Here is a 288,358-nt window from a genome sequence, read left to right as displayed (position 1 = left end):
TGTGCAGAAGCTTTTCAGTTTGACATATTCCCATTTATTTATTTTTGTTTTTGTAGACTTTTGGTGTGATATTCAAAAATTATTGCCAAAGGCAATGTCAAGGACCTGTTCTCCTATGTTTTCTCCTTGAAGTTTTATGGTTTCAGATTTTACATTTAGGTCTTGTATCCATTTTGAGTTGATTTTTGTGTATGGTACAAGGGCCTGGTTTTATTCTTTTGCACATGCAAAGCCAGTTTCCCCAGCATCATTTATTGAAGAGATTATCCTTTTCCCATTTTGTCTTCTTGGTGCCCTTGTCAAAAATTAGTTTACTGTATATATATATATATATATATATATATATATTTATTTATTTTGGGGCTCTGTCTTTTGTTCCACTGGTCTGTGGTATGATTTTATGCCAGTATCATAGTGTTTTGATTGTTATAGTTTTGCAATCTTATTTGACTCAGGAAGTGTGATAACTCCAATGTCATTTTCCTTTCTCAAAATTACTTTTATTATTTAGTTTTTTTATGGTTCCATACAAATTTCAGGGTTTTTTTAATTTCTGTGAAGAATGCCATCGAGATTTTGATAAGGATGCCATTGAATCTGCATATTCCTTTGGGTAATATGGACATTTTAACAACATCAAGTTTTCAGATCCATGAATATGGGTTATCTTCCCATGTATTTGTGTCTTCTTCTATTTATTTTATCAATGGTTTATAATTTTCAGTGTACATGTCTTTTACTTCCATGGTTAAACTTATTCCTAACTATATTTTTGATGCTTTCATAAATACAATTGTTTCCTTGATTTCTTTTTCACCTAGGTTGTTATTTGTGCACATAAATGCAACTGATTTTGTATCCTTTAACTTTATCAAGTTGTTTTTTAGTTCTAACATTTTTTTTTTTTTGGTGGAGTCTTTGGGGTTTACTAAATGTGGGATCATGCCATCTATAGAGATAATTTGAGTATTTCCTTTCTGATTTAAATGCCTTTTATTTCTTTTTCTTGTCTAATTCCTCTTGCTAGTATTTCCAGTACCATGCTGAATAGAAGCAGCAAGAGTGGGCATCCTTGCCTAGTACCAGATCTTAGTGGAAAAGCTTTAATTTTTTTCCCATTGACTATGATGTTAACTGTGGCTTTTTCACAAACAGCCTTTTTTATGATGATGAACTTTCCATTTATACCTAAACTGTTGCGAGTTTAAATCAAGAAACAATGTTGAACTTTGTTGAATGCTTTTTCTGCATCAATTGAGATGATCATGTGATTTTTATCTTTCAATCTGTTAATGTATCACATTGATTAATTAGTATATGTTAAATAAGGGTCCATGTCAGTGATAAATTTCACTTGATCATGATGTATACTATTGTGATGTGTTGTTGAATTTTGTTTGCTAATATTTTATTGTGTGTTTTTCATCAATATTTTCAGCAATATTGGCCTGCAGTTTTCTTTTCTTACAGTATCTGTCTAGCTTAGGTATCAGGGTGATCCTGGACTCATAAAATGTGTTAGGAAGTATTCCCTCTAGGTCTATTTTTTGGAAGAATTTAGGAAATGTTGGTATTAATTTGTCATTGAATGTTTGATGGAATTTAGTTGCAAAACCATTTGATTCTGGGCTTTTTGTTGTTGTTGTTGTACTTGTTATGAAATTTTTAATCATTACTCTGATCTTTTTATTTGTTATTGGTCTGTGTAGGCTTTTTATTTCTTCCTGATTCAATTTTGGTAGGTTAAATTTTTCGTGGAATTTGTCTGTTTCCCTTAGGTTATCCAATTTGTTGGCATAAAATTGTTCACAATAGTCCTTTATGATCCTTTTTATTTCTGAGGCATCTGTTGTAATGTCCTTACTTTTATTTCTGGTTTTATTTATTTGAGGCTTTTCTCTCTTTTTTTTTTAGTTTACCTCAGGGTCTGTCGATTTTGTTTGTTTGTTTTTAAACTAACTCTTAGTTTTATTGATTTCTTCTATGGTTTTTAATTCTATTTTGATTATTTCTGTTCTGATCTTTGTTATTCCCTTCCTTCTTGTAACTTTGAGCTTGCTTTGTTCATTTTTTAGCTCCTTGAGGTGTAATGTTAGGCTATTTATTTGGGCCATCTTCTCTTTTAATGTAGGTATTTATTGATCAGTATTCTTAAGAATCTTAACTTTGGTGGTGCATACATGAACTTAACATGGGTGGTAAATTTATCTAGAACTAAATGCGCCTAAATACATACACAGACACACAGATAAGTATAAGTAACACTGGAGAAATCTGAACAAAATCAGTGAATTGTATCCATGTCAATATTCTGGTGTGATATACTAAAATGGTTATTGTTGGGGGAAGTTGAGTTAAATGTACCTAGAATTTCCCTGTATTATTGTTTGCAACTGCATGCAAATCAACAGTTATCTCAATAATAAGTTCAATTAAAAAACCAAAATTTTATGCATATATCAATATGACATGCTTAAGAGAAGACTTGTAAATTTGCCTTTGCAGAAGGAGGGAAAGGTGGTGAGTGATTCCCACTTCTCTTGGAAAGGCCCATAGTTAGCCCATATTCTCTGAGCCCACATGCAGTGTGCATATTCATATCCCAATAATGCCGATTGATAAACGACACACAGTTTTTATACTTTTTACTCGGGACTTTTACAAGGATAAGCTTAGCTGAATTGTACAATAACATTGTAAATTAAGCTATTTGAACTTTATTTTACAAGAAACCAAAAGTGTTGCAAAATGTCTTGCTAAATGCCCACAGATGGCGAATGATAGGGAGTTAAACATAGCTGTTTGCTCCAAGTCCAGAGCTCCAAGCTGCTTGTATTGTCTCAGCCCCATTCTTTATTTTTTTGTTATTATTATTATTTTTTTTTTGAGACAGAGTCTTGCTCTGTCGCCCAGGCTGTAGTACAGTGGTGCAGTCTTGGCTCACTGCATCCTCCAACTCCCGGGTTTGAGCAACTCTCCTGCCTCAGCCTCCTGAGTAGCTGGGATTACAGGCATGTCCACCATGCCTGGCTAATTTTTGTATTTTTAGTAGAGAGAGGGTTTCACCATGTTGGGCAGGCTGGTCTCAAACTCCTGACCTCATGATCTGCCCTCCTTGGCCTCGCAAAGTGCTGGGCCACACCCAGCCCAGCCCCATTCTTAACAAGAGATCCTATTGCCCAGATTCAAAGGCTCTGTGGGAAACAAGGATACCATTTACAGTACTGGTGAAAATACAGAACGTTTCTCTTTCTTAAGCCTTGTATATAGTCACCATCCCCGCATTCATGCCTGCCATCAGCCTTGGTTGTTGATAATGCCATGAACACTGGGCTCAGGCCATAGAGCTGTGCGGGCTCTAAGCAATGCCCACTCCTGAGATGGGGCTTATCAGCTGCAGAGACCTCCTTGTCCAGGTTTGGAAAATTCCAAGGGTCAGAGTGCAACTGAACTTTTTCTTTTGCAATTTGCACCTGTGGGTCCTAGTGCTATCTCTGGAGTTAGCACTTCTTTCCTATGCCAGTTCTCCCAGGGTCTGCTGGCAGCGTGCTGGAAGTGGCTGGTGCTGCGGGGCAGCTGTGGGCAGAGGACCAGGGGAGCCACTCCTCCTGGTACACTGGGAGATGGAGGTGACAGCCTGAGCTATATGGGTTCCCTTAGCAGCTGACACATTCTCATCTCAACCCAACAAGGATGAAAGATCTACCTTTGGGGAAAGGTGATGGAATCATAGAAATGATGTTCCAGGAATCCAGTTTCTTCATATTTGAGAAAATGACTTACATGTGCAAAAATGTCTATGCTGGAAATAATACAGCTTTATACAATATAGCACTCTGATTTGAAGAACCTTGCCCTGCATTCTCTTGTGTGAACCTGCCCACAGCCATGTGACACGAGCCAGGCAGCACTCTTGCATTTAGAACTTGGCAGAGATAAAAATGAGGCTCCACACCTAATGCTTTCCTTCACTACTGGATTCAGCCGCTTCACTTAATTTTTTCTGCCAAAACACCACTGTATTTTCAGCCTCCCAGGTACGGGGACGAATTTAAGGCTGCCTGCCCAGTAGACAGTTTAGTGTGGGGTAAATAGCACCATTCTAGCTTCACGGCTTCCCCGAGCCCATTCTGCTCTGCCCCCGGCTGGCCGCCTGTCGTTCCAGCCTCGCCCTGTTTCCCTCCGTCCCCTCTTTAGCACTTGTTCTCTTGGTCCTCATCTTTCTTCCAGGAGGGCACGTCCTGGGTCCCTGTGCCTAGGATCTGCTTCCCTTTCCTGCACTGCCCTTTCTCCTGGCTCTTCTTTTCCGTCGCCCTCCCCCTCCTACCAGCTTGCTCCTTGCCTTAGACACAGACATTGACAGGTCCAGCGAAGAGCGCCTTTGCTGCAGCCCAGTGTGTCCAGATCTTCCCGCACCTGTGCCGCCTGGCGCTAGATGACATATGTGCCAGATCGTGTAGAGGTGTCCAGGTATGCCCCAGCATGTGGACCGTAACACAGACACGCGGGATGGATGGACGCGTCCCCCGTTGGAAGTGTCCAGAGAGTGCCAAGGGCAGGCTCTCCATCCTCGCTGGGAGCATAGCCAGCGCCACACACAGAGGCCAGGACTCAGCTCAGCCTAGGAGCGCCCGGTTCTTTTTACTTCTCTGTCTGCCTCCCTTTCTGAGTGTAACAGTTCCTCTCCTTCCTTCTTCACCTGTTCCAATCTGTCCCAAACACCAGCTTCCCCAGGGATTCACGTCCCAAATCCTTAATCACCACATGGGACAAGCATCAACCCCGACACTAGTCAAGCAGAATCCCTACCAACCAGGACCCCAGAGGTCCCTCCAGGACCTCAGGGAGTAGGGCTGGGTCGGGGGTGTCTTGAGGAACGCCAGGGTGACCCGAGGCCCTCGGGGAATCTTAGTCTTGTAAAAAAGCGGCTTGGCCACAGCTGTGGTTACCACGCATCTCTCATGAGCGCTCTCATTATGCCTCCCTACTTTCCTCCTTCCGCGAGTCTGCAGGAAGGGTTTTCTAGGCTCCTTTGCCCATTTCCCATCCACTCGGCCTCAGGACAGTCCGTAGCGGCCACCAGAGGGCGCCCCTCTCCTGCAGCTCCGCATCCCCGCACAGCTGAAGTCCAGCCAAGCCCTCGGCTCCGAAGACCCTTCTGCTTTCTAACCTGACAGAGGGGCGTGGAGGTGGGGGGGCCCTCAGAGCTGCAGAATGGACAAAAACTCAAAAAGGGAATGAATTTCGTCATGAGGTCTGGGTTCCTGGGGCTTCCCTGTTGTTCTGTTTATTTTACCTGAACCCTCCTATACCATCTGTTCGAGAAAATATTCTCAAATATTGAATCATGTAGGACTTTTTTTTTCTTTTAAAGGATTTGATATGTTCATGGGTTAATTTGGGCAGAGATACCTCCACCTCCAATCCCCTTGTATCAATAACAGCTCTAGTTACCATGAGAACTTTTGGGCTTTTCTTAAACAGCCCATTCTCCTGTTCAATCTTTTTGGTAATCAAAATAGCCTCCAAAGGGCATTCTTTTAAAATTCCATAAGATCCTTCGTCACTTTGTCACCATAGAACTAGTAAACACATAAACAACCCTCCAAAGGCACAAGATTTATCAAAAATAAGATATCAGAAATATAAAACTTCAGTGGCTCTTGGTCAGCTGCTGTTGGAAGACCCGTGGCTTGCAGAAGCGAGAAGGGACCTCTGAAGTTCTGCACAGTTGTTGAAAAGCCAGATGCAAAATCTGTACCTAAGACTGATGCGTGAGAGACTCACGTTCCTCCATTTCGAATCTGGTTACCTTGCTATGATTGAGAAGCTCGCTCACAAATCCTCACCCTCTCTCATTCCTATCCTTTCTGGATCAAGTGAAAGATTTTCAGGTTGTGAAGGCTGAAGAAAATGGCTGCTGACTTCACAACCTGTTTCAGCCAAATTACAAAGCCCCAAAGGGTCAGGAAAATTCTTGCTGGGCTTCATCAGACATTACATTTCACAGGGGGATGGGAAGAGTGTGCTCTTCTGTCTAATGAAATGTGGGCCTTCAGCCTCACTTCCACTGTGATTCTTGAAAAGCATTTATTTCCTCACTCACAGTTCAGTGTTCAGCAACCTGGGAAGCTTGCCCTGCTACTATTCTACAAGGTCACAGGTATACTTTGCAAGGTTCTGCCTCTCTTTCTCTTGGAGAGCTTATTCTCTCTTGTGGCCTAAACCTCACCTCTGTCTGCACATGACACTCAAATCAATTTTTTTTTCTGCTTTATGCTTGTGTCCCCAGAGCTGTTTCAATGACTGTATTCGGAGTCTCTGCTTGCAGTGTGCTCTGCATGAGAACAGGCACCAAGCCTGGAAGATCAGCCTGAATTTCCATAGTGAACGTCTACACTGCCTCCCAGCCCATTCATTCCCTTCATCATTTCATTCCAGTAGTTTTCTAAATGTGGCCACTGTGGTGTTGATTATGGCAACCCAGCATCCACACAGGACAACAGGGGGCCCAGGGCCAGTCCTGGCTGCTGCTTATATTTTGGCCCCAGGGATCCATCTGATTTTGTCTTTGAAGTGCTGGCACATCTGTCCCCACTGATGTTTGTCAAATGATTTCCTAGCTCAGATTGGGATCTCAAAGGTAATTTTCACAAAATTGGAAACAGCTCCTCTGATATGTCCCTGAAAACAGTTTTTGTTGCCCATATGGAGGATGTGACAGGACATCACTAGGAAGATGGACAGACTCAGCCTGCAACATCCCCTTTCCACTGCCAAAGTTGTTAGCAATCCAGACAGGCTGTCACCTTGAGGTTCAAAGATCATCTTACCCCCAAACACTCTGACGACCTCTCTCCCTGTGTGCCTTGATGCAGGTGCTGAGTCTTGCAGCAGAGCAGTGCCAGGTCCTGTGCTGAGGCCTGCCTGCCAGCAGTATTTGCTCCTTCCAGTAACAGGCACTGATTGAGTCCTCCCTGTATCGCAGGCATCGGGGAGGAGTGGCAGGTCCAGCTGTCTATGAGCCAGACACCGTCTCTCTGTCTTCAGCCCAGCTGGATATGGAGAACATTCAACAAATAATTGCACATGTAATTAATAATTACATTTGTGATAAATACCAGCAAGGAGAAGGATGTGTTGTCATAGAATATGCAACAAGATGGTCTCTGGGACTGGATGGGGGTGGGGAATCAAGAAAGGGTATCTTGATGGATGGGCTCAGAGGCACTTGCAGGAGAGGGACACCAGTGTTCAGGGTCATTTGGCAGCAACGCAGGATTGGCTGGAGCTGCGGTGCTTGTGTTCACCTTGCCAGCTATCATTTCACATCCTGCAGAGGAGGCAGGGGGCAGCCGTGGAGATGGTTTTTCACAAGACAGCAAGGAGATTAAGACGGTGGATAGGAGGACTAGCTTAATGCTCCCACTTGGACAGACAGAGCAGTGTGTGGAGACTCACATTGTGAACTTTTGCTCCAAGAAGTACCACAGGAATCTACCAAGAAAGTCAAGCGAATCTACAGACCCTTTGAAGGAACTGGATCCCTGCTGCAGGCTCCCTGAGATGCCAAAAAACTATGAGTCTGCTTATTTTCTCAGTGGGAGGCTGGTGGACTGGGGCAAGTTCTCAGCCCTGGTCACCAGCTGCCTGGAAGTAGACTCAGTGCTGTTGCCGGGGCACAGTGGAACTAATACTGGCCTTTCGGACTGCCGGCTGCATGGGAGTGGGGTGAGGCCTATGATTGCCGGCTTTCCCCCACTTCCCTGGTAACCTGTGTGATGCAGCAGAGACAGCCATAATCTCCCTGGAAATATAACTCCATTGGCCTGGGAGCCACACCCCCACAGCAGCCACAGCAAGCCCTGCCCCAGGAAAGTCTGAACTCAGACATGCCTATCCCTGTCCCCACCTGGTAGTCTTTCTCTTCCCGCCCTGGTAGCCGAAGAAAAAGGCCATAGTCTCTTGGGAGCTCTATGGCCCTGCCCAACATCTGAGAAACCTGAATGCTTAACCAGGTGTCCCTAGGGCAAGTTTGCATCCTCCCTATAGCACCGCACCTCATGCACTCTTGAAAGCACCACCTCCTGGCTGGAGGCCAACCAACACAAAATCAGCACAAAGCCAGCACACTAAACAAAAATACAACTAAGGACCCTCACAGAGTCCACTTCACTCCCCTGTTGCCTCCATCAGAGCAGGTGTTGGTATCCACAGCTGAAGACCTGAAGACAGATCACATCATAGGACTCTTTGCAGACACTCTCCAGTACCAGCCTGAGCCTGGTAGCTCTGCTGAGTGGCAAAAAATAATCACAGCAGTTTGGCTCTCAGGAAGCCCCATCCCTACGGGAAGGAGGAGAAAACCACATAAAGGGAGCACCCTGTGGGAAAAAAGAATCTGAACAGCAGCCCTTGAGTCCCAGATCTTCCCTCTGACATAGTCTACCCAAATGAGAAGGAACCAGAAAAACAATTCTGGCAATATGACAAAACAAGCTTCGCTAACACTCCCAAAAAATCACACCAGTTTAACAGCAATGGATATAAACCAAGATGAAATCACTGAATTGGCAGACAAAGAATCAGGAAGTTGATTATTAAACTATCAAGGAGACACCAGAGAAAGGTGAAGTCCAACTTAAAGAAATCAAAAACATGATATATGACATGAAAGGAAAAATCTTCAGTGAAATAGATAGCATAAATAAAAAACAATCACAACTTCTGGAAATCAAGGATACACTTATAGAAATGCAAAATCCACTGGAAAGTCTCAGCAATAGAACTGAACAAGCAGAAGAAAGAACTTCAGAGCTTGAAGACGAGGTTTTCGAATTAACCCCATCCATCAAAGACAAAGAACAAAGAATTTTAAAAAATGAACAAAGCTGCCAAGAAGTTTGGGACTATGTTAAGTGTCCAAACCTAAGAATAATTGGTGTACCCAAGGAAGAAGAGAAATCTAAAAGTCTGTAAAATATATTTGAGGCAATAATTCAGAAAAACTTTCATGGCCTTGCTAGAGATCTAGACATCCAAATATAAGAAGCTCAAAGAACACCTGGGCAATTCATCACAAAAATATCATCACCTAGGCGCATAGTCATCAGGTTATCAAAAGTCAAGATGAAGGAAAGAATCTCAAGAGCTGTGAGGCGAAAGCATTAGGTAACCTATAAAGGAAAACCTATCAAATTAACAGCAGATTTCTCAGCAAACACCCTACAAGCTAGAAGGGATAGGAGTCCTATTTTTAGGCTCCTTGAACAAAACAATTATCAGCCAAGAATTTTGTATCCGGCGAAACTAAGCTTCAGAAATGAAGAAAAGATAAAGTCTTTTTCAGATGAACAAATGCTGAGAGAATCTACCACTACCAAGTTGGCACTACAAGAACTGCTAAAAGGAGCTCTAAATCTTGAAACACATCCTCAAAATACACCAAAATAGAACCCCCTTAAAGCATATATTGACCTATATATCAATAGCACAATGAAAAAAACAACAAGGTATTCAGGTAACAAATAGCATGATGAATAGAATACTACCTTACTTCTCAATACTAATGTTGAAGGTAAATGGCCTAAATGCTCCACTTAAAAGATACAGAATGGGGCCTGGCGCAGTGGCTCATGCCTGTAATCCCAGCACTTTAGGAGGCCGAGGCGGGCGGATCATGAGGTCAGGAGATCGAGACCATCCTGGCTAACACAGTGAAACCCCGTCTCTACTAAAAATACAAAAAAAATAGAAAAAAATTAGCCAGGTGTGTTGGTGGGCACCCTCAGCCTGTGGGAGGCTGAGGCAGGAGAATGGTGTGAACCCAGGAGGCGGAGGTTGCACTGAGCTGAGATCATGCCACTGCACTCCAGCCTGGGTGACAGAGCGAGACTCTGTCTCAAAAAAAAAAAAAAAAAAAAAAAAAAAAGATACAGAATGGGCCCAGTGCAGTGGTTCATGCCTGTAATCCCAGCACTTTGGGAGGCCAAGACAGATGGATCACCTGAGGTCAGGAGTTCGAGAAGAGCCTGGCCAACATGGTGAAAACCCATCTCTACTAAAAATACAAAAAAATTAGCCGAGCATGTGGGTGCATGCCTGTAATCTCAGCTACTCAGGAGACTGAGGCGGGAGAATTACTGGAACCCAGGATGGAGATTACAGTGAGCCGAGATCACGCCACTGCACCCCAGCCTGGGTGACAGAGTGAGACACCATCTCAAAACAAACAAACAAACAAACAAACAAAAAAGAATGGCAGAATGGATACAAATTTACCAACCAAGTTTCTGCTGTCTTCAGGAGACTCAGCTAACACATAAGCACTCACATAAACTTAAGGTAAAGGGGTGGAAAAAGATATTCCATGCAAATAGAGACCAAAAGTGAGTAGGAATAACTATTTTTATATCAGACAAAACAAACATTAAAGCAACAGCAGTTAAAAAAGACAGAAGGCAGTTTGTGGGGAAGAGGGGGCTTCGGGAGCATACAGCACTGGGCAGACCTGGTGCAGGCAGGAGGGCTGGAGAGTGAGGCTTGGAAGTTTCCTAATTCCATGGGCCAGGGCCCTGCCAGTGTTTATCTCTACCTTTCAAAATCTGTACTATCATTGGAGTAAAAGGTACATTTACACACAAAAACTAAACAAAGAAATGAAAACAAAAGTCTGCCCTATGTCAAACCAACATCTGGGATGCTTGCTCAAAGCCAGATCTTGTTTCTGTTTCTTCTTCTATTCCTCTGGAGGATCTTCTATCCCTCATTTCTTGATTTAGATACTTTCTATTATTCCTTGCCTCTTCTCTCTTTCCTCTCCCTCTCAATTTTTCTTAGTTATGGTCTGATTTTTACTTCTTTTGCCTTTAAAACTTTTTATGAGTTGTGTGAGCATATTTTTCTGGTTGCACCAATTTGACAGTCTCTCTTGTCTCCCTTTTATCTGAGATGAGGAAATATTTTTCCCTGTGCTTTCCTTCTGCTAGTTTCCAGAGATGTACCTGACTTTCACATTTATGATGTTTTAACTCTTACACTCCTATTCCTTAATCCCAAGTCTCCTGGGCTTGCTCTAGATGTTGACTGAAAACTAAGAAGCAGCCTTCACAATATTAGGAGGATTGTCACTGCAAACAGGAGTGTAGTACACTTGGCTGCAGATGGAAGGACCTGGGATTCCCAGATTGATACATCTAAGAAGCATACACTAAAATTCAAATTCAAGTCAAATGAAGTCTCAAACACTTTTGTAGCCTATCCAAAGGTATAAAGCAAGGATTCGCAAATATTTTCTGTAAAGGATCAAATAGCAGATATTTAGGCTTTGGGGCCATAGGGTGTCTGTCACAGCCACTACCCTCTGCTGCTGCAGAGTGGAAGCAGCCATAGAAACTGCAGGATAAAATAAGTATCATGAGTTCCAACAAAACTGATTTACAAAAAGAAGCCACTGCCAAACCCTGGTCTAAAGCAGAGGATCAAAACCCCTGGAGGGCTTGTTGAAGGCAGATTGCTGGGTGCCATCCACAGTTCCTGATTCAGCAAGTCTGGGGTGGCCTGAGGATGTGTATTTCTAACAAGTTTCCAGGAGGTGTCCATGCTGCTAGCCCATGGCAAGTGCTTGTTGCTTTGCACTAAAGCATGACTCTCTTGTACATATTTGTGAGTTTCCTAGAATTCCCAACATTTTCCCTTTGTTTTAAACTTGTCCTCTGACTTATCACCAAGATTTTCCACCATCGTGATGCTTTTGCTTTCACAAGTCTGCTTTCTTCTTAAACATTTCTCCCTAGCAACATTTGCACTTGCACTCCCCTGAGCTTGCACCGTGGTAGACCAGTTGCTCTTTAAGTCTGCTGCGCAGTTGTCATCTCAGATAGTCCTTTATTGTCTTGAGGATGGGGCTATGTCTCCTTTTGTCTAGGATTTTTATTGGTTTTACTGCAGAATATCATCAAGGATTTATCTTTTTCACTGAAGATGCATAAAGGGTAAACATTCTGAGGCCTAGGATGACTGAAAATGTGTTTATTTTGGCATCAACACTCAATATAATTGTTTTTTTACCAGGTGTAGAATTCTAAGTTGAAAATAATTTCCTCTGTGGACTTTGAAGTTACTGCCTCATTGTATTCCAGTGTTACTAATGAGAAATCTGATGCGAGTTTGACTGTGATTTCTTTACAGATGCCCTGTTTTGTTCCTTCTCTTCTAAAACATCACAATGATGCATTTAGGGGTGGTTGATTTTTTTATATCTCCTGATCAACCGTCGGTGACTTTTTCAGTCGAGATGCATGCAGCACCTCCTCATAGCTCTGGAAAATGTTCTCCTAATAGGCTATTCTTTGATCATTTCCTTTTTATCAGTTTCTGTATTTTCTCTTTATGTAACTCTTTGGACTTCCTGGATTTAAATGCTCTTATTAAACTTTTTTTCTCATATCTTTCTTCATGTTTTCTCTTTTTATGTACATGCTGAGAGTTGTCCTTCAAGTTTTCTTTCAGACATCGTATCTTTATTGTAATGATTATATTTCTAATATTTAAGAATATTTTATTTTCCAATTTCCTCTTTTTCATTGCCATATGCCCTTGTTTAATGGGTACAATATTGTCCAGCTTCTCTTTAAGATACAAGTTAGAATATTTTAAAAGTGTACTACATTTGATGAATTTTTGAATTTTTGCCATCTTTCTCCTGAGTCAATTATTCTGTTTATGCATCTTGGCCTATTATGAATAGAATGTTTGTGTCTCTCCCAAATCCACAGGTTTAAGCCATAATGCCTAGTGTGGCTATATTTGGAGGTGGGGGAGGGGGGTCTATAAAGAACTAAAGTTAATAAGGTCTTAAGGGTGGGGCTCTGATCCGAAGGGATTCGTGTTCTTGTAGGAAGATACACCCCAGTGCTCTCTCGCAGCATCTCTCTGTCTCTTTTCATGCAAGCCCCAAGGAAAGACCATGTGAGGACACATGGAGAAGGTGGCTGTCTGCAAGCCAGGAAAAAAGCCCTCACCAAGAACATGTTGAGAGAAGCAGTCACATACATGTAGTCTTTTGACCTCTGTACAGTTGCATAGGAGTGTGCCTTGGGTTTTCTTACAAAGAGATAAAGAGCTTCCACAGCCTGTGCTGGCCATTACCCTTTATGGGGAACCTCCTTCTCTGTTCTGGACTGGAGGCATACTTCTTCGTTCTACTAAAGCATGTGTGTCATACGGCACCTGAACGACCCCACTGCTGGGAACAGGGGCCTTTGTCTATAGCATGAGTGTGTGGAACATCTCCCTGTGCTGGCTGTGGGGTGAGACCCACTGGCCATGAGAGATCAACAGTTGGCACTGAAGCTGCTCTTGCTCTGTGTCTTCTCTATGTGCATAAAGCATTTTTCCACCCAGTGCCTGCATGAGTCGTGCCTGAAAATCATGCGGTGGGTTGACGTCCTGGGATTACTGCTCCTGGAGGCAGGCATTGTTATGCTTTCTGTTCTCCACTGTTTAGTGGGACTCCGCTGCTGGAGGTGGTCACAGGTGTCTCTTGCTTGACTTGGACTAACAGCCTCCAGAAACTTAATCTTGAACTTGCATCCTCCATCACTGTGAGAAAAAATTTCTGTTGTTTGAAGCACTCAATCTATGACATTTTGTGATGTCAACCTGAGCAGACTAAGACATGACCCCTCTTTGGTATGTAATTAGGTTTATTTAATATTGAATGGACTTTGTTGATCCTCAGGTTTATTCCCCTACCCCTGGATGACAGACTGCAGACTGCTGCCCCTATACAAACATGAGGGTAGCTTTATTTGTAAGAGCTGACATCCACATAGGGAGCCCTAACGCTCCGTCTGCAGTCCAGTCAGTGACAATTATGTTGACAGTCAGTGAATGTCCAAGTTAGTATGTGTTCAAGGGGCAGCCAGCTGACATTTGCCTGCAATGTGGATGTGGCAGCACATCCTGCCAGTGTGGCAGAGGGGGGACCCTGGCCTCAGCGTGGGAATGTTCCCTGGAAGGCTCAGTCCTTTCATCATTCAGGTTATCATGGCGTCATCATTCGTGTAATGTACCGTGAGGCCATGTGGCCCTCACTCATATATACCTGACATGTGACACAAGTTCACTCTTTGTTTTATTATAGAATTTTTTTCACTTAATACAAAGTGGAAAACTTATAGAAAACACAAGCATATTTCTGTGTGTTCTCAGTGTCTTTGGGCCATAGTTTCTGCAGAATATATTGGAATTGGTTCACTTGGAGCATGATGCCAGAGCAGCATTTTCCTAACAGATATCTCAGGATTGGTGAGGCACCTCCCCTTGTCAAAGAAAGAGCACTGGACACTGTTAGAGGCAGCAAGACAGATTTCACTCAGACTACTGCAGTAGGGCAGAGAGGCTCCCGTATGAATCAGTTTAATTCCAAATAAGACAAAGGTGACTGGGGTTTTCAAGGGGAGACCTGATAGGGCACATAACGAGATTATGGGAAGTAAAAAAAGGGGGACCAGAAAAGAGACTGGGGGCTATAAGTAGGAAGCTACAGAGTGGAGTTGCAGAGGATTACTGAAAATGGTTTGGCCTTGTGGGTTGGGACAATTTACATCTGGCAGTTCAGCAGCATTGCATTTTCTTGAGCAGAGACTCACACAAGGGCTGTGTCACTTTTAGGCACACGGCTAGTGCAGGTAGAAGCCAGGCTGAAGTGTGGCCAAGGCTCTCAGCACTGCATTTGGGCAAGTCCTTTGGGTCATTTGGGAGTTCACAGTTCACACCCCAACCCAAACAAAACATTTGGAAACAAAAACATTTGGAAATCACGCAAGGTCTATCTTCCCACTTTCCCACCTGTGGACATATAGGAAGTTCTGCATGAAAGAAACTTTGTTTTCTGTCATGCAACATTTCTCAAACATTCTTGGTATCCTACACGAAATCTATTTACATCCAACATAACTAATGTTCTGAGGAACCCACTTTATGAAACAGGATTTTGTACTGCTATTAGTGGTGGGTCACAACAAGAAGGGAAAGATACCCAAGCTTGCATTGTGAGAGGTCGTACAGAGATGGGTCCAAATGGAATCAAGAATTGAAAGGCATAGAGATGTCCCTAGAAACTGGAGGAGACCACCCAGTTGTTCTAAAGCCAGGAGAAGAATGTAACATTGGCTAGAAGCTAAAGCCTACCTGTGGGTACAAATTGGACAGAGGATACTTTGCTGGACAGTCAGAAATTCAGCTGTGGAGCACCAGGCTGGCAGTGAGCTCTGCCCTCAAGCACGCCGCATAGGCAGCACCAGGACTGAGGACATCTGAGGCTGAGAACGGATGTCAGAACCATCTTGGGTGTTGTGAGATGAATTGCATCCCCCCCAAATTCCGATGTTGAAGTTCTAATCACCCCTTTGGTGCCTCAAAATTCAGAACGTGAGTGGATTTGGAGCTAGAGTGTTTAAAAAGGAAATTAAGGTTAAACGAGGTCATATGCCTGGGTCCTAATTCAATATGACTTCCGTCCTTAGAAGAAGAGGAGATTAGGATGCAGTCCTGCACAAAGGGAAGAGCAGGCAGAGACAAAGGAAGATAGCAGCCATCTACACATCAAAGAGACAGGCCTCAGGAGAAAGCAACTCTGCTGACACCTCGATCTTAGACTTCTAGCCTCTAGAATTGTGAGAAAATAAACTTCTGTCACTTAAACCACTCTGTCTGTGGTATTTTGTTCTGGCAGCCCTGACAAACTAATACACTAGGGGCACAGAGCAGGTGGGGAAGCCAGATGGAATCGATTAAAAGAAAAAAAAACTATTTAGTAGTCAAAGAAGACAGATGCAAATAAGCAAGCCATGGTTAGAGTCTACAACAGTCAGCTTAACTCTGAGCGTTACCCTAGCTGGCCAAGAGACACAGACCATCATGACAAGGGACTGGGGGACTGGACTTTCCAGGAGGACTGGAACACAGGACAAAGCAGTGGGCAGGACCCAGCTCCCCTATCAGGCAGGGAAGAATCAGAGACCTGTAGCCACAGAGAGCTCTTCAAAATTCATGCTGGAGCTGGAACCAATCTCAAGATATGAATTGAGTTGAGAGATGTGAGATATTTAAGACGCTGATCATAAAGTTATCATGTCTGAGCCTGGAGCATACAGTACTGGTGACATGAAGCAATCCCAATTGTTTTAGATGATTTAAATCTATGACAACTAGCCTTATCTCTATGTTCATCACAACATTTGGACATGACCATAGTGAAGAAATTACTGCCAGTTGTACTTAATGGGCTCAAATTCAAGCTGAAGTTTTAAAACATGAAAATAAGAAGATTTTATTAATATATAAATTGTAATGTTTTCAAGGGAGAGCTAGCATCACAGTCCCTTTGCAAAATGTTGTCTAGGGAAGCTCAATTTAAATGTTTCTCATTGGGCCAATGGAGACTTAACAGAAAACATATCTTGACAATAGATTTGGTTTGTTGACATGATGACGTTTGTTGGCCAAGGACTGAGGACTCATGCTGTGCATCACCAAGTCCTATGCTCTTCTTCAACTCTACTACTGCCTGCTTTTCATTGTCATCATTGGTTCTTCTTCCAGAGTACAAAGAAGAAAAGAACATAGGGCAAAAAGTGATCTTTGTGACTTTTTAGCACACATAAAGTAATTATAAGTAGGTATGAAAGCAAGGCATCCCAGAGTTTGGGAAGTTTAGTAAACACACTTTAGTTAAAGTGTAGGTAAGTGGGTGAGTATGCAAAGTTAGACTTAAAAAAAAAAAGACTGTGGAAAAACAAGACAAAATTGCATTTTAATTGATGATATTGATCTACATGAAGAAGTAATGTGTCACTTAGAAGAAAAGAGTCCAGCGTGGATTACAAGAAGATATAATCAAAGACGCAAGTTGAAGGTCATTTAAGAAAACATGTCAGTGAAGTTCCTTCCAGGCCTGTGCTTGGGGGCCATACATATTCACTGAGTGAACTTACATATAAGACCTCTAACTAATTCCCATTGCTGTGAATCTATATGCACCACAAAACTTTCGGATTCTCATTTGACTTCCCTTAAGTCAGAATAAACTTTCAGTTTTGTGGTAGATAATTTTATTATAAAATAAAGAATTATTTTGCTTCATATATTGGTTTCCTGTCTGCTTGTTATTGTGGATTTTCTTCAGTGATGGCCCTGAGCCTCTACTGAGGCACAAACAAAACCAAGTTTTGCTATGGCAAAGGAGGTGGCAACTGTGAAATGCTCTAGTGCAACTCAAGACTGCTGGGGATGCACCAGTTTGGAGCAGGCATGCAGGCGTCCCTCTGCTGGCACCCTCTCACCTGACCTGGGCCTGCAATCCAGAACAACGCTTTTGGGAAGAAAAACTGATGTCTGGAACTGATAGGGAACCTGAAGAGTTTATGTGGTTTATTATTGTGTCTGTGCCTTGAACTCTTTTTAGCAAATAAAATCTAATTGAGTTTAATTGAATTGAACATGAATACATTACATAGATAACATTTTCTAAGGCTATAGCTGCCATAGATAGTGATCGCTTTGATGTATCCAGGCAAAGTAAATAAAAAGCCTTTTGGAAAGGACTCACCATTCTAGACGCCACAAAGAACATGTGTAATTCATGGGAGGAGGTCAAAACATCAACATTAACAGGAGATTGGAAGAAGTTTATTCCAACCCTAAGGATGATTTTGAGGGGTTCAAGACTTCAGTGGGAGAAGTAACTGCAGTTGTGATGAAAATAGCAAGAGAACTAGAATTAGAAGTGGAGAATGGCTGCAATCTCTTGATAAACTTGAATGGATGAGGAGTTTCTTCTTATGAGTTACCAAAGAAAGTGATTAGTTAAGATGGAATCTACTCGTGGTGAAGATACCATGAACACCGTTGAAATGACTACAAAGGATTTAAAATATTACATAAATTTAGTTAGTAAAGAAGTGGCAGAGTTTGAGAGGATTGACTTCAATTCTGATTGAAGTTCTACAGTGGATAAAATGCTATTAAAGGAAACTTGCTTAAGGAAAGAGCCCAGGGAGGGATAACTTAAGCCAGCATTTGAGTTGAGGAGACAGAATTGGGACAGAGTTGGCTCAGGGGAACCAATGTAGCTAGAGTTCATGGGACAGAGTACGAGGGAAGAGACAATGAGAGAGAGACAGGAAGAAGAAGAAGAGGCAGCGCAAAAGGAAGAGGAAGAGAAGAGAGGAAGAGAGGAAAGAAGAGAGAGACATTGAACTCCAGATATCTGCAAAGATGTCACTTGAGTCTCCAGGTTAGTATTGGTAAGTGCATGTGTATGAAAATATCCAAGACCAAAGTACTGTCTGATGAAGTAGGCATAATAATTTCCAGGGATCACATGGAACTAGGGATATTTTGTTTCTATCAGCCACAAAGGCAATCTGTTAAAATGCATGACACATTGGATACAGTAATTGGAAATATATTGACTCAGTAACAGAAAAAAAATAGCCCTTGATTAAAGGTTTGATCTATCCCACCTAAGAAAGATTAAAAGCAAAGCTAGAAAAGATCAGATTTGTTTCTAAATAACTTATCTGCATCCTAGAACAAAACTAAAAATTATTTTTAAATACAATAATGTATTAAAACATACTGAAACTCAATCATACAGAGAAACAAAGATAAGAATAAGAAGTCCAAGTGCAGCGGCCCATACCTGTAATCCAAGCACTTGGGGAGGCCAAGGTAGGGGCTCACTTGAGGCCACGAATTTGAGACCAGCGTGGGCAACACAGCAGAACCCTGTCTTTACAAAAAAAAAAAAATAATTTTTTTCTTTTTGGTAGAGACAGGGTTTTACTGTGTTTTTTTGGGGGGAAGAAAAACTAATGTCTGGAACTGACAGGGAGCCTGAAGAATTTATGTGGTTTACCGTTGTGTCTGTGCCTTGGACTCTTTTTAGCAAGTAAAATCTAATTGAGTTTAATTGAATGTGTTCCCAAATAAAAGGCAGAGATTTTCAGATTGGGCAGAGAAAGTAAAACCAACATTAAAAAATTAACCTTCAGTCCCAGCTACTTGGGAGGCTAAGGTGGGAGGATCACTTGAGCCCAGGAGTTCAAGGTTACAGTGAGCTATAATTGCACCACTGCACTGTAGCTTGGGTGACAGAGCAAGACCCCATCTCTAAAAAAAGAAAAAAGAAAAAGAAATCAGCTGGGCATGGTGGCTCATGCCTGTAATCCCAGCCCTTTGGGAGGCCGAGGCATGCGGATCAACTAAGGTCGGAAGTTCAAGACCAGCCTGACCAACATGGAGAAACCCCGTCTGTACTAAAAATACAAAATTAGGCGGGCGTGGTGGCGCGTGCCTTTAATCCCAGCTACTTGGGAGGCTGAGGCAGGAGAGTCACTTGAACCTGGGAGGCAGGCAGAGGTTGCGGTGAGCCGAGATTGCGCCATTGCACTCCAGCCTGGGCAACAAGAACGAAACTCCATCTCAAAAAAAAAAAAAAAGAAAAGAAAAAGAAGGAAAAAGGAAAACAACAGTGGAATACTGGAAACAATAAGCCAGAAGATAATGGAAAAACGTCTTTCAAGTACTGAAGGAAAATTTGGCAACCTAGAATTCTGCACCCAACAAAAATAGAAAAACCAGAAATTGACTTTCTCCATAAAAGCAGATAGGAATGTGCATCTACCTAAATGAATGAAGAACACTGGAAATGGAAATGTGTGCGTTAATATTTGGGTGAATACAATGACATTTTTATATTTTGAAATCACTCTGAAAAGAGATGATTATTTAAAGCAAAGTAACGATGTATTTTAATTTTAAAACAAATTCAGAAGTAAAATGTGGCAACCATCATGCAATAATGAGAGAGGAAAATGTAAGTACACAGTTATAAAGCTCTTATACGAGATTTGAAGTGGTAATATTATTTGAAATCAGACTTTCATAAATCAAGATGCACATTATAAACTAAGAGCAAATAGCCATCAGTGAAAAAATAACTAAGAAGATAAATTAAAAGTATGAAAGGTGCTCAGTTGACCCAAGTAAAGGCAGAAAAACATAAGAAAGGAGAACAAAGAACAGATGGGAAACTATATTAATATCAAGGTATATATTTCAGGACAAGGGATGGTGCCAAGAAAAAAGAGGGTCTTTCATAATGATTACAGGAGCAATTCATCAGAACAATATAATAACTCTAAATGTTATGCTCCTAATAACATAACTTCAAAATACATGAAGGAAAAAAATCTGAGAATTACAAGAAGAAACAAATTCACATTTATAGTTGGAGATCTCAACATCCCACTGACAATAATCAGTGAGAAGTAGATAGAAAATCAGTAAAAATATAGCCAACTCAAGCAACATTACCATAATCCTGACCTAATAGATGTTTATAGAGTACTCCATCCTACATATTCTTTTCAAGTGAACATACACTATTTACCAAAATAGACTATATCATAAACCATAGAAAAATTCTCAATAAAAAAGGACTGAAATCATCCACAATTTTTCTGACAACAATTATGTTAAATCAGAAATGAGTAACACGAAAATCTGAAAAATCTTCAAATATTTGCAAATAATAAACATGACAGCAGAAATTAATGAAATAGTATAACAATACAGAAATAAAACTAAAATCCACTTTTTAAAAAGCAGTAATAAAATTAGTTCATTATTATCAGGAATTAAAAGGGGACATCACTACAAATACTACAAATATTAAAAAGATGATTTTTAAAGTATTATGAACACCTCATTACGGTAAGTGAGGTAACTTAGATAAAGTGGACGTATTTCTTGGAATATCCAAATTATCGAAGCTCTGAATAGCTCTATATCTATTTTTAAAATTGCATTCATAGTTAAAATATTCACACAATAAAAATTTCAGATGTACCTGGCTCCACTGATTATTTCTACATTCAAGGAAGAAACGATAACAATTCTCAAAGTTTACATAAAGAAAAAGGGATCAAATCATTAGTCTGGGTTCCTACCTCAAGAAACTGAAGAAAGGAGAGCAAAATACATTCAAAGTAAGCAAAAGAAAGGAAATAATAAAGATAAAAGCAGGAATTTATAACACTAAAAATATAAAAACAATAGAAGAAAACCAATAAATCAAAAGCAGTTCTTTTGAAAAGAAAATAAAAAATGATAAACATTAGCAAGTTGACAAAGATATAAAAGAGAGAGACATGTCACCAATATGAGGAAGGAAACAGGAGTTATTACTGCAGGTCATGTAGCCATTAAAAGAATAAGGGAATATTATGAACAACTTCACATTCATAAATTCAACAACTGAGAAGAAATAGATCAATTTCTCAAAAGTCACAAGCTATGAAACTCAATCAAGAAGAAATAGAAAATCTGATTAGTCCTACAATCATTAAATTAATTGAATACATAATAAAAATCTCCCGCAACGAGATGTTCAGGCCCCGATGGTTTTACTGGAGAATTCCACCAAACATTTAGGAGAGAATTGACACAAATTTTATGCAATCACTTCCAGAAAATAGAAGAGAAGGAAACACTAACTCATTTATGAAGTTAGTATTACCCTAATAACAAAATTAAACAAAGAATACAAAAAACCCCCAAACTATGGACCAATATCTCTCATAAACTTGGATGCAAAAATCCTCAAAAGTATTAGCAAATCAAATCCAAATGCATAGAAAGAATTACACACTTGACCAAGTGTGTAATAGATAGATATCTGGTTCAATATCTGAAAATCAATTAATATAATAATTATATCAATAGGCTAAAGAAAAATCATACAATCATATAGATAGCCTCAGAAAAATATGACACAATCCAACACTCATTCAAAAGACACGGCTATCACTCAGGAAATTGCAGTTCTGTGCCAGGAACCAGCAACAAAAACCAAATATATTTCGCCTTGTGTATCCATAGGTTCTGCATCTGTGGATCCAACCTATCATGAACCAAAAATATTTAAAAAAATAGAGTTTGTACTGAACATATACAGACTTTTATCATTATTGCAAATAATACTGTATAAGTATAATAATTATTTACATAGTGTTTACACGGTACTGGGCAATATAACTAATAATAGAGATGATTTAAAGTATATGGGAGGAGGCGCATAAGTTATATGCTAATACTATGCCATTTTATATCAGGGACTTGAACACCTGGGGATTCTGATATCAGTAGGAGGTTCTGGAACTCTGCCCCATTGACATCGAGAGATAACTGTACATGAAGTTGACGCTTGAACAATGTGAGCATCAGGAGCTCCCCTCCCCACATATATGTGGATTTTCATGCAGTCAAAAATCCACATATGACTTTTGACTCCCCAAAGCTTAACTACTAATACCCTGTTGAGTGGAAGACCTACTGATCACACAAACAGGTGAGTGAAAAATATCTTTGTATGATATATGTATTATGTACTGTATTCTTACAATAAAATAAGCTAGAGAAAAGAAAATATTAGGAAAATCATAAGGAAGATAAAATATATTTACTATTCATTAAGTGGAAGTGAGTCATCATAAAGGCCTTCATTCTCATTGTCTCCTTGTTGAGTGAGCTGAGGAGGAAGAGGAAGGGAAGGGTTTGGTCTTGCTGTCTTGGGGTGGCAGAAGAAAATCCACATATAAATAGATTTGCACAGTTCAAACCCATGTTGTTCAAGGGTCAATTGTATGCATATTTTATTATATACACAATAATGGATATTATGTACCTACAATAATGAAGACAATGTTGTATTAGCAAATAATAGATACATAGATAGATGGAACAGGATAAAGAACCCAAAAATAAACCCACAGGAATAAGCCCAACTGACTAATAAAGGAATTCATTTCAACAGAGATGATAAAGCAATTTAATGGAGGAAGGATCATCTTTTTAACAAATGACGCTGGAACAATTTGGCATTCATAAGCCAAAAAATGAACATTGTCCTAAACATCACAGCCTACACAAAAGACTAACTCAAAGTGGATCACAAACACAAATGCAAAACATAAAATTAGAAAACCTTTTTAAAAATACAAATGAAAATCTTCAGGATATATGACTAGGCAAAAACTTCTTAGACTTGGCACAGAAATCATGATCTAGAAAAAGAAAAAATTGATAATAGGACCTCACCAAAACTTTTGCTCTGTGAAAGCCTATGTGAAAAGAATAAAAACCTGGAGAAAATATTTATAAACCACATATCTAAAAAATGACTTGTATCTATAATGTATGTAGAACACTTAAAACTCAACAGTTAAAAATCAATCCAATGAGAAATTAGCAAAATATATTTCACTAAGTAGGATAGACAGATGATGAACATATGAAAAGATGTCCAATATCATTAGCCATTAGAGAAATGCAAATTAAAATCCCAGTGAAATATCACTATACACCTATCAAAATGGCTAAAACAAACAGGCAAACAAACAGTGATGACACCAAATCCTGGCAAAAATGCCACATAACTGGATAACTCATAGATTTTTGGTGGAAATATAAAATGGGACAACAGTATGTACAGCCTCTCTGGGAAAGGTTCAGCAGAAACACTTCTTACAAAACACTTACAGTATGCTTATTATACAACCCAGGAATTACACTCTTGGGCATTTATCCCAGAGAAATAAAAACTTATGTTCACAAAAAACCAGCATGTGAATATTCACAGCAGTTTTGTTTATAATAATTGAAAACTGGAAACAGCTCAAATGTCCCTCAGTGGGTAAATGGTACAACTGTGGTACATACATATGGAACACTCAGAAATAAAAAGGAACAAACTATTAATATGCTTAACAACTTTGGTGAACTCCAGGAATTTGTGCCCACCAAAAAAGAAAAATAAAGCCAGTCTTAAGAAGTTACATGTGATATGATTCCATTAATATAGCACTCTCAAAATGACAAAATTATAGAGATGGAAGACAGATTAATGATTGCCAAGGGCTCAAGATACAGGGAGAGGCTGTGACTATGAAGGTTAGTAAAGAATTGTTGATGGGTCTGTTTGTATCTTGACTATGGAGGCAGTCACACAAATCTATAAGTAAGGTAAAATTGCATAGAAATAAATATCCACACACAGACAAATGAGTGCATGTAAAGCAGGTGAAATTTGAATATAGGCAATGGATTGCATCAATGCCAGTCTCCCACTTTTGATACTGCACTCTTGTCATGCAATATGTTACCACTGGGTGAAATTGGGGGAAGAGTTTATGGGATGTGATTATTTCTTAGAACTGCATGTGAATCTATAATTATTGTAAAATTAAGAGTAAAAAATGTATAAATGCCTCATATACTGGCGCTTAGTCTACCACTAAAATTTTGGGATGACTCAGAAGTTGTCTCCAGAACCTGAACCGAGCAGCCTAGCTGGGGTCTCAGGTGAAGGAGCCTTGCTCAAGGGGCTGGATCACCCCCATAAACTCAGGCTTAAGGTACAGCAAAGCAAGCCTTGGTGGAGAAGTGTGGGGTTGAAATATTTTGATAATTGATATTTTAATAGAAGCATTTCAGTAGTCATTATGAGTGGGAAAAGAGGAAAATCAGTAAATAAATGTAGAAGGAATGAACAAAATAGAAAAATCACCATAGCGTAAACTAGTAAAATAAGGGATTCAGATAAGGATCATCAAGAGATGCTGAAAAGCATTAAAGGCAAGGTGATGAGGAACACAATATTCCTGCAGTCTCATAACATCACCCCATAGAGTGCTTGTGGACTGGAAAGGGTAAACACACCTTAGATAACGGAGCACCGTTACACATTTAGCTATGCAATACAATTAACATCACTAACAGAAACTTCCTAATATTATGTGCCTCTTGGTGCAACGTGGTATGAAATACACAGAAGCCGTATTCTTGCCAAAAATATTTAGTACAAATCTAAACAAGCTTTTAAATCTAGTTTCTCAGTTGTATGAAATATGGAAAATAGAAGATTCAACCATGAATCCAGAATATGAAATATTCCACAAGCCCAGTTCCCTCAATAAATCAATACCATGACAAAAGAAAAAAGGAGAGGGCTTTCTTTATTGAAGAGATGCAATAACAAAATGTAATATGCGAATGTAGATTGTATTCTTGTTTTAATAAAATTATAAAAGTCATTTTTGAAGCACTTGGAGAAATTTGAATATGGACTGTGTACAAGATGATATTGGGGATTAGTTTAATTTTCTTAGCTTTGATTATGGGGGTGTCATTTTATAGCAGGATATTTCCATTTTAAGAAGATATATAATGGACATTTTTTAGTGGTGAAATGTCATATTGACAGTGTCTTCCTTCTGAAAGAAAAAGTATGGAAGAGGCAAAAATAGATCCGAAAGAGCTCTTCCCCAGTGTCTCAGAGACGTTTTCTACCTGGACTGGATGTTGTGTACTGGATGCGCTCGGAATGCGACTTCAAAGGGAACGTAGTTGGGTGCTTACCAAGTGCCAGTCTTCTTACACAGCAGGCTTTTAGGGATTATCTCGTTTAGTCCGCACAGCAATCCCCTCAGTTGAAATGCAATAGATTGTCTATTAAGATTATCTGAAATAAGAATCTTCTTGGGGAGACGAATTGGTTCTGAGAGTCAGGAGAGTGCATCAGGAAGTGAGATCATGGAAAAGTGGCTTTCTTAAGAAGGGAGTGAAGCTTCAAACATGGATTCACTTTTGGACATGTAGCGAATTGAAGATTTGGATTCCTTAACACAGAATGCTTTTAAGAAATTGAACTTCCTGGCTGGGTGCGGTGGCTCAAGCCTGTAATCCCAGCACTTTGGGAGGCCGAGGTGGGCGGATCACGAGGTCAGGAGATCGAGACCATCCTGGCGAACACGGTGAAACCCCGTCTCTACTAAAAAATACAAAAAATTAGCCGGGCGTGGTGGCGGGCCCCTGTAGTCCCAGCTACTTGGGAGGCTGAGGCAGGAGAATGACGTGAACCCAGGAGGCGGAGCTTGCAGTGAGCCGAGATGATGGCACCACTGCACTCCGGCCTGGGCGAAAGAGTGAGACTCCGTCTCAAAAAAAAAAAAAAAAGAAAAAAAAAAGAAAAGAAATTGAACTTTCTTCCCGAGGACCAAATAGATTCATTTTGCCTTAACGAGATGTTAATACTTTGTGACTCAAGTGAGTTTATAAGTATTATATGTATTTCTACACAAAATGCAAATTTGAATAATAAAAATTTAGGAAATTTTTCCTGTATTCACTTTACATCCCTTAACTTCACATTCAGTTTTGAATGAGTAACAATAATGTGTGCAGAGCCTACCTAAGATGCAGAAAGGGAAAGCTCAGAACAAGCAGAAATAAAAGCTGTAACTTCAGAAAAAGCTGAATTAATAGGCTGGGTGCGGTGGCTCACGTCTCTAATCCCAGCACTTTGGGAGGCTGAGGCGGGCAGATCACAAGGTCAGGAGATAAAGACCATCCTGGCTAACACGGTGAAACCCCGTTTCTACTAAAAGTACAAAAAATTAGCTGGGCGTGGTGGCGGGCGCCTGTAGTCCCAGCTACTCGGGAGGCTAAGGCAGGAGAATGGCATGAACCCAGGAGGTGGAGCTTGCAGTGAACCGAGATCAGGCCCTTGCACTACAGCCTGGGGGACAGAGCGAGACTCTGCCTCAAACAAACAAACAAATAAAAACAACAACAACAAAACTGAATTAATAGCAAGTGTATTTCCTGATGCTGCTGTAGACCCAAAGAATACTAACGAACTACTCCCTAATAGTTAGGCAGAACTTTTAGGCTTATATAGCATCAAGTAGTCTTTTCTAGGTATCTAAACGCTACAACCCCTAAAGACATGAATGGAATGGAGAAGAACCCAGTAGCTCCAGACATTAGACACAGTATACATTCTTCTTTGAATCTGTGTGATATTTTGAACTCTGTGTTGCGCACTTCACATCTTGAATTAAATAAGGAAATTAATTGTGTTGATTGTTGAAATAAAGAAAAAAAATGAAAGATTTCCAAAGGATTATGTGAAATTTTATTTTATTGTTTAAATTATTTTATTTTATTTTATTTTATTTGAGACTGAGTCTCTGTCACCCAGGCTGGAGTGCAGTGGCACAATCTCACCTCACTGCAACCTCTGCCTTCCGGGTTCAAGTGATTCTCCTGCCTCAGCCTCCCAAGTAGCTGGGACTACAGGCACGCACCACCAAGCCCGGCTAATTTTTATATTTTTAGTGGAGACAGGGTTTCACCATGTCGGGCAGGCTGGTCTCGAACTCCTGACCTCAGGTGATTCGTATGCCTCGGCCTCCCAAAGTGCTGGGATTACAGGTGTGAGCCACTGCGCCGGGCCAGATTATGTGAAATTTTAGATAAACACAGAAGAATTTATGAATGACGTTGAACAGGAAATGGAGAAAATTCTAATGTCATGCAGTACTTTGTCAGCCAGAGTCAGTGACAATTATTAGGCTGATATGTTGACTGCCATGCCAGTGATGATCAAATCTCTTACCATCCACTGTCTGGAGGTGCCAACACCTGCTGAACTGGCTTTCCAGATCAATGAATTACAGTCAGACACTGTGTAACAATGTTTCAGTCAGTGACAAACCGCGTATACGACAGTGATCCCATGGAATTATAACAGAGCTGAAAAATTCCTATAGCCTCTTGAAGTTGTAGCCATCGTAACGTAGTGCAGTGTATTCCTCCCGTGTTTGTGGTGATGCTGTGAAAATAAACCTATTGCACTACCAGTCTTATAAAACGGTAGCACGTAGAATTATGTACAGTATTAATGCTTGATAATGACAATAACTATGTTGCTGGTTTATGTATTTACTATACCATAGGTTTTATTGTTAGTTTAGAATGTGTGCTTCTACTTATAAAAAATGTTAAGTATAAAACAGCCTCAGGCAGGTTGTCAGGAGTTATTCCAGAAGAAGGCACTGTTATCTTAGGAAGTGACAGCTCCATGCGTGTTACTGCCCCTGAAGACCTTCCAGTGGGACAAGTTGTGGAGGTGGAAGACAGTGACACTGATGCTTCTGACCCTGGGTAGGCCTCGGCTAATGTGTGGGCTCATGTTTTAATTTTTAACAAAAAAGTTTAAAAAGTAGAAAGAGTAAAAATTAAATTAAAAAAGCTTATAGGATAAGAATATAAAGAAAGTTGTTTTTTTTTTTTATTTTACAGCTGGACAAATCTGTGTTTTAAATTAAGTATTATTACACAGTAGTCAAAAAGTAAAAAACAAAAACAAAAAAATACTAAAAAGCTCATAGGGTAAAAAAGTTACAATAAGCCAAGTTTAATTTATTACTGAGGAAAAATATATTTTCTTATAAATTTAGTGTTGCTTAAGTGCACAGTATTTATAAAGTCTACGGTAGTGTACCACCGTAATGTCCTAGCCTTCACATTCACTCACCACTCACTCACTGACTCACCCAGCGCCACCTCCAGTCCTGCAAGCTCCATTAGTGGTACCTGCCCTAAACAGGTGTACCATGTGTGTCTTTTATACTGTATTTTTTACTGCACTCTTTGTATGTTTAGACATCTTTAGATACAAACATACTTACCGTTGTGTTACAGTTGCCTACAGTATTCAGTACAGTTACATGCTGTGCAGGTTTGTAGCCTAGGAGCAGTAGGCTGTACCACAGAGCCCAAGCGTGTAGTAGGTTATGCCATCTAGGTTTGTGTAAGTGTACTTAGTGATGTTCGCACAATGATGAAATTACCTAACGATGCATTTTTTAGAACATATTCCTATCATTAAGAAACACATGATATTTGGCCATATTGGAATGGATTTAGGGTCTCTAACAGTTGAGGATAGTCTAGTTCATGTAGATTTGAACCTGACAAAAGTGACTTATGAGAAATTGAAAGAATTCTTGGCAGGTTTCTTTTTATGAAGAACTCCTTTTGTGCTCATTTTGTCACCTTTATTTTCTATAACAAAATAAACCATGTTACATGAAATAATTCTTTGAATTTTGATTTTGAGAGAGAACTTTCACCAGTTAACATGTTGCTGATTTTGTTTTCCTCTTTCTAGGTTTTTAGATTAATATCAGATTAGGCAAATTATACCATTAGTGATGAAACTTAATGTGAATGATTTTTTCTGAGGGGAAAAAACTCGAAACAGTGAGATTTTTGCTCTCTCAGTTAAATAATGCAATGCTGATTGATTGAGTTTTAAAAATAGTTTTTATTTTTTAAAGCAGCAGCAGAATTCTCTTAAGTGGAGGATCACATAGATGTCCTGGAGCTTCACCACGGTGAGTGGAGTCACACTTTACAATTTTGTTTATCCAGCTTTATTTGTTGACTTACATTTAATAAGAATGATTTTGTCACAATTCTAAAAGGGGAAATGATTTCTAGAAAAAATAATAAAAATATATTTACTAATATACCCATCCTTTGCCAATCTCTTGTCCTGCACATGTGTTTAGAAGTAACAAAAACAAGGTGTGTCCTATGGCAAGCTTATGGGAGGCCCTCCCCTGGTTGGGCATGTTGGACTTGATCATACTGAACAAAATTCACCTCAGAGAACAAGAAATCACTGCAGACTTTAGCAGCACCCGAACTGTTACTCTGTCTGATTGGATCATCGGAATACTCAAGTTTTTAAAAGTGTCAGTCACGTTGGGCACGGTGGCTCACACCTGTAATCTCAGCACTTTGGGAGGCTGAGGCAGGTGGATCACGAGGTCAGGAGATTGAGACCATCCTGGCTAACACGGTGAAACCCTGTCTCTACTAAAAATACAAAAAAGTAGCTGGGCGTGGTGGCGGGCACCTGTAGTCCCAGCTACTCGGGAGGCTGAGGCAGGAGAATGGCGTGAATGCAGGAGGCGGAGCTTGCAGTGAGCCGAGATCGCACCACTGCACTCCAGCCTGGGCGATAGAGTGAGACTCATCCTCAAAAAAAAAAAAAAAAAAAAAGTGTCACTCACAGAAATAGCTAACAGAAGAAATTGCCGTACAGGAAAAATCACTACTTGAGAAGGAAGTCACTTATCTTTGTAATAGAATGTGTCATCAGACTGAAGAAGCAGCAGCTCTCCAAGTTACTCCTTGCCATTAACCAAAATTTGGAGGTGTACATTTTCAAGGACCACAGTTATTTCTTAGAACATACAGTGCAATTTTAAAACTGTGTTCTTGAAAGGAATCCTTTACAAAAAGTTGTAGCACAGGAGTTTTTCATGAAAATGCAAATGTCACTTCTGCGGAATGGAAGTCTAAAGAGAAAGGCAAAGAAAGAGACTCCAGACATATGAAGTGGGCCCGGTCGTGGTGGCTCATGCCTGTAATCCCAGTACTTTGGGAGGCCAAAGCAGGTGGATCACCTGAGGTCAGGAGCTTGAGATTAGCCTGGCCAACATAGTGAAACCCTGTCTCCACTAAAAATACAAAAATTAGTGGGGTGTGGTGGTGGGCACCTGTAGTCCCAGCTACTTGGGAGGCTGAGACAGGAGAATCGCCTGAACCTAGGGACAGAGGTTGCAGTGAACCAAGACTGCACCACTGCCCTCTAGCCTTGGCAACAGAGCAAGACTCTGTCTTAAAAAAAAAACCAAAAAACAAAAAAAACAGTGGACCATTTCTAGGCATTGGATGGTTGCAGAGGAGATGCCTTCATGCACCTACAGAAGTGGAGGGCATGCCCACCAGGTCAGTCCCCATGAGTAGATGTGCAAAGCTCATCACGCCTCCCTGTTGTCACCAAATGTCTCAGACTTCCATGGGCTGCAATGTGGACAAAGCCAGAGAATATTTTTTGACAATGCTACAGCAAAAACCTGAAGATTTAAGCAAAATGCCTCTCTGTGATTATGGGGGTTGAAAAGCATAGCCAGGGAGCAGCCACTGTCATCAAACCAGCTGCTGCCATTAAATGCCTCACAGCCACGACTTCTGGATCTCTGAAGTTAAACCAGACTTTAGCTCTGAAGTCGGGCTAAAGTAAAAGATATTTCCTTAACTTAGAACTGTGAAGAATTTAATAGAGAAACAAGGCTGAACACATCTGCATCTTGAAGAGCTACGTATGACTTCATGTCATATATGACAAATTTTATTATCATTTTCTTTAAAATTGAGCAATTGATTCTCATCATCCAAAGGGCGAACCTGTTTTTAATAAATGAATTAACCATGAGACTGCTCATTAAAATGTAATATTGCAACTATCTATGGAAGAATAGATTATACAATTTTCAGCCAGCATAAGAAAAACAAAAAGATTTTATTTGAACTATTAAAAAAAGTAATTTTCCTGTCAACTCTGTACTTTTTTATATACATTTTTATAACTTTGCTTTAAAAATTTCTTGTGAAACAATTTGCAAATTACATATAGTATAATACTAAAATAAAATACTTTGGCCAAGAAAAGGACATTTACTAATATGCAATGTAGCCACACTTTAGAAGCTTATACCGACTTTATAATTGTCCTTGAAGGCCAGAAGTTTGTTTTGTCAGTCACTCTGCTTCCTTGGGTTCCGCTGGCTTGGAGGGGCTCTCACCAGCATTTTCCATTGTCTCTGAAAGGGTTGTAAAGGTGTGCATTAGTTTCCTGGGGCGGTCATAACAAAATACTGTATACTGAGTGTGGCTTGACCAACAGAAATGTATGGTCTCACAGTTCTGGAAGCAGGAAGTCCAAAATCAAGGTGGTGGCAGGGTTGGTTCTTCTGAAGGCTGTGAGGGAAAGATCTGTTCCTGGCCTCTCTCCTTGGCTTGTAGATGGCTGAGCTACAGTTTGGTTATTTTTTCCCTCCAAATCCCATGTTGAAATGTGATCCCCAATGTTGGAGGTGGGGCCTGGAGGGAGGTGTTTGGGTCATGGGGGCGGATCCCTCATGGAATGGCTTGGTGCCCTCCCTGTGGTGATGAGTAAGTTCTTTCTCTGTGAGTTCATGTAGGAGCTGGTTGTTTAAAGGAGCCTGGTGCCTCCTCCCTCTCTCTCTTACTCTTTCTCTCACCATGTGACATGCCTGCTACCCCTTCACCTTCCACCATGAGTAAAAGCTTCCTGAGGGCTCACCAGAGGCAGATGCCAGCACTATGTTTCTTGTACAGTGTGCAGAACAATGAGCCAAAATAGACCTCTTTTATTTGTAAATTACCTAGTCTCAGGTATTCCTTTACAGCAACACAAAACAGACTATACAGCTGCCTTCTCCCTCTGTCTCTTCAGATCATCTTCCCTGTACGTATGTGTATCTCTGTGTCCAAATTTCCCCTTTTTATAAGGACACCAGGTCATATTGGATTAAGGCCCACCCTAATGACCTTATTAATTTCCCTTTTTATAAGGACACCAGTCATTGGGTTAGGGTCCATCCTAATGATCTCACTTGAAGTCCTGCCTCCAGATGAGATAATGCTCTGAGGTATTAGGGATTAGGATTTAACATGAAAGCGGGGGGATGCAATTCAGCCCATCACAGGGTGGATTCCCTTTCTGGGGCTGTGTTACCCAAACCATCCTAGGAAGGGTAACAGGGCCAGAGGAGCTGAAGAATTGTGAGCCCTTGTTTACCAGGCTTGTGGGGGTTCTCTCTTGCACTACTACCCTGAAGACCCTACTGGTTGCCAGTTGAATTTATCAGGGAACTCCAGTGCCCAGTGACAGAGGCTGGAAATCTTTTCTCCTAAAGATCTTTAAGGGTGCACCTGCCCTCACAGTCCCTCTGGCTCTGAGCTTGTGGCTCTGTCTGTTTCCTATGCCCACATGAATGAGTTCTGCCTCAATCCCTGCTCCTCACTGTGGGGAACCAAGTACCAGCCTCAACTTGCTGGGCAGATGCTAAGTGACGGTCTGAGTGCTAAGCTCTTTACGGACATGGTCTCATTTTATCTTCCTCATAAGCCAAAGAGGTAAAGAATGACATTACTGTTTTATAGATGAGAAGGCCAAATTGTGAAGAAATTAAGTGATTTGCCCAAGGTTTGTGTTGATCATTTCATTAAATGAAGTATCATATCAATCATACTTTTTCATTTATTAGAAACAAAATACCACTCATGGTAAGAACAAAGATGTGGAGGAGCAGTAGAACAGAGAAGTAGGAGTGGAATTTCATGAGTCCCCAAACCGAAGACCAATACCTATGATTAGAAATACAGGGGACTCCATGTTCATAGTGGCGTTATTCACAATAGCCAAAAAGTGAAGTCAGCCAAGTGTCCTTGAGTGGATGAATGGATAAGAAAATATGGTCCATGTGTATAATGAAACATTACCCAACCTCGAAAAGGAAGGACATCTTGCTATATGCCAGAACATGGATGAAGCTTGAGGACATTATGCTGAGTGAAATAAGCCAGGCACAAAAGAACAGACACTGTGTGATTCCACTTATATGAGGTGTCTGGAGTGCTCAGTTTCAGGGAGACAGAAAATAGAATGGTGGTTGCCAGGGGATAAGGAGTTAGGGATAGCATGTTTGTATTTAATAGGTACAAAATTTCATTTTAAGAAGATGAAAGTTTTATAGATGGTTGGTGGTGATAGTTGCACAAAAAGGTGAATGCATTTAATGCCACTGGACTATATACTTAGAAATGACTAAGATGATGAGTTTTTTTGTGTATTCACAACTTAAAAATAATTTCTAAAAAAGAAAAGAAAGGCACTGACCCCAACCCACACACTCAATAGTTTTTGAATCCAGATTTTCTGGAAATGATATAAAATGTCTTTTGATCCAATCACTCAGGAAGGTCAAGAGAAAACCCTGAATTTTTATTGGGAAGAATAGCCTCGAAGCAGGAGCATCATTTAGAAGCTGTCTGTGTGCATCTTCAGTAAACACTTGAGTAATAAATCATTGTTGCACTTGAAGGAAGGTCTCCAGGTTCTGGTGGTAGGTGTGGGGTTGGCAGGAGTGCAGCTTTAAGGTGTGAGCTCTGGGATTTCTCACTGAGGACAAGTTCATCTTTCTACCAGTTCTGCACAGTTGAGTCTAAACACAGGTGGTGGTGGGGAGGTAAACATGGAGATGACCAAGGAAACACACTCTGACCCATCCCTGATTGCAAAATGAAAGGGTGTTGGATCCAGAATGTGGTTGGTGCTTGATAGGTGCACTGTCCCTGACCAAAACGGGGCAGAGGGGTGACCTACACACTCCTATTTCTCATCTACAGTTTGTTCCTTATCAACTACCACTTTCTCTTCCTGCCTCTCCTAAGTCTTGAAGTTTGTAAAGTCTGGTCTGGCTTACTCCTCATAGGTATCCAGCATTTAGTTTTGAAACATATCAATCCTTGTACAAATGGCAGTTAGGGTGACTGTTACGAAAAGGAAATCTAATACACTATTCCTCCACTTGAAATCCTCCATGTCTCCCCATTCCCTGAGGCACAGGATTGAAGCCCAAAGAATGCATGCCCAACCTGCTCCCTGCCCACTGGTCCAGCTGCCACCCCGACAAAGTCTGGCACCAGATCCATAGTCAGTAGTGCTGGCCCTGCAGCCTCCGCTAACGGTGCTCACCAGCCTGCAGCCTTGGCTCCTCCATACTCACCTGCTCACCACTACCAGCTCAGCCTACAACCTTAGCCAACTCCTTAGCCTCCAGGAAGACCTCCAGGTGGTTCCTCAACTTAGGTGTCTCTTCTTACCTTAATCCTAGAAGTTGACTTGCTGGTTGCATTATGATTCCCAAGCCCCAGCTATGGAGGGAGAGTCCCTGGAAGATGGGACAATGTCTTTGCCCCTGAACTTCCATCCCTGGCATAGTGCCAGCTTTTTCATGGCATTCAGTAAGCACTGCATGTGAAATGCATTGTTTCAAGTTCTTTTGCCTCTTGTTTGACTCTTCCAAATCAGGCTTCTTCTATGCAGACCAGGCTCAAATCCATGCTTCCAGGTGCCCTGTGAGGTGCCACCACAGTGTAGCACACAGACCTGCACGTGCCTACGTGGCATTGATTCCAGGCCTTGGTTTCCTCTTTGGGAAGATAAAGTAACTGTACTAAATGCAGAGAGAAATTAGTTAACTTTATCACTTGCTTTTAGAATGATTCTTGAAATATGAAGAAAAATATAAATTTCTGGCTTATTTTGGCTTTTCTTTTCCTAGAGTAACTGAATTTTTAAAAATCAAGCAATGCAAGGAGGAATAAAAACAAATTCAGGTTTACATATATGAGACTGGCAGCACAATACAACTAAACTCTGCTAGTCGGTGACTAAGAGTTGGAAATCCATCCTGAAAGTTCCTTGGTGACTAACAGTTGGAAATCCATCCTGGAAGTTCCCGAGCACATCGGTGTTGCAGAGGACCTTGAAAGCACAGCAAATGGGTGAGCACACATTATTAAATTTTTATTAGGTTGTCAGCCTTGTGTATCTCTTTCAAAAACATGTAGCTCATAAAAACATTCTTCACTTATCTTCAGCTGATTTGATGCAATTTTCTTCAATGGTGCTTAGTTATATTTAACGCCCGTGCCATACTTATGTCCAAAAAAATGGGAAATAATGCAAAGCAGGCCATATTCTAAAATGAAAAGCATTAAATTGAGGTTCCAGGTTCCCTCAAAAAGAGCAAAGCAGAGTGGACCTCACCTTATATAGCATCTATCTCTAAACTTTGCATTTTATTTCAAAACTTTGCAAAGCAATAAAAAACTCATTAACTTTTATAGCCAGTCAAAAAGGTAATAGCATCTGTAGCAATGGAGATGTAATTAGGCTTTTATTTAAATGTGGCAGGGAGTTTGTTCTTATTATAGGAAATAAATGAACAACCACAAATCACCAGTGGATTCATGCTCCCTATGGTGCAGGTGCAAGTCGCCCAGGAACTTGCCCCGTGCTGCTTCCTTATGTGGCAACAGAGCCTGTGAGCCCCAGAGCCAGGGTTGGATGGAAACCAGCTTTCTGCAGGTTGAATAGTCACAGCAATTATATTAACGATTATAATCATGACAGAAAAGATTCTCCATCCCCATTGTTGTGTTAAAACAGAAAAAGAAAAAAAAAATGTTGCAGATCGTAAATGCAATTCTTTTTTTTTTAAATACTTTAAGTTTTAGGGTACATGTGCACAATGTGCAGTGTGGCGATTCCTCAGGGATCTAGAACTAGAAATACCATTTGACCCAGCCATCCCATTACTGGGTATATACCCAAAGAATTATAAATCATGCTGCTATAAAGACACATGCACACTTATGTTTATAGCGGCACTATTCACAATAGCAAAGACTTGGAACCAACCTAAATGTCCAACAATGATCGACTGGATTAAGAAAATGTGACACATATACACCATGGAATACTATGCAGCCATAAAAAATGATGAGTTCATGTCCTTTGTAGGGACATGGATGAAACTGGAAACCATCATTCTCAGCAAACTATCACAAGGATAAATGCAATTCTTAACTTCGTCACAGAAAAACACCAAATTTGATCATCCTCTTGTCTCTGCTGTAGCTAAGCTCCTTTCCTGGCCTCCAATTCCTGTTTCCTTCCCAATACAGCAACTTCCTTCTATCCGTATTATATCCTTGCCCAATTACATAGCCTCAGAAAAACATGGGGAAGAACCAATTTGAAAAGTCTCAGTGGGTTTCCTCAGGTTCCTAACAGATAATAAATGCTGAGCTAAGGGCCCTATGTTCTTCCAAAAAATGATGATATTAAAGCTCTACATCCTCTTTTTGAAAGTATGTAAAACTACTTTAGTGGTTTTGATTCATTTTAGTCTTATGTCAGCTACATTATTATGTAAGGGAAATTCAAAGATGAGGATAGAAATTTACTCAGAAAAAGCATAAATTGATTTCTGTTTAAAGATGATTTTCCTTAATCTCATCTCTCAAAACCCACAAATATATATGTATTACTGGGTATATATATATATATGCACACATGTGCATATATATTTTTTGTTGTTGATTTGTTTGTGTGTATGTATATGAGTGTATAAATATGTGTGTATATATAATGTATACATATATGTATGTATATATATAATGTATACATATATGTATATGTGTATATAATGTATACATATATGTATATGTGTATATAATGTATACATATATGTATATGTGTATATATATAATGTGTATATATATACACGTGTATATATATGCATATATATACACGTGTATATATATGCATATATATACACACATATTTATACACTCATGTACATACAAATCAACAATAAAAAATAGAGGGCAAAAAATCCAATTTATATATAACAAGAAAATGGCTACACTCTCAAAACATCTTGACTGGAGCTCGAGAGCAAATAAAAAGTTGATCTCTACCACCTGAGACCTTGGGCCAGCATAGATGTGCTCTTAAAAGGGCAGGTTCCGTGTTCACTTGTATGTTCCAGCCCCAGCTGCTTTCCCTAATGGAAGGGGGCCAGAATGACACAGCGGGAAAGTGGAGAAGCTGGAAGGGCTTAAGAGTCTAAGTCTGGGGAAGGTGAAGGGGTGTCCCCAGGGCAAAGAAAGAGCAGGTTTGTTGGAGGGCACTCAAGAACACACCCACGTGAAAGCCGTAGATAGGCCTTCCTTATCTCGCATCCTGCCACACTCCCATCCCACCCCTCGGCAGTACTAGCACAGCCAATGGGGCTACTGACTGTCCCTTCTCCAAGATGAGTCATATTGAGAAGAACAGCCTGGGCCCATGGAGAACAACTGCCATCAAACAATCAATTGGCGGCATCTATCAAATACCTGATGGAGGGAGAAAAGGAAAGACAGAGGCACATCGGGGCAGATATCATGAAAGACAGTTTTCAAGGACACAGAGAGGGATTCTCACCAACAGTGCTTCCTTCTGCCCAAAGATTATATGCAGCAGGCAGCACTTTCTGCACCTGAAATGAGAACTGCCACGGAAGAGTCAGGATATTCAAGTAAGAGGCCGTGTGACAGTGGGAGAGGACGTGAACGGAGCTGTCAGAGTCCATTAGGACATGGAAAGGAGGAAGAACACTGCAGAAATAAAAAATCCATATGAAGCGACAACAAAGGAGAAACAAGACAGATGATATCATCAGGTCTTGACAAATAGACCTGGGAAAATCTCATAAACTACGTATTAAAGAGAACCAGGGAACTTAAAAATGCTTTTAACAAAATGATGGCTAGGAAAGGGCAAGATAGACAAGGACAGCACAGCTCTCAGCAGGCGCTTCTAACCCTCTCACTGTCCCCGCTGCGAGCCCTGGGGGAAGAAAACTGTTGTTTTTTTTAACTACAGATTCTTAATTATTTTAAATTTTGAACCATAGATATATGTTTCCATTTTAGCATTAATCAATAAAATGGCTGTTGGAAACTCAGTGAAGAACAATACAAGAAATGTGATAAACCCCGCAACGTTTGGGTATACGACCATCTTTGATCAATTTTACAACTGCTACTGCTCACCCCTCAATGCCCATCAGTCTGTCACAGGAATGCACCAAGAGAAGAGAATCCCCAGCAGGAGGCCCAGAGGTGGAAAAAGCAGGGATGTGAAGAAGCAGAGGAGGCCGGAAGGAACCGGGCGAGAAGGGACAGCGGCAGCGTAAGTGAGAGCCAGTGAGGCCGCTCATGCAGGGCACCCAGCCAGGTGAAAACCTTTAGAATTTGCTTCAAAAGTCAGTGAAGTGCTCTAAGCAGCACAGTGTCAAAATCAGATTTAAAGTTGTCAAAGGGCATTCTTAATGCAAAAAGCAACAGACTGGGCAAAAGTGTTTTTAATATGTGTAACCAAAAAAGAGAGTTAAAAACTAGTATTTTTTTTCAAAATGTTCCCAGAAATAACATAAATAAAATTAGTTAGAAAACAAAGCAGGCAATTAAAAGAAAAAGAGATACAATTAGTCGATAAATCCATGAAAAGATGGTCACTGTATTGTAAGGCCTGAAATTTCGTTTCCCACCTTAACACCTTCGACCCTCACAAGGCCCCAAGGGTCTAATCCTAAGTCCCTATGCTCACACCAGAGGTGTACCCCCGCCAGTGGGAAAGGCTCCTTGCCTGGCCAGTTCCCTATTAGCTGGACTAGCTTCACTTAACGTGATCCTCACTCTAATGGGCTTCACTTCCCTGCCAGCTCATGAAATTATTCAAAAAAGCTAGTCACATCCTCACATGGGGCCTGGGGGCACCTCAGCATCTTGTTAGTTCAAAGCCTGCCTCCTTTTCAGTAGAATCCCTGCAGGCTCTCTCTGTTCCCATGTTCAAGTCCCTTATGGCCCTGTGTAGAAGGCAATGTCCTCCTCCCCAAGGCCTTGAGCATATGTAAGCAACAAACCTCTATGAGCTTACCTGTCCGGTCCTACAGGGTGGATGCAAGTGGTCAGAACAGTCACCTCATTTCTAATCAGAGAAACATCAACTGAAACAGCAATTATACGGAATATTTTTACCCAATGGATTCATAAAATTATGAACAACTATTAAGTACCTGTGTTGGCAGTGGTTTGCATGGGAATATATATTGGTAGTTTTTCAGGGGATATCTATTAAAATATACAGATCCTGTGACCTCTAATTTACCTTCTAGAAACATTTACTTAGATGCACTGTTGGTAACAGAGAAAAAATTGGATAGAACTTAAATAGCCACTAAAAGTCAATGGTAAAATGAGTTTTGATATGACAACTGATAGGCAATTTTGTGGACTGGCTCATCATCATCATTTCCAGTCTTCTTCCCTTGTGTCTCCCTGGACTGCAGAGACCAGAAAGCCAGAAACTACATTTGCTAAGCTCCCTGGATTACAGGCATGACTTAGCTCTGCCTATGAGATGTACTTATGTGTGATTTGACTTTGGATCTGTTTTAAGTGAGATAGAAATAGCATAAAGCAGTGTTTTAAAAAATACTTTATTGTTTAGAATGGTGTTACATTTACAGAAAAATTGGGAAGCTACAGAGATCTTCCATATGCCAGCATAACATTTTCCCCCTATTAGTAACATCTTACATTCTTAAAGTTAACAGATCAATAGTAATATATGATTGTTATGAAGTAAATCCCACAGTTTATTCAGATTTCCATTTATTTATTTAGAGACAGAGTTTCGCTCTTGTTGCCCAGGCTGTAGTGCAATGGCGCGATCTTGGCTCACTGCAACCTCTGCCTCCTGGGTTCAAGCGATTCTCCTGCCTCAGCCTTCTGAGTAGCTGGGATTACAGGCATGCGCCACCATGCCCGGCTAATTTTGTATTTTTAGTAGAGATGGAGTTTCTCCATGTTGGTCAGGCTGGTCTGGAACTCCCAACCTCAGATGATCCACCCGCCTCGGCCTTCCAAATTGCTGGGATTATAGGCATGAGCCACCGCACCTGGCCCAGATTTCCTTATTTTTTGTAGAACGTCTTTTTCTATTCCAGGTTCCCGTTCATAACTCCACACTGCACTTACCTCTCATGGCTCCTTCGGCTCTCTTGGTGGTGACAGATTCTCAAACTTTTCTTGCTTTTGATGACACTGATAAATTTGAGGAGTAATGGTCATACTTCGTAAGATGTCCCTCAAATGGAATTGATGTGAATTTTTTCTCTGATTAGGCGGGGGCTATGGGTTACGCAGGATGACCACTGAGGTCATGTGCCATTGTCATCACATCACATCAAGAGTACACGTGCTGCCAGCATGGCCCACCACAGCTGATGTGGACCTCGGTCACTTGGCTCAGGGAGTGTTTATCAGGCTTCTTCACATAAAGTTGCTCTTTTTTTCCCACTTTCCACACCGTACTCTTTGGAACAAAGCACCTCGTGCTTAGGGAGTGGGGATTTAAGCCCACTAGGATAGTTTGAGCACTCAAAAAACTTGTGCTTTCAGAAAGACAAGCATCACATGTTTTCACTTATTTGTGGGACCTAAAAATCAAAACTCATGGAGATAGAGAGTAAAAGGATGGTTATCAGAGGCTGGGAAGGGGAGTGGGGTGGGGGGCGGAGGGGAGGTGGTGAAAGTTAATGGGTACAAAAAATAGAATAAATGAATAAAGCCTAGCATCCGATAGCACAACAGGGTGACTATAATCAATAATTCGATTGTACATTTTAAAATAACTAAAATATTATAATTGGATTGTGTGTAACACAAAGGATAAATGCTTGAGGGGATGGATACCCCATTCCCCATGATGTGATTGTTACTTATTGCATGCCTGTATCAAAACATCTCATACACCTCATAAATATATATACCTACTATGTACCAACAAAAATAAAAAATAAAAATCCTGTGCTTTACCTATTTACCCCTCCCATCCCCACTGGCAACAACTGACTATTTTTACTGACTCTATAGTTTTGCATTTCTTTGAAACTCATATAGCTGGAATCATATGGTATGTAGCCTTTTCAAATTGGCTTCTTTCACTTAGTAATATGCATTTAAAATTTAACCATGTCTTTCCATGGCTTGATAGCTCATTTCCTTTTATGGCTGAATAACAGTCCCTTGTGTGGATGCTCTCTAGTTTGTTTACCTAGGTTGCTTTCAGTTTTGGAGTTTATGAATGAAGCTGCTAAAACACACTTTCATGCAGCTTTTTGTGTGAATATAAGTTTTCAAATCAATTCTTACTAGGAACTTGATTGCTAGATCACATAGTAAGACTATGTTTAGCTTTGCAAGAAACTGCTGAACTAACTATCTTCCAATGACTGCACTATTTTTCATTCACACCAGCAGCAAAAGAGAGTTCCTCCATACTGAATCCTCTCCAGCATGTGGTGGTGCAATTTTTGCAGATTTTGTCTACTCTAATGCATGTCTACTGGTGTGTGGTTTCAATTTGCAATTCCCAATTGAGAAATGATTTCAAAAATTATTTTAGGTTGCCGTTTGTATATTTTCTTTGCTGAGTTTTCTGTTCAGATCTTTTAACTTCATTTTAATTGAGTTGTTTGCTTTCTTATTGTTTAACTGTAAAAGTTCTTTGTAAGCTTCAGATGTAAGTTCTTTATCAGACATATGTTTTGCAAATATTTTCTCCAAGTCTGAGGCTTATTTTTTTATTATCTTGCAATGTGTTTGGCAGAGCATAAGCTTTTAATTTTAATAAAGTTTAACTTACCTATTTTTCTTTCATCCATCATGTTTTTGATGTTGTGTTGAAAAACTCATTGCCAAACCCAAGGTTACCTACATTTTCTCTTCTATTTTCCTCTAAAAGTTTCAAAGTGTTGCTATTTACATTTAGATTTATGATTCATTTTGAGTTACTTTTTTTCTTTCTTTCAGCTATATTGAACTATAAATGACAAATAAAAATCATATACATTCAAGATGTACAATGTGATGATTTGATGTACATATACTATACACGTTCATTGTGTAATGGTTACCACCATCAAATTAATCAACCTATCCATCACCACAGAGTTACTCTTTGTGTGTGTGTGTGTTGTGATAACACTTAAGATACTTTTTCTTAGCAAATTTCTAGTAAATAATATAATATTATTAACTATAATTATCATGTTGTACATTAGATACTCAGCAATTATTTATCTTATAACTGAAAGTGTGTATGTACCCTTAAATCAACATCTCCCCATTTTTCCCACCCCTCAGACACTGGCATGCACTGTTCCACTCCTTGCTTCTAAGAGTTGCACTTTTTAGATTCACATATAAGTCAGATCATACAGTATTTGCCTTTCTGTGTCTGGCTTATTCCACATAGCATAATGTCTTCCAGATTCATTTATATTGTCACAAATGGAAGGATTTTCTTCTTTTATTATGGCTGGGTAATATTTCATTGTATATATGTGTGTATATATACATCATATATATGTATATATACACATCGTATATATGTGTGTATATATACATCATATATATGTGTATATAGACAATAGTTTCTTGATCCACTCATCTGTCAATGGACACAGGTTATTCCATGTCTTCCCTATCGTAAAAAATGCTGCAATAAACATGAGGGTGTAGATAGCACTTCGAGATATTTTATTTCCTTTTCATATCCTTTTCCTTTTCTTTGGATATGTACCTAGGTATAGGATTGTTGGATTATACAGTAGTTCTATTTTTAATAGTTTGCAGAACTAACAATGTTTTCTATATAAATTGACTATACAATTTATATACCCACTGACAGTGTACAAGGATTCTCTTTTCTCCACATCCGCACCAACACCTGTTAGTTCTTGTCGTTTGGATAATAGCCATCCTTACAGGTGTGAGGTGATGTCTCAGTCTCACTGTGGTTCTGATTTGCATTTCCCTGATGATTCATGATGTTGAGCAGCTTTTCATACACCTGTTGGACAGTTGTATGTCTTCTTTGAAAAAAATGTCTGTTCAGGTCATTTGCCCATTTTTCAATATGTTACTATCATCATCATCATTATTATTAATTTGCTATTGAGTTGTATGTGTATTCAGTATTTTGAATATTAACCCATTATCAGATGTATAGTTTGTAAATATGTGCTCCCATTCTGTAGCTTGGCTTTTTGTTTTGTTGATTGTTTTCTTTGCTGTGCATAAGAGTTTTAGTGTGATGTATTCCCATTTATTTATTTTTGCTTTCGTGCTATGTGCTTTTGGTGTTACATCCAAAAAATATTGCCAAGGCCAATGTACAGAAACTTTTTCTCTCTTTTTTCTTCTAGGAATTTTATGGTTTCAGATCTTACATATAAGTTTTTTTTATTTTATTTTTTTTTTGAGATGAAGTTTCCCTCTTGTTGCCCAGGCTGGAGTGCCATGGTGTGATCTCAGCTCACCACAACCTCTGCCTCCTAGGTTCAAGTGATTCTCCTGCCTCAGCCTCCCGAGTAGCTGGGATTACAGGCATTACAGGCATGCACCACCACGCCTGGCTAATTTTTTTCTTTTTTTTTTTAATAGAGATGGGGTTTCACCATGTTGGTCAGGCTAGTCTCGCACTCCTGACCTCAGGCGATCCACCCGCCTTGGCCTCCCAAGATGCTGGGATTACAGGCATGAGCCACTGCACCTGGCCTATATAAGTTTTCAATCCTATTTCAAGTTAACTTTTGCATTTGGTATAAAATAATGGCTCAATTTTATTCTTTTGCATGTGGTTATAGAGTTTTCCCATCATTTATTAAAGAGAGTATCCTTTACCCATCGTGTATTCTTAGGACTTTTCTCAAAGGCATTTAATTTGGGGCTCTCCATTCTGTTCTAAGAGCCTGTTTTTATGCTAGTATCATACTGTTTCTATTTACTGTACCTTGGCAATATAGTTTGAAATCAGGAAGTATAATTCTTAACAGCTTTGTTGCTCATTCTCAAAATTGCTTTGCCTATTCAGAGTCTTTTGTGATTCTGTACAAATTTTAGGATTGTTTCTTCTATTTCTGTGAAAAATGTCATTGGATTTTTGATAGGGATTACATCAAATCTGTATATCACTTTGGGTAGTATGGATCTATTTGCGATATTAATTCTTTCAATTAGTGAACATGAGCTATCTTTCCAGTTATGTGTGTCTCCTTTAATTTCTTTCATCAGTGTTTTATACATTTCAGCATACATATCTAGATATTTCACATACATGATTAAATGTATTTCTAACTATTTTATCATTTTTGATACTATTGTAAATGGGACTGTTTTCTTAATTTTTTGGATAGTTGGTTGTTGATGTATAGAAAACCCACTGATTTTTGTATGTTGATTTTGTATCCTGAAATTTTACTGAATTTAGTTATTAGTTCTAACAGTTTTTTCATGGAGTCTTTAGAGTTTTCAATATTTAAGATCATGTCATCTTCAAGCTGAGACAATTTAATGTCTTTCTTTCCAATTTGGGTTCCTTTTACTTACTTTTCTTTCTTAATTGCTGTGGCTAAGACTTCCAGTACTATGTTGAACAGAAGTGGCAAGAGTGGGCATCTTTTTCTTGTACCTGAGTTTAGAAGGAAAGCTTTCAGCTACCATCACTGAGTATGATGTTAGCTGTGGGATGGTCATATAGGGCCTTTCTTGTATTGAGGCACAGTTCTTCTATATGTAATTTGTGAAGTTTATATCATGAAATTATGTTGAATTTTATAAAATGCTTTTATTGAATCTATGGAGAGGTGATCATATGATTGTTATCCTTTATTCTGTTAATGTGGTATATCACAATTATTGTTTTGCACATTATGAAACATCCTTGCATCCCAGGATAAATCCTACTTGATTATAGTATATGATCCTTTAAATGTGTTGTTGAATTTGGTTTGCTAGCATTTTGTTGAGGAGTTTTGCATCTATGTTCATCAGTGATTTTGTCCTGTAATGTTCTTTTCTTGTAGTGTTCTTAGTTAGCTTTGATATAAAGAAAATGCTGGCCTGATAAAATTAGTTTGGAAGTCCTTCCCACTCTTCAATTTTTTGAAAGATTTTGAGGAGAATTGTCATGAATTCTTCTTTAAATATTTGATAGAATTCACCTTGAAGCCATCTAGTCCTGAGATTTTCTTTTCTTTGAGGTTTTAGATTACAGGTTTAATCTCCTTTCTCATTATTGTTCTGTTCATATTTTCTCTTTCTTCATGATTAAGTTTTTGCAGGTTGTATGTTTCTAGGAATTTATTCATTTCTTCTAGGTTATGCAATTTGTTGGTGTATAGTTGTTCATAGTGGTCTCTTATGATCCTTTGTGTTTCTGTGGTATCAGTGGTAATGCCTCCTCTTTCGTTACATTTTCTTTATTGTGAGCCATCTCTTTTGTTCTTGGTTACTCTAACTACAGTTTTCTCAACTTTGCTTATCTTTTCAAAAATGCAACTTTATTTTGTTGATATTTCCTATTGTGTTTCTAGTCTCTATTTTATTTCTTTCTGTTCTAATATATATTTTTTAATTTTCTGACTTTGGACTGAGTTTGTGCTGCTTTTCTGGTTTTTTTTTGAGCTAAGTAGCTTGTATATTTGAGATTATTCTTATTTCTTAATGTAGGCATTTATTGCTATAATGTTTGTTCTTAAACTGTGTTTCCTGCATCCCATACATTTTGGTATGTTGTGTTTCTATTTTCACTTGTCTCAAGATACTTTAAAATTTCTCTTTTGATTTCTTCTTTGAGCCATTGATTTCAGGAGTATGCTGTTTAATTTGTACATATTTGTGAATTTCCCAAAATCTCTTGTGTTATTGATTTCTAATTTCATACAATTGTGGTCAGAAAAGATACTTGATATGATTTCAACACTCTTAAATTTGCTAAGAATTGTCTTATATCCCAGCATATGATCTATCTTAAAGAATGTTCCATGTGCTCTGGAGAAAAGTATGCTACTGCTGTTAGACAGAAGGTCAAGACCTTCTGTTGGGTCCCTAGGCTAATGGGATTTCTTCTGAGATTGCAGTCAAGTGGAGTCAGAGCTGAGTTACAACTGTTTTTGGGCCCACAGTGGGGACCATGTTTAGTGGGCCTCTTCCCAGGTGCTCAAGCTGGCATGGATTATACCTCCGTGACTTTGGTCAGTAGGGCTGATGATGGGACAAGTGTCTGTCTACTCAGGGTCCACAGTTGGTTGTTACCAGGTGTGTATACAGGTGCAGATCCTTCTAGGTCCTTGGGATAGCTCCTCCTGGGTCACCGGGTAAGTCCCTGGGCAGGCATGACTGCACAGGTAAGAGTGACTGGAGAAGAGTTACAGGGCCATTTTGGAGTCTACTGTGGTATCAAGGTAAACAAGCCTCCCTGGGTGTGAAAGATTGAGCATGCCTCCTGGGGGGTCTTTGGGTGGGAAAAACTGCTCTCAGATCACAGATGAGAAGGCCTAGAGCCAAGTTATAAAACTATTACAGGACCTTCTGTGGGTCTGAGATTGGTAGACCTTCTCTGAATGCACAGATAGATGTATCTCCTGGCAAGACTGTGCCTGGGCAAGAATGCTCTCAAAACACAATTGAGAGGGTCTATGGCTGAGTTACAGGACTGCTTCAGAGTCCACTGCCCAGGCTGAGGTCAGCAAGCCCATCACCAGAAGGATCAGTGTCTGTGACTCCACCCCAGTCCTTTGGCAGATGACTGTGGTGGCAGGATCAAGGCCAAACAGGCTTGTAGCCGAGCCCACAAAGAGATGAGGCTGATTCCAGGCCTACTGCCTGCACCAACAGTCAGAAAGCCTGCCACCTAGATGCAGGCCTCCCCTTTCCTCAGCCTCCTAGGTTTTAAGCCAGACCAGGGTTTCACAACCTCCCACCTGGATCCCAAAGGCTCTTTTGTCTAAATAAATCTCTCAATGTATTTAAATCTTCTTTGATTCCTGTCATCAGAATTTAGTAGTTTCCTGCATATAGATTTTGTACATATTGTGTTAGCTTTTTACCTAAGAATGTCATTTTTGGTGCTATTGTAAATGTTTTTGTGAGTATAATTTCGAATTCCAAATGTCCATAGTTGGTGTATGGAAAACAAATGACTGTTGAATATTGACCTTTTATCCTGTGATCTTGCTTTAATCACTTCAATACCAGGACTTCGTTTTGACCATTTCTTAGGATTTTATACGTAAATAATCATGTCATCTGTGTATGCAATAGACTGAATAATAATTACCAAAGCTAACCAAGTCCTAATATTTGGAACCAGTGAACATTATGTTACGTGGCAAAAGGGATATTGCACATGTGGTTAAAAGATGGGGAGATTATCTTAGATTGTCCAGAGTGCCTGAAATAGAATTGCAAGTGTCCTTATAAAAGGGATGCAGAAGTAGCTTTGATTATGGGTAGGAGAAGGCAATGTGATGAGAGAAATGGGGATTGGAGTGATGCGGCCACAATTCAGGGGATGCAAGCAGCCACCAGAAGCAGAAAGAAGCAAGGAACAGACTCCACTCTGCAAGTGACCAACCCCAATAACACCTTGATTTTATCCTATGTCTTAGTCTGTTTTGGGTTGCTATAACGAAATACCACAAACTGAGTAATTTATAAAGAAAAGAAATTATATTTCTCACAGTTCTGGAGGCTTGGAAGTACAATATCAAGGTGACAGAATCTGGTAAGGGTCTTCTGGCTATGTCACCCATGGCAGAAGGCAAAAGGTGAGAGATGGTGAGAGAGCTAAGAGGGAGGCCAAAGTCATCATTTCATCAGGAACCCACTCCCACAATAACTAACCCACTCCCACAATAATGGCACTAATTCATTCATAAGGGAAGAGCCCTCATGACCTAATCACATCCTAAAGTTCCCACCTCTCAGCATTGTTGCATTGGGGAATAAGTTTCCAACACATGAACTTTGGGGTACACATTCAAGTCATGACACCCTATATGACTAATTTTGGACTTTTAGCTTCCAGAAATGTAATAGAATAAGGATGTATCATTTTAAACCATGAACTTTGTGATAATTTGCTACATCAGCAATAAGAAACTAACACAATCAATAGACAGATTTATTTCTTCCCTCTGTACCTACACAATTTTTACTTCCTTTCTTGTCTTATTGTATTAGCTATGACTTATAGTATAATGTTAAATGGGAGTGGAGGTAAAATATCTCCCTGCCTTGTCCCTGAACTTAGGGTGAAAGCTTCCAGTTTCTTACCACTAAGTAGTATGATGTTAGCTGTAGGTTTTTTGAAGATGTTCCTTGTCAAGTTGAAGATGTTATCCTCTATTCCTATTTGCTGAAAGTTTATATCAAGGGTGGGTACTGGACTTTGTCTAGTGCTTTTTCTGCATCAATAGATATTGTATTAGTTCATTCACACACTGCTATAAAGAACTACCTTAGACTGGGTAATTTATGAAGAAAAGAGATTTCGTTGACTCACAGTTCTGCAGGCCTAACAGAAAGCATGGCTGGGAGGTCTCAGGAAACTTAAAAACATGGCAGAAGGAGAAGGGGAAGCAGGCATGTCTTACCATGGCAACCCCATGATCCAATCACCGTCAGGCCCCTCCTCCAATTCGACATGAGATTTGGGCAGGGACACAAATCCAAACCCTATTATTCTGCCCCTGGCCCCTCCCAAATCTCATGTCCTTTTCACATTTCAAAATACAGTTATCCCTTCTCAACAGTCCCCCAGTATTAACTCATTTCAACATTAACTCAAAAGTCCGAAGTCCAAAGTCTCATCTGAGACAAGGTAAGTCCTTTCCACCTATGAGCCTGTAAAAATAAAATAAAATAATTAGTTACTTCCAAGATACAATGAGGGTACAGGCATTGGGTAAATGCTCCCATTCCAAATGGGAGATACTTGCATAAGGGGCTACAGGCCTTATGCAAGTCCAAAACCCAGCAGGGCAGTCATTAAATCTTGAAACTCCAAAATAATCTCCTTGGACTCCATGTCTCACATCCAGGGTACACTGATGCAAGGGGTGGGTTCCCAAAGCCTTGGGCAGTTCCACCCCTGGGGAGGAGCTGTGCAGGGTACAGCCTCTGTGGCTGCTTTCATGGGCTGGGGTTGAGGGCTTTTGGTTTTTATAGGTGCACAGTGCAAGCTGTTGGTAGAGCTATCATTCTGGGATCTGGAGGATGGTGGCCCTATTCTCACAACTCCACTAGGCAATGCCTCAGTGGGGACTTTGTGTAAGGGCTCCAACCCCACATTTCCCCTCTGCACTGCCCCAGTGGAGATTCTCCATGAGGGCTCCACCCCTGCAGCAGACTTCTGCCTGCACACCAGGTGTTTCCATACAACCTCTGAAATCGAGGCAGATGTTCTCAAACCTCAATTTTTGTCTTTGGCACACATGCAGGCTTAACACCACATGGAAGCTGCCAAGGCTTGGGGTTTGCACCTTCTGAAGCCACTGCCTGAGTTGTGCCTTGGCCCCTTTTAGGCATGGCTGGAGCTGGAGTGGCTGGGATGCAGGGTTCCATGTCCCAAGGCTGCACAGAGAAGCTAGGCCCTGGGCCTGGCCCACTAAATCATTTTTCCCTTCTAGGCCTCTAGGCCTGTGATGGGAAGGGGTGCTGTAAAGGTCTCTGAAATGCCTTGGAGACATTTTTCCCATTCTTGGCTATTAACATTTGGCTCCTCTTTACATATGCAAATTTCTGCAGCAGGCTTGAATTTCTCCCCAGAAAATGGGTTTTTCTTTTCTATCACATGGTCAGTCTGCAAATTTTACAAACTTTTGTGCTGTTTCCCTTTTAAATGTAAGTTCCAGTTTCAAATAATCTCTTTGTTCATGCATATGACTATACATGTTTAGAAACAGCCAGCTCACCTGTTGAATGCTTTGCTGCTTAGAAATTTCTTCCACCAGATACCTTAAATCATCTCTGTCAAGTTCAAAGTTCCACAGGTCTCTAGGGAAGGGGCAAAATATCAGCAGTCTCTTTGCTAAAGCATAGCAACAGTGACCTTTACTCCAGTTCCCAATAAGTTCTTCATCTCCATGTGAGACCACCTCTACCTGGACTTCATTGTTGATATCACTATCAGCATTTTGGTCAAAACCATTCAACAAGTCTCCAGGAAGTTCAAACCTTCCCACATCTTCCTTTCTTCTTCTGAGCCCTTCAAACTGTTCCAACCTCTGCTCTTTACCCAGTTCCAAAGCCACTTCCACATTTTCAGGTATCTTTATAGCAATGCCCCACTCCCAGTACCAATTTTCTGTATTAGTCTTTTCTCACACTGCTATAAAGAACTACCTGAGACTGGGTAATTTATGAAGAAAAGAAGTTTAATTGGCTCACAGTTCTGCAGGCTTAACAGGAAACATCGTAGGGAGGCCTCAGGAAACTTATAATCATGGCAGAAGGCAAAGGGGAAGAAAGCATGTCTTACCGTGGTGACGGGAGAGAGAGAGCAAAGGGGAAAGTGCCACACACCCCTAGACCATCAGATCTCATGAGAACTCACTCTTACAACAAAAAAAGCATGGGGGAAATCTGCCCCCATGATCCAATCACCTCCCACCAGGCCCCTCCTCAAATTTGACATGTGATTTGAGTAGGGACACAAATCCAAACCATATCAGATATGGTCATATAAATTTTATTTTTTCACCTGTTGATGTGGTAGATAGCATTGTTTTCCAGTGTTGAACCAGCTTTGCATATCTGAAATAAATTGGTTGTGGAATACAATTCTTTTATACCTTGTTGGATTCAAGTTACAAATATTTTTTGAGGATTTGTGTATTTGTTCCTGAGAGATACTAGTCTATAGTTTTTCTTACTCTTACTAGTAATGACTTATCTGATTTTAGTATCAGAGAAGTGCTGGCCTCATAGAATGCATTAGAAAGTGTTCCTTCTGCTTCTATTTTCCAGAAGAGATTGTAGAAAATTATTATATTTTCTGTCTTAAATGTGTGATACAGTGCACCAGTGAAACTATCTGATCCTTCTGCTGACATTCTTGGAAGGTTATTAACTCCTGATTTATTTTTTATACATATTGACCTGTGATGATTATCTATTTCTTCTTTGATGAGTTTGGTAGTTTGCATTTTGCAAGTAATTGGCCCATTTCATATAAGTTATCAAATTTGGGGTCACGGAGTTATTCATCATATTATTTTACTATCTTTTCACATCCAAGGGATTCCTGCTGATGACATATCTTAAATTTCTGATATTAATAATTTTGGTCTTCTCTGTATTTTTCTTAGTCTGACTAGAAGTTTATCAATTATACTGATCTCTTTAAACAACTAGCTTCTGATTTTATTTTCTCTTATTTTCCAGTTTTTATGTTCATCAACTTCTGCTCTAATTTTGCTTATTTGTTTGCTTTAGGCTTAAATTTTTTTTTCTGTTCATAGTTCCCAAATGTGGAAGCTTAGGTTATTGATTTTAAATCTTCTTCCTTTGTAATATATGCATTTAATGCTATAAATTTTTCTCTAAGTATTATTTTCATTGCATTCTACATATTTTGATAATTTGAATTCTTATTTTCAGTTAGGTCAAAATATTTTCTAAAAATTTTTCTTGAGGCTCCTCCTTGACCCATGTGTTATTTGAGGTTAATTTATAAGCATTTTAGGATTTTTGTGGTATATTTCTGTTGTTAATTTCTATTTTAATTCTATTGTCATCTGAGTTTATATTTTATATTTAATTTCTATTTAAACAAATATGTTAAATGTGTTAAGGTGTGTTTTATGGCCAGACATGTGGTCTTTGTGAGTGTTTCAATGTGAGCTTGTGAAGAATGTATATTCTGCTGTCATTCAATGAATTATTCTATAAATGTTAATTAGATTCAGTTGATTGATGGTTCAGTTCAGTTCAACTTACATCTTGTTGGAGAATTAGCCTAATCAATCTTTATGTAAGTCTCTGCTTTATCCCTGCTAATTTTTTTCTTTTGAAGCCTGCTTTGTCTTAAGTTAATAGCTGCCCTGAGAGCATCCTGAAAGTTGGAATAGGTATGTGGGGCAAGACTCTGATGAAGCTGGGATCATTAAGCCCCTACATTCTGATGAATCTTCTTTGCCAGTAGAAACAACTCTCCAGCCCAGTAGGAATGGCTGCTCTGAACCTATTTGGGGCAATTAACACTGTATAGCCTGAGGTGACTGCATGGGCCCCCTGAGGTAGTTGCCATGCAAAACACAGCTGATTTTTTTCAGGACCCACCCCATAACTACACTCACATCACAACAGGACTCTAAAGGCGAGGTAGAAAGTGTGACCCGTGAAGAGGCGTGACGCACTCCAAGGGAATTAGTTGTGTTTTCTTATTTATACAGACAAAAATCCAGGCTATATGTGCAGAAATGGATAGTAAGTGTGTGGGCTAATGAGAGAAAGTTAGATCAGGGTGAGTTTATTGATACGGGCCCACTACGCAGAGACTCTGCATTTAATATTGTAGCTTGGGGAGTCAGAAAGGACTCTAACAGTTTGGTTGGTGGACCCAAAAAGGGGTCAAAAGGTGGCCCACAGCAAGGGAGTTTAATATAAATGCCAGGTGTGCCTTGGTTTAATGTCGAAGAAGGGATTAAAGGCTTAAAGACATTGGGATGTTAGAGTGGATTTTCCATTTAAGACCTACTTATATGCCCTGGGAGGCTTCAAAAGACATACCTTTCACCAAAATGGTGAGAAATAAATTTTTGAGGAGAGCCTCAGCATCCTTGATGTGTTTGTTCTCTATAGGCAAGATCTTTTAGTGGAAACTAGGTCACTGAATTGGGAAAACTAAATGTAATGGGAGTAACGGGATCCCAGGGTGGCAGGAGCCAAGTACCAGCATTCAGCCACCAAAACCCAGGTGGGCCTAGCTGACAGAGTGGACAGCAATGTCACAGCAGCCACTAGAATAGTCTCACTCGTGTAGACCTATGGCATTGGCTAGTTGATCATAGTTCTCCTAGAAGTGAAATAGATAGGAAGCCAACTAAATTCTTACTTGATCTGTATAAGCAGAAAAAGTTGTAGGTCAAGTGAATAAAAGTCTAACTCTAACACTAAAAAACAGAGAATCATGGTCCCTCAATCAATTATCAGGGGCAAAGTAAGGCCTTTATTCTTCCTGTAAGGGATAAAGGCCAAGTCCCCTTGAGGAAGAAACCCATGACACTGCCAAAAATTTATAATGTTAATCTCTTTCTCAGCCTTCCCCAGAGGAGCTTATGGCCTTTTAACAAGATGACTAAGCATTAGGGAAAAGTAAATAGTCAGATATTTTGGTGACTGCTGGACACTCGCTCGGAATTGACGCTAATTCCTGGTGGCACTGAACACCACTGCGGCTCAACAGTCAGAGTAGGGGTTATGCAGATCAGGTGATCAGAGGAGTTTTAGCTCATCTTACGGTAGATCCAGGTAATCCCTGAACCCATCCTGTGGTTATTTCCCAGTTCCAGAGTGCGTAATTGAAATGGACATATTCAGCAACTATCAGAATCCCCACATGGGTTCTCTGACCTGTGGAGAGAGGGCCATTATCATAGGAACTGCCTGTACCTAAACAATGTAAAGCAAAAGCCATACTGCATTCTTGGAGAGATTGCAGAGATTAGTGCTACTGTCAAGGACTTGAAAGATGCAGGGGTGGCAGTTGCTACCATACCCATATTCAATTGTGCTATTTGGACTGTGCAGAAGACAGATGGACCTTAGAGAATGACAGTGGATTCATGAGCTTAATCAAGTATTAACTTTAATTGTAGCTGCTTTAGCAGATGTGGTTTCATTACTTAAGCAAATTAACACATCCCCTGGTACCTGGTATCTGAGACTGGTCTGGCAAATGCCTTTTTTTTTTTTCTGTATCTGTTTCGAAAGGCCATTAGAAGCAGTTTGCTTTCAACCTGCAAGGCCAACAATACAAATTGAGTGTCCTGTCCCATGGGTATATCAGCTCTCCAGCCCTGTGTCATAAATTCAGTTCATACAGAACTTGAGGCCTTTTCCTTCCACCAGATACCATGCTGGTCCATTACCTTAATGACATTATACTGATTTAACCTAGTGAATGTGAAGTAGCAACCACTCTGAACTTATTGGTAAGACATTTGCATGTCAGAGGGTAGGAAATAAATCCAACTAAAATGCAAGGGCATTCTACCTCAGTGAAGTTTCTAGGGCCCTAGTGCTGTGGGGTGTGTCAAAATATCCCTTGTAAGGTGAAAGAGAGTTGCCACATCCCATCCCTCCTATAACCAAGAAAGAGGCTCAAGGCCTAGAGGCCTCTTAGTATTTTGGAGGCAACGTATTCCTCATTTGGGTGCTCCAACCCATTTACAAAGTGAACTAAAAAGCTGCGAGTTTTGAGTGGAGCCTAGAAAAGAGAAGGTTCTGCAAAAGGCCTACGTTACTGTGCAGCTGCTGTGCCCCTTGAGCCACATGAGCCATCAGATCCAATGGTACTTGAAGTGTCAGTGGCAGGGAGAAGCACTGTGTGGAGCCTTAGTAGGCCCTTTTAAGTAAATCGCAGTGCAGACATAGGACTCTGGAGAAAGGCTCTGCCATCCTCTGTGAATAACTACTGTCTCTCTGAGGAACAGCTTTTGGCCTATTCCTGGGCCCTTTTAGAGTCTGAACACTTAATCGTGGTCCATCGAATTACCATGCAAGCTGAGCTGGCCATTATGAACTGGGTATTTTCTTACCCACCAACTCAAGAGTTAGATGTGCACAATAACAATTTATCATCAGATGGAAGTAGTATATGTAAGACTGAGCTTGAGCAGGCCCTAATGGCACAGTTAAGTTACATGAAGAAATGACACAAGTGTCCATGCCTTCTGTAGAAGCCTGAACCTATGGCCTCATGGAGAGTTCCCTATGATCAATTGTAGAGGAAAAGAATCTCAAGCCTGATTTACAGATAGTACTGCAGAATATGCAGAATCTCAAGCCTGGTTTACAGATAGTTCTGCAGAATATGCAGACACTACCGAAAAGTGGACAGCTGCAGCACTGCAGCCCCTCTCTGGATCATTCCTGAAGAACACTGATAAAGAAAAAATCCTCTCCACGGGCAAAACTTCAAGCAGCACACCTGGTTGTTCACTTTATTTACAAGGAGAAATGGCCAGCAATGAGATTCTATACTGATTTATGAGCTGTGGCAAATGGTTTGGCTTAATGGTCAGGTCCTTGGAAGGAACAATATAAGAGTATTGGTGAAAATGAAGTATGGAGAAGAGGTATGTGAATAGACCTCTTTGAATGGGAGAAAAACATGAAGATATCTGTGTCCCATGTGAATGCTTACCAAGATTTTAGTAATACAATGGATAGAATGACTCATTCTGTGGATACAGTCAGTTTCTTTCCCCATCCACATTTGTCATAGTCCAATGGGCTCTTTGCCAATGTGGCAAAGACGGGGATTATGCATGGGCTTAGCAACACGGACTTCCGCTCACCAAGGTTGACCTGACTGTAACCACTGTTGAATGCTCAATCAGCCAGCAGAAGAAACAGCACTGATTACTTGATACAGGATCATTCTTCAAGATGATCAGTCAGTAACCTGGGATGGGTTGATTACGTTCTGTTGCTTCCATGATGGGAAAAGCAGCATTTTGTTTCTACTAGACAAGGCACTTACCCTGAATATGTATTTTCCTTCCTTGCCTGCAATGCTTCTACTAAGACTACAGTCTATGGACTTACAGAATGCATTAGTCACTGTTATGTTATTCCACACAGCATTGTTGCTGATCAAGGAACTCGCTTCGTAACAAACAAAGTGCAGCAACGGGCTCATGCTCATGGAATTCATTGGCCTTACTATGTTCCCCACCATCCTAAAAAAGCAGGCTTGATAAGATAGTAGAATGGCTCTTTGAAGACTCAGTCACAGTGTCAGCTAGATGGCAATACCTTGCATGGCTGGGACAAAGTTCTCCAGAAGGCTGAACATGCTTTAAATCAGTGTCTAATATATGGTTCTCTTTCTCCCATGGATGGCCAAATTCATAGGTCCAAGAATCAAGGGGTAGATATTGGAGTGACACCACTCTCCATTACCCCTAGTGACCACTAGCGGAATGTTTGCTTCCTGTTCCCATGACTTTATACCCTGCTGGCCTAGGGGTCTTAGTTCCAAAGGGAGGGATACTTCCACCAGGAAACAAAATGATTCCATTGAACTTGAAGTTAAGAGTGCCACCCAGTCATTTGGGGCTCCTCATGCCTCTAAATTAACTGCCAAAGAAAGTTATCATGCTGGCTGGAATGATTGATACGGGTCTGGCTGGATTATCAAGGAGAAATTAGACTGCTACTCCACAATGGAGGTAAGGAAAAGTATATCTAGAATTCAGAAGATCCCTTAGGGAATCTCTTAGTATTACCATGCCCTGTGATTAAAATCAGCAGAAAACAACAACCCAATCTAATGTTTCAGATGACTCTCCAGGAATGAATGTTTGAGTCATCCCCCCAGAAAAAGCTACAACCAGTTGAGGTGCTTGCTGAAGGCAAAGTAATACAGAATGGGTCGTGGAGGAAGGTAGCTATAAACACCAGCTATGACCACATGACCAGTTATAGAAACAAGGACTGTAAGGACTGTAATTGTCATGAGTATTTCTTTTCTTTTTCTTTTTTTTTGAGACAGAGTCCCGCTCTGTAGCTCAGGCTGGAGTGCAGTGGCACAATCTAGGCTCACTGCAACCTCCACCTCCCAATTTCAAGCAGTTCTCCTGCCTCAGCCTCCTGAGTAGCTGGGATTACAGGTGTGTGCTGCCATGCCCGACTAATTTTTGTACTTTTAGTAGAGAGGGAGTTCCACCATGTTGGCCAAGCTGGTCTTGAACTCCTGACGTCAGGTGATCCACCCGCCTGGGTCTTTCAAAGTGCTGGGATTGCAGGCATAAGACCACGCCTGTCTGAGTATTTCTTTCTTAATTTGTTATTTATATGTCTGTGTGTGTCTCTGTGTGTGTGTATATATATCTTTTGTTCTCTCTCTTATTCCCTTATTATGTAACATAACAAGTATTGACTTTTTATTTTTTATTTTTTTGAGACGGAGTCTTGCTCTGTCGCCCAGGCTGGAGTGCAGTGGCGCAATCTCTGTTCACTGCAAGCTCCTCCTCCCAGGTTCACGCCGTTCTCCTGCCTCAGCCTCCCAAGTAGCTGGGACTACAGGCACCCGCCACCATGCCTAGCTAATTTTTTGTATTTTTAGTAGAGACAGGGTTTCACCATGTTAGCCAGAATGGTCTCGATCTCCTGACCTTGTGATCTGCCTGCCTCAGCCTCCCAAGTGCTGGGATTACAGGCATGAACCACCGTGCCCGGCCGACTTTCTTTCATAGTTGTTAAATATTGTCATTTTACAACATGATATTTAAGTTTTGGGATATAAATGAAAAATATAAACATCATCCAATTATTTTGCTTATTTTTCTGGGGAAATATTTAGTGTGTTTTTGGTTGTACACAGGATGTTTGCACCATGTTAGGCAGACGTATGATCTTGTTATTATCTCTTCAAGATGTGCATGGTTGTCAAGTTGACAAGGGATGCTTATGATGATTAATTTTGTATCAACTTAACTAGGCCATAGGGTGCCCAGATATTTGGTTAAACATTATTCTGGGTGTTTCTATGAGGGTGTTTGGAGACGACACTTAACATTTCAATTGGTAAAGTGTATTGCCCTCCATAATGTAGTTGGGCCTCATCGAATCATTTGAATTCCTGAACAGAACAAAAGGCAAACCATCCCTTGAGTAATGGATAATTTTCCAAAAGACTGCTTTTGGGCTTTATCTGTTCTCCTGATCTTATAAGTTCTCCTGGATCTTACTTCAGATTTGAACTTTGAACTTGCCAGTTTCCAAAATTGTGCAAGCCAAATCCTTATTACATATAACATATGTAATATATTGTATATTATACACACACACATATGTGTGTGTATTTTATGTGTATTTCTTTCTCTCTCTCTCTATATATATAATATATGTGTATATATATACGTGTATATATGTGTATATATATACACATATATACATATATACACATATATACATATATAATATATACATATATGTTGTTTGCTATATATGTACATACATACGTATATACATATATACATATATACATATATGTACATACATACGTATATACATATATACATATATGTACATACATACGTATATACATATATACATATATGTACATACATACGTATATACATATATACATATATGTACATACATACGTATATACATATATACATATATGTACATACATACGTATATACATATATACATATATGTACATACATACGTATATACATATATACATATATGTTGTTTTTGCTATATATGTGTGTATATATATGTATAGCAAACAACAACAAACATCAAAAGGCATACAAAGGAGGAAACTATGGCCTATTCACACACAAAAAAGAAAAAACAGAAACCATCAAATATATATATATGGAGACAGAGAGAGAAAGAGAGAGAGAGAGACAGAGAGACAGAGAGAGAGAGACATGTGTGTAATACTCTCAGGAGAACTGTGACTAATGCAAGTGGCCTAATGCTAAGTCCAAAGAAGCAACTCTCTTGGGCTTTTAGTGGCACAGGATGTCTTTGGGTGTCATTTCTAGACATTAAATCCAGCTGTCTCAGTCCTGTCATGGATTAAGCAATTTAATGCCTTGTGCAAAGTCCTTCTCTGCTTAAATTAGTTAGCCAGGAGCCTTTTATCTGTGAATACATTTTCACTGACACACAGAGGGATTATCATGAAGTCATTACAAATATTGTGATTGGTTCATGTCCTTCAACACATAATAAGTGGCAAAAAATGTGCTGCAAAAACATTACATATACAATGATAAGAATAAAGGGAAAAATAAAATTAAAATTACATATTATAAGAATGTGTTTGTGTGTGTGTGTGTGCATATATATCTCTCTATATATATCTATATATATCTCCAATCCTCCCTCTGACCTATGTACTATTTTTATTCACTATAATTTTACATATGCTTTAGACACAAAATCCGTTATTATTTTTCCTTTAAACAGTAAGACCTCAGAGAAATCAAAAATGAGAAAGCCAATAAATTTTATGTTACCTTTGTTCATTTCTACTGCTCTTCATTTTAAACGATTAGGAGTGTGGTTACATGATAGGACTAGTTAAGTAGGGAGTTCCAAGAATTGGTTCCTCCACTGAAGCCACCATTAATCTTAGAAAAACTGGCAGAATCCACTTTTACTAAAACTCTGCAATCTAATTCAACACTTAGAATAATCAGAGAGTATCTATTGAAAAAAGAGAAAGCTGAATTTTAGTAAGAAAAAATTGTGGCTTTTTTCTGACCCACCGATAATTCTTGATTCCCTAGATCAGCAGTGGCCCTGGGAATCACAACATGAATTTATGATGTGGCTTGCTGGTGCCACTGCCTGGGTGGTAGGTGGCAGAATATAGACCTTGTTCTGAAAATAAATTGTAGTTGTAGGTTTTGACTTATGTGGCAGTTCCCTGAGAGAGCAGCACAGAGGCTGACCATTGTTTCATCTCTTTCTGCTGGAGTGGCCTTTCAGGTATTATCTCATGAAAGTGTTCGGAGTGCTACCCATAGCCGCCTCAGACAAGTGATGGAGGATTGAGCAGATACCACATGGGCCTAAAGGTCTGGGAATGAGGTGGCTACTGAGGTAGACTCTTGAGGAAGTAAAGGCACTACACATAATGAGTAATCTGGAGTGTAAAGTCTACACCCAAAGATAAATACGTTCTCATACAAAGAACTCACAGTGCCCTAGACTTGCAACTCTGGTTATCTTTGGGCACAGAGCTTCATGAAAGCTAAGGCTGAGTTATAGGTGGCCTGTCTAAACAATAAAGTATTGTACCAGCTCAGGGGCAATATGAAAAGACCAAAATCTTTTTTTGTTGTTTTTTGTTTTGGCTCCAGGCATTTAAGGAAATCTCTGTCAGGTCACAGGTCAAATGAGGAAATAATGAAACAGATTGCAAGACTATGTACAATAAAGGATGCAGTCTTCATAAAAATAGTTTGCAAAAATCAAAAAACAGAATGCAGTTCTTTACTATCACCATCAACAAACCGTGGGGATGGGGAAGGATCTGATTATCATAGTTACAGTATTATAATATTCACAGTGTCAAGTTTTCAACATCAACAACAAACATCAAAGGCATACAAAGGAGGAAAGTATGGCCTATTCACACACAAAAAAGAAAAAACAGGCAGAAACCATCAATGATAAAGCTCTAATATTGGATTCATTAAACAAAGAAATTAAATTAACCATCTAAAATATGCTCAAAGAGCTAAAGTAAATTGTGAACAAAGGAAACTGTGAACAGGAGAATTACATATGAAAAAATAAAGAATAGTAACAAAGCAATAGATATTATAAAAAAATGAATGAAGTAGACATTCTGAGCCTGAAAAGCATGATAACTGAAATAAATAATTAACATAGAGAGGTTCATTAGTAGATTTGAGCAGGCATGAGAGAATCAGTGAATTTGAAGCTAGGACAATTGAAATTATCCAGTCTGGAGAGCAGAAAGAAAAAATAATAAATAAAAATTAATACAACCTAAGGGATAAGAAATTGTGGAAGGCAAAATGCAGTAGGATGACATATTTAAAGAACTTAAAATAAAATAAAACTGTCAACCAAGAATTCTATGTCCAGCAAGCTATCATTCTCAAAGAAATGAGAAATTAATACTTTCCCACATAAACAAAGCTGAGGAAGTATCACTAGGAGGCCTGACCTATAAGAAATGCTAAATAGAATCCTTCAGGCTGAAATAAAAGGAAACTAGGCAGGAATTTGAACATATATGAAGAAATAAGAGCTCTGGTAAAGGTAACTATACAGGTAAATATATAAGCCAGTATTATTAAATTTTTGATGTATAACTCCTCTTTTTATTTCCTATTTTATTTTAAAAACAAATGCATAAATAGTACTTATAACTTTGTGTTAATAATCATGCAATGTATAAAAATGTTATTTGTGACAACATAAAGGGGGATACTGAACTGTACAAGAACAGAGTTTTTATATGCTCTTGAAGCTAATTTGATATCAATTCACACTAGATTATTTTAAATTTCAGATTTAAACATAATCCCCATGGTAACCACTAAGAAAATATCTAAAAATATACATAAAAGGAAATGAGGTGGGAATTAAAATGACAAACTAGAAAAAAATCAATGTAACACAAAAGAAAGCAGTATTGAAGGTTATCAGTGAGCAAAGAGATACAAGACATGCAAGAACTAAATTAAAAAATGGCAGAAGTAAACTTTTTCTCATCAGTAATCACTTTAAAGGCAAATGGATTGAACTTACTAGTTAAAAGACAGATACTGGCAGAATAGATTTTGTTTAAATGGTCCAACTATATGCTGTCTAAAAGAGACTCATTTTAAAGCCAAAGACACAAATATTATAGGTTGAAAACGAAAGGATATAAGAAGATAGTCCATGCACATAGAGCTAGAGTGGCTACACTAATATTTGATAAAATAGACTTTAATTCAAAAATTGTTGCAAGAGATGAAAAAGGTATTAAATATTGATTTAAAAGATCAATTCACCAAGGAGATATAACAATTGTAAATACATATGTACCAAACAATAGAGCCCCCAAAAATATGAAACAAATATTGACAGAATTAAGGGAAGAAATAGATAGTTCTACAAAAATAGGTGGAGAATTTGTACTAGTTTTCTAGGGCTGCTATAACAAGCTGTCTTGAATTGAATGGCTTAAAACAAAATAAATTTATTATCTCTCAGTTCTAAAGACGAGAAGTCTGAAATCAAATTGTTGGCAGGTCCGTGCTCCCTCTGAAGTTCCTAGAGAAGAATTATTTCTTGCCTCCTCCAATTCCTGATGGTTGAAAGCCATCCTTAACATTTCCTACTTTGTAGCACCATGACTCCAATCTCTGCCTCCGTCTTTACATGGCCTTCTTTCCTGTTTATGTCTTCACATTTCTCTCATCTTATAAGAACAAAAGTTTTTGGATTTAGGGATTTAGGATTTGGATTTTAATACAGTAAAAACTCATCTTAGTTTAATTATATCAAGTTATGGCTTCAACATATTTTTGGCAGGACACAATTCAACCAACAACTGTGGTAATAGACATGTAAAATACGGTGAATGCATGATACTGACAAGGTGTGCACACAGCAACAAGGATATCTTAAAAACACTTATCTGAGGGAAAAAGGAAGAAGCAAAATTGCATTTACGTAATTTAAAATGTATGCATACAAAACAGGTCTACACATTTTATGATGTCATCTACAAGGAAAGAATGCATACCAACTATTACATTAAATTAAATTAAAATGAAACCTGTGCTCAGGGGTAGAATGAAGCAGAAGATGGAGACTGATAAGGTTTGGATCTGTGTCTCTGCCCAAACCTCATGTCGAACTGTAATTCCCAATGTCGAGGTGAGGCCTGCGGGAAGGTGATTGGATCATGGGGGTGGTTGCTCATGAATGGTTTAGCACTCTCCCCTTGGTGCTGTTCCTATGACAGTGAGTGAGTACTTGCAAGATCTGGTTGTTGAAAACTGTATGGCACCTCCCCCTTCACTCTCTCTCTCTTCTTCCTGCTCTGGCCATGTGATGTGCCTGCTCCCCCTTCACCACCTGCCATGATTTTAAGTTGCCTTAGGCTTCCCCAGAAGCTGAGCAGATGCTCAGCTATGTACTCAGCATCACACCTTCTGCACAGCCTGCAGAACGGTGAGCCAATTAAACCACTTTTCTTTATAAATTACCCAGCCTCAGGTATTTCTTCATAGCAATGGGAGAACAGAATAATACAGGAACAAAACATATAAAATGAAAGAGAGGCTGTTCTCAAGTTAATGAGGAGCCTTGATCTGAGTGGTATGCTTGATGTCCTGTGCACCTGAGGTCCAAAAAAGAATTGATAATAAAATAAACACATAGAAATAATAGTCAACACTTATTAGAACTTACCGTGTGTCAGGTACTGTGCTAGCTCTTACAGACATACAAAGTAGGTACTAGAAATACCTCCAGTTTACAAATGAGGAAACTGAGTCTCAAAAGGGGAAGGCAAGTCATCCTAGGCAAGGCCACACAGTTGGTGGAGCCAGGAATTGAATTAAAAAATCTGGCTCCAGAGCCCTGTTCTCAGCCATGCATGAGAAAGTTATCATGCATTCTATATGTCTATATGTTTATATACAGTCCTGCATTATTTAATGATGAGGAGACATTCTGATAAATGCAATGTTAGGCAATTTTGTCATTGTATGAACGTCATAGAGTGTACTTACACAAACCTAGATGATGTATATGCATATTATTATATGTATATTATATATATTTATAATATTATATACTTACCATATATATTTATAACATTATATACTTATTTTGTATATATATTTTTTTCATATGGAAAACCAAATGTCCCAGCATCATTACTAAATATCAGTCATTTCCCCTGCTTGATCTGCAATGCCAATTACAAGTGCCATAAGTTAGGTTTCTATATATGCTCCATTATAATCTTATGGGACCACCATCATATATGTGGTCCATTGTTGGTTGAAATGTTGTTATGTGGTACATGACTATATATTCTATCTATCTATCTATCTATCAATGTCTAACACAGTAAAACTATTCTTAACAACTTTATTTCTTGTTTGAGATCTTAAATGGCATTTTGAAATGTTGTAATATCAATCAATATAAACTTATAGAAATATTAATCATTGAGATTAAACCAAACCAAATCTCTAGGCCAAATCCCTAGCAATCTCTTTAAGAAGAATATCTGATGTGGTTTGTTCTGTATTTGTGATTATCTTAAAATAGTATGTAATGTAATATAGGAGAGAAAAATCATGAGTATTGAGTTTTCCTTTTGTTTGGAAAATGGCTAAATTGTATCTTATTGAAACCTGATACTATAGATTGATTCCCTTTTCAAATTCCCTTGGATATGGATTTTGTTTGATCTTGATTCTACATTCTCAATACTGAAAGTTTTCTTTGATGCCAGACATCTGGGGGTCACTTAACGAATGAAACAGCAGGGACTCATTTAAGTACCCAAATCTACCTTAGGTCCTAGAGATTGCAGCTGCCCCAGATCTGTATAAATCTGAAGGCACAGAATAAGGACTACAAGATTATCAACAAAAGAATTAAAGTAGGTATGGATTTTACTCACTGCCATTTGACTTCCTTAGAGAGAGATGGCTTGTAGACGATGTGGCATTTTGTATCTCTCCCCAGAGACACAGTGGGGAGTCTGCTTAGTCCTCGAAGGGCACTGTTGATAATATGAAAATGTGCTTCTGGGAAGATTTCCTGCGGCTACTGCTTTCTCAGATGACCTGGTGCCATATTAATAAAATGTTAAACCCACAAACTCCTGATGAGTCAATAAATAATGCAGGCTGAAATCACTAAATATTATGCCTCTGGGGGCTGTTCCATTGAAATGTACTGATTCAACACTTTTCCGAGGAAGTTCTGCCTCATTCAGCATTCCTGCTGTGGAGTTTGCCAGTCTGAATACCAAGGCCCTGGAAGGCTGCTGTCACCTTTCTCAGCACACAAATGATGGGGATGTAAGGCTGGTGCTCATGGAATTGCAATTGCCTCTTGTCTTTAAAGGCAGTTCATTTCTACCCAGTTTCCGAGTCTGTGGAAGGAAAGCAGACAAGGTCTCTGCTTGACTAGCAGATTTTGCTCTTCCCCACCCTCACCATAAAGTTCAAAGGCACAAACTGAAAAGATTTTGAAAGCTGACTCAAAGCCTTTTTCTTCTGTCAACAAAAAGTTAAGAGTATTTTGCTCGGGAGGATCAGTTTCATAATTGTATCAGTGCTCCTATTCTAGAATTTCTAGAGCCAATTCTTCAGTAATGGGCATCTCAAGCAAGCACATGCAAGTTGTACGTTTATTAACAATTTTTTTTAAACTAGCAATGCTTCTCATGTTCCCTTACAGAGGGAGGAAGACATATCTGGAGAGACTGTGGAAAGAGCAGGAGAAAACATAAACCGATTGCACCCACAGAGCAATTGCTGATGGAACACGAAGGATGCTTTCGGGAAAGCACCCTGATGTTTCACATTCAAATTGCCTCATCATGTGTTTTTAAGGTGCTGCCTGTCTCCAGGCACAGAGGTGCCTGGAAGTAAAACCTCAGTGTTTGTCCTCTCTGTATTATCCTTGGCTCCAGAGCAAGGAGAGAGTTCCAGGACAGGTGTGTACAGTGTTTGCAGGTGAATCTGCAGGTTGGTGTGTGCACTTGTTTCTCCTTTCCACCCCAGCAGTCAGTGGTGATTTATAAGCATCCTTCTGCATGCCCTTGTGATGTGAGGGAAAGAGCAGAAACAGTTGGTTTAGAAAATAAATGGAGTCTAAGTAAGACCTTGAGCCTTTAGTGGGTTAGTTTCCAGCTTTTGGGAAGATCCCTTTACCTTCTTACCCTTAGCTTTCTCCCCTATGAAACAGGGCCATGATCTTGTAAAAGGATGAAAACGACATGAGTAATTGCAAATAATTATAAACATCAGGGAAAATTCAATCTACATCTACTACGCCTTCCATTCCTTTTCAACTATGTTATACATTTCTTTTAACTTTAGCTATTCATGCTGCAAGGGATCTTCCAGATCTCCAGGAAGTGAATTCAAAGACTGACATTAGAAAACTTTATAGAAAAAAAAAGATTAAAGAGTTGCAGGCATGGGTGCAAAGAGCAACATAGCTGCTAAAGGAAGCTTGAAATCTTTGTCTAGTCCTGGGGACCCAGTTGGAGTTGTCAGGAATCAGCAGAGCAGGTGTTCAGCTGAGATTTGGAAGAATTATTAGCCCATTGAAATTCTTTATGGGCCGGGCATGGTGGCTCACACCTGTAATCCCAGCACTTTGGGAGGCCAAGGTGGGCGGATCACAAGGTCAGGAGATCGAGACCATCCTGGCTAACAGGATGAAACCCTGTCGCTACTAAAAAATACAAAAAAATTAGCTGGGCGTGGTGGCAGGCGCCTGTAGTCCCAGCTACTCAGAAGGCTGAGGCAGGAGAATGGCATGAACCCGGGAGGCAGAGCTTGCAGTGAGCCGAGATGGCGCCACTGCACTCCAGCCTGGGCGACAGAGCGAGACTCCGTCTCAAAAAAACAAAACAAAAAAACTTTATAAAGGCCGGACAGGCGGCTTATGCCTGTAATCCCAGCATTTTGGGAGGCCGAGGTGGGTGGATCACTTGAGATCAGGAGTTCAAGACCAGCCTGGCCAACATGGCAAAACCCTGTCTCTACTAAAAATACAAAAGTTAGCCGGGCGTGGTGGCAGGCACCTGTAATCCCAGCTACTTGGGAAACTGAGGCAGGAGAATCGGGTGAGCCTGGGAGGCGAAGGTGGCAGTGAGCTGAGATCACACCACTGCCCTCCAGCCTGGGCGTTAAAGTGAAACTCTGTCTCAAAAAAAAAAAAAAAAAAAAAAAAAAAACTTCATAAAAATGCTAAAATATTTATCCAGAATGCTCATTTATTTCTAGGATGAGGTTTATGCATTTCATCATGCAAAAAGTTCTGTTCAGGTCAGGACTAGAACAAATATTAATATATATTTACAAATGTTTGCAATGTACAAAAGGCTCTGTTAGTGATCTGCTGTACAGAAAAAGAAAGGCTGCATCAGCCTTTGAAGTTTTGTTTGCCTTTGAAGCTGGAGGAAGTCCTATTGCCTGAGTGCTGCTCTTCACATTAAGAAGGTAGGGCCACTTGAGGGACACCACCCGACAGGCTGCAATCTGGGAGAGACCTACAGGATTCCAAAGGCTCAGTGTGCTAATTTCTGAAACAGGATAGAACCTCCCATCTCCTCAGAGCGATGGGATGGCAGGCAGGCCTTGGCGAGCCTCACTTCGTCTCCACCCTCTTCATGAAGCCCCTGACTTTTAGTTCTCTGCCTAACAGTCCAGAAGGGACCGGCCATTTCCAGCTAAAGGTCAGGCTATCTTAGGCATAGTTGAAGTAACAGAATCATCCTCATTGCTGGTTGCATATTTCACTTTTATGTCTTTATTTCCTTTTCTCTTGGGGCTTTCAGAGGCACATTTTGGTGAGAGAAAATAAGTCTAAACATTTATGAGTTAGAAATATTGGCTTCTGGCATTCTTGTGCCAGTTGTGTGGGAATCTATTTCTTAATAAGATCATAATTAAGAGCAGGGTTGCAGATTGTGACTGTGTTTACAGAAGCCACTGAACTTGGCCTGTAAATAATGAACAAAGTCATAAAAACTATCCAGAGGATAAAAGGTGCATCCTACAATGAAGCTCTAAGAGACCGTAGTCCCCAGGCTGGCTGGAGAGCAGCACAGTAGCCACTCTGCTACAGCGGGAAGGGTTTCAGGAGATGTCACAGAGTCTGAGTGGCAGGGCTAGGGCCAGATCCAGCCCATGAGATCACAGGCTGAGGAGTTTCTGAGTTTCAGAGCCACAGGCACAGCCCAACCCCAGGACTGAAAGATGCCAGTTACTCATCCAGTCCCCGAGGAGTTCCTGCCGTTGACCTTTGAGAGAGAAGACCCCAGGGAACAAGACTTTCACCAGAAGGGGGAAACTGGAGCTTGAGTAGCTGACATTAAATACTCATGTTGTCTTTGGTTATAGATTTAATCTCCCTGACTCTGTTTACTTTTCGTTTTTGTCTTTCATCATGAGTATGTGATCCTAAAGCAGTGAATCTCAAACTATGTTTCTGAAGCATCTGAACCTGCTGGGAAATGAAAAGTTACCCACTATTTAATATAAATATACATGCATATACACATACACGTACAAATGCATATACAAATACATGCACAAGTGCATATACATGAGCATGTATCCATGCATATCATATACATGTACACATACACATACATACATATACACATATGGACATATTCATATACATAGACAAAAGTATAGCTGTTTTGGCTGAAGCTCCGGCCTCACTCACTCCCTCACACTCACCCTCTCCCTTGTCTGACCTTCATAGTGACACCTAAGCACCCTCACAAAAAACCTAGGTTCTGCCCAACTCCACTTTAAAACCAGTGAGCTTTGATTCAGTCAAAAGCTTGTCCCCACCAACCAGCTTGCCAGTGAATCTGAAAATGTGGAACTTTGCGTGAGTCAGTGCTTTCTGACATCAAAATCTCTCGAAGGAAAGAGGATTGTTCCTCTATTTTAAAGATTGAATTTAGCAAAAAATTTTAAAAAAAGAACTTTGTTTAAGGGACAGGACACTTCAGTGAGCTCTCTATGGGAAAATCGCTTAACTTCCATAAGCCTGTTTCCAAAAGCCTCATTTTTCTATAAGTAAAATGAGAATAAGGATAACCCTTCTCTCACGAGGTCTCAGTGAGGATTATATGGTGGAAATGACGCATGACAAGTACTTAGTGCAGGGTCTGGAGCCTAGTAAGGACTTATCGTGTGTCCTTATCTTTTGCAATTACGGGTAGCAGCCCTTGCAGTTGTAGAACTAATGCTAGCAGCAGCAGTAAGAATCACAGTACATAGCAATAAGAATATTTGGGGGAAAAGCAAATATGACTTAGTAACTTATCAACTTTAATGGGAAAAGGAGAAAGAAGTAAGAATTTCAAGCCAGATGGAAAAAATCTTTAGGGCTAAACAAAATCTCATAAAATGAATGGGGAGGAATTAAGCATAAACTATGTGATATTAGTGGGTTAGAGATGTGCAGAAGTTTAGGGAAGATACACGTGAGCAGAGCATTTAGAGATTGTTGGGTTTCTGGATAAGTGGAGGGAAGCAGTGTAGGGGGAAAAAGCCATGGGTAAAATCAAAGTTCCTGATGATCACAGATGTCACAGGACTGGAGGAATTTGTGCTATAAAGGGGAGAGGGATTGTAGTTGAGATAATGAGAAGATGAGAGACTCGTAGGAGCCTCATTATGGAATCTACGGAGGGCTGATAAGGGCAGGGCTGATCCTGTCACTCAGATAGGATGTAGAACGCTATCTCTGAGTGGGACAAGAACTCTGCCAGGCTGGTTCAGGACCGGGCGAGTGAGGGTGAGGTCTTGCTCAGCATTTGCAATGAGTGGGCCAATCAGTGGCTCTATGAAAATGGCAGAGATTCCTTCCTTGTTCCCTGTTGGATAGTCACCTGGTAAAATTGATGCTAATTTCTGACACCTGCTCATGAAATATGCCTGCATTTTCCCATGCCAAACATTTGCAAACCCTCTATTTGAAAAGTTTAAATGGACATTGTTAACTGAAAAAAAAATCCACAATTTTTAAATTTAGAAATGGAAAGGAGACTTTTTTCTTATAAAAGGTTACATCCTGCAAGGTGGCCATCCTGCAGGCTGGGAAGCATGCCTCTGGCTGAAGCCCGGAGACAGGCACTTTGAAGGAGAAGGGGTTGAATTGTAGGAGCTTCATTCTGAATAGGTTGACTAAACACATATATTCAACAAGTTACAGGAGGAGCTATGAATATTCATGAAGGTGGTCCTGACACATGCCTAGTGAACAAACATGCATGTAACATACAGCCCATATTCACCTTGGGGTGGAGAGTTACCATTTAAATTTGTTACAGTTAAGCCCTATATGTCAACAGGTTTTATCAGGAGACAAAAGCACTTAAGTGTGCAACCTCTGTAAACCAGCCAGAACCAGTCCATGATTGGTGGGCTCTTATCAGGAGAAAGTTACTGAAATCAGTCTCTTGTCTGATGGAAGCTGTAACTATGGCTGGTGGAACAGGAGTTTAGTGAGTGAGTGTCTGTCTGTGAGCTGGATGGATTGTGATTGTTTTAATATTGCTTACCTTGAGGCTAGGGCTTGTTTAGCTGCTAGAGAAAAAGAAAAAGCTGTGAGAACATAGTTTATCCTTTCAGTGTAGGGGTGTGTGACTTACCTCTTGCTTGGCATGGTAGGTCCTGTTTATAATTCGGTATCTCATGGCCACAAAGAGTCTGTTCTGTCATTCTTACAGTCTCTATTTTAACATTAATGCTGGCTGTTGTGACTAAACCATAAAAGAGAAGAGGTATAACAAGGCATGTCTGATGTCCCATCCTGTCATGGCCAGGAACTCAGTTTTCAGGTTTCTCTGGGGTCTCCTTGGCCACAAGGGGGTCTGTTCAATAGGTGGGAGAGTCTGGATTTTATATTTATTTATTTAGACAGTCTCGCTCTGTCACCTAGGCTGGAGTGCAGTGGCATGATCTCGGCTCACTGCAATCTTTGCTTCCTCAGTTCAAACAATCGTCGTGCCTCAGCCTCCCAAGTTGCTGGGACTACAGGTGTGAGCCACAACACCTAGCTTTTTTTTTTTTTTTTTTTTTTTTTAGTATTTTTAGTAGAAATGAGGTTTCCCCATGTTGGTTAGGCTGGTCTCAAACTCCTGACCTCAGGTGATCCACCTGCCTAGGCGTCCCAAAGTGTTGGGATTACAGGTATGAGCCACTGTGCCCAGCTTGGATTTTATTTTTAGTTTACAACATGCATGCCCACACATGCACATATATGCACACAAGCGTGCACACACATATTTATAAGGAAGAAAATATGGCTAGCTGCTACAGTCTTCATTTCTGGCCACAGTATCATAGCTAATATTTAACTCAACTAGTTGGGGATCCTTTTTCTGGTCGGGTGACCCAAACCTTAATTCACGAAGGGTCTGAGTGCTTAGCAGTCCTGCCTTTGTGGGGTTGCTATTATTGTCCATTTCTATTTCCAAAGGCTGACAAAATAAATTACCAGAAACTGGGTGGTGGCTCAAAAAACAAATTGATTTTCTCACAGTTCTAGAGGCTGGAAGTCCAAAATCAAGATGTCAGCAGAATGCATTCCTTCTGGAGGTTCTGAAAGAAAAGCCTCCCTAGGCCCCTCTCCTAGCTCTGATGCTGCTGGCATGTCCTGGTCATTTCTTGGCTTGTTGCTTCATCATTCCAGTCTCTGCCTCCATTGTCACATGGCACTCTTTCTGTGTGTGTCTGTGTCTCTTCTCTGTTTCTTTTCTTTTTTTTTAAGACGGAGTCTCGCTGTCTTCCAGGCTGGAGTGCAGTGGTGCAATCTCCGCTCACAGCAAGCTCCGCCTCCTGGGTCCACGCCATTCTTCTGCCTCAACCTCCCGAGTAGCTGGGACTACAGGCACCCGCCACCACGCCCAGCTAATTTTTTGTATTTTTAATAGAGACGGGGTTTCACCGTGTTAGCCAGGATGGTCTCGGTCTCCTGACCTCGTGATCCACCCACCTCGGTCTCCCAAAGTGCTGGGATTACAGGCATGAGCCATCACGCCTGGCCTTCTCTGTTTCTTATAAGGATGATAGTCACATGGACTAGAGCCCACCCTTATCCAGCTCATCTACCCTTGATTACATTTGCAAAGACTATACTCCCAAATAACATCACATTCACAGGTATTGGGGGTTAGGACTTTAGCATAGCTTTTTCGGGGGACACAATCTAGCCCACAAAATTGTCCACTAACATTTTCTATTATATGTGGCAGAGCCAAGAAGCACTCAAGAGCATCCCCTGGGTTTTTAGGGGGACATGGTTCTTCCTACCTCCCTTGTGAGCAGAAACCCAGTTTCTGCTTAGGGATCAGCCAGGACAGTTACGCTATTCTTTATAGTGGAATAAGAAGCCTCAAATGTCAGAATAAAGCCTCAGTATCCCATTCAACGGATACAGCCTTATTTTCTCCAGCAGAAGCACTTCTCCCTTTGGAACTAGAATCTCCAAACCAGCAAAGCACAAGATTCTGGAGGGAGAGGCAAAAATCCTGCAGAAGGAATATGAGAAGAACCATTTCCAATTATGCCTCTTTGATTTCCAGACTCCTGTATTCTGTTGATTGATTGCTGCTTCAAAGCATATACCACTTCCAGAATGCTGTCACTTGTTCGGCGCTGTAACTGAGTATTCTCAGGCCATTGTGCCATTATATCAGGACAAGGCAGAAATTGGTGGAGATCAGTGTTGCAATCTGCTTGCCCTATCATGTGGCTGAGTGGTTCCCCTGGGAAGTTAGTGCTGCTGAACCCTTGAGTGGCTTCTATCACCACTTCCTTAGCCACTTTATACCTGGACCCATTGAGCAAACACCCCGGAGCCTTCCAGCACACCCACTGAATGTGTCATCACATCCCCCTGATTCCTGAAAGTCTCCTGTGTAGCAGATGACCTTCAGGGAACATTCACATGGGACACAGGTATGCCCCACCCTGTGTCCCTTCTGAGAAGTCCATTTACACATCTCTTCTTCAGTCTGTCACTAGTTATCCAATGCCATTCTTTCCCAGTCTCTGGCCATCTACTCAGAGCACCGCACATGAATTTTTGTAGATCTGTACTTCTGGCCATCTGTTATGCAGACAAAATGAAAAACTAAATTTTACTGCTTCAAGTTTTGTCCACTGGGAAGCTATCCTTTTCCCTTTGTTCTTCAGCGCTACCCTTGAGTCAGACAGTAGCATTGGCAGCAATCCACTTATGGCTGGTGCCAGCATATCAGAACCATCTGCAAACCAGCCACCATAGGCAACTCCCAATGAGGTCCTAAGTGTAAATTATGGGAAGAAAAGATGGAGAAGAAGTAAAAGATGCAATCAGAGTCCTTAGCAGTCACCTGCTCATGAAACCTGTTTCTGGACTTGCCGAATCTTATTCTCCTCTCACCTTATGGCCTAATGTGTCGGTGTATAGCCAATTCATGATGAACAGTGGCCATGAAGTTCTCATTTTGTCTTGACAAAGCTCAGTAGCATAGCAAGATAAGAGTTGATTCTTAAAATAATAATTATATGCAGAGTAGAACATGGCTTTTCTCCAAAGTCCTAGATATTTGCATTGTGATTCTCATTTGGGCTTGCCAGAAGTTCCTGAAAACAGATATTCAATTATGCTTTTATTTATTTATTTATTTATTTTGAGACGGAGTCTCGCTCTGTCACCCAAGCTGGAATGCAGTGGTGAGATCTCAGCTCACTGCAACCTCTGCCTCCTGTGTTCAAGTGATTCTCCTGCCTCAGCCTCCTGAGTAGCTGGGTCTACAGGCGCCCGCCATCAGGACTGATTAATTTTTGTATTTTTAGTAGAGACTGGGTTTCACTATATTGGCCAGGCTGGTCTCGAACTCCTGACCTTGTGATCCGCCTGCCTCGGCCTCCCAAAGTGCTGGGATTACAGTTGTGAGCCACCACGCCTGGCCTTCAATTATGCTTTTATGTGTGTCCATATGGCCCCAGACACTTACCTTGGAGCTTTGTTGGTTACTTAATAAATGGGTTGGGACAGCACTCTCAAATGTGGTATTTGTTGCCTCCAAAGACATTTTCTCAACACCATGCCCATTTTTTAGTGGCAGTTAATAGATGAAATAACAACTTCTCTTTCACTTTGGAAGAAATGCTCAAACATGCTTCAGACCACAGGGCCATGAGAAACCTCCCCAAGGCATGGGCCTCGAAATTTCATGGGGTTTGTTCACTCTTTGCCACACATGTGTCTCATTAAGACATTTAGGGTTCTTGCTGTGCTTGCTCACCAGGTTCAACCAAGATGGTGTCCTGGGTATGGTGGAAGAGGATGTTCTCTGGAATGCAGAGATTTCTCTGAACAAGTCTATCACAGAGAGCAGGAGTCTGGCCTCTTCAGATGTGAGCCATCGTTAAGTTCAAATTCACTCCACCATCCATGCAAACTGTGACAGCTGCTCCATGGTGCCCAGATCAGCACATTCAGCTAGAATCTCTGTAAGTGCTCTCACGTGGGTGGGATCAGCCTTATTCGGTGTTGAATTCTGTGCTCTGTGGTGTAATGTTCTTAGGATTCATGCACTACATTTACCCATGTTTCTGGTACTTTGAATTGGTGAGGATTGCCCTTTTTATCATTTTTCTTCCCTCTCTCTTTTTTTTTTCTCTCTCTCCTATAAACCATATCCTTCTGGATTGGACTTTGCCTTTCTCCCTGTGGAACATACTTGACATTTGTGACCCTAATTATGGGTCTCATGCACTAACGGGTGATGGGAATGAGCCCTGACAGTCTTAGATATCACCTTACCAGGGAGCTCAAGCATGTGAAGTTATTAAAAGGTCTTCAAATAAGGGAAGATTCTACATGCAGGGAGAGGAGGCTGCTTCCTCCAGCAAGGATGGCTTAGAGAGACTTAGGGTATAAATTTCCCAGCTTTTCTTGAATCCACACAGATAACCCAATTCCAAGTCTTGGAGAGCCCCCTGCTACAATCAAAGCCTAACTTTTACGCAAATGTGTTGGCGAGTCTGAGGATTGAACTTACGCTGTAATTTTGTACCTACTCAATTAAATTCTGCATCTATTTTATACAGCTCTATCTACCTTGCTGCTTGTAAGTAAAACAAAGATGTTTTGTTTTGGTTTTAGTGTCACTGCAGAAGCTGTCTGATTCTCTGAACATGACGCAAGCCTTGCAGTGACCACCACCATGAAGGTCAGATACAGCACCCAAGGTACTTGCTGCAATAGGCCTTTCTTCTCCTGCAACTGAGATGATAATCGAATCATAATACCACTGCACGCCTTGGGTTATAGGAATCCCACTTCCCACTCAGCATTGCATTCAAGACAAAGGACATACCAAGTCAACCCTAACATCTCACATCAAATGTTCATAAACGGCTCACATTGTCTGTACTTTATGCATATTTTTTTTTACTCATAAAAGAGTCAAGGGGAAACAGCTTTGAAGAAGGAGCCCAAACGATATTAGAGTTCATACTTATTTTTAGACTTCAAAAAGATAGGTATCTAAACACTACTTACTGGATAAATGTAGGGGTGTATTTTAGCCATTGTAGATTTCCTAACAGTGATTATTAACTATACAACCATACAAACTCATTATTAACTACTTAGTGTGCTTTTGACATCAGCCCCATCTCGATGACTTTGAATTGCATGAGCTGTTTTGTAGGACAGTACACATCTGTCCTGGAAGTGTCCCAGAGAGCCAGCAAACCCCTCACCTGCTGGATTGTGGTTGTGTTGGGAACCTGTCTACGTTTAAAACTCCAGTGCTTTTACTGAGTGGTGTTGGCTGGATAAAATCTGTGGTCTTTGTGAGCTCTACAATGGCAAAGCTGGTTAACTTGTTTATTTCAAAGGAGTAATCTTAATATTGTTAATGTGGCTTGTGGCATCAAGGTTATTAGAATTTAAGGACTTAATAGATTTCTCCATCTACTACATAAATGGTAATTGTAGAAATTAGCTAAAATGCACTACTGCTTAAATGCAATGGAAAAATCTTTCTTTCTTCCTTTCAAGACCTTAAGAGGTCTGAAATGTTTCTGTCCAGGCCCTTGCGCCTCTGCCACCACTGTGAGAAGTACGTACCTTGGCCAGCCTGCTGACTCAGGAGGGTGAGAATCAGGTGCAGCAGACCAGAGCACTGCTTCAGTGTCAGGGTAGAGCTGCTCCATGACCCAGAGATTCATAAGAGTAAGTTATTTTTCTCAAGACCAGTGAGTTTGTTACACAACAGAACTGTGGCCATACCCAACCGATACAGCAAGAATCTTTTCCATTATGTTACTATACAATTACGCAATTGATCATTCTATGTGCACTGTTTTGTTAAACTGCATGTCTTAGGGATCCTCCAAGGTTAGTACCTATAAGCCAAACTTATTCTTTTTAATGGCTGCAGAGTATTCTGCAGTATGGCTATAGCAAAACTTATTTATTCATTCTCCTGTTGATGAATATCTAACTTCCCAATCTCTCCTTAAATCAACAATGCTGAAATGAAAATTTTTATGTATATATGCCTTTTCACACTTGGGCATCATATTTAAGATAGATTCCTGGTGTAAAGTTTATGAATCAAAATATGTACATATTTAAATTTTGAGAATTACTGCCGCTTTTTCTGAAAGGCTACACATTTGGATTCCCACCAATGGTGAATGAGAACATTGGTTACCCTGCCTCTTCTAAATTAATCCCAGCCTAATAGATGAGGAAAAAGTCTTATGGTTGTAACATACTATTTCTTGATTTTTGAGTAAGTTTAACACATTTTCATGTGCTTACTGACTATGTTTGAGTCTTCTGAGAGAGTATGTTCATAGTCTAAATTTTTCTATTAAAACGTTTTTCTTTCTTATCAATTTTAGGATCTCTTTATATATTCTTGATATTCATCCATATTGATTAAATGTTACAAATATTATCTACCAATCTACCACTTGTCCATTAACTTTACAGTGTTTTGCTTTTTCACTAAAGAAGATTTTAGTTTTTTATGAAGACAAACGTTTCATTAGATTTATGTAGGACTTTTGATTTTTGCACATTGCTTAGAAATACTTGTACTTCACTTCAATATAATGAAACCACTCCGTATATTTTCTTTTATTAAATTTATAATCTTAACTTTTATCTGGCATTTATACCACTGTAATATTATGAAAACACTCTATAATGTTTTCTCCTAATAAGTTTACAGTTCCATTTTATATCTGAACATTTTTTATAATGTAAGAAAAATTTTTCCTATAGATATCTAATTATCTCCAAATTATTGAATGAGCTATTCATTTACTATTGACTTTAAACACCATTATCTTTGTCATAAGCTACTATCTCATTAACAGAAGAGTATATTAATTTTTAAAAAGTTTTTAAAATTTTATAGCAAAAACACATAAAAATTTACATCTTAATTGTTTTTAACTGTACCATTTAGTAGTATTAAGTACATTCACATTGTTGTGCAATCGTGACCACCATCTATCTCTAGAACTTTTTTAATTTGCAAAACTGAACCATGTACCCATTAAAAAATAACTCATCATTTCACCCTCAAAAGGGTGAAAAGCCTGGAAAGCCTGGAAACTGCCAGTGTACTTTCTGTCTCCATGAGTTTGACTACTCTGGGTATCTCATATAAGTAAAATCATGCAGCATTCTTTTTATGACCAGCTTCTTTCACTTAGCCTAGTGGCTTCAAGATTCATCCATGTTGTAGCATGTGACAGGATTTCCTTCCTTTTTTAAGGATGAGTAATATTAAGGATATATTTCTAAAACCTCGAGCCTGTTTATCTGCTTTATTTTTCTACTTTGGTACAATACTACAATGCTTTAAATACAACAGATCTATAGTGATAAGAAAAAGCTGGTATAGTTGGATATTTGTCCCCTCGAGATCTCACGCTGAATTTGATCTCCAGTGTTGGAGGTGGGGGCTAGTGGAAGGTGCTTTGGTCACGAGGGCAGATCCCTCATAAATGGCTTGGTGATATCTGCTTGGCAGTGAGTGAGACCTTTTTCTAATAGTTCATGAAAGAGTTGGTTGATTAAAAGAGCCTGAGACCCCCTTCCCTCTCTCACCCTCTCTCTCGCTGTCTCTCTCACCACAACATAAACCTGCTCCCCTTCACCTTCCACTGGTGGTGGAAGCAGCCTGAAGCCCTCACCAGAAGCAAATGCTGACACCATGCTTCTTGTACAGCCTGCGGAACCATGAGCCAAAGAAATTGCTTTTCTTTATAAATTACCCAGCCCTAGGTATTCCTTTATGGGAACACAAAATGGAATGAAATACAAGTAAATTTGCCATCTTATTGTTCTCTTTGTAAAAATGAATTAGACATTCTCCACTGCTGTGGTCTGAATGTGTCCCCCAAAATTCATATGTTGGAAATGTAATGCCCAACGCAACAGTGTTGGGACATAGGGCATTTTGAGAGATGTTTAGGTTTCTTCAAGTTGATATCATTATAAAAGGGCTTGAAGGAGAAAGTCTGGCCCCATTTCACCCTTCCTTCCTGATATGGTTTGGCTGTGTCCCCACCTGAATCTCATCTTGAATTCCCATATATTGTGAGAGGGAACCGGTGGGAGGTAATTGAATCATGGAGGCAGGTCTTTTCCGTGCTGTTCTCGTGATAGTGAATAAGTCTCACGAGATCTGATGGTTTTAAAAACGGGAGTCTCCCTGCAAAAGCTCTCTTCGCCTGTCTGCTGCCACGTGGGACGTGCATTTCACCTTCTGCCGTAATTGTGAGGCCTCCCCAGCCATGTGAAACTGTAAGTCGAATAAACCCCTTTCTTTTGTAAATTGCCCAGTCTCGGATATGCCTTTGTCAGCAGCATGGAAACGGACTAATAATACACTTTTCTTCTGCTATGTGAGGACACAGCATTTGTCCGTTCTGGAAGATGCAGCATCCAAGGCACCACCTTGGAAGCAGAGAACAGCCGTTACCCGATAGTTAAGCCAGCCAGCACCTCAGTTGGACTTAGGCTGTAGAATGGTCAGAGATAAATTTCTGTTCTGTATTAATTACCTAGTCTCAGATATTCACTTATAGCAGCACAAAACTGACTAAAACATCTGCCATATGAATTTTAAAAACCTTTTATCAAGTTCATAAAACTTTCAGTTAAATTGAAAATTTTCTTTTTTGGGGGGGGTTTATTATTATTTTTTATTATACTTTAAGTTTTAGGGTACATGTGCACAACGTGCAGGTTAGTTACATATGTATATATGTGCCATGTTGGTGCGCTGCACCCAGTAACTCGTAATTTAACATTAGGTATATCTCCAAATGCTATCCCTCCCCCCTCCCCCTACCCCACGACAGGCCCCGGTGCCTGATGTTCCCCTTCCTGTGTCCATGTGTTCTCATTGTTCAATTCCCACCTATGAGTGAGAACATGCGGTGTTTGGTTTTTTGTCCTTGCGATAGTTTGCTGAGAATGATAGCTTCCAGCTTCATCCATGTCCCTGCAAAGGACATGAACTCATCATTTTTTATGGCTGCATAGTATTCCATGGTGTATATGTGCCACATTTTCTTATTCCAGTCTATCATTGTTGGACATTTGATTTGGTTCCAAGTCTTTGCTATTGTGAATAGTGCCACAATAAACATACATGTGCATGTGTCTTTATAGCAGCATGATTTATAATCCTTTGGGTATATACCCAGTAATGGGATTGCTGGGTCAAATGGTATTTCTAGTTCTAGATCCCTGAGGAATCGCCACACTGACTTTCACAAGGGTTGAACTGGTTTACAGTCCCACCAACAGTGTAAAAGTGTTCCTATTTCTCCACGTCCTCTCCAGCACCTGTTGTTTCCTGACTTTTTAATGATTGCCATTCTAACTGGTGTGAGATGGTACCTCATTGTGGTTTTGATTTGCATTTCTCTGATGGCCAGTGATGATGAGCATTTTTTCATGTGTCTTTGGCTGCATAAATGTCTTCTTTTGAGAAGTGTCTGTTCATATCCTTTGCCCACTTTTTGATGGGGTGGTTTGTATTTTTCTTGTAAATTTGTTTGAGTTCATTGTAGATTCTGGATATTAGCCCTTTGTCAGATGAGGAGATTACAAAAATTTTCTCCCGTTCTGTAGGTTGCCTATTCACTCTGATGGTAGTTTCTTTTGCTGTGCAGAAGCTGTTTAGTTTAATTAGATCCCATTTGTCAATTTTGGCTTTTGTTGCCATTGCTTTTGGTGTTTTAGACATGAAGTCCTTGCCCATGCCTATGTCCTGAATGGTATTGCCTAGGTTTTCTTCTAGGGTTTTTATGGTTTTAGGTCTAACATTTAAGTCTTTAATTCATCTTGAATTAATTTTTGTATAAGGGGTAAGGAAAGGATCCAGTTTTTCATGAGATGTATAGATTAACCTGGAGATAATTTACATTTTCCATGACTGTATCTTTCAGTGTAGGTATAGGGTATGTCTCCTCTTATTTTTTTTTTAACATTCTTCAAAGTTTACAATTTTATTCACATTGGGCTTGTATACTCTTTGTCAGGTTTATGGTAGAATTTGCTGGCAACTCTTCAAAATTTAATCAACCCTTTTCTTTGTGCAAGCAGTTAGATTCCCTTCCCAGCTTCCCTTGCAATTAGTTGGGGTCATATGACTGAGGTCATAGTTAGTGGAATTTGAGCAGAAGTGATGGATGTTACTTCCAAGCCAGGACCTTAAAACCATCCCACACTTTCTCTAAGCTCTCTTTCCTTCCTTCCTTGGATGACAACTCTCAGGGTGATCTTGGGAGAAACCTGTGGAAGGTGACAGAACCCCTGTGTCCCTGAATGACGCAGTGGAGCAGAGTCCCAACCTCCCCCTCTGGACTGCTGCCCTGGGCTTCTGGATGAGTGAAACATGAACTGCTCTTGGATGGAGTTGTTACATATTTGAGTCTGTTACTACAGCTGATTCCACCCTAATCAGTATCAAACCAGTGACCTTAAGAAGGTGTGATGCATAGATGAGCCCTGAAATACATGAATGCCACTTCCAGGCCACCCCATAACAACCTTCCATACACACTCTTCCATGCTTTCCTCCTCTCTGGCTAACCAGGATTGCAACTCCATAATGGCCTTGGAAGCCATGTATAAAAGATGGCAGAGTCACTGCTCACCTGTGCACCCAGAGCCTCCACACCTGCCTGGAACCACCTGGAACGTCACGTTGCTAAGGGAGTTGTTAGATATCGGGATCTCTGTAATGCTAGAAGAGGTTACATTTAGATAATAAAAGTTCTTCCTTGGGGTTTTGTGTGCATTTAAACAATTGGTAATGGCATTTGTTTCTTTCTATCATGTTTTCGAATTGGTTATTGTTAGTAAGTATTTTTAAATGTTTATTTTATATCAGACCACCTTACTAGTTAATATAGTTTATCAGTTAATTCTATGAAATTTTGGGGGTAGATTATTAGATAAAACTTTTTTAAATGGCAGTTTTGTCTTTTTCTTCATGCTATCTGTACAGTGTTTCTGTATTTATTGCTAAGATTTCTTATTCACTGTTGCATAAAAGTGGTGCTAGTAGGTGTCCTTTTCTTGTGTATAATTTTAACATGAATATTTATGGTATTTTGCCATTAGCTATTATGTTTGCTCCAGTTTTCTAGATCTCTCTTATACAAAATTAAGAAAGTTTTCTTTTATTTCTAACTTCACTGTTTTGCTTTGTTTACATTTTTATCAGAAATGTAATCAGGATGTTGGTTTTAGCAAATGCTTTCTTGATATTGATTGAGATGATCTTGTTTTCCTCTTTTAATCTGAAGACATACAGAATTGAATTAATAGATTTTGAAACTATTGAATCATGTTTGCATATCTAAGTCTTGATTTTACAAGACACACACGTTTTTAAAAATCATTATTCTGTGAAATTTGCTAAGATTTTTTTGGGTTTAATTTCTGCAGCTCTCTGTGTTAGTGAGATTGGCTGATCTCATTTAGTTTTGTGTCAGCTTTGTCTAGTTGTGGTGTTAGTTTTATACTAGCCTCACAGAATAAGGTAGCAGGCTTCCCATATTGTTTTATGCTACAGCAAAGTCTGTATCACACAGGGATAATCTAATCTATAAGCTAAAGTTTCATAAAATTTATTAACTCAAGAAAATCCCCGAACTTGGTTTCATTATTATGGATAGTTTTTTTCTTTTTATTATCTTTTAAATTTGGTTTAGATGCTTTTGACTGTTTGAATTTTGTTTCTTATTAAGTTAAAAATGATAATTTATAGTGTTCTCAAAAACTGTCCATTTAATCTAGACATTGAAATATATTAATGTATTTTAAATATCTTCATATTTTAAATATATTTATATATTTATACCAACTTGCTTTTAAAATTATATTTGTATTTATATTATATTACAAAATATTTTTAAATGTCTGCTCTTCTCATTGCAAAGAACTGTCTTTTTATTTTAGTGATGGAATCTGTGAATTTTAGTTAGCTGCTAAATAATTTTGTTTAAATCTTATTATATTGCTTCTACTTTCTTTAGGTTCTTTTTTCTTTGATTTGATTACATTTTTCAATTATGGAAAATTTTCAGCTGTTAGCTCCAAATACTTCCTTCTCTCCGTTCTTTCTCTCCTAGAACTCTTACAGATTGTGCATTCTATCATTAATTCCTCCTAAATGATCATTCACAGTCACCATTTTTTATATATCTGCTGTAATCTGAGTGATTTCTCAGTGCTAATATCTACCTTACTGATTCTCTCTGTTGCTATTTCTATCCAATCTATTGAAAACTGCATCTATTGATAAATTATTTTCTTTTTTGCTATCCTTTCATTCTTTATTTTTAGTTTCTTTGTTTTATGGAAGGAAATACGGCTTGTATCATTTTTGCTTTTAGGAATGTGCATAGCTTTTCTTTGCAGCCAGACACATAATCTATTTTTGTGCCTATCTGGGTAGGGAGGATTTCAAAAACACCTGGAGGCAAGAATAGGGAGCATTAACTGCTTTAAAACCAGGATCAGTCCTGGCTCCCCAGGGGCTCAGCTCATTGGCTCCAGACAAGAGTTCTGGTCTGAACATCTGAGTTAAGAAAAAAGACCTCATGTGTCTTCCTGCGCCATCCTGCTGGAGCAAGAGCCAGGAGACCTACAGGAGCGCTGCTTCCTCCTCCCTTTTATGCACTTGTCTCAAGTCTGTTTTGGAGGCCATTGCGAAGGTGCTGCCTGCAGGAGCCAGCCCTCTGGGCGTGTGGAGGGAAGGGCACACTGACTAAGCTGCCCACAGGAGGGAAGCGGGACCAAGGAAGTAGGAGCAAGCTCACATGGTAACTATGGGGCATAAGGATTTGGAGAAAAGCAAGACTTTGAGGAGGAATTTTTAGGACTGAAGAATAGCATGAGTGTCTGGAAATCCTAGGGTAGAAGAGCAACTCATAAGGAGAAAGAGAAAGGTGGGAGAGCTCAGAGGCAAAAGTCTATTCTTACCTGTGTCCTGGACTGGCCCTTCCCTACGCCATTTCCTAGACAATGAGGTAGAATTTCATGCTGCTCACAGTGTCTGGACTGCAACACACAATTTCTGTGTTTCCTGTAGTTAGGTGGAGTTGATAATTTAAGTAACAGACAAAACTAAGAGACCCCCTGGCCAGTCTCAGCCAGCAAGCACTGTGTGCCCTTTATTATTTTATTTTATTTATTTATATTTTTTGAGACGGAGTCTCGCTGTGTCACCCAGGCTGGAGTGCGGTGGCGGGATCTCGGTTCACTGCAAGCTCTGCCTCCTGGATTCACGCCATTCTCCTGCCTCAGCCTCTTGAGTAGCTGGGATTACAGGTGCCCGCCACCACGGCTGGCTAATTTTTTTTTTTTTTTTTTTTTTTTTTTTTTTTTTTTTAGTAGGGACAGGGTTTCACCGTGTTAGCCAGGATGGTCTCGATCTCCTGACCTCGTGATCCACCCGCCTCGGCCTCCGAAAGTGCTGGGATTACAGGCGTGAGCCACCGCTCCCGGCTGTGTGTGCCCTTTATACTAGTAATAGGCACATGTGAATTTTGTCCACACTTATGCAGAAATGGAGAAAGAAGAGCTGCAGTAAACACATAAGAAACAGCAATCAGAAGGGTTGTGGGCAAAGCTTGATATTCAGATGTGTCCTGGACTCCCCTCCAGGATCATTTGAATTACAAATCATCCATATGGAAACCTGGAGACTGTTTTAACTTTCCTTTTCAGTTTTTAGTTATATCTTACATCTTATATCATTTTCTAAAATTGAATAACCTGGAGATTAATTTATTTGCTTGTCACTTTTCCATTAGAAGCTTGAATTCATTTCTGTTTTCATTACCAGTACACAGTGGCTTGTCCCAAATTATCTTCGCCCAGATCCTACCTGGATGAACTTACAGCATTTTAATAAAAATGGTTATTTGCTCTGGGAGAAAATTGTAATGGGTAAAATAAATCATTAACAAAAGACGCTGCTAAGTGGACAGAAAATTCAGTAATTCCCTTTCATGGAGATCATAGTACAGACACTTAGCCCAGTTTGCTGAACCTGCCATCAAAAATTGCTGTCTGCAGAAACCCTGGCCTGGATTTTTTCACACTGAAAAATGGAGAGCTGGGGATTTTAATGGAAGACGCTGAACACTGGTTAAAATTCTGCCTTCACTTGAGAACTGGTCCACTGAGAAAAAATTGTAACTATTACTTCCTTTCCATTGAGAACACACTCTTCTAGCAAAGGCATTCTGAGCCAGGAATCTGAGGTCTTTCAAGAAATCAGCTTATAGTAAGGCCAAATGAACTGCTAAGTCAGATCCCAGTGTGATGATATGCATATTCTCATTTATGATATGTCATGAATCATGGCTTATGCCTCTCGATTGCACTATGATAAATACGCCACTCAAGCAGGTTCATTGTACATCAGAACCAGGGAAGGCAGCTTGGGAAATGCACAGGGTAACGGGCAACTTGGAAAGTGTGCAAATCCAGACGAGGCAGGTGCCTGCAGGACAAATCAGCCAAAGCCAACCAGATGTCTGGGCAGCTGGTGTGGACATGCTCTCCCCCAGCCCAGATTTACTTTCAATGCATCATGTCTCTGTGTTCCAAGCAGCAATTAACCTCAAGGCTGCACTAACATCTCTGGTGAGTTTACAGCCTCTGGTTCCTATCTACTCTCTGATTTAGGATATTCTTCAGCAGCAGGTTGATCCTGCATTCTGGCAAGTGCAGTTACATGGATCGTAATGTAGAAGTTCCCATGAGCCCTCAGTCTTTCTTTCCAGCTGATGCACAAGTTAGACTCTAGTCGTCTCCAGGTGTTTCATCTCACAATATGAAATTCACCTTTCACTTCTTTCTCTCACACAAATCAGAGCCAGATTGCCAAACTTCTTCACCTGACCTAATCGGTCAAAAAAAAAGAAAGCAGTATTTGCTGTTTTCCAATGATGTGGCCCACCATGATTAACTTCCGTAACACACAAACATATTCTTCAAAAAGAAAGGCCAATGCTACATTCTAGAGAAAATGTATTACCCCTTGATATGGTTTGACTCTGTGTCCCCACCCAAATCTCATCTCAAATTGTAATCCCCACATGTCGAGGGAGGGAGGTGATTGGATCACTTCCAATGCTGTTCTTGTGATAGTGAGTGAGTTCTCATGAGATCTGATTTTTAAAGTGGCGCTTTCCCCTGTGCTCGCTCTCTTCTGCTGCCTTGTGAAGAAGGTGCTTACTTCCCCTTTGCCTTCTGCATAATTGTAAGTTTCCTGAGGCCTCCCCAGCCATGTGGAACTGTGAGTCAATTAAACCCCTTTTGTTTATAAATTACCCAGTCTCAGGTAGTATCTTTACAGCAGTGTGAGAAAGGAGGAATGCACCCCTCTCACCCAATGCACCCCTCTTACCCTTTCTTTCCTGTTAAATTGTTTCAAAACTAGCTTTGGGGCATGTTAAAAATGTAGATGCGCCAGGCAGGTAACTCACACCTGGAATCCCAGCACTTTGGGAGGGTGAATCACGAGGTCAGAAGATCGAGACCATCCTGGCTAACACAGTGAAACCCCGTCTGTATTAAAAATACAAAAAGTTAGCCGGGCGTGGTGGCATGTACCTGTAGTCCCAGCTACTGGGGGGGCTGAGGCGGGAGAATCACTTGAACCTAGAGATGGAGGTTTCAGTGAGCCGAGATTGCCCAGCCTGGGCGATGGAGCAAGATTACGTCTCAAAAAAAAAAAAAAAACAAAAAGAAAAACAAAATGATGCCTGGGCCTCACTGCAGACCCATTAAATTAAAATTTCTGGGAATGGGGCTTACAGACTTTTGTTTTTTTATAAGTAGCCAGATAGTTCTGTGCATTGTAGTTTGAGAAGTTATTTGGGGTAGGTTTTCTCTGAGATGCCTTTCTGCCCTGATATTGTGTGGTTCTAGAAGCATTCAAAGAAAACTGTCAGTGCACACCCCAAAGGCACACCCATGGGTCTCCTGCAGCACCGGCCACCATTCTCAGACCATTGCAGGACTGTGCAGAGGGAGTGATGGACACGGCAAAATGGGACAGGGAAGAGCTGAGGGTTGGAAATCACAGGTCTGCTTTAAACTTCAATGCCTTTACTTCTGGCTTTGCAGTCTTAGATCAATTATATGACCTCACTAATTTCAGGTTTTCTAATTTCCAAGACCTGCAGTCTTAGATCAATTACATGACCTCACTATTTCAGGTTTTCTACTTTCAAAATAGGAGTAAAAACAGATACTTCCCAGATGGCAGGAGGGTCAAATGAAGCAATAATGGGGCTGTATATAGCAGTGTTTAACTAAAATTTGAATTATTTAACTCTGTAAATGTTAGTTTTCTTCCCAATTTCCCATTTGTAAATGATCCCTGGTTCGTGGGTTATTTTGAAGATCACCTTAGATGTATATGAGAGAGACTCTCTATGGATGACGTTGTGAAGAGCAGAGACCCTGAATCCCTTTACCTGTAGGGGAAGAGGGACAGACAAGGCCACCAGTTCAATCTGAGAAAAGGGCAGTGTGGTCCGCTGAATAGTGGCCCCCCAGGACGTCCACCATCTGGTCCCTGGAACCTGTGATATGGTAACTTGGAGGGCAAAAGGGATTCTGCAGATGTGATTAAGTTAAGAACTTTGAGTTGGGGAGATTATCTTGGGCCATCCAGGCGGGCCCTAAATGTAATCATAAATTTTCATATAAGAGAAAGGCACAGGAGACTTGATGACAGTGGGGAAAGGGCAGTGTGATGACACAGTGATGTGATGCAAGGAAGGGGCCAGGAGCCACAGAACACAGGCGGCTCTGGAAACTGAAAAGGCAAGGAAGCGATTCTCCCTTAGAGCCTCAGAAGAACCAGCCCTGCCCTGCAGACACCTCGGTTTTGTTCCCATAAGACTCAGTTTAGACTTCTGACCACCAGAGCTATACATTCCCACTGTTTGAAGCCACTGAGTTCGTGGTAACTTTTACAATAGCCACAGGAAAGGAATGCAGGTGTATGTAAAAGCAACACTATTGCTAAGAAAGTAAGGAGCACGTTTTCATAATTTACAGATGACAAGTATCTGAAACTTCAAGGGTAGTTTGAACTCACATGTTTCCCCCCACCAGCACTTACGGGGCACTCAGTGCCTGGCCTTGTGCAGCTCCGTATCAGTCTGACAACCTAAAGTTTAGGCTGCTCCAGCCACTTTGCCCCACCTGAAGCATCTCAGGGGTGGGGGCTTGGGATGCTAAATTCTTCTGCATGCTGCAGGCCGAGGATGCACTCGAGCTGGCACCGTGTTCCCCAAAGCTGGTCTCAGTATCTTCAGAGTGGGCATCCTGGAATCCTCTCAGCCTGGGAGGTTCTCAGGGTGGCTCAAGAGGCCCTGTCCTCCCAGGGCCTGCCCAGGTCAGGAGACCCATGGAGGGAAGGGTACGGACTTTCCTCCCAATCCTTAGAAGTTACTCCGCCCACTGTCCCAACCTTGCTTCCTTTTGGCCGCATTTGTCCTCTTGTCCTCACTTTGTCTGCCAGAATCATACTTCCAACCTATGGTAAAGGGTGGTTTTGCAGTAAAAATGAAGCTGATGCAACCAGTTCAATGTACAGAGGCCCCTGGGCTAAGAATAGGACGACTGTGTAATTTCTCATCCACACCAGGACACTGCTGGACTTGGCAAGCTCCCACCAAAGACGGCACAGCCACGAACCACAGGACTCAGGCCAGGGCAGGGAAAGTAAGAGGAGGCAGGCCCCTCTGTCAACCTCCATCTTCCCTTATCCACGACAGGTGCTGCAGGCCTGCAGCTGCAGAAGGCTTCCAGGAGAGCCCTTCAGAAGACGCAGTGGCTGAGCAGAGTCCTCTGGGTAGAGAAGCAGGACACAGGCCTTTTATTTCCCTTTTCTTCCAGAACACCACCTGGATTAGAGAGAGCCACCTTTCCCAGGCGGGGCATTTGCCTCCTTTGACTGGCCCAGACTCATGATTATTCAAGGCTCTTGCCTATAACTAGATCTTCCTAAGGAATCAGTGACTCTCTAGAACCCATCAGCAGAGGATCTTCTGCCATGTACACTGTTATCCGTGTCTCTTTTAGCCATCCATGAAGTTTCTATTTTCCAAGAGAGATGCCCAAAGCCTCCAAGCCACTTGCAGTGCAGTCAGGAATCACACACTTTGGATCCTATTACAGAGCAAGTCTTCCTTAATGTAGAACATCCCTTTCCCCTGCCCAGCTTTTCAGGTTCTTTTGTGATGACCTTCCCACTCTACCTCCTCTCAGGTGGGCAGATAACACTGGATACGCAGTGACAATTTTGAATTTCAAATAAACAACTTAAGTTTTTTAGTTTCTTTTTTAAAAATACCTATTGCCCTACCTTTTCCCAAGCCCCTCCATCAAATCTGAAGAACATAGTTTCCAGAACCCTATCACAATTTTATCATATCAAAAATACACACTTAAAGGCTTTTTAAATTTATTGACGTGTGAAGTAGTTAAAGTGGCAATTATATAATTACACAATAATTTGGTGGAGATATTTCAAATTATAGGATGCATAAAGGAAAGGTAATAAAAGGGTCTTAGGCTAAAGGCCTTCAAATTTGTGATATACAAAGAGCGCAGACCACAACCACGAAGTCCAGGAGGGCCGGATCTTGCACTGGTAGAAAGTGTACAATCAGGCTGGGCGTGGTGGCTCACGCCTTTGGGAGACTGAGGTGGGTGGATCACCTGAGGTCAGCAGTTTGAGACCAGCCTGGCCAACATGGTGAAACCCCATCTGTACTAAAAGTACAAAAAATTTGCTGGGCATGGTGGTGGGCACCTGAAACTTGGGAGGCTGAGGCAAGAGAATCATTTGAACCTGGGAGGCGGAGGTTGCAGTGAGCCGAGATCACACCACTATACTCCAACCTGGGTGACAGAGTGAGACTCTGTCTCGAAAGAAAGAAAGTGCATGCTCAGATGATGTCTCCTCCCAGCCTCACACTGTTAGGAAGGAAAAACAGAACAGCTGCGCAGATCCCACGGTCTCTTCCTGAAGCTTCCCTAACTCCAGCACCAGTTCCAGATGGGACAGCCCATAGGCTGCTCAGGCAGTGTGTCAAAGGCTCACCTGATGTGCCAAGGCTTTCTGGCTTGGAAGCCCCTTTCAGTGCCATTTTGTTAAAACTCTGTAACCAGAAATTTAAAGTAAATTTTATCTATTTATTATTTTGTTTTATGCTAATATGCATGTGAAGTTAACAATTTTGGGGCCGTTCTGTGAACATATCAGTGGTAAATACCCATTATAATGTCTCTTTGTTTTCTGAAAAATGTTCTTTCAATGCAGATAAATAGTCATTGAAAATCAGTAGAGTGTGTGTCTTTTGGTCAAACAGCAGGAGAGCTGGGAAGGGAAGTTGAAATCAGGCATGAGTAATTTTCATTTGTCACTAGTGAAATCATCGATTAATGAATGAAGAATGCATGATTTCCACCTTCATGAAGTCACTACTAGTCTTAACCAGACACCACACAAAAAAATGCAAGGATGTTCTGAGCTGGAAAGTTAAAATCCTGAGTGTTTCAGAATCATAGACTTTAAATCCTAGGGTTTAATCCTGATGTTATGCCATCAGGAGCCTGGTGGCCAGGTAAGGTGGAAAATGTAAATTATTTTACCAATTTCAAAAGAGCTCTGGAAATTAGCCTATGAATTCTATAAGTGAAAATGTCCACCAGCCAAAGACCTCAGGATCAGGCCTGTAGTTGAACGAGTTGGATTTACTATTTGTTTAAGGGAGAGGGATTACGCGCAGGGCACACCAGCGGGAACTGTGGGGTGTCTCAGGCAGAGGGGGTTTTCCAGGACTTATTACAGAACTGGGGCATGTTGGGTGATCTGGGGAAAGCGTTCAAGGAAGTGGGGCTTTGCTCCAGATTTGGTGGTGTTTGGAAGAAGGGGATGCTATGCGATGCGTGGGTTAATCTTACCTGGAAGAAGGCAGACCGGAGCCAGGCAGCAGGCTTTTAACTATAAAGCAGCAGCACTCACTAGCATGAGCTGGGAGAGGGGGATATTAAGTCACTTTTATGGTTTGAACCATGTTCTTACCTTGTCTGTGTTCAGACCTAATGACATAGTGGTCTTGTTCTTTTTTTTTTTTTTTTTTTTTTTTGAGACAGAGTCTCGCTCTGTCGCCCAGACTGGAGTGTAGTGGCGAGATCTCGGCTCACTGCAAGCTCCGGCTCCCGGGTTCACGCCATTCTCCTGCCTCAGCCTTCCGAGTGGCCGGGACTACAGGTGCCCGCCACCACGCCCGGCTAATTTTTTTGTAATTTTAGTTAGAGACAGGGTTTCACCATGTTAGCCAGGATGGTCTCGATCTCCTGACCTTGTGATCCACCCGCCTCGGTCTCCCAAAGTGCTGGGATTACAGGCGTGAGCCACCGCGCTCGGCCAGTCTTATTCTTGTCTTAATCCATCACACTCACCAAGTGGCTTCCCTGACCGTTCATGTTCAGTGAACTGTTTATGTTCGTCAGGAGAGACCAAGGCCCAGCTGTGGGCACCGGGCCAGCTCCTGCATATCAGGGGCCATCTTTGTCTTTCTTAAAACTGAGCAATAATAACTGATGAACACCAGGACTAAGTTAGCACTATGTGTTCTTGTTTACTGTGGGATTTTACTGAATAATGTTTCATTACATTTCTTTCTCCAGAAATGCTGGGAAGGAATAATTTGGTGGAGACAATATTTCAAATTATAGGATGCATAAAGGAAAGGTAATAAAAGGGTCTTGGGCTAAAGGCATTCAAGTCTTGGAGTATTCAAGTGTGCAATGATGTGTTGTAGCCACTGAGCCAAATCCTGGGAGACCACAGGAGGCTGATTTTGTCTGTCCCCATTGGTATCCAGGAAACTCACTTCCCCCAAACACACCTACAGCCAGGTAGTTCCCTAAGTTAGGCAGCCTCTATCCACAAGCTGCACCTGTATCTCTCCAGTACCTGAACACTTCCTTCATTTCACAAGCATTTCCAGACAGCCCACCTTTCCCTCACACTGCATCCTTCTCCTCAGGGACACAGAAACCCCCTCTCACTGCTGGTCCCAATTAGATGGGCAGGCCCCTCCCTGCTGCTCAAAGCACAACCAGAAACCAGGCTCAGAGGCAACCAGAACCCCGAAAGGTGTTCAGAGGAAGGTGGGCTGGTTTTGGGACCCCAGGGGGAGAAGGAAGGCACAGCAGCAGGGTGCTTTATGGCCCCAAGACCAACAGAAGGTGACCCCAGCCTAGCACCCATGGTGGCCAGCTAGGCTTGCTCCCGCTCTGATGGAACAGGGCCCTCTGGCAATACCAGGCCAGCCTGACACCACCTGACGGACGAGGGACCTGAAGCCCTGTTCGCATAAGTGGCCCCAGGGTGGCTCCCCTCCTTGTGTACTGATAGCCCCTCCTCCCCACCCAGAAATATCTGGTTGGCGGGCACCTGCAGGGGATCCAAGTCTCTTCTTCAGACAGCCTAAGCCTTGGGCCCCACTGGGAGACACTCAGGGCACAGCCTGGGGAAACTCCATCTGCCCCTCAGATTGCATCAGGAGGGATCCTGAGAGCCACAAGGACCCCAGATAAACCAAGCAGGAGAAAACAACACAGCAGCGACTCTGGAAATTAGATGCCAGTAGAACCACAGCCTGCAAGATGGGCCAGGACCCATGTGCCAAACCTAAACAGGTCACTGCCTTCTAAAGCAAAAGAGTCACAGGGGACCCAGGTCACCTAACATGACAGGCAGAATGTCCACCAAACAACTGAAAACTCACCATCCTTCCAAGAGTGCAGAGATCACCACCAGCATGAGCACCACGATCAGCTGCTGCCAAGACCCAAGTATCAGATGTTGGAATTATCTGACAAGGGCTCTAAAGTATCTGCCATTAAAAATGCTTCAGCAATGATAGGTTCTCTCGAAATAAATCAAACAATGGAAAATCTCAGCCCTTTCCTCACTGCCCCAGGGCTGGCAGCTGCTTGCCAGGATTGCCTGTTACACCTGATAGCCCTCTTTGACTTCTTTTAGGGGCGGGCGGCTTTGCCTGTGTAACCACTGTTCATAGAAAAGTGTCCCCATTCACATGACTCCAGTGGTTTCTGTCTCCCGTCTGCACTGACTGAGTGACTGAGGGGCTCTGCAGGGCTAGCAGACATTCACCTGGGGAGATAGAGAAGATGCTTTAGATCATACTCTCCTGGAAAATGCCTTGAAACCCTCTTTCAACATTTCTTCCTCCTAGTCCTTCTGTCCCAGGCTTTGATCAGGTTATTCCCTCATCAGCCACATCCTGTGGGCTGCCATTTTCCATCTCATATCTGACCTATAAATCACATCCGACATCTCACCTTAAGACTGAGGGTGCCCACCTGGAGGCAGATCCAGTTCCCACTGCCACACCTGGTCAGCCTCCCAGCATATGGGACTCAACAAAGTTTAGGGCAGAAGTGGAAAGAATATGCTGTAGCTCCCAGTTCTTTTTCCAGAATCTAAAGACAACTGAATTATACCACTCTCTGGCCCAGAGCCTTCAGTCGCCCCTGCTGCTCTTAGGGAAAGCACTAGGGAATCCTGAAGACCCCCATCTCCCATCCCAGACAGTGCCTTCTCCCACCCTCACTCCTCCTGCCCACCGTCACCCTGCCCATCCTGGCCCTCTCTGGTGTTCCTCTCATACATACCTCTCAAGGTGCACCAGGCGGCTGCCTCTGGGTACTTGCCCAGCCCTGTCCCCTCTGCTCCCCTCTCGCAGGCCATCCCACCACACTCGTCCCACCCGGCTTGCGTCAATGTTCCATTAACTAGTTCACCGGCTGCCCACGCACCTCCAGCTCCACATCGTGAGTGTTTCTCCCCCTTCTCATCTCATGTCCTAAAAGCATTCAGCAAATACTTATTAGTAAATGGTCTCTGTTGCTTTCCATGTGTAATGACCCCTCCCTAATGACCTCACCAGATGTCTCCTGGACCCACTGCCAAAGCCCCTGTATTTATTTATTTATTTTTATTTATTTATTTATTTTTTTGAGACATGGCCTCGCTCTGTTGCCCAGGCTGGAGTGCAATGGCACCATCTTGGCTCACAGCAACCTCTGCCTCCTGGGTTCAAGTGATTCTCCTGCCTCAGCCTCCCAAGTAGCTGGGATTACAGGGATGCACCACAATGCCTGGCTAATTTTTGTATTTTTAGTAGAGATGGGGTTTTTCTGTGTTGTCCAGGCTGGTCTTGAACTCCTGACCTCAGGTGATCTGCCCGCCTCAGCCTCCCAAAGTGTTGGGATTACAGGCGTGAGCCACTGTGCCCGGCCTAGCCCCTGTGTTTCTGAGGTGTGCTTTTTGGTATTTAGGTCCTGGGAAATACCACTTAGGAAGAGACAACTGACAATGTCTTTCTAAACTTTCCTTTTTCTCACCAGAGAATGTGTTGCTAGACGTCATTGTCATGGTGGCAGGAGGAATTTGTTAAACTTCAAAGGAATGCCTGTTTGTCATAAAGCCTTTAAAACAAGAAGATGGCATCTCCTATGTGGGAGGAGTGAGGCTTGATCCTGCGGAAAAGAAACTTAGCTGACATTTTCGAGTGCTTCTTGTGTTCTGGGCTGTCCTTGAGACAGTGTCTTGGCAGGTAGTACTATAGTCACTCCCTTAACGTGGGGAGACCCGAGTTTGGATAAGGTGAGCAGTGTCCTGGAGGTCAGTCGGCGGGGGGGCAGAGTTGGATTTGAAGGTGAGGTTGTGTTTGTGGGGCCACTGTTTTTAATCACTGTACTAGAGGCACCACAGAGAGTGTAGAGAAAACAGAACCGCAAGGCCCGAATGCCTTAAAGAGAGGTTTTCAGAATCAGGACCCAGCACGCTTATTCTCGCTGCAGTGCCTTAACACAGCGCTAAAACATCCCATGGGAAACCGTGACTGCAAGGCCTGGGCGATGTTCCTTCTCAGCCCGTGCCCTGCCCATGCACCAAGTAAAAGCAGTTTTAGGGACCACTAGTGTCCCAGGAATCATGGTATTAAAGAGTTGTTGGGTGTGGTGGCTCATGCCTGTAATCCCAGCTGCTCTGGAGGCTGAGGCAGGAGAATCGCTGGAACCCAGGAGGCAGAGGCTGCGGTGAGCCGAGATCGCACCATTGCACTCCAGCCTGGACAACAAGAGCCAAACTCCATCTCAAAAAAAAAAAAAAAAAAAAAAAAAGTTAACCTTTCAAAGCAAGATGGTTTTAGCCATAAATTTTCATAGCAACACAGGACAGCACATAGCAGTGACAGAACCGATACTTTGAATCAAGCCAGCCAGAGGGGTCTACACCCCCTTCCACTGCAGACACCAAAACACAGGGCACCATTCTCCATTCCCTGCCATTTACAGAGAAGAATGGACAAAGTAAGTTTGAGGTTAACGAAAGCAGCCTCAGGACGTTGAGTTCCTAGTCTCAGTTCAAACAGCTATTTGTGTGAGGCTGGGCAAGTCGCTGGGGTGGGCCTCAATCCCCTCATCTGATTTTACCTGAGGCGCCACCAACTCTAGGAAGTCTCCCATGATTGTCCAAGGCTGGGATCCCTCCCTGTGTGGCCCTTACTATCTTTTTACCTAATTCCCTTCCTAAGAACAAGCTCCTTCCAGCTAAGAGAAGCTTTCTCATGACTGCACCCTCTGTGTCTGGCAGAGGGGACAGCACCTGACAGATGCCTGTCTTAGTGGCTGGGGCTGCCACAACAAAAAACCACAGCCTGGGGGCTTAAACACAGACGTGCATTTCCTCACAGTTCTGGAGGCTGGAAGTCCAAGATCAAGGTGGGCAAGGCTGGCTTCTCCTCCAGCCTCTCTCTTCGGCTTGTAGATGGCTGTCTTTTCCCTGTGCCTCAGACGATCACCCCTCTGTGTCTGTATCCTAACCTCATCTTCTTATAAGGACACCAGTCAGAATGGATTAAGGTTCACCCTCATGGCCTCATTTTAACTCAATTACCTCTTTAAAGGCCCTCTCCAAATAAGATCACAGTCTGAGGTATGGTGGTTGGGCTTCAACATATAAATTTGAAGAATCTTAATTCAGACCACAACGGGGTCTCACATGTTTCAGGTGAATGGACTGAATCTCAGCCTGCAGTTCAATGGGGTCACATCCTTGTGAATCTGAATTTCAGCTGTGGGTTGGCCTCAGCCAGTTGGCTTTGGCTCTCCTCTGCCCAGTTATTTCCAGGAGTCTGGAAGAATCTCAGGAGAGCTCAGGGAACCCGGAACAAACACCTACTGCTGGCCCCCACTGCTGCCACTCCTGCTCCCTCCTGATGGCAGGGTCCCCGTCTCCCCCAGTCACAGACACGCAGATGAGCCCCCATCTCCCTGGCTGACCCACTGCCTCCTGAGCCCAAGTCTCTTTGGCTGAGGCCCCAGTACATACCAACACCATTTTCAAAATGACTCCTTCACAATTTCTCTTTAAGGCCAGACAACAAAGTCCCCCAGACCTGTCTCTGGAACAAATACTCTTATCTTTTCTACTTGAACTAACCTTAAAAAAAAAAAAAAGTTTGGAACCTGATGCCATAGATGAGCTCTGGGCTTCTGTATATTTGGAAATTCTGAATCTAATTGAATAGCATGAACTTGTCTTTCCCACAAAGGATTCGAGGCACTGTGTTTTTAAGTGACTAAGCCCACGTCCCTCTCCAGACACCACCTGGGGCTTGGCAATGAGGATGCTGGCGGGGGTTTAATATGGTCACACAGGAGCCAGAGAACCAACAAGGTTGACCAGGGCACAGGGGTCATGCTGAAGTATGGCTGGGACTACAGCAAATTCTGATTCCAAGTGGATGGTAATTTCTTGAGCATTATGATGTTTGAAAAATACAACAGAAGTCTATATTGTAACGTAGTGCCTTCTTATCCTCAGGGATATGTTCCAAGACCCACAGTAGATGCTTGAAACCTTGGGTAGTAGTGAACCCTACATATGTTTTTTCTCTGACATATACATACCTATGATAAAATTTAATTTATAAGTTAGGCACAGTAAGAAATTAACAGCAGTTACTAACGATAAAATAGGATAATCATAACCATATACTGTAATGAAAGTTATGTGAACGTGGTCTCTGTCACAAAACATCTTATTGTCTTCGCCTATTTTCTGACTGTGGTTGACCACAGATAACTGAAGCCGTAGAAAGGAACAACACAGGATGGGTGCGGTGGCTCACGCCTGTAATCCCAGCACTTTGGGAGGCTGAGCTGGGCGGATCATCTGAGGTCAGGAGTTCGAGACCAGCCTGGCCAACATGGTGAAACCCCAGCTCTACTAAAAATATAAAAATTAGCCAGGCGTGGTATTGAGCTCCTATAGTCCCAGCTACTTGGGAGGCTGAGGCAGGAGAATGGTGGGAACCCGGGAGGCGGAGCTTGCAGTGAGATGAGATTGCGCCACTGCACTCCAGCCTGGGTGATGGAGCAAGACTCTGTCTAAAAAAAAGAAAAGAAAGTAATGCCACAGATAGGGTTGACTGTATGGTAATTACCAAAATGTGCAGGAGAAAGACATTATACTCACTTTAACCCTGACATATTGATTTCACCAAGACTATCTTTATCTTAAATGACAGCTTAAAATAATGTGTTTGAAAAACAACTACACTATTAATATAATACAAAGATACTAAATGGCGAATTCTTGGCCATTTTCATTTACCACAGAAAGAAAAGGGGGCAAATATAGTTGGAAAAAGATTAAACTCTGCAGCTTCATAAGGTCCTTCAATGTAAAGATGAATGGCTTCAACATGAAGTGAAAAGCATCCGCCACGATCTTCTAAAATTACTGGGAATGTAATTTACCAGCAGCCTTGGTGCTGAGACGTAACACACTCTCCCCATTGTTACCCATTGCCCTGAATATGTGGTCAGTGACCATCAACGCGTTGCGAGTGGAGAAAGGCAGAATCAGAGATGTCGCTGCCCAAAAAAGCAACAATAGCAAACAGCAGCAGCCACACAGAATGATGGAGCCTCCTGCCACACTCTTCAAAGCGCTGCAGCCAGGAGGACACAGAGAAGAGGGTGGTGTGGGCCTGCAAAGGACAGACTCTGAATCAGTGCGACCCACCCCGCGTGTCCCTCCAACCCAAATAGTGGATCCCTCTCCCCACCCTACGCTGCCAGTCTCCAGTGAGGCTCATTGAGAAAGGGAGTTGTAAGTTGGAGGGAAAAAGTTTTAAGAGAGCCCATGAGTGCAGAAGCCCCGCCTCCCACCAAGGATCTCAGCAGATGCAGGAAAGCCACGGGCAGGAGGTCTTCAGGTGTCTTCCCTATGGGCAGGAAGGAAAGGGGATGTGACTATAACCAAAGTCCTGCTCCCACCAGCCCTCCAACTACCAGCCCTAACAGCCAAATCCATGGACACTTTATCTGTCCTGACTGGAGGTTGAAGGGTGTAAGGAGAGAGGTTGGGAAATTTCACCGGGAGTACATGGCTAACTGAGAAAGCTGAATAAGAGCTCTCTCACCCCAAAGACCTAGAACTTCATGAATTAGAGCAATAAATAATGATACAGATCTCCTTCCAGGGTAATGCCTAAGATGTAATGGAGCACCAACAGACCAACATCAACAGCGACAAGGTAAAGACAAAAACGCCCAGGCTGTCCATCCTAGGGGCTGGCCTTCCTCTCAGAACCCCAGGCCAGGAAAGCAGGAAGAAGAGGGAGTGCAGAGTCTGAAAGGGGCTGAGACCTGCTCTTTCAGAGGAATTTAAAGGTCCACACGGAGCTGCCCAAATTAAGCAAAAGTAAGAGTGAAATAAATGGCAAGGCATTCCTGCAAACACACTGCAGGAGAACAGTGAACACAGGGTGGACCATGGTCTGTAAAGAAAGACAAAGATTTCATTCTGCAGCAAAATATATAACAACTGAATCCATGCAAGAAAGTTCTCCAAAATGTTGTGTAAGAAGTTAGTAAGAAATTGATTTCAATAAAAAAGAGCTAAAAGATAGAAAAGCAAAATGAAATGAAAGGTAAATTGCAGAGTTTTGGAAACAAATTGAAGAGCAAAAACTCATTTCAGAACAGGAAAAAAAAAAAAAAAAAAAAAAAAAAAAAAACCACCCAAACTGTAAATAGCAGGGAACAGAAGAGACAATGCCAAAAATAACAAAGCTACCATCATAGAGGAAAAGTTTCAGATCTCCAAAGGGAATAAGAGGAATAAAACACATCATTGCATATTCAAGCCAAAATGAGGAAAAAGAAGGACAATTCATTTTGCATAAATAAATACACCATGTATGTGATCGCAGGAAATTAATTTCAGAAAGTAAATGTTATAACTCGTGAATTTGTAAAAATAACAAAGATAATTGCACTATGAAAATTAGGTAAAAGGGAAGATTACCACAAAATGAATGAATTGCCCATCCTATTAAACATCTTTCAATTTTCCCTCAATAGTAGTCAACAGATACTCTTCTGAATTGATAAATATTAAAGCATATCACAGAGTGTTGTATAAGGAACCTGCAGAAAACCTAAAAACAAAAAGATAACTAATAATATATTGGGGTTTGAAGTGAGAAGTGGAGAATTAATAGAAACTGTCAGATTGATAAATCATGAACTATAGGTTGAATTACGTAAAATTATATAGGTAACCACTTAAACACATAAAAGCAATAAATCTTTCATTTTAACAAAAGGATTGCACATAATCAGAAGGAGGGGGGAAATAAAAAAAATCCAAAAGGGAATGCAAAAGAAATATTAATTACAGATATTGAAAAAAATATTAAACCAAATATATCAGCAATATGTATTTAAAATATAAGTGCAGATCCAAGATAAATAAACCTAAAAGAAAGTGCCTCAATAACGTTAAACATAAAATTGAGTATAAAATAATAAGAAATACATATTGGTCTGTGTCTCCAGTTTCTGACATGGAGCTCCTAATACCCTTGTAATTTCCTGAGTGATGGGGTACTGGGAGCATCTTTGACTGGGTTCCTGGTACAGAGCTTCCAATCCCTTGAAATTTCCTGGGTGATAGGAGCATCTTTTGTTCTAATGAACGACTCTTGGTGGAATCCTAGATGAGGGCTGGTCACCAGAAAGACCAAGCCATGGTTAGAAGCTTAGAACTTTCAGCCCCACACCCTGTCCTCTAAGGAAGAAAGAAGAGTTGGAGATTGACTCAATATTAAATCATGCCTACATGATGAAGCCTCCTTAAAAATTCCTAAGTACAGGTGCAGGAGCTTCAGGGTTGGGGAACACGTGGTTGTGCTCCTGGAGAGGCCATGGCAGCTCCATACCCACCCCCACCATATCTTTTCCTATATTTCTCTCCCATTTGGATGTATTCTTTGTAGTAAGTGGATAAACATAGTAGAGTGTTGCCCTGGGTTCTCTGAGCTGTTCCACCAAATGACTGGACCTAAGAAGGGTGTTGTGGGAACCTCCGATTTATAGCCAAGTTGGAAAGAAGCTGTGGGTGACCTGGAGACCCACCACTTACAACGGGCATCTGGAGCGGGGCAGTCCTGGGAATTGAGCCCCTCCCCTGTGGGGCTGGCGCTAACTCCAGTTAGTGTCAGAGTTGAGCTGAACGGTAGGACAACCAGCTGGTGCTGGAGAATGGGTTGGTATGGGGAAAAAACCCTACACATGTGGAGATGGGAGGTGTTGTGTGAGTGTAAGAATGAACGAGGGAGGCATCTCAGCATAAGAAATCAGTGGGGCTGATTTTAAAAGCAGACAAATGTGAATTCAAGGTTAAGTATTGAAAATAGAATGAAAATCCGGTATTAATCGTTAAACATCCTGTGGTAAATGGAAGGATGATTGAAAGAGGAATGCTGCTGACAGGGAGCGTGGCCCCAGCCAGGCCAGTGAGCAAAGCCAGGGGTGGAACTCCCAGACACCCACCCAGGTCGTTCTCAGAGAGGGACCCATTCACAGGCACTGATCATACAAACCCCTCAGAAATACCTCAGCACATTATAAATAGTAGAAATAGAACAAAAGGCATTTTGCTTAAAGCATAAGGTGATATAACTAGAAATTAATTTTTAAGTTAAAAAATGTGGAAATTGTAAAACAATCAACAAAGCTCATTTCAGGCTGGACTGAGTGCAGTGGGGTGTACAAGGAATTGATTACAACCAGTTACAGGTTTCTTTGCTCCTTTTCCATTTCCACTGCTGCTTCGCTTGACTAGCCTTTATTTAAAAAGTCAGTATGAAGAAGGTACAACAATTCAACTTATAGAATATCCAGAAAATACAAATGAAAACATTGCATATTAAGACGTATGGACTGCTGTTAAAGCTTTGATCAGAATAAAACGCAGAGCCGAAAATACTTATCTGATTAAATAAGAATAATTGGAAACACATGAATTAGGCATCTACTGAATAACTTAGAAAAACAACAACAAAATAAAAGTAGAAGAGAACCAGCTGGGCGCGGTGGCTCACGCTGGTAATCCCAGCACTTTGGGAGGCTTAGGCGGGTAGATCAACTGAGGTCAGGAGTTTGAGACCAGCCTGGCCAACATGGTGAAACCTCTACTAAAAATACAAAAAAAAAAAAAAAAAAAAAAAAATTAGCTGCAAGTGGTAGCGGGTGCCTGTAATCCCAGCTACTCAGGAGGCTAAGGCAGGAGAATTGCTTGAACTCGGGAGGTGGAGGTTGCAGTGAGCCAAGATGATGCCATTGCACTCCAGCCTGGGTGACAGTGAGAGACTTCCTCTCAAAAAAAAAAAAAAAAAAGTAAAAGGATCATGGCTGAATCCTGAGGATATCTTATTTCATGTAAAGTGAAATAAGTCAGTCACAAAAGGACAAATACTATATGAATCCACTTGTATCAGGTACCTAGCCAAATTTATAAAGACCAAAAGGAGGCCAGGTGTGGTGGCTCACGCCTGTAATCCTAGCACTTTGGGAGGTGGAGGCAGGCAGATCACTTGAGGCCAGGAGTTCAAGACCAGACTGGCCAACATGGTGAAACCCTGTGTGTCTCTACTAAAAATATAAAAAATTAGCTGGGATTGGTGGTGAGCTCTGGTAATCCCAGCGACTCTGGAGGCCGAGGCACGAGAATCGCTTGAACCCAGGAGGCAGAGGTTGCAGTGAGCAGAGATTGCACCACCGCACTGTAGCCTGGGCAATAGAATGAGACTCTGTTTCAAAAAAAGAAGAAAAAAAAAAAAAAGGACCAAAACAAGAATGGTTGATGTTTGATAGAGACAGGGTTTCAATTTGGAAAGATGAAAAGAGTTCTGGGAATATGTGGTTGTGAAGATTGTACAACAATGGGAATGTATTTAGTGCCACTGAATGGTACACTTAAAACTGGTTAAAATGATAAATTTTATATTATGTATATTTTACCAAAATTTAAAAGTATACAATAATTTTTAAAAAGTATAATAGAATGAAAATATTAAAAATAAAAGCAGAAAACTAAAAATTACAAAACATACCTGCAGAATTTGTTGATGGGAAGCATTTATCAGAAGGCGAACACACAGAACTCTAACACAGCAGCAGAGGAAATGGTAGGAAGGCCATTGGCAGAAAAAAAAGGAAATTTAGAAAGCAGTGCAAAATGTTACATGTGACAGTGGAGAGAAAGCAAGAAAGAGCATGGAACTGCAGCGCTGCAGAAAGGCGGCATTCCTGAAGCAGGCAGGCTGTGTGCAGACACAGGGGGCGTCTCGTCACAAAGAAAGAGTTTGAGAAAGATAGATAGAATCTGTCGGCTGCATCCCCAGGGGCCATACCTTCGAGACCCCTTCCCCAACTCAGGACAAGCTATGGCATTAGAAGGTCAAACGCATATGAAGTAAACAGTAATTAGAAAAGGAGCCATCCATGGTGAGGTCAGAAACACTTTGATGGATGGAAGGTCTAGGGAGGCTGGGAAGGGTTTGTGCCACATAAAAAATGAAGGAATGAGAAAAAGTAAAATTATGTAAGAGTTCCTTCTTGAGGCGTGCACCTCCGGGGGCTCTGCTTAAAGCTTCTGTCAGTCTTTTCTCCAACTCACTGGGGTCCCCGTGAGTGCAATGACCAGCTACATCTAACTCACCCATGCTGCCTCGACTAGTTTGTCCCATAGGCTCCCAGGGCCCAGGGGAAGGGCTGAACCGTGTCTTGGGCCCAGCACTGGCCGAAGAAGCACCTGCAACAACTGTGGCTTGTGCTGTGCGGGACCACTGCTGTCACCTGGGAGGGCTGGGTCAATGCAGGGACCCCCAAGACCCTGCAGACAGGTCCTCGGACTGCAAAGTCTAAGGGTCCGATGTATAAAAATATAAACCAATAAAACTCATGGCAAGCTAAATCAATAGGCACAGGAGAAAGGAGAAATGCACACAATTACAAATGGAAAAAGGAGAAAAACCCACAAATACAGAGGAAAGAAAACACCTAAAGTGCCTATATTACAAAACTACGCAACTTTGTTGAAAAGTGGATGGAATTAATTTTATTTTTAAAAATGTCATTAAAATGGACTCTAGAAGGGCTCGAGGACGTAACCTGCCTGATGAGCAAAATCCAGAAATATACCACAGCAGGCCCAGACAGCCCCAGCTAGTTCTTCTACACTTAAGCAGAAAATAATTCAAAACCAATAGATGGTTGTAGAATATAGAGGTTTTTGTTTTATAATATTTCTTTAAGTCAGCATAAAGTTAAATCAAATCTGGACAAAAAACACATAAAAGCAAGCTGTAGAATGATGAATCTTAATTATAAATATTGATAACCAAAGTCATGATACTAATAAGTAAAGAACATCTCAGGAATACACTAATGATTTGGTCTTAAGTATTCTATTAATATAATCAAACATACTACTAGAGCAAAGGAAACGACCTTCTGATAATCCCTCTGGACACTGAGAAGGTTTTGACAAAAATCTAACATCTACATTTTCCTCAGAGAGTCTTAATAGTTTGAGAACACACAGATACTTTTTTATTATGGCAAGGAAAATACATGTCTTCATACAAGTTAAACGCTGAGACATTAAAACGTCCCACTGATGTCACGAACAAGATAAGCGTGCCACCTGAATCACTGTGACTCAACACTGATCTCAAATCAACTAGATCCAAGAAAGAAATAAGAGACACATTGGAAAGGAGAAGTCAAAAGTAAATCTTAGAAACAAGTAGGAATCACAATTTGTGGTTGATTATAACATTCATACATAAAAACCAACTACTTTCTTATACAATGGGATAAAATAGAAAATAAAGTGGAATAAATCATTCCATTGAAAATGATAGCCAAATGGTAAAACATCTAGAAATAAACAACTATAAATTCAAAGCACCTTAGTGAACAAAATCATAAAACACTAGTAAGTTACATAAAATTAGACTTAAACACAAGATTTCATGCTTTTGAATAGGAAGACTCAATCTGTAAATTCATTGTGACTCTAATTGAAAAAAGATTCATGAGAGAGAGAGATTCAGAGTTGAAGGGAGTGTTGACTTGAAAATACTGATAGTAGTATGAATAATGCTTTAGAAATTAAAGGCATTCATAGAGAGATAAATAGAACAGAAATAGAACCAAACACTTAAAGAAATTTAGTTTACAAATAAGGCTGCATTTTGAACAACTGGGGAAAACACTATGACAGTATTTTAGAAATGCATTATTACATATTTATTGATACCACTGACCACCATTGCGAGGAAAAAGTATGGATTTTTCACTCATGTCCTGCAACAAATGAATTCCAGGGAGTCCGAAGATGTGCAGGTAAACCAATAAAACCATAAAATTTCAGAAGAAAATGCGAGTAAGTTTATTTATAATCTCAGAATGAGGAAGGCTTTTAAAAGCTGGAAACAAATCCCACGATCGACAAAGAAAAATACTCACAAATTGACAACATAAAAATTTAAACTCTATGCCAATAAATAAGGAAATCAATAAATAACATCAAAAGACAAATGATAAACAAAAATATTTTAAAGATATAAGACAAAAATGTCCCAAAGTGCATGAGCAAATTAATTAAGAAAAAGCCAAATAACACAATTAGGAACTGGGTAAAATATATAAATGTATCAAAATTAAAATTACAAAAAAATTTTAAAAGATGTCCCATTTTATACACAAACCAAAATCAGAATAATACTCGTAAATATCATGTTTCATCAATTATATTGGGAAAAACATTAAGTTTGAAAATACCCAGTGCTATTACAGAAAGCTGAGAAATTGGGCCTTTTATTGTACTCTTGATGGAGTTACATCCTTCCATCAGTTTCTAGAAGATAATCTGGCAGTAGCTATCAAAATTTTAAATACATGTAACCTTAAACCCAGCAATTCCATTTCTAAGTTGGAATTTATACCGTTTTAGTCACAAAGCTATGTCAAGATGTATGTACAAGTATGCCAATTATAGATTTGTATATAAAAATAAAAACTGGAAATATCCATATGTTCACCAATAAAAGGCTATTCAAATGAATGACAGTCCGCTGAGACAATGGAATGCTAAGCAGCTACTAGGAGGAATGAGGTAGATCTTTATATGTTATTATGGGACGACCTCTAAGACAAAACACCATGTGAAGAATGCAAGGTGCAGCGCCCTTCACAGAGCGTTAGTGCTGGAAAGGGAAGGTCTCTCTCCATAACCCCTGTCCCTCCTTCTTTGGCCTCTTCTTTTCTTCCTTTCTAGAAATGCCCTTAGAAGCTCATTAGTGGTCCCCTCTGAGAGAGAAAACAGGTAGTATGGGAGGCTGTTGTTTTTAACCACTCATACTTTTCTAACTATGTGCACATCTGTTCCTTATTATTACTTTATTAAAGGACAGAGTAGTTATTTGAGAGTCCAAAATATGCACAACTTCTGTTTGCATTTTATGTGTTCCTGTATAAAATACAAAACCAAAAAGGTTTCTTTTTAAAGCAAAAGTGTGGGAGGGATCAATTTTGGGATAATGATAAGAAATGAAGCATTCCTTTTATATATCAAAACACGTCTACTTGTTTCTAAAGACACTGTAACAGAAAAAAAAAAAAAAAAAACGAAAATCTTGTGCATGGTTCATCCATAGCATGTGGAAGGAATGCCTGCTGAGGAATGATCCTGCTCCAAGCCGCCTGAGGCTGGAATGTCCTGATCCACCAACTTTCTCATAAGTGAGGTTTCTTCTCTTGTCACACACAAGGTATCTCACACTTACACACACACACACCGAACACACGCAAGCTTCCATCTTCCTCCAGTGCAAACCAAGTCATGTGCATTACCCAGAAATGAGTGAGCCAGATGGCTGGAAAAGCACATACAATTTATTTAACTCTAAAAATCAAATCTTCCCTCATGATGTTCCCATCTCAGGGATTAGAAGCAAATTAAAAATCTCTAGGGGCTCAGAAGCCTTCTACAATTTTGAGCTCTGAGCAGTTGTTGGATGACACAATGGAACAGGAGAGGTCTTTCTTGGTGAATTACCCTCTGATCTCATTAAAGAATAAGAATGAGACCATCCTGGCTAACATGATGAAACCCTATCTCTACTAAAAATACAAAAAATTAGCTGGGCATGGTGGCGGGCGCCTGTAGTCCCAGCTACTCGGCGGGAGGCTGAGGCAGGAGAATGGCATGAACCCAGGAGGTGGAGCTTGCAGTGAGCCGAGATCATGCCACTGCACTCCACCCTGGGCGATTATCTAAGGGAAGAGCTGTATCATCACTTAGGTTTAAAAATTAAAGTTTCTCTTGTTTTAAGTTGCCCATCTCCAGTGACTCCACCCAAGGACTTTGAGCCAGCTTTCGGGGCTGCAGCTGGGGTGGACGGGCTTGGAGCAGGCAGACTCCCAAAGGCCAGAACCCAGAATTGTTGGCTTGTCAGTCACTGAGGGTCGGCCAGCTCCTCCCTGCTGCCTGCCACTGGCCAGGTATCCAGAGAAGGGATGGGCCACACCATCCCCTCCCTGGCGCCTGCCATACTGGGGACCAGAAGAGTTCCCAGCCCCTACTTCTTGGCCCTGACACATGCAGAAAGGGCCTAGGAATATGTTCACTTTATGTTGTGCACACATTTCTAAAACTAATTAACTCCAGTGCATGTGAATCAGCTAACACATTATTTTTTTTAAGCCCGCATAAGTGGCTTCACTTAGCTTTAGCTATTCTTTTGGGCTGTTAATTCTAGTAGAACTCTTATTTGTCCTGTGGGTTCTGCAGAATAGAACAGATTTGCTCAACTCCTCAGTGTCTGAGAGCAGCACCTAGGAGTTATCTGGGATCCACCAAAGACACTCCGTAGGGCCTGGCCCTTGTTCAGAATAAACAGAAACCTGCGTCCCTTTGATCTTGACAGGGTAGGTTTGCAGAAGTCAGGCAGGCTGGTAAAAACATCCTTAGTAAGACCAACAGTCTGTCTTTTTTTTTTTAATGTAGAAACAGCAACAAGCTGTTTCTCTCTACTGTCTTTGATAGAAAATAAAAATAAAAAGTTGAATTGCAGAAAAGCTAACAGGTTTTTAGTTTTAGTTTTTTGTTTTCCTTCCACCAGTCAATTATTGGAATAGATTTATTTTAGCTTCAATCTGGGTTTGTACACAAGCAAAAAGCAAATGTTGAATTTTCAGGTAGACTTTCATGCAGACATGCAAAACCAACTGTCCCGGCGGTGAGGAGCCACTGGGAGCTCTCTGAAGGGCTTTCCAGGCCGTGGGCTAATGGGCAAAATGACTTCTTCTCAGTGGCCCTGCTGACCGACAGTACGGATGTGCCAAGGATATCTATCAGCCCATCTGAGAGTATGAAACAAAGTGCTGAGATTCTGCTACCTAAAGTAACAAAGACACCGTAAGCAACACGACTGACAGCCAGAAGGGAACACTGGAGTTGTGGCGTTTAATGCCGTCCTGGATTAGCACCCCCAAATCTCGCCAAGCCAAAGGCCTTGCCCATCTGTGAGTTTTTCACATGTACAGAACCAGGCGTGGTTACGCAAAGTCTTTGGACACGGCCTCCACGAAGTTGGGAGCCGACATCAGGATGCCGATGGTGCAGATGATGGTGAAGACCGAGAAGGCCATGAGGCACAAGCGGTCCACCACGCAGGCGGCGAACTTCCACTCGCTGCAGACCGCCTCGCTTTCGTCCTGGCAGCGGAAGCGGTTGGCGATGTAGCGGACCTCCTCCAGGATCTTGGCCAGGTCCGGGTCCCCCTCGGGGGGCTGCCCACCGTGCAGGAGGTGCTCGTCATGCGTGGGGGAGCAGGCCATGCGGCCACATACCACCCCGGAGTCGGGGGTTGGGGTGCAGTGCATGCCATCCAGGCCGCGGAAGCCGATGTACAGCAGGTTCCCATTGCTGGCGGGCGGCGGCGCCATGGCGCTCATCTCCACGCTGGCCAGGCTGCAGCGCCGCTGCTTGTGCTGGCAGGCCGGGCGCACCTTGTCCTCCCCGGGCCTCTTCATTCGCAGGAACCACGCGCACCAGTTCAGAAGGATGACTCTGGTCTGGGGAGACAACAGAATGTTAAGAGCAGCCCTGAGGCGGGCATCGGCTGATCCCAACAGCAGTGAGATCCTACAATACAAGCCCTGCTTCATTGGTCCTGGGGGTAGCAGGCTCCACTGCCTCCCGGATGATTTTAGCAGACAAGCAGTCGAGTTCAACGTGAGGCGAGACTAAAACTGATGCACCCTGGGAACAAGCTAAATTGTTCTCTGGGGCAGGCACACTGCAATTTCAGGGAAGACAGCTTCGTGGAAGGGGAAGGCTATCTGAGCTGTGTAAAGAGGGAAAGTCAATTTCCCTCTCTGATCCTTCCTCATCTGTAACCTGGGGACCTTCAGACCTAACTCTGGCTCCCACACTACCTGTTAGGTGCCCTGGAAGGCCACTGCAAATTCGCAAAGAGTGCCTGGGAGGTTGTACATTTTCAAATGCAATCCCAGGACATCCATGAGACACCAGGTGAACTTGAAGCTTGAAGCAGTTCAGGCTTCCAACATCAGATTACCACATCTCTTGTGATGATGTGACCACTTTGCAAAGCTGTTTTTCAAAGTACCCTGATAAAAAGCAAACACCAAGGAACTTCATGTGAAACAGAAACTAGGTTAGTGGTCTCCAGTCTGATCCCAAGATTTGAGAGGCAGTGCTGTGCCCCATAAGTGCTACATTGTTAAGGCATAAATACTTATTAAAGTGTTTTGATCTATTTAAAAAGAGAGCCTTGGGTATTATATCTTTTGGCCAGGGGCTCTGTGAAAAGTTTCCTGAGATACTAACGTGCTGTGAACCAAGGAAGTTTCGGAACCTCTAACCTAACTCAGTAGGCTTCAATGAAGACCGAATAAGATGATGTCTGGGAGAGTACTTTGAAAAGTTTAAGGCAGAAGTTGGCAAACTTTCTGTAAAGGGCCAGGCAACTACTCACTTCTGCTGATGTAGCACGCGTTGAAGGCGTCAAATGGATGGGCATGTTTTCTAAAATAACTTAGTTACAAAAACACTTGGTGGACTGGATTTGGCCACCTAGGCCATAGTTTGCTAACTTCTGGTCTAAAGCGTGTCCCTAGAGTGCATGAAAGAAGCTGGAGAAAAATCACCATGGAGTTTATCCTGGTTTTGCCTCTCATGGAAAGAAGAGACATCTAAAGCCTCAATCCAGGTAAAGAAGCATTCTTGCAAGCCCATCCATGTAAGTGTGTGAAAAGTGGGCCCTTTCCCTGAAATTATCCAGATCCTGATTTCATTTACATTTTGTTTTATGATTTTGGGGAAATTCCATCAGTAACCTAGCAGGTTTATTTCCTATCTTTAGGAAATATACAGATGGTAAATTGTGCAGTTCGTATCTGCAGAGCTTTCATTCTTGGTCATCTTTTTATAACATCTTATCAAAGATAACTGCAACAAGCAGGTCTGCAGACAAGAACAGGGAAGCATAAGACCAGTTTCATTGCAGCTATAAAAATAACCCTTTGTTTCCCATTGTACTTTACAAGCAGGTGGCACTCTGCGTGTCCTGGAAAGGTTGGGTCTGCTGACCTTGGAGGGTTTTTTTATGATCAGTAAGGAGCAGGGACATATGGCCCCAGGTGAAACCTTGGGTGAGTTGGGCCCTCCATACAAGGCTCATGAGACAAGTCATCTCACTTGGGCCTTTCAGGGTCTGGTGAAATGAGTATAATCCCCCACTTTACAGACCAACAAACTGAGGTTCAAAGAGGCTAATAAACTGGCCTAAGGACGTACAATGAGTAAGTGGTTATGTCACTTCACGTGTTTAGCCTTTCCCAGCCTCATCTGTCAAAGGGTCTACAAGATTCTCTTCAAAACTCACACAACCCCACCCCTCTGGGAAGGCACCAGAAAGCCTGAGCCAGCTCTCCTGGGAGGCTGCAGGGCAGTGAGTGTGCCTGCATCCAGTGGCAGCAGTGCACACAGGGAGTGAGCAGCACCAGGCACTTCTCCCTCCATGGCAGGGTCTACACGTCCCCCAGTGCACATCTCAAGCTCATATGATACACACTGCCAAGTCCATTTTGAATTCCATGGCCTGAATCATTAACTTTCAAAGCCAAAGCATTTAAAAGATAAAATTATCCTCTTGGCACTTCTCAAACTGTGCTCTTGACCTCTTCTGTTAGGCTACAGTTTTGTTTCTGGCTGTGCAAATGTCACATAATGCCACTGCACCCGGCAGTATCTTCTTCATAGCAACAGATCATAATAAAAGTCCCTCGGAGGCTGTTTGTGTTTCAAATACACATGGAATGAAAGAGAAATGCAGTGTGCTATATAAAGCAAGAGAAATGCATAAGCTTCATCTTTCATTTGCAGCCAATTGGTTTTAATAAGCTTTTATGCTGAGAGGTGAATAATTAGTATATGTTCTTAATTAAGATTGTTCTAGAGCAGTAGAGTGCTCCAGGTCATTAAAAATGGTTTTGTGTGTCAATGTCTTAATTCTCTTCTCATCAGTCAAAATACTTACAAGAAATGAGAATGTTTAGATTTTTGTATTTGCATAAATAAATACTGGAAGGGAAAATAAGGAATTCATTAAAATGGTTATCAGTATTGACGGGAGATGTAGGGTAAAGGGGAAGGAATGGGAGCAGGATTTCCTCATGTATAATTTTAATTTTCTTTTGACTTTAGAAACAGGTAAATGTATTACCTGCTTCAAACTGATGGATGGATAGACAGAAAGAGCAGCAAACCAACAAGCCTCCAGCTCTCAGGCCTCCCACCTTTGGCCTTGCATTTTCTTAAGTGTGGGTCAGGGTTATAAGGAAATCAGACAAAAATACAGGTGAATGTGTGCAAATGTACCCCAGTGTTTTAAGGGGGGCCCTTCACAAAACAAGCCTCAGGGAACGTAGTGATGTGGTCTGTGTGTGAGACATCACCATGTAGGCTGAGCTCACATTACTGCTTGTGTAATGAGCTACAAGTGAGTTTTTTTTTTTTTTTTTTTTTTTTAAGAGATGGAGTTTTGCTCTGTCACCCAGGCTGGAGGGCAATGACACCATCATAGCTCACTGGAGCCTGGAGCTCCTGGGCTCACATGATCCTCCCACCTTAGCCTCCCAGGGAGCTGGGACTACAGGCATACTCTCCAATATGGTGGGCTCACAAGTAAGTCTTTACTAAATGGTGTGTAAGGGAATGGGCCATGTGGGTGAAACTGAGAAGAAACAGTGATTTTGTAAAACATTTCTTAAGAAGTAGTCTTTGCTAAGTGAGCATTCAGGTAACTAAACTACTGCACAATGAATGTTTCAGGAGGCCCAGCAATCCCCTATTCCTGGAGGGTACCTGACAGCATCTCACCCCCTACAGCTGCATTTAGCTTGTTGGTGATTCCTAGATTCCCTTCTGAACTGGGACACAAGTGCTCTCCAAAGACAGACAGCTTTTGGGATGTGAGGGCCTTTTTAGCTCCCCAAATCCTTAGGCTCTCCAGACAGGAGGACAGGGAAGCTTTACAAAGCCCACATGAATGGGGGAAGAAGGTCAGGCCCTCCCTAGGCCCTCATCAAGGTTTCCTGACTGCCAGGCAAGGGTGCATGCAGAGCTCCGGACACCAGACCCAGCAGGAGAGGATCCCTGGGTGGGTGAGCATCTGCAGATGTGGCCGGGCACGGTGCCAGCAGCTGGGGCAGGAGTGGCATGGCCCAGGCTAAGCTGACAGGCTGTGGGATGCAATCCTTTATGTTTTCATCCATTTCCTTTTATCCCTTCCCCCTTCTGTGCTGGTGACGATTAGCCTTTGTTTCATAGACTTCCGGTTGGATGATATCCCTAGATGTACTGCATGTACATATCCGTACACAACTTATTCTGTTTCTTACTCTTTGCTCGTCATTCTGTTGTGAAGCCTCAGCCACGTTGCTACGCATCTGTCTCATCTGTTGCTTCCAACTGCAGCACAGTGCTTCACGGCATGCACCAAAACCAAACTAGCTTCTCAAAACACCGTGCTGATAGAACACACAGGGCAGCCAGTTTGAGAGCCTTACTCTGCAGAGTCAGATTAGACAGCAGCGCCACGGGGCCTCCGGGAACACGCGCACCATGACTGCACACTACACAAAGACACGTCAATAGGTGATGAAATACAAAAACAAAGGTATTTCTGGCTGGGCACGATGGCTCACACCTGTAATCCCAGCACTTTGGGAGGCTGAGGCGGGCAGATCACGAGGTCAGGAGTTTGAGACCAGCCTGGCCAACATAGTGAAACCCCATCTCTACTAAAAATACAAAAAAAATTGGCCAGGCGTGGTGGCAGGCGCCTGTAGTCCCAGCTACTTGGGAGGCTGAGGCAGGAGAATTGCTTGAATCCAGGAGGTGGAGATTGCAGTGAGCCAAGATTACGCCACTGCACTCCTGCCTGGGTGACAGAGTGAGACTCCGTCTCAAAAAACAAACAAACAAACAAAAAACCCAAAGCTGTTTCTTTAGGAATGCCCGTTTTCTGTGTGATTTTTAAAATAAACCCTAGGAGGAGCCTCCTTTAGGGAGGGGCTCCGACTCCATCGGGGGTGGGAGGAACATACCCACTTAGGCATCTTGCCCCCTTCGGGGTCGTGGTGGTGGTACTGCAGCACGATCACGGTCACCACCACTGAGAGGCCCACGATGATCATGGTGCTGGCGAAGTACTGGGCTGTGGAGAGAACAGATGCAGGGTGAGACCCGGGGATCCTGCAGCACTGCATGTCACAGGACAGGCACACCCTGACCAGGTTCTCTGACCATCAGGGCCTCAGGGTGCAGTGATGCCCATGTGCTGGGCAGATGGCCTCCTGCCACCAGCCAGGCCTGCAGCCCACATTCTGGGTGGGCAAAACCAGCCAGCGTGGTCTGACTTCCCGCCCACGGAGTGGCCTTCCCTCACTTCATTGTACTTCCATGCACTCTGGCCTCCTTGTCAGTCAATAAGAGCTAGCATCGCCTGGCAGGATGGTGATAAGGTTGTTCCTGTGAGTAAATCCTGGATGTGAGGGCACGGGAACCACCCAGTGTTTATGATGCAGGCCTTTACTGTGCTCCAGGGGCACAATGAGGGCAAACCTGCACACCACCTGGCTGCCAGCTGTCCAGCCTGAGGAAGGGGTCAGTGGCAGGGACTTTTCAGGATGAGAACTTCAGTCTCAGCTTTGGTTCTAATGGGTCATGGGTGTCCTTCCACCTGGGCCCAGGTGAGGGGCAGCATGGAGCATCTGAGTGCTTCCACCCCGGTCCACTAGCTACTGGCTGTGTTTGGAGTGGCTGTTCAGCCTCTTTGGGCCTCAGCTCTCCAAGGGGAGTGGTGCAAAGGATGACGTTTGTGTCCCCACAAAGTTCATGTGTTAAAACCCTAGTCCTAACTGGGATGGTATCTGGAGGTGGGGCTTTGGCAGGTATGAGATTGTGATTTATAATAAGAAATATGTATTTGGTCTTCCTCCGGTTTCCTGGCACACAGCTCCTAAAACCTTTGAATCTCTGAAGTCATCAGTGTCTTTTTATATGCTAATGAGATGATTTATGGCTGAGGTTCCTGGATACCCTCAGGATGGGGTTTGGTTGCCAGGGGAACCAGCCAAGTAATTAGAGAGTTGGAACCTTCAAGCCCTGTCCTCTCTCCCAACCCTTGACCCCTGGGGAGGAAAGAGGTACTGAGGGTTGAGTTGATTGCCAGTGGCCAATGATGTAATCAATCATGCCTATGTAGTGAAGCCTCCATAAAAACCCAAAAGGATGGAGTTCTTTGGAGACCTTCCCAGTGCTGAACATGTGGAGGTGTTTGGAGGGTGATGTGCCCGGAGAGGACATGGAAGCTCCATGCCCCTTCTCAAATACCTTGCCCTATGCATTTCTTTCATCTGATTGTTCATCTGTGCTCTATAATTAATGAATAAATATCAGTAAAATGTTTCCCTGAGTTTATACTAGAGTGAGTCACTCTAGTAAATGGCTGAACTCAAAGATGTGCTTTTGGGAACTCCCCGATTTATAGACACTTGGTCAGAAGCATGGGAAGCCGGAACTTCTAACTGGCATCTCAAGTGGAAATGGTCTTGTTAGCCTTAATCTGTGAGTGCTGTGTTAACTCCAGCTGGTATCAGGACTGAAGTGAACTAACTGTAGGACGCCCAGCTGGTTTCCAAGAATTGGTCGATGTGGGAGAAACGCTCCGCTTTGGTGTCAGAAGTGTTGTGTAAGTAGAGAAATGGTGAGTGATTTTCTCAGGGGCCTTGCACAGGTCCTGAGGGTGCAGCCCTCATGAATGGGATTAGAGTCCTTCATAAAAAGAGGCTAAAGAGCTAATTCACTCTCTTTTTGCCACGTGAGACCACAGCGAGAAGAGGGCCAGCTGTAAACCAGGGCGTGGCCCCTCACCAGAGCCCTGCTGCCACCCTTATCTAGGACTTGCAGCCTTGCAGAACTGTGAGAAATAAATGTCTGTTGTTTAGGCCCCCAGTCGACGGCAATTTGTTACGATAGCCTCCGTTAAAACAGGAACCCCTTCCTTGCAGGATTTGTGCAATGATGAGCAATTACACAGGCCAAGATGTCTAGGAGAAAGGAGGGGGCGTTCTTTAGTGGGCAGCTCTAATTATTAAACCTTTGGTGTGGCTGTCCACTCAAGGGGCTGGGCTCTAAGCGGAAAGCATCAGGGTGCAGGAGGCTAAGCATTCAGCTAGCCCGCAATGGCCCTCACGCCAGGAAGGAACTCACTGCTTTCCTACAAAGACCAAGAGGTACCTGGGAGGAGCTCTGCCAGAGCTGGAAGTTCGAGACCTAAAGTTAGCGTCAGGGCCCCTGAGAAAAGGAAGGAGACAGGAGCAAACCGTGACCCTTATGAGCTGAATTATGCTTCCCCCTAGAATTCATATGTTGAAGCCCTAACCCCTAGTACCCTAGAATGTGACTGTACTTGGAGATAGGGTCTTTAAGGAGGTAATTAAGTACAATTAGGTCATCAGGGTAAGCCCTAATCCAATCTGACTGGTGTTCTTTTAATGAAGAAGAGGAAATTTGGACACACAGAGAGACACCAGGGATGCAGGTGCACAGAGGAACTACCAGGGGAGGACAAAGCATTGTGAAAGTGGTTGTCTGCAAGCCAAGGGGAGAGGTCTCAGGTTAAACCATCCCTAATGGCCCCTTGGTCTTGGACTTTCAGCAGTGCAACTGTGAGAAAATAAATTTCTGTTATTTAAGCCCCTAAGTCCATAGTATTTTGTCATGGCAGCCTGAGCAGACCAACCACCTCTGGAGAGATGGGGGTCAAAGGATTGCCCAGACTGAAATTCCATCAACAGAGGGCAGCAAAGCTGATGTCCCTGGGGCCATCAACATCCCATCCTTCTAGATGTGGGCTATGCACAAACCAAGCCTTTCCCGGCGGGTAATCAGTCCAGAGAAGGCCTGACAACTGCCCCAGGAAAGGTGGCTGCAAATCTCTACTGAAAGCAGTGTGCTAGAAGGTAGAAAGAATGGAGTCAGAATCAGGTGGAAAGGTGGTTCTTCCCTGTCTGGATGGTACCAAGAGAAAAATGATACCCACAAAGGCTTTTCATACCAACAGTTTCTCTGGCCAAAATACTGTACATACAGGGAGTTCCGCAAAGAAGGGCCTTTGCTGCTTGGTTCCCAAAGCCTGGGGGTATCCAGGTAGGGCTCTCCCTCTAGCCCACCCCCAGGTAGACACAGCATGGGTCCTCAGACAGCAGGGGCCAGCAGGTGTAATGACAGTCTGTATACCTCCTTCCAACCTTCACTGCCCAGTGGGAGTGGAGACTCTTGTTTTTGTTGTCCCTCTCTGGGTAGAGGGTCATGCCTTATACCTGTGCAAAATATATTTTTCTCATTCATATTTCCCTAAAAACTTTTATTTTGTACAGAGACATTGAGTTATCTCAGGACACAGTAACCGTGTGCTTCTCCCATTTTAACAAAGGCTTTGTGGGAAAACAACATCTTAAGCTAAAATGCTGCATCTGTAATGATGAAATATCTGGCTTCAAAGCAAGCATGAGGAGGAGAATTATGAGGGGAAGGGGGGCATTTCTGCAAGTTAAAAGTCAAACCTCAAAGCTGAATATCCCCTTGCCCTTACTTGGGCCCAGGTGACTCTGAATAGTTACAGCAAATCATCACCTTCCAGAGAAAATGGGGGCAGTGCAGCCCTATTTCTTCTAGTTTCATCTGCTGGGAAATCCTGGGCACACTCTAACCCTAACCCCGTATCTCTAAGAGAGGAGCCCGACTCTTGCCTTACCTATCAGTGGTACCGAATCGGATGTTGCGGGCATGATCTCGGCTACCAGCAGCATGAAGACAGTGAGAGAGAGTAAGACTGTTATCCCTAAAACATAAACACACAGCGGCTCCTCAGACAAAGCAGACAAGAAGGCCTCAATTCTGTCTAAGGAGGGCTCCTAACCTGACACTCGAAAGAACTAGGGAGGCGCTGGGGGGGAATGTCGTGGAATGCACGTTTTCCCTGTGTACGGGCGTGTGCATTTTCCAGGGGACATTCCATGCCACTTACCAGAGTCCCAAAGGAGTCTCTTATGGAGACAAGTTTAGGACCCAGAATTTTAAAAGCATCAACACAAACTGAAAAATTTAACTTGGCACAATTATCTCTCATATTCTTTGTAAAATATTATTGAGAAGTAGTTTCACGTAGCAGGAAAAAGAAAATATGCAGTCAGGAGACCTGGTTTCAGGTCTTACGTTTGCTACTGAGCTAGCTATGTGACCTTAGATATAACATTCAACCTTTCTGAACCTCATACTCAGAAGATACGGGTTTGGGAATGATTTCTACCATATGCTACATCTGATGTTTAGTAACTAAGACATTGGGAAACTCATTCCACCATTCAAAATCTTGGTTTCCTTAGCTTCGTATGGGAGTGATCATAAGAATTACACTGGGTACTGTAACATACAAATGCAAGCTGATACTAGGCTAAATTGTTCCCTCGATGACCAGTCGCCATCGAGGAACAGGTGGGGTGGCAGGAGGGAAGAAAGCACAGGCCCCTCTTGGCAGAATGGAGCTGGCCCCTCCCCATGCATCCCCCATCCTCTGAGGGTCCTCCAGTATTCTCAGGATCACACAGCCGTCCAGCACGGAGCCTGAATCAGGGACCTCTGGTGTCCTGGAGCCACCCTGGGCTAGGAGGTCCATGTGGGATGAGCTAGGGAATCCCTAGGAACCCTGATGGAGTCCTGCGCTGTCCGCTGTGAGCCCTCCAGAGCTGACCTCAGCATAGGGCCTCCAGTCTCAGACTCCCGCCAGACATCGGGGCACTTACCCAGGGAAATCTTCTCCCCGGAATCTGCAGGAAGCAGGAACACCAGCAGGGCGAGGGCGGAGATGAGCACACAGGGGATCAGCAGGTTGAGGCCATAGTAGAGCGTCCTGCGGCGCATGGTCACTGTGAAGGTGACATCGGGGTAGGGCTCTTTGCAGCACTCATAGAACTTTTCACTCCTCTTGCCAGGGATTCCTCCATAGGGAGGAGGAGAGAAGGAGCCTTTGTTAGAATACAATAAATTACCCTGTTTATTTCAATGTGTATACCATACACAAGCACAGCCCTAAAGTTTGCAAAGTGCTAAAAAAAAAAAAAAAGGGGGGGGGTGTAATTAGCTTGAATAAAACCTTGTTGATTTACTATAGAGTTAAGAGTATTTTAGTGATACTTGGCCAAAGTGGTAGATATTCTTTTGGTGGATTGGAAACACATGATTATAATAATTATAAATAATACATTACCAATTTTACAGTTATAAATGTAATCACTGTTTTCCCATTTAAAATAATCAAATATAGGTTCCCATCAACTGAAATTTGCTGTTCAACTCGCTTTTAGAAATGGAGTGGATCTGAATAACGTAGAGATATCTATCCTCACACTGGTTTGTTTAAATGCATCCTCACTACAGTTGCCAGTTCCTCTTGGAAAGCATGGCATATCCTAACTGTTTTCTGTTTCTCCTCCTGTAGCTCTCACTAAATTATGGAGACTACTGCAAAATTCAATAAATGCTCACACTGGAAAGGACAGTGGAAAATCCCAAACTTTTAAAGCTTGCCCAGGAATAGGAGAGCTTTCTTCCAGGCTGTTAGTCTCATGGCTTACCCACTAGGTCCCATTCTCCATTGGGGATATAGCCACTGATATCTGCCTCCTGCATCTGCAGATCCAAGGACCAGCCTCCGTAAGACCAGGACCCAAACTTCAGTTTGCAATGCTGCACATCAAAGGGAAACCAGCGTACATCGATGTAGCAGGAACTCTTGAATATGCCTGTGTGGGTGATGGAAACAGAAGACTGAAACGGAAGCTGACTGAGATGTGCTCAAAATACACAGCAGTTCCTTCAGCCGGTTCCGCCCTCTGCACTGCAGCTAACACAGTCCAGAGCAAACTGAATCTTTTTATTTATTCGCAAAATCTGTAAAACAGAATCTCAGCTAAGCTTCACTGTCTTTTAAAATCCAAACGTAACACTGACATGCTCTGTCAAAGACTGTTTTGTGGGCTTTTTGTGCAAAAAGTTAGCTCTATAATCTTGCATTTACCATGAGCATCTTCAGACTCTAAATAATAAAAGTAAAGAATGCAAAACATCTCAGAGAAGTTGATAATACTCATGATGAAGTTAGAAATAGAATCTAAAAGGGGTGTGTGTGTGTGTGTGTGTGTTTGGTGCGGGGTGAGGTAGGCATTTTCTTTAGGTTAAAAATGGGAAGAACACATGATTATCGAGAAATACAATCTAGAATTCTGGTTAAGGCTAGAATTTTAACTAATTTAAATTCTAGATCAAGAACAGAACAAGCTGGGCACAGTGTCTCATGCCCATAATCCCAGTGACTGAAGACACTGAGGTGGGAGGGTCACTTGAGACTAGGAGTTTGAGACTGGACTGGGCAACATAGTGAGACATCTTTAATAAAAAAATTTAGCTGGGTGAGGTGATGCATGCCTGTAGTCCCAGCTACTCAGAAGGCTAAGGCAGGAACATTGCTTGAGCCCAGGAGTTTGAGGCTAAAGTGAAGTGAGCTATGATCGAGCCCCTGCACTCCAGCCTGGGGAACACACCTAGAATCTGTAAGAAAAAAAGTTAAAAAAAAAAAAAAAAAACAAGAACAGATAAGTTAAGTTTAAGCTGAAGAGATGGTGCTCGAAGGAAGAGTTTCCGCTGAAAAGAGCTATTCCAGGCTAGCATAGGTTGGAAGTGGGTTTCCCAGAGGGCCAAGGGGAGGAAACCAGAAGAGGCCACTCCAGTTATTTACACTCATGTGCTCTTCCCTGCCCAGAGGAAGGCTGCATGGCACAAGAAGACAGGCACAGCCTCAGTGTCCAGGTGTTCCTGGGGCAGGGCTAGCACTCTGCAAACTTCTGCCACTGAGTTACAGAAAGAATGCACGCAGGAAGGGCCTCCATGGCCTTGCAGACAAGGACCCCACCCCACAACCGAGTTGGGAAAAGATACACATTTTGTCCCCTGAAGTTCCTTTAAGTATGCTTTGCGTCCTTACATGAAATGTTTATAGGAATCTGGAATCATCACAGACAATCCCCCTCCATTAATAGTTGGATCCCCCCAAAACCCACATTGTCTGCCAGTTAGTTAGAAAGCTTTGTAACTTCATGAGCCCATTTCTACGAAATGGCCCGAGACAGAGAATTTCTAGAGACAGAAAGCAGATCAGTGGTTGCTGGGAGTAGGAATGGGAATTAACCGCAAACAAGCAAAAGGGATCTTTGTGGGGTGATGGGAATGTTCTAAAACTAGACTGTGGTAATGGTTGCATAATTCTGTAAATATACTAAAAGTTGTTGAATCATGTACTTAAAATGCATGATATGTAAATTCTCTCTCAATAAAGCTGTTAAAAAATAAACACATGAAATGGGGGGGAAAGTCATGTTATGATCAAGTCTCTATTTCAAAGCTTGAACTCAAAACATTCTTTCCTATCCATGCCCCTGTAACTACAGACAGGGCAGCATCCTGGGACTCGTTCTACACTCCCAGGGAGCAGGCAGGGGTTTCCCAATCTAGGCGGCCCTGGGCCTTTCCTGCCAGCATAAGGAAGCCCCTTGTGGTCACAGGACAACGTGTCCTGTCCTGACCAGAATCCATGGCCACTGCGGTGGGGACACAGGCCTGGAGCCCCAAGAGGGGGCTGCTGCATTCAAGCAGCTCGAGGCTTGCAGTGCTGCTCCTGCAGCTGAAAATAGCCTCAGCCTTCCAAACAACCTGCAGCAGCATATTCTACACTGGTGACTACCGGAGGCTGTTTTCTAAAATAGCCCTCATAACAGAAGCTGCAACACACAGGCCTGGTGAGAAAGACCTCGGGAGTGATGGAAGGCTCCCTGCACTACCCCTGTCTGCAAGGGTCCTGCTGGTGGGAGGAAATGCCAGGGCTAGCAGGAAAGCGGATGCTTCGAGAAGCCTGAACAGCTGGACTTCTTCAATCTCTTCTAATATTATTGGGAGGTGTCTACCATTGACAGGTTCACTCGCTCCCTGTTCATTCAGGGATAAATGCTAAGGTGAGCAAAGGCTGACTCTGCCCCCAGATGCTTGTCACCTGCTGACAGGGAAGGCACGCAGACAGCAACCCAGAAGGCACAGCCAGTATGTGTGGTATGTGAGTGGTGTGAGTAGTGTATCTGGTTTGAGTGTGCATGTCTGCATGTGTGTGAGTGGTGTGTGTGAGTGGTGTGTGTGTGAGTGGTATGTGTGGAGTGGTGAGTGGTGTGTGGGTGGTATATTTGTGTGAGTGGTGTGTGAGTGTTGAGTCATGTGGGTGGTGACTGGTTGTGTGAGTGGTGTGTGTGAGTTGTATGAATGGTATGTGTGAGTGGTGTATGTGTGTGGGTGGTGTGTATGGCGTGTGTGAGTGGTGTGAGTGGTGTGTGTCAGTACTGAGTGGTGTGTGTGATTGTGAGTGGTGTGTGTGAGTTGTATGAATGGTATGTGTGAGTGGTGTATGTGTGTGGGTGGTGTGTATGAGTGGCGTGTGTGAGTGGTGTGTGTGTGTGAGTGGTGTGTGTGTGGAAGTGGTGTGTGTGTGGAAGTGGGGTGTGTGTGTGTGTGAGGGGTGAGTGGTGTGTGGTATGTGTGAGTGGTTGTGTGTGAGTGGTTGTGAGTGGTGTTGTGTGTGAGTCGTATGTGTGAGTGGTAGTTAGGTGTGGAGGTAATTGCAGGTTGCCTCTGAGCAGAAAGTTAAACAGCTGCAGTGTGGGAGATCACCCTGGAATAAACACATTAAAAATCTTCTAAAAGATCAAAAACCCCAGCTGTTCCTGTCAATACGCTAGTGCGCACTCTGCATGCACCTCCAGGCCATAAACCCATTTCCCTTGCCCTGTGAATCGACTGAAAAGATGGGCTGGTGGGAAAGAACCAATCTAGGGAGCACTTAGCCTTGGAGGTGAGACACTGTTGGGAAGAAGTCAGCCGCTAGAGAGCTCTCCCTTGAAACCACCAGACCTTGCCTGTAACCTGCATGTGCTCTTTAGCGCACGCACTCAGGATCCCGGAACTGTCACATCTCACCCCCGGCAGCTGGAGCGCTGCACCTGCCAAGACACTGAGTCCCGCGGGAAGGAGGCTGGCAAGCTGGAAGGTGAGGTGGCCACTGCCTGGCAAAGGAGACTTGCTGTACTTATACATTGGCTTTAAGGCACACATGGCAGAAAATAAGGACATAGTGCCAAAGACGGCTTGATTGAGACAAAAGAGGAGGATGGACTTCTGGGGGTAGAAAGCACACAGAAGCACAGAAGAGAAGAGAGAGGAAGAGGTGGGAGTGAGCAAAGGCGAAGCAAAGAGCTGGTCCACCACACGGGGGCACCGGCCAGACTGACTGACACCCAAACTCGCTTCAGTCTTCTAACTGGAAGAGGACAAAGGAGGTGCAGCTTACCTGGAGGCAGGTACTGGCAATGCCCGGAAGAATTCACCAACACGTTAGTGTGGAATGTGGCGTCAAAGCGCTCATCAGCACTAGAAACAGGAAAAGGACTGCATGAGCCAGTGCCACCAGGCTGTGGATTTCCCGAAGCCCTGGGGTCTGTCTTCGATGGAGCAGCAGAGACCTTGAGAGGGGCCCCTGTCTGTCCTCACAACCCCATACCCCGCCTGAGAGCACCACTGGGGCTGGCCTGGGAGGTCTTCCCGGGGCACAGCTTGGAAGGGGCCAGTGTCTACCCCCATTTCAATTTTCACACCGAACTGGTGATTTTTCTCACAATGTATATAAAACCAAGCTCTTAACCAAATGAAACCTGTAAACAACTTTGGAGGACATCGGCAGATGTGACATTTTCATGGTATCTAGAAGAACAGAGGGTGGGTGAGGCACGCTGCCACCCTGTGAGCCTCATGGGGCAGGGTTTTCACTTGCTGTGTCCAAAGCTCTAGTTCCAGCCTCTTGAAGCGGACCCACACTTGGTTTGTGCTTCACATATATATCTTTTTATTTTTGAGACAGAGTCTCGCTGTGTCGCCCAGGCTAGAGCGCAGTGGCACGATCTCGGCTCACTGCAAGCTCTACCTCCTGGGTTCATGTCATCCTCCTGCCTCAGCCTCCCGAGTAGCTGGGACTACAGGTGCACGCCGCCACACCCGGTTAATTTTTTTGTATTTTTAGTAGAGACGGGGTTTCACTATGTTAGCCAGGATGGTCTCGATCTCCTGACCTTGTGATCCACCCGCCTCAGCCTCCCAAAGTGCTGGGATTACAGGCGTGAGCCACTGCGCCTGGCCCACATATATATCTTGAATGACTGAACTGCAGGTGCAGGAGGGAGCTGGACACCACAACCCCAGAGGGCTTCCAGCTCCACAGTTAGCGATGAAAAGAAGGAGAGTGGGGGAAGACAACAGAAGTAAGTGCGAGTTTTAGACGGATGCACCTCTGCCCCTCTCCGTCCCCTGTTCCAGCCTCCTGCAGCCAGGAGTTAACTGGGATAAAGGACACACACCCACACACACATAGCCCCAACAGGAATTACACCAACAGCCTGTACTAGCCTTGTCTTCTTTTATTTTCTGGATTCTGATGTGTTGACATCTGGGGCTTTGCTGACTCTGGAGGCCCCCTGGAGAGATAGTAAACAACTCTGGCCTTTCAAACACAAATCAATCAATCCAGAACCCATACCCCCACCCAAACACATCCTTTATCAGGCTGTCACACTGGGGTTGACACCACTCCTGCTCTCATCACTGCAGGACCAGGTAACAGTCAACCAGGAAGAGTCCCTATGCCCCAGGGCCTACTGCAATTATTCTAAGGAGCTAATCCTAAACCTAAGCCTGCGTGCCCCGCTCCTCCCTTCCTTCCTGCAGAAGCCACAATGAAGGAAGGCCCTTGCTCGGGTTTCCCGCACTCTCTCTGCCTCCCGCGTGGCCCTGGTGCCTCCCTGTGTCCCTGCATGTGCTGCGCTTCCCTTTTTTTTTGAAATGGAGTCTAGCTCTGTTGCCCAGGCTGGAGTGCAGTGGCACGATCTCGGCTCACTGCAACCTCTGCCTCCTGGGTTCAAGCAATTCTCCTGCCTCAGCCTCCTGAGTAGCTGGGATTACAGGTGCGTGCCACCACTCCCGGCTAATTTTTATATTTTTAGTAGAGACGGGGTTTCACCATGTTGATTAGGCTGGTCTTGAACTCCTGGCCTTGTGATCTACCCCCACTTAGCCTCTCAAAGTGCTGGGATTACAGGCTGAGCCACTGCGCCTAGCCTGTCCTGCTTCTAAGGAACTGTGAGTAAAACTGTTTTCCTTCAGGACAGTCACTTCTGTGTCTAAGTGTCTCACCATGCCTGATTAAAACCAACCCTGGGTACCCTTAAAACACAGCCCTACTGGTAAAGAAAAATAAACCCCCTCAAAAAAACACAGGCAGCCAGTCAAAGTACCAGCACCCCAGAGTAAAGCTCCCCTCGTTTTGGCCACCATGGCCCCTGCAGGAGCTGCCCATGACTACAGAGCCTCAGGCAGCCTCTCCCATGTCTGAGATTCCTCAAGGGGAAACTCAGAATCACAGATACTGGAGGACAGTCTTCAGCACGCGACACACAATGGAGGATACACACCAAAAAGGATCCAAGAAGAATGAGTCAATGAAAAGAAGGAAAACTCACTTCTTAAAAAAGTAATGTCCTCACAACATTCAAGAGGATATAGCAATTAGAAAAACTGAGAGAAAAATGGAAATTAAAGGTATGATTTATGAAGTGACTTTTTATGAGTAGGTGGGAGGTTTGGCTGATAGAAATCACAGAGATCAAACGTAACACAGAAAGAAGACAGGGTAGAGGACAAGGCCGGGGAACTCGCCTCACTCACAGAAGCTCCATCAGGGAGAGTGGGAGGGAGAAAATTACTCAAGAAGTAACACGAAGACACTTCTCACAGCAGAAAAACCACCCAAGCATGAAGGCAAAAAAAAGGGGTTTTCAAGAACATTAAAGCCTTGAAGAGCTCGTTCCCAACATATATTTCCTTGGTCAGCTTTGGAACAATGAGAGTGAAAATTGAGAAAGAAGAAATACACTTTTAGACTAAACCTGGAGAGCAATAAAAGAGATTTAGAGGATGGCTTGAGCAGGAGGCCTAGAAAAAGGTGGGTTCAAATCCCAACAAGATGTTAAAGTACTGAGGACAGAACCAAATGGGTTCAGAGCAAGAAAGAAGAGATATAATGAGCTGAAAAACATCATGGACTTGATTAAGAACACAGTTTTAAACATTCTTATAATAAGAAAAAAGGCAACCAGAAACTCTAGGAAAAAAGGACTAATTGTATGAGGAGGCCATGATTTGAATATGAAACAAGCAAAAACGTGATGAAGTTTAAGGGAAGGAAGAAAGGGGGATAAGGGGGGAAACAGGGAGAGTGAGAGAAAGGAGAGAGGGAGAGAAGGCGAGAGCCCAGTTGGCATGAAAGGACACATCCCCCACTTACTTCCAAGAACACATAGGGAAAGAGAGAGGAGGAGGTAGGATCAAGATGTAAATATTCTTTGCTCGACCGTAGTCTGTATCTGACTGTTAATGAGTCACATTATAAGCGGTGATTGGGCACAAAATAGCTGAAAATGTGGACCTGCACAAGCTCACTGTGGATAGTATCGTGATCTTCAGGCTAGGTTCTCTGGAGCCGTGAGATCCTATGGAGGTGTCTCAAGGTTTCTGGAACTATTCAACTCCAATATTTTAGTTCCTTTGAATTTGAAAATGGTAATAAAAGTCACACACTCAAATGACTATTAACAAATTTTAACTCTTAGAGACTACCATTGTGTTAATTTATGTGGCCTGTTTAACTCGTTTTTGCATGGAAGTTAAACGAAAGCCTCTCTGGCCATGAATTTGCACGCATTTGAATCTCTTATAAAGGAGTCACCAAATGAGATTTCGGCTTTGCATTGCTTTTAAAAAATTAAAGTCTGTCCCTCCAATTACATGGCATCTAACCCGCACCAGATGTGGGATGCGTTCCCCCATCAATCACCCTCAGTAGCAGCAACATAGAAAGCATGGTCTATAGTCTGGGCACAGTGGCCCACACCTATAATATTAGCACTTTGGGAGGCCCAGAGGGGAGGATCATTTGAAGCCAGAAGTTTGAGACCAGCCTGGGCAACAAAGCAAGACCCCATCTCTACAAAAACAAAACACTGACAAAATTAGTCAGTGCGGTGACATAAGTTTATGGTTCCAGCTACTCAGGAGGCTGAGGCAGGAGGATTAGTTGAGCCCAGGAGTTTGAGGCTGCAGTGAGCTATGTTTGCACCACTGCCCTCCAGCCTAGGAGACAGAGTGAGACCCTGTCTCTAATAAAATAAAATAAAAACATAAATATTTTTGAAATAAAAATAAATTAAAAATTAAGAATAGTGTGGTTTGATGCATATTATGGGGAACAAAGTTTTGCTTATTTTAAGCTTGGGTTTCTTCCTGTCTGATTTTCATATTTATAATCAAGACTGAGCATCTGTTAGATCAGTGATTCAACTCTGAAAAAAAAAAGTTCCTACAAGCCTTTCTTTCAAGCATTTGGATCAATTTAATTGAAGAGACTCTTGAGATCACAAAGCAAAGAGGTAAAAACAAGATAAAAAAACTGTTGCTATTAGCAACAGCTTACCTGTGACTCAGTGATTTCTGAATGTTTTTCATCCAAACAGAATATTGAGCTACATGAAATTGTAACACATAAATGTTATCAAAATCCGAATCTTAATACCCATGATGGTAGTTTTACGCTTCTTTCCCATAGGCAAATTGATTTTATAAGTACATAGTATAAAAGTAAACTCTTGTAATGGATTTGTGCTAATACTACTTTATCTGTTTTGAGCACTAGGGGTGGAGATAAGATGAGTTTGAAGAAGGGCCCTGTTGCTGAAAACTGAGTTTGAAAACAGCGATCTGAGGTGGGAAATGAAGAACCTCAGAAGTGTGAGTGGCCAGAACCCCTATGAGGACCTCAGTGGCCACAGCACCGGCACAGCTTCCCCGGGGATGCCCGACGGATGCCAGCCAACAGTGACCCCATCACCAGTGCTGGGCAGCCCTGTGCTGGAAAACACCCATAACCGTGGAAACAGGGGTGGGGCTGCAGGGATTCATTCTCCCCCTCGCTCCTCTTCTGTGTGTATTTAAACTGTTCTGTATTAAATAGTCTGAAAATGGTCAAATATATTCTTTATTTTGACTACTGGAAGACACAGTACATCCACAGTTTGTGAGGATGCCGGCCTGTGGCCTCTCCGTCCTTGCAGGAGCTGCCTTTATCTGGCTGCCTTTGTCCTCCCTCAGCCAGCAATGACTGGGGCTCACTCTTGGTATGAGGAGAGCTCTGAGCCCTACCCTCACCATGGAGGGGGTGACTGGGGCAAATTTAACTCAAACATGTAGGATGCAAGCTACATGTCCTTAGCGGGGGTAGGAGGAGGAAAGGTGCCTGCATAGGCTTTAAAGGATAGGCAGAGCTCCCAAAGATGGAAACGGATGTGGACAGGCCCCTGGCGGAGGGCATGGTGGGATCACACACTTAGAGATAAACCAGAACGAAGGAGGCTCCAGGAAGGTCTGGCTTGCCTGGATCATGGTGTTTGCTTGCACCATGTTGCTCTAAGCAGTGAGGCTGAAAGAGGGCTTGGGAGCAAACCACTGCTTGGCCCCCCAGGCAGGACTCAGAAGCCCAATCCTTATGGGATTACAAGCTGTACTTTCAGACGTCAATGGCAGTATAGGCAGGGGGAGCCCATGGGGCACAGGTGGACCCTGTGGGTCTGAGATCACACCTTTCCTTCCTCCACATCCCCTAGGATCCTCACACACTGGTGCCTGGTCTCATTCCTGCAGAGCTGCTGGCCTTGGAACGAGCCCTCTGATCCTAGGCTCAGCCTTGCCTCCTGCCTCAGTCAGCTCTGTAGCATTGACCTCTACTGCTGAGCACGGGAGGCCTCAACCCTAAGCGGGAAAAGAAGAGAGTGATTGTGCCTCCACAGAGAAGGCATCATCTGACCCAGAAGCCCAGCTCTTAGAACCTTGAGAGAAAAAGCCAGGGGTCCAGCCATCAAAGAAGTCCAGCAAGACCAACTCCCAATAGGGCACGTGTTCACCAGAATAAGCCTCTGCATTCAGGTAAAGATTAATAATAATAAAATAATAAGAATACGAAGAAATCCAGGCACTCTGTCCTGCTGCAAAGAAAATGCTACGCATGGGTTCAGGATGACCCTAAATAGTAAGGTCTCATGTGAAATCAATCCCATTCCCTCTGAGCTCTCAGCAACCTTGAAAGACCAAGAGAGAGAAGGGCAAAAGAGATGAAGATGAAATCTATCCAAAAAGGAAGGGAGGAGGAAGGATGATGCTCATCTATCTGATCTAAGGTGTCATTTACTTTAAATCTCTGAAAAAAGGGGAAAAAAAGCTGCCAATTCCCCAATTCCATGTGAAGACACCACTGATGGAAGCAATGACCAGATTGCAGAGGGAAAGCAAGGCTGTTGAGAATGGGCGAATTTTCTGAACAAAAGACAGAGGGAGAGACACACCCTGTCATAAATCTTTTGATTTAGTTCTGTATTTTATTCTAAAATGTTGAGGGTCTGCAACCAGCAATGTGGCCTTTCATAGTCCATGACTAAAAAAGTCTTCAGTAGAATCAAACTTTTATGGCCATTTCTACCTGCCAGAGATTCCAGGAAGCAGAATTCTGAGGTACCAGGAGGAGGCTTCCAGAAAAATGCATTCAAGAATATTTCCTTTTTTAAAAAAAGAAAATATTTACTTATTTATATTATTTGTTTATTTATTTATTTATTTTGAGACAGGGTCATGCTCTGTCACCCAGGCTGGAGTGCAGTGGTGCGATCGTGGCTCCCTGGAGCCTCAAACTCTTGGGCTCAAGCCATCCGCCTGCCTCAGCCTCCTGGTAGCTAGGACTGCAGGCACGTGCTATCTGTTCATATTTTGATTTTTATTTTAGATTCAGGATATACATGTGCATGTTTGTCACATGGGTATATCGCATGTGATGCAGAGGTTTAGGGTATAATTGATTCTATCACCCAGGCAGTGAGCAGAGTATCCAATAGTTTTTCAACTCTGGCCCCCTTCTCCTTTCCCCCTACAGTAGTCTCCAGTGTCTGTTGTTGCCATCTTTATGTCCATGAGTACCCAGTGTTTAGCTCCCACTCAGAAATCTTTTCTTTACTCACTAGTTGGCATATTAAATTGAACGTAACATGGGATATTACAACAACTGGATATGGCATAGGACGGATTACAGCAAAGCTATAAGTAACATGGGAGAAGATTAACACAGCAGATATCCAGTTTCTGGACTCCCTATTTTTGTTCCTTGTGTTACATGTCTATCCCTGACCCAGCAAAACATCATCTTAATCCTTACAGCATTATGAAAGTGTTGCATTTGGCACAGGAAGTCCCCCAACTTGGTCCTTTTTCTTTAAAATTGTCTTATTTTACTATTCTTGCTCATTACTGACCCTTTGCTCATCTTTGTAAATTTTAAATTTACTTGTACAGTCTCATGAAGTCCCTGTTCAGACTTTAGTTGGAATCACATTAAATTTAGCTGGAATCACATTAATCACACGCAATTTATTTTGGAAAAATTTGGCATCTTTATGGTATTGAGTTTTCCCACGCATAAACGTGACACAACTCAACATTTATGTTGTTCTTTCTTAACTTTATTTTTTGGTACTCAACACCTGCAGATATTGAAAATAAAATTTGTGAAATTACATTTTCTAACTGTCTGTTGTAAGAATATAGAAACACATTTGATACTTTGAGAGATCTTGTTTTGCATCAGATATATTTTTTTCTAGACAGTCTCTAGGGATTTTCTATGTAAAAAAACATGATATGGCCTATAAAGATGATAACAGGTTTATTCCTTTCTTATTCATAAATATTTTATTATTTTACTTGTATTACTATTGAAATTCATATAGTCACTAAGATATTTTTAAAGAGTGATGACACTGATATTCTTATTTTATTCTACATTTAGAAACTTCTAATGTTTCAGCATTAAGTGAGACCCCTATGTCAGGTTAGGTGAAACTTCTTCAAATTACAAATGGGTTTTAAATAACATCAACTGATGTTATTTAACTACCAGAATGATCCAACTACCAGAATGATCATTTATTTTTTTCTGCCTCAATCTTTTAATAGAATGAATTATATTAACGGACTTTTTGAAAGTTAAACAAACTGTGCATTCCTAATAGAAGCCTAAACTTGTTAGGATTTATTTTAAAATTATTGCTAGACTTTGTTATGCTGATATTTTAGTTAAGACTTATACATAGGAGTTGCTTCCAAGATGGCCAAATAAGAACAGCTCTGGTCTGCAGCTCCAAATGAGATCAACACAGAAGATGGGTGATTTCTGCAACTGAGGTACCTGGTTCATCTCATTGGGACTGGTTGGACAGTGGGTGCAGCCCACGGAGGGCAAGCCAAAGCAGGGTGGGGCATCGCCTCACCCAGGAAGTGCAAGGGGTCGGGGGATTTCCCTTTCCTAGCCAAGGGAAGCTGTGACAGACTGTACCTGGAAATACAGTACACTCCCGCCCAAATACTGCACTTTTCAACGGTCTCAGCAATCAGCATACAAGGAGATTCCCTCTTGTGCCTGGCCCAGTGGGTCCCACACCCACAGAGCCTTGCTCACTGCTAGCATAGCAGTCTGTGATCGACCTGTGAGGCTACAGCCTGGCGGTGGGGAGGCGTGTCCACCACTGCTGAGGCTTGAGGAGGTAAACAAAGCGGCCGGGAAGCTCGAACTGAGTGGAGCCCACCGCAGCTCAGCAAGGCCTACTGCCTCTATAGACTCTACTTCTGTGGGCAGGGCATAGCTGAACAAAAGGCAGCAGACAACTTCTGCAGACTTAAACTTCTCTGTCTGACACCTCTGAAGAGAGCAGTGGTTCGCCCAGCACGGCGTTCAAGCTCTGAGAATGGATAGACTGCCTCCTCAAGTGGGTCCCTGACCCCCGTGTAGCCTGACTGGGAGACATCTCCCAGTAGGGGCCAACAGACACCTCATACAGGTGGGTGCTCCTCTGGGACGAAGCTTCAAGAGGAAGGATCAGGCAGCAATATTTGCTGTTCTGCAGCCTCTGCGGGTGATACCCAGGCAAACAGGGTCTGGAGTGGACCTCCAGCAAACTCCAACAGACCTGCAGCTGAGGGGCCTTACTGTTAAAAGGAAGACTAACAAACAGAAAGGAATAGCATCAACATCAACAAAAGGGACATCCACACCAAAACCCCATCTGTAGGTCACCAACATCAAAGACCAAAGGTAGGTAAAACCACAAAGATGAGAAGAGCAGAAAAGCTGAAAATTCCAAAAACCAGAGCACCTCTTCTCCTCTAAAGAATCGCAGCTCCTTGCCAGCAATGGAACAAAACTGGATGGAGAATGACTTTGACGAGTTGACAGAAGTGGGTATCAGAAGGTCGGCAATAAGGAATTTCTCCAAACTAATGGAGCATGTTCGAACCCATTGCAAGGAAGCTAAGAACCTTGAAAAAAGGTTAAATGAATGGCTAACTAGAATGAATAGTGTAGAGAAGACCTGAAATGACCTGATGGAGCTGAAAACCACAGCATGAGAACTTCATGACACATGCACAACCTTCAATAGCCGATTTGATCAAGTGGAAGAAAGGATATCAGTGTTTGAAGATCAAATTAATGAAATAAAGTGAGAAGACAAGATTAGAGAAAAAACAGTAAAATGAAACAAAGCCTCCAAGAAATATGGGACTATGTGAAAAGACCAAATCTATGTTTGATTGGTGTACCTGAAAGTGATGGGGAGAATGGAACCAAGTTGGAAAACACCCTTCAGGATATTACCCAGGAGAACTTCCCCAACCTAGCAAGGCAGGCCAACATTCAAATTCAGGAAATACAGAGAACACCACAAAGATACTCCTCAAGAAGAGCAACCCCAAGACACATAATTGTCAGATTCACCAAGGTTGAAATGAAGGGAAAAAATGTTAATGGCAGCCAGAGAGAAAAGTCGGGTTACCCACAAAGGGAAGCCCATCAGACTAACAGTGGATCTCTCGGCAGAAACCCTACAAGCCAGAAGAGAGTGGGGGCCAATATTCAACATTCTTAAAGAATTTTCAACCTAGAATTTCATATCCAGCCAAACTAAGCTTCATAAGTGAAGGAGAAATAAAATCCTTTACAGACAAGCAAATGCTGAGAGATTTTGTCACCACCAGGCCTGCCTTACAGGAGCTCCTGAAGGAAGCACTAAATATGGAAAGGAACAACTGGTACCAGTCACTGCAAAAACACGCCAAATGGTAAAGACCATGGATGCTATGAAGAAACTACATCAATTAACAGGCAAAATAATCAGCTACCATCATAATGACAGGATCAAATTCACACATAACAATATTAACCTTAAACGCAAATGGGCTAAATGCCCCAATTAAAAGACACAGACTGGAATATTGGATAAAGAGTCAAGACCCATCAGTGTGCTGTATTCAGGAGACCCATCTCACATGCAGAGACACACATAGGCTCAAAATAAAAGGATGGAGGAAGATCTACCAAGCAAATGGAATGCAAAAAAAGAAGCAGGGGTTGCAATCCTAGTCTCTGATAAAACAGACTTTCAACGAACAAAGATAAAAAAGAGACAAAGAAGGCCATTATATAATGGTAAAGGGATTAATTCAACAAGAAGAGCTAACTATCCTAAATATATATGCACCTAATACAGGAGCACCAAGATTCATAAAGCAAGTCCTTAGAGACCTACAAAGAGACTTAGACTCCCACACAATAATAATGGGAGACTTTAACAGCCCACTGTCAATATTAGATCAATGAGACAGAAGGTTAACAAGAATACCCCGGATTTGAACTCAGCTCTGCCCCAAGTGAACCTAATAGATATCTACAGAACTCTCCACCCCAAATCAACAGAATAGGCATTCTTCTCAGCACCACATTGCACTTATTCTAAAATTGACCAGATAATTGGAAGTAAAACACTCCTCAGCAAATGTAAAAGAACAGAAATCACAAGAAACTGTCTCTCAGACCACAGTGCAATCAAATTAGAACTCAGGATTAAGAAACTCACTCAAAACCACACAACTACATGGAAACTGAACAACGGGCTCCTGAATGACTACTGGGTAAATAACGAAATGAAGGCAGAAATAAAGATATTCTTTGAAACCAATGAGAAGAAAGACACAAAGTACCAGAATCTCTGGGACACATTCAAAGCAGTGTGTAGAGGGAAATTTATAGCACTAAATGCCCACAAGAGAAAGCAAGAAAGATCTAAAATCGACACCCTAACATCACAATTAAAAGAACTAGAGAAGCAAGAGCAAATAAATTCAAAAGCTAGCTGAAGGAAAGAAATAACTAAGGTCAGAGCAGAACTGAAGGAGACAGAGACACAAAAAAACCCTCAAAAAATCAATGAATCCAGGAGCAGGTTTTTTGAAAAGATCAACAAAATAGATAGACCGCTAGCAAGACTAATAAAGAAGAAAAGAGAGAAGAATCAAATAGACGCAATAAAAAATGATAAAGGGGATATCACCACCGATCTCACAGAAATACAAAATACTGTCAGAGAATACTATAAACACCTCTGTGCAAATAAACTAGAAAATCTAGAAGAAATGGATAAATTCCTGGACTCATGCACCCTCCCAAGACTAAACTAGGAAGAAGTTGAATCTCTGAATAGACTAACAACAGGTTCTGAAATTGAGGCAATAATTAATAGCCTACCAACCCAAAAAAGTCCAGGACCAGACAAATTCACAGCCGAATTCTGCCAGAGGTACAAAAAGGAGCCGGTACCATTTCTTCTGAAACTATTCCAATCAATAGAAAAAGAGGGAATCCTCCCTAACTCATTTTATGAGGCCAGCATCATCCTGATACCAAAGCCTGGCAGAGACACACACAAAAAAGAGAATTTTAGACCAATATCCCTGATGAACATTGATGCAAAAATCCTCAATAAAATACTGGCAAACGGAATCCAGCAGCACATCAAAAAGCTTATCCACCATGATCAAGTCGGCTTCATCCCTGGGATGCAAGGCTGATTCAACATATGCAAATCAATACATGTAATCCATCACATAAACAGAACCAATGACAAAAACCACATGATTATCTCAATAGATGCAGAAAAGGCCTTCGACAAAATTCAACAGCCCTTCATGCTAAAAACTCTCAATAAACTAGGTATTGATGGAACGTATCTCAAAATAATAAGAGCTATTTATGGCAAACCCCCAGCCAATATCATACTGAATGGGCAAAAACTGGAATCATTCCCTTTGAAAACTGGCACAAGACAGGGATGCCCTCTCTCACCACTCCTATTCAACATAGTATTGGAAGTTCTGGCCAGGGCAATCAGGCAAGAGAAAGAAATGAAGAGTATTCAAATAGGAAAAGAGGAAGTCAAATTGTCCCTGTTTGCAGATGACATGATTGTATATCTAGAAAACCCCATTGTCTCAGCCCAAAATCTCCTTAAGCTGATAAGCAACTTCAGCAAAGTCTCAGGATACAAAATCAATGTACAAAAATCACAAGCATTCCTATACACCAATAACAGACAAACAGAGAGCCAAATCATGAATGAACTCCCATTCACAATTGCTACAAAGAGAATAAAATACCTAGGAATCCAATTTACAAGGGATGTGAAGGACCTCTTCAAGGAGAACGACAAACCACTGTTCAATGAAATAAAAGAGGACACAAACAAATGGAAGAGCATTCCATGCTCATGGATAGGAAGAATCAATATTGTGAAAATGGCCATACTGCTCAAGGTAATTTACAGATTCAATGCCATCCCCATCAAGCTACCAATGACTTTCTTCACAGAATTGGAAAAAACTACTTTAAAGTTCATATGGAAACAAAAAAGAGCCCGCATAGCCAAGACAATCCTAAGCAAAAAGAACAAAGCTGGAGGCATCACACTACCTGACTTCAAACTACACTACAAGGCTACAGTAACCAAAACAGCATGGTACTGGTACCAAAACAGAGAGATAGACCAATGGAAGAGAACAGAGGCCTCAGAAATAACACCACACATCTACAACCATCTGATCTTTGACAAACTTGACAAAAACAAGAAATGGGGAAAGGATTTCCTGTTTAATAAATAGTACTGGGAAAACTGGCTAGCCATATGTATAAAGCTGAAACTGGATCCCTTCCTTACACCTTATACAAAAATTAACTCAAGATGGATTAAAGACTTAAACCTAAGACATAAAACCATAAAAACCCTAGAAGAAAACCTAGGCAATACCATTCAGGACATAGGCATGGGCAAAGACTTCATGACTAAAACACCAAAAGCAATGGCAACAAAAGCCAAAATATACAAATAGGATTTAATTAAACTAAAGAGCTTCTGCACAGCAAAAGAAACTATCATCACAGTGAACAGGCAACCTAGAGAATGGGAGAAAATTTTTGCAATCTACCCATCTGACAAAGGGCTAATATCCAGAATCTAGAAATAACTTAAACAAATTTACAAGAAAAAAACAACCCCATCAAAAAGTGGGCAAAAGATACGAAGAGAGACTTCTCAAAAGAAGACATTTATGCAGACAACAGACACATGAAAAAATGCTCATCATCACTGGCCATCAGATAAATGCAAATCCAAACCACAATGAGATACCATCTCTCTCACGCCAGTTAGAATGGTGATCATTAAAAAGTCAGGAAACAACAGATGCTAGAGAGGAAGTGGAGAAATAGGAACACTTTTACACTGTTGGTGGGAGTATAAACTAGTTCAACCATTGTGGAAGACAGTGGAAGATTTCTCAAGGATCTAGAACTAGAAATACCATTTGACTCAGCAATCCCATTACTGGGTATATACCCAAAGGATTATACATCACGCTACTGTAAAGACACATGCACACGTATATTTATTGCAGCACTATTCAGAATAGCAAAGACTTGGAACCAACCCAAATGTCCATCAATGACAGACTGGATTAAGAAAATGTGGCACATATACACCATGGAGTGCTATGCAGCCATAAAAAAGGATGAGTTCATGCATGTCCTTTGCAGGGACATGGATGAAGCTGGAAACCATCATTCTCAGCAAACTATCACAAGGACAGAAAACCAAACACCGCAAGTTCTCATTCATAGACAGGAATTGAACAATGAGAACACATGGACACAGGGCAGGGAACATCACACACCCGGGCCTGTCGGTGGGTGGGGGGCTGGGGGCGGGATAGCATTAGGAGAAATATCTAATGTAAATGACCAGTTAATGGGTACAGCAAGCCAACATGGCACATGTATACCTAATGTAACAAACCTGCACATTGTGCACATGTACCCTAGAACTTAAAGTATAATAATAAAAAATTTATACATTTATCTTCATAATGATATTTTATGCTGGGTGGAACTTGCCTGTAAACCTACCTTTTTGAATTTCTTTTTTAAAAAACATACTGATCAAAAGAATGAAAAGATGAGCTACAGATTGGGAGAAAATATTTGCAAAAGACACATCTAATAATGAACTGTAATCCAAAATATACAAAGAACTCTTAAAACTCAGCAATAAGAAAACAAACAATCCAATTAAAATAATGGGCCAAAGACCTTAACAGACATCTGAGGAAAGACAATATACAGATGGCAAATAAGCACACGGAAATATGTTCCACATTCTCATCCGTGAAATACAAATTAAAAAAAAAACTGAGATACCACTACACATCTATTAGAATGACCAAAATCCAGAACACTGACAACACCAAATGCTGGCAAGGATGCAGACCAACAGGAACTCTCATACATTGCTAGTGGGCATGAAAAATGGCGCACTCACTTTGGAAGGCAGTTTGGCAGTTTCCTACAAAACGAAGCATACTCTTTCCATGTGATCCAATAATTGCCTTCCTTTGTATTTATCCAAAGGAGCAGAAAACGTGTGTTCACACAGAAACCTACACACATATGTTGATAGCAGCTTTATTCATAATTGCTAAAACTTGGAAGCAACCTTCAGTAGGTGAAATGGATAAACTAACTGTGCTATATCCAAACAATGGATTATTATTCAGTGCTAAAAAGAAATGGGCTATCAAGCCATGAAAAAACATGGAGGAACCTTAAATGCATATTACCAAATGAAATAAGTCAATCTGAAAAGATTACAGACTGTAAGATTCCAATTATATGGTATTCTAGGAAAAGTAAAGCAATGGAGACAGCAAAACAGATTAGGCCGGGCGCAGTGGCTCACGCCTGTAACCCCAGCACTTTGGGAAGCTGAGGCAGGTGGATCACCTGAGGTCAGGAGTTTGAGACCAGCTTTGCCAACATGACGAAACCCTGTCTCTACTAAAAATACAAAAATTAGCCGGGCATGGTGGCGTGCACCTGTAGTTCCAGCTACTCAGGAGGCTGAGGCAGGTGAATCACTTGAACCCGGGAGGTGGAGGTTGCAGTGAGCCGAGATCGCACCACTGCACTCCAGCCTGGGCGACAGAGCGATACACCATCTCAAACAAAACAAAACGAAACAAAACATAACATAACAGGTCCATGGCTGCCATGGATTGCAGAGAGAGGGCGGGATGAATAGGTGGAGCACCGAGGATTTTTAGGGCAGTGAAACTATTCTGAATGATATTATAATGGCAGATACAGGTCAATATACATTTGTGCAAACCCACAGAACCCATACACCACCAAGAGAGAATCCTCATGTAAACTATGGACTCTGGGTGGTAATGGTGTGTCTGCATCAGTTCATCTATTTCAATTGTACGGCCCTGGTTGGGGATGTTGATGATGGGGGAGGCTGTGCTTGGGTGGGGGTTGGGAGGGGACATAGGAACTTGTACCTTCCACACAGTTATGCTATGAACCTCAAACTGCTTTAAAAAACAAAGTCCATTTTTTGGCTAGTCTATTCCCTTTTTGGTCTATTTTTCTAGAAAATACTAAATCTATCTAAGTTTCCAAAATTTTGGCATAAAGTTGTGTCATAATATTCTATTTTTAAGTGTTTTTCTGTAGTTAAAAACCCCTTTTATATCCAGTAAATGTTTGTTTGTACCTTCTTTGTTTTCTTGGTAATTATTTCCTGAGGTATGTTGATTTTATTAGTTCTTTTTTAAAACCAATTTGTCCTTTGTTGATCTCTATTTTAGTTTTCTTATTTAATACATTTCTAGGTTTATCTTTATTCCTCCTTCTTTTGTTCATTGGATTTAATGTTATATTTTATAACTTCTTGAGTTTGGTAATTATCTCACACATTTTCCCAAAAAGGATATTAAAAGCCTTTAGGGTTTCCTAAAAAAGATGTCTATGCTGCTATCAACATATGCGTGTAGGTTTCTGTGTGAACACAGGTTTTCAGCTCCTTTGGGTAAATACCGAGGAGGACAATTGTTGGATCATATGGTAAAGATACTTAGACAAGTATCTTTTCTAACATAAGCATTTAAAGGCTATGTATGTGTGCCTGCATTCCTATACATATGTGAGTGCATGTGTGCACACATATGTACACACGCAGACTCACACCACACATGCTAAAGGTTTTTATTCACATTTAGATATCTAGTTTTCCATATATTTATTTTCTAGTGGAATGAGGATGCATTTTTTCTGTATCTGTATCTATATCTATATATTGGATAAGGCTTGTTAACTATGTTGTTCAAAACTCCTACATACTTACATTTTTTTCCCTTGTTACACTATCAATTACTAAAAGAGGTACATTAAAATCTTCTACTGTAATTGTGGACTTATCCAGTAAACTTTAAATTCTACCAATTTTTCTTCAAAGCAATTTTATTAGATGTATACATGTAAGATTTGTTATATATCCTTAGTTTTAAAAATCATTATCACCTGACCTTATTTAACCTTAATTATACTTGTTTTTCTTACTGTGTTTGTGTGGGGGGGGGAGTTGTAAACATAGCCACTCACATTTTATTTTTGTTCCTGTTTTTGTTTTTCCTTTTTTGTTTTCATCCTTTACGTATATATGGTTTAGTTTCATCTAAACAGTCTATCGTTCGATTTAAATGCATAGAGATATATTGGGGAGATCTGTGTTTTAACCAGCTGGCTACCCCATTTACTTTTATCTTGTCTACTGTAATATTTGTTTTCATTTCTACCATCTAATGTTATGCTTTTGACTTCTTTCTCCTTGGATTGCATTTAGGTTTCTCCTGTTTTCTTCATCCCTTCCCCATTCGACACCTACTTGTTTGGAAGTTAAATATAGTATTCTTAATGTGTCTGGTCTGGTGGTTATTCTCACATTTTAACCTTGTATATTTTACTTAAAGCTGACGTCTCCATGGCCTTCCAGAGTAATATAAGTACACCTTAGGGTTTTACCTCCAAGCACTGTCCAAGTTACTATTTCATGCTATATTTTCCAATATTTTAATTCCACCTCTTTTTTTTTTTTTTTTTTTGAGATGGAGTCTTGCTCTGTCGCCCAGGTTCCAGGTTGGAGTGCAGTGGTGCTATCTCGGCTCACTGCAACCTCTGCCTCCTGGGTTCAAGTGATCCTCCTGCCTCACCCTCCCAAGTAGCTGGGACTACAAGCACACGCCACCACGCCCGGCTAATTTTTGTATTTTTAGTAGAGATGGGGTTTCACCATGTTGGCCAGGCTGGTCTGGAACTCCTGACCTCAGGTGATCTACTTGCCTCGGCCTCCCAAAGTGCTGGGATTACAGGCATGAGCCCCTGCGCCCTGCCCCACTTTGTTTTTAATACTCTCAAATTCATCATTATTATTTTATATAACCAAATCTGTTTACATGTACCTGAATCTCTGCCAATTGCTTCGCTCACTGCTTCTCATGCCTAGTTCCTAAATGTCTTCTGGTAGTTTTTTAAAATAGTAGCACAGCCCCTGCACGGTAAACTCCTTTAGCATCTGTTTTCCCGAGAATGTCTTGATTTTGCCCCCCAGGTAAAGAATGGTTTAGCTCAGGATAAAACTCCAGGTTGACAATTATTTCCTTTCATACTTAAAAGACTTATTTTCGTTTATTTTTCTGGCTTCTACTGTTGCCTTTAAAAGGTCTGCAGTCAGTCTAATTGCCATCTCTTTGTTAGCAAGCTATCTATTTTTCTCTCATCACTTCTAGGATCTTTTTTTGGCTTTGGACATTCCTGCAGCTTTTTTGCACAATATGTTTTGGGCTCATTTCCTATCACATATCTTTCCTCAGACTTTTATCTCCTGAATCTGAGGATGTATGTTTTTCATCAATATTATTACATTTTCAGCTGTTCTTTTGGGACATGGCTTCTGTTGAAAAAAATCATTGTATTTCAATGGAAAACGATGTGTCCCCTACAGCACATAGATCTCACTTAGCAAGTCTCACCCTGTTCACTGTCTGAGCTGCTTTGCCACTGTGCGTGGACTGTAAGCAGCTAATAGATGCGGAAGTTCTCAGTTGCCCAGTAGTGATTTAATTGGTAGTGCCTTGACTTCCTGCCCCTTTAGATAAACAAGTTCTGTGTCCATTTAGAATTCATCTCGAAATTCCTTTACTCTATATAAATCTGTACTAGTTTGACTTTCTCATTGAACTGAGAACATCTGCTTTGTTTCCTCATGTGATATGAGTAAAATAGATTCTTTAACGTGCTCATTTTTATATCTGTATGTGAGTCATAACTTTACCTGTTTTCTGAAAATAATCTTTTAACATTTCTCCCACATGCTATTTATTATTGCCTTCTACTATTCTAGCCAGTGTGTGTGGGAGCACCTATCCCCGGCATGAGAGGAAGCAGCCCTCCTTGTCAGGCACAGCCTCTCCTGGTGGGTGCAAGCTTCCAGACCTGCTTTCTGCATGACCTTGGCCACAATGTGCTCTGGCTGTCATATCTGAAAATAATCACAGCGCTTTCCTCAGAAGGTTGTTAATATATGTAAAGCAGTTGAAACAGGGCCTGGTGCACAGAAGCACTACCGAAGTGTTAGATATTATTGCAACGACTGTAAATCATTCTTTCCTATTTTCCATCTATTTAGCTTTCTATGATTCACGCAGGAAATTGCCTCTGCTCCTTCAACTGTGTCTCATCTGACATTCTATGCCTCCACTGTCTTTAATTTTGATGGCTATATTATTTCTCATCTCTCTTAATTTTACTTGATTCTTTTCAAAGCTGCTTTTTAAAGGGTTTCTCTCATTTGTGTTTTTAATTCTTACTTGAGTGTAATTATTTTCAAATCATTTGTTAGTTTCTATTGTCTTAAGTGTTTAAGAGTCCAAACCTGCCTTTTGCTATGTTTGTGAATGCTTGCTCAAAGTGAGATGTTTCTGTATGTGTTTTAATTTGAAGTTCATTTTTAGCTGATTTTTAAAAATTGAGTTTCCGTATTATTTCTTAGTGTTTCATTCCTCATAGAGTTTTCATCTGTAATGTTTTCTTAAAAAAAATTAATGAAGGCTAAATGGCACAAGAGCTTAAAAATACAGATGCAGGCCAGGTGTGGTGGCTCACGCCTGAATCCCAGGAGTTTGGGAGGCCGAGGTGGACGGATCACCTGAGGTCAGGAGTTCCAGACCAGCCTGGCCAACATGGTGAAACCCCATCTCTACTAAAAACACAAAAATTAGCTGGGAATGGTGGTGGGCACCTGTAATCCCAGCTACTCAGGAGGCCAAGGCACAAGAATTGTTTGAACTTGGGAAGTGAAGGTTGCAATGAGCCAAGATCGTGCCACCGCACTCTAGCCTGGGAGACAGAGCCAGACTCAGTCTCAGAAAACAAACAAAACAAAACAAAACAAAACAAAAAAACCCATATGTAGTCACAGGGACAGGATGGATGTGGAGGGAGGAGGACGCAGGAGAGAAAGGGGCAGAGCCCTTGGCTGCCCTCTCATAGCATCACCTGCACACCTGGCCTCACCTGGACACTTATCAGAGCATGGAATATTTGTCAGGCTGCAGAAAACCCATGTCTCGAACCCCAATCACCATCCGCAGAGCACGTTCATGGCACATGAAGCTTGCTGACTGGACAGACTGGAATGAATCCCCAACCTGTGTTGCTACTGTGTCTATGGGGATCCTGTGGCCCTGGCCGGAGGGGGACTTCTCTCTGGTGCCCTGCACTCCATTCTGCCAGGTGCCCAGAGCCTCACAGATCAGACCACTTTTCATGCCACTACAATTGGTGCTGGAATTTCCTGGGTTCTGCTGGACATATCAAACCAGCACCAGAAGGCACCCCTTCCCTCATGTGTTGTGAACTCCCATGGAAGACTTTGAGCTCTGACTGAGCACAGCCTAAAACAGTCATGCTTCTTTTTCATCTTCTTGCGCTGGATGGTAGATTTTATTTTTTTTAATTCCAACTTCTCAGGGAGAATGCAGCATTTTGAAGGTCCTGGCCTTCTCAGTTCCAACCCACCTCGTACAGGGCAAGAGGGCAGAAGCACGAGTTTTACTCCTGCCTTCTTGGGTAATGACTTTTGCGACCCAGGATGGTTGACTGAACTCCCCAGAGCCTCATGTGGGGGAGAGCTGGGCTCCACGGGCCCCACCCTTCTGCCTGCTCATAGAGCTTGTAGCCTGGGCGTTCCTTCTAACAGTTTTACGTAGCCTAGATAAATGGACGTGAAGGAGCTCATGAAATTTTTAAAAAAGTATGTCCATTTCTAAACTATGTGACCTGTTATGCCTTTTCTGGCTCCAGATGTATGAAACAAAAGAAAAAGGAAGCTAATTATCCCCAGCAGTGGAAGGAGAAGATGTTCTGACACTGGGGTTACTATGCACACAAGGACTATTCATCATGGGTGGAAATTCATCCCTATGAGGAAAGGGTCACTTGGAGACACAAAGGTGAAGGGAACAACATTGCGCCCTGCCAGCTCGTCCCCCAATGACAATGTTGACCGGGCAAACAGCCAGCCTTGAGAGCCTCCTACACAATTGGACGCCCAAAGTCCACACCTGAGGTTCACTGAAAAATGACTAGGCTGATTTTTTAAGCAGCTCTTCCTTTAGATTGAGTGAAGAAATTGACCAACCTTAATCTGAATAAATGTAAAGTCTAAATAAACTAAGCATATGCTTTCAGAAAAATGCCACTTGCTATGACAGCATAAATACAAGAAAAATGATAAGGAGGTAATATGGCTAAAAAGGATAAGCAAGAGCTGACCAGGGTTAAATCAGGTCACAGGGGTAGGGCCCTATTCTGATAGGACAGGTTGCCTTATGGGAAGAGAAAAGGCAGCACGTGCCCCTCTCTCTCCCTCTCCCACTCCCTCTCTTTTTCTCTCTGCCATGTGAGGACACAATGAGAAGGAAGCCATAAACCAGAGACAGTTCTCTTCAGGGAACCAAATCCAGACCCTTGATCTTGAACTTCTCAGCTCCCAGAATTGTGTGAAAATAAATTTCTGTCATTTAAAGCCTCCCAGCCTATGGTATTTTGTTATGGCAGCCTGACCTGAGTAAGCATTATTACTCTTGCTAAATATGACTAAGAAGTCTGAACATAATCCATAAATAAACATAAGAAGGCTGTCAACAGTTCAGAGAAGAAGGCAGAAGGGATCACACCTTTGTGACAGGCAGAACGGCATGGTGCTGAGATCCCTAGGTTTACTATTTATCTTACCTATTCCAAACTGGGTTCTGGAGAAGAATGCACCAAAAAAACCCCAACAGGTGCAGACCAAAGAAGTCCTGAGGAAAGCTTGCCCTCTCTCACCAAATGGTCAGGAGAGAAGCAGCCTGACAGCTGGACCGTGTCTAGCCAAGAGCCCTGCCCCAGGGAAACACCAAAGGAAAAAGCTGGACTCCACCGGCAGCCTCATCAGCAAAGGCCCAGTGAGCATTCTAGATTCAAACATCCCCAGGCAAAAGAGAGATGCTCCTCCCCATACTTGCATGAGGTGATGTTAGAGAAGGCCAAGCAGTGACTTCATCTTGACCCAGCCGCCTCCTGCTGTTTCAGTGGAGAACACTTGGGAAGCCTGGACTTCCACTCCCGCCTAGCAGTACCAAGGTCCCCATCCCTCCCAGGTGTCAACAGAGGCTGAGTGGGGGGCCTGGACCACACGACAGCAGGGGTGGTGTCCTCCCTCCTCTGCTAGCACAGTGTCAGAGGAGGCCTAGTGAAAAGGAAGACTGAAATAAGACTTGGAGTCTCAAAAAATAATACCCAAAATGTCCAGGATATAATTTTAAAAATCACCTGTAATACCAAAATCAAGAAAAAACCTCAACTTTAATGAGAAGAGAAAATTAGCAGATGCCAAAACAGATAATTCAGAAAGTTGGAATTCTCTGGATTTTAAAACCTCAATCATAATAATGCTTTGGTAGGCAATTAAGAACATGTTTGAAACCAGTGAAAAAATAGAAAGTCTCAACAAATAAATAGAAGATATAAAGAAAAACTAAATGAAAATTTAGAACTGAAAAATACAATAACTGGGATTACAAACATGTGGGCTGGGCTCAATAGTAGAGTGGAGATAGCAAAGGAAAGAATCTGACTTGAAGGCAGAATAGAAATTACTCAGTCGGAGCAACAAAGGTAAAATAGACCAAAAAAAAAAAAAAAAAATCGACACAGCCTCCAGGGGTGTGAAGCCATAACCAAATCTGATATTTGTGTCACGAGAGTCTCAGAAAAAGAAGAGAAAGAAAATGAGAATGAAAAATGTTTGAAGAAATTATTAAAAATTTTCCAAATTTAGCAAAAGATATACATCTACAGATTCAAGAAGCTGAGTAAAACCCAAACCAGATAAATACAAAAAAATTAATGCCAAGAATCATCATAATCAAACATCTAAAAATTAAACATAAAGAGAAAATCTTGAAAGCAGCCAGAGAAAAATGATCCGTAAGGGGGAAAAACAAAACTAAACAACAACAACAAATTTAAATGACAGCAGAATTTTCAACAGTAACCACGGAGACCAGCAGGAGGTAGTATGACAGTTTTCAAATGCTGAAATAACTTACCTGTAAACTCAAAATTCTAAATCCAGTTAAAATATCTTTCAGGAATAATGAAGAAATGTCAAGACATTTTCAGATGAAGAAAAAACTAAGAGAACTAGTGACCAGCAGAATTACCCAAGAAGTATGGCTCAAGGAAGTTCTTGAAAGAGAGAAAAAAACAATAAAAGAAGGAAAAGAAAATTTATCTACTTTACTTGAACCAGTAAGATGTTTATATCAGTAGTCAGTAATGTAATAAGTTACATACATAAAATGTAATATCAAGAGCAACCATGAAATAGGTGTACAAAGAGACATACTCAAAAACACTATAAATAAAAAAGAGATTCTAAAAATTCTAAAAAAGAAATTCTAAAAAAATGTTAAATACACCATAGAAAGGCAGGAAAAAGAAAAAACGAAGAATATATATATAATATATATATCACAGACACACATACCCTGCAAACATTACTCAAAAAACACAAGAGTAACTATATTATTATCAGATAAAGCAGATCTTGAAGAAAAGAAAATTATGAAAGACAGATGTAAATTTACATAATGATAAAAGCTCAATCTACCAAGAAGACGCAGCAATCATAAATCCTTTCTCAAAGAAGAAAGCTTCAAAATACGTGACCCCAGAACTGATGGAAATTTTCAAAAGATATAGACAAGTTCACAACTATATTTGGAGATTTCAACACTCCTCTCTCAATAATTCATGACAGGGCAACTAGACAGAAAATCAGCAAGGATATAAAAGAACTTACACCATCAAACAACAGGACTTAATTGGCATTTAGGAAACTGTCTACCAACAAGTACTCATGGAGCATATACCAAGATAGACCATATCCTGAGCCTAAGAAAAATCTCAATACATTTAAAAGAAGTGAAACCACACAAAGTATGGTATTTGCCCACAATGGAATCAAACTAGACATGAATAGCATTAAGATGACAAGAAAATCTCCAAACACTTGGAAACTGAATGCCAAATTGCTAAATAATCCATGAGTCAAAGAGAAAGTCTCAAGGAAATGGAAAAAAAATACACTGAACTGAATAAAAATGCAATGTATCAATATGTATGACATGCTGGTAGTGCTGAGAATAAATTTATAGTACTGCTTATTTTAAGAAAGAGAAAAAGATTCAAGTCTATATCTATGCTCACTCGGTAAGAAACTAGAAAAGAGAAGACAAGCCCCACAAGTAGAAGGAAGTAAATAATAAATATAAAAGTATAAAATCACTGACACAGAGAAGAGAAAAAGAAGAAAAAAAACAATGAAATGAAAATCTTCTTTGAAAATATCAATAAAATTGACAAACTAATACTACGAATGTATCCTATATGTCACTACACAGACAATGTAGACATCAAAAGAATGATGACGAAAGCTATGAACAACTCTTTACATAGAAATTAACACATACATTTCGCAACTTAAATGAAATGCACCAATTCCTTGAAAAGTACAAACTACCAAAACTCAACCAATAGGCTATAAATAAGCTGAAGATCCCTAAAACAATTAAACACATTGAGTCCATAATTTTAAATGTTTTTTAAAAAGATATCTCCACATCCTGAATGGCTTCACTGGGGAATTTTAACAAACATTTAAGGAAGAATTAATGTCAATTCTATAACTGTCTCCCAGTAAATAAAAAAGGATAAAACACTTAGAGGCTTTTATTAACCTCATAACCAAAACTAGACAAAGACAGTAGAAAAAATTTATAAAATGCAAAACAAAAACTACAGACCACATTCTCTCATAAATATACATAAACCACCCTTAATAAAATATTGGCAATACAACTTGGCAGTATATATAAGGAACTACACACATGACCAAGTAGAGTTTGTTCCATGAGTGTAAAGCTAGTTCAATAATTGAAAACTGATCAGTGTAATCTACCATATTAAGAAGCCAAGGAAGAAAAATCACATGATTATATCAATTGATGCAGAAAAAGCAAGTAATAACACTCAACACTCATCCATATTAAAAAGTCTCAGAAAACTGGAATAGAGGGGAACTTCCTCATCCTGATAAAAGAAATTCCACAAAAAACCTACAGCTAGCATCATACTTAATAGTGAAAGACCGGATGCTTTCCCCATAAGATCAGAAACAAGATAAAGTTGTTCACTTTTAACATTCTAATTCACCATAATACTAGAAATCCTAGCCAGGAAAGTAAAGGAAGTAAGAGGCCTAGAAATCAGAAAGAAATTTAAAAAGTTCCTATTTTCAGGTGACATGATGGTCTGTGGAAAATCCAAAGGACTCTCAAAACAAAAACAATTAAAAAAAAAACTGCTAGACCTAATGAGTAAGTTCAGCAAGGTCAGAAATACAAGATCAACATAAAATAATTAATTGCTATACTAACAATAAACATGTGGATACTGAAAATGCAGCATCATTTATAACTGGTCAAAAATGAAACAAATATAAATTTAACAAAACAAGCATAAATCTTACATGTTGAAAACTACAAAATACTGATGGAAAAATCATAGAAGATTGAAATAAGAGGGACATACCATGATCATGGATTGGAAGATTCAACATAATTGTCCCTACAAGAACCTGTAGGCTTAACAAAATTCCCATTAAAAACCCAGCAAGAGTTTTGTACATATGGATACACAAAGTCAGTCTGAAATTTATATAAACAAAGAAACTAAAATAGCTAAAACAATTTTGAAAAAGAACAATAAAACGGGAAGAAACACTTTACTCAATGTTAAGCCTTACTATACAATGAAAGCAAAAGACTATAATAGAGGAAGAGATATCTAGATTAATAAAACAGAATTGAGAACCCAATAGTAGACCCACACAAATATACCCAACTGATTTTTTCAAAGCAATTCAGAAGAGGAATATAGTCTTCTCAATGAGTGGAGCTGGAATAACTGAAAATCCACAGGCAAAAGGATAAACTTTGATGTAAATCTCAGATATCATACCAAAAATTGATATCAACTTAAAATAAATAACAGACTTAAATGTAAGACTTAAAAATGTGAAACTTTTAGAACAAAACATAGGAGGAAATCTTCAGGACTCTAGGCTACGAGTTCTAAGACTTGACATCAAAAACACAATGCATCAAAGTAAAATTTGATAAACAACTTCCCTATAATTTTTAAAAAGAACATGTTTACTCTGTGAAAGACCCTGTGAAGAAGATGAAGAGATAAACTACAGAAAGCAAACTATATTTTCAAAACACATATCTGACAAAAGGCATATCTAGAATAAAGAACTCTTAAATCTCAAGAGTAAAAATAAAACAAACAAAACCCCACACAATCTAACTAGAAAATGGGCAAACAGACATGAACATATATTTCAATGAAGAGGATATACAGGTGACGAACCAACACATAGTAAGATGTTCAACATCATTAGCCACTAGGAGAATGTAAATTAAAAACACAGTGGGTTATCACTACACACCTACTAGCATGGCTAAAATAAAAAAATAGTGATAACACCAAATTCTGGGGAGGATGTGGAATAGCTTGATCACTTCTGGTGGGAACAGCCACTCTGGAAAAGAGATGACAATTTCTTATAAAACGAAGCATCTGCTTATTATACAACCTAACAATTGCATGCTTATGTAATTTATACCAGATGAATAGAAACACCTTCAAAAACAAACAAACGTGGACATAGATGTTATAGAAGCTATGACTGCAAAAGCGAAAAACTGAAAACATCTCAAATATCTGTTAATGGAGTATCAGTTACACAAATTGTGACACATCCATACCATAGACCACTATTCAGCCAATCTCAAAAGGTTACAAACTATATTAGTCTACATATATAATATTCTTGGAATGCCACAATGACAGAGATGGATTAGTGTTTGCCAGGAGTTAGGGACAAGGGGGATGTGGCTATAAGGGGATAGCGCAAGAGATCTTTACAGTCGTGGAACACTGCTTTATCTTAATTTGTTGGTGGCTACATGAATCAATACATGTGATGAAATTGCTTAGAATTAGATATACTACACAAAAATGCATGAATGTAAAACTGGTGAAATCTGAATAAACTTTGTGGAGTATACCAACGTTAATTTCTTGGCTTTGATATTACACTAGAGTTATTTAAGGTGTTACTGCTGGGGAATATTAGGACGAATATGAAAATGTACCTCCCCATAATTTTTTTTCCATTTCTTGTGACCTATAATTATTAATATGTTAGAAACGTACTAGATCCAACAATGGTGAACTAGAAAGTATCATCGCTATGAATTATGTCACTATTAAAATGATGATGAGAAAAACCCATGGAAAATAGGATGAGTGAAAAATGCAGTCAGTCTAAGCACATAAAATATATTAAGTAGATGGACTGAAGGAAGACATATAAAATGAAATTTAGCAGTTTAGGGAACGAGGAACAGAAATTAACCAATTTGACTGTGTCGTGGCTATCCATCTTGTTCTTTTGAAATACGAAGGCTTCTTTCTTTGCCTTGCCCTCAACCTGAAGTCAGCTGTCATAATAAATGAGGCAGAGTTCAACAAAGCCAAGATAAAGAGACTGTGTCAATGTAGACTTAAAAGTCAGAAATAAATGCAAACTACAAACTCAGATGCTACCTACCACAGGTCTTTATGAAGCCATGAACCCACTGGTAGGGACAAAACATTTAACTAGCTCATAGTCATAACCTTTAGAGGCACCATCTGGAAGTCAATAAAGTGGAATCCATACTATGTTCTGCGTACTAAGAACATCAAAGGAGCTATGTTACAGACGCAACATATTTTGCCTATTAACTACAAAATGCATAAATAATTCTGTAGTGATTCACTAAAGTTCTCTAGCATTAATGCATCCCTGGGAAAATGAGAAGCAGAAACTAGGTATCAGGGAGAAGCATTCATTTGTCAAAATCAAGTTCTGGATCTTTTTTTTTGCCATCAGCCACCAATGGTGAGAGCACCATTCATCACTCAGTTGGTTTTCTCCCGACAGCAGGAGGGAGACAAGCATGTAATTGAAGTAAGTGTATGGGCTGAAATTCATGACTTCCAGCCACCAAATACCTCCTAGTTTCCACCTAATTAAAGGAATGCAAGCTGGCATTCATGCCCAGCAGGACAGAGTCTTTCAGAAGTGATCCAGGGGGACCACGTATGACCGATTCCTGAGCTGTACTCCACACCTGCTGTATCAGACCCTGAGGAGGTAAAGATGCAGTTTTCATTGTTAACAATCACTTGGCAGCTTCTTAGCCAGAGCAGATATTGGAACATTGAATCAGAAGAGCAAACCAGGCAAGCAGGATCTAGATCCCCCACATGGAGCCCAAAGCACTGTCTAAGAACTCCCTGAGTAGCCCGAGAGTTTTTAAAGCTCTTCCCGATTGTCCCCTCTTGACCCCAGGAAGACTGCAGTGGAGCGTCTCTAGAGTCTCCTAGGCAGCCCAGGCACAGCAGTTCTAAGTCTTTGACTCTGGGACCCCAGGCAGCAACCCTGCTGCTACTCCAGGCTTCCAACACATGGCCCAGCTGCAGGGGAAGGAGAGCTAGCAGACCCCACGTGCTGCTTCCTGACTCTTTCACTCTTTCAGGTGCTTTGGTGAATTTTTATCATTTTCCTCACAAGGGTTTGGTGCATGGGTCTCAGGTTGATTCTTTGGTATTTTATGGTTATCATGAGTGTAAATGAGGTCTGTTCTTTCCATTTCACTTCACTGTTCTTCACTCACACCTAGCTCAGCTATTGTCTTCTTTCTTAAATCTTTTATTAGTTCAAAGTTTGTCAGCTGCGTCTGCCTTTAGGTGACTAATCAACTGGAAGTAATGATAGTGTTTTTTCTTCCTCGTAACATTTAGATATCTTTTTTTAACTTGCTGTCATAGGGCTCCGGCTAGGGCATCCACCCGGCAGTTGAAAGCAGCGATAGCTGTTGTCTTAGTCAGTTCTGGCTGCTATAACAGACTGCCATAGATGGGGGGCTTAAACAACAAATATTTATCTTCCACAGTTCTGGAGCCTGTAAGTCCAAGATCAAAGCACCCACGGATCTGATGTGTGGGGAGGGCAACTGTCCTGGTTTGCAGATACACGTCTTCTCCTTGTGTCCTCAGATGGCCAAATAAGCAGACACAGGAAGAAAGCCCTTGTATCTCTTCTTATAAGGACACTAATCCCATTCATGAAACTCCACCTTTATGACCCAATCCCCTCCTAGAGGTCCCACCTTCTAATTCCATCACCTTGGGGGTTAGGATTTCAACATACTAATTCTCGAGGGGACACAATCATTCAGTCCCTAACATTTCTCATCTTTGCCTTATCTCTGACTTTGAGGTGGATTCACCTGACTTTTCAACAGTCAGCTTTGTTTGCCAGTTTTCTTCTGAGTAATATTTATCTGCTTATGAATTTTCTTCCAGTCTTAGTTTATTTTTTGTGAATATTACTACTTTTGGGAAATATTTGTTAGATACAAATCTTTCTATATATCTTCTGGGTTAGTTTTATCAACTGTTTTATCTCATTCCATCTAAGCATACTTACCTTTCTTGAGATCCTGGTTTTTGTTAATTTCTCCTTTGACTTTCATCAGCATTGATTGTATTTTTTGCAGTCACACTGCAACATAATTATTCATGAGCACTTTGTTTTCTCAATAAATTTTCCTTTAATCAATATAAAATATTCATTTTGTCCCTTTTTACGTATTTTGTCTTTCATCTATATTTGTGAAATAAGAACAATGTTAAATCTGTTTCTTCTTATGGCATTTGGCAGACATGGTTTTTCGATCCTTTTCATTTCAACCTTATAGATTATTTGATTAAAATCTACTTTCCGTATATACAATATAGTTGGATTTGGATTTTTTGAAACCAATCTAGGAGTCTGTTTTGGTTTGAGAACTGTTATGGGATTTAAACCCATTTGAATTTTTGTGATTAGTGATTGTTTTAACTTGTTTCTGCTAGTAGGTTTGTTTTCTGGTTTTTTGTAGGCTGTTTTTTTATTTTTTTTGGCCAGATTTTCTCATGTTAGAGAAGAAATGCTCTTCCTCTACCCTTATAGATTCTTTTGGGGGGTGGGGGGCTTAGGAATTAAACTGACAAAAGACAGATGAGCAAGAGAAAACTGACTTTTATGCCTACATGCGTATGGGGGCACAAAGAAAAATGTAACTCTTCAAACAGCTAAAGATGAGATTATATATTTCACAGGGGAGAGAGAGGGGAGAGGACGGGCTTCTATGAAAAGAACAAATCGGTTTCTAGGGGAGCAAATGGGAGATAAGAAGGTCTGTGGGAAAGTTTTGTTTATGCAGGTGCAACTGGTCTTTTCCATCTTCTTTCCAGCCAGTAAAAACTCCCCTAGAAAGGAGATTTATGCCAGGCTCACTCCCAGAAGTTTTTGCCTGTAGTCAGATAAGTAAGCTCAGATAAGTAAGCTCTGAAAAAGCTTCTTCCCCTATCTGTTTAATCTCAAATGTCTTCAGTTTAAAATAATGTTCATACCCATGCCGGGGACCCATGAGAGACCCCATACTTACACTGTTTCTCAGTTTTCTGTTCTTGCATTAGAGGTATCGACTTCAGGTTTTGGTCCCTTATTTTATGTCTAGTGGTTTGGAAGTTATGATACTATTTCTGTTACTCTGATAGCTTTTCAAATATTTAACATACATATTTACTTGTACTTTTTTTCATTTTGTGCATTTAACGAGGGTTATCTTTATCATGCATGAACCAAAGAAGGCCAACACCAAACGTCTGCTGTTACTTCTTCTACTTCTTAGTCCCCTGCCAACAAAAACCATTTAACAACTTCATCAAATAATTAGACTGAACTATGCCTTTTAGTGATTCCATCACTCACGAGTGCTGACTATATTCCAGGTTTGCCTCTTTCTTGGTTTCTTCTCATTTTGCTGGAATACAACTCTGAGTAATTCTTTCAGACTTGAGTCTTTACATACTTAAAACTGCTTTCATTTTTGCCCAGAAAGTTCAGTTCAACAAAATATTTTATTTTAAAAATAATTGCCCTTCAATATTTGAAAGTAGTCCTCTACTAGGCTACTGTTTCTTGCTACTGTGATTTTTTTTTTTTTTTGCTTTGAGAGCTTATAAGGGTTTTACCTTTATCATGAGTGTTTTAAAATCGCAGCAAGATATTCAAGACATATGTCTCTTTTTATTCACCCTGCTCAGCTCTCAGTATGGCATTGGCACATGCATAAATGAATATAGCCATCCCACTTCAATTCCATGGGGAGAAAGATGTATTGCTCAATAAGTGCTGTTAGAATTATTTTCTATCCCTTAAAGAAAAGTAAAGTTAGACCCTTACCTCATAGCATACACAAACATTTTAGGGAAATAAAACCATACACAATAAAAAACAAACTATTTAGTTTACCAAAAATTATTAGAAGAAACTATAGTAGAATAAATGGATAGTCTCCTGGTCTGGGACCCCAAAGCCATAAAGGATCCATAAAGAAAACAACACAAAAATGTGATTAGCTAAGGATGTAAAATTTATATTAAAAAAAGACCACAAGTAATGTGAAAAGATCACCAGAGTAATTTCAAATGGATAATCCTTCAAGATAGATTGGTATGGGTAGTGGAGGAGAAAGGAGAATAATTTCTAGACTAATTTGCTTCTCGGGATAGGACTCATACCCTACATCCCTGTCCCACACAATCAGAACTTACTTATTTTTAATCTAAGAGTGCTAGAAGATGGCTCTCTTGATCCAGAGAGTCTGAGTTCCAAGTGCTACTGCCCAGGTTCTGGCCTCCAGCAACTCCCTCTTGGAACAGGGTAGCGGCCTCACTAGTCTAGTCCCTCACCCACTGCAATGTGCTGCTTGCCATGTGCTACTTGTCACACTAACTTAGGGGGATTAAAACACGTGAATAGAATGTGGTTGCTCCCAAGGAGCTTGCTGGACAGTGGGGAAAAACAAGAGTATCAAACTCACATCCACAGCATCGTGTGATGTTTACAAAGAGTCCTCCAAGATACACAGCAGCCTACGGTAGGCGACTGTGGCCAGGAGTCAGGGACAGATTTCCAGAGAAGTCCAGTTGGGCTGGTGGCGATTCCTTAGATCAAAGCTAGTCCCTGACCTGATTATCCTGTTCTTTTCCCACTCCCTTTCATTCCAAGCATATGCATTGAGGGTCCTGCCACATTTAGTCCCTTCCAAGGTGATCTCTCTCCACCCCCGCTAAGGGCCCTGTGCCATATGACCTAACTTACATGTCTTTCCATGAAGTGCCCCATCTTAAAAGTGAAAAAAGGTACCATTAACAGCAGTGCCAGGACCTCAGGCACAAACAAGGGCTGTCCCAGACAGGCCAAGATGTATGGCCACCCTGCCGTGAACAGTTGCCCACGCCTTCCCACTGGATGAGGCTCTCTCTCTCTTCCAGATCTTTCTAAGATGTTATGTCCCTGACATACGTCATCTTCTGCTCTGCAAGATGCACTTTGTGCCCTTGTCTTACAGCCACAAAGAGCCTGTCAAGGATTGGGAAAGGCACGAGGGTTTGGAGTCAAGGCCTCAGAACTGCATCAACAAGCCATTTAATTTCAGAAACCATTTCCTCAATTGTAAAGCAGAGTAATTTTAGATGACTTCACTGAAGGACACAAAATTACATCAGATGAGACCACCCACAGTAAAGTGATTTGCTACTGATTACACATGCCTCAAGGGCAGTGAATGTGTGTCTTCCTAGAAGCACAGTATCTTACACAGAGTAGGTCCCCAGAAAATACCACCCAGCCGACTGACAGCATCAGCTCCACCGACCATGTGGCCCTGGCCCACAACGAAAGCCTGTTTCTCCAGGTTTTGATACAAGCGATGGGGAGCATCCAGCTCGGGCCCCACACCCTGCACCGCTGAGGTCTTCGCATGCTGGGGAGGCCCAGCTGCCTTCTGATGCCTCACACACAACTTCGTAAGTCTCCTCCTGTGCAGACAGCTGAAGAGCGCATCTCTGGTGGGCAGTGGACACACGCAGGGAACCCACAGCAGGTTTGGGAAGGGGCGGGGTGGTGGCGGACCCTGGCCCTCACCTGGCTGCCTGCGCTGCTCCCTCAGGCAGCTCATGATGAAGACTGAACCGCCCATTGAGTTCCTGTCTCACGTATTTATCACACAGCCCTTACAACCGTGCTGGCTCTGTGTTCCACATCACAAAGATCAATAAGCTCTTGGGCACGATTAGCTTCAGGGCCCTTGGGGGTGCAGGGGGTTGGGGAGCTGCTCCGTGGACTGGCCTGTTGCCACGTGCCAGAAGACAGCCTCACCCAGGCCACCTCAATGCAACACCATCCCCACAAAATTCTATTCACCGCAGCACTTGTCCTCTGCTTGAAATTCTGCTCAAACTCTTGCACAGCAGTTGGGTTCTGTCATTCCACGCTCTGCTGTGGCACTGCTCTGTGGCCCACACTGGCTGGCAGGGGATATGGTCAAAGAAAAGAAAATGTCAGATGCTGAGTGAAACCAGTCAAGAAGAGACAGTAAACCCCACAGCACCTTCAGAAACAAAAAAAAAAAAAAAAAAAAAAAAAAAAAGAAAAGAAAAGAAAATCCCACAGCAGCTTCAGAGAAAACAAACTCACTCTTTTTAGGAAGTGGAAGGCTGAGCCTGGCAGAGCAGCCCAGAGCAGGTGCGAAAGTGGAGCCGGCTCAGAGGGAGGGAGAGGGGATCTCTCTGCTTTTTAACTTCAGAAAATAAAGCACAAGAGACCGAGCTCTTTCCTGATGTGTCGAGAGACTGGCCAGTAATGAGTCAGACTATGGAGTCAGGCAGACCCAGCTGGGTGACCTTGGGCAAGTGGCTGAACCTCTCTGAGCACCAGCTTCCCGCCCTGAGATTTGTGGACGCTCAAACAGACTTCATAAAGTCCAGAAAGAAGGCATAAGGCCACAATTTCCTGGCTATCATCTGCTGGCACTGGGCGAGTGCCCAGTAAAGGGGGCTTGGCTCCAGCGTGCTGAAGACCAGGAGCTGCGGGCAAGTAGGCTGAACGCAGTGCATGGGACCTTCAATAAGCACCGGATGAGGCAGGCAGCATTAACAGTCAGCCAGCGACAGTCCACTCACTCTGGTGCAGACAGGTGGGCTCCAAGTTAGCCCGAGGCAAACAGCTGGGCCATCACAGGCTGATTAAGGACACACACACACTTGCCGTTCCTCCCTTCCTCCCTCTTGCTGAGATGCTAGAAGAAACAACAAAAGCAAAACCTGCCCACTGCCACAGGCTGGGAGGAGTGTACAAGCAGAAAAGAACAGATAATAACTTCTGGACAAAATCACCTGATGGGAATCAATTGCTAACAAGTCAAGAGGAGAATATGAATAAATATATTTTTTTAATTTTCAAAGCAAAAAGGAACTGAAACAAAAATTCTGTCAAAGGTATCAGAGCCTCTCCTGTCTCACAGTCAAAGCCAAGGCCTCCACGACTTGGTCCCCAGCTCCCCCCATCATGTCTCTGACCCTCTCTCTGAACCCTGGCTTCCCCATTCACCAATTCTCTCCAGCCACAGCAGCTGAATTTGCTCCTAGGACAGACCTGGACGGCATGTTCCTGCCTCAGGGCAATTGATGGATTTTTTAAAAGATAAAATCATGACACTTGCACAAATATAAAGTGATCATGTGTCAAAGACTACTTAAGTCATTAATGAATGAAGGAACCAGGAAAATGTTAAAACCAATTCTGCAGAGCATCCTAAAAGCAGACACATACAAAGACAACCAGGCACACTAATCTGAATCTGTCGACAGGGGAATTGGTCCACCAGCAAAACCCATTTGCTTCTCTGTGACTCATTGGTTTTGCCATCAGTTTTCTAGAAGTTACAGTTGAAAACTAGTTTGGAGACCATGACAGGCACAGTCCACTACAGACTCAGATGACCAGGAAGGTGCCTGTGACCATGGCTAGTATTCCGTAGGAACCCAGGTGTCTTTTTTTCTCTTCCCTCACTATTTTTTTTTGCATTTCGAAGTCTTTCACAAGCCTTCTTGACAGGGCCCCTGCACTGGCTGTTCCTTCTGTCAGGAACACTCTCCACTTGATATCACAGGGCCTGTTCCTTCGCAGCCCTCTAGTCTGTCTCCTGGTCTCTCCCTGACCTCTGGCTCAGTCCTCACCATTCCCTTTCCTGCTTCATTTTTCTGGGAGCACCCACACTCTGGCCCATGCCCCCCTCCTCTCTTCCCCATCTCTGTTTCTCTGGTGGGTTTGGGTCTGGTTGGATCACTGCTGAATCCTAAGTTCCTAGAACAGTGTGTGATACGCTGCGGGAGCCTTCACTAAATATTGGTTGAGTGAATGAACAAATTAGAAACAAACAGCAAGAGTGACCATGAGGAGACCTGGGAGAGTGAGATGGACAGTTTGGAGGATGACTTTGAAGATGCAAACATAGGTTGGCTGGTCCACTCACTGCTTGAAAACAAGCTGCTGCTCCCCCTCTTCCCACCACACATGATTTAGAAACAGCCTCCCTCCAGCTCAGGTGCGAATATCTGATTAATACAGAAGCTGTAACAGCACATCCTCAAAACTCCTTCTCTGAGATCTCCAGCAGCAAAATTACCTCTGCTCACCTGGAACTACTACTGTCTTAGTTTGTTTTCTGTTGCTTATAACAGGATGCCTGAAACTGGGTAATTTATAAAGAAAAGAATTCATTTCTTACAGTATGGATGCTGGGAGTCCAGGGTCAAGGAGCTGCATCTGGTGAGGGCTTCTTGCTGGCGGGCACTCTCTGTAGTGCCAAGGCGGTACCGGGTGTCGCATGGGGAGGGGCCTGAAGGTGCTGGCTCAGGCTCTCTTCCTCTTCTTATCAAGTTACCAGTCCCATTCCCATGATATCCTATTGATCCACTAATCCATGAATAGATTAAAGCATTCATGAGGGCAGAGCCCTCATGACACAGTTGCCCTTCAAAGGTCCCACCTCTCAATACTGTCATATTGGGGGTTAAATTTTAACACAAATTTTGGAGAGGACGGATATTCAAATATTTGTAAAGGACAAATACTCAAACTATAGCAACCATATCACCTTCCAGTGATGCCCTTGGGCCCTCCAAGAGCCTGGCCATGACTGCGTTACGAGCCTTTGAGCACCAGCAGGCCAACCTTGGTTAGGCTGAGGGATACCACAATTTCAGGAGCTATTAACCATGACAACACTACATCTCACAGATTCACTCCCTAAGATGCCATTCCATGTGTGCACTGCCACGACTCCATAATAGACACATCGCAGCCCACGTGGAACAGGCACCCCTTGCTGGGATGCAGGCTTGGGCTCTTCTTTAGTCCAGTGAAATTTGCCACCTGCCTGCCTCCTCTGCTCTGGCTGAGAACACCCTCACCCCTAGGACCCTCAAGTCCTAGGACTCTCTCCCTTCCACCCATATTGTTGCTATGCTCCCCACCAGAAGCTGAGATTGGATCTACAATCACAGCAGGGTGAAAGCAACTAGAACGTGAGTGGATGGCTCATCTGCGCTGTAGCAGACCATGTCGACAATTATCCTCCCATGCCCAAGGCCCTGACAACTGCCTACTGCAAGCATCTGCAGCTCTGCACTCGATCCACACATGGGGCAGGCAAGCCAGAGGTGGCAGGGAGCTGACACCCCTGGAAGCAGCTCTCAGCCTATGATGGAAGGCAGCTGGCAGATAAGCATCCCGGTTTCCTCAGAACAAGGCTGAGATGTGCTATACACAGTCTCCCAGAGCTCCCCAGTAGGAATGGGCTCTGTTTGCCCGCAGTACGATTTGCTTTTCAATGCTCACTCCAATGGCTTGCCTGCCCTCCCTATCTCACTCCCCCTCCCCTCATCCTGCTTCCCAGGATCCCTTCCCAAATAAGCTAAATGCTCAGGAATCCTTGTCCTGGGTTGGCTCCCCCAGGTTCCCTAAGATGTCTGGCAACAATGATGAGCACAATTACGAGTGCTTACAGGCTTGGCCACACTGCTCTCAAGTGTGTCCTGCATACAAGCCCCCTCCCCAGGCTCTGCTGTCAGCCACAGGGTCAGGAAAACGAGTGAAAGAAAGACACAAGCCTGCAGATGAAAATGCAGCTTTGCACACTCAATGAAAATGGATGGCTGACACCCCATGCTGTTCTAAACTTTCAGAGCCAACAAAAACATCTTTAAATATCTTCATCAAAAGAGATTTCCATTATTGCAATAGAATTTTCTGACCGAGCAACTCAGAAACAGAGAAGCCCAGAGAGGGTGAGGCAGTTGCCTGTCTCTGCACGGTGCAGGGGCATCCGCAGAGTTGCGGGATTCAGACTGTCCTTCTGCAAGCCGACTGCTGATCCCAGCAAGGCCTTTAATTCCATCCAAAGGGGAAAATCACGGCAAGCCATCCATAATTGCTACCCATTTTAGGCAAGATGGTGTTCAGAAAACTCCTTGAGCCGCAGGCTTAAAGTAAAGCAAAATAAAGCAACAAAGAAATGACTGGGATCAGCACCAGACAGAGACGCTTTTATTCGTGACCATCCTCTCCTCAGAGCGACCTGGCCAGCTGGCTGGCAGCAGCACGACTTGTTCCCCATCCATCAAGGAAATACAGCAGCCCATTCCAGAAATGATGCAGAGATGGCTGTTTTGCAGTGACCCAGCCACTTTAAAGCATGGAAAATGCATTATATCTCAAAAAGCAATAGTGACTCACGTGGGGACTCCAATATCAAACCAGAATAGAGTGAGAAATAGGACAGACATGTTTGGGAGGCTTCACCTGAGCTACATCAACACTGCTTTCAAAACTGGGGCTTACACAGGATGCATTTAACCCTCTCCTTTAGGAAAAGCCCCTCGACTCCATTCAGACAATAATGAACTAACAGATGAGTCTACTAAGCAGAACATATTATTTTCCATGCCTAGAAGCTGGCAGAAAGCATTAAACTCGGTATCTCTCAAAATCCCCAATAACAGAATATCAGAGGGTTAGGATATTACTAGTGAAGCCTATTTTTGCTATTTCCTGTGTCAATTTTTGGACTCAGTCTCAGTTGAATGTTTTCTAGGTTGCCTACATGATTTCTTTCCTTTGCTTTCTTTCTTCTCTGGCTGTTCTTAGCCGCACTGTATTACACCGATCCATCTTCTTCGCTCCTCCTCCTAATAATTCCTGCACCCTCCCTTCCTCTCTCCATCTTGTCTTTGCATAAATGTGTATCAAGTGCCCTGCTAGGTGCCCCTAAGAGGTAGCAGACCCTAAGTGCCATCGTGGACAGGAATCCTTTTCTACGTGACAGAGAAATGTGTTCTAGACTTGGCAGGGGTGAAGGTGTCAGGGAGGTTTCCCTGGCTGACTGGGAGTTAAGGGGTGGGCATTCCTCACTCCGCAAGAAGCTCATATAAACACTCTGCCTGGAAGCACTGGTGCAGCAATGAGCCAAAGGACAAGCAGTAGGGTTGGAGAGTGGACAAGGCTACAGGGCAGGGGTAGGCTGGTCAGCACATACCTGGGGGCTGCACAGTGTGTCCAGGCGGGAAGGGGAAGCCAGCCAGCAAGGCGGGGGGTGGGGGCAGGGATGACAAGATCTGTCTTGTTTGGAAGCTCTCTCCTCCTGCCTGCTTCTCCTCCCACATTGCCCCTTTCAGCGGGCACATGGCAGAGTGTGCCTTCCCCTTCACGATGCTCGCCTCTTCTGGTCTTTCTGTTTCCCGGGGCTTTACTTTGACCCTTGCAGTTTCACTGCTTTCCTTCCTTAGCTGTGATCACTAGTGTCCCCAGAGCACCCTGTGGCCTCCCTCCCACCCTTCTTGTCCTAGATACGGGTGCCGATTTCCCCTTTCTTGACTCCAAGCTGGGCTCCTGCCTACTCTGACCAACAGAATGTGGAGAAGGGCTGTTGCGGGACCCCCACACTCAGTCCTTAAGAGTCCCAGCAGCCTCTCCTTCCTTCCTGTCAGAGCACTACTGGCCACCAACCTGGGGGACACCAAGCCTTGTGGAAAAGGCCCAGAATGGGTGGGTGCACAGCCCCCGGCTGAATGGCTGAGCTTCCTGCCAGGGCCGGCGTCCCCACCAGCTCAGCCCAGTCCTGCCCCGCTGTGGAAGCGCACCCCTTGGCACGCCGGCCCAGTGGAGCACCAGCCGTGGCTGTGCCCAGTGCCACATGAAAGAGACAACCAACCACATGGGCCTGGACAGCCCACGGCATCAAGAGGAATAATCTGAGTTGTTTGCTTTAAGTCACTCAGTTCTGAGTAGTTTGTTCTGTAGCAATAGATAAGTGTCTATGAGTGGCTTAAATATTCTCTGAAATCTATTCATTCCACGTTGGGTTCATGTGGACCTACGGGCCATATATTTAGCAGTTACTTCAAAATATATTTAGTAGTTACTTCAGAAAGAAAGTCCTACATTCCATGTCTCAGGAAAACAAAAGCAGAAATTGAAGCAGCCTCTACATCCTCCATGATGAAGCCTGGCGGACGTGGTCTACGTCCACCATGGGAAAGAGGAATGAGCAGGATCCTTCAGCAGAGCTCAACAGATGTGTGAGCAATGGGGTTCTGCACTGGCAGCTGAGTCAGGCATGTGGAGGGGGGGATCATTTCTGAGGGCCTGGACCCTGGTAACATTTGTCAGGTAGAGACTGCTCTATCTTTGCTCCTTGAAATTCAATTACAACTTGGAAATTTCTCATTAGCCAGAGCATTTGGAATCATCAAACATTTTACATTTTGGAGTTAAAGATCCTACATATAGGCCATATAAACTGCCTCTTGTAACCTTGTTAATAAGATTCCACCAACATATTATACATATAATATGGTGGGGCTCTCTCTCTCTCTCTCTCTATACATACATATATATATGGAGATAGCATCTCACTCTGTCACCCAGGCTGGCATGCAGTGATACAATCAAAGCTCACTGCTGGGCTCAAGGGATCCTTCTACCTCAGCCTCCTGAGTAGCTGGCACTACAGGTGCGGGTCACCATGCCCAGCTAATTTTGTTGTTGTTGTTGTTGTTATTGTTGTTAGAGATGGGGGTCTCGTACATTGCTCAGGCTGAATGTTATAAAATTTATTCTTGATTTCAAACTTAAAAAATCTGAATTGGAAAATGAAAAACATTGATTTTTTTTTCTAAATTGTTAAATTACCATCTTGTTCTAAGAGCAGGAATCCTCATCATTCTGCCTATAAACACACAACTGCCTTTATGGAATGTGTGCTCTTTTCCAAGTGCCAGACTAAGTGTGCTACACACATCCACAGAGTGATCCTCCAAACTCTATGAAGCTGACACTTTCCCCGTTTTTCAAAGGAGAAATCTGAGACTCAAAGGTTATACAGACTGTAAATATTACAGCTAAAATTAACACTGAGACTTCTTCAACCCTGACCCTTTGCCCTCAGAAAGTCAGATACAATGCCCTCATTATGGACTGAGTTGCATCCCCCTCAAACTCACATGTTGAAATCCTAATACCTGGTGCCTCAGAGTGTGGCTCTATTTGAAGACAGAACCTTTAAAAAGGTAAAGTAAAAGGGGGTCATGAGCACGGGGCCCTACTCTAATTTGACTGGAGTGCTTACAGGAAAAGGAGACTAGGGCACGGACAGGGACAAGGGAAGGTCACGTGAACCCAGTGAGATGGCAGCCATCTACCAGCCAAGGAGAGAGGCTCAGAAGAAGCCAGCCCTGACAACACCTTCATTCAGACTTCTGGCCTCCACAATTGTGACAGGGTAACTTCTATTGTTTAAGGCTCCGAGTCTGTAGCACTTTGTTACAGCAGCCTTGCCAAACTAATACAGCCCCCGAAGAAATAGAAGACCCAAAGTCCAGGCATGGAAAGGCACGTGTTTGATCCATTCAACAGGGGACCACTTACTCCTATTTTAGACGTTTTTCAAAGCTCAGTTGTCTGAACTAATTTAAGAAGCAGAAAAGTGGCAGCAAATGAGAAGAGGATACTCTTCTAGAAACGGGCCCAATGATTCAAGTGAAATGTGGCCCCCCAGATGCAAAGACAGAGGCAGAATGAAAAGTCAATACAAGAAATAGCATTGCCCAGCCTTCTGGAAGTAGCCATGTAGGACAACACATTGCTTGTCCAGCGGGATCACCGAGTGACCATCGAGGGCAATTTGGTCACACTGTTCCCTGCATCAGGAAAGCCTGGGCTTCCTTCTTCATTCAGCTGGGACCAAAGGTAGTGGTCATGATTAGGAAATAACTTTCTTTTCATGACGTTATTTATGAGATCTGACACCTTATTAGTAAGAAATATTCTGGGATCCCTTATTTGACTATGCAGTTTAACGAGAAATTTTACTGCTTCTAGAAACTTACCCTGCCTGAATAATTGCCTTTTAGGCATCTGGTCTGCAAGTCAGACTGCCTTGGTTTACTGATGTGTCCCTTATTTCCTGACCTCAGGAGAAAGACTATTAGAACTCAGGTATATACCCTGCAGGGGAAGTTTCTGCATGCAGCTAGAGATGACAGTCCTCACGCTCACCTGCAGCCATCTCTGCCACAGAACTCTCCAATGCACAACGGGCAACACAGATGAGGACGCGGGTCCAAACTGTGGGCTCCAGCAGTGCATCCCATAGGCCAGCACTTTCTGCTGTTGGTCATAACTGCTGCCATTCAGAGAACAAAGGTACTGCCTTACGCAAGAATACTCCACGTGCCAATATGCACAGAAACAACACTAGGCTCCGAGAACATACAACTTCATGGGCATCTTAAGCAGCAGGCTAGCCAGTGTGTGCACGTGTGCATGCCAAACCAGGGAATGCTGGCTGACAGGGACAGAGCTGCTTCTCAAAGGCCTGGCCGCTCGGAAAGCCGTGTAGGGAGCAGTGGCCCCAGATCATAGATAACATATCCAGCAACTCTGTGAAATATTCATATATGCGTGATAGCTACATGTATGCAAGCATAAAATCATTTTTTTCCTTTGCTCAATATGCTTACCTGTTATAGAGAAGAATGTCTGGTTTCCAAATCTGGCCATCTGGGAAACGAACAGTCTTCACCCCTGGATATTCTGACACATTCCACTGTAAATAGTGATCTGTCCAAGACTGACACACACAATGACATTAGCAGCACTTCACTTCCTTGGCTACTAATATTTCTCATAAGCGATTATTAGGTAAGTGCAAAACCAAAGAGAATTCCAGACATTTATTATAACTGAATTGCTATTTATAAAATATAATGAAAACGGGAATTCAATAATCCTTTCCAAAATGACTGTGAAGAGCATAAAACTCACATTTAAGGTTCTGCTGTCACCATGAACACATTCAGATGGTATCATTAAAGTTAATTCCAACTCTCTGCATGTCCCCGAGCCTTCTCCTCCTGCAGCGGATGGGTTACTTCTAGCCAAATGAATAACTGTTTTCCCTTCAAAGTTTTCACTGTAAGAATACTTCGAAAAAAGGAATTCACTTATTTCCACTGGACTAAGAACCGGGCTGGAGAAATGTGGAATATTTATTTCCATAAAGCGATAGTGTGCAGCTGCATGGGAACCTCTCAGAATTTCTAAAGGAATGTTTTCAGATTTGAATTTTTATTTTGTCACAGGGATAGTGCTTCTGACACCCAGCAATGCAAATCTTGGGCCCTGATGGTGAAACAGAGTCAGGACGAAAGGAGGCAGGTGAAGACTCAGGAAGCACAAGCTGACGGCCAGGCCTTAATTGAGGTTATCGAATGACTTTTGCCTGAGGAATACCCATGTCTGGGGTCCTCCCTCCCAGGATCAGGTGCTAAACAGCCCTTCCTGGAGCCCACAAGCTCTGCAGAGGATGCTCGGGTGGGATCCCACCTGCAGCTGCCACATAACAAGCACCACCCCACAGGAGGCTCAGGGCTGACAAGTGTGAACTCAGAAGCTCCTATAATTGCACCATTATCCTGTATTCTGTCCCCCTGGTACCACCCATGCTCTGGAGCTCAGGCTTTCCAAGATCCAGAAAGGTATGTGATGCACCACCCCAACCTGGAACCAGGGTGGCTCCTCACAATCAAACACATGGTAATTTCTGCAGCAAAACATGCCTATTTGCACTGAGTGAGACAAATAAATGCCTCAATTCACATAGATTTCAATTTGATTTTAGACCAAAATAGTTTGATGCAAAGTTACGGAAACAACATCAAAGGAGGGGGAAAATTTTTCAGAGCTGCTGAGATTTGGGAATTGCAGATGAGGGACTGTGGGCCTAGAGCTATTGATACAACAAGGGAGTCAAAGGGCATGTCCCAGACCAACCATCCTCTGAGGAGGGCAGGCAGCATCCAGAAAGATGGTCCCAGGTCTGGAAGGATCTAATCTGACATCAGAGGAGAGGAACTATCCACGTGAGTGACATCATTTTGCAGCCAGGGACCTCCAGGAATGAGGATGTGTTAATGGGTGATGTGCAGAAGTATCCTCTGAGGCATTCAGGTTCGACAGCTGCCTGCTGGGGTCTCTCATGAGATGGAAGTGGTTGGGGAGAGGACAGGAGGGACACACCCAGGAAGGGTGGGTCTTGTCCTAGTTGTCTTCCAGGAATGCCTGGGCGCCAACCAAGCCATGCTTCCTGCAGCTTGCTCCGACTTGGCACCTCTGCCCTGTGCTTCTCTTCATTTCTCTCCCTTGCCCTGGGCACGAGGCCCTGCCACAGCCAACACCTGTGCTTTCTGTGCCACAGTCTTGCATCTCACCCTGGGATGCTTCTCTGGGTTGGTCACTAATTATCACAGAGCCAGTCACGTTCACCATTATTACCACACAGGTCAGGGCCACAAGGTTCCATGAACTGCCCTGGAAAGTGAGCATGGTAGGCCAAGGCACTTCTCTCCTTCTCCCCTGCCTGCTGAATGATGGCCAGAGGGAGGGGAGACAGGAACTGGGAATGGGAATGGGAGTGCTTGGATGGTCAAACCCAGACCTCATCCAAGGCACAGCCAGAGTTGCACGCTGCCTCCCCACACCCCACACACCCCACCGCGTAAACCATGGGCTCATCCCCTCCCCGGCCAGATCACAGCCTTTATGCTAGTCCAGTGTCCTGTGTATGTCCAGACTCACCAAGTTTGGGGGGGTCAGTGTGATGACTGCTCCCATTTACAAGAGGAAGCCAGGGTTCAGAAAGCTAGGATGTTTTAGTCAGTCACTGGGTCAGGGCTTACCTGTGTTATTTGACTTTAAGCAAACTGATCTTTGGGCTCCACCAGAGCTGGTTCTTCTGGCTCAATCTCTCCCTGATGCTGCTGCCCATCTGCTGTTTTTCCCTTGCCCCAAACCAGGCTGACCACTGTGTCAGAGGCATTTAAACCAGGGAAACTCCATCTTAAATAGGAGCTGGGTAAAGCAGGGCTGAAACCTCCTACTGGGCTGCATTCCCAGATGGTTAGGCATTCTGTCACAGGATGAGACAGGAGGTCGGCACAAGATTCAGGTCATAAAGACCTTGCTGATAAAACAGTTTGCAGTAAAGAAGCTGGCTGAATCCCACCAAAACCAAGATGGCCACGAGAGTGACCTCTGGTCATCCTCACGGCTACACTCCTACCAGCTCCATGACAGTTTAGAAATGCCAAGGCAACATCAGGAAGTTATCTTACATGGTCCAAAAGAGGGAGGCATGAATAATCCACCCCTTGTTCAGCCTATCAAGAAATAACCATAAAAATGGGCAACCAGCAGCCTTTGGGGCTGCTCTCTCTATGGAGTAGCCATTCTTTTATTCCTCTACTTTCCTAATAAACTTGCTTTCACGCCCTGAATTCTTTCTCGCACGAGATCCCAGAACCCTCTCTTGGGGTCTGGATCGGAACGCTTTTCAGGTAACAGTAGTGGCAGAAAAGGTGGAGGGAGCTGCAGAAAGCATCCGCGTCAGACAGACCTGGGTTTGCACCAAGGGCCTGGCAGAGACTAGCGGTGTGAGCTTGTTCAGGTAAATCATTGTCTCTGAACTGCAGTTTCCTTACATGTACCTGCCTCACAGGATGAGATGAGATAATGTGTGCAGCAGCAGATTAAAGTCATATGGCCCTGGCAGGCAAGTGATGAATGACGGCTTAAAAAAAGAGAGAGAGATTTCCCCATTTTACAAAATCCTGCTGGACTTGGGAGCTGTAATAACAGTCATAACGTAGCTGCAGCCAAGGTTGGGGAAGAGTGAGTGCCAATGTGGAGTGGGAACCTCATGCTGTGTGCCCTGGAGCCCAGGTCCACACTCCTGAGCTCGGGGGCCCCACCAGCAACCCCCACAGGCTCCCATGAAGGTTTCCCAAGACTGGATATGGAATAAGGCCCTATAAACAACAAACTTCTAGAAAAAACGTTGTTCTCTGAAAGCACTTGGTTCCTAGGTCCCTCTGGAACAGGGTGCATCAGGCAAAATCTTTGTAGACAGCACCTGGCACGTTTTCCACAGAGTAGGGATCTGAAAAGCAGTGTCAATGAACCTAGACTCCCAGACAATCATTCTCTCCCTCTTTCTGTGAGATTCCTTCTCATTAAATCTTCAAAAGAAGAGTGTGTGGAGTTGTGAGGGGACACTGAAGGCAGGAAGGGGCCATTGATCTAAAAGGCACTGGGGGAATCCCAGTTCTTCCACGGCTCTGGCACCTGGGCCCCATGTGTGCTGCTTCGAGCCCACAGGAAACTCTAAATGGGTGTGGATGCTAGTGGCACGGAAGCATTGCGGGAGGGCGGAGGAGGGGAAAGGGATGAGAGAGGGGAAGGCAGAGAGGAAAAAGGAAAGTTATCTTTCATTAAAAAAAATACATCATTCTCAGTAAACTATCGCAAGGACAAAAAACCAAACACCGCATGTTCTCACTCATGGATGGGAATTGAACAATGAGAACACATGGACACAGGAAGGGGATCATCACACTCTGGGGACTGTTGTGGGGTGGGGGGAGGGGGGAGGGATAGCATTAGGAGATATACCTAATGCTAGATGACGAGTTAATGGGTGCAGCGCACCAGCATGGCACATGTATACATATGTAACTAACCTGCACATTGCGCACATGTACCCTAAAACTTAAAGTATAATAATAAAAAAAAAATAAATAAATAATCTTTGCCAAAAAAAAAAATACATTATGGTATAATAAGAAAATAGATTTGGTTTTCCTGGCACAGAGCTTCTAAAGCCCTGGGAACTTCCTGAGTGAGAGGAGTGTCTTTTGTGATTCATACAGAGCCCCTTCTGACCATGCCTGAGGCCTGAGTTTACGCTGATGAGGTACTTAGGGTTGGGCACCTAGATAGCTTTCATGGGCGCTGGTCACCTAGTGACTGGAGGAAAGAGCTTTCCGCCCATTGCACTCACAGCTCTGGGAGGGATGAGAAAGGGGCTGGAGACAGGGTTATCAACACTCTTGGTCAGCACACCCACTTACGGGGAAGGTGGCCGCTGGGGAGAAGTTACGAGGACGACGGCTCCACGCACCCTTCCAGCCACCGCGCCCTGCCCTCTGAGTCCTTCCACTTGTGGTTCCTGAGCTGCATCCTTTAGAATAAATCAATAAGCATAAGTCATGGGTTTTTCTCTTCCCGAGTTTCATGTTGCTGAATTCCTGTTCTGAAACTCTTTGAATCCATGTAATGTTTTCTCCAGGGTATTTTATATAAGTAGATATTAAATATTTATTTAATAAATATATTTTATTTATAAATATATTAAATAAGTTTGGATATTATTTAAAATTTTATTAAGTAAGCAAAAGTATTTTCCTGAGCTCTGTCAGCCATCTTAGAAAGTTATTGAACCTGGGGGAGAAGGGTATGGGAACCCTCGAATTTTCAGTCACCTGCTAGACATGTGGGTAGCCTGGGTACACAATTTGCAGCTGGTATCTGAAGTGAGACTGAGCCCTTTAACCTGTGGGATCTGATGCGAACTCCAGGTAGATAATGTGAGAAATGAATTGAATTGGTGGACCCCCAGTTGCTGGTGGAAAATTGGTTGTTGGTGCTGGAAAAGACATTACACGTTTGATGTCAGAAAACACTTATCTTTTCAAAATTCTTCCCGTCCATTATTTTGTTAGTGGAGGAAAGCAGCCTTCTTTCCACCCCCCGACCCTGACACTTTCTTCTCTTGGTGAGACGTAATGATTGAAACATCGCTCTTCACCTTGAGATGCTGTCATAGCCCTAAGCAAGCCACTAGCTGGCTTGTCTGTGAACAGGAAGCGTGGCATTTCCATGTGTCAGAGATCAAGTGATCATGAATGCAGAAATTAAAAAGGTAAACATTTTAGAAAAAATAACGGCTTAAAATCTTATCATCTATGATGTGAAGGCTATTAGTACCATAATTAGAATTAGGAGGTTAAAGTTAGAGAATGACCCAGGAAGGCTGGGACATCAAATGCCAGGAGAATGGTCACAATTGCAAAATAAGAGAAGACAGATGTTTTAAAAGCAAATGTAAGTCTCTGGATGGTTCAAATGTCTCTTCAGAAACTGAAATGGCTTCTGTCATTTTTTCTCATAGATTAAATCAGACTATGTCTGACAAGCCTCTCAAAATGATAAAAACTAATCTGCAGAGAAAACCGGCTGCAGAGGAACCGGCTGCAGAGGAACCAGCTGCTTCCTCCTCGGAACATGAAAAGGTGAACAGAGAGATGAAGCCTCTTTCTCCTCCCTCACGTTTCTGAATGATCAAAATCAAGGGCAACTGGGAGAAAGAATAACAAAACCAACAAACTGGAGGTCAAGGAGAGTTTTTTTCATTTTTTTACCTTTCTGCCTTTTCCATTTTTAATGCATAGAAAATGTATCATTTGCAGAGTTTAAATACCCTAGAGAAAAGATTACGTGGATTCAGATTTTCTGGACAGGAATTCAGCAACATGAAACTCGGGAGGAGAAAAACCCATTGCTAGAGCCGTTTTTGTGGCTCTCCGCCCCCGGCCCACATTTGCACTCCCCTCAGAACCCTGGCCCTGAGATCCTTCAGTATCCAGCTTCACTTGTGCATGTCCATTGTCGTGCTGGGTCAAGCCAGGCTGGTCCCCAGCCGGGGAACACAAGAACAGCAATCAATGGAAGGTTGCTTAGAAGTGGCCTCTGGGCAGCATCCAAGCTTGCTCTGGTGACTCCTGAGTTCCTCATGACCATGCTGTGGACATGAATAGGAATGCCAGGGCTTCCAGACTGAAACACTGGGTGGGGGCGGGGGCAGAGAGACACAGGCACTGGCTAGATGACTGTTAAGGTTTGTTTTAAACCCAGGATTCTTGTGAGCCCTTAAAAATTCAGTTGGGAGGCAGTGTTACAACTGCTAGATCATCTACAGGTGCCAATTTCCAGATAAATGTTATCACCCAGCTTTATGAGGGCACACATTCTAAGGGAATCCAGCATGTTTCTCAATCAGTAGGCACCTAAAAGTAAACATTAATGACAAAATACCCAGAAATGCCAGTGCTCCCAGATCTTCATATTTAGGAGAATTTGTGCCTCTCCTTCTCTCCCATTTCTTTAAAGCAGAGATTTCTCCCACGTCTGGCCTCTACTGTCTGACCACCAGCTGTCGTCTGTAATATCCCTAGGGAAATACTTGTTCTTGCTATTTTAATTTCCTCCTCCTCCTCCTCCTCTTCCTCCTTCTCCTCTGCCTCCTCTTCTTTTCCTTCTCCTCCTCTTTTCCTCCTCTTCCTCTAACTCCTCCATCTCCTCCTCCATTTTTCCTCCTCCTTTTTTCCTCCTCCTCCTTCTCCTCCTCTTTTCCTCCTACTCTTTTCCTCTTCCTTTCATCCTTCTCCTTTTTCCTCCTCCTCTTTTCCTCCTTCTTCTCCTCTGCCTCCTTCTAAACGTGTTAATCACACAGCCTGATCATAAATGGCTTAAAGGTAGAAACTGGGTTATGTATTTCTGGGTCCCCTCACCTGGCCCAGTTTAATACCTTCCACAGAGTAGGTTGCTCCAAAAGAGGAGGTGAGTTAAAAGGTGAGTTTTCAAACAAATGAAGCTGCAGATGCTTCTGCAAATGTAAGCCTTAATTAAAATTAGCTGTGCTTGAAATAAATTTGGAGGTCTCTGGTGACACCCTCTGAAGGAAGGATGTTTATTTATGGAGCATCTGAATTCCATACTGGGAGTAATAATCCAGTTACATTTTTCTTGGAAACCACCATCCTTTAAATAAAATTGCCAAATCATATACATTGCTGAAGACCAGTCACTTACTGAGGGCTAAGGAAGATAGGCACCAGGGAGAGAGACTTCTCCATAACATGCATTTCTCTCTGTAAGAAAAATGTCAATAGCAGCGTTGTTCCTTAGAGGGTATGGCAAACTTCCAACTTTAATTAAAAAGGGAAGCACTTGCCTCATTCTCCGGAGCCTGACTTTACACACACAGTACGAAAGTGCTGCACGGCTGTTCAGGAGATGGCTTTAGGTTGTGTCACACTACCTAAGCACCTCAAGGTTCACCTTGAGTTTTTGCTTCATTCTCTCATTCAGCAAAAGTTCTCTGGTGCCCGCTATAGGTGAGACAGTGAACTAGGGGCTGTGGGTACGGCAGTGACCGAATGCACCTGGAGCCCTGTCCCCCACACCGTGCACACATTCTAAGGGTGATGAAGACTCAGAACCAATGAACAGATAGATGAGTGAACACAAAGCGGGTTACATGGTGAGAAGCCTTTGGGAGAAAAATGAAACAGGATAAAGAGAACAGAGTGGGCTGGAGGTGGAGGGGAGGGTTTGGGACAGTACATCGGAGTTCAAGGAAGACTGAATGAAGAGGTGACCCTTAGGAAGAGATCAGTGAGAAGTAAGGGGGAAATCAAGTGGTTCTTAGGGACGAGTCTTCCTGGCAGGGAGAGCAGCCAGTGCAAAGGCCCTGAGGGGGCCACGTGCTCGGGTGACGTGTGTGTCACCCAACAAGTGGACAGTGAGCGCAGCCAGGAAGCAAAGGACAGAGGGGAGGGGAGAGGAAAAAGGAGCCAGGCAGGGAGGGAATTGAATCCAAGGCCACTTCGAGGACTTCAGTTCCTATGTTGTCCAGGGAGACAGGAGCTCCTGGAGGGATCTGTGCCAAGAAGGTATATGCTGGCTGCTATGTTGAGGACAAGACACCACCAGAAGAGGCAACGCTGAAGCAGGAAGGCTGGATGGCGACTCCTAATAATGAAGGTGAGAGATGACGCCCATGTAGACCAGAGTGAAAGCATCATGGTTGATGCCCAGTAGTTAGATTCTGGATCAGTTTTGCAGGTCAAGCTGCCAGGATTTGTTGATGTATCAGAGGTGAGGTGTGTGAGACAGGAGTTAAGGGTGACTTCAAGGTTTTTGGTTTGAGCCAACGGATCCATGGCTTTAACATTTATCCAAATGAAAAGCCTGTGGGAGGGACAAGAGTGAGAATGACCCACGGACACTATTTTGATGCTACTGGCAGTGAGGACAATCATTAATACCGGGCTCTCAGCAGGCGCCAGGAGATGAGTCTGTCCATGGGAAGAAGGCCTGGGCCTTCCAGGAGAGCACAGATCATGTGTCCTGGGCAAAAGGAGGGAAGCTAGAGTAGGTGGCACAGGCAAGGGCAGAGATGTGCTCACTGAAGTATGCTGCTTTAAATCCTGCAGGGGAATATCTCAAGGGCTCTCACCTGACTAATGTTAGGTTCTGCAGGGGTCTCACATGTAGCTATGGGTGCACCTTGGACACCTAGCAATGGCTTCAAGCAGATCCATTTTCTTTTTCTTTTTTTTTTTTTTTTTTTGAGATTGAGTCTTGCTCTGTTCCCCAGGCTGGAGTGCAGTGGGGCAATCTCAGCTCACCACAACCTCTGCCTCCCGGGTTCAAGCAATTCTCTTGGCTCAGCCTCCTGAGTAGCTGGGATTACAGGTGTGCACCACCACGCCCGGCTAAGTTTTGTATTTTTAGTAGAGACAGGGTTGCACCATGTTGGCCAGGCTGGATGCAGATCCATTTTCTATCCCTCAACTCCACATGTATTCACAGGATAACTCACCTGTCCAAGAACCACATGGGACTATCCTTTAGTCTCCATTTTCACTTCTCCCATTCAACTTTACAAAGAAGGGCACATTTCTCTTATCTTACCTCAACTCCCATCTTGCGACACTGACCCAAGAACCAAACAAAGGGTCAATTCAAGTATCAGCGTCTGTGTCTGTGTGAATTACCTTACAAATTGGGTGGCAAATACTTTCAAAGGTCAGGTGGGTTTAAATTCTTTTAATTCTTTGTTTTCAACAAAATTGAAGGAGAAACTAATCAAGCTGTCAGCTGATACATTTGATAAAAACTACATTATTTTTGGCATATAACCTAGAAGAAGTTCAAAGATTGAGTAACATTGCTTTAACAAAGTGGCTTTCATGTCCAACTATTCATGTTACTATACCTAGTTAAAAAACAGCAACAGAATTGATGTGAAAACTATCATTCTCTCCATTCAAGTAATAAAAAGTCATCTGTGGATACATGAACTAATTTAAAACAAACTCATCTTGGGCAGAGATATAAATTGCCAATAAAAATTTATGTTTTATAATTACTTAAAAATTTTAATTTATGTCACCTTGATGAATTATAATACCAGTAACAATAGCAAACTTAAATCAATCCAAAAGAAACAAAATTTAATACTTACGGTATAAAGGAATAATTCTTGTATAAATATTTACGTTTGAAAAAACCAAGGCACAGTGATTAATAAAAGACTTTCGGCCCTGCGCAGTGGCTCATGCCTGTAATCCCAGCACTTTGGGAGGCTGAGGTGGGTGGATCACCTGAAGTCAGGAGTTCAAGACCAGCCTGGCCAACATAAAGAAACCCTGTCTCTACTAAAAAATACAAAAACTAGCCGGGTGTGGTGGTGCCCGCCTGTAATTCCAGCTACTCGGGAGTCTGAGGCAGGAGAATCACTTGAACCTGGGAGGCAGAGGTTGCAGTAAGCCAAGACTGCACCACTGCACTGCACTCCAGCCTGGATGACAGAACAAGACTCTGTCCAAAAAAAAAAAACAAACAAACAAACAAAAAAGAGACTTTCAAACATAAAATTATATTACATTAGGATAAAATTCCGTATAGAAAGTAGAATAGAAATGCATGTGCAAAGAGAAAAAAGGGACTATGTTAAATATCTGACAGTTTAAAAAAAGGCTTGTTCATATGGTGTTTGAATGAGATGGGCACCAAATTATTATGGTATTTTGATTCCATTTAAAATAGAGACTGACCATTTTATTTTTCAGTGTTAACATTTACAATTGGATGTTAAGTGGCATCATTTGCAATTAATTAAATTTAGATTAGCATTGCAGATGTCAACTTAAAAATCTACAAATGATAGGTAGCATTTCAAGATTCTTATAAGCATTGCTAGAGCACAAAGTACGAGGGCCTCTGGTTTCAGAACACTCCACCTGATTCAAACATGCAGCTCTGGAGGCCACAGAGGGCAGGGATGGAGCTTCTGAGTCCTGGGGACTGGCTGTGGTGCAGATTGTGGACATCTACACGCAGCCCTGTATCTTTTTGTCTTGCCTGAAGTGCTTCTGAAGTGTCCCCACATAACCTTGTCCTATGTGTTGATCTTGTGCATGTGTTGAGCACTGCAGACTGTAGTGTCATACACCCAGCATTCATTGTTGGCAGGTGTGGAGTTGGTGTGACAGCCATGGCTTTTTTTTTTTTTTTTTTTTTTCTAAACAGGACCTCTCAGAAGCAAGCATCTCAGGTATCAGGACAAGAATCTTGGGTGCAAGATCTTGCAGGCCCATGGGAGAGATTGTCATTCTCTTAACTTACCATTTGCAGCCAAATGTTGGTGGTTAAAACTTGGTTCTTCTCATCCTTCAAAAAAAAAAAAAAAGCAGCAGCATAAATAATATGGTTTACAAAAGAATGAGACAATTATTCACATGGGGATCTGACTGTCGAGATCGTTGTTGTGTGTGGAAATTAGAATGCACCAAGCACTTCCAATATATGCAAGCAGCATTTCCCTAGAGTTAAGCTTTTCTATTTATTCCAAAGTAAGACACATTTATTATACAGCACTTAAAAAAGATGGAAAAGTATAAAGAAGAAAATAAAAACTCTGCAACCTTACCATCCAGAAATGATGCCTGCTAATGATTTAGCTATTTATCTTTGTATTTTTAAATAATTCATATGCTTAAAAAAACATAAAAGTAGGTGGAAAAAAAGTCAGGTGTATTTCCAAAATATATACACTTTTAAACAAATACAAGTATGTTATGCCTCCCTCCCCCAGGAAAGGGGCCATGGCCCTGTGTGGAGCTGCTGCACCCTGTGTGAGTGGTGCCAAGTGGGCCATGACTCTGCCTTGTCCCTGCAGATCTGGGCTTTTCTCTCATCCTCTAACTTCTAGGAGGCACATCAGGCTCTTGAAATACACCCGAAGGTAAAGCCTACCCAGGTGATAAACTAAAGGTGAGAAAGATGAGGTGACTTTAGAAGCAGCCATTCAAACTTGGATCTTTCTGACTCCAGAGCCTATTTTCCTACATTTCCAAAACACCTCCCTGAGTTCTGCCTCCAGCTAAGCCTATGCGCTAACCAGGGAGCTTGGATAGTGTACCAGCTGTGACTTTGCTCCAGCACAGGACGTATAGAAAAGAGACCTGTCAAGACTGGCCTTTCCAAATGGGAGGCAACTCGCGTTTTAGTATGGCTGACCAAGCCCAGTGAAAGGAGGCAAATGAGTGAATTCTGTACAATAGTTATACTGAGAATGTTGTGATTCAGCATGAAATAATCAACTCCAACCTAAAGGACTCTGTGAATTAGCAATTGACACCCTCTCCAGGGAAAATATTAACTAATGCCCCAGTGAAGATGTGCCCAGAAGCTGAAACCTCAAGCTCCCGCAATAGAATCTACTTGGCCTGGTTCACCGACGGGCAGTTTCAAAAAAAAAAAAGACCCAAAGGCAGAAACTACGTGGCATCTGCTGGGGCGTGTCAGTGGGCAGGGATGCAAATGAAAAACGAGTGCTGCCTCTCATTAAAATGAAAATGCGTTGAGCATGTAAGCAGTTGGCAGGGACGTCAGTGCCCCAGCCCAGTTGCTCACATGTTGGGCACCTCTGGGGTGAGATGGGCCAGGTGGGGCAAATCCCACAGAGAGGAGAGGGCTGCCTGGGGAGGGACATGGGATGATGTCTCAGGGGACCCCAGGCCAGGGGCAATGTCCACAAGACGCTGAACATTTATTCAGTTATAGGAAAAAATACATCCCATTTTCCTAATAAAATGTGCCAGGAGTTTTTGGTGGGAAAAGCTGTAGAGCTAACATGTCTCTGTACTCTGCACTGAGCAAATGATCCCCAACAGAGCTATCCATTTAAGTAGCTGTAGCACTCCAGTTCCAGTTCAAGCTCCAATATTATTGGGAAGCACTGTTAAACTCTTCGGAACGTGTATCTGTTGCCTCAACTTATTAAGGAGTTGTTGTTTTTAATGGACTTAAAATTAGCAAGGGTTCCATTTAGGTGCCTTTCCTTCTTTTAATTGCATTTGTGTCTTCATCTGCTGAGAGAAAGGCTTCTGTGGTTTGGGAGCTCAATTACTACCAATCTAATTAAAAGGCTTCTTCTTTCCAACATTCTAACAGAAACCCCATCAGAGAACACTGAATTTCAGCGGTGTGTAGCAGCTTGGGACCAAGTACGGCTTTTCAAACTGTAATCAACAAGCAGCAGCCACCACCACCTGAGCATGCAGGGATGCCCGTTAGGGGAGCCCCCCACAAAGACTCAAGAGGGAGAGAGGAGGGCATGAGGAACCATGCTCCCAGAACAATCTCCCTCCTCCTGGCACCTGTCCGGGCCACACATGGTCTGAGTCTCTTGGCTCTCTGTTTGCAGTGACAAGGTCCCTCATCTCCTTCCCATTCCCACTGTGCAGCCTGCTGCCCCTATGCACATGCAGGTGCACACACACAGAGGCTGTCCTCTACTCATCTTCAGACCAGACTTTCTGACCACCCATATGATCAGATCACCCTCCTCCAACTGCACTGCCCAAAGGATCAGGTGAAAAATCTTGAGTGAAGTGCACAAGCCATTGCTACAAGCCATGGTCCAGCCGAGTTTTCATTCATTCATTCATTCATGCAACATTTATGGAACACCTCCTGTCCCCAGCATTATGCTTGCCTGATGTGTGCAGTGGAAATTAATATTGCTCCTGAGCTCCTAGAATAAAAATTGTGCGTGTGTGTGTGTGTGTGTGTGTGCATGTGTGTGTGTGTTGGTGGGGGGGGATGAGGTAGGATTATACAACACAATAATGATACACTTATAACAACCTATAACAACAAATGGTAACAAAGGTCACAGACGGAGGGAACAGGGTCCCTACGAGGAAGAAGACAGGGACATGGACTTCACCCAGAGTGACAAGGGGTGGCGTCCTGGGGCTGAGCCTCTGCTTTAACCACCTGTGACCCTGCAATACCACAGTATGTGGATCCCCTCACATTCACCATGTGCACCCAGCCCTGAGCCTTTAACCCTCAGTTCCCAGCTCTGCTTTCCAAGGCTCTGTCTAGGCATTACTGTCTCCAGGTCCCCACGCCTGTGACCACAGATGAGAGGCAGTGGCTGCAGGCCTCAGTCTCCTCATTAGCAAAATGGCTCCTGACTGACCCCTTTCCCCCTTCTCAAAGAGGTTCTGTGGGACTCTGGCAGCAATAGGTCTGCAGGTGCCGTGTCTTCTCCTATAAGACCTTGACCAGCTGGCAAGAAATGCCCTCCCTCCCCAGGGGTTGCTCCAAAAGCAGGTTCAGAGTCCATCTGTCCCCTCCCCTCTCCCCACAGCGTTTTCCTTCCTGGATCCTTGGCAAGCATGTCCCGAACCTGCTGCACTAGAGCTGAGCTCAGCCCCCTGCTTCCTGACAGGCTTCTGCACAGAGGAACTGGGGGAGGACTTCAGCTCTGCACTCAACTTCCTTGCCTCGGGGTTTGCACTTGGCCACACAGGCTGCAGGTGAACTGGGAGACCTGGGGATGGTGGCCACACCTCTGAGTGTAGAAAGTCCCCAGATGGGATTATAGTTCCCACATGGCCCTCTGGCCCCCAGCAGAAGGACATTCAGGGCAGGTATGCAGGGGCTCCACTCCTACTGCCCAGAATTTACCTAGGGACAAAATCCAGTTCCTCACCCCAGGAGGGAAGTTTCTTTCTCTTTCACCCAAATATCCTCCACTGCTTCCAGAGCCCCCAGCCTGCCATGCAGCACTTGAGCCTGAAACCATGAATCAGCAGGCAGAGCTGCCTACAGCAGTCACTCCCTCCCAAGTTGGAGGCCACCCTGGTCAAACAAGGGGGTTCCCGCAAGAGAGGGGACAGAAACATCCAAACCTGGCCCAGAGGCTTGTGAATAAATATGCACATTTAGTCTCCCGAAGAACAGTATTCCACAGGAACCTAGGGGCCTGCAATTAAGTAGCACAGACTCTATGTTTTATTCTGTTTGGACGCTTATAACAAAATATCATACACTGGGTAGCTGACAAAAAATAGAAGTTTGTTTCTCACAGTTCCGGAGGCTGGAAGTCCATTAACCTGCCACTATGATTGAATCCTGGTGTCTGGTGGGGGCTGGCTTCCCGGATCATAGGCAGCCATCTTTTCACTGTGTCCTCGCATGGTAGAAGGGGCGAGGGAGGTCTCTGGGGCCTTGTATATAAGAGGACCGTCCATCATGACTGCACCCTCATGGACTAATCACCTCCTAATACCATCACCTTGGGGATTCAGATCTCAACACATGCATTTAGTGGGAAAAAAACGTTCAGACCATTGCACTGTGAAAGTGGGTTTCAGCAATTCCAGATCCTCAAGCTGCCCCTCTGGCTATTCCTGCCCTCCCCAACTGGGCAGGAGGGCATGGAGGAGCATAGTCCACACAGGCAAAAGACCCTGGGGGCTCCTGACTCAGTAGGCAATTGGCTTCTCTGCATTTCAGTGTTCTCTCCTCCGAAATAGGGATGCAAACAGCTGCCCTGTCTGCTACAGCAGGTGGGAAGAGGAGGAGCATGCTGCAATCTGTGTGATGTCACTCAGTGCCATTGGCTGTCACCACGTGGCTACTCACACACACGACTCTCCTGCAAGATCTACACTCCCTTCTCCCTCTGGGATGAAGACAGGAGGAGGCAGAGTCCCCAGCCCGCCACAGAATCCCAGAAGGCCGGTGTGGCAAGGCACCCTCGAGTCAACGCGCCTAACTCCCTTCATTCTTTTTCCATCTGAGCTCTTCAGTTGAGAGCACGCTTTGATTTAAGTGATCGTGCTTTTTAAAATCAATCTCTCTGAATAATCGTCTATCTGGTTTAGAGTACAACTGTCATGGTAATGCGTAATGTGCTATCTTGCATTTCTGCAGCCATTATTCTTTTGTGAATTACTGGGTAACATCATTCAGTGTGATTTTACAGAGCTCCCATCACATGATTTTTTTTCCTTTGTGTAGATGCTGAGAAAAAAAAAAAAAAAAAGCAAAAACATAACAATAGACCTAACCATCACCATTTCTAAATTCTTGTTTGCAGAGAAAATAGCTGGATAATATAAATTCATATTTGTGTAGCACTCTAAAGTTTATAACAAGGGTGACTTCTTTTATCTAATTTAATCTTTAGGCCAACCATATTTTTTTCTTAGTTTTACAGCATAACAAACTGAGGTTTTCCCTGAGTCAGCAAGATAGTAGGTCTGACAAAAGACTCATATCCAGAATAAGAAATAAACTCCTAAGAATCAATCAGAAAAGGGCAGGCAATCTAATAGAAAAATGGGCAAGAGATGAACAAGTACTTTACCAAGAGGATATCAATAAATATCAGGTATCAGGTATCGATGATACCTGAAAATAACAAAGCTAACCCTTAAACAGAGTTTGCATTTCTAAATGTCACATGCACACGCAAACAACGCATTTTGGCTTCATGACAATAAACCAGCAAAATAAATACTATTATTTTTCTCATTTAATAATGGAGATTATGGGAGACCCCCCAAATTTAATTTTATATGTCTCTTTTCTGTTTGAATGCTTTGCTATGAGCATGTATTACCTTTATAATCAAAGGAGAAGAGGAATGCATAAATATATCAATTATGAAACAAACAAGCTCCTGGCCCTAGGTCACACAGCTAAGTACAGAAACCTGTTTAAAAGGTTAGGGGGTTGGATTTCAGTTTCGTAAAGTTTAGTTTTCAACACTTGTTGTTTTGAACCATGATGCCATTCTGCCCTCCTTGTTGTAACAGCAAACACTACGATTACGATCATGGAAAATAATTCCCTTTGGTAATTGTACAAGACAGAAGTTTTCAAAGTATGGTCTTGGAACCCCTGGGTTTCTGAGATGCTTTCAGAGGACCAGTGAGTCAAATCTTTTTTCATAATGGTTAGACGTTATTTCCCTCTTTCATCCCCCTTTTTCCTTGAGTCTTCCATAGAGCTTTGCAGAGGCTACAGGACATAGGTACCAGCAGCAGACTGAATGCAGAAGCTGGTCAGAGAGTCCAGATGTCTTCTATTACATGAGGCATTAAGGAGATTTGCAACAATAAAAAGCAACGCCACCCTTCCCACTGATTTCTTGGGTGAAAATATGGTTATTTTCCATAAAATGCTATTTATGTTAACACCATACTATTTATGGAATGGCCTTATTATATTAAGTAAATTAATGAACTTTAAAATGCTTCTTAACTTTTATCTTCAATGTGGTAAATATTGATAGATATAATCACATAAACAAAACTTAGAGGATCCTCAATAACCTTAAGGAGAGCAAAGGAGTCCTGAAGCCTGGATGTCTGAGAGCCGCTGATGGGGAACTTGGCATTTCTAGGACCATCCTGGTCCTCATACCACAGGGCCTGGCCCTCTCAGGATACAGAGCTCAGCTCTACCTCTGCTCACATTTTGGGATTGCTCAGGGTCTGTTTGTTGGGGACACAATGTGAAAAATACAGATATCACAGGCTCTGGGCTCTGCTATTCACTAGCCATGTGGGCTAGGGGTAGACCCATCCCCTGAACTTTTCTGAGACTCAGTTCCCTTATTTGTGAAAACAAGGGTAATGGCTGTCAACTGCTCTCTCTCCAGCATGGTGCAAGGACTGAATAGGTAGCACGAAGAAAAGTGCCTAAGAGCTGGGTGCGGTGGCTTACGCCTGTAATCCCAGCACTTTGGGAGGCCGAGGCGGCAGGATCATGAGGTCAGGAGATCAAGACCACGGTGAAACCCCGTCTCTACTAAAAACACAAAATTAGCCAGGCGTGGTGGCGGGTGCCTGTAGCCCCAGCTACTCGGGAGGCTGAGGCAGGAGAATGGCGTGAACCCGGGAGGCAGAGCTTGCAGTGAGCTGAGATCGCGCCACTGCACTCCAGCCTGGGCGACAGAGCGAGACTCTGTCTCAAAAAAAAAAAAAGAAAAGAAAAGAAAAGTGCCTAAAATTTAGCAAAATTCTCCACTGTTGAATTATCGGAAAAAAGTTCCTTTGATAGAAAGGTACTGAAAAGGCTAAGAGAATTGGCCCGAACTGGCAATATCTCCTCACTATCTGCGGCTGCCTATTTTTAGGGGTGGCACATAATTATTGGTTGGTTTTCTGTTTCTAATTTAACTGTGTAATAATTTGTTTTGGTTCTCAGTTTATTCATTTAGCTCTGCAATGTTCCTTTTATTCTGTTATTTTATTGGCTCATCTTTGAAACCTGGTTGGTTTGGTTCCCACTGAAATTAAGGCTTAGGAATTAAGTGTCTAGAGGTCAGCATTTAATATTCCCAGTGGGTTCATGGTTATTCTGCGATGCATCAATGTGCAGATGAGAATCTTTTCAAAAAGTGTTTGCAACCTGACTTCCTCCTGGCCTCATCCACCAGCTAGCCACCTTGGCAAAGGGTTAAGCTAAGGAACTTCACTATTTCTAGGATTCTGGAACTCCTTAATCACAGCCGAACTGTTTACAGATAATGCTTATTTCTGACGGTACCATTAAACCTGACAAATAGAGGAAATGCATTATGCTTTAAAACACAGCACCCCGAAGATCCTGAGATTGGAGATGTTGCTCCGAAGAGCCACTGAGGCAGAGACTGCAGTCTTTGGAAAAACTTCTGCTTCTAGAACTCCCCCCAGCAGAGTGATTCTGAACTCTTTGATTCTATTTTTAACTACCAAAGTTAATCCTGCACAGTTCGAGAACACTGATTTCAAGAACAATGCAAAGTATAAGGCTTAAGGGATTTAAAAAATCAGACCACAGTATAATACGTGTATATTTATATATATATATTTTTTCCTCCCAACAGGTCAGTGTGTAATTCCTTGAGACATAATCCCAGGAAAGACCCATGATGACAAGATGGAAAACTGGCTGATCAGCCTGGCTCCTTTAGGGAGAATAAATGCCAGGTGAACAGAGGCAGGTGAGTTTCCTGAGCTTTAGGACCTGGATCCGGGCAACACCACTGACTTTTGTTCCCCGTGAAATCCAGATCCAATCCGCCCAATGCCAGATTGAAGGGAACAAGGCAAACCAAGGTGTTCAGCTGCCTGTGTGTGCAGGAATAAGAGAGCTTGCCCAGGGGAGGTGAGCCCCACCCAACCTGATGTCCACTTGGTTCTCTCTGGGTGGACTTCCATCCCCAGAGCTGCCCCATCCTTCTCAGGGAGGGAGGAAGAGTTCAAGCATGCACTTTTCACTGCAACTGAAAGGTTTCCTTTCTTTCTATGAGGAAGGGCCCCCTATCTCCCTCAAAGGACCTACCTCTTGGGGAATGAAGTCTGGAAGGTGGATCGTGAGAGCAGAACCTAACAGAGGAGGAATCGATCTTGAATCAGCAGAGCTGACAACGGGTAGTGATAGGAAGATTGTGGAGTAGAGGAGAAAGAGGAAGAGAGATGCTGGGTTTCCGGCATACTGAGCGGAGCAGGAATCAAACTTCATCTGAACTATCCTTGAACAGAAAGGATACATCTCCCTTTAAGTTTAAGCCATCATCCCAACTGAATCAGTTTTCAGGAATTTCCTTGAGTGTTTACAAGTTGTATCTCTCTGGACTAAAAGCAAACACCTATGCACACAGCCAGACTCCCACAAATGCCTTGGTGACAAAATTTCCGTAATTTCAGTATCAGGCTTTTTCAATGAATTGTCAAAAAGCTAGCTGCAACAAATCTCATCACAATTGGGGTCCCCTAAAGAACTGAGTTAGAGATAAGGAGACCCCAACAGAGCCCTTGGTATGGAACTGGTGCAAAGTGGGTTCGAAAGGCCAATAGAAAGGAAAGGGGATAAGATGAATGAATGGAAGTTAGGAGCAGGATTTAGAAACAGTCATTTATTTTTCTTGTTTTTTTTTTTGTTGTTGTTATTTGATATTTCTAATACTTCCACAAATAATATAGGTTAATTGGCTTAATAAACAAAGACAAAAATAAATCGGGCTACGAATCAGGAAAGTATAACATAAAAATAATGCATCTCTATTACATCACAGAAAATACGAATGAGGCATGGGCCAGATGAAAACAAATTGGAATGACAGCCACAAGAAGGAAGTATGAGTATGAATGAATGAACGATTAAATATATACATAAATAAAAATTTTAAAATAACAAGCACAAAGAAGAAAGGCAGCCAGGCATACACACACAACTAATATACAAAGTAGCCTGGAAAAAAGCCCAAATAAGAAGGGCATGCTTCTCATGAGTTCTTTATATTATACTATATAAGTCTTGGATCAAATTAAGCATGATTTCAAAGATGAGCTAATAAAATAACAGAATAAAAGGAACATTGCAGAGCTAAACAAATAAACTGAGAACCAAAACAAATTATTACGTAGTTAGATGAGAAACAGAAAGGAACAAAACAGACACAGCTAAAAAATTAAGTTACTGGCATGAAGGCAGGGCATGAGATAATCACGGTGTAAGATAATCACGGTGTCTGCAGAGCAAACACACCAAGAGATTACATCCATTACAGAAGCTGGAAATGGAAGTGAAACAAAGAAGCCATAGCTAGAGCTGAAATGGTGACTACAACACAGAGAAACTAGTCAAGTATGCCGGGATAATACATGGGGGAACTGCTTCTGGTCCTAGCAAAACAGGAGACTCTATAATGTTAATACTATCCTGCTACAAACACCTGGAAATTCTGGAGAAAATCAAACAAATGTCTTTTTAAATGCTGATATTTTGGCTCACAAGAAAGCACAAGAAATCCTTCAAAACAACAACAACAAAAAAATCCAAGAGGAAATTGAAAAGAACATTGTAAGTACGTGAGCTGACACCACAGCAGAGGGCAGGAGCGTGGAGACCAGTGGCCAGTGTTATTCACAGAGAGCCTAAACAATGCCTAAGTGGGACTATAGAAAAGATTCTCTTTGTAGGTGGAGGGCTGAACCAAACCCCCCACCTACTTCCGCCAGCATGGTCCAGGAAATTTGAAGAGACCATTGGCCAAGAAAGAAGCAAGTTAGTCTGTGTCATTCTGGGCTGAAAGTGGAGAACCAGGGTATACTGTATTTCCTGAAAATGTATCGGCCTTTTTTCTGATGGAGAATTCAAACGTAACCAATTCACGAAGCCTAGGAACTTTGCAAGTCATGGAATTAGCTTAGAAGTTGGGCCAGTAAAATTGAGGACCCAGACAGACGCAATGAGAACAAACAAATTAGCAAACCACAAAAAAGATAAAAGAAAGAAAATAATAATAACAAAAAATTGTTGCATAGAAAACACAATGATTATACCCTCCTGATCAAAAATAAAAATGCATAAAGTATAAGATTTTCCATGAGTGAAAGAGAGAAAACCAAGTCAGTAGGAATAAGCCTGCAAAAATACAGACAAGAGAAATATCAGAGGGATAATACTGAATAAATATGTTTAACATGATTAAATGCACTAAAGAAATCAAAAACATAGTAAAAGAATAAGATATTCTAGGGGTAAAAACACAGATTTGGAAGAAAACAAAAGTAAGAGCTTTACAAAATGAAAAATTTAGTAACTGAAATAAAAGCTCAATGGGTGGGTTAAACAATGAATTGGAAAGAACAGAAATGATAATTAGTAAGCTGAAGACAGACTCAACAAAATGACCTAAAATGTAACTCAGAAAGATAAAGAGATGGAAAATGTGAATACTTGAAAGACTTGAAAGGCACAACGAAAAGATTCAATATGTGTATAAAATAGTTTCATAAAAGAAAGGTTAAAGAAATAATGGCTGAGAAATTTCCAGAATTGGCCAACTTATCCTCAGATTAAGGAAGTATGAGTTCCTCAAAAATATAAGTATAAATCAAAGACTAATTCAAACCTCCATCATTTTTTAGTTCTGGCATGTAAATAGCTTAGAATTAATCACTCTCATACTTAACAACAGAAAAAAAATGAATGAAATGAAAAATCAATGACATTTATTGGACTCAGGAGGGACTGACACTGCAGGGTAAGTACCACATTGAAATATGGAGAGACATGAAATTCAGGGCATAGCCAAGATCTGCCCACTCAAAGCAGAAGCCACTGGAGCTATGAACTTGTGGTAATGCTTAAATGGTAATTTCAGTGAATCTCTGGTTGCTGAGTGTGAACCAGCAATGAATGAGAGTGAGAAGCCCCCAGACAGCCACAGTCTTGTTGAGGCCTCTACAATTTCATGGGTTTTATGTCTAGAAACTCCACCAGGTTCTCTTGGTAAATGTGCAAGGAAGATCTCCTTGTGGCTCCAGCAAGAGAAGGGTAGAAGTAACCACTGGGAAATAGGTCACCCAGAGCCTTCTCCACAAAAAAGGCCTACTCTCCAGGGTTTCTCAGAGCTTATCCCTGCTAGGGAAATTACACTGGTCCCACTCCAGCAGCCTGTAGCCTTTCTGTCTTACCTAAGGGAGGAAAAAGCTATACCACTACTATACCACTAGAGAAACACTTGTGAAGGTCAGAGCCCAGACACACAGGCCTACTACAATGCTACCATGTAACATAGGATTACAGAACACTTCTTCCCCTCATCCCCACTTACCACCCCACCAACAGGGGTCCAGTATAACTACTGTGAACTACAGTCCAAAAAGCTGTAGATTCTCTGAGAAAGAGTACTTAATTAAGGAAGACAGACATCAAGAGGGAAGACAAAAACAAGAACGCTAGAAGAACCTGAAGCCTCTGGCAGTTAAAGCTATAGCAAGCATCAAATAAAGCCCAACTACTACCTGTCACATGAATTCGCACACTAAAAAGGTACTTATCTAAATTCATAATGTCACGACCATTTCTGGTTTATCACAGAAAAAATACAAGGCAATTAAAAGACAAGAAAAAACAGTCTGCAGAGACAAAGCAATATCAGAACAGGACTTAGATATGATACAAACGTTGAAATTATCACATAAGGAATTTAAAATAACGTGATAAATATGCTAAAGGTGCTAAAGGAAAAATAAACAACATGCAAAAGCAGTAACATCAGCAGAAAGAAACTCTCAGAAAGAACTGCAAGGAAATACTAGAAATCAAACCAGTGTAACAGCAATAATGCCTGTATGCAATTTGAACATGTTGCATCAAAAATGCAAGTTAAATGAAATTTAAGCCCTTTAAAGTTTCAAAAGAAAAAAGAAAGAAAGCGTTTGACAGCCTCATGCGGAGCCTGGACACAGCCAAGCAAGGAATCAGTGAGCTGGATAATGTGTCAGCAGAAACTTCCAAAACTGAATTGCAAAAAGAAAAAAAAACAGATTATCCAAAAATTGTGGAACAATTTTGAAAGGTATAACACATATATAGTTGAATCACCAGAAAGGAGAGCAGAGCAGAAAGAATAGGTGAAATAATAATGGCTGAGAACTTCCCAACACCATTGACAGACACAAATCATATCCAAGAAGCTCAGTAGACACCAAGTAAAATAAATGTCTAAAAAATTCAACATAGATCTTATGCTTATCACATAAATTAAATCAAAATGGATCATAAGCCTACATGTAAAATATAAAATTCTAATACTAGAAGAAAATACAGGATTAAATATACGTGACTTTGGGTTTGGTGATTATGGTTTTCGATACAACAGCAAAGGCATGATGATCCATGCAAAGAAAAAATTAGTAAGTTGGACTTTATTAAAATTAAAAACTGCTCTATGGAAGATACTGTTACAAGAATGAAAAGAAAAACTACAGACTGGGATAAAATTTTACAAAATACATCTCTGATAAAGAACTTACATTCAAAATATAGGAAAGAAACCAGCAATACATAAACAAACAACCTAACTAAAAAATGGCCGAATGATATGAACAGACAACTCACCAAAGAAGATGTACAGATAACAAATAAACATATGAAAAGATGCTCCACATCATATTATCACGGAAATATAAATTATAACAATGCAATACCACCATACAACTATCAGAAAGACTAAAATCTGAAAAGTTCACATTACCAATATTGCTGGGAGGATGGGGAGCAACAGGAAGGCTCGTTCACTGCTGCTAAGAATGCAAAATGGTACGACCACTTTGGAAGACAATTTGGCGGTTTCTTACAAAACTAAACCTAGTGTTACCATACGATACAACAACTATATTCCTAGATATTTACCCAATGATTCAAAAACACATATCTACAGAAAACCTGCACATGAATGTTTATAGCAGCCTAATGCATAATCACAAAAACTGGATGCAATCAAGATGTCTTATAATAGGTGAATGGAAAAACAAACCATGGCACATCCACACAGTGGAATATTATTCAAGTATAAAATGAAATGAGCTATTAAGCCATGAAAGATATAGGTGATTCTTAAAAACATAGCGCTAAGTGAAAGAAGCCAGGCTGAAAAGGCTACATATTGTATCATTCCAATAAAAAGACATTCTACAAAAGGCAAAACTTTAGAGACTGTAAATTTATCAGTGGTTGCCAGTGGTGGGGGTTAGGAATAGATAAATGGAGCACAGAGTACTTTTAGGGCAGAGAATTCTGTATCATATTGTAATGGTGAATACAAGACATTAAGCATTGTCAAAACTCATAGAACTTTATAATACAAAGAGTAACCCAAAATGAATGCAAAATACAAAACAAATATTTAGGAGATTTGGTGATCCAGGATGGAATGCAAAACATAACAAAAGGATTCAAATGCATTACAAAAGTATAAAACAACGTTACTGACATGACTGGGAGAAAAAGGTGCTGGTCTAAGTAACTTTGAAACTGGGTGTATTCTGCAAGGAACTGTATATCAGCATTGCACTCTAGTTGATGAAGTTGTTCCTCACAGAGTTACAAGTTACCAATTCTGAAACTATTGTACATGTATATTGCAATCGAACAGTTAAGTAAATGGATGCCATGTGTAGAAATCAGTTTTCTCACTTTAGAGTGAGAGTTGGAGACTTAAGCATGAATTCACGTTTAGCTTAATAAGGATACATACGGTTACATACAGAAATACTTATAGATATTTGTGTATATATGAGCTACTATATACACATATAACTCTTTGCTCTGTCAGAAAGAGCCTAGAAATGATGACACCCCAATGGCAATGAACCCACCTAGCACCCAAACCTTGCTTTCTCATCATTCACCAATACAAGGAACCAGGAGTTCTGGAGAAAGGGCTGATTCTAGGTGTTGGGCAGGAAATATACCAGATGAACCTGGAACATACTGTAGAGCCAGAAAGAAGGAAAATGAGTGAAAAAATAAAATAACACCAATGCTGTTAAGCCAGAGGGATACTGCAGCAAATTTAACAGGTACCTAGTGGTAAAAACTAGTAAACAATTTGAACAACAAAATAAGGTAATACTGGATTACAATCCAAACTATAAAATAAATACTGCTGAGTCCACACTAACATAAATAAATGATTAAATAAATAAATGGTGTGAAGGAGGCAAACTCTCCATGAAGAAGAATTTCAATTTATGTAGACACTTTGCCTTCATGGAGGTGAAATACTACTTTCCACTCCCTAATTTGGGCTGTGCATAGTGACTTCCTTCCAAAGAGTACAGTACATAAATAGGGGAAAAAGAGTAACTTTACAGTCGAGGGACCTGACAAATACCATTTTAAGCCACTTGATTAAGGCTCACATCAACAATAAGTCATATTGATATTATGCACCCTGGATATGATATGATAACATATAATACTCTGCTGTCTGTCTACCCCAAAACACATTATCCCATTCTAACTTGGATGAAAACATCCAACAAATCCCAATGGAGAGACATGTTACAAAATATCTGACCAGTGCCCTACTCAAAACTGTCAAGATCATCAAAAACAAGGAAAGGCTGAAAAACTGTTACAATGAAGAGGAGCCTAAAAAGACACAAGGACTAAATGCAACATGGAATCCTGGATGGCATCGTGGAACAGAAAGAGGAAATGGGATTAAAAAAGTCAATAAAATGTGAATAAAATATGGAACTCAGTTTAAAATATCTATGAATATCCAATTACTAATTGTAACAAAAAGCGTCATACTGATGCAAGAGGATACTCACAGGGGAAACTGTGTGGCCTCCAGTGAAACTCCCTGCAGTACCTTCAAGTTTTCTTTAAAGACAACTGTTAAAGTGAACTTGAAAAATAAAAGTGTTTATCTTTTTTTTTTTTTTTTTTCTGAGATGGAGTCTTGCTATGTTACCCAGGCTGAGTGCAGTGGCACAACCTTGGCTCGCTGCAACCTCCGCCTCCAGGGTTCACGCCATTCTCCTGCTTCAGCCTCCTGAGTAGCTGGGACTACAGGCGCCTGCCACCAGGCTCAGCTAATTTTTTGTATTTTTAGTAGAGACAGGGTTTCATTATGTTAGCCAGGATGGTCCCGATCTCCTGACCGCATGATCTGCCCGCCTCGGCCTCCCAAAGTGCTGGGATTACAGGCGTGAGCCACCGCGCCCGGCCAAAAGTGTTTATCTTTAAAGACAACTTGAAGGTACTACAAGGGAGTTTATTTATAATATGTTTATTTATAATTTTAAAATTAAGTCACATTGTAGTAAAATGATAGAATATGAAAAAGAATATCTTAAAAGTACAGAATCAAATACAGTTTATCTACAGGGTAACAACAACTGGCCAGGGAGCAGATGGCAAGGCACAATAACAGCAGCCGGGAATCAATGAAGTAACATGTTCAAATTATGGAAAGTAATTATGGACTTCAACTTTGGAGTCTAAGACCAGCTACACTGCCGTCCAAGAGTAAAGTTAAAAGAAAAACGTTTTTCAGATAAACAAAGACAATGTCATTACTGACACCACTTCATTGAAGTAATTACTATCAGGTGTCCTCCTGGAAGGAGAAACTGAATTTAGAAGAATGGGATACAAAAATTGGAGTCAGCATAATTGAAACTCTGAAAATACATTTAAATACAAACTCTTTTCAGGTTATTTTTAACATACACTTAAGGGATAATTCCAATTCCACTGTTAATCCTCTAAGCATTTATTCTAGTTTCACATGTCATCAAATCTAAGATGCTATTCAATTGTAAGACATGCCCAATTTTAAATAAAACAGTTAAAATGTGAAACTAATGTGCATCTTAGAATGAATGGAATATGGTGTTAAATTTCTTTGTATGCATAAGGATAAAGATACAGAAAATATATAAAGTAGCAGAGATGGCTAATGATCTATCACAATGTCAGGCATTCTAATGTTTGAAAAACATTAATTGGGATAAAGGGCCTACATGGGGGGTTTCTGCCAGAATCAACATTGATATTTTTATAAATTATCTCAAAGGCAGGAAACTTTCTAAGTTTGCAGATGCTCCTAAGCTTATTTAAACAGCAAAGACTACTAGAAGTGACCTACAGGGACATGTTGCTGAAATATAAGAATTAGGGGGAGGCCGGGTGCAGCGGCTCCCACCTGTAATCCCAGCACTTTGGGAGGCTAAGGCAGGTGGATCACCTGAGGTCAGGAGTTCGAGGCCTGGCCAACATGGTGAGACCCCATCTCTACTAAAAATACAAAAATTCACTGGGCGTGGCAGTGGGTGCCTGTAACCCCAGCTACTCAGGAGGCTGAGGCAGGAGAATTACTTGAACCCAGGACGTGGAGGTTGCAGTGAGCTGCGATCGTGCCGTTGCACTCCAGCCTGGGCCACAAGAGCAGAATTCTGTCTCAAAAAAAAAAGTCAGAGGTCAGCCGATGAGCATGGGTATGAGTGCAGGCCGTGCAGGCAGTGCCAGCCTGTCCTCATGGCCACCTTCTAATGCACTAGCATGAGCAGTCAGCGAGGCTGCACTCAAGTAAAGTAGCCTGAGGAGTTGCCCAGGGCAGCTGGTCCGAACTGTCTTCCTCTTCAGGACAATTCTTGGACAAAATGTCCACTAATGGTGATTCACATTTATTAAAGACTTGCGCATTTATTAAAAATATCTGATGGAGAGGAAGGAACATTAAGCATGATATGCCAAAGCTTCAGTCCTCTACTGGAGCCAACATGGTAAATCCAATCTGGACCTAAAGGGGCTCTGCTCTTTGCCCAAAGTGCATGTTCTGAGACTGTATGTGCTCGTGCACATTGCCACCCAGTCAGTCCCCAGTGCTGAACTCCACACGAGGAACACACTGGTGAGAGAGAATTCACTGGAAGTCCTACCTTGTGAAACCAGGCTGGGGTCACCCTAAATCTATGGTCTAAGAGAGCCCTATGTAAATTACGGACATTAAACAGAAAGAACTATAACCCCTCCTACCAATTCTTAGTTCATATTGTTGTCACAAGGATTCTAAGAAGTCCTGTAGAATCTGATTAAACTTGCAGTTTTCCAACACATTTGTTTTTCCGTAAAATTTATAAATAGCGAGTTCTGTACAGACTTTTAGGCTCTAATCCTTCTCTTATAGACTTGTAGGAAGATAATAAATTACCGGTGCCCAGAAACACCTTGGCAGTTCATTCTAATTAATCAAACAGAGTTTTAACACAAGGAAAACTATACCTCTCCCTTCTTCAGCCCAAAATTCCATTGCCCATCTAATCTAGGACTGATGAATAGTGAGGTGCTAAAAAATCAAATACAGACCATTCATAAACCCTTTTCTTCTTCTGAAAAGGAGAATGAAGTGACTCCTGACTTGAAGCCACTACACCAATTACCAAGAAAAATGTTCCTATAACAAAATCAGGAACCAAATTGCGTTGGAACTTTTTCATAATTTAAGTGATTAAATAGTTTGCAGAAATTTCCAAAGTAATTCCTTCCTTCATAAATGATCTTTTGTTATATATGAGCCATTTAATATGTCAGGGAAATATTTTTTCATTATAAACCCTGAACTGGCTAGGAATAAATTGCTACGTGTAGATGACATCCAAGTTTGAATCTATATAATAGTTAACAGTTGAATTTCTGTCCCACACCATCCACCCTCATCTCATCCCTTCACATGTAGCCCAAAATAAATTTGTGCTAGTTTTTACATTTATAATAACCTAGAACAACAATGTTTCTTTGCAATTTGACCAATTGTCTTGGTCTGTTTTGTGTTGCTGTAACAGAATATCATGAAGGGAGTAATTTACAAAGAAATTTATTTCTCACAGTTCTGGAGGCTGGGAAATCCAATTTCAAAGTGCTGGCATCTGGCAATGGGGCTTCTTGCTACAACACCCCATGATGGAAGACGGAAGGGCTAGAGAGTGCTCGAGAGAGAGCAAGAGGGGACCAAACTCACTTTTTTAACACATCCACTCTTGAGATAATTTGTTATCTCCCCCTCTCACAATACTCACTTCTACAATAACAATATTAATCATTATTAGCTAATCACCTCCTATTAGGCCCACTTCCTAGTACTGTTGCATTAGGAATTAAGATCCCAACATATGAACTTTGGGCGACACATTTAAACCATAGCACCAAGGAATACATTTGCCCTAATTTATATTTTATAGAAAGTCAGGTTATCATGAAAGATTAGGTTATAAAATAAGGAGAGATTCCCAGGAAAGAAACAGCCCCATAGCATTTTATAACAGTCGAAGAACTTTAACTAAACCTTAAGGATGAGATTGTTCCTACCCTCACCTTTCCCCCAAAGACACATCCCAACCTTCTCATCTACCCTTCCATGTCCTTTTACCTTTCCAAAACTCTCACAATACTCACTCACCCCTCAGGAGAAACTTTCCCAGTGCCATCTCGATTGTGCTGTCTAAAGTTTAAAGGCATCAAGTTCCCAAAGCTCTGCCAGTAGATAGCTCCATCAGAAAGGCAGAGGCACAGGGGGAAGGAAGATAAGACAAAGAGAACACAATCTTCCCTTCTCCTCTTAGAAACTGAACACAACACACTAAGAATAATGAAAAGCTACTCCAATAAACTCACACATGAAGAGGGAAGGAATAATACTCCAAAGGTTATGGATATGTATTGTTGCTTTTGGGAGAAGGGTGCAAAATAAGGTTTCCAAAAACACATGAATGGGGAAAAAAGTGCCTGTCATTCAATGTGTTTGTCTTCTCTCATTTCACTGAATTCTAACATCAAATTTATAAATAATAAGTAAAACTGTAAAATATGGCTACATTTCTACATTCTAGACTCTCTTCCTTCTCCGGGTATGGGTTCACGATTTTTTCACCACAGATGGTTGGAAATGATCCTGAGAGAATGAAAGACCAATTTGCTTCCATAACTGTGGGCTATTTCTTTAAATCTTTACTTACACATAAATGTGTATATATAAAATAAACCAAGTCACCATTCAAGTCAATATTTTAAAATAAGACTCACAGCTGATGAGGGTATGGTGAAACAGGCAGTGTCCTACAATGAGTCAACATATATAAACCAGCACATACTTTCTTCAAAGCAACTTATAAGTTGCCTTTAGTAAAGAGAGTTTTTTGAAAAACAATATTAACTTTTGGGGCCACTAATTTTTTTTTTTTTTTGAGACAGAGTCTCACTCTGTCACCCAGGCTGGAGTGCAGTGGTGCAATCTCAGCTCAGCTCAGCTCACTGCAACCTCTGCCTCCTGGGTTCAAGTGATTCTCATGCCTCAGCCTCCCAAGTAGCTGGGACTACAGGCGTGCACCACCACACAAGGCTGATTTTTGTATTTTTAGTAGAAGACAGTGTTTCATCATGTTGGCCAGGCTGGTCTTGAACTCCTGACCACAAGTGATCCACCTGTCTTGGCCTCCCAAAGTGTTGGTATTACAAGCATGAGCCACTGTGCCCAGCCTGAGATACTAATTTCACATTTAAGAAATTATACTAAAAAACAGTCAGTGATCATTAACAAAAATGGAAACCCAAAGATGTTCATTATAATGTTATTTATAGGGCTTGCAATATTATTAACAAAGTTAACTGCCCAGCAATACATCATTGCTTATATATAAAATGGAATATTATATAATTAGTACGTTTTTTCAAAATAATATAATCATATTAAAAATAAGATATACAGTAGGAAATAAGACATTGCATAAAGTTGTACTAATTGCATTATCCAATTGTTGAAAGAACTAAGTTCTATTCTATGATCCCCATATTTTACATCCTGTACTGTCACAAATATGATCTGATTATTTTCATGCTGAGTTGTTCTCTAAAACATTCTCACCTTACCTATAACCTGCTTTACTAAGAATTACAGGTGGAGATTGTGAACACAAAGATAGAATAGAAATTACTCAATTTGAAAAACAAAGGTAAAATAAACTGAAAAAAAAAGTCAGAGACCTATGGGACTACAAAAAAAAATCTAATAATCATATAATTGGAGTCCTAGGTAAAAGAAGAAAGAAGGTGGAGTTGAAAAAGTACATGAATAATGACCGACACTTCACAAATTTGATAAAAGACACAGATCTATAGATTAAAGAAATGAGCAAACCCCAAACAAGATAAATCCAAAGAAATCTCCACCACGACACATCATAGTCAAATTTCTAAAAATTAAGGACCATACAAAAACATTAAAAACAGAGAAAGAAAAATGACACATTACCTATACTGCAAAAACAATTCAAATGACAAAGTATTATTCATTGGAAACCACAGAGTTCAGAAGGAAGAAAAACAACCTTTTCAAATGCTGAAAAAAAGATCAACTCAGAATCCTATATGCAGTGAAATATATTGGTCAAAAATGAAAGAAAAATGAAGAAATTCTCAGATTGCGGCAACTAAAAGATTGTGTTGCCACTACATCTACCTTCAGAAGAATAGCTAAAGGAAGTTCAATAGATAGAAAGGAAACATTAAAAGAAGGAAGAGTGGAGAGAAAGGAGGGAAAAATACAGCAAGTAAAAATATGGGTAAATACAATGGAACTTTTTTTCTCTTGTTGAGTATTTTAAATTATGTTTTTTGGTTGAAGGAAAAAGTATAAAACTGAGATGGTTTTAATGTATGTGGAGAAAATAGTAAAGGTAACTACAGGAGAGGATAAAGGGAGGTAAAGTTTCTATGCTGCATGCAAACTGGTAAAATAACATTAGGAGACAGGAATAAGCTATTCATAAATAATATAATACCTAGAAAAACTACTAATATTCAAAAAATAGACTATTACTCATGGGAATAATTTATATATACACAAAGAGTTCCACTGGGACACACTATGAATAAATCAAATGGAATTCTTAAAAATGTTCAAATAGCCTATAGGAAAGCAGGTAAAATATAAAAAAGATAAACAAAATACAGAAATAAAATGGCACACATAAGCCCCTAACATACCAATAATTACATTAAATGTAAATACTCTAAGTACAGTAATTTTTTTATTTTTTAAATTTAATTTTATATTTTAAGTTCCGGGATACATGTGCAGGTTTGTTACATAGATAAACATGTGCCATGCTGGTTTGCTGCACCTATCAACCCATCACCTAGGTATTAAGCCCAGCATGCATTTGCTATTTTTCCTGATGCTCTCCCACTGCCAGGACCCCACCCGACAGGCCCTGGTGTGTGTTGTTCCTCCCTGTACCCCATGTCCATGTGTTCTCATTGTTCAGCTCCCACTTATGAGAATATGCAGTGTTTTCTTTTCTGTTCCTGCATTAGTTTGCTGAGAATAATGGCTTCCAGCTTCATCCACGTCCCTGTAGAGGACATGATCTCATTTCTTTCTGTGGCTGTGTAGTACTCCATGGTGTATACGTACCACATTTTCTTTAGTCTATCATTGATGAGCATTTGGGTTGATTCCATGTCTTTGCTATTGTGAATAGTGTTGCAGTGAACATACACATGCATGTATCTTTATAATAGAATGATTTATATTCCTTTGGGTATATACCCAGTAATGGGACTGCTGGGTCAAATGGTATTTCTGGTTCTAGGTCTTTGAGGAATTGCCACACTGTCTTCCACAATGGTTGAACTAATTTACATTCCCACTAACAGTATACAAACATTCCTATTTCTCCACAGCCCTTCCAGCATCTGTTTCTTGACTTTTTAGTAATCGCCATTGTGACTGGCATGACTTGGTATCTCATTGTGGTTTTGGCTTGCATTTCTCTAATGATCCGTGATGTTGAGCTTTTTTTCATACGTCTGTTGGTCACATAAATGTCTTCTTTTGAGAAGTGTCTGTTCATGTCTTTTGCCCATTTTTTTAATGGGGTTGTTTGTGTTCTTCTTGTAAATTTGTTTAGTTCATTGTAGATTCTGGATATTAGACCTTTGTCAGATGGACAGATTGTAAAATTTTCTCCCATTCTATAGGTTGTCTGTTCATTGCGATGACAGTTTATTTTGCTGTGCAGAAGCTCTTTAATTTAGTTAGAACCCATTTGTTAATTTTTGTTTTGTTGCAATTGCTTTTGATGTTTTCAACATGAAATCTTTGCCTGTGCCTATGTCCTGAATGATAGTACCTGCATTTTCTTCTAGGTTTTTATATTTTAGGGTTTTACATTTAATCCATCTTGAGTTAATATTTGTATATGATGTAAGGAAGGGGTCCAATTTCAATTTTCTGCATATGGCTAGCCAGTTCTCCCAGCACCATTTATTAAATAGGAAATCCTTTCCCCATTGCTTGTTTTTGTCAGGTATGTATAGGATCAGATGGTTGTAGATGTGTGGTCTTATTTCTGAATTCTCTATTCTGTTCCATTGGTCTATGTGTCTGTTTTTGTGCCAGTACCATCCTGTTTTGGTGACTGTAGCACTGTAGTATAGTTTGCAGTCAGGTAGAGTGATGCCTCTAGCTTTGTTCTTTTTGCTTAGAATTGCCTTGGCTATAAAGGCCCTTTTTTGGTTCAATATGAATTTTAAAGTCGTTTTTTTTCTAATTTTGTGAAGAATGTCAATGATAATTTAATGGGAATAGCATTAAATCTATCTACTTTGGGCAGCATGGCCATTTTCATGATATTGATTCTTCCTATCCATAAGCATAGAATGCTTTTCCATTTGTTTGTATCCTCTCTAATTTCCGTGAGCAGTGGTTTGTAGTTCTCCTTGAAAAGGTCCTTCGCTTCCCTTGCTAGCTGTACTCCTAGGTATTTTATTTGATTTTTAGCAATTGTGAATGGGAGTTCATTCATGATTTGGCTCTCTGTTTGTCGCTTGTTGTATAGAAATGTTTGTGACCCTTGCACATTGATTTTATGTCCTGAGATTTTGCTGAAGTTGTTTATCAGCTTAAGAAGCTTTGGGGCTGAGACAATGGGGTTTCTAGATATAGGATCATGTCATCTGCAAACAGAGACAATTTGACTTCTTCTCTTCCTATTTGAATACCCTTTATTTCTTTCTCTTGCCTGATTTCCCCGGCCAGAATTTCCAATACTATGTTGAATAGGAGTGGTGAGAGAAGGCATCCTTGTCTTGCACTGGTTTTCATGGGGAATGCTTCCAGCTTTTGCCCATTCAGTATGATATTGGCTGTGGGTTTGTTATAAATGGCTCTTATTATTTTGAGGTATGCTCCATCAATGCCTAGTTTATTGAGAGTTTTTAACATGAAGGGATGTTTAATTTTATCAAAGTCCTTTTCTGCATTTATTGAGATAATGAAGTGGTTTTTGTCTTTAGTTCTGTTTATGTGATGAACTACATTTACTGATTTGCATTATGTTGAACCAACCCGGCTTTTGCCCATTCAGTATGACATTAGCTGTGGGTTTGTCATAAATGGCTCTTTTTATTTTGAGGTATGTTCCATCAATACCTAGTTTATTGAGAGTTTTTAACATGAAGGGATGTTTAATTTTATCAAAGTCCTTTTCTGCATTTATTGAGATAATGAAGCGGTCTTTCTCTTTAGATCTCTTTATGTGATGAACTACATTTATTGATTTGTGTATGTTGAACCAACCTTGCATCCCAGGGATGAAGCTGACTTGATCATGGCGGATAAGCTTTGTGATGTGCTGCTGGATTTGGTTTGCCAGTATTTCATTGAGGGTTTTTGCATCAAAGTTCATCAGGGATATTGACCTGAAGTTTCTTTTTTTGTTGTATCTCTGCCAGGTTTTGGTATCAGGATGATCCTGGCCTCATAAAATGAGTGAGGGTGGAGTTCCTCCTTTTCAATTGTTTGGAATAGTTTCAGAAGAAATGGTACCTGCTCCTCTTTGTACCTCTGGTAGAATTCAGCTATAAATCTATCTGGTCCTGGGCTTTTTTGTTGGTTGGTAGGCTATTATTACTGCCTCAATTTCAGAACTTGTCATTGGTCTATTCAGGGATTCAAATTTTTCCAGGTTCAGTCTTGGGAGGGTGTATGTGTCCAGGAATGTAACCATTTCTTCTAGATTTTCTAGTTTCAAATAAAGTAATTTAATACAGGTTGGCAGAGGATACTAGAAAAACAGGTCCCAACAGTCCTTAAAAGACATGATGCTGGAATAACTGACATCCACATACAAAAAATAAATGTAGATACAACCTCACATCCTTCACAAAAATTAACTGAAAATGGATCACAGAACTAAATGTAAAATGCGAAAGTATAAAACTAGAAGATAACATAGGAGAAAACCTACATGACTTTGGTATGGTGATGACTTTTTAAATGTTAACACCAAAGTATGATCTATGAAAGAAAGAACTGATAGACTTGACTTTATTAAAATTAAAAACTCCTCTGCAAAAGAAAATTTCAAGATAATGAGAAGCCAAGTCACAGAATGGGAGAAAATAATTGAAAGAGACAAATCAGATAAAGGACTGTTACACAAAAACATCAAACAATGCTTAAAATTCAACAAAAAGAAAACAAGCAACCCAATTTAAAAATAGGCCAAAGACCTTGCTAGAGTTTGTTTGATCCCTCCAAATCTCATATGGAAAACTGATCCCTAACACTGGAGATGGCGCCTAAAGGGAAGTGTTTGGGTCATGGAGCAAATCCCTCATGAATGGCTTGGTACTGTCCTCCTGGTAATGAGTTATCACTCTTTTAGTTCCCATAAGAGTCATGAGTGCTAGTTGTTAAAAAGAGCCTGCCACCTCTTTCTCTTTCACTCTTGCTTCCTGTCTTATGTGAGCTCTACACATGCTCCTCCTCCATCTTCTGCTATGAGTAGAAGCAGATTGAAGCCCTCATCAGAAGCAGATGATGGTGCCATACTTCTACAGCCTGTAGAACTGTAAGCCAAATAAAACTCATTGCTTTATATATTACCCGGCCTCAGGTATTCCTTTATAGGAACACTAAATGGACTAAGACAGATCTTAACCGATACTTCACCAAAGAAGACATACAGATAAGCATATGAAAATATGTTCCACATCATATGTCATCAGGGAAATGCAGAGTAAAACAACAATGAGATACCACTACACATTTATTGAAATGGCCACAATCCAGAACACTGGCAACACCAAATGCTGGCAAGGATGAACAGAAACAGGAATTCTCGTTTATTGCTGGTGAGAATAGAAAATGATACAGTCACTTGGAATGACAGTCTAGGATTTTCTTACAAAACTAAACATACTCTTATCATTTAATCCAGCAATTGCCCTTCTTGATATTTACCCAAAGGATTTGAAAACATATGTCCACACAATACCTACACACAGATGTTTATAGAAGCTTTATTCATAATTACCCAAAACTGGAAGCAACCAAAATGTCATTCAGTAGGTAAACGGGTAATCTGTGGTATATCTGGACAACAGATTATTATTCAACACTAAAAAAGAAATGAGCTATCAAGCCACAAAAAGATATGGAGGAACTTTTTTTTTTTTTTTTTTTTACTGAGTGAAAACAACTTTTATTTTTTTTTCTTTATTTTATTATTATACTTTAAGTTTTAGGGTACATGTGCACAATGTGCAGGTTAGTTACATATGTATACATGTGCCATGCTGGTGTGCTGCACCCATTAACTCGCCATTTAGCATTAGGTATATCTCCTAATGCTATCCTTCCCCCTTCCCCCCACCCCACAACAGTCCCCAGAGTGTGATGTTCCGATACGGAGGAACTTTAAATGCATATTACTATGTGAAAGAAGTCAATCTGAAAAGGCAACATTCTGTATGCTCCCAACTATGGGACCATACATTCCCAGATCTGAAATTCTGGGAAAGGTAAAATTACAGATATTGTAAAAAGACCAATCGTTGTCAAGAGTTGGGTGGAGTGAGGGATGACTAGGTGGAGCAGAGAAGACTTGGGGGGCAGGAAACTATTCTGAATGATATTACAATGGTAGGTACAGGTCATTATACATTTACCCTAACCTACAGAATGTACAACACCAAGAACAAACACTAATGTAAACTACGAATTTTGGGTGACAATGATGTGTCAGTGTAGGTTTGTCAATTGTAACAACGTACCACTCTGGTCAGGGATGTTAATAATGAGAGAGATTATGCATGTGGGGCGACACTGGATATGTGAGAAATCTTTGTACTTTTGTTCAATTTTGCTGTAAACCTAAAACTGCTCTAAAAATAAAATCTACGAAAAACAGCAACAAAAAACCATGACCAAACTATAAGCTGTCTACAAGAAACTTATATCAAATAAAACAGTGCACACAATTTGAAAATAAAACAATAGAACAAAATATAGCATGTAAACCCTAATCTAAATAAACGTGTTGTGGCCCGACATAATATCAAATAAAGCATTCAGAGCAAAGAAAATTACCACAGACAGGGAGAGACAATATCTGATGATAAACAGGCCAATCCGCCAAGAAAACACAGCAATCTTAATTGTGTGTCATCAAACTTCAAAACACATAGATGACAAAACTCACAAAATTGAAAGGAAAAACAGAAGCATCCACAATTATAGCTGGAGATGTTTATACTTTGTCTCTCCACAATTTGAAAGAGGAAGAGACAGAAAATCAGCAAGGATACGGGCAAACTTAACAATATCAACCAACAAGATATAACTAAAATTTATACAACACCCCACTGAACAAAAGCAGAATATACACTTTTCACGTGGCCATGGAGTACATACCAAAATGTGCCATACTCTGGACCATAAAACTCAAAAATGTAGAACAGCTGAAATAACACAAAGTATAATTTGGAATCAAATTAACAATGAAAGAATGATAGGAAAATATCCAAAGGCTAAAACATTGAAAAAACACACATTCTAAGTAACCTGTAGGTCAAAAAGAAAGAATCAAGATAATTTTTAAAAAAATATTTTGAATATGAAAATACAACATATTAAAATTTGTGAGATAGAAAGCAAGCAATGCTGAGGGAAATTTATAATAATAAATGCATATATGAGAAAAAAGGAAAAGACTCAAAAAATAATATAAGCTCCTATCTGAAGAACCTACAAAAGGAAGAGAAAAAAAAAATTCCCAGAAAGCGAGAAGAATGAAGGAAAAAAATAGAGGTAAGAGCAGAAATCAATGACATTGAAAGCAAGCAATAGAGAAAATCAATGACACAAAGAGCTGGTTCTCTAAAAAGATCAGCAACATTGAAAAACCTTTAGCAAGACTAATAAAGAAAAAAGAGAGAAGATTCAAATAACCAGTATCAGGACTAAAATAGAGGATATGAATATAGATCCTACAGATATCAAAGGATAATAAGAGAGTACTATGAAGAATTTTACACTCATAAATTGGACGATTTAGATGAAATGAATAAATCCCTCAAAAAAGACAAATGATTACAACTCACCTAAAATAAATAATTTTAAAAGTCCTATAATATTAAAGATGCTGAAATTGTAATTTTAAAACTCTTAAAAATAAAGTCTCTAAGCCCAGACAATTTCACTGTATCAAATGTTTAAAGAATAATTGTAACACCAATTCTACACCATTGCTTCCACAATATGAAAGAGGAAACACTTCTCAATTCATTTATTAAGCTAGTATTACCCTGCTTACAGAAACAGACAAAGAAAGCATAAAAAAGAAAATATAGATGAATATCTCTCATAGACACAAAAATCCATAATAAGTGTTGGCACACTGAATTCAGCAATATATCCAAAAAATTATGTTCCATGACCAAACCAGGGTTTATTCCAGGGATTTAAGGCTGGTTTAATATTTGAAAATCAATCAATATAAAACTTAAATAGAAAAGGCAAAAGAAAAACTACACAAAAAATTCATATCAAATAATGTGATTCCGGCCGGCCGTGGTGGCACATGCCTGTAATCCTAGCACTTTGGGAGGCCGAGGTGGTTGGATCACCTGAGGTCAGGAGCTCAAGACTAGCCTGGCCAACATGGTGAAACCTCATCTCTAATGAAACTACAAAAAATTGCCTGGGCGTGGTGGCAGACACCTGTAATCCCAACTACTTGGGAGCCTGAGAATCACTTGAACCTGGGAGGCGGAGGTTGCAGTGAGCCGAGATCATGCCACTGCACTTCAGCCTGGGCAACAAGAGGGAGACTCCGTCTCAATAATAATAATAATAATAATAATAATAATAATAATAATAATAATGTGATTCACATCAAGAGCTGCAGAAAAAACCATCTGACGAAACTGAAGACCCATTCATTATAAAACAAAAAAGTTGGAATAAAGGCAAACTTCCTCAACTTGATAAACAGCATTTACAAAACAGTTATAGCTACAGTTATATTTAGTAGTAAAATAATCAATAATTTCTTCTTAAAATAGGAAACAAGGCAAAGATGCTTGCTCTCACTACTTTTATTCTATTTTCTTCAACTTATTGCACTGGCTAAAACTTCTAGCACTATGTTATGTTACGTTACACTGTTAGAAGTTTTAGCCAGTGCAGTAAGTTCAAGAAAAGGCAATGAAACACATACAGATGGGAAAGAAAGAAATAACACTGGCTGTTTGCAGAAGATGTAATTGTCTGCACAGAAAATCCCAAAGAATCCACAAAAACGGAATAAGTGAGTTCAGCAAAGCTGCAGGATACAAAATTAACATACCAAAAAACAACTTGATTTCTATACACCAGCAATGAGCATATGGACATCAAAATTAAATATACATTAACATTTACAATTTTTAACAATAAGAAGAAGGAAGGAAAGAAGGAAGGGAGAAAATGGGAATAGGAAGAAGGAAGACAATGAAGGAAGGAAGAAAATGGGAACAGGAAGAAGGAAGACAATGAAGGAAGACCAATGTATTAGTCCCTTTTGCATTGGTAAAAAGGAATACCTGAGACTGGGTAATTTATAAAGGAAAGAGATTTATTTGGTTTCTGGTTCTGCAGGTTGCCCAAGAAGCATGGTGTCAGCATCTGCTTCTGGTGAAGCCTCAGGAAGCTTAAAATCATTGTGGAAGGCAAAAGGGGAGCAGGTGTATCATATGGCAAGAGAGGGAGCAAGATAGAAGGGAAGTGGTGCTAGCCTCTTTTAAACACCCAGTTCTTCCATGAACTTATTACAGTGGGGAGAGCAGCAAGCCATTCATCAGGGATCCACCCCCATGACCCAAACACCTTCCACCAGGCCCTGCCTCCAATATTGAGGATCACATTTCAACATGAGATTTAGAGGGAACAAATACCCAAACCATATCATTCTGCACCTGGCCCCCTAAATCTCATGTCCTTCTCCTATTACAAAATATAATTATTCCTTCCAAATAGTCCCCAAATGTCTTAACTTATTCCAGCATTAACTCAATCAAAAGTCCAAAGTTTCATCTAAGGCTCAAGGCAAATTTCTTTGATCTATGAGCCTGTTAGATCACAAACAAGTTATTTGCTTTCAAGAAACAATGGTGGTACAGGCATTTGGTAAACATTCCCATTCCTAAAGGGAGAAATCAGCCAAAAGAAAGGTGCAATAGGCCACACAAGTCTGAAACCCAGCAGGGCCGACATTAAACCTTCAAGCTCCAATATAACCTCCTTTGACTCCATGTCCCGCATCCTGGGTACACTGTTGTGACAGGTGAGCTCCCAAGGCCTTGGAAAGCTCTGACCCTGTGGCTTTGGAGAGAGTGCTGTCTCTGTGACTGCTCACACAAGTTGGAGTTGACTGCCTGCAGCTTTGCCAGGCTCAGGGTGCAAGCTGACAGTGGCTCTACCATTCATGGGTCTGATGGATGGTTGCCCCCTTCCTACAGCTCCAGTAGGCAGTGACCTGGTGGGGACTCCGTGTGAGGGCTCCAACCCCATCTTTCCCCTCAGCACTACCCTATTAGACGCCATCCATGGTAGCTCCACCCCTGCAATAGGCTTCCACCTGGGCACCCGGTGTTTTCCATATATCCTCTGAAATCTAGGTAAAAGCTGCCAAGCTTCCTTCAATTTTGCATTCTGTGCACCTTCAGACTTAGCACCACGTGGTACCACCAAAACTTACGCTCTCTGAAGCAGTGGGTCAAGCTGTACCTGGAGCCCTTTGTGCCATGACTGGAGCCAGAGCTTCCAGGATCATGGATGCAGTGTCCTAAGGCTGTGCAGGGCAGCAGGGCCTCAGGTCTGGCCTCAGAAACCAATCTTTCCTCCTAGGCCTCTGGACCTGTGATGGGAAGTTCTGTCCCAAAGATTTCTAAGACCCTTTCAAGGCCATTGTCTTGGCTATTAGTGCTTGCCTCCCTTTTAGTCATCCAAATCTCTTTTGGGAGAAGTTGCTCCACTAGTGCTTGTAGTCCTCTCCTGACACAATCTGCTTACTGTCCTCTCCTGAAAATGCTTTTTCTTTCACACAGCCAGGCTGCAAATTTTCTAACTTTTACACTCTGCTTCCCTTTTAAATGTAAGTTCGAACTCTGAGTCATTTCTTCACTCCTGCATCTGATAGTAGGCTGTTAGAAGCAGCCATGTCACATCTTAAATGCTTTGCTACTTAGAAATGTCCTTTGCCAGATGCCCTAGGTTATCACTCTTAAGTTCAACTTTCCATAAATCCCTAGAACATGAATACAATGCAGCCAAGTATCTGCTAGGGTGTAACAGGAGTGCCCTTACTCCAGTTTTTAATAAATTCCTCATTTCTATCTGAGACTTCATCAGCCTGGTTTTCACTGTCCATATTGCCATCAGCATTCTAGTCACAACCATTTAACCAGTCTCTAAGAAGTTCCAAACTTTCCCTAATCTTCCTGTCTTCTAAGTCCTCCAAACTCTTCCAACCTCTGCCCATACCCAGTTCCAAAATTAATTCCACATTTTCAAGTATCTTTTATAGCAACACCCCACTCCTCAGTACCAATTTACTGTGTTAGTCCATTTTGTGTTGCTATAAAGGAATACCTGAGACTGGCTAATTTATTGAAAAAAAAAAAAGAGGCTTATTTGGCTCACAGTTCTGCAGGCTGTACAAGAAGCATAGTGCCAGCATCTGTTTCTGGTGAAGCCTCAGGAAGCTTATAATCATGGTGGAAGGTGAAGGGGAGCAGGTGTGTCACGTGGTGAAAGAGGGAGCAAGAGAGAGAGGAGGAGGTGCCAGGCTCTTTTGAACAACCAGCTCTTGTAAAAACTCATTATACTGGGGAGGGTAGCAAGCCATTCATGAGGGATCTGCTCCCATAATCCAAACACCTCCCACCAGGCCCCGCCTCCAAAACTGGGGATCACATTTCAACATGAGATCTGGAGGAGACAATCCATATCAAATGGCTTAGGTGTAAATCTAACAAAGTGTGTACTTGACTTGTATATTGAAAACTACAAACACCAATGACAGGAATCAAAGAAGAAATAAACAGACGTATTCACAAACTGAAATACTCAATATAATAAATATGCTAATATTCCTCAAATTGGTATCAAGGTTTAATGTAATTCATATCAAAATCCCTGTAAGATATTTGTTGATATACACACGATAGTTCTAATGGAAAGACAGAAGGACAAGAGTAGCTGAAACAACTTTGAAAGAGAAGGAATATAAGCAATCATCCTACCAGATTTGAAGATTTACAGTGATCTAGGCTGTGTGGTATTAGTTGAGGGATTAATACATAGATAAACGAAACAGAATAAAGACCCTAGAAATAGACCTCCTGAAGTTGAGCCTAATAATTATGTCAGACGTGCAAAAGCAATTCAATGGATAATAAAGGGCAATCTTTTCAACAAATGGGGCTGCAGCAATTGGACATCGATATAAAAGAAGGAACTAGGCCGGGCATGGTGGCTCACGCCTGTAATTCCAGCACTTTGGGAGGCCGAGACGGGCGGATCATGAAGTCAGGAGATCAAGACCATCCTGGCTAACACCATCTCTACTAAAAACACAAAAAAATTAGCTGGGCATGGTGGCAGATGCCTGTAATCCCAGCTACTCAGGAGGCTGAGGCAGAAGAATGGCATGAATCCGGGAGGCAGAGTTTGCAGTGAGCTGAGATCGCACCACTGCACTCCAGCCTGGGCGACAGAGCAAGACTCCGTCTCAAAAAAAAAAAAAAAAAAAGGAACTAAACCTCACATGTTCTACAAAAATAAACTCAAAATAGATTGCAGATTTAAATGTAAATGTTAAACTATAAACCTTTTTAAGAAAACATAGAAAAAAATCTTCAGGGTCCTGGGCTTAGTGAAATGTTCCTGGACATGACACTAAAAACATGAGCTGTAAAAGAAAAATAAAATTAGACTGCATAAAAATTAAAAACTTTTTTTTTTGCTGGAAAATACCTTGTTAAGAGTACTGGAAACCACTCTTATGGACAAGGAGAAAATATTTAGAGTCCACATATCTGACAAAGTACTTATCTCTGGAATATATAAAGAACTCTCAAAATTCAACATTTAAAAAATCCAATTAAATAGTGAGCAAAATAATCCATAGTGACAAATCAGATTAGTGGTTGCCTGGAGGTTAGAGGAAGCTGAGGTGTAAGGGAGGAACTTCAGAGGGGCAAAAACCAAAACAAAACAAAACAAAACACAGCCTATTACAAATGATGGAAATGTTCTTTATATTGTCAGAATGGTTTCATGTGTGCAAACTTGTCTCAACCTATCAACCTGTACACTTAAACTATATAGTTTTTGTATGTCGATTACAGCTTCAATAAAGCTGGTTTATTTTTTAAAAAGGTTTATAATTCTTCTAAATAGACATCTATTAAGAAGCCACAATAAATAGTTCACCAATTGAGATAAATCTAGTGGGTGGGGGAAAAAATCAGATAAAAAATAATTATAAAAATAGCATATGTAGTACTTTCAAGTGAAGTGCTCAGAGTGCGTTTCAAGTTCTGGTGTTTCGCTGATTTTCAAAGTCTGTTTGCTAACACAATATTCACAGCAGACAATTCAGGAAGCTTTGTTTTAAAAAAAAGCAACCTAGATCTCTTTTCACACTGAACAATTCAAGATACAAGAAGGTTTGGACACAAGCATTTATACTTAAAAAATGAGCTATAATTAATGTATGATAAAATTATCTTTTTAAAGTACAGAATTCAGTGGAGTTTTCTTTGTTTTTTGTTTTTGTTTTCTGAGATGGGGTTTTGGTCCATCACCCAGGCTGGAATGCAGTGGTATAATCATAGCTCACTGCAGCCTCGACCTCCTGTGCTCAAGTGATCCTCCTGCCTCAGCCTCCTGAGGAGTTGGGACTACAGCCATTCACTACTGCACCCAGCTAATTTTTAAATTTTTTGGTAGTGATTGGGTCTTGATGGGTTGCCCAGGCTGGTCTCCAACTCCTGGCCTCAAGTGATCCTCCTGCCTCAGCCTCCCAAAATGCTGGGACTACAGGTTTCAGTCACCAGGCCCAGCCTCAGTGGCTTTTACTATTGCATTGAATAACTGTCTACTCATTTAGTATTTCATTGGATAAATGTCCTTTGATCTTTCTTAAATTAGGTTGTATTTTTGTTGAGTTGTAAGAGTTTCTTTAACATATGCTGGATAAGTATATGTTATCCATATATACCCTTATCCAGCATATACCCTTAGGAAATATATTATTTCATATATTATCTCACATTCTGTGAGTTGTCTTTTCATCTTCTGTGGAATGTCCTATAGATGTGTCTACTAGGTCTAATTTAAGCCTAATGGTTATTAACTCTATTATTAAGTCTAATGTCAGTCAGATTTTAATTATTGCTTTATGTAGTTGTTTTAAAATTATGCACAAGGAACAAGGGTATCACAAAAAAGGTGTCCATTAGCTAGCAGACGAAAGGCATTCAAGTCTTCCATTTATTTTTTAACTGTCTAGTGTTTCTACCATTATTGAAAGAGGGGTACTGAAGTCTTCAACTATTTTTGTTGAATTGTCTATTACTCCCCTTTAATTCTGTCTCTTTTTGCTTCATGTATTTAAGGGCCCCATTGATAGGTCATATGTATTTATAATTGTGATATATTCCTGACCAATTTACTTTTTATTATAATGAAATGCTCTTTTTAGTCTGTAGTAACACTTTTTTCTTTTTTTTTCCCCAAGATGGAGTCTTGCTCTGCCACCCAGGCTGGAGTGCAGTGGTGCGATCTCGGCTCACTGCAACCTCCGCCTCCTGGGTTCAAGCAATTCTCCTGCCTCAGCCTCCCAAACAGCTGGGATTACAGGTGCCCACCACCATGTAGAGATGTAGTAACGCTCTGAAGTCTATTTTGTCTGATATTGGTATAGCCACTCTAGCTCTAGCTTCACTACTGGTTGCATGGTATTATCTTTTTGCATCTATTTATCTTCAACCTATTTGTGCCTTTGAATCTAAAATGTGTCTCTTGCATATACAGCCAAATTATTTTTATTTATTCTGTCAATCTCTGTATTTTCATTGGAGTGTCTAATCCACCTAATTTCATGTGCAATCTGATAAAGTAGAATTTACAGCTAACATGTTGCTCCTTCCTTCCTCAGGGTCTCACTCTGTTACCCAGGCTAGAGTGCAGTGTAATCACAGTTCACTGCAGCCTCAAACTCATGCACTCAAGCAATCCTCTCACCTCAGCCTCCTGAGTAGCTAGGACTACAGGTGTGAGTCACCATGCCTAATTTTTCTTTTTTTGTAGAGATAGGGCCTCACTCTGTAACCCAGGCTAGCCTCCAATGATAGGCCTCAAGCAATCTTCCTGTCTCAGCCTCCCAAAGGGCTTAAAATACAGGTGTGAGCCACTGTGCCCAGTTTGCTATTTTCTATATGTCTTAGGTGCTATTTATGATTTTCTGCATGCCTTGTGTGCTTCCCCCAATCCTTCCCTACTGCCTTCTAATTTGTTAAGCAGATGTTCTCCAGTGTACCATTTTCATTTCCTTGTCACTTCACTTACTTTTTGTAAAGCTGTTTTTCCTGGGAATTATAATTAATATCTTGACTTCTAACAATCTTGTCGGGATTGATACTAACTTAAAGCTATAGTGTACAAAAACTTTCCCCCTATATAACTCTGCTTTCTTCTCCTTTGTGTTGTTGTTGCATTAAAAATTACATTTGTATACACTGTATGCACATCAACACATATTTATAATTATTGCTTTATGCAGTTGCATCTCAAATCAGAGAGGAGAAAAAAAGAGTTATGAACACAAAATATATTTACAGTGTCTTTTATGTTTACCTAGGTAGTTACTTACTGATATTTTTATCTCTTTATGGATCCCAATTACTGTACACCCTCCTTTCATTTCACCTAGAGTACTCTTCATTATTTTCTTGTAGGGAAAATTTTCCAGCAATGGATTGTCTCAGCTTTTCTAAAATCAGAAAATGCATTCATTGCTCCTTCATTTTTGAAAGATGTTTTTACTGGGTATAGAATTCTTAGTCTTTTCTTCCAGCACTTTGAAAATACCCTGTTCCACTGCTTTCTATCTTCCACAGTTTCTGTTGAGAAATCAGCTGTTCATCTGATTAAGGCTACTTTGCATGTGATGAGTTGGTTCTCTCCTGCTGCTTTCAAGATTCTCTCTTTGTCTTTCAACAGCTTGATTATGATGTATCTAGGTGTGGATCTTTGGTTTTATCCTTCCTGTAGTTTGTTAAGCTTTATGGATGTGTACATCAATGTTTTTCACCCAATTTGGGAAGCTTTTACTCCCTTTGGCTTCAAATATTCTTTCTGCCCCTTTCTCTCCTCTTTCCTTCTAGGACAACTCTTTTGCATATGTTGCTATAATTGTTTTCTCACAGGTTTCTGATGCTTAGTTCATTTTTCCCCATTTTTTTTCTCAGTTATTCAGATGGGATAAACTCAGTTGATCTGTCTTTAAGTTCCTTCTTTCTTCCACCTGTTCGAATCTTTTATTGAAACTCATCAGTTAATATTTCATTTTCATTACTGGAATTTTTAACTCCAGAATCAAATTTTTTATGTCTATGCATCTTTACTGGCATTATTTATTTGGTGAGATATTCTTATACTTTCCTTTAGTTTTTTTTTTTATTATACTTTAAGTTTTAGGGTACATGTGCACAATGTGCAGGTTAGTTACATACATATACATGTGCCATGCTGGTGTGCTGCACCCATTAACTTGTCATTTAGCATTAGGTATATCTCCTAAAGCTATCCCTCTCCCCTCCCCCCACCCCACAACAGTCCCCAGAGTGTGATGTTCCCCCCCTTCCTGTGTCCACATGTTCTCATTGTTCAATTCCCATCTATGAGTGAGAACATGCGGTGTTTGGTTTTTTCTCCTTGCGATAGTTTACTGAGAATGATGATTTCCATTTTCATCCATGTCCCTACAAAGGACATGAACTCATCATTTTTTATGGCTGCATAGTATTCCATGGTGTATATGCACCACATTTTCTTAATCCAGTCTATCATTGTTGGACATTTGGGTTGGTTCCAAGTCTTTGCTATTGTGAAAAGTGCCACAATAAACATACGTGTGCATGTGTCTTTATAGCAGCATGATTTATAGTCCTTTGGGTATATACTCAGTAATGGGATGGCTGGGTCAAATGGTATTTCTAGTTCTAGATCCCTGAGGAATCGCCACACTGACTTCCACAAGGGTTGAACTAGTTTACAGTCCCACCAACAGTATAAAAGTGTTCCTATTTCTCCAGATCCTCTCCAGCACCTGTTGTTTCCTGACTTTTTAATGATTGCCATTCTAACTGGTGTGAGATGGTATCTCATTGTGGTTTTGATTTGCATTTCTCTGATGGCCAGTGACGATGAGCATTTTTTCATGTGTCTTTTGGCTGCATAAATGTCTTCTTTTGAGAAGTATCTGTTCATATCCTTTGCCCACTTTTTGATGGGGTTGTTTGTTTTTTTCTTGTAAATTTGTTTGAGTTCATTGTAGATTCTGGATATTAGCCCTTTGTCAGATGAGTAGGTTGCGAAAATTTTCTCCCATTTTGTAGGTTGTCTGTTCACTCTGATGATAGTTTCTTTTGCTGTGCAGAAGCTCTTTAGTTTAATTAGATCCCATTCGTCAATTTTGGCTTTTGTTGCCATTGCTTTTGGTATTTTAGACATGAAGTCCTTGCCCATGCCTACGTCCTGAATGGTAATGCCTAGGTTTTCTTCTAGGGTTTTTATGGTTTTAGGTCTAACGTTTAAGTCTTTAATCCATCTTGAATTAATTTTTGTATAAGGTGTAAGGAAGGGATCCAGTTTCAGCTTTCTACATATGGCTAGCCAGTCTTCCCAGCACCATTTATTAAATAGGAATCCTTTCCCCATTGCTTGTTTTTCTCAGGTTTGTCAAAGATCAGATAGCTGTAGATATGCGGCATTATTTCTGAGGGCTCTGTTCTGTTCCATTGATCTATGCCTCTGTTTTGATACCAGTACCATGCTGTTTTGGTTACTGTAGGCTTGTAGTATAATTTGAAGTTCAGGTAGCGTGATGCCTCCAGCTTTGTTCTTTTGGCTTAGGATTGACTTGGCAATGCGTGCTCTTATTTGGTTCCATATAAACTTTAAAGTACTTTTTTCCAATTCTGTGAAGAAAGTCATTGGTAGCTTGATGGGTCCTTTAGTGCTTTAGACAGTGTTTAATGCATTGAACATATATAAAACAACTGGTTTAAAGTGTTTTGCTAGCAAACTCAACATCTGGGCTTTCTTAGGACAATTCCTATTGACTCTGTTTTGTTTTTCCCTCTGTATAGGCCATGTGCTTTTTTTTTTCACTGCATGTCTCTTACATATATTTTTTGAAAACTGGACATTTTAAATGCTATAATGTGGCTGGGTATGGTGGCTCATGCCTGTAATCCCAGTACTTTGGGAGGCTGAGGCAGGCAGATCACGAGGTCAAGAGATTGAGACCATCCTGGCCAACATGGTGAAACCCTGTCTCTACCAAAAATACAAAAATTAGCTGGGCGTGGTGGCACACGCCTGTAATCCCAGCTACTTGGGAGGCTGAGGCAGGAGAATGGCTTGAACCCAGGAGGTGGAGGTTGCAATGAGTGGACATCGTGCCACCGCACTCCAGCCTGGGCGACAGAGCAAGACTCCATCTCAAAAAAATAAAAATACTATAATGTGAAAAATCTGGAAAGTATATCCTCCAACCCTACTTTTCTAAACTAATTCTGTAAAGTCTATATCTTTTGTTGTGAAGTCTATATCTTTTGTTGTGTATACTCACTAAAGTCTTTCCTTTGTTAGATGAGTTGCCAGCTATTCAGGAAACTGAGATTTCCTTCAATGATTGGCATCCATGAATCCCCAGTGTTTGCAGTGGGCTCTGTCTGTATGCTGTGGCACACCTTCGGCACACAGCCAGGCAGCTGACAGCTCTGCCCCCAGTGTTTGCAGCGGGCTGTGTTGTGTGCTGGGGCACACCTTCAGCACACAGCCAGGCAGCTCAGGCAGCTGACGGCTCTGCCCCCAGTGTTTGCAGCGGGCTGTGTCTGTGTGCTGGGGCACACCTTCGGCACACAGTCAGGCAGCTGACAGCTCTGCCCCCAGTGTTTGCAGTGGGCTGTGTCTGTGGCTGGGGCACACCTTCCGCACACAGCCAGGCAGCTGCTTGGCATCCATGAATCCCCAGTGTTTGCAGTGGGCTGTGTTGTGTGCTGGGGCGCACCTTCCGCACACAGCCAGGCAGCTGACAGCTCTGCCCGCAGTGTTTGCAGTGGGCTGTGTTGTGTGCTGGGGCGCACCTTCCGCACACAGCCAGGCAGCTGACAGCTCTGCCCGCAGTGTTTGCAGTGGGCTGTGTTGTGTGCTGGGGCGCACCTTCTGCACACAGCCAGGCAGCTGACAGTCCTACTTTAGCCTTCACTTCCTGCCTGTGCACAGTCTCAAGGTCAGTCAGAGGTGAGAGGCTAAGGCCTTCTCAGATTTTTCCTGAGCATGTGCACAGCCTTACATGTGTTTTTTGGAGCTTTTCAAATAACTTGTGGACGTCGAATTCCCCAGCCTTTCCTTTTCATCTTTTTATAGTTTATTATCTTCCTCAGTTGATATCCACTGCCTCAGGCAGCCCCAAGGTTAAGCAATTACTTCTAAATTTTCAACCCAACAACCCAGGGAAAAGGCTTTTTGGACTGGGAAAGCTCTGGATTTGGTCAAGTAAAAATAGTCTTGCAAGTGGGGTCTTCTACTGAACCACCAGACAGACCAAATATTGACAATTCTCTAACAGTGAGACTCTGAGGAGCTTTACCTCTGTTCTCTCCACTTTGGTGACAGATAAGCTGATGGCTTCATCATGATTGCAGCCTGAATTGCAGATTCAAGGCTACCAGGGAGCTGGAGATGGGAGAAGGAAACAGGGCAGGTTAAAATGTCACAGAAGTCACTGTTCTTACCAAGATTCGGCCTATTTTTATAAAAAATAAATGCTCCCCAGATTGTTGCTAGCTTTTGGTCTCATTTTAGTTTATTTCTAAAGTTTTGAAAAACTTAACTTTTGGCAAAGGTTGGCAGTTTCCTTCTTCTTTCTGATTTTATGGAGGAAACAATTTTCAGAGGCCATTATTCTGCTATTTTCACATACATACCTCAACACTCATATTTTAAAAGTTCTTCATAGGCTCTGTTGCATATTCATTTTAAGAACCACAATGCACAAGTGGCAACTGCCCCTCTTGGTCCTGGCATAATATTAGCATTTTATTCTCACAAGAGGAAATATCAGAGGGACTCTGTATGACAAGCATAGGTAAAGCAAGAGCACAGGTGCATACTGACAAGAGGTGGGTTAAGAATGCATGACCCCCAGCCCCTCTCTTGTTTTGGTTTCCAGAGCTCTGACTGTCAGGCACATACTGCCCAGGTAGCATACTAGAAAAATTTTCTCTGGGAAACATGGTCCATCCAAGAGAAAAGACCTAATCATATTAAGGTCCCCAAAATACCTTCCCATCCAAATCATGCCATGATGAAGCCCACTTCTCCAACACCACCACCACTACCACACAGACATATGGGAACCCCCTGCCCGCACACACCACACACACACACACACACACACACACACTACACAGACACAGCTTCTACCAAAGATCACCTATCATTATGAGAAAGGCTCTAATATGACAAATAGAGACCAAAATAAACAACAGATAAAGGGACTTTGAGGATGCAGACAATACAGGAAGTAGAAGAAAAATTCCATAAAAAGTGAAGCAAGAAGTAGAAGGATCAAGGAGCAGGAAGAAAATGCAGCAGCAGAAGCAGAAGAAAGAAAGAAGAAGGAGAAGGGGAAGGGAAAGGGGCACGGGGAGGAGGAAAGAAGTAAGAAAGAAGAAGAAGGAGGAAGACGAGGACAACTTCAGTACTATAACAGAGCAACGGCATTGCTTTAAAAATACTAACAAAAATCAGATACTTCCAACAAGAAATATTCAGAGAGCAAAACAAAGTTATTGGGAACTGGAACATTGGAATAAGAAAAGAAACAACAAAATTCTAAGAAAAAGTATTCAACTTATTCCTAGCCACACTATTCATCAAGTGTAAGGGTAAAAATAAGGTCTTCAAAATCCTACTATGCTCCCTTTCCCAAACTGTAATAAAGGACACCATCCATCAACTGAGAAGATAAACCAGGAAAGTGGACCCGGATCCCTAAGTGGAGAACGGCAAGGGAAATTCTCTAGTTGATAGCTATTGGAATAATACAAAGTAGCTATTTGGTCTTTGTCCATGGTTCCTGACATAGAGCTTCAAAAACTCTTAGTGACAGAAATCAGAAATTCCTTGTTATGCTAATGAAGTGGCTCATGGAAGGGGTCCCTCAAGTGGTTTCAGGATGGAGGCTGGTTGCCAGAGAAACAAACCAAGTGATTGGAGAACTGGAACTTGAAGCATAACCTCCAAGAAGGGGAGGGGTGCTGAAAATTTAGCTCAATCATGTGGTCAAAAGTTTAATCAATCATGCATACAAAATGAAACTCCATCAATAACTCCAGACAGCAAGGCTTGGGGAAACTACCTGGTTGGTGAACATATCAATGTATGAAGAGGATGGCACTGCTGGTCTCCACAGAGACAGAAGACCCTGTGCTTAGGACTTCCTAGACTTTGTCCTATGTAACTTTTCACCTGGAGGCTCATTTGCATTTTTATAATAAAACAATAATCACAAGGACAATTATGTGTCACATAATGACATTTCAGGGAACTATGGACAGCGTATCTCAAAGTGGTCCCATAGGATTATAATGGCTAAAAAATTCCTATTGCCTAGTGATGTCATAGCTGTCATAACATCACAGTGCAATTACTTTTTTTTTTTTAATTTAGTGTAGTCTAAGTGTACAGTGTTTACAAAGTCTACAGTAGCACATAGTAATGTCCCAGGCCATCACATTTACTCACTACTCACTCACTGACTTACCAGAGCAACTTCCAGTCCTGCAAGCTGCACTCATGGTAACCACCCTGTATAGGTATATCATTCTTTTATCTTTTACTCTGTATTTTTATTACACCTTTTCTATGTTTAGATACACAAATGCTTACAATTGCATTACAATTGCCTACACTATTCAGTACAGCACCATGCTGTACAGGTTTATAGCCTAGGAACAACAGGCTCTACCATATAGCCTAAGTGTGTAGTATGCTATAACACCTAGGTCTGTGTAAGTAGACTCTGATGTTTGTACAAGAACGAAATCACCTAATAATGCATTTCTCAGAATGCATCCTCATCATCAAATGACAAATGACTATTTAGCACCAAGTTCTGGGAGTTGTTGTAGCAAATTAACAAATGTGAGGAAGTTGTAGGAAGCCCCAAATGTGTAGATGGCCAGGCAGAAGTGCAAGGTAGTGTCTGAATCGAACTGGATTGTAGAATACTCAGTTGATGTCAGAAAGCTGTTGACAAAAGGCAATCATACAAGAAAATATCAGTCTGACAGCTGCAGAACAGGGCTAGGAAACAATCAGTTTACATTCAAGCGGGAGGATAAAATGTTTCAAAAGATGTCTCTAACAACATGGAAGACACAGATCCATGTGTCTGAACATGGGGAGAGAAATTTACACATCTACTGGAGAGTTTGGGGATAGAATAGTGATCATTACATGAAAAATTCAACAACCGGCCAAAGATAATAGTATTAACTCTAAGGAAAAGGAATATAGCCTATTGCATGGCTCAGCTGTGAATCATGAGTTTACAGATTTTAATATAAACATTATATATTAATTTAAACAAAAATGATTATGTAATTTCATTAGGTAAATGTGATGAATGAAGGGAAGTGTGTTAATCATGCGTGGTAGTGGAGGTAGAGAGTGAACACAGAACTAAGTCCTCACCTTCAGTATTGTGAGGTTCTTCATTGTTCAACAGAACTAAAGCAAAAAGTGGTAATATAAGCATTTTAAGATATGCACATAAATCTCAAAGAAACAGCTAAAAGAGTTAGAATTGGTTGTCTATGAGAAATGTAAATGGAAGCAGAGAACAATAATCCTCACAGAACTATCTCAGCTTTTAAACTATGGGCAAGAGTTATATTACCAAAATGTTAATTTTTAAAAGTATCACCAATCATAAGAGTATTGTGACAATATCACAGGAATTATTATTTCTTTAAAGAACAGAATGTAAGAGGTGTGGTAGCTTTCCCAGGCTCACATTATTACTGAGGGTCTCATCTTGTTTTGTTTTGTTGTTTTTTGGTGTTTTTGTTGTTGTTGTTGTTTTTTAGATGAAGTCTCACTCTGTCACCCAGGCTGAAGGGCAGTGATGTGATCTCAGCTCACTGCAACCTCCGCCTCCTGGGTTCAAGCGATTCTCCTGCCTCAGCATCCCCAGTAGCTGGGACTACAGGCGCCCGCCACCATGCCCAGCTAATTTCTGTATTTTTAGTAGAGATGGGGTTTCATCATGTTGGCCAGGCTGGTCTCAAATTCCTTACCTCAAGTGATCCACCCGCCTCGGCCTCCCAAAGGGCTGGAATTGCAGAGGTGAGCCACCATACCCGGCCTTATCTCATTTTTAAATGTTGTTCTTGTGAATTCAAATCTTTTGTCTCTCTCTGAATTGTCTTAATAGCCACATATAAATAAGTAAAGTATTTTGGTATTGTGGGAGTGCAAAAGGTTAATTCTGATGGGAAGGAATCTGGAAGTCTCTTTATGGACACCTCCATTTGAACCAGACCTTGAGCAATCTTAGGCTGTTCTTTCCACACAGGAAACGTGCCTGGATGACTTTCCTTCCTCCTCTTCTGTTGCCACCACCTGGCTTCCTCCCAGGTTTGGGCTGAGTGAGGCTGGCACTTAAGTGAAGGGGTTTCCTGAGCCTCCACTGTTTGGCAGCTGTCTAGTCCCGCTGAGCATGGTGGTTCCTCTACTACAAGCACCACGAATCTGGGCCAGCATTGGTATCCAATCAACAACATCATGAGAATGACAGTACATCCAATGGGCTTGCCACAAGGACTGAGTGAGATAACATGCTTATTGTGAAACAGGGCTGCCATGCATCTCTTGCTCTTGTGATGAATCCAAAGCTCTCCTGGCCCACAATGCTCCTCGGGTAGGCAGCTATGCGTATCAGCCCTTGGCTGGCGTGCTCATCCTGCGGCTATGTGCTCTGTCCTCTTCTCAGACTCTGATGCCTGCTTCAGCAGCCAACAATGCCATCGCACCTCAGTGAAGACACGCCCTCCCGCCGCAGGTGGTTTTCCTCAATTAGCCCCCATTACAGCAAGATATAGTTCTGTAACCACTGTTAACATCTGCTTGCTGCAGCTTTTCCCCATCTCCATTTGCCTATCTGCCTATTTACTTATTTTTGTCTGAGAATTTGTGATTTAAGTCTATCTCTTGAAAGTGGCCATAGCTGGAATATTTTCAACTGAAAATGGTTTCAACTGAAAATGTCCAATTCACAACATGGTGATTATGGATAAGATTGGGTTTCTGTTGTCATAATATGTTGCCTGTTTACCAGACTTTTCCTGTGTTTTCTTAAAGCATTTCTCAGTTTTATTGGATTGTTCAATTTTCTTTGTTCCATTATTGCCCTTCAAGGTTTGAAAACTTTATATCCTATTTCTATTCTTATCGTGGTTATTTACAAGTTTATGTGAAAGTCGTGAAAATGCATAACTTATTTTTTCTATATATGCCTTCATAAATCAGCCCATATGCGTGCGTGTGCGCGTGCACACACACACAGGTATGTATATACAGGTATAAATATAAATAGACGATATAGATATAGAGAAATATCTAGAATGCATTTCTTCTCTGCTTTTTCTACCTCTGAAATACACTACCCTCACTCCTCCAGGACCGTTTGTAGAGTGAATTCTGAAGTTTCAGTTATAGATTGCTGTTGATGTTTCATGGGATGTTTGACAACTGACAATTAGGCTTAATGCCAAATTTTCTGGACTCTAACTGCTTGGATTTATTATATCTCACTTATTCTGCTTAGAGTTTGATTTTGGTTTTGCATAACTGGATTATATTATTCCAGCAATTCTTTCAGATAATTTGTGGGTGGTAAACTTTGAATCCTTGCATACATGAAAACATTTTTTTTTTTTTTTTGCCTTTCTACTTGGCGTTTGTTTCAGAGATCTTAGGATACTAATCAGTTTCTCATCTGAGCTTGGACGTTATAGCCCTCTGTAATGTCCTAAATAGCCTTTTTTCCTTACACTTGATGTACTGGAATTGAAGGATGCAGTGGGTCTGCTGCTTCCAAGTATGTGTTTGTGTCTTCCCTCAACTCTAGAGCTTTTAGAAAACAAACAAAACAAAAAAAAATCATTTCTCTATATCTGTACATCCCATTCACTCAGTTGTCCCTTTCTGAGATATCTGTTAGACTCAAGTTGGAATTTCTTCCAATACCTCCTGTCAGTCTGTGGCTTCTAAATTTAATTTCCCACTGTAATGCTCCTTAGCAAAGGCAGATTCCAGTCTGTGGTGGGAGGTACACACAGTGAGCCTGGGACACCTTATTTTATTTTCTGCCAGGAAATAGAAGAAATGATTAAGGATCACAGTGACCAAAGCAAAACAATGCAGGAGCCAATCTGACAGTTCAAGCATCAGAAAGAATAACTGCAATGGAGTAAAACATATCAAATGCCAAAAAAATCAATAATTCAAACTGAAAATAAAATCTCACTGGTCACCTATTTCAATTATCTAGGCTACTGCATAATCCATTCATTTAATGAGCAAATAAACAGAAATATCCTGAAAACAAAAAAATACAGCACTTTAGAAGGCCAAGGCGGGAACACCACCTGAGGTCAGGAGTTTGAGACCAGCCTGGCCAACACGGTAAAACCCTATCTCTACTAATAATACAAAAATGTGCTGGGCATGGTGATGTGCACCTGTAGTCTCAGCCACTCGGGAGACTGAGGCATGAGAATTGCTTGAACCCAGGAGGCGGAGGTTGCAGTGAGCCAAGATCATGCCACTGCACTCCAGCCTGGGCAACAGAGTAAGACTCTGTCTCAAAAAGAAAAAAAATACAAAGAAGACCTGGGTTCAGGTCCCAAAATGTTCTCTGCCTAGACAGGTACAGTCATTAAGAACACCATTTCACATGATCATCAAAGAGACAAACATCAGTGAAAGTGCTTTAAAAATGTTAAAATTCTTTAAAGTTATATACATATAGATGATGTTACTTTAGGGCTTTTTTCAAATACACACAGTGATATATGCATCCAAAGTCACACAAACAAAGCCACCTATTAGGAGGCCCTGAATACCAGCCCACTCTAGTTCTGCCCCTACAGCCCTTTCCAGATTTCCCGGCAGATTTAACAATAAAGTAAGGAGGAAACTAATTTTCCTCCAAAAGAGTGGCATTTCTGAAATAAGTACAGTATTCCCAATCCAAACAATGCCACATTATGTATCCTACTCTGTGTTCATTTCCTCTATTTGAGACTAAGTTTCGAGCACTTTAACACTAAGTTTCAAGCACTAATTCAGTATGCTTTCCAAGTGACACCTGGAAAAATCCAGGAAGCCAGTGGAAATCCAGGAAGCTGCCTTGTGCCGACACATCAATGACCAGCTGCTTCCCGCTATTGCAAAACACCCCCGGAAAGGGAAAATTTCCTGTCATGAATATTCCTTTTCAGTTTTTACTTTAATCCAATGCCTATAATTGTCCCTGTCAGAAACAATGAAGGTACCATCTGTACACTGCTGTTTTAATGCATGACTGATGGTTACTGTCAAAGGATTGTCTTGGACCACGGAATCTGCATTAACTGCTTTGTGCATGGAAGAGGATGAAGGGTCCGAACAACCCTGCATGTTTCAGAGGGAAACGAGGCAAGGAGGTGCACCCTGCAGCCACACATCATCTACAACAGCATGATAGTCAATCCTAGAGTGCACGTAGCAGAATTAAAAGCCTACCGCTCCTGGGACCATGAGTCAGTGTAGATCACTCCCTGGCCTAATCACTAAGACAAAGGCCTCTGATACAGTTTCTGTTTAGTCTGAAGTTGTAAAATGCAAGACCAGTAATATAAAGAACAGGGAAGCCTCCAGGACAGATCTGGAGACATCTTCCTGCTTGAAACATTACAGGCTGTCTGAAATTTACCTGACTTACATGTTTATCCTGACTTCCAGTTGTCTATAGGATGTGGCCCTGAAGAGTACCTACAAACACCTGAATGTTTGCAAGTATCAGGATTCTGTGGATGTTGTCCATTTTTATCAACATATATGTTATCCTTTCATTTTTAATCAAGAAATTTTCTTGATCTTTAACCTACAGATATTTTAGGCAAATTTAAAATATTGTCCTAAATGATTCAGTCACAAAGTTGAGGAGTATCAACATTTGATCAAAGGCTTAAAAAGTAGCACTTTTTATTTTTAAAGGAAAACTCTGCAAGAAAGTTTTTAAATGTTGTTTTTAAAAAGAATGTTTTAAAAGCTTTTGGCCAATTGATTTTCAAAACCCAAAATATATTTCAGTGAATATATTAGCTATGGCTATGAAGTTGGGGTTTTCCAAGTTAACACACCAAAATGTTCATTACCTAATTACAGCCTATCTTTAAAATCAGTCAGTGTAGAAGGCTTTTGATTTGCTAAGAAACTTAGGGAAATTTTTTTCTTTTCTTTCAGAGTCAGATAAGCATCCAAAAAGAAAACAAACAAAAAAACCCATCTCTATCTCAATCATTAGCCAACAACCTTCATCATCAGATCCTGATTTGTGGGACACACTGCCATTCCTAATAAACAAACTGCTAAATGAAATAAGCAGAAGGCCACTGGCTAGAGACTATCTCCCATCTTTGAGTTCCTACTTAACAAAGGCAACCAAATTCATTAAGTAAACAAACCAAAACCTAACTTAGAACTATAACAGCAGAGTTTCAGCTAATCACGAACAGCTAGATTTCAGGCAATCACAGGCAGCCAACTCATCACCCCATGCCAAGTAAGACAAGTGCCTAGTGGTAGCCAATCAGATTATCTAATTTGCTTCTGGGTTCAGCCTATAAAAGCTGGTTGCTCACACTGCTGGATCGAGCTCTCTGAACCTCTTCTGGTCCTGAGTGCTGCCTGATTCATGAATTGTTCTTTGCTCATATAATGTCTGCTAAATTGAATTTGCCTAATTTTTTTTGTTAATAAAATCCCTCCTAAAAATAAGAATATCCATACTGAAGATATTTAATTAAAGGCATTTTAATTTCAGTAGAGGTCCAGAGAATTTGATATTTTAATCAATCAAGAAATAGAAACATAAGCAGAATATTAAAATAGGAGTGATGACCTGAAACACAGCCTGTTAAAAGTACCTGTCTTAGGATGGTGATGGGAAACCTGGGGCCAGGGGCTAGGGCTTCTCATAAGCCCTTCTTTACTACTGACTTTGTAAATAATGTGTGCGATGTCAACATTTTTAAATATTAAAAATTTCCATAACCCATACATTATTTTCATATCATATACACATTAAATAATTAAAATGTCCATTAGGGCACAGGCATGGTGGACAATACAATGTCCAAATGTGACACAGTTAAACAATCATGCATTCATTCCACTAATAACCCTTTCACGACTCTTGAAAAACTAAATAAATTAGTCACCAGTCCAATTTCCATAAAGCTGCTTAAAAGTGATATACTTTATACACAAAAATCAGTTCTAGGTGGGTTATACACATAAACATGAGAGGTAAAACAGTAACAAAAATTCACTAAAACAACAATGGAAAGCTTCTAAAAAATATAGAAAAATATCTTCATGAACTTGGGGAAGGGAAAGACTTTTAAAACATGACACTATAAGCACTAAACATAGAAGAAAGGATTTCTAAACTAGGACACACTAAAATTAAGAATTTCTGTTCACTAAAAGACACCATTAATCTGTAAGCATGTCATACTTCAATTGAAAGTTTACAAAAGAAGAAAAGAAAGAATGTCAAAAAGTAAAACAATAAGCCAAAGAGTCTAAGATACCTGCAAAACATATAACTGCAATGGTTTTTTATTTTTATTTATTTATTTATTTATTTATTTTGATACAGAGTCTCGCTCTGTTGCCCAGGCTGGAGTGCAGTGGTGCGATCTCAGCTCACTGCAAGCTCCGCCTCCCGGGTTCACGCCATTCTCCTGCCTCAGCCTCCCGAGTAGCTGGGACTACAGGCGCCCGCTACCATGCCTGGCTAATTTTTTGTATTTTTAGTAGAGACGGGGTTTCACCGTGTTAGCCAGGATGGTCTCGATCTCCTGACCTCGTGATCCGCCCGCCTCAGCCTCCCAAAGGGTTGGGATTACAGGCGTTAGCCACCGCGCCTGGCCAACTGCAATGGTTTGAATGTTTGACCCCTCCAAAACTCATGCTGAAATTTAATTTCCACTAGGATGGTATTGGGAGACGGAACCTATAAGAGATGCTTAGGTCATGAAGGCCCCACCCTCCCGAATGGACTAATGCAGTTACCGTGGGAGTGGGTTCATTATGAAGGGAGTGGGTTTACCCCTCTTGCTCTCTCTCTCTCTCTCACACCCACTCTTTGCCCTTCTGCCATGTGATACCTTCCACCATGTTATGAAGCAGCGAGAAGACCTATGCCAGATACCGGCGCCTTGATATCAGACTTTCCCATCCCCAGAACTATGAGAAATAAATTTCTATTTTTAATAAATTACCCAGTCTCCAGTCTGTTATAACAGCACAAAACAAAGACAATGACTACGGGTTTATATCTGTAATACAGAAAAACTCATACAAATCAATAAAGAAAAACCAACACAAAACAAAAAAGAGAGAGAAAAAGAGTAAAGAGACGTGATTAGACACTTCTCAAAATAATATATCAAAATGGAAAAATAAAAAAATGAAAATCTCTTCAACCTTAGCTGTAATCAGGGAAATGCTAATTAAAATCACAAGAAAATGTCACTCCACACCCACTAGAATGGTAAATTTAATAGACTAAAAATGCCAAGCGTTGGTGAGTATGTAGAGCAACAAGAATTTTCATACACTGCTGGTGGGAATGTTAATTGGTATAACCATTTTGAAAATTGTTTAGCATCATCCAGAAAAGTTAAAAACACACTGCCCTATGGCCCCACTAATCTACTTTTATGTCTGTATCAGAGAGAAATGCATACTCCTGTCCATCAAAAGACATGTAACACATTCCTTGAAGTGTTCTTCAAAACAGACAAAATCTAGAAGAAATCTAAATAGCCATCAATATAATAATACATGTTGTTATATTCTTACGATAAAAATGAAGAAAGAAGAGCTACAGACAACAACTTAGGTGGCTCACAAAAATAAAAATGAACCAAAAAAGACAGATCCCAAAGAACACATGCTGTGTGCTTGGGTGATTCCTCTTATACAGAGTTCCAGAGAAGGGCAAAACTAGACTCTGGTGTTTGAAGTAAGGCAAATAGTTTAGCTCTGGAGGAGCGAAGATCTGTATTGGGTGGTGACAGCTTAAGTGGGTTCACTTTGTGGTAATGCACTGAATTGGTTTTGATATCATGACACATTAGTGTACATCTATTCTACTACAATTTAAAGTTTTAAAATAGGGTTAAAGAATAACTTCCAAAATAAAATGTGTGTCTCTCTATGAGCTAGCCAGTGCGTTAAACGTTACTTCAAATGACAATAAAACTTCTTAATGGAGAACTGAAACAAACTGTTTACTGACTAGTGATTTCAATTGTAAATTTCACCCATTTGCACTTAATGAAATATACTTTGGCAATCAGTGAGCAGCCTTACCCTAATTTGCTTAATCTAAATCCCTGATCATAATATCTTCTCTGTGTGAGCTTCTTAAAATACTTTAGATTATAAACTCATTTAACAATCCTGAAATTTGAAACCATCTAAAGAGTTAGCCTAACGCATGCCTTCTCTCCACAAAATAAAGCAAATAAGTTCTCCTCCCTCTGTAAGTCCTCTCCCCAGAGTATAGACACCATGGCTCTTTTACCCAAGACAGGAATATTTACAGACAATTCACTTCCAATGATGCAAGAGTAAATTTCCCATGCTGAGAATCTCTCACAGGTGGCATTCATTAACCATGACAACTACAATTTCCTACTCCTCGTCCACTGCTGCCTACAGTTTAGACAGGTCAGCTCCTACACCTACGAGCTGACACAGAGCCAGTAGTCAGCCACACATCCAGGCCTTTCCCACAGCCCATTCTTCTGTACTAATTTTTAACCCATAATACAAGATTTCGTATAATTCATTGCTTAATTTCATATTAGTTTCAGTCCATTGTTTTGGCCACCTGGGAGCTGTGACTCCAAGGCTCCTGCTGTATCTTCAAGCTTTAGATCTTGGAAACTTAATTAGCATAGTACATGATGCCTTGTCATGAGACATCAAAAATAAAATCAACAAGGCGAGCTAAGGATAACAGGGGTGTGTGTGACTGAGTGTGCATTTACACACATATAAATATGCCCAAGTACATACTATTTTATAATACTTTTTGAATTTCTGTGGCTATAACAGTTTATAACTGATGTTGACTGAATAAGGAAATCACTGAAATTAAGGGCATGGGAACCGCAATTAGAAGAAGCCAAATGACTTCCCTCTTCTCTGAGGAGTAAAACATTACCTAATCCTGATTTTAAAAATAAATCAGTAAGGCAGTAGAGATTTTCGTTGGCCTTCCTCCATGACAAGACTATTTCTCTTCCTTTAACAGCATGTCAAGGATGAAACGAGAAACTCTGAGAGAGCTGAACCCTTCAGGGAATATCTTCAGTGGTAGCCTTGAAAGGCAACATTTACAAGAAAGATTCCTTTAGTAAAAGTGCTTACAATTCTCAGTCTATACAGATTAAAAGAGTTTTGTGGGTTTATCTCCCACAGCCCTCTTTAGGGCTCTGTCTCCTAAACCTCTTCAGGTTTTAGGAGACAAAATTTCTACCATAATAAATTGGTATCAATTATAAAGGTGCATTACAGATTTTTTTATTTATATCTAATAGCTGTACATATTTTGGAGGTACATGTGATATTTTGATACCCACAGACAATGTGTAATGATGAAATCAGTATCATTGGGGTATCCACCACCTCAAACATTTATCTTTTATGTTGGGAAAATTACAAGTCTGCTCTTCTAGTTATTTTGAAATGTACAATAAATTATTGTTAACTATAATTTCTCTACTATACTATCAAATACTAGAACTTATTCCTTCTATCTAACTATATCTTTCATCTAACTTTTTTTAATTTAATTTTATTTATTTATTTATTTTGAGACAGAGTCTCGCTCTGTCACCAGGCTGGAGTGCAGTGGCGCGATCTCGGCTCACTGCAACCTCCGTCTCCCGGGTTCAAGTGATTCTCCTGCCTCAGCCTCCCGAGTAGTTGGGACTACAGGCATGCACCACCATCCCCAGCTAATTTTTGTATTTTTAGTAGAAATGGGTTTTTACCATGTTGGCCAGGATGGTCTCGATCTCTTGACCTTGTAATCTACCCTCTTCGGCCTCCCAAACTGCTGGGATCACAAGTGTGAGCCAACACACCCGGCCTCTTCCATCTAACTTACTCCCTTTAACCAACTTCTCTTCATCATCCTCTCCCCACTATCTTCGCAGCCCCTGGTAACCACCATTACACTCTCTACTTCCGTGAGATCCACTTTCTTGGCTTCCACAAATTAGAGAGCACATGTGATATTTATTTCCACTTAGAATTTCTGTTCTGCTATCAGTGATGATGAACTAGGTGGTTCTCACCAACTCCCCAGTGAGAACAATTAGAAGAGCGTGGGGGGGAAAAAAAAAGAAAAATCATGCGTGAGGGCACCAGAATACTAATAGAGCAGTGAGTAATTGCAGGGACAAGATCCAGGAAGGGAGGGGAGCCCTGAGAGAATACCAAGATTTGAGGCCACCTTTCCAGAGCCTGTGGTGATTATTTAATAATGCTTAAGAGGCTAAAATTTTGAGCAAACCTTGACAAACAAGAGAAAAGGGGAAAAATTTGAGCTCAAGACTTATTGAAGAGAGGGCCAGGTGCGGTGGCTCATGCCTGCAATCCCAGCACTTTGGGAGGCCAAGGCGGGCAGATCTCTTGAGATCAGGAGTTTAAGACCAGCCTGGGGAACGTCTTGAAACCCCGTCTCTACTACAAATACAAAAATCAGCCAGGCACGGTGGCGCATGCCTGTAACACCAGCTACTTGGGAGGCTGAGGCAGAAGAATCACTGGAACCCGGGAGATGGAGGTTGCAGTGAGCCGAGACTGTGCCACTGTATGCCAGCCTGGGTGACAAAGTGAGACTCCATCTCAAAAAAAATAAAAATAAAAAAAATAAAAATAAATTTATCGAAGAGAGAGAAGACTCTAGTAAATTCTCTGTATTTATGCCCTAGAATGTATATGCAAGAACCAGAAACAAACCAGCGCTTAAAGGGACTGAAGCCCATCTTCGCATCTTCTCAATCCCTAATCTAATTAAGGTTATGTGTGGTTGCTGGTGCCAATGGGGTGGCTGTTGTCAGAAGCAAATATTAACAGGAGTAAAAGTGTTCTCCATTCTCTCATCTCTACCATTTTTCCCATACATTGTCTGGGACAAACTACAAACACAACCAGGCTCAGAAGGAGCACAGACCATGTAACAGAAAAGCAAAAAGAGCCATCGCTAATAAAAACAGAGGCATAAAGTGTCTTAGGAATGGAATTATCAGACAGGGACTATAAAAAAAGTCTTATTAATATATTTGAAGAAACTTAGAACAAGCTTGAGAGCTAGAAAATTTTGTAAGAACCAAAAGGAAACTCTTAACACTAAAGCATGCAATATCTGAAACTTTAAAAAGGAGTCAATGAATGGGACTAACAACAGATAGACACAATGAGAGAATTCAAGGACTGAATATTGAATATACGTCAACAGAAAATAGACTGGATGAAGCATGAAGGGACAAAGTAATGGGAATTACAGCAAAGAATAGGAGGCATATGGAATAAATTAGGCTTCTCCATCTCAGCACTGTTGACAATGGGGGCCAGATAATTCTTTTTCTTGAGGAGTCATCCTATGCACTATAGGTCATTTAGCAGCATCCCTAGCCTCTTCCCTGTGTCAGTAGCATCCTTCTCCCCAGTTGGGGCAACTGAAATTTTTTCAAGATAATGCCAAATATTCCCTGGGGAGAGACATTGCCCCTGGGTGAGAATCACTGAGATAAAGTGAAAGCTGTGGTGAACATGTAATCATTGTTCCAAAAAGAGAAGGCAGAAAAAATAAAGCAGAGGCCATATCTAAAGAAATATCTAGGCCAGGCACAGTGGCTCACGCCTGTAATCCCAGCATTTTGGGAGGCTGAGGCAGGCGGGTCATGAGGTCAGGAGTTCGAGACCAGCCTGGCCAATATGGTGAAAACTTGTCTCTACTAAAAATACAAAAATTAGCCAGGCGTGGTGGCGCACACCTGTAGTTCCAGCTACTCGGGAGGCTGAGGCAGAAGAATTACTTGAACCCAGGAGGCAGAGGTTGTAGTGAGCCAAGATCGTGCCGTTGCACTCCAGCCTGGGCAACACAGTGAGACTCCATCCCCAAAAAAAGGAAGGAAGGAAGGAAGGAAGGAGGGAGGGAGGGAAGAAAGGAAGAAAGGAAGGAAGGAAGGAAGGAAGGAAGGAAGGAAAAAAAGATCGATCGATCTGGCAACAATTGTCTAAAACTTGTGAATGAAACCAAGGAACAGATTCAATAAGTCATTCTGAATCCCAGGCAGGTAAAACAAAAGAGCAGAAACATATTCTTATCATAGCAAAACTGTTGAAAATCAAAGACAAAGAATAAAATTTAAAAGTGACCAAAGAAAACAAGAACAGAGAAGCAACAATAAGGCATACAGCTGACCTCTTCAGAGAAGTACTGAAGTCAGAAAACACTAGGGTAATCGACTATAGACACTGTGCTGTATATAAAAGTGCTGTAACTAACAGGCAACACGAAGTCTGTATTTCTGAATTATCACACAAAAATTAGGCAATATAAATAAGTTTTGAAACAAACATGGAGAAATTGTGCTACTTCCAGACTCTCATGAAAGAGAAGTCTAAAGCGCAGAAGGAAAATTATCTCAGATGAAAGTTAGAAGATACAGGGAGGAATTAAAGTAACAAAAAAAGGTAAATATACGAGTAACTCTAAAAGAATACTGACTGTAAAAAACAATTATAATCTTATAAGGTTTAAATATATTTATAGAAATAAAATATATGACAATAACAGTAGATAAATTGGAATTATGGAATTAAAGTGTTGTAAAGTCCTCACATTGTACAGAAAGGTTGACGACTTTCACTAGACTTTACTTAGTCATGGATTCCTATTGTAATCTCCAGATCAACCACTGTTAGACAAAAAGAAAGAAATATGACTAACAAACTAATAGAAGAGAAAATTAGAATAATATAAAATGAGTAATTAATCCAGAAAAGTGTAAGAAAAAAGAGGAAAAAAAAGAACATAGAAGAGACAAGGGTAAGTGGGAGTAAATAGTGAAGGATAGATTTAAAACCAAATAGATCAGTAACCACATGAAGGATAACTAAAATACAAAGATTATCAAATTCAATCTTTTTAAAAACCCAACTATGTGTTACTTATAAGTATCATCATAAATCATTTAAACACATTTGTTAAAATGGTTTTTAAATTACAAAAGGAATATAGATTGAATATGCAGTGATGGTAAGAGTTAATGAAGAAAACATATAAATGTATTTTAAAATCTGTATTTGTTTACTACTGGGCCTAAGTGTACCACTTTAAAATCAATGCCTGTTAATACTGCTTAAGGCACCATATATCATGTTTATACCTTTTAACTTTTAAATATTTAAATATTTCTCTACACATCTATAAACACAAAGAAAAGATAGCATGAACTCTGCCAGAATGCCTTGTGTGTGCTGATTTTTACCCCCTTGATTTTAAACTTCTTGATTCTTTTTTTGGTTTGTTTAATTTAGCTCCTGTACAAACACATATTACTTTTGTCATCTTAAAAAATGTATCTTATAAAAACATTATTAGATCCAGTTCCTGGTTCCTGATGCAGGAAGCTCAGAAGTTACAACTTTGTCCTAACAAGTAAAAAGGTGAACACACTAAAAAAACAACAGCTCTTCTTGGAGCCAAACTAAGAGGGGAACACACAGGATGAACTTCTGCTCTCAAGATTAGAGGGACAAACGGGCATACAGAGAGCCAGGACTTTCTAGAGCAGAGACTAATCAGCAAAACCACCACAGGAACCAGCAGCAGAGTAAGAAAACCTGAACTGGAATTGGCAGATTCCTGGAGGCTCAGTGTGTGCAACTTTGAAAGTTAAAAATTCCAAAAGGATTCAATCATAGGGGGTTCCCAAATATCATGAGATTGACCTCCAGAAGCTCTACCAGGTTCCCACAGGAAATACTGAAGAGATGTTCCCTCGTCCTTCCACCAGAGGGAAGTGAAAGAAACCATTTGGAAATGTGTCAGAATTCTCTGTTGTTTTTAATAAGGCCTGTCATCAGGAGAAATGAATTAACCAGAGTCTAACCCTCTGGGGTATTATCAGAGCTTACCTGACCCAAGGGAAGGGAAATACTGAACTCCACCCACTCTAGCCATCCTATTGCGCTCAAGTGGGGAGAAACAAACTGAGAAACACCTACGAAGTTCGTGTCCAGAGGGAAAGGCTCACTAAAAAACTGAGACCTAATCATAGGAGTATAGAATGCTTCCCCTCCCTCCACAGCTTACCACTACATTAGTAACTTATTAATTTACAGCAGTTCCTTTTACCTGGTACATCATGGCCACCAATCAAGAAAAAATTACAAAGCATACTAAAAGACAAAAAACAAACAAACAAACAAAAAACACAATTTGAAGAGACAGAACATGCATTAGTGCCAGACATAGCAGCAGTATTGGAATTATCAGACCAGAATTTACAACAACTATGATTAATATGCTAAAGGCTCTAATGGAAAAAGCAGATATCATGCAAGAACAGTTAAACAATGTAAGCACAGAGATGGAACTCCTAAGACATAACCAAAAAGAAATTCCAGCAATCAAAAATAATGTAACAAAAATAAAGAATATATTTGATGGGCTTACTAGTAGGTTGGATACAGCTGAAGAAAGAATCCCTAGTATGAGGAATATCAATCGAAATTTTGAAAACTGAAAAGCAAAGAGAACAAAGACTGAAAACAACAGAATAGAATATCCAAGGATTGTGGGACAATTACAAATGGTATAATCATATGTGTGATGGGAATGCGAGAAGGAGAAGAAGTAGAGCAGGGTTCCCCAACCCCCAGGCCACAGGCCAGTACCTGTCCCTGGATGGTTAGGAACTGGGCCACACAGCAGGAGGTGAGGGGCAGGTCAGGGAGCATTACTGCCTGAGCTCCGCCTCTGGTCAGATCAGCGGCAGCGTGACATTCTTACACGAACACAAACCCTATTGTGAATTTCACATGCAAGGGATCTAGGCTGCACACTCCTTATGAGAATCTAATGAATGCCTGACAATCTGAGGTAGAACAGTTTCATCCCAAAACCATGGCCCCCAACAGTCTATGGAAAAACTGTCTTCCACAAAACAGGTCCCTGGTGTCAAAAAGGTTGGGGACTGTTGAAGTAGAGAAAGGAACAGAAGTATTTGAAACAATGACTGAGAATTTCCCCAAATTAGTGTCAAACACCAAACCACACATCCAGGAATCTCAGAAAACAGCAAGTTGATACATGTGGGGGAAAAAAATCCAACATCTAGGTATATCATTTCAAACTATAAACAAAGATAAAGATAAAATCCTGAAGGAAGCCAAAGGGGGACAAAAAACCCTTCCTTTAGAGGACCAAAAAGGTAAGAATTACATCTGACTTATATGAAACCATGCAAGCAAAAAAGAGTAGAGTAAAATAATTAGTGTTGAGAGAGAAAGTCACAAATCTAGAATTACTGAAATCATCCTTCAAAAGATAAGGAAAAAAATACATTCTCAGGCAAAAACTGAAGAAATTTGTTGCAATCAGACCTGCCTTAAAAAAAATGTTAAACGAAGTTCTTTAAAAAGAGGGAAATGATACAGGTTGAAAGTTACATCTAAATTAAAGAAAGAACCACTGAAGAAGGAAAAAGTGAAGGGAAAATTAAAACTTTTGTTTTTCTTATTAATTTATCTAACAGATAACAGTTTGTTCAAAGTAACAATAGCAACAATGTATTTTATTATACTTTGTGTATATATCATATATACATATATAATACATATACACACACACATATATATAAACACACGCACACATATATACACACACACACACACACATGCACCTTATAAGAAATAAATGGTACAAGGGACAGGAGGAAGAAATTCATGTTATTTTGCATTATAAAGTGCTCTCATTACGCATGAAGTGGTATAATGTAACATGAAAGGTGACCTGGGTTAGTTGCAAATGTACATTGCAAACTCTAGGGCAATCACTAAAAAAGTAAAAAAAGAACTATAACTGATACACCAAGAAAGGAGGGAAAACATCACCATATAAAATGCCCAACTAAACCATAAAAGTCAGAGTGGAAAACAAAACTGAAATAAGGAACAAGGACAAAAAAAATCAGTAACAAATATGATAGTTATTGATCCAACTATATCAACAATCACTCTGAGTGGTCTAAATGCATCAATTTAAAGAGACTGTAATAGTAGATCAAAAAACAAGACCCAACTGTATGTGGCTACAAAAAACCCACTCTAAATATAAAGACACATATAAATTAAAAGTGTCTTATGGATGGAGAAAAATATACCATGCTAACACTAATCCAAGAAAGCAGGAATAGCTATGTAAATTTCAGATAGAGCATACTTCAAAGCAAGGAAAGCTTCCAGGGATAAAAAAAGGATATTACTTAATGATAAAAAGATCAATTCTACAAAAAGACATAACAGTCCTTAATGTGTATGTACCCAAAAACACAGCATCAAACTAATGAGGCAAAAAACTATTAGACCTACAAGGATAAATAGGTAAATCCATTATCACAGTTGGAAACTTGAACACCCTTCTACCAGAAATTGAAAGAACCAGCAAGCAGAAAACCAGTATAAACATGGTTGAATTCAAAACATTGTCCATCAATTGGATATAAACAATATCTATAGACTATTTTATCCAACAACAGCAGAATACACATTCTTCTCAAGCGCACATGGAATATTCCCCATATTTGTGCCATAAAATGAGCCTTAACAAATTTAAAAGAATAGAAATTACACATTGCCTGCTATCAGAGTAAAAAGAAATTAAACTAGAAATCAGTATCAGAAAGATTACTGAAAAATCCAAAAATACGTGGATTAAACAATATGCCTTTAAATAATATATGTCTCAAAGAAGAATTCTCAAGAGACATTGAAATATTTTAACTGAAATGAAAATGAAAACACAACTTATCAAAATTTGTGGGATGCAGCAAAAGAAGTGCTTAAAGGAAAATCTATAGCCCTGAATACAGTATTGAAATGTACAGAAATGAAAGATCTAAAAATCAATATTCTAAGCTTCTACTTTAGGAAACTAGAAAAAAGAGCAAATTAGATCCAAAATAAGCAGAGAAATATTAAAAATTAGAGTAGGAATCAACAAAATTGTAAACAGAAAATCAATAGAGGAAATGAACAAAAACAAAATCTGTCTTTTGAAAAACGATCAATAAAATCAGTAAGCATCTAGCCAGGCTAAATAAGAAAAAAAAGAGAAAGGACAAAAATTACTAATATCAGAAGTAGAAGACATCATTACAGAGCCCATGGGCATTAAAAGGATAACAAATAAATACTATGAACAATTCTATGCTCACAAATTTTATAACCTAGATAAAATGGACTACTCCTTGAAAGACAAAATTTCTCAAAACTCAAACAAGAAGAAATAAACAATTTGAATGGGTCTATATCTACAGAAGCAATTGAATCAAATAATAATAACCTTCCAAAACAGAAAGCAACAGGCCCAAAGGGCTCACTGGTGAAATCTACAAATTTAAAAAAGAAATTATACCAATTATCTACAGTCTCTTTCAGAGTACACAAGCAGAGGAAATACTTCCTAAAACATTCTATGAGGCCTGCATTACCCTAATACAAATGGCAGATAAAGACATTCTAAGAAAAGATAACCACAAACCAGTAACACTGATGAACACAGATTCAAAAATGCTCAACAAAATATTAGCACGTTGTGGTGGCTCACGCCTCCAATCCCAGCACTTTAGGAGGCTGAGACAGGCAGATCAACTGAGCTCAGGAGTCCGAGACCAGCCTGAGCAACATAGTGAAACCCTGTCTCAACCAAAAATTTAAAAATTAGCAAATTGATCTCAACAATATACAAAAAGAATTATACACCATGATCAAGTGGGATTTAGTCCAGATATTCAAGGCTGGCTCAACATTAAAAAATTAATATAATCCATTACATCAACAGGCTACAAAAGAAAAATCATATGATTATATCAATAGATGAAAACAATTTTGACATAATCCAACTCCTATTCATCACAAAAACTTTCAGTAAACAGAATAGGGGAGAACTTCCTCAACTTGATGAATATATAGCTCATTAAGTATGACGTTAGCTGTAGGTTTTTTGTATATGTGTGTATATACATATTTTTCATATGTATATATAAAATATGTATATATATACAAAATATATGTATACATTTATATAAATGTAAATAAATATACAAAATGTATGTACATATTTATACATAAATGTAAATAAATATGTACACATATTTTATATATACACAAAATATGTGTACATATTTATTTACATTTATGTATAAATATGTACATATATTTTGTATATTTTACATATACATTTGTGTATTTTATATATACACAAAATATGTGTATATATGTATATTTTTATATATATACATATCCAAAAAACCTATAGCTAACATCATACTTAATGATAAGAAAACTGAAGCTTTCCCACTAAGATTAGGAACAAGTCAAGGATGTCCCCTCTCCCACTCCTTTCAATAGCACACTGGAAGTACTAGCTAATACAAAAGGACAAGAAAAAGGAAATTAAAAGTATATAGACTGGGAAAAAAGAAATAAAGCTGTCTTTGATCGCAGATAACATGATCATTCATGTAGAAAACCCAAAATAACTGACCAAAAAAAAAAAATCTCCAGGAGCTAATAAACAATTACAGCAACTTTGCAGAAGACAAGGTTAACATGTAAAAGTAAATCGCTTTCCTATATTTTGGCAATTAACAAGTAGAATTTGACATTGAAATCATAATACCACTTAACCTCTCAAAAATTAAGCACTTAGGTATAAATCTAGTAAAGTATTTACAAGATCTATATGAGTAAAACTACAAAATTCTTACAAACAAAATAAAGGAAGAACTAACTAAAGAGCTATTCTATGTTCATGAATAGAAAAACTCAATATTATCAATATGTCAGTTCTTCCCAACTTGATCTACAGATTCAATGCAATCCCAAACAAATCCCAGAAGGTTATTTTGTGAGTATCGACAAAGCAATTATAAGGTTTGCAGAGAGAGGCAAAAGACCCAGAATAGCCAACACAATGTTGAAGAAGAACAACAAAGTTGGAGGACTGATACTACCAAACTTCAAGACTTAGGATAAAGCTATAGTAATCAAGACTGTGTTATTAATGAAAGAATAGACAAAGAGATCAATAAAACACAACAGAGAACCCAGAAATAGACCCACATAAATATAATCAACTGATCTTTGACAAAGATGCAAAGGCAATAAAATGGAGCAAAGATCATCTTTTCAACAAATGGTGCTACAACAACTGGACAATGACATGCAAAAAGATAATGTAGACACGGACCTTACACCCTTCATAAAAATTAACTCAAAATGGACCATAGACCTAAATGTAAAATGCAAAACTATAAAACTCCTAGAAGATAATAAAGGAAAACCTGTATGACCTTGGATATTGCAATAACTTTTTAGATACAATACCAGAGGCACAATCCATAAAAGAAGGAATTGAAAAGATGGGTTTCACTGAAGTTAAAAATGTATGTTCTACATGGACACAGGAAGGGGAACATCACACTTTGGGGACTGTTGTGGGGTGGGGGGAGGGGGGAGGGATAGCATTGGGAGATATACCTAATGCTAGATGACGAGTTGGTGGGTGCAGCACACCAGCATGGCACATGTATACATATGTAACTTACCTGCACGTTGCACACATGTACCATAGAGCCTAAAGTATAATAATAATAATAATAATAATAATAAAAAGAAAAAAAAATTTAAAAAAATGTATGTTCTGTGAAATACAATGTAAAGAGAATGAGAAAACAAGGTACTGACTGGGAAAAATATTTGCAAAAGACATACCTGATAAAGGACTGTCATCAAAAATATACAAAAACTCTTAAATTCAGCAATAAGAAAAAAAAAAAAAATACTTAAAACTTGGCCAAAGTCCTTAACAGACATCTTACCAAAGAAGACCTACAGATGGCAATAAGCTTCTGAAAAAATGCTCCACATCATATGTCATCAGGGAAATGCAAATATAAAACAATGAGATACCACTACACACCTATTAGAATGCTTAAAACCCAGAACACTGACAACACCAAATGCTGACATGGATAGAGAGCAACAGGGGCTCTCATTCATTGCTGGTGAGAATGTAAGATGGTACATCCACTTTGGGAAACAGTCTGTGATTTCCTTAGAAAATTAAACATACTCTTAGCATACGAACCAGCAAGTGCCCTCGTTGGTATTTACGCAAGTGATTGAAACCTTATGTTCACATAAAAATCTGCACAAGATGCTTATAGCAGCTTTACTCATAATTGCCAAAACTTGGAGGCAACCAAGATGTTCTTCCGGAGGTGAATGGATAAATAAACTATGCTACATCCAGACCACTGGCATATTATTCAGTGCTAAAAAAGAGTGAGCTATCAAGCCATGCAAGAGTATGGAGAGAGCATAAGTGCATATTACTAAGTGAAATAAGTCCATCTGAAAAGGCTACAGACTGTATGATTCCAACCATATGACATTGTGGAAAAGGTTCAACTATGGAGACAATAAAATGTCAGCTGCTGCCAAGAGTTGTGGTGAAGGTAGTGATAAGCCGGCAGGGCACAAACAAATTTCAGGAGAGTAAAAATACTCTGTATGATACCATAATGATGGTATTACACATTATGCCATTACACATTTGCCCAAACCCATAGATTATACAAAACCAAGAGGGAACCTTCTTATAAACTATGCATTTGGGGTGATTATGATGTGTCAATGTAAGTTCATCAGTTGTAATAAATATGCTACTCTAGTGGGGAATGTTGATAATTGAGGAAGCTGTGGGAAATCTCTGTACCTTCCTCTTCTTTTTGCTGTGAAGCTAAAACTGCTCAAAAAAGTAAAGATTTTTTTAAATGATAAAGATCAATACCTGATTATACCTTCAGCATTTCTTTTTACAATATATTCTAGGTATGTGGGTTTTATAATATTTGATAGTATTTCGTTGGAGTTGTAGCATTTTAAATAGTGGCTAATGAATGTAAAATCATACATTTTGCAAACCTACGCAGAGGGCCCCCCAAAGGAATTTAGATAACACATAAGCCCTTAGGATACTGGGCTCCACAGCCCTGCCTGCCATCTTCAGTGCCAAAGCATAAGTGCATGACTACTTAGTTCTACTGTCTTGTGACTAAAGCTTCCAAAAAGCTGAATCTGCATTTCAAATCAATAAAATACCAAAATAATCAATCTTGTATAATTATGTGTTTTACATTTGTATATAATTACATGTTGGTTCATATTATTCATTTTAACAAACTTGACCTCTGGACACGCTTCATAACCAATGCATATTTATTTTATGCAAATCACTTAGAATGGCCTTTAGATGCATGTGTTCAGGTGACTGACTAAATAGCACAAATAAAGGAGAAACATTATGGAAACTTGGCAGATTAGAACCTTACATATGCATCACTTCAAAATGATTTCTTATGTATTATCTCATTCCCAGTTCAGTTACAAGCCCAAGAAGTAAATTAATAATCACCAGAAGTCAGTGTATGCATATAAGAATAATTTAGGCACTTTCGCCTAGCAAATTTATTGATGTATATTCATGATGTTTATATACACAGTTATAGACAACACATCCAAAACATCTCTTAAACCTGCCCCCTTCTCCACATTCCCACAGTGGCCATCCTAGTTTCAACCTCCTTGTCCCTTACCTTTCTCTCCTCTCTAACCCGTCTCACACTCACTGCTCTCAGCATCTTCTGCTTAAGCAGAGATTTGGTTACTTCCCTCCCCTGTTTAACAACCCACCATATCTTCCCCCTCTGCCTAGTGCTTCATGAAGGAGCCTGTTGAATAACAGCAGGTCAAGCAATTCCTTTGAGGACTCATGTTGTGCCTCTAAAATGTATGCAAAGTTTTTTCACTCCAATCTATAATTTATACTTGAATTTAATACAAATATCATGGTTTGGACTATTTCCATTTCTAGGAAAATATGCTATGGCAGGCTGGTCTTACGGCTTCACAAAACCCCTGGCACACTGCCTCCTCATGCCCTCAGAGATGCCTAGACTAGGGCCAGGTGAAATGCAAACTTGCAGAGGAACTCAGGACGCCTCACACACTGCAACCTTACTGTCTCCACACTCATCTAGCACCTCCTACCAAAGAAAAATCATAGCCTGCCCCTTGTAAGGTGTGCTTCTAAAGCATAATTCTTACAAAAGGGTCTGTAAAACTATCAGTAGTTTGGTCAGTACTATATTGGTGTTTTAGAATGTCTCAAAAAAACATAGCATAAATTTTCTGAGAAGTCTTGCAGCAAAACCTGTAGTAAAGATCAACAGGTTGCCAGTGTCCCACAAAACACACCTTGTTGAAGGTGAGCTGTCCTCCACTGCACTTTCAGTCTTTACTTAGCCTGTTCCCATTACCTGGAAAAGATTTCCTACTTTCAGTGGCAAACTCCAAACTCCTTCTCATTTTTAGAACTCTAACCACCATCTCTTTGAAGCCACTCTCAGCTTCTCTAGTTGAACACAATGTTTTCTAGCACTTTGTATAGATATTTATGTTAAATTTCATCACATGTAGTAATTTTGGATTTACTTGTTAATCTCCCTAGCCAGCTCATGAGATCTCTGAAAGGAAAAATAATCCCTCATCCTTCTGTTAATTATCAGAATTTGTCAAAGTCTACAATAGGAGCTCAATAGCATGTGTGGAATAAATTGATTAAAGAGTAAATGATGTTTCACAAAATAAAATATGTAACATCATATGGTGTCTTCCTATCACTCCAGTCGGCAATCTCTGCTGACAAAAAAAGGAATCAATAACAATATTTGGGAGTAGGAAAACCAACTACTATGGTCTCTAGAACAGCCCAGCTAAAATGGGCAACAAATGTGTAAAGAGAATCTATACCAGCCAAGATTTTGCCACATGAAGCCTTTATGAGAACCACTGTGTCTCTGTCCAGAGTGCTGAGATTTCAGCTGGCGAGACCTGGCTCTACTTCAAAAACCAGGCAGAGCCAAGTAAGGCTGGAATACAAATGTTCACATATTTTGTTATGTCTGATAGAGACTTCGGCTTCATCCAGGATCTCAGGAAAGTCACATTAAATTAGTTACAATTCATCCAGTTTAAATAAATCAAATGACTTTGTTCTGCCGAAGTTACCAAGTCTAAAGGAAGCAGCAGATGAAAGACAAAGGACTTGTCCGATGTTGGTTTTCCTCACAGCCCTACCTCTAATCACAGAGTGACCTTGGGCATGTGACCACACCTTTCTAGGCATGGACTTCTTGACCTCTGAGTTGAGTAGTTACATAATTAAGATGGAGCAGACCTTCAGTGAATCACCAGTGTTGGCAAGCACTTTCTCTTGTTTAATCCTCTCAAAACCCTCTGAAGCAGGTATTATTATTCTCATTTAACACATGAGAAAACAGGGCTTAGAAAGGTAAGTGAGGTTTGTTCAAGGCCACTCCACGAACACAGCATTGCCTGGCTGGGAAGTTCAATGTGTTCACAGCCAACACCACGGCTAAGATGAGAGAGAAACTTTCTCCCGCCCCCTTCCCATGACCTCTGGCTGCTGACAGCCTTCTTCACATGCATTTCCTAAGGACACTGGAATGTCATTGACACAAAGTGCCAATTTGCTATTTTTGTAATTTTCTAACATGACAAAAGTTATTTTAAATGTTCATGTAGTATAACACTAACTTATGCCTAAACTTCTCCTAAGACTCAGAGCTCCTCATAATAACTTGGTTTCTTAAGAGTCTCTTAAAGAAGCAGAAGTTCCCAGAAAAAAGCCTGCAGCTTCTCTGCGTGTAGTCTCTTCTCCAAAAGGGGCTGCTGCAGCCTTTGCAACCTCAGGAGCCTGTTCTACTGACTTCCTCCTGTTCCTCTACTGAGGGGCTACTGCACCATCACCCCCATCCAGGCAATACAGGGTCAGCCACTCCAAGGGAGACAGCTGTGGAGCAGACACAAACAGTGTGACAGCCTGGCTGGAGTTGACCCTGGACAAATGGGGGAAGAGGGGGCTACTGTCCCTTTCTCACCCTGTCACACACCACTTGCGGGGTGTGTTAGCTCTGCTGCCTGGTCCTTTTTCATGTGGTTTCTGCATGAAAATGACCATAATCACATATCTAGCTTTAAGGTCTCTTCAAGTTGTTTCCATATTCTTTAGCTGATCACAATGACTGACAGTGTGCATTTTACTAGCCGGAAAGTCGAGGCTCAAGATGCTTAAGAAACTTACCTAACAGCAGCCATCCAGAAACCAACACAGCCAGAACCCACCAAAGATCCCAAGTACAAATGCTGAGCTCTTTAAAGTAACTGAGGAGCTGCTCCATACACAGCAACTTTTGCTGCTCTGCAACCCACGAGACTGAACCTGCCTTCCCCTACAGCTCTTCTCTCATAACTTTTCCACATCTTCACATATACATTCAATATTTTAAAGCATGATTCTGTCTGTAGGAGGAAGAACACATTTGAGGCAAGTGTAGTGTTGGAAAGGAGGCAATGTATCACGGCAATTTTAACTAGGTTAAGTGATGTGCCATTCATCAACATGATAGCGCAGGTAACTGTTTATTTGTAGGATTATGAAATATCACCTCTTATCTTTTTCCACTTTGCCAGGTAGCTCTTAGCACTATTTCTTTTTTAACCAGGAATTGTGGCTATTCTCTCACCTCTTTCCCATCATGCTCTCCCTCCCAATGAACATTATTATCCCTGTGCCCCACCCTGCCACACTCCAGGGTGTTCCATAATAGAATCTGATACTCTTCATAGACAAGATACCAAACCCATTTATAATGAATTAAACACTTGTGTGAAGTATTTGTATTGTATGGAGAATATACCATGAATATTGAATATCCAAAGCAGCATAGAGGAACAATAGGCAAGTTTACACAGATTGGCCAGCTGAAGTGGGCACTAGCAAGTCTGCAAGGCAAGAGGCCCATGGAACTGGTGGCAGCTGCCTGGAGGGACACACACTTGTATTCCTGATGGGGAACCCTGAGTACTCGGAGCAAGATTCCCGGTACCTGTGCTCACCAGGAAGGCAAAGCATGCCCATTCCTAAGATGGGGTCACAGTGAAAGTTCACAGCTGGCCCTCTTGCCCTCTGCCTGGATAGATTCGCCAGCTGCAAAGCTCAGGGCCAGGCCTCCACCAAAGAAGTTACATACCATAGGTGGCAGAAAAGTCTAGAAGTGACTAAATTGACAATGCTGGATTGCATGTTAACACTTAACCGTAAGGGAGGTTAAAAAGTGAACTTCACCTGTTCTTGCTACTCAGTCCCAGTTAAGGATGCCTGAGTTTCTAAACTGATGGAAAGGTGGGACCCAAGTACCCACGCACAGGTGGCCGGGGTGATGGAAGAAGCTTTACCAGGTCCCTCCTTGGCGGGAGGGGAGACCGAGATCTGAGACACTCACGAGAGGGCAGGCTGGGGACAGACTCAGAGCATGGCCCTGCCTAGCCTGGGGCCAACTACAGTGCCCCAGCCGAGCTCCACCGTCTGGCCACCCGACGCTTTCTAAAAAGCCCCTCGGAGCCCAGGGAGGGGAGAGGGCAGCCCTGTAGCCAGGCGGGACTCACCACGTCCATGATCTGCAGGAGGCTCAGGGAGAAGTAGACGGTGAGCGGTTGCGAGTCATTGGCCACGGGCCTCTCCAAGGGGTTGTAGTTCTTGACCAGCTCCTTGTAAAGCTTCCTCTGGAACTCGCCTTGCAGGGACACTTAAGGAGAGGAGACCCGGGCAGGGGGCTCAGGGCAGGCCGGCGGGGGTACCCCCGACTCCCTCCTGCCCGCGTCTCCCGCCGCCCACCCGGTGCAGCCCAGACAAGCAGCCCCCGCAGCGCCCCCGCTGCCCCTCCCCGGCGGCGGGGAGATCCCAAACCTGGCCCAGGCGCGGGGCGCACAGAGGCGCCCGGGATGTATCCGGGATCCCACGGAGGAGTGGAGGGCGGGGAGGCAGTGGCTTTACCGTGCAGGAGCGACGCGGCCAGCGCCAGCCAGACGCCTCCCGGCGAGCAGCGCATGTTGAGTCCCGGAGCTGCAGCGAGCCGGCGCGCCCCACGTCTCAGCTGTCGCCCGGGCCTGCGCCTGCGGCCACAGAGCCGCCTCTCGGCTCGGCTCGCGCGCCTTTAAGGAGCCGGGCGCGCGCCCCCGCCCCGGCCGCCCCCGCGCGCCTCTCCACGTGACGAGCCCCGCCCCCGCCCCCGTCCCCGCCCCCCGATCCCTCCAGCCCGGGCCAGCGTCTCGGCGGCCACCCAGGGAACTGCAGCCGGAGGTGTGAGCGGGAGGTACTCCCGGCGCTGGGTACGCTCCGGGCACCTCCACCCCCCAGTGTCCACCAAACGGGCTCTCGGCCTCGCGCCTCCGGCCAGGCCAGGGGCTGCCCAAAGCCGGGCTCTGCCTCTCCCTTGCGTTCTTTGTCCCCACTCAGCCCGCTCCCGCTCTCAGCCAGAAGCTGCGCCGGGCACTCGGGAGAAAGCCGGGACAATTCTGGGGTTTGGAAGTCTTGCCAACCAAACAAAACAGACCCGAGGAAGCCCCCCTCCTCCCGCTTTCCGCGAGCCCTGGTTTGCTTTCCTCGAGCCCCAGTTTTTTTTTCCGCACCGTTTGCTGGGCGCCAGCAGCCAGACTCTCGGCTGGGATCTGAAGTGCTGGAGGCACCCTGTCGGGGAGGAGAGATGCCGCCAATGTGTGTGTTGGGATTCCCAGTGGTTACCCTAATGTATGGCTCATTCTTTTTTAAAGGAGATTAAAAAGATTGAAAAGTTAACTCCTAACTCTTTGCTGGAAGGACAGCCAGAACTTGGTGTTCTTATCTAGGCTCTTTTGAGCCAGCGCATTGGAAAGAGTACGTGAGAAGGAGAGGCTCAGAGAGGTCCAGAGAGTGCGGAGAGTTCTTGATGTTGAAGAGGGGGCTTGATTTTGGAAAGAGGAATGGAGGGAGGAAGGCGCCAAGGGGCGGCTTCCAGGGTGGCTGAAAGTCCATCCTATTTGCTCCCTTCTGCTGAGCACAGCAGCGCCCTGCGTCCGCGTAGGGGGCGCTGCCACCTTCTTTCCTGCCAGCCCCCGTGCATCCGAACTCCACCAGAGCAACTCCCGTGGGCCACGCAGCGGCAATGCCTAGGTTTCTGAACTGCCGAAAACCACGGGATTCTTTTAAGACTCCAAGAACTAGGGAAAGGCTCACCAAAAGGTGACTGAGCTTGACTGTACCCCAGTAGCAGGAATGGGGGACTGAGCCCAACTACTTGATTTGGAAGAATAATGCAGTTTATTGCCCTTGCCATGAAGTGTCTTAAGTGTATTCCTGTTAATGGACACATGTTTAAACAAATGGTCAGCATAGGCTTTCATAACTGCGGTAAGAGCCTAGAAGAAAGATCAGCTGTTTTTGGAGGGGGGTTAATAGAAGAGGTGACAGCTGAACTGGATTCACCTCAAAGGATAGCAGTCGTTCTGCCAGGAGAAAGGGACGCCAGGGGTCCCTGGAGAGCAGACAGGCGTGCCCTTAGCTTCATCTGGCTCTTGAGTCCCCCTACCACTTCTAGCAGTCCGGACACCACAAAGCAGGCACTTGATGAATTAATTATCTACAGGGGATTAGTTGTTGGTAAAGGGGGAATTAGAAGAAGGGAGATAAAACCCAGTAGCAGAATAGAGAAAGCCCATGAAGCATTAGTGAAAAGATTCTCAGTGGCACATCCCCTGCACTGGTCATAGGACTGTAACAACAATCTTCTACAAGCGCTGAAAGTACCTAAGAGCCCTGTCTTCCCTTCTAGAAGAGCATGAGCCCATGGGGCCAAGGAAATTTATTTATTTTTTCTGGAGTATGGCTATCAGGATCACATTCCTGAAACCAGAACTGCTTCCTTACCGCCATTGCACCCCGTAATATCAGAAACCTAGAAATAAACCATTTTCAGGTGAGACAAGCAATTCGTAAATATTTATTTGTCCTCTGTTCTCTGCTAGGCACCTGGAGGACCTGCAAGCGCAATCCACTCACTCAGCTTACAATGTAGGACTGCTGGAAGTTGGAAAATAAATTTCAGTCTCCCCTGTGCCATTAGGTAGGTCTGTGAGTTTGGCTGTATTGACTCCCATCTATCGGACTCAGGTTTTTCATTTGTGAAACGAAGAAAAGAGCAGAACATTCTTGGAATAGAGCTGACGGGACTATATAGATTCTACACTCACTCCCGTTCCCAATATACACAAAAAAAAAACAGCAAATAAAACATAGCAGGATGTGAATACATGCCTGGGCATACCAAAAATATAGATTCTATGGGTAAGAGGGAAATTTTAACACACTCTCAGGAGGTAAGGTGACCCTGGGCTTGGGGCCTATGAGAGGTGGGGAACTGGAACGGAGATATTCACATAAATCCAGAAATTGGTGTAATCTCCTTTCTAGTGTAAGAAAGACCAGGAAACCTCAACCATTAGCCGGGGAAGTGGAAGCATGTTTTCTGCTTGGGCTCCGGATAGGAGGAAAAACATAATTACACATTTAAAAACCAAAAAGTGCATTAGGCTTAGGTGTGCAGTCCAAATGTGTATTATATGGTTTAGAATTCAAGAATTCCTCTGGAGGAATATTTAGTAACTTTACGCACATGGGACTCCAAAAAATGCCCCCAAATCGCAATATCCATGAAAATAAGTTCAAAATAAAAAATATAAACCATTCAAGGAAACAAACTCTACATCATCCTAGGCCATCGTCAATTAGGGAAAGTCAGTAGGCAGAGTAAACAGGAAAATGTGTGCCTCGCAATTTGAGATAATAGGACACTGAAAAATAAACTATAAAATTTGTGGCTGGGCGCAGTGGCTCACACTTGTAATCCCACCACTTTGGGAGGCTGAGGCAGGTGGATCACCTGAGGTCACGAGTTCGAGACCAACCTGGCCAACGTGGCCAAACCCCGTCGCTACTGAAAATACAAATATTAATCGGGCATGGTGGCAGGCACTTGTAACCCCAGCTACTTGGGAGGCTGAGGCAGGAGAATCGCTTGAACCCAGGAGGCAGAGTTGTGGTGAGCTGAGATCACGCCGTTTCACACTAGCAGGGCAACAGAGCAAGACTCCATCTCAAAATAAATAAATAAATAAAAATAATAAAAATAAATAAAATTTGTATGTTTAAAATGGTAAAGCTAGTTATCATGGTGGGTGATGTCCGTTGCAGTGATAATCCTCAATTCTCATTGGCTTACCACAATGAAAGTTTCTTTCTCCCTCACACCACAATCAAAAAGTTCAGATGACTTTGCTGGGTGGCTACCTTCCTCCCCAGGTCTTTCAGATATAAAAGATCCTTTCATTAAATGGAGAGTGAATGTAAGACAAAAGCACTATTCAAAAATAAATTCTGAGAACTTTTCAATATTGACAAAAGACGTCAAACCACAAATTCACTTGGTAATGGATCTGATTACTGCTGAATTTAATTTGTTAGTAGATTTTAAAAGAATTTTCTATGTATATCCATGAAGGATATTGCTCCATCGTTTTCATTTCTTGTAATTTTATCATCTAATTTTGGTAGAAGATCTTATGCTTCCTCCTCCTCTACTTTCTGAAATAGTTTGTGCAAGATATAATTTGTTTCTTAAATGTTTGATGAAACTAACTAGTGAAACTATCTGTGTCTGGAGTTTTTGTGGAAAGATTATTTTCTTAACGTTTACCCAATTTTTAATAGATATGTAGTACAATTCAGTTTCTATTTCTTCTTGGGAAAAACTTACTAAATTGTATTTTTTTTTTTTACAAATTTGTCTATTTCGCTTAAGTTATTGCATTTATTGACATAAAGTTGTTTATTATGTGCGTTTATTACCTTATTTATATATGTAGGCTATGTGATGATACCTCCTCTTCATTACTGTTTCAAGGAATTTGTGTTTTCTCCTGTTTGTTCTTGATTACACTTACTAAGGTTTAACGATATTACTAATCTTTTCATGGTACAACTTTCTGCTTTAATTTTCTCAATTTTTTTTAAATTTCAGTGATTTCTATTCTTGTGTTTCTTATTACCTTCTACTTATTTGGGGTTTCATTTGCTCATTTTTTACAAACTTCTTAAAGTGTAAACTGAGGTTGCTGATTTTAGATTCTTTTCAAATGTAAGCATTTAAATATGCAAATTTCCATCTGAACACTACTTTAGTTGCCTCCTCCTAATTTTGATATGTTCTATATTCATAACCTCCAGTTCAAAATATTTTCTAACTTCTTTGTGATTTCTTCTTTGACCGATGGTTTACTTCAAATTGTGCTTTTCTGTTTCCAAAACAGCACAGTTTTTTTCTAGATATATACTATTCTTAGATATTGTCAGTCTCTCAAAATATTTGTTCTAATTACACTCCCAGCACAATGTATGAGTGATCTGGTTGCCTCACATAATTCATCCACTTGTCTTTGACTTAATTTCAGATTTTTTTGGCTTATGGGTAATTTGATCTCAATGTGGCTTTTAATTTGCATTTCTCTGATGACTAAAGAAGTGGAGCAGCTTTTCATGTGTTTATTGTTATTTTGGATATCCTTTGTGAAGTGATTTTTCAGGTCTTTTGTCCATTTTTCTATTGTGTTGTCTGCCTTTTTCTTATTTATTTGTAGGAATTAATTCTTCATTCAGAATGAGTCCTTTGTCAGACATCTATATTGAACATAATTTTTAGAACTCTGGCCTCATTTAACTTTCTTAATGGTATGTTTTGGTGAATAGATATTCTTAATCTCAGTGTAGTCCAATTTATCAACACTTCCAATCACAGTCTGCATTTTTTGTGTTGTGCTTTAGATCTCTGTCTACCCAAGGTCATGAAGATAACACCCTATGTCTTCCTAGAGTTTTATGGTCTTACCTTTCATGTTGAGATTTGTCACCCATCTAGAATTAAATTTTGTGTATGCTATGAAGTATGGTAGGAATAGGGATTCATTGTCTTATATGAATATTAAATTGACTCTATACCACTTAATGAAAAAGTAATCTTTCTGCCTGCATTGCCATGTCACCTTTGTGCATCACATAACAGTGTGTATGTGGGTCCAGTCTATTTGCTTAGACTTGCACCAATATCATACTCTCTTAATGACTATAGCATTCTAGTAGCTCTTTATACATAGTAGTGTTCACTTTCCACCTTTTTAGTATTTCTTCAAGATTGTCTTGAATATTCTTGACCCTTTTCATTTTAATAGAATAAAATAATTTATTTTATATTAACTTTACTGGGATTCTATCGAATTTTTAGATCAACTTGGGAAGGATTGATGTCTTTACTGAGTCCTCTAATATACAAACGTGATGTTTTCTTCCACTTATTTAGATCTTGTTTAATTTCTCACAATAATATTTTGTAGTCTTCAACATAGGTATTTTGGCACACTTTCATAAGAATTATTCATAGACATTGGTGTCTTTTGATGCTATTAAAATGACAGATTTTTTACATTTAATTTAAAACTGTTGCATGTATAAAAATATACATGATATTTGCATATTGGTCTTGTATCCAGTGAAGTTCTAAACTCTCCTATTGATTGTAATGGTTTTTCTCTAGATTATCCTTCCCAATCCTTATTCATCTATTTCTTTTTCTTGGCCTGTTTCACTTGCTATGACACTAGCTGGGACCGTCAAATTCAATACTGAGTAGAAGTCATAGCATACTGCTTTGTCTCATTTCTGGTCTCAGGCAGAAGGCCTTCAATAATTCACCACTATATTAGTTTCCTAGCACTTCCATAACAAAGTACTGAAAACTCGGTGGCTTAAAACATATAAATGTATTGTCTTACAGTTCTGGAGGCTAGAAGTCTGAAATCATGATGTCAGCATGCCCCCGCTGAGACTCTGGGGAGAACTTTCCTCATCTCTTCGCAGTTTCTGGTGTGGTTGGCCATCATGGATGTTTGTTGGCTGGCAACTATATCTCTCCCATCTCTGCCTTCATCTTCCATTGTTGTTCTCCCTGTGTGTCTGTGTTCAAATTTCCCTCTTCTTATAAGGACACCAATCATATTGGATTAGGCCCCAACTTAATGTCCTCATCTCAATTTGATTGCATCTGCAAAGACCCTATTTCTAAATAAAGTCACATTCATAGGTATTAGGGGCTAGGATTTCAACATATCTTTTGTTGGAGACATGATTCAACCCACAACAGCCACTAAGTAAAATGTTAGCTGTAGTTTTTTGTTGTTCTGTTTTGTTATTTTATTTTTTAGATAAACCTTTTCACAAGGAGGAAATTCCCTTCTATTCCTACTCAGATAACAATCCTTAAAAATCACAAATGAGTGTAGAGTTACATCTTTGTAAAGTGTCTATTAAGATGAGATTGTTTTCATCCTTTTTTCATTAGTATTTTGAGTTGCAGTGACTTTCTATTGTTGAGTTAACCCTACACACAATACAAAGACCTACATTATTGATCATATTTATATGAAATTCAAGTCTTGTTCAGCACCAAGCTTTACTAATGATTAGTAAACGATGCAAGCAAGAGCAGCAACATGCACCACGTCAATATCTGGGAGACCCTGAGCTCTTCACACTCAGCTCTCTGTGTCTCCTTTTTCTATTCAGAGTGAATTCTGCCTTCAGAGTGAGGAGTGCAAACTGCATAGCGGACAAGTTAGTGCAAGAAAGCAACTGGGTTTAGTTATCACTCAGCTTTTATATCCTCCAAGGCAGGCAGCCCTTTACTGGCTACATGACTAACTTCCATTGTCCAATGCAGAACTGCAGCCCGTAAATTGCAGATCTATTTATAACAAATATTACAGACAAGCTAGGTGTTTTGTCCTGAAAGTGCTCCTGGATCCATAGTCTGTACCTAGCAACCCCTGCTGAAGTTTCACTTACGGTGTAGCTGGTGTGTTTCATCAGCCGTCCCTTCCTAGGAGTTTGGGTCACAATTAAAACTGTCTCAGAGGCTGGAGAAATGAGTTACAGACACAATGTTTACCCATTCCTTCCCATTTTGCAATTCTGAAAAGTAACACGTTTGGTTATTATTTTTAAAGTATTGTTGAATTTGTTTTGCAATTATCTCCTTAGAACTTTACATTTGTCTTTATCAAAGGAAACATGCCTCATATTTTCTTATTTTAATAATAAGCTTGTAAGATTTTGGTACCAAGAGTATGCTGGTCTCATAAAATGAGTTGGGAATTATTCCTCATTTTTTATATTTTGAAAGTGTGTAAGCTTTGTGTTATGTATATATTTTCTCCTAAAGTTATTAGAAAAATTAACCAGGGAAGTCATCTAACTTGGTATTTCCCTGTCAGAAGGCTTCATTTTGTAATTTTTTCCATGGAAACATATGAACAGAAAAATCAAGTCATAAGTTTGAGAAGTTTGCTTATCTGAGCATTTCTTAATACCACTTTGAAGATGTGTTAGATAATGCCGACATCTCATCATTGATGTCTGTTGCTTGTCTTTTCTAATGAAAGTTGAAGGTTTTTTTGTTTTATTCATCAAATGCAAAATAATTTTGGATTTTATACTGCAGATTTTGAATATTATGTTGTGAGACCCTTCTTGTTTAAATTTTGTTCAAATCCTATAAAAAGCATTAATATTTATGTTTAGCCTTCTGTAGGCTGTGGTTCCCATATCAGGCCAGTTTTCCAAGCCTTTCAGTAATATTCACATTTGTCCTAGACCTGTACCAGTTAGTGGTCAGTTAGGAAAATGAGCAAAGGTGTACTGGTTATCTCAGTTCTCAGAGTCTTTAGTATGCTGATTATGATCAGGATTGTGAATGTACAGGTCAGAGGTAAATCCTTGAGCTGATAAACAGTGTTATGGGGTCACTTTCCCAAGCTTGTGCTCTGCTATCTCTCCAGTACTTTCTGGTTTCCTGACCTTCTCTTTTTCAGTCCTCTGACCAAAAACTGCTCTGTTCCATAATTACAGTCTATACCGGGCCCACACAGTGCAGAACAGAAAGAAAAATGGAAACACCTGGGATTGATTCTACCCTCTTGGAAGTATAGCCACACCAAATGCTAGAAGGAGATTCCCTCTCTCAGGTGTGATACTTAACTCCTTCAGTTTTTCCATTGCTGGCTGTCTTTGCTCTTCCTGCTACCCACATTATACAATTGCCTGGGGCTAGGGTGCAAGAACTGAGGAAATGGGGAGAAAAAATGGGGGATTTCTCTCTCTTTCTCTACATTTCCCTTTTCTGGTCTTTGAGCCTGAGCTAGAGAGTTTCTGTTATTTCTATTTCTGCACCACAGTGCTTAGTTCTGGCTTTCTAACTGCATTGAATTCAGACTGGGAAATACGCAAGGAAAAAAAGATTAAACTCACCAGCAGTTCATGTGTATTTTGAACTCTGTTAGTTTCTTCCTTTGATCTGCCTACTGATGTTTATTTTGCAGAGTTCCCAAATTGCTGCCTATGCATTCTGTTCAGGTTTTATCGGTTGCATTCGGTAGGAAAGGAGGTTGGTGTGTGTTTACCCCATCTTCCCTGGAACTAGATCTGGAAAGTTACTTTTCCCTTTTTTTTTTTTTTTTTTTTTTTTTTTTGAGATGGAGTCTCACCCTGTCACCCAGGCTAAAATGCGGTGGCGTGATCTCTGCTCACTGAAACCTCCACCTCCCAGGTTCTAGCATTTTTCCTGCCTTAGCCTCCCGAGTAGCCGGGATTACAGGTGCACGCCATAGTGCCCGGCTAATTTTTTGTATTTTACTAGAGGCGGGTTTCACCATGTTGCCCAGGCTGGTCTCAAACTCCTGAGCTCAGGCCATCCACCCACCTTGGCCTCCCAAAGTGTTAGGATTACAGGTGTGAGGCACCGCACCCAGCTGGAAAGTTACTTTTTATACCTGCTATTTACTTAAGATTACCAATATAATTTATATAGGCATAGTTAATTAATTTTATCAACATATGGTTTCTTAATTCACTCCATTTCCCTCTATGTTTACTCTTTCTATAAACATATATCTTTACTTTTCAGTGAGTGTCTTTATATGGTAAGTTATCTGCCATCATATGTCTATAAATGTCATTTTCCATTTGAATTGTGTATTTTTTGTCAGAATAAAGGAAAATGGAAAACAGTTTAGACCAAGTGTACCACTTAATGAGTTATTACAAAATAAATGTCCCCTTAACTCCACCCATAAATTAGAGAGAACTTGGCAGCAACCACAGAAGGTTCAGGCCACCTTCCCAAGGCAAGCACCATCCTCCCCTAACAAGACTAACTCCTGCTCTAGCTTTTATGGAAATACCCTTATTACTCTTTATTATTGTTTTGTTATCTAGTTGAGGAGCCCTAAACAGTGAGTTTAGGTTAGCATGATTTTTAAAAATTTCTCTCTGTATCTTCCTAAACTGAAAGATTTTTTTTTTTATTTTAGAAACCAATCGTGTAGAGTCAAGATTCTGCTGATTCTGCTGATTGCATTCCCATGGTAGAGTTTAATGTTTCATTTATCCTGTAGATTTCCTGCAGATTAGTAGTTGAATCTATAAACTTAATCTGATTCAGATTTCACTTTGGGGAGGAAGATTACACCATCGGTGCTGTTGTGTTCATTGTGTTCATTGTCAAGAGGCACACAATATACACTTAACTTTCCTTCTTTCTTTTTTTTGAGACGGAGTTTCGCTCTCGTTGCCCAGGCTGGAGTGCAATGGCACGATCTTGGCTGGCTCACTGCAACCTCCGCCTCCTGGGTGCAAGCGATTCTCCTGCCTCAGCCTCCCAAGTAACTGGGATTATGGGCATCCATCACCATCCCCAGCTAATTTTTGTATTTTTCATAGAGATGAGGTTTCACCACGTTGGCCAGGCCAGTCTCAAACTCTTGACCTCAGGTGATCTGCCCACCTTGGCCTCCCAAAGTGCTAGGATTACAGGCATGAGCCACCATGCCTGGCCTTATCTTTCTTTTTATGTAATTAGTAGCAATAGATTCTTAGAAGCCAGTGCTTAGATTTGTTTAATTTGTAGGTGTTGCAAAGTGGTAATGCTCCAGTTCTATCATTCCCTGTTCCTTTAAAGATATCCACATATCTGCCATTAGCTTCTGAATGGTAGTTTGCACAGGAAAGGAAGTATACATGTTCCCTTTATTTATGAGATTTTAACACAGATACCTGGTCCCTTAGTGTTCTATAAAGTTAACTAATCAGGTAGGGGTGTGTGTGTGTGTGTGTCTGTGTATGTGTGTGTGTGTGTCCAGGGGTCCATGCCAACCGCCAACTTCAGATAGCATAATTCAACAAGAGTCGCAGCTATGGAACTACAAAATCCATCCCAGTATTTGTGATAAGGCCGTGTCTCACAACATCCTGCTTCTTGTTCCTAGGAAAACTGTTCCTAAGAGATGCTGAACTCTGCTGACAACCAACTTGGGCTCAAGGGCTCCCAATGCTCCTGCTGAACCTTTCTTCCTGGCAGTCCAAGACTCTTCCATGCCATGTTTCCTCCCTCCCTCCTTCACTTGGGATCAGATACACGTTGCAGTCTGATAGATCTCCAGACTTCTCTAGCATGCGCCCTACTTTTTTCCTACAGGGTCTTTTCCTCCAATAAAATCCTTTCACATTTAATTCTATATTGGTGGATCTGGACTAATACAGTGTATCATTATGAGCTCTCAGAGTCACCTGTTTGGTGTGTTTTGATTACGGTCATTATCCTTACTGATCCTCAAGTTGCCCCATGGTTTGGTGAGTGCCTGTTCTACAGGTTGACTCCCAAGTTCCTTTAGCGCAATCCTACTGGTCTTGGCTGGTGCCCTTGCTCTCTGTTGTACGATGATATTCTGAGCTCCTCTGTTCATTTTCTGTGTTTCCCACCCCAGACCTAGAATTGGCCATTTCAACTATTTCTCTAAGAAACTCTGGTACATTTTAGTTCCAAATGTTACTTTTGGGCCTCGTCAGTGGACAGATTTAGGATATCTACCTATCTGTGAAAAATATCCTATGAGTTCACATTCAGGATTGCAGAGTGCTTACTTAATCTTTTCTATTTCACACTTGCAGCTCCTAAAAGGCCTGGTTCTGAAGGGCCCTGGGGATTCAAATAACACATGTATTGCTTATTTTCTTCATCTCACATTTCAAGCAAAACGTAAGCAGAGTAGCAATAGCAACATTGTCACCAACACGATTATAGAGAAGCATTTAAAAATTGTTTTGCATATGCTTTTTCCATTTTCTCTTTCCCTTTTTAGAAAATTCTGCTGTCCGCCCATTGTCAAAGCGTATAACTATTACATGCTCTACTCTCCCTCATATTGCAGATTTCGTCTTAGCTCTCCATAGAAATATATATTTAATGCTCAGCCAGTCTTTATGCCACTGTCTCTCCAGTAATGTTCATTATCTAAACCTCATTCTCAGTACATTGTGAAGAAAGGGCCCATGGAAAATATTCTGTATGTTATTCCATATTGATAACAGTTTGCTCCTTTTATACTTGAAAGTCAGTTTGTTAGGATATAAAATCCTCAGCTCATTTTTTAAAAAGTTGAGTATCTTTATAATATTCCTTTTATTCTGGCACAAAATGCTGCTCTTGAAAGTCTGATAAGCTAATTTTCTCTTTGTTTTTCATCACTTTTTTCCTTTTTTTCCCCTAAATATTTAAAAAGAAAGAGAAAGGACATTTCTCTTTCTTTTTAACTGTGTTTTGGTGTTGGTTGTTCTGAGTTGACTTTCCCAGGTATGCGATTTATTATTTCATTGTTTCAAATCTCTTGTTTATAAAATATTTTTTTCAACAAAATGCCATTCTTAGTACTTGTTTTCTTCCCTTATTTGGGATTTCTTCTTGGACCTGTATGTTGTGTTTTTTGTGGTTGGGGTGGTAGTCTTTTATATTATCACTTTCACTCAAATTCTTGGCATATCTTTAAAAATTTTTTTTAAACTGTCCTCTTCTTCCACTTTTCTTAAGACACTATGTTGTGATTGTTCGCATTTCTGTTGTGTTTATTTATAAAATTGTGTTTTTAAGTTTATTTTTCCCTGAATTCTATATATATATATATATATATATATATATATTTTTTTTTTTTTTTTTTTTTTTTTTTTTGAGACAGAGTCTCACTCTGTCGCCCAGGCTGGAGTGCAGTGGCGCCATCTCGGCTCACTGCAAGCTCCACCTCCCGGGTTCATGCCATTCTCCTGCCTCAGCCTCCCAAGTAGCTGGGACTACAGGTGCCCACCACCATGCCCAGCTAATTTTTTGTATTTTTAATAGAGACGGGGTTTCACCGTGTTAGCCAGGATGGTCTCGATCTCCTGACCTCATGATCCACCTGCCTCGGCCTCCCAAAGTGCTGGGATTACAAGCATGAGCCACCGTGCCTGGCCCCTGAATTCTATCATTTAATTTACACTGTTCTTTTGTTTTTTTCATCTATTTTCTTAGACAATTATTTTAAAAGTTATAAGATATAGATTTCTATAAACAATCAGAGTGTATCCCTCTGTTGGTACACTTTTAATCCTTTCATCAAAATGGCTTTCTGGCAAGTATTTAACATTTTTTCCATAGAATGTTTGCATTCCTTTGATTTATTTCCCTGTTACTATCTTTAGATGACATTATAGTTCTTCTAAATTTTCAGAATGGAGGCATGATTTAGAAGTGTTTCTTGTATCACAGCTCTCGAGTACTGTGGTAGTTTTGTGATGTGCCTATTTGACAAGGCCAAACTGTTTTTCAGAATTCCCTTCACTGTATTTTTTTGGCTAGACTAGAGAGGTTTTGGGGGGAGCTTTGGAAGGAAGACCTGGAACACCAGCCATTTTGAAGCTTACAGGTATTGGAACTGATCTGCTGACTCACCTCCTTGGTGTGAAGCAGTGGCTGGGCTTCATCCTCCACTAGATCTTCCTTCAGCTTCTGCATCTTCTGGGCCAAGCATTTGTTTAGCTTCATGACACAGAGCCACAGCTTCTGCAGGATACCACTTCCACTAATGTCGGGGGCAGCAAGTCTGACCCAGATGTCAGCCCATCTTCACAAGGTTCCAACATGTGCTTGTGAGTTCCTGCTTGCTGTTGCTCTTCCTCACTGTACAGACATCTTCCCTTCCTGGCTAACTGCCTCGCTGTGAATTCCAGACTGCAGCTCCAGAGGCAAATATAACAGCTTCTCAAAGGCTGGTGAACCAGCTCCTAAGATTTGCTGTGACACAATCATACACACAAACACGCACACAGACACTCTAATGGTGCTGCTTCTCTGATTGAATTGTGACTGCTAACACAAGTGACCTGTTGTTTTGAGAAAGTGTTAGAAAACATGGAATTTTGCTTTCTAGGAGTCTGACTCTATTCCCCTCCCCAGTCATAACTGGACTTTAATTCCCGTTTTCTCTATTGTTATCCCCATCCAGTTCAATTTGAACTCTGCCCTTCCAGTTTCCTCCTATTTTGGGGCTTTGTCCTGAAGGGAGGTTTACTTATTATTACTGAGCGTTTTCAGGACCTTGTCTGCTCTGCTGTCCTTACTGAGATATTCTGGCTTTCCCTGGCTTTAAGAATGAGCAAATCCTTCCTAATTCCAGCTGCTTTCAAAAGTTGGCCTTCTGGGATTTCCAGAAAGTAGCCATTGGCAGGGTGTATTAGTCAGGGTTCCCTAGAGAGAGAGAATTAATAGGATAGATGTATATATGAAGGGGAGTTTATCAAGGAGTATTGATTCACATGATCACAAGGTGAAATCCCACAATGGCCGTCTGCAAGCTGAGGAGCAAAGAAGCCAGTCCTAGTCCCAAAACCTCAAAAATAGGGAAGCCGACAGTGTAGCCTTCAGTCTGTGGCTGAAGGCCCAAGAGCCCCTGGCAAATCACTGGTGTAAGTCCAAGAGTCGAAAAGCCGAAGAACTTGGAGTCTGATGGTTGGAGGGCAGGAAGCATCCAGCACAGGAGAAGGATGAAGGCCAGAAGACTCAGAAAGCTAAGTCCTTCCAAATTCTGCCTGCTTTATTTTAGCTGTGCTGGCAGCCAATTAGATGGTGCCCACGCAGATTGAGGGTAGTGGGTCCACCTCTCCCAGTCCACTGACTCAAATGTTAATCTCTTTTGGCAACACCCTCACAGACACACCCAGGAACAATACTTTGCATCCTTCAATCCAATCGAGTTGACACTCAATATCAACCATCACACAGGGCTTGCCATGTAATTTTGTGAGGCCCAATGCAAAACAAAAATGTAAAACCCTTGTTCAAATTAAGAAAGAAAAAATGTTGTCCCTTTTTTCTGTGATCTCTCTCCCAAGTTGTTCTGGTGACTTTTATTTGCTGTTTAATGTTGTACTCACTTGAGCCCAGGAATACCTATGGGGTGAGTGCAAACCTTTATAGGCCCCAAAGCCCCAATCCACAGTTCCCTTCATTGGGGCGCACATGCCCAACCCCAGGCCTCCTGGTTCCAGGTCCCCACAGGAGATGAAGCGTGGCTGAGGTCCTTGGGCAGAGGCAGGGAAGCAGAGGGCTGAGAACACCTTATGCGGAGGCAGGGAGGCAGTGAGACCCAGGGCCACACAGGTGCTGAGTCTCCAAACCCCTGGTGCATGCTCCATGTACTATTGGACAAGTCTAAAGATGAACTCATTAAGAATTTCTAGACAGCAACTGCTGATCAATCACTAACCTCCCAATGAGAGCCCCTTCTGGGCACTGGTGGCAGGGCCTTAAAGCCAGGCCTGTCTTCTAGTCAGTCATACTGAAGGCCTCGGGCCTGTCAGACAACCATTGTTCTCTCCTCTGCCAGAGCCGTGCATGTCTTTTGGAGGTCAGTGGTTCATATCTCTCCCCTTGTGTTTTGAGCTCTTAGGGACACTGGGTTATCTAGCTTCACCATAGGAGATATCTATGGAATTTGTGTTTTGCTATCTCCATTTCTGTGTGTTCATGGGGGTGCCTAGAGAAATTCAAAAACAATACTGATACTTGTACCATCTTCCAAAAACCCTTGAAAAAATTTTTTATCTGTATATAAAATTCTAGTTTGATAGTTGTTTATATTCAGTCCTTTTGAAGATATTATTCCACAATGTTCTGACAATTGCTTTTGCAAACTCTATGACCATTCTCTGTCATTCCTAGGTAGCTACTTTATCTTTTCTCTTCAGAAGCTTTTAAGACTTTTTTTTTCCATCTTCAGGTTCACTAAGACATGCCTTGGTGTGTATGTTTTTATTTATCTCACTTGATACTCCCAGTCAATTTTAATTTGAAAGCTCCCTTACCTTACAAAATATCTGAATTCTCTGTTGTAAAATTTCTCCATTTCCTTTGGTTTCTTATTCTGAAATTCCAGCCAAATTTATGTTGGAAACTTTTACTTTTCCTTTGCTTTCTAACCACTGTCCTTTCATTAACTTTTATTTGTCTCTAACTCTGAGGTTGGTGGTGGGTGTGTGGACTGTATTTCCCTATTTGCATGAGATAGTTTGGTCCCTGCATGTTGTCCCTGTGAAATTACTATGCCCTTTTCACTTTCAAAAATTTCCCTGTTTAGAAGGTCCTCACTATGATCTATGATCGGTGATCCTCACTTTTACTTTGAATTCATTAATCGTCTAAAATGTATTCATTCTGTCCATTGAGGTTTATAAATGGCATTGCCTATATGTTTTCACTTTCATTATTTTTAATTGTTTGAGTCCACTTAATCTTATTTCATTTCCACCTGTTTTGTTTCTAGGTTGCCTCTTTCCTGGTCCTTGGCCAAGGAAAGCAGGCTTTTGTTGAGACTTTTTGTTTTGTCTGTACCTGTTGGCAGTGTCTGGAATATGCAAGGCAGAAATAAATCCGAGGGAGCTCACTGCTGAGTTATTCTTCTGTCCTGACATCCCTAGTTGGTCCCCCTTTTTCTCTCTCCTCTTCAGCATCTGATGTTTGTTTTCTGTATAATGTTCAGGGCTTAGCTGGAGAAATGGGGAGAACTCTGTCATTCCATTTGGTTCCAGAACTAGTTGCCCCTGCTGCCTATGTTTATGATGTTATTATTTTCATTAGTTTTTTCAGTGAAAATACGCTTATTTAATGGCATTTTGTGGGAAGAGGCTAGACTTTCTTAGCATAAGAATTCCTTACGTGTTTGGGAACTTTATTTTGCATGTCCCTCTCCTCCCTATTCCACTATACCTAACAATTTTGCAACTGACAGCATCTACATCCTTGGACCCTCAGTCTGAAACCACATTTCATCTTATTGAGTCCAGTGTGTGTTTCTCTGTGAACCTGGGGGCATTGCATATGCCATCCCCAGGTCAGCAGAGGCCAGGTCCATGTCAAGGTTCAGTGCTCCCCATTGGGGTTCACACTTCCCAGCTGTCCCAGGAAGCAGCAGCTTCTCCCCACCCTCCATGAGCAGGAGGCTGTGGGGGCAGGAGGTCATTTTAAGCACTGAGATGGCTCACTTCCCATTTTTCCTGGGAGCCAGAGGCTTCCATCAGCTCTGCACCTTCTGCTTTTCTAGATTTCTCAGCCACAGATATGCTTTTCCTGTTTTACAGCCTGGTTACACATTTTTAGGTTTTATTCCCATGCATATTTTATCTATGTGATTAGAGAAGAGGGAGCCTTCAGCACAGGCTCTTTCAATGCTGCTTTGACTTGAAGTTGAGATTCTACATTTAGCCCATCAAATAAGGAAAGATGAAGAATTTTGATGAAGGCCAAAGTCTGAGGGGCCTAAGAAAAGGTGCACTCACATGCACGGCTTTTAGGAAAGGAATTGAGAATATACATGAAAATTTGAATTTGCATCCTATTTAACACAATAATTTTATAAATTAGCCTACAGAATACAGTAATATATACATTTAAGATATATGTTTAAATATTTATTACAGTTTTGTTTACATTAACAAAAAAGAACAACACATTTCCTAAAGCCCATTGATGTGGTTTGAATGTATGTCCCCTCCAGATCTCATGTTGAAATGTAATCTCCAGTGTTGGAGGTGGTGCCTGGTGAGAGGTGTTTGGGTCCTGTGGGCAAAACCCTCATGGCTTGATGCTGTCTTCACAATAGTGAGTGAATTCTTGCAGGATCCAAAAGAGTGTAGCATCTCCCCTCCCTCTCTAGCTGCTGCCCTTGCCATGTGAAACACTGGCTTCCCCTTTGCCTTGTGCCATGACTGTAAGCTTCCTGAGGCCTCACCAGAAGCCAAGAAGATGCCAGCACCACACTTCCTGTACAGCCTGCAGAACTGTGAGCCAAATAAACTTCTTTTCTTCATAAATTATCCCACCTCGGGTATTTGTTTATAGCAATGCAAAAATGGCCTAATGCACCCATCATTAAGAGACAAGTGGATAAAGGATGGCATACCCATGAACTAGAATGCTTTATAACCTTAAAAGAGGGACATAAATATGTACACACAGATAAGTGAATATACACAAAAACTACATATTAACAAAGTTTATGAAACATAGAATATTATCTCATTTGGGTAAAACAGTTCTAAAAGCCAATTAAATAACTGTTGGCAGTCATTAATTGTAGTGATTAGAAATGAGGTAAGAGGCACTTTTACCTTTGTACCCTTTCATAATGTTTGCAGCTTTATTAACATACCCTTAATTGTGCTGTTATATTAAAAACTAGCCCTTATTGCTGGTGGTAATGTAAAATGGCATAGGTACTCTAGAAAATAGTTTGGCAATTTCTTATAAAAGTAAATGTATGATTAGTACAGACACAGCACTTGCACTCCTGGGCATTTATCCCAGATAAATGAAAACTCATGTTCACACAAAAACCTGTAGACACATGTTCATAGTTACTTTACTTTTCATAGCCCCAAACTGGAAACAACCCAAACATCCATCAATGGGAAAATGGTTAAATATAACTGCGATATATCACTACAGTGGATGACTACTTAGCAATGAAAAAGAATGACATTAATAAACACAAAACAGCTTGGACAGATCTTAAGGGAATTATGCTAAGTTTAAGAAAAAACAATCCTAAAAGACTACATAGTGTATAATTCCATTTACATTTTATCCTTTAGATGACAAAATTACACAAATAGAGAACAGATTAGCAGGTGCCAAGGGCAAGGGATGGAGGTTGGGGGTGGACAGGTGGGTGTGGCTGTAAGAGGACAGTATGGGGGAGCCTTGTGGTGATGGAACTGTCCTGTATCTTGACTGTGGTGGAGGATGCATAACTTACGCATGTGATAAAATTGCACAGAACAAAACACACACACACAAACACATACACACACACAAATGAGCACAGGCATGTAAAATCGGGGTAATATATACTTCTGAGATGTTACCATTGGGAGAAACTAGGCAAAGGCTACACAACATATCTCCATATTATTTCTCACAATTACATATGAATCTAAAATTATGCCAACATTTTTAAAGTTTAATGAAAAAAGAGCAGTTATTTAATAGTGTGATTTTCTTTTCCATACAGATTGCATGAATTTCTTTGTTGGATTTTTCTAAATATTTTGGAGATTTTGTTTCTATTGTAAATTGAGTCTTACTATTACATTTTCTTAACAGTTATTACTGGTTTCAAGGGATACCATTCATTTTTATATGCTGGTCTTGGATCTGAAAATGTCTCTAGATTCTCTTGGTTGTTCTTACAGCTTGTCTGTTGAGTCTCTTTTTCTATGGGTTTTCAATGCAAATAGCATTTAACTGTAAAGATGTTTGTAAGAATGCATTGAGAAAAAACCATGTAAGTTTCTTCTTTATCTGCACTTATGTAAAAAATTACACTGGTAGATTTTTCTGATAATAAAATAATATGATGTTGAATCATTTCTGATGGCATTCTTGCTTTCCTGGTATAAATGCTTCACAATCATTTTGTTTCATTAATTTAAAAATACACTCGGGTTTAATTAGCCTACTCCATTATTCCATTTCTGATTCTAAGTGTGTGTTCACCCATGAAATCAGTCTGTCATTTTCTTTGCTTGTAATTTACTTGCTCTGTTTTGGTACCAAGGTTATGAACTGATTTCATTAAATGAGTTTGGAAGCTTGTCTTCAAGTTCTGTTTTCCATAACAGATTATTTAAAATATGGGTTACACATTCTTTGAGAGTTTGGTAGAATTTACCCATGTAATACTGTCTGGGTTGGCGGCTTCTGGGCAAGGAAAAAGTTTGATCGCCGTTTAAATATTTTTATTTGTTATTGGCCTTTGTGACATTTTTCTTTCTTTTGGTACCAAATTTGTTATTTTAAGCTTTTTCATAAAATTTTTTACTTCATCTAGTTTTTTTAACTTGGTGTATAATAGTTGGACATATTTTGAGGTACATGTGACATTTTGTACCTGTATACAATGTGTAATGATCGAATCAGGGCAATCGGGACATCCATTACCCCAACTATTTATCTTTTTTGTGCATGTTGGGAGTACCATAAATCTTTCAGTTATTTTGAAATATGTAATAAATTATTGTTAACTATAATTTTTCTACTATACTGTCAAATACTGGAACTTATTTCATCTATCTAACTGTATCTTTGTATCCATTAAGAATTTTATATTTAGTCCTCTATAGCTGTTCATAAAATTGTTGTCAACAATGTTTAAATCAAATTGTTTTTCAAATGTATATAAAATAAATACTTCACTCTCTAAGAGGAGAGTACTTCCAAGCCATTAATAATATCCCATTTTTTCCCCAGATACTCTTCAAATGGAATTCTTAATCTGGTTTACTTGCGCTCTTGTGGCTGAAATGTCCAACTGTCATCCGAGAGTTTTCTCTTTTCATCATCTGAGGATTCTTCTTTGATTGTTTTCTGAAATTTTTTTGGTCCTATACTTACCTCTTTCTTCTATTACTGCCACATTTTAGTATAGCAAATACTTCTAAGGAAGCGTGCACAAGAATTGGCAATCACACGCTTTGAGGCCTAGCTGAAAGCATCTTCACTGTGTCCCCATATGAGATTGACTGACTGTTGTACAGAAGTCTGGATTGGAAATATTTTTTCTTTAGTAGGAAGGTCAAGGCATGGTTTATTGTCTGAGGTCATTTCCATGAGTCACCTTTTTTATTCATCTTTTTAAAATCCATAATGTTGCCCCTTCCCCTCATATATCAAAATACCACAGTGGTTAGTTTCATGCGATTCCACATCTTACACTGTGTGCAGTGGGACCTTTTAATCTGGAGGCTTATGCCCTGAGAATCTGAGAAACTTTCTAGTATTATTTCATTGTCATTTTTCTTCCTTTTTATCTGTCCTTGCCTTTCAGAACTGTAATTATTTGGATATTGGCCCTTCCAGAGGTATTCTTTTCCCTTATACTTCATTTGTTGTTTTGCTCTAACTTTCGGAGAGAACAATTCCACTCTATCCTCTGGCCCTTCAATCAAATATTTTGTTTTTCCCATCACATTTTTTTATTTCCAAGAATTTTTTTCTGCATGCTTTTTCAAAGCTTCCTGCTTTATTCCTTGGCCTCACTCCCCACAGGCACTTAGCTTTCTGTGGACTTAGTTTGTAACATTAAGAGATGTTACAAACTTTTAAAAGTGTGAAAGTAAACTAATGGAGCTTCTCACTTTTAAAAGTTTGTAACATCTCATGTCATCTTATTTGCTCTGTCTTTTTTCACTGATGCTTTAGTTTTTCTCTATATTCTGATTTCAGTGAAATCTTAAATATAGGCTTAATCTGTCATGTTTAAAAGAAGTTTCTTATAATTAAAAAAATCTAGTACATTTATGTCAATTCCCTTCATTGATATTCCACTTATTTGCATTTTAATTTTTGGATATAACTTTGCCAGATAGAAATCTACATAATAATCTTCCTTTTAATAACCAGGCTTCATTTTTATAATCATCTTCTTTAAGGAAAATTGAAACAATGGCTCTACAAGTTTGTAAATTACTAAACAAATTCTGAAAATAAAGCACAAGTTTGGACAGTTATCCTACCTTAAAATAACACATAGTACAAAACTAGTGTAATAAAAAATAATGTGCTACTAGAACAGGAGTAATAGAATAGCCTGGGCAGTGCAGGCAGAGCCACGCATGTATTCAGGGATACAGTGTATGATGGTGGTTGCATTACCATTCACGAGAATTTGTTTATTACTGCATAAATGGTGTTGCATAAACAGACTGAGTGCCCACTGAGCAAAATGAAACTGGATTCCTACCTTACATGTGAACAAAAAATAGTATTGAAAAAGTTAAAATTCTATAAAGAAAGTAAATCTGCTAAACTAACGGGCGAAGATGCAGAATACCTTTGTGAACTCAGGTGGATAAATCCTCCTTAACAAGATCCAAGAATCACATACATGGAAAGGAAGGATTGATGGACATCACTCATTCAGAATTTATTTCTGTGTAGCCAAGGTAAAGTTAACATACAGATAACAGATGGAGGTCTACTCTTCTAAGTGCCTAAAACACACAAAGTGCTTCTGCAAATCAGTATGGAAAAGGCAACCATCCAATAGAAAAAAGAATGGACCATGGACATGAGAAAGCTCTTCAGGTGGAAAACCAGACAGAATACCTGCCAACCAATGCGTGTATGCTTAACCTCACCATCTGAGACATGCAACTCCTAACATCATATTGCCGTACTGACATCAGAGTGGCAAAATTAGAAAATTTGATCATGTTAAATCCTAGTGAGGATGTGGAGAAATGGAAACCTTTGTTTACTTTGGAAATTGAAAACTAGTGAAGCCATTCTGGAGGGCAATCATTAAAAATTATGTATGTGTATGCCACCTAACCTGGGAATTCTCCTCCAGGATGTATCCCACAAAGAAAATCTCAGTGGTAAGCACAGAGAGACCACTACAAAGTCATGCATTCAGCCTTGGTTATGAGAGCAAAGAGCTGGGGTTAATCTGAAAGCCTTCCTTACAGAAATGGGTAAGGATGTGTGTTGCACTGTTTAGATCTCAACAGTGGTCCACGTAAGGAATTAGATTTATATATATCCACATATGTGTGGCTAATAAACAAAGCATTATTTACGTTAATCACATAAACACACAACTACTCTATATCATACATATATTTACGTGAATATATAAAAATGGTTTGAAAAGATTCTCTTTAGATAGAATTATGTACATTGTGAAGGTCAGGGTAGGGAGTGGAATGAGAAAAGGAATGATGGATTAAATAACTAACAGAAAGAAAAGAAGGAAGGAAGGAGAGAAAGAAAAGAAAGACAGAGAAAGAAATAGGAGGAAGAGAAGGGAGGGAGGGAGGAAAAGAAAGGAGAGAAGAAAAGAAAGAAAAAAAGGGGACTTTGTACAGACTGATGGTAAGTGTGCCATAAACTGGGGCATATAGTCTAGTTAATTTTGTTCATCTGTAATTTTTTTTTTTGAGACAGAGTCTTGCTCTGTCACCCAGGCTGGCACAATCTCAGCTCACTGCAACCTCTGCCTCCTGGGTTCAAGCAATTCTCCTCTCTCAGCCTCCCAAGTAGCTGGGATTACAGGTGTGCCCCACCACGCCTGCCTAATTTTTGTAATTTTTTAGTAGATACAGGGTGTTACCACGTTGGCGCCAGGCTGGTCTCGAACTCCTGACCTCAGGTGATCCACCCTTTCACCTTCCCAAAGTGCTGGGATTACAGGCGTGAGCCACTGCGCCCAGCCCATCTGTAATTTTAGAAAACAAAACCAGTTATAAATTGGATGCTAGTGACTAAAAGTCATCTGTGGAGAAATTCACAGCCCAGTTGGAGAGTTGGATAATACAGCTACAGAGATGACCATTATTCTCAGGACGACAGTAATCTTGCCACCCAACGGAACATTACTATATAATATGACAGAAAATCTATCAGGGGAAAACAAGACTGTGACCTTTTAGTAATCTTCCAGGGAAAAGTGTTTTTCTATATTCCATTAGCCCTGAGATTGATGATCTGGGGTTAAAGTAGAGGATCTCAAATCATGTGCTTGGATTACACAAGAGACTGGAGATTGATGGAGGGCTGCTGGGTGCCCACATCCAACCAGCTTGCATTCTATCCAAAGTAGAACTGAGAGTTGATTGAAGAGCCCTTGTTGTGCTGTGTCATGATGCATCGTGATGGCTGAGGACAAAGAGACAGGCGAATGAAGTGCCCAAGTCCACACTGGAAACTAGTAGTCATGAAGGCCCTATTGTATGCCAGGTGCTTATGGAGACTATATAAATTAATCTTCATGACAAACACAATAGGCAAGCATTCTCATCTGAAATTTTACAGATGGGATCAAGAGAGGTGACGTAAATTGCACAAGGTCTACTGGTAAAAAGAAGCTGAGGTCCAAGCTCAAATATTTTTGACTCTTTTCAATATATAGCACCTTACATTCGTCCCTAAAAGGCTAGAGTTGCGTTCTGTTATCCACATGGACTCATCCAGTGCTAAGATTTTATCTTATTAGGCATGCCCATTACAGGGTTTCCCACAGTTGTGCCCATATAGTCCTTCTAAGAGGACAGCCTTAGGTACTCATGTCATGACCCCCACTCCCAGTTCATAGCTGATGGACTAGAGTCTGGTGATGGGCTGAAGGTAACCACACTAACAGGGGTCTAAGGTGTGGTCTAGAATGGAAAGATTTTCCCTGGCAGGGTTAGCGATATCAATTGAGCAAGGTAGGTTCTACCTGTCTGGAATTTGAAGTGAGAAGTTTGGTAGCAGTGAGCTCCTTGGTAGGCAAACAGGAGGTGGCTCCACACAGGGAGGAGTGGACAGACAGCATAGAGCTGAGTGATCTGCCAGCGGAACCCTGGAGTGGAGGTCCCGGGACTCCCACTGCTGAGGATGTCAATCCCCAGCATTAACACTCAGGATGCCATCCCACTCCAGTCTCCTTGGTGGCCGGCCTGGTCTTCCTGACCTGGAAGTGAAGCTTGGTTGTTCAGTTTTCTCTGAGTTCTTGTGAAGACTCACCCCATGGTTAAGATTCCTGTTTTCCATTTTCTTAAATGAATCCTTAAAATATATTCCCACTTACATGAGGTGGGGTGAGAAAATCTGTTCCATGGAGCAAGCAAGCCCCAATGAATCATTGCTTTGATTTCTTAACTTTCTAGAAGGTGGACTCCAGCTTTGATCAAGAAGACACAGTCAAGCATAAGAACATATAGCTAGGCCGGGCGCAGTGGCTCACGCCTGTAATCCCAGCACTTTGGGAGGCCGAGGCGGGTGGATCACGAGGTCAGGAGATCGAGACCATCCTGGCTAACACGGTGAAACTCCATCTCTACTAAAAATACAAAAAATTAGCTTGGCGTGGTGGTGGGCGCCTGTAGTCCCAGCTACTCAGGAGGCTGAGGCAGGAGAATGGCATGAACCCGGGAGGCGGAGCTTGCAGTGAGCCGAGATCATGCCACTGCACTCCAGCCTGGGCAACAGAGCGAGACTCCATCTCAAAAAAAAAAAAAGAACATATAGCTAGAGGCAGGGCTTCATGCTTCAGTTTTCAATGGCTATGAGCCACATGTGGTGGGATAGCCACGTACCCCCTCACATGGCTTGTGGAGGTAAAGTTGAGAGTGTGGTTCTGACTTAGGAATGTCAGTGAACTAGGGTGCAGGGGTCGTGTTGTGTAAGGATCAGGAGTGAAGAAGGAGTTGTGTAGGGAGAATGGGAGCCTGTGATGGGTGGGATGACATCTCAGGATATATGTGGGGCATGTACTCAGGGTTCCAGGTAGTTAATCTTGGTAGTGGTTGTTTTATGAGCACTGGTTAGAAGGATAAAGAGAGGACATCTCAATAAATCTAGTAAGAAAATAACCATAATACTTTGATTACAAGTAGAGTGACAAACCATCCAGATTTGTCTGGGACCGAAGGGTTTCCTGGTATGTGGGATTTTTAGAGCTAAAACCAGGAGAGTACTGGGCAAACCAGGATGCTTGGTCAATTCTAGAACTTGCAAGTGACAGAAACCCAACCCTCACTAGTTAAGCAAAAGCAGATGATTTTTTGACTAACAGAGAGGAAAGCCCTGAAACCTAGTTTGCAAAGTTCCATATGGAAAGGATTAAACCATTCAAGGAGCTCCTGCCTTGACCTTCCAGAAATTTCACCAATCAGCATGAGGAGCTTTTGATAATCACCCATGCCCAGCCTCCTAGAGATTCTAACCCCGTTGTTCTGGGCCTGGGATTCAGTGCTTTTTAAAAACCTCCCTTATGTGATTCATATATGAAATCACTGCTTTTCGGGAATAACAGGATAAGCCCATTGTTCTCAAACTTTTCTTCCCATTGTAATCATCTGAAGAGCTTAAAAAATGCCCATGTTGGAGTTCCATTCCCCAGAGATTGTGGTTTAACTTGCCTGGATGTAGCCAGGGTTTGGGGAGTTTCTGAAGATCAGCAGATGATTGTAACTTGTATACCCACAAATTTGGGATCCACTCCTAGACCCTTTCCCAGAATAGCCCCAGAATTCAAGCAGGGGAAGAGTAAGGATGTGTGGGTACTTTAGTCATCAAATAAATCAACAAAAATCACTTGCAAACCCTATGAGCTAGCTGAAGGTCTGGTCTTGTTATTCTGCCTGAATGGAGCATGGGTACAGGTGATTAGAAGACTTTGCAGGCAGCTGGGATGGGACCCTGGCCAGACAGAGGCTGACTTTTCCATGATCCTCTCACTCTCTCCATGATTTCATAACTGTCAATCAAGGCTTCTGATAGATGTGCAGTTGAAGTCCTAGCTCTGGCACCTATGAACTTACTTGATATCAAATCATCATCAGCTTTGGTTTCCTCAGTTCTAACATGGGGATAATACCACATACAGTGGAGGACCTATATGAAGTAGTGATATGTAGCTAACATAGAACAAATTATTGGTATTTCTTTCTGACCACTTTGAATATCTTAGTCCCTCCAGGGACTTCCTTTAGTAATGGAATATGTGTCTGCTATTGTACAATCTCAATCTGACTCTTAATTTCTCAGAATTTATGAATTGGCAGCTGCAGAATGTTTGAATCAAAGTTGAAGTTTTCAAAGAGAATGACTATGGGATTCTGCAGTTAATATCCTGAAAATGCAAACTGAGGCTTGTGTGCAAACGTAATTTTCAAATATCATGACTCAACAGATCTCAGATTCCATGATTCTGTAGATATTCAAAACCCATGACTTAGTGATTCTCTGATATTATGGCACCGATTTTCTATTTTGGTGGTCAATACACAGAAAACATAAATGTAAACCTCTAGCAGCTGTGCAAAGGATGTTCATGCCTAGAGCCAGTCTTAACTTGTTTGACTGTGAATGAAGAGGGTTGTATCTGCAGCTGTGAGACTCATGTACCCGAGGCTTCCTCAGAGGATTCGATTCTACAATTCCAGCTCATTGAAGAAATAGCATCTATCAGAACAGTTGAAATTTCAAATTGCGATTAATTTTTGTTTGTCCTTTTTAAAGATAATGGATACTGCTTAGGCAATAATCGGTATAGCTGAGCATTTGCATAGTGAGCACAGAATAAGGATAAGATAATGATGCTTCTCAGATTGACTCAGAAATCTTCAGATGTAATAACGATGGTTTTAAGATTGAATGACTTGGCAATTCTTATAGGCAAACAATAAGATGCTAAAAATAGAGAAAAAAATTAATTCAGCTTAATAGCGAGACAATTCAGAATATCACAAGGCACAAAGACCCAAAAACACACTCAACAAGGGACAGAACATGCAGGATCTGACCATTGCTCCCTCTACAGTTGAACAAGCTGGAAGCTAGAGAAACTTATTGTGAGGGACTATCCCTGCTGATGGGCACCGGGTGGTGGGTGGGGTGGATGTGATTTGTGCAGAAAAACAGAGACAGGAAATTCTGTTCCCTGCTCCATATGTATTTTCTTCCCTCAATTTCCAGAACACATGCCCCATTAACTTTTCCCCTTGGATTTATGTATGCGTTAGTTTATTTATTATTTATCTTTTTATTTTAAGATGAAACAGAAAACCAGACCAAAACAAATGTAGAGATTAGTTAATTATGATTATAACGCAAATGTCTTTGTCACAACTACCCAGGTCAAGAAACAGAACTTTGGCCGGGTGCGGTGACTCACACCTGTAATCCCAGCACTTTGGGAGGCCGAGGTGGGCGGATCATGAGGTCAGGAGATTGAGACCATCCTGTGAATGGAGAAACCCCGTCTCTACTAAAAAAAATATAAAAAATTAGCCGGGCGTGGTGGCGAGCGCCTGTAGTCCCAGCTACTCGGGAGGCTGAGGTGGGAGGGTGGCGTGAACCCGGGAGGCGGAGTTTGCAGTGAGCCGAGATTGCGCCACTGCACTCCAGCCTGGGCGACAGAGTGAGACTCCGTCTCAGAAAAAAAAACAAAAAACAGAAAACAAAAAACAGAACTTTGCAACAACCCCAAAAGCCCTCCATCATGCCCCGTCCAAACTACATTGCTTCCTGTGAATGTAACTACGTTATATTGATTTTTGTAACAGACACTTCCTTGCCTTTCTTCATAATCTTACCATCCAAGTGAGTATAGTAGTCACTATAGTATAGTTATGTCTATTTTGCCAGCTTGCTATGGTATATAATTATCTTTCAGTCAATCTTGAGATTACTCCTCCATCCTTTTCTTTTTTTAATATACAATTTGTATGTTGAGTCTGGGATCTTTTACCTGTAGAGTCGTCTAATGCGTGGATTTCAAACCGGTTACGTAGCTCAGCATGTATCCGTGCCCTATTTTCTACCAACTAACAGTGGGATCCAGAGGCTCAGTCAAACTCAGGGTCAGTCCTTTTGAAAGGTCACTGTTTATGTTGTGGCCTTTCACATTGTGGCTGGTTTTCACTGTCTCGATGTCACCAACTAATGATACCCAGTCCCTGAATCCACTAATTAACTGAGTGCTGTGAAAAGCTAATATAATTATTGTATCACTTTGTTTTCATTTACTCTTTTAAATTTGTCAAGGTATGTTTTATAGTCCAGAATGTGATCTATTTCATGAATGTAAGCATGTAAAATTGAGGAGACTGTGTATTCTGCTGTTGTTGAATGAAGTATTCTATAAATGTCAATTAGATCCAGTTGATTGATGGTGGTGTTCAGTTCAACTATGTTCTTATGGATTTCCTCCGTGCTGGGTCTGTCAAATACTGATAGAAGGATATTTAAGTCTCCACCTATAAGAATAGACCCATCTATTTGTCCTCAAAATTTAATAATATTTTACCTCATGTTTTCTGACACTTTTTAGGTGCACATACACTAAGAATTGTGATGCTTGGGTGATGGTAACCCCTTTATCATGATGTGATAAACATTTTTATCCCTGATTATTTTCCTTGCTCTGAAGTCTGTTCCTTCTGAAATTAATATAGCTACCACAGTTTTCTTTTAATTAGCATTAGCATGCATATGTTTCTCTATTACTTTTATCTATATGTGTTTTTATAGTTAAAATGAGTTTCTGGTAGACAACATATAGTTGTGTCTTATTTTCTTATTCACTCGGACACTCTATTTTAATTGATGTATTTAGACCATTGACATTTAAAGGGATTATTGATATAATTGGATTAATATCTAACAAGTTTCTTACTGTTTTCTATTAAATATCTTTGTCTCTGTTTTTTTTTTTTTTTTTTTTTGTCTCCCATTCTTTTTCTGCCTCATCTGGTTTTAGTTGAGCATTTTGTCTGACTCAATTTTTACTCTTTTAAAATGTTTTTCAGCAATTGCCCTAGAGTTTGCAGCATACATTTACAACAATCCAAGTTCGTCTCCAAATATACTAAATCATTTTTAAGGTTTTAAAATAGAGTGTTTACAGTTTCTCCTTCCCACTCATTATAAAATTGCTGTCATTCATTTCACTTATCTCTGTGCTACATCCACACAATTCACTGTTTACTATTATTACTTTGAACAAACTATTATCTGTTAGATCCATTAAGAAAAAGAAAAATGAAAGACTTCATTTCACATTTATTTATTCCTTCCCTTATACTCTTCCTTTCTTTATTTAGATTAAAGTTTTTAACCTATGTCATTTTCCTTCTCTCTGAAGAACTTTTTAAACATTTCCTGCTAGGCAAACTCCCTCATTTTTGTTTGGCTATAAAACTTATTTATTTCTCTGTAACTTTTGAAAGTTAATTACTCTGAGTGTGGAATCCTAGGCTTTTTCGTTATTCCTATAAACACCTTAAATATTTCACTCCACTGTTTTCTTGCTTGCATGGTTTCTAAAGTCAGATATAATTTTTATCCTTGCTTCCCAATAGATAAGATGATTTTTACCCTCTGACTTCTTTCAATACTTCCCCCTTGTCTTTTAATTTCTGCAGCTTGGGTATGATATGCCTACATGTAGATTTCTCAGCATATATTCTACTTGGCATTCCCTGAGCTTCCTGGATTTGTGGCTTGGTGTCTGACATCAATTTGGGGAATTCTCAGCCATTATTATCTCAAAAATTTTCTCTGTTCTCATCTCTCTTGTTTCTCCTTCTCATATTACTATTATGTATATGTTACATCTTTTGCAATTGTCCCATAGTTCTTGGATAATTTGTTCCATTGTTTTAATTGCTTTTTCTCTATGCATTTCTGCCTTGAAAGTTTCTATTACATTTCTTAAAACTCATTGATTCTTTCCTTGGCTGTGCTTAGTCTACTGATGAATCCATCAAAGGTATTCTGTGTTTCTGTTATAATGATTTTATTTCTTGCATTTACTTTTTTATCTATGTTTATAATTGATGAACAAAAATTATATATATTTATCATTTATAAAACGTTTTGATATACGTAGATATTGTGAAATGGCTAAAAATCAAGCTAACTAATATATATTACCTCATTTTTTTATGATTAGCACACTTAAAATCTACTCTCAGCAATTTTCAAGCATATTATATACTGTTATTAACTGTAGTCACAATGATGTACAAGCGATCTCTTAAACTTATTCCTCCCATCTAACTGAAATTGTATACCTTTTGACCAACATTTTCTCAGTTCTACCCACATGCCAGCCTCGATAACCACTATTCTACTCTCTGCTTCTATGAATTCAACTTTTTAGATTTCATCTATAAGTGAGATCATGCAGTATTTGTCTTTCTGTATCTGACTTATTTCACTTTGTATAATATCACCTAGGTTTATTCATGTTGTCACAAATGACAGGATTTATTTATCAGGCCAAACAGTGTTCCACTGTGTACATATACCACATTTTCTTTATTCATTCATCCACTGATGAACACTCAGGTTGATTCCATGTCTTGGCTATTGTGCATACTGAGATGAACAGGAGACTGCAAATATCTCTTCAGCATACTAATTTTATTTCCTTTGGATATATACTCTTGAGTTTCCTTTTAATTCTTTCTTAGAATTTCCATCTCTTTGCTTACATTAGCAATCTGTTCTTACATTTTGTCCACTTTTTCCATTAGAGCCATGGCATACTAATCACGGTTGTAAATTCTCAGTCTGAAAATTCCAAAATCTCTGCTATAACTGAGTTTGGCTCTAATGCTTGCTCTCTGACTCTAGAAGTCCTTTACTATGTCTTGTAATTTGTTTGTTGAGAGCCAGGCATGATATACTGGATGAAAAGAACTGAGGTAAGTAGGCCTTTAACGTAAAGTTTTATATTTGTCTGGCTAGGAGTTAGCTGTGTTTTCCATTTGTTTTTGGTATTAGAGGCTATAATTTCCTCTAGTTTCCTTGTTTTTGTCTTCCCTGTTGTCTTTGGGTTCCCTAGAGACTTCTTAAATAAGGCCTGGGCTGTGCCATTCTTTCAATTATAATCTCCTATTATCTCACAGGAGCCCTAATGATAGGGTGGGAAGGTGTGGAGGGAGGGAAGCATTCCATAATCCTGTGCTCTTGGACTGTGATCTTCACAAGCATTTCAGTTATTTCTTGTCCACCCTCCCCATATGAGATGGGAAGGATGGGGAAGGGGTGAGGTTGGGTATTTTCTTTTTCCCGAGCCACTTAGGCTCTGATAAAATAGTTTTCATTGAGGCTGTGTTGAGAACAGAATGCTATGGTTATGTTTCAAAAAGGCTGGTTTCTTCTCCCCATGCTAAAAGCAAAATGGAAATTTTCTTTAATTCTCACTGTGAGAGCCTGGTAAGTATCTTGGAGGTAAAACTCACAAAACTGGGCCTGCTCCCAGCCACCCTAAGACTGGGCCCTCCTGACATTTTTGACTCTCAAGCTTGTCCACATGGAGCCTCCAACAATTTTTAAATCACAGTATACATTTCTCTACCTTGGTACTGGCTCCAGCAAGTTTCTGCTCCTGGTTTTCTACTCTGATAAGCTGTGGTTCTCCTTATCTGCCTGTCTGTCTTGGCAATTTGGGGGCATTGGTTTGCCCTGTGGCATCAGTTCTCCGATAGATAAGAAGAGTTGTTGATTTTTCAGTTTGTTCAGCTTTTTTCTTGTGAGGATGGGAGTGATAACTTCCAAGTTCCTTATATGCCAGGTAGCTTGAAACTAGAAGTCTTGTTTTCACTTATTAGAATACTTTTATAAGGAACACTTCCCCTCACCTACTATGTGTTTACCCAGGGTTATAGCTGATATAAGAAATGCAGAATAAATACCTGATTCTTTTCACTTTTACTTACCTGGGTTTCCAGATAATTGCTTGTTTCCCTATCATCTACACAAGATGAATTAGTAGTATTTCTGAGATAATTTCAGAGAATAGTTGCAGAAACAGTACAAAGTTACTGTATACCTGCCACCCAGCTTCTTGTATGTTAATCTCTTATATAACCATAGAATATTTTATCAAAACTAAGAAATTAACACTGGTACAAAACTAGAAACCAAAGTACAGACTTAATTGGATTTGACAAATTTTTCCACTACTGCCTTTTTGTCAGTTCCAGGTATATCCAGGATTTCATATTGCATTTAGTTGCCATGCCTTCTTAGTCTTCTCCAATTTGTGATGATGTGTTATTTTTTCTTGTCTTTTAGAACTTTGATTTTTTTTTTAAAGTACTGGACAGGTATTTTGCAGAATGCACCTCAATTTGGATTTTTCTGATGTTTTCTTATGGTTAGATTGAGATTATTCATTATTGGGAAAGATACCACCTACTGATGTGCCCTTGACACACAGGGAAGGGATACATGATATTGCTCATTTATTACTGGTGATGTTAAATTAACCTTGATCGCATGGCTCAGGTGGCATCTGTCAGTGTGCGCCAGTGTAAACTTTCTCTTTTCCTCTTTTCCTTTATGAGATCGGAAGGATATGGGAGGGATGGAGTTGGGTATTTCCTTTTCCCAAGTCAGTTAGGCTCTGCACAAATACTTAGACATGTAAATACTTTCTGCTTAAAATTTGCCCACTACTATTCACCAGTGAATCTTGCCTATGACAATTGTACCTGTAGTGTTCTAATGGTGTTTTTAGAATATCCCCAATTTCTTCTACGTTTACTGATTGGAATTTTTATGTAAAGGGAAAATGATCACTTCTTTATTAATTGATGTATTCAGTTATCCATTTACATTGGATGGATTCCTGGGCATTTATTTTATTCTTTGGATTATATTCCAACACGATCATTACATTTTAGTCCAAGTTGTTCATGGGGAAACTCTTTGGTCATTGCTCTTATTTATTTATTTATTTTTAAAATTTTACTTTTAAGTTCGAGGATTCATGTGCAGAACGTGCAGGTTTGTTACATAGGTATATATGTGCCATATTGGTTTGCTGAACCATCAACCCGTCATCTAGGTTTTAGCCCTGCATGCATTAGGTATTTGTCCTAATGCTCACCCTCCCCTTGCCCCCACCCCCTGATAGGTGCCGGTGTGTGATGTTCCCTTCCCTGTGTCCATGTGTTCTCATTGTTCAACTCCCACTTATGAGTGAGAACATGTGCTGTTTGGTTTTCTCTTCCCGTGTTAGTTTGCTGAGGATGATGGCTTCCAGCTTCATCCATGTCCCTGCAAAGGGCATGATCACATTCTTTTTCATGACTGCAAGGCCATTGTTCTTTAGGCATTTAGAGCCCTTTTAGGTTTACTCCTGTGCTCTTTTGACACTCCCTCAAACCATTTTGCTTTTGCTTTGCTGGCTTAATTTGTTTCGTTTTATTTTAGCACTTCCTTCCTACTGGCACTACAAGATGTTACAGAATCTTTGTGACTCTTCCCTGCCACAGGCCTGGAATCAACCACACCTGCAAAGAACCATGTTCTCCTTTTGTTGGAGAATGGTAATTAGAAACCATGAGCTGAACAGAAGGCATGCTCATTGCCACAGGGGTGTCAGAGCATCTAGTTCCTATCAGTGGATAGGGCTCGGAGATATATATGCTAACTCATGTATACACACATCTACATTTACTTCTGCATCTACTTTCATATATTCACACACACACATACACACACACTCATGAGTTCATATTGATTCTTAAACTTCAATGCAGTATCACTTAATCCATTTTAGACTTACCCCTTTCCTTATTGTAACTTCTTTCTCTCATGGTGTAAAACCTGGCTTCCATTGTCTCAAATATATTTACTTATTTATTCAACACTACTGTACAAATAAAGTGGTTTCATAATTCTTTTTATGTATTTATTTTTTTACAGACAGGATCTTGCTCGGTCACCCAGGTTAGAGTGCAGTGGCTCAGTCATAGCTCCCTGCAGCTTAGAACTCCTGAGCTCAAGTGATCCTTCAGCCTCAGCCTTCCAAGTAGCTGGGACTACAGGCACTGCCACCACACTGTGTTAATTATTATTATTTTTCTTTTGTAGAGTTGAGGTCTTGCTATGTTGACCAAGCTGGTCTAGAACTCCTGGCCTCAAGCGACCCTCCCACCTCAGGCATGAGCCACAGTGCCAAGCCCAGAATTCTTAATCCAACCCCTCTGGGAAACAAATATGCCAACAAAAGCAGTCTTTGTTTATGTTCTTTTTTTCTTCAGTCTTACAGTAACCATTTAAAACACTGCTTTTTGAAATGACTTAGGTCAGCTCTTTTCTTCCTCATGCCCTCACTGTGCTTATGTAATTCATTTGTAATACGGTTTAACTCATCATCACCGTCTGGGGACTCAATCTTTTCCCCACATCCTGGTTGATTTTTAAAAATGTATGTCAATAAAATTCACTTTTTATGGTAAATTGTTCTTTGACAAATGAAAAGAGTCTGTAAAACTGTGTCAGCCACCAAAGTTTTATATAAAACTGTTCCATCATCCTCAAATTTCCCCTTTGCTGCTCCTGTATATAAAACCCCTTGTCCAATCCAAGACAACCACTGATCTTCTTTCCTCCTGACAGTTTTGCCTTTTCCAGCATTACATAAATTGAATCGCATGATGCATAGCCTTTGGGCCTTTCTTCTTTCACTTAGCAGAATATATTGAAGAATCTTCCTTATTGTCACATGCTTCTTATTGTTGAATAGTATTCTATTATATGGATGTGTCATAGTTTATTTATCCATTTGTCATTTCAAGGGCATTCACATCCCTAAATCTTTATTTATCTTTGGTAGATACAGAGGAATAGAACTCTGGATCATAGATTAGGTGGATGCTTAATTTATATAAAATTGCCAAATTCTTCTCCCCAGTGCAGACGCAGGGACAGCCAGGCAGAAAAAACAAGACCTGGTCACATCAAGCGATCAGGCTTTGGAAGCCTCTTTGATCCTGTGAACCCAAAACTCTCCTCCCTCACTCAGAGACACCGAGAAAGAGAGGAGGGAACTTAAAGTGAGACCCCTCCCACATCAAGAGACATCTGACTGCTACATCTGGAAAAATCACTTTTTCCCTACAGGCATCACCAGCAGACTGCAGTGGGAGCCTTAGGAGCATCGGAAGAATCAAGCAGAGGAAAATAACACTGCAAAGTTTCTGAATATTAAATTGCCATTGGAACCACAACCCGTAAGAGTAGGCTAAGACCCACATGTTGAATCTGAACCGGTTGACAGCATGCTAAAATAAAATATTTAATATTTAAATAGGTCCAGCCAGTACGGTAGCTCAGGCCTGTAATCCCAGCACTTTGGGAGGCTGAGGCGGGTGGATCACCTGAGGTCAGACCAGCCTGACCAATATAGTGAAACCCCATCTCTATTAAAAATACAAAAATTAGCTGGGCGTGGTGGCAGGCACCTGTAATCACAGCTACCGGGGAGGCTGAGGCAGGAGAATTGCTTGAACCCAGGAGGCAGAGGTTGCAGTGAGCGAGATCATGCCATTGCACTCCAGCCTGGGCAACAGAGCAAGACTCCATCTCAAAATAAAATAAATAAATAAATAAATAAATAAATAAATAAATAGGACTCAAAGTCTCCTGGCCTAACATAAAATTTTCAGAGCACAGTTGAAAATTATATCATAAGAAAAATCACCTTGAATGAGAAATGTCAATCAACTGACACCAACAACAAGAAGAAACAGGTATTAAAACTATTTGACAAAGATTTTAAAGCTGTTGTAAAAATATTTCAGCCAACAACTACAGATGCTCTCAAAACAAATAAAAATAAAAACTAGAAAAGTTTAGGAAAATAGCATATGGTATAAAAATGACCAACTTGAAATTATAGAACTGAAAAACATAGTAAGAGAAAGTTTTAAAGGCCCGCTGGATGAACTCAATAGTGGAATGGAAATGTCAGAGGAGGGAATCAATGAACTTGAAAACATATTAATAGAATTCACCTAGACTGTACAAAAGAGAGAAAATATACCGAAAGAAAATGAACAATCCTTTGGAGACCTGTGGACAATAACAAAAGATTCATTGAAAAATAGTACCACCGAGGCCTTACAAGAAGAAAAGAAAGTGTGGAAGAATGAATATTTGATACAATGATGGAAATTTTTTCCAATTTTTCCAAAGACAGAAACTTACAGTTTGAAACAATTATTATATGTAAATCTAAAACTAAAATTTTTAAAAAGAAGCAAAAGTTTATTTTCTAATTGTGTATTACTAGTATATAAAAATACAATTTTTTTATGGGCCATAATTACTGCAACCTTGTTACATTTATTTATTACTTCTAGCAGTGTTTTTGTAAAATTTATAGGGTTTCTTAAGTAAACAATAATTTGTCAGTGAATAGTGTCATTTTTCTTGTATAATGATACTGGCTAGGTCTTCCATTATTAGTGTTGAATAGAAATATTTCCTAGTTAAAAAAAATCTCCACAAATGCAAAAGAACCAAAATACTGGGTAAGTGTGTGTGTTCTCTAACCACAATGAATTTAAACTAGAAGTCAATAATGGGAAGACATCAGAAAAATTTCTATCCAAGTGCAAATTAAAGTACACTCTGAATAATCCATGAGTTAAATAGGAAATCTCAAAGGAAATTTTAAAAGACATACAGTTGAATAAAAGCAAAAACACACCATATCAAAATACATGGAATGTAGTTACAGCACTACTGGGAAATTTATACTGTTAAATATTTACATTAAAAATTAGAAAACATCTCAGATAAATAACCTATATTACCACTTCAATAACTAGGAAAATAAGATCAAAATAAATGGAAAGTAAGCAGAAAGAAGGAAATAATAAATATAGATCAGAAATCAATGAAACTGAACACAAAAAATAAAGAAAATAAATGAAACCATCAGCTAGTTCATTGGGGGAAAAAAAACCCAATAACATTAGTAAACCTATAGCCAAACTGGCAAAAATAAAAAGAGAATACTCAAATAAATAATAATAGAAATAAAACAGGGAGTATTACTACAGATTCTTCAGCTATTAAAAAGGTATTATGGGGGATGGTATGAACAATTACTCATAAATTCAAAAACTTGGAAGAAATGGAAAACTTCCAAAAAAGCTCCACAAGCTACAAAAACTCATGCTAGATAAAATAGATACTCTGAGTATCCCTATACCCATTAAAAGCATTGAATTTGCAATTTGAAGTGTCTGGAAGAATAAATATCCAGGCTGATATGGTTCCACCAAGGAATTATAAAGTCATTCGAAGAAAAATAACACCAATTTTATGCAATCTATTTCAGAAAATAACATAGTGAGGAGCATCTTCTGCCTCATTTTTTAAGGCCAGTATTACTGTGACTAACCAGTATAAGACAGTATTTTCAAAAAGAAAACTATAGACCAATACCTCCCATGAGTTTATATGCAAAAATCCTCAAAAGTATTATCAACTGAATTATCAAGTTGGATTTATTCCATGGATGTAAGGCTGGTTTGGCATTTAAAGTCAATCACTGTAATGCACCATGTCATTAAGCTAAAGGAAAAAAACCATATGCTATTATCAATTGATGTAATATGCTTTTGATAATTGATGTAAAATGCAATTGACAAAATCCCACATCCATTCATGATAAAAACTCTCAGCAAGTTGGGAACAAAGAAAAATTTTCTCAATTTGATAAAGACCACTTGAAAAATAAAAACAAAGCTCAAGACTATACCTTACATCATATTTAATACTTCTCTCCTCCTTCAAACTGGAAACAGGAGGAAAAATCTCAGCAATCACCACTCTTGTACTGGAAGTTCTAGCCACTTTAATAAGATTAAGAAAAATAGGCACACTGATCAGAAAGAAAGAAATAAAACTGCCCCTATTTGCAAATGACTTGATTGTCTAAGTGGAAATCCTAAGGATTCTACAAGGAAACTCTTATAACTAATAAGTAAGTTCAGCAAAGTCCTTGTTTACAAGGTCAGCACACAAATATCAATCCCATTTCTGTATACTAACAGTGAGTATGCAGAAACCACAATAACATTTGCAATCACCCCAAATAAAATTAAATCTTAATTATGGATTTATAACCTCTGTAAGATCTGTATGGTGAAAATTTCTTTCTTTGCAGAAGAAAGAAAGAAATCAGAGAAGAAAGAAAGAAATCAGAGAAGACCTAAATAAATAGGGAGTGTACCATGTTCATGGATTAGAAAACTCAAAAATAGCAAAAATGTCAATTTTCCCAAAATTGATTTATAGGTTTAATGCAATTCTTATTAAAATCTCAGCAAGGGTTTTTAGTAGACATAGATAAAATTTGTATTTTTTAAAATTATTATCATAGTGTAATATGTTTATTATATTATTATATTTTATATAGTTGTAATTTGTATTATTCTAAAATTTATATGGAAAGGCACAGACCCTAGAATAGCTAAAACAATCTTGAAAAAGAATAATAAAGTGGGAGGAAACATGGTACTTGGTGTTAAGTTTTGCTGTATAGCTGTAGTAATCAAGACATTGTGGTATTGAGGAGAGAGAAAGAAACACAGATCAATGAAACAGAATAGAGAACCCAGAAATGGACCCAAACACATATGTCCAATTGATTTTAACAACAGTATAAAAGCAGCTAAATGGAGGAATGATAGTCTTTTCAAAAAATGGTGTAGAAGCAATTGGCCATCCATTGGGTAAGAAAAAAATAAACCTTATATCTTATATAAAAATTAACTCAAAATGCTTTATAGCCTTAAAGGGAAAATATAAATTATAAAAGTTTTAGAAAAAAATATTTAAAAATCTTCAGAATCTAGGGTAGGCAAAGTTTTCTCAAATTTGATGCCAAAAACAGATAATTTGGAGCTCATGAAAATTAAAAACTTTTGCTCTACAAAATATCCCCTGAAGAGAATAAATCTATAAGCTAAAGAATGTAAGCAAATATTTCCAAGTCACTTATCTAGTAAAGGATTTATAGCTAGGATATATAAAGATTCTCAAGAATTCAGTATTAAAAAAACAAAAAATACAACTAGGAAATGGGCAGAAGATATGAACAGATACTGTTTTTTGTTGTTGAGCTGTAGGAATTCTTTATGCATTCTGGATAATAATCCTTTATCGACATATGAGTTGTAAATACTTCCTCCCATTCTGTGTGTTGTCTTTTCACTCTTTTGATAGTGTCGTCCAATGTACACAAGTTTTAAATTTGGATGAAGTTCATATTATCTATTTATTATTTTATTGCCTGCTATCAACATTTTTATAAGTTAGTTTGAGTGGCTTCCTTCTTTCTGTTACCAAATCATCCCTGGCTAAGACACCAAGAAACAGAAGCACCAGGCAGGAGAGAATAAGGGTTCTGAGAAATGAAAACAGATGCACTGGGAGAGTTAAATGCACCAACATGCAGAGAAACACAAGTTCAAGGAGACGGCTTAGGGAAGACTTGATAACAGGGGCAGAAAATTGGCTTGCCTCCTGCACCTAGCATCTGCTGTGCCACATATGGCCTGGTGTGCAGGTCAAGTTCAAGTTGGAGTCATTTAGGTAGATACCAAGCTGAATGGTAAAACCAGATTAGACACCAGTAAATACAGCCATAGCTCAAATGCCATGGGGAGGCTCAGTAAGCCCTGGGCCAGCTAGGGTGGGCAGAAAGGGAGATCGCAGTCGGTAAAAGGAGATGAAGCATGAGGTAAGGCCAGGTATCTCTGGCACTACTCCATAAACAAGATGACACACCAGGGGTGATTTTTATGTACAAAGAAAGATACCTCTCAGCATTAAGAGCATCCTTTCAATGGGGCCATACAGGTTCCCATAACTGAGTCTGCCTGGTATGTATTAAAATAGGTAGAGAAAGGGTAAGTACAGGGTAGGCTAAAGCCAGGGAACAACAACAAAAATGTGTCAATCAAGAGACAGTACTGCACTCACCTGGGCAAGGTGCAAGGGAGACTTGCTAACAAAAATGGTCCCACCAGGCAGTTACTATAGAAAGAAGAAAAATCTAAGGCTGAATGTTGAGGTGAGCATAGTTTGATGAAAGGGCTGTGCAAAAAGATGTAAAGAAAGTAAGATGTTGAGTGATCAGCTGTCCTGATTTGCCTGAAACTGAGATATTTCCCAGAACACAAGACCTTCAGTGACAAACTAGTACAGTCCTGGGCAAACCAAGACTGTTGGTTACCTTAGCAAGATGTCAGTGTGAAGCTGCATGGAATGCCCTTGCCTGAAAGGTGTGCAGGGCTCTGCCGAGCAGGATATCTCCACAGCTTGCCCTTCCACCCCTGGTTGCTTGCTGTGTGAATTTTCTACCCCTGCTTCCCACAGGGAATGTGTGTGTTCTCAGGCATAGGGAGCAAAACACTGACAGAGCTAAGAGGTAAGGTAAAAGGCCCACATAAAATAAGAACTTAAGAAATGATGAGAAAAGGCTGGACCCAGTGACTCACGCCTGTAATCCCAGCACTTTGGGAGGCAGAGGCGGGTGGATCATGAGGTCAGGAATTCAAGACCAGCCTGGCTAATGTAGTGAAACCCCATCTCTACTAAAAATACAAAAAAATTAGCCAAGCATGGTGGCGCGTACCTGTAGTCCCAGCTACTCCAGAGCCTGAGGCAGGAGAATTGCTTGAATCTGGGAGGTGGAGGTTGCAGTGAGACAAGATCGTGCCACTGCACTCCAGCTTGGGTAACAGAGTGAGACTTCATCTCAAAAAAAAAAAAAAAAAAGGACAAGAAAAAAGATTTGAATAAATATATAAGTTAAAAGTGACAAGAGTTGAGAGAAGGTAGCAGAATTTTAAGACAGGGCAGGGCAAGCAGAAGAAAAACAGTGACAGAAAGAATCTGGAGACAGACCAACAGAGTGGTAGCAATTTGTACATAAGAGACAGCATGATGGAAGAACCCAGGAGGAGCGACAGGGAAATGAAAGGTGGGCTCATGTAGAAGAAAGATGGATGCAGGGGACGTGCAAAAAATATAGGCAGAGATAAATGAAGGAAAAAGTTGGAAGAGGCTGAGGAGACGTGGAGAAGAATATTCAAACTGTACTTTGATAGAATAAATATTTATCCTTGATTTCTAGGCTGAATTTAAACCGAATAATTTAATTTCAAAGCTTTGCTCAAATCCTATAAAAATGAAGATATCTATTTCAAAATAAAGCTTAAGAATGGAAATGGCTCCATATCAGTTTGAATAATAGTTCTTGGTATTATATAGACATTTTTTCTAAGCTCCCCCCACCATGCCGACCAAAACAAACAGCAATGCATGCAACAGAGAAATCTTTCATGAGAGGAAGAGTCCATCAATGCAGCAAACTTCACAGTTGTCTTATTTTAAGAAATTGCCGTCGGGTACAGTGGCTCACGCCTGTAATCCCAGCACTCTGGGAGGCTGAAGCAGGCAGATCACGAGGTCAGAAGTTCGAGACCAGCCTGGCCAATATGGTGAAACCCCATCTCTACTAAAAATACAAAAAATTAGCTGTGCATTGTGGCACGTGCCTATAGTCCCAGCTACTCAGGAGGCTGAGGCAAGATAATTGCTTGAACCCGGGAGGCAGAGGTTGCAGTGAGCCGAGATCGCACCACTGATTCCAGCCTAGGTGACAGAGTGAGACTCAGTCTCAAAAAAACAAAAACAAAAAAAAGAAGTTGCCACAGCCACCCCAACCTTCAGCAACCACCACCCTGATCAGTCAGCAGCTGTCAAGGAAAGACCCTCCACCAGCAAAAAGATTACAACTCACTGAAGGCTCAGATAATCATTAGCAGTTTTTAGTAATAAAGTACTTTTTAATTAAGATGTGTACATTTTTAAAAACATGCAATTGCACAGTTAATAGATTACAGTACAGCAGTCTATTCTGTGACATTTATTGTAACATTCACTTTATTGCGGTGGTCTGGAACCAAACCAAAATCTCTTGGATATGCCTATAGTAAAATGTGACAGAAGACAGATAAATTGAAGAAGAAATTATTACATCAAAAGAAACAAGAACTTAAAGATTTGGAAAATTCTTAGTCTGTCCACATGGCAAATAAAAAATAAAAATGAGAAAGTGTATCCTGAAGAGAGAACCAAGGGTGTGGCTCAATGAAGGGAATACAAGCAGAAACACCTACACCACTGGCTTACACTGAAGGGGATGAGAGAGGGAATAAATGAAGGAAGGTGGTGGCACTTCTTAGACTCTGCAGGCGAGGACAATGGTGATAATTGGCTGTGAACGTGGACTGTTCATCAAGAAAATGCAAGAACGACGTGGAAGGTGTTTCAGAGAACATCAGGGCTGCCTCCTTGTCTTCAAAGGGTCAGGCTCAGGCCACCACTTTGGTTTCAGCAGGTAGATGGCCTCCACCAGAAGCACTGGGGTGGGACTGCCCTACAGAGCTGTAGGAGCAGGGCTGCCCCACAAGGCACAGAGGCAAAGGTGCTGCCCCACTGGATCCAAAGGTAGGGCATTGAGCCCAAGAGGATTTTCCTCTCAAGCCTTAAGATCTGATGGAGCTTGTCTTGCTGGGTCTGGGACTTTCTTGGAACCTATCATCCCTTTTTTCTTTCTGACTTCTCCCCTTTGAAATGGGAATGTACGTCCTAAGCCTGTCCCACTATTGTAGTTTGGAAGCACAGAGTTTGTCTGTTCACAGGTTTACAGCTAGAGAGGACCTCACCCATAGCTGATTTGGATGACATCTAGATGAGAATTTGAACTTAGATTGATTCTGGAATGAATAAGACTTTGGGGGCTGTTGGAATGGTGGTTTGTGTATTTTGTATGTGAGAAGAACATAAATTTGAGGAGGCCTGAGAGTGGAATGCTACGGATTGAATTGTGCCCCACTCTAATCCATATGTTGGAAGCCTAAACCTCAGTGTGGCTGTATTCAGAGATGGGGCCTTTAAAAAGATAATTAAGGTTAAATAAGGTCATACGGGTAGGGCCCTAATCCAATAGAACCAGTGTCCTTACAAGAACAGGAAGAGACATCAGCAATCTGTCTCTCTCTCTGCACACACACACACAGGCCAAAGGCCATGTGAGCACACTGTGAGAAGGTGGCTGTCTACAAGCCAGGAAGGGAGCCCTCACCAGAAACCAAGTTTTCTGGTGTTTTCAGCATAGACTTCTAGAACCTAGAATTGTGAGAAATAAATTTCAGTTGTTCATGCTGCCCAGCCTGTGTTATTTTGTTATGGCAGCCTGAGCAGACTGAAGACAGAAGGTATATTTCAGCAGCATGGTACAAACATGAAAATGAATCCAAAGATAAGAAAGAGACAGAATTGTTGATGTAGCCATCAAAACAGTTTGAACATATAGTTTTAGGTATAAATATGTTATAAACATAGTAACAAATTGCATGCAAAATCCAATGTTTTTTAAAAGAACATTTAAATATCAAAGATCAATTATACATTGTTTAAAATAATCAGACAAATTCCCAAAGATTCCAAAGTATCTTGTGGAGAGGGGTGAGGCAGTTGGAGAGATTGAACATCAAAGGAAGCAAAGGTGAGCAAAATACTTCATTGAATATGGAAAAAAATAAAAAGTCACTTTTTTGTAACTTTGCTAGAAAATTTGCGATTAGATAAATATAAATAATTAGGCTTAAGCATGATTTTTTATATATTCCAAAATAGATCGAGTGCCTGGGATTTTGAATAAGAGGTGGTGTCTGCTCTCCTGGAGCACGCTGGCTAGTGGGGAAAACAAACTAGCCAGAAACCAACAACAAATGGTGTTAAGGATGGAGAAAGATAGGAGACAACGCCCTGTGCACTGCTGGGCCAGGGAGGCCCTTTCTGCAGGATTGGCTTGTGTGCTGCACCCCGAGAAAGGTGAAGACCCAGCTACGTGAAGAGCGGGGAAATGTGTGTTCCAGGGAGGCACGGAGACTGGAGGGGCCTGAAGTTGGCAAGGAATGGAACACAGGCCAAGTAGCTGAGCAGTTAGTGAGGGGGAACATCCAGCAGGAGGATGGAGGAGGAGGGGGAGACCTGATTAAGTAGCCCATGTGAAGAAGTGTGGATCTCCACTAGAAGCATGAAGCAGGTAGGAGTCCCTGAAGTGTGAGAGTGTGTGTGTGTGTGTGTGTGTGTGTGTGTGTGAGAGAGAGAGAGAGAAAGAGAGAGATTAATATATTCAACAAGATTCAAAAATCACATAAAAACACTATCATAAAGTATACAATGGGAAGCCCCACTTTTCTTTCTTGTTGACCTCACCACCCTCACACTCAAAGATAAATTTTTATTTCTCTCTTTATATAAAAAACCAGCATACTATAAAATACTATTTTCAACCTTCTTTTTCATTAACAGTATATCCTGGAGATATTTTCATATCAGCATTTGGAGGGCTTCCTCAAAACTTTTTTCACTGCTTCAAAGTGTTCTATTGTGTTGATTACCATAGCTTATTTATCCAGTTTCCTCTTGATGGGATTTTGAGTTGTCTGGAAATTTTGTTGTTTCAATGCTGCTTACAATAAGTTTGTGCATTTATTACTTTGCATGGTGCAAATACGTACAAAAGACAAATTCCTGGAAGGCATTACTGAGTCAAAGGGTAATTGCGTTTGTCATATTGACAGACATTCCCAATTTCCCTGCATTGTGTTCTGTAACATTTTGCATTTTCACAAGCAGTGGATGAAGCACTTGTTTCCTTAAGCAAAGGAGTGACATAATGGACTTACAATGACAAAAGTCCACTCAAAGAGAGTGCATGAGGTAGAGGAGATGACTTAGTCCTTGCAATTGACCTTGGAAGAGCTATGGGTGCAGGGCAAGCAGAGAGAAGTGAATAAAGCGATATGCATTTTCTTAGAATCTGCAGGACTTGCTGATGACTTGGTTGCGGGGAGTGAGGGTAAGGAGGAAAAAAGAGTGACTCCTTAGGGTGGGACAGGAGAGCATGTGGGAACAAGAGTGCAATAACCAACCTGTTAGGGGTGAGTCCCCTATGGGACGTCCGAGCTGTTTTCCAGCAGTCAGTCTCACAGAAGAGAGATTGCACCTGGAGCTGTGGATTGGGGCTGGGACGTAGAGCAACAGATTGTAGGAGATCACACAGGAAAGGTGCAGATAAAGAGAGACAAGGAAATACCCCAGGTCCAAGGCTGAAGGCAAACTGACATAGAGAGTGCAGTAGAACAGGGGGTGCCAGCAGGGAGGCAGGTGCAGCTCTGGTGTCACAGAAGGAGTGAGGGAAGAGTTTGGAGAAGGAAGGCATGGTCCTCCAATCCCAAAGCTGCTCGGGGGCTAAGTTGGATGAGGACCACACGAAGTGAATTCACTGGATGGGACAGCAGGGAAGCACTTGATAAGAGCTTGCAGGGGAGTTCCAGCAACATAAGAACTGCTGGTAACGTGAAGAGACTATCACCTTCCAAATCACAAGGGAAAGGAAAAGGGCCTAAAAAGATATCATCATGAAGAAAAATTGAGAAAACATAAGGAACAGAAAATCGAGAAAACACAAGCAAAACGTGCATCGAGATGCTTATGCACAGGACAGTTAGGAGCAGTGCTCCGGGTTGACACTGGGTTCCTCGGCTGCCTGCAGGAGGTGAGCTGATCAGCTCCCGGATCCCGGTGTGCTATGGTTTGCCTGCAGGGTTAGTGTGAGGACTGAGCAGATAGTACCGCACCAGCACATAGGACGTGCTTGGTGACCGTGAGAGTTCCACTGGGAAGGCGCAGTGGAGGTAAGTGGATTTAACTCGTGCAAGTTAAAAAGAATTCTGAAATCATAGAGGGG

At 41.0% G+C, this 288,358-nt stretch overlaps 1 protein-coding gene across 2 annotated transcripts; it reads right to left on the bottom strand.

Moving 5' to 3' along the window:
* Positions 1-107,276: 107,276 nt before the first annotated feature.
* CHRNA7 (cholinergic receptor nicotinic alpha 7 subunit) lies at positions 107,277-242,850 on the bottom strand. Of its 2 annotated transcripts, XM_054452387.2 has the most exons (10): positions 242,718-242,850; positions 242,330-242,469; positions 174,484-174,528; positions 163,635-163,744; positions 121,869-121,948; positions 118,060-118,227; positions 117,229-117,423; positions 116,181-116,267; positions 112,468-112,577; positions 107,277-107,907 (listed from the first exon to the last, which is right to left on the bottom strand). In XM_054452387.2, exons 1-10 carry the CDS (start codon positions 242,770-242,772, stop codon positions 107,389-107,391), a joined length of 1,509 nt encoding a protein of 502 aa, XP_054308362.2. In that variant the 5' UTR covers positions 242,773-242,850; the 3' UTR covers positions 107,277-107,388. The 2 variants fall into 2 exon arrangements, with proteins under 2 accessions (XP_054308362.2, XP_054308363.2); XM_054452388.2 differs by lacking the exons at positions 163,635-163,744; positions 242,718-242,850 and having other exon boundaries at positions 242,330-242,373.
* Between the last annotated feature and the right edge of the window lie 45,508 nt (positions 242,851-288,358).

Source organism: Pongo pygmaeus, chromosome 16 (genome assembly GCF_028885625.2).
Source record: "Pongo pygmaeus isolate AG05252 chromosome 16, NHGRI_mPonPyg2-v2.0_pri, whole genome shotgun sequence".
NCBI lineage: Eukaryota > Metazoa > Chordata > Mammalia > Primates > Hominidae > Pongo > Pongo pygmaeus.
The sequence above is the reverse complement of the archived record's forward strand: the minus strand, read 5'-3'. Positions and strand labels throughout refer to the sequence as shown.

Excerpts from the sequence above, each read along its gene's own strand:
- CHRNA7 (XM_054452387.2), bottom strand. The coding sequence starts at position 242,772 with ATGCGCTGCTCGCCGGGAGGCGTCTGGCTGGCGCTGGCCGCGTCGCTC. Across the intron at positions 174,529-242,329 it reads TCCTGCAGATCATGGACGTG|GATGAGAAGAACCAAGTTTT; the intron begins GTGAGTCCCGCC and ends TTTTTTTTGAAG. Across the intron at positions 163,745-174,483 it reads CCAACATTTGGCTGCAAATG|TCTTGGACAGATCACTATTT; the intron begins GTAAGTTAAGAG and ends TGTGTGTGTCAG.